A 250107-nucleotide genomic window follows, 5' to 3' on the forward strand; every position below is an offset into this window, starting at 1 on the left:
GCTTTCTGCTTCCCTTCTAATCTTGGTTTCATTGGCTTTGTTTGTGAAAAAACTTAAATTTAATGTAATCAGAATCATTCATTTTGCATTTCATAATGTTCTCTATCTCGTTTGGTCATAAATTCTTCCCTTCTCCATAGATCTGGCAGGTAAACTATTTCTTGCTCTCCTAATCTGTTTATAACTTCACCCTATATATGTAAATTGCATACCCATTTTGACTGTATATGGTGTAAGATGTTGGTCTACGTCTAGTTTCTGCCATACTGTTTTCCAGTTTTCCCAGCAGTTTTTGTCAAACAGTGAGTTCTCATCTCAGAAGCTGGAGTCCAAAGATATGTTGTTACTGTTTCCCCACAGCCCCTTCAACATGTTTTTTCTCTGAGGTGGGAGAGGGAGTGTCTTTTTTTTTTTTTTGTCTGATGGGTATGAGCTCAGGCTTGCTTTAATTTGCATTTCTCTATTAGTGATTTGGAACATTTTTTTTTCATATGGCTGCTGATGGCTTGGATTTATTCCTTTGAGAACTGCCTATTCATATAGTTTGATCATTTATCTATTGGGGAATGGTTCAAGTTCCTATACATTTGAATCAGTTCCTTAGATAGCTTAGACATCAGACCTCTGTCAGAAATAGTTGCTGTAAAGATTACTTTTCCCAGTTAACTACTTCTCTTCTCATTTTAACTGCGTTAATCTTCTTCATACAAAAACTTTTAATATTACATAATCAGAATTGTCTGTTTAGATCTTCTGGGTTATGAGTTCCTCCCTATCCATAGTTGTGTGGAGATTCTCTCTTTCCATTCTCTTATTTATGATGTGACTTTTTCTATCTAGGCCATTTATTCATTTGAAATTTTTCTCAGCATATGGTGTCAAATGTTGATCTGAGCCTCATTTCTTTCCAAATGCTTTTCAAAGTCCCAGGAATTCTTGTTAAATAGTGAGTTATTGTTACTGTTCAGTCTTTTTTCTGCTGTCTAACTCTTCACGACCCCATTTGGGGTTTTCTTGGCAAATATACTGGAGTGATTTGCCATTTTCTTCTTCAGCTCCTTTCAGAGATGAGGAAACTGAGGCAAACAGGATTGTGACTTGCCCAGGATGACACAGTCAGTAAGTGTGTAAGGCCAGATTTGAACTCAGGTCTTCCTGACTCCAGGTCCCATACTCTCTCCACTGTGCCAAGTAGTTGTCCCCAAAATAGTGAGTCCTTGCCCCATAAAATTGTGATCTTTTTGTTTATCAAATTACTATGTTATGTTCATTTGCTTCTGTAAGTAGTCCTTTTAGATCAGCCTATTAAAAAAAAAAAAAAAACAAGTATCAAATAGTTTAGATGAACTTCACACAGTCCGAGATCTGGTATTGCTACTCTTCCCTCCTTTTTATTATTTACCTTGAGATCCTTGAACGCTTGTTCCTCCAGATGAATTATTTTACTATGTCTACAATGTAATCTTTTGTTAGTTTGATTGGTATGGCAATGAGCACATAATACCATATTGTCATTTTTATTATATTGGCATGGCCCACTTATGAGCAATTATTATCTTTCCAGATATTCAGGACTGTTTTTCTGCAATGTATTTTGTAGTAGTATTCATATGGTTCCTATGTGTGCTTTAGTAAGTAAACTCCCAAATATTTTACACATTCTGTAGTATTTTAAGTGGAATTTCTCTTTCTCTTTCTGCTCAGTTTTGATGGAAAGGTACAGAAATGGTAATGATTTGTATGGACTTATTTTATATTCTGCTACTTTGCTTATTTTTTCAATTAATCTTTGGGTGATTCTATAACTAAATCACATTACCTGTGAAAAGTGATCATTTTGATCCCTCTTTGCCTAAGTGTATTCCCCCAATTACTTCTTCTTGTCTATTTGCAATAGCCAGTATTTCTATCACTATATTGAATAACAATAATAAAAACAGATATCCTTTGTTTTACCTCCTGATCTTATTAGAAAACCTCTAGTTTTTTCTCCATTAAAAAGCTGTTTTTAAAACCGCATTTGACCAGAATTTATTTACAAATTATAGACTTGTAAAATATTTTACATTTTCATAGCACATTGATATGTTATCATTTGATACTAACTCTCCAAAGAAAAGAACCTACTATTTCCCCCATTTTACAGATAAGAAGAGACTAAGAATTTGACCTGTACAATGTCTAGTTACTCAGAAAGGACTTGAATCCAGATCTGCTGACTCCTACTGAATACTCTTTCCACTCTACCGTAACTGTGTCTCCAACATTATATGCAATATTAGAAAAAAAAACACGTCCTGAGTGAAAAAAAAAAAGTTAAAAATCTCTACTCATAAGCTTAGCAATTATTTGAGCCTAGACAAATCACATCTTTGACCCTCAATCTCATTTATAAAATGGAGAAAATACCATTTGTACAATCTACCTAAGCAACTAAAGCACTTTACAAACCTTAAGGTGCTAGAGCAATGTCAGCTGTTATCTTCCTAATAATATTCTAATATAAAAATTAGTTTCTATAACTTGAGTACCCACTAATAGAGATATCTCAGAAGTGTGCTGATGTCGGGAAAAAAAACTGTGCTAAAATATACTGCCATAAATGATCTCAAAAGTGGCTAGCATTTTGAAGTTTCGGTTTATATTAAATTTAAAATTACCAAAGGTTTATGATTACATATGGATTATACTAATCCATGACACTTTCTTTTCCCATTAAAAGAACTGAGCATCAGCTAGATATATCTGATTTGTCACTTTTGAGTCCTTGAATTCCTTTTACTTTATAATTCTACTTTGTTAAGGATAGATCATGGGTCACTCATTACTCGCCATGCATGCACTCAGAAGGATTTTAAGGCATCGTTAATCTAGTCCTTTCAATCTATTTTGAGTAACAACCGAACTCACCTTGCATGATTAAACTGTATCTAGTTTCATATTTTCTGCCTTTAACTACAGAATACAAAATATATTATAAACCAAATACTTCAGATGGATAAACAACCAAAATGTAAACTTGCAAATAAAAATTTTAATTGCCAACAACTTTGTCTGCTACCTGAGACTTCATTAATCATAAGGGCAGTGTTAAAACTACTTAATTTAATTAAATTTATTTTGTGATTATACCTTGTTATAATGGAGATAAAGTCCAAAAAAGCATACCTAAAATTAAATAGACATAAAACCATAAAAACTGGGCTACCTCAAGAAAGGAAACAAAATTTATTTATATAACAAAGTTATAAACATTATGGATTACAAACATGTATTTATTCAAGAAATTCCAGAATAGCAGAGCTAAGTAGTACTTTGAAATAATTTTCAGATATCCAATTTTATATGCACTTGACTCCACCTCTAAAAGTGGTATAGGTTGAAAACATAAATGGCTTTGACAAGAATTTAGATGAATTCAGGGATCATAAGTCCATAACATTGTTAAAGAAAAGTGAGAGATAAAGGGCTTAAAGGCTATTTATAATCTGATGCCATGTAGTGCGACCATGCTGTTTCACTCTTGAGTGGTGTCACTGCCATAAGACAGAGTAACTGGAGAAACAAGGTATGATTGAGCATGTCATTTATGTTTTCAGATCATAGTCTTTGTAGGTCTGTCTAGTTCAAAGTTTTCCCTTTTTTATAAGGGATAGGTCAACAGGGGAGTGTGTTGATACTTCCCAAAATGATAGTGATTTAAAAATAAAAAGCATCAATAAAACATTGTAAAATTTACTGCATGGTGATCATTTTTTCCATTTGGTGATGACTTTATAAAGACAAAAAGTTTTTAAAAGGCAAGAAAAATATAAGTCAATGTTATTTTTGGAGGAAGACTATAAATGTAGGGATCTTGAGAGTTATCTATTGTACTTTTAAAAGGATCTGACACCTCTCTTTGAATGTTTCCTCAAACAATGCCAATTGTAATAGATCTCTGCTTACTAATCCTGTGCAATTCTTGTCCATGTTCTCATAGGTTCACCACAAAAGTGTCCATTCAACCTGCTGGAGACCCTTCCTTGTCTTTTCCTGACATCTCTACCCTTCCAGTGGAGCATGCAGTCTGTTCGTTCGTCATTGCTTTTCTTTGACACCTGACAAGGCTATCTTTTTTTTCCATCCTTCATTTCCCCTATGACATTTTTTGCTCCAGTTCTTTGAAGTTCCTCATTTGTTATGTTGCAATATGCTTTGCACCTACCTTGCAGCTCTTCAATGTGCTCTTTCAGGTATTTATTTTCAATTCAATTTTACTTACACTAAGGTTATAATTTCTTTTTAGAGAAGTCAAACTATATGAGTATCCACATATTTTTCGTAATACTATGCCAACTTATACAGCTGACCTAGTCCTATATTCAAAGAAAGGCTAGAAAGGTACTATTTTTTAAATTAGGAGAACTCCAGTGGGTATTTAAAGTTAGATTTCTATTTTTCAGTTGCTGTTTTCAACCTGGGAATTGCTTTGAGACTAGATAATTTACAAGTGGGCCATCACTTCTGGAATCCATTCATTCCACACCTCACCAGTTCTACTTCACTTTGGCTGGCTCCTCGTAGAACTGGCACTGCTGAGACAGTCTATGGCAAGGGTTCTTAACCTGGGTTTTGCGAACTTGTTTTAAAATTATTTTTATAACTATTTTAACATAACTGACTTCCTTTGTAATCCTGCATATTTTACTTAATGTATTCAAAAATATACTGGAAAGGGGTCTATAGGCTTAATCTGGCTTGCTGCCAAAGGGATCCCACAAGGACACAAAGAATGGTCTATGGCATCACTTTCTAGTTACCTTTTGGGTAATTTACTGCAATCAACAAGGCTTAGCTATGCTTTTTTCCCTTACACTAGAGTAAAAACATGAGAAAAACAGCAAGTCATAGGATAATTGTTGATTACTTTTTTATCATGCTACTAAAATAAAGGACTGATATGGTGAACCCTTTCCTCCTTCTCTTTGCTTTTCAATCAAAGTGAAAAGTGAAAGTGGAGTACAGACTCTGGAAATTCCTGACTATCTGTCATGGGAATAATTGAGACTGGCTAAAGTCAGAGAAGCTTATCAGTAAAAGGAGTTTGTGTTTGTATGTGTGTGTGTTTTCTGGTCAGAGTAATCTGAAGGGTGGGATGGTGTCAGGGATCTCAAGAACTCAAGTAGATGGTGAAAACATCAACTTGCACTGTATCTTCTTCCAAATACTTAAAATAAGCATTATGATTATGGTTCTCGTTTAATTTTATTCTTTTCATTAATTAAAATCCACCTTCTCTCTCTCCTACTCTACCTCACTGAAAAAGAAAACCCCACCAGGAAATACGGGTAAAGCAAAACAAAATCTCAAATAAACCATATCCAAAAAATACACGCCACTGGGGTATTGAGTCCATTATTTTTCTGCCAGAATCGCATGTTTCAACATGAGTTCTTTAGAACCTTGAATGTTCATTCCATTGATCAGAGTTCTGAAGCTTCTCAAAAAGTTTTCTTTACAGTGTTATTGCTACTATATAAATTACCTTCCTAGTTCTACTCACTTCACTCTGCATCTGTTCATGCAAATCTTCTCAGAAACTGTTCCCCTCATCATTTCTTAAAGCAGAACAGTATTTCATTACATTCACATACCTTTATTTGTTCAGACATTCCTCAATTGGTTGGCACTCTGTTCATTTCCAGTCCTTCGCCACTACCAAAAGAGCTGCCATAAGTATTTTACCTGAGTCCTTTTCTTCTTACTTTGGTCCTTTTGGCCTACAGGCTGATGGGTGTTATCACTGGATCAAAAGTTATGCCCAACTTAATGACTTTTGGGGCAAGTTACAAATTACTTTCCAGAATGGACTAACTCACAGCCCCATCACTGCTGCAATAACGGGTCTTTTCCCACAGTCCCACCAACATCTGTCATTTTCCTTTTTTTGTCATTTTTGCCAACATAATGGGTAAGAAGCAGAACCTCAGAGTTGCTTTCATTTTAATTTCTCTAATTCTTAGAAACTAGAGGGTTTTTTGTTTGTTTTTGCATAGTTTGGAATACTTCCTCTCAAAAGTACTTGTTCATCTTGAGACTTTTCTCAGTTTTGGGGTAGGTGGGAGGATGATACACACACACACACACACACACACACAGAGCACAGGCTGAGTTGAATCAGAGGGATGACATCTATAAAAAATAAAATTAAGGGGTGAGAGAGGAATATGTTGGGAGGAGAAAGGGAGAAATAGAATGGGGTAAATTATCACTCATAGAAGAGGCAAGAAAAATCTTTTTCAATGGAGGAGAAAAGGGAGAAGGTGAGAGGGGAAAAGTGAAACTTACTCTCTTCATATATGTCTTAAGGAGGGAATAACATGCTCACTAAATGTGGTCTGAAAATCTATCTTATACTACAAGAAAGTAGTGGAGAAAGGGACAAGTGGGGTGAGGGGGAGGACAGAAGGGAGGGCAAAGGGCAGAAGGAAGTAATTAGAAATAAACACTTCTGGGGAGGGACAAGGTCAAATGAGAGAATAGAATAAACAGGGGCAGGATAGGATGGAGGGCAACATAGTCTTATACAACATGACTATTATAGAAGTCTTTGGCAAAACGACACATATATCGCCTGTATTGAATTGCTTGCCTTCTCAGAGGGGATGGGTGGGGAGGGAGGAAGGGAGAGAAGTTGTAACCCCAAGTCTTAGGAACGAATGTTAAGAATCGTTTTTTGCATATAACTGGGAAATAAGAAATACAGGTAATGGGGTATAGAAATCTTGCCCCACAAGAAAAGAGAGAAGATGGGGATAAAGATGGGGATAAAGGAAGGGTGGAGTGTAATAGAAGGGAGCGTACATTGAGTGAAGGGGTAATCAGAATGAAAGGTGTTGTGGGGTAGCGAGAGGGAGAAAAATTGGAACTCAAAATTTTGTGGAAATGAATGTCAAAATCTAAAAAAAATAAATAAACATTAAAAAAAAAAGTACCTGTTCATATCTTTTGACCATTCATGATCTGGTTTTCTAAGACCCCTGTATTGTGATCATATGATTTCTGGTGTGTAAGCCACATCTTACATCTGTTCTCATTTTTCCTTGTTATGTAATTTATTATATGTTCGTTATTAACCAGAAAAATATTATTTCTAAAAGATTCTTTAAAAATCTTTGCTGCTCTGTTCACTGCTACTTTCTTTAAGGTAAACTGTTGCATTTGCTTTTTACACATACTTTGGGCACTAAATTCATTACTCCAGAGAGCTGTTAATCTGATAAGATGAATTTACATATAATGTTCTCTAGGTAACAAAATACTACTTAATTGAGAAGTATATTTTGTTAGCTAAAATTTGAAGATTATTCACTGGCACTAAAGCTAACTATAAAATAAAAACAACTAAAAATAAAATAATGTAGAATAAGGGAAACAAAAAGTGTTTTGATAAAAGACATTACTACTGAATTCAGTTATTATGTAGTTAAATGAAAATTAAAAGTAACAAACTCAGTAACTTGTTTTAAAAAGATTATATAAATTCACACAATAAAAATACAACTTGCGCAACTAAAATACTCAATTTGTGGTTAATAGTTTTACAATAACAAAGATATCTGACAGTTTATTTTGATAAGCTATATTAATTAAATAACAGCATACTCTATATATGTAATTTCTTTCCTGATAAGATTTTAGTTTTGATATATCATAGAAGGCATTACAATAGCTTATCTATGAATAAGATATGCTCTGCCTATTTAGAGGCTATATGACAAGGTAGCAGCATCACAACATTACGCAAACTGAACGTATTTTTGGCCCTGTGAGGGATTTCATTTTTATTATTGGGGCATTATCTTAGCTAAGTTCAGAGAGGCTCATCAACAAGTTGGCTATCAGATGGTGAATTTTTCAGCCACAGTAATTTTTTAAGACCATTTACTAGATAACAGAGGAGTTGCAACATGAGTTGGTGGAGGTACATATTTGGGGGATCAGTTAAAGCTAAAATGACTTTTATCATGGTTAATCTTTTACATTTCTATATATTAAATGACTGTCATCCTTTAAATCCACCTGAAAGGCTGGGTAGTGAATAAAAAATATACAATATACAATATACGGTGAATGCCCTTTCATGAGCCTATAACCTGAAACAGAAAAGCATATAAACAAATATGTAAAAGGAATTACCTATACAAATTTCTAAATCATAGAATCTCCTAGTTCTATATCACAATGAGGGGCTTCTAGTTGTTTCTTACATGTAACATTTCAGCAACCCTAAGCTTCTTTAGGGTGTAAATACTTAAGCATTTAATAAGTGTATATTGCTATTTCTACTACATTTTAAATTGTATTAATATTGCCCAAATATTAATACAATTTAAAATGTAGTACAAATAGCAATACATGGCTAGCCTACCTTCCACTTCTATGTGAAGGAGGGAAATACTTCAGAGAACAGGAAGATTTCAAAAGTCCTTGAACACAGGAAGGAAGGGAGTTTGACAAGATTACTGAGAAGAGGTATTTCAGGCACAGGACAAAACAACACAAAAAGAATAAAAGGGTGATAATAAGACGAAAGGATCTGACAGCATCCTTGCCGAAGTAAGCAGAATAAAATGAAGGCCTTCAAAATATTTGAATACAATGTGACTAAAGAAAGATTGTGGAGCTGTGCATTAAATTGCCTCTGATGCACTGCTTCTTGTCAGTTTTTTCCTTGACCAAAAGTGGAATATAATATTCAAAATCTATATTTTCAATACTTAATATTCACACACTTACCAGTGCTCCAAGAAGTGTATTATATCAGTTACAGAACTGAGAGAAAACTGGAAGGAAAGGACTGGAAATCAAAGGACTGGTCAGAGCGAACACCAGAGACAGCTGGCTGATACATGAAGTCAAAAAGGAGAGAACTCAGTGACAAAAAAAAAGTGGCATGAACCACGAATCTTCCAACTATCATTTGTGGAACGTGGCTAAAACACACCAAAAGACAAAATCAAGATATAGTTCTGTCTGAAGACGCGTATCATTTTTTCATCTTGTATAATAGAAAATGAAATCCTAGGCATGTTTAACAAATAATATTAACAAAGGAACTGTTTATAAATCAACCTTCTAAGATGGCAGTTTTCAATTTAAATTGTGATCTGGGGGGAAAAGATTATTTTATTTTGTACTCATTAATGAATAGCCTGTGGATAGTGTTCTGATAATATATAAATTATATATGGTCTTAAAAACAGGTCTATGAAAAAATTCACTGTTTTAACTCTTTCGTTGTCCACTGAGTAACAAATAATATTTAGTTTCAATATGGTATAAAGGAATAGTATTAGATTTGCAGTCAAAGAACTGGTTTAAAATTCTAGCTGTCATTTACCATCTCTGCTACTCTGAACAAGTCACAAACTCTCTGGGAATTGATGTCCTTGTCTTTAAAATAAGGGCGTGTTAATCTACATGATCTATGAAGTCCCCTTTTGCTCTAATTACATGATCCTATAAAAACAATCACCACCACAACTCCACATGATGCTGGGGAGAGGTGCTTGATCTTGGAAGCCCTTACTGGGAGATGAGGAGCTGATCTGGGTTCTCAGAACAGATTACTGACCTCACTATGCCTCATTTTCAGGTTTGTGTTCCACTGCTTGCAGAATCTCGCTGATGATGATACCATGACACAAGGGCTTTTGCTTGTCATACCTAAGTAAGTGAGGGGAGAGGGGGGAAGCAACATGCTGGATGGGCACTTAAAATTCTGAGTTCAGGGATAACGTAACAAAGCTTTCATCAATTCTGTGCTATCAAATATGTTGCATGTTGGATTCTATAATGGCAACTGATTCTTCTGATCATCAGTGTAACCAATCTTTTCTTTATGAAGTATACTGTAAAAATATTAGCACTTCTAGTTTTAGCTACCAGTGATATCTAAAATGGAAAAATGAAACAATGAAACACCAAAACTGAGGAATAAGGATGACATATAGGGAAATGGCCCATTAGATTTTTTTGTCAATACTAGATTTTAAAGATTTAACAAATATTACAATCAATAAGTGGTTATTATATAAATGTTTTATTCTTGTTGTCTTAAGGTCTTCTTGCCTCCCCTATGATGTTATGTAGTTACTAATTTTAGAATACTGAAAATTTCAAAGAATCAAAATACCTATAGGGTGACCAAAAGGGCAATGGAGATAGAGACATGGTGAACTTGGCTAGGCTTTGGCATATGCCTAATACCTACATGCAAGAATTAGGGATATTATCTAGAAAATTACTGAAAAATAGAAATATTCTGTATTCTGAAAATACAGAAAATTACTGTACATGCGGCATAAACACGAGATAATGGAAAAACTGAGTGCTGGTTAGTCATGATATATAAAGAAAAACGTTGGATATGGAGCTGAAAGATCTAGAGGTTCAAATCATAGTCCTAATATATACAACTTGTGTAATCATAAGTAAGTCACCTGAACTCTCTGAGCCTCGGTTTATTCATCTGTACAATGAGGATTTGGGGCTAAGTGTTCTTCCATCTCTGATTCTGTGAGGGGTTCTAGAATGAAGGACAGCTCCTCTGTGAAAGATACATGAGAGAATATTTTTAAGAACTGGTCAGGATGAGGTACCAGAGGAGTTGTGCTCTGTACCAATAGAGGGAATAGCCAAATTAAACAATACACATATTATGAATAAAAACTATTTTGGCAAATGAAATGTGTTCAGTTAGTATTTACCAACACAAAACATGTTACATCATGAAAATCTAGCAAAAAAAAAGTTTTACAAAAACAAGATTACTGCCCTTACATGGCTCAGAACTGTATGTGTGAGAAAGGGATATCAGTCCATTTGTATACATACCTTGATCAATGCACATGTTTATATGTGTCTCTGAATATAACTGAATGCTCCCCTGTAAAGGATTTTGATTTTACAGAAGAGATAAAAAGAAAACTTTGTTTTGTTTTTCCCAAACTCACAAAACATTCACATTCCATACCCCTAGCCTGAAACTCTGGGGGGGGGGGGGGGGGGGGATTTGAGAGGAGGAGGCAAAGGGAAGGATACAGAAACAACTCCTGGAGTCACTAAATCCTGGCATCTCTAGCAGTACTACTGAAAAAGTGAGAGGGTAAAGAACAAGTCCCCAGTTCAGAAGACCTGGGTTCATGTCCTGATACTGACACTAGGTATGTGACTCCCTTCTGGGGATCAATTTCTTCATTTGTAAAATGGGGGCAGTGCTATATACATCAAAGGGTTATTCTAAGAAAAGTGCTTTGCAAACCTGAAAATGCTCTACAGAATTGTCCCTATCTGTGTATTTAAGTGGAACACGCAGTATTATAATATTCAAACACATATATTAAGAGTTATAAATTTTTAAAGGTGAAAAGGATAAAGGATGGTGAGGGGTGATGAGAGTCTAATAACTTTCTGTGGTAAAGATTCAAGAAGGAAAAAGAGTAAGAAGGCATTTCAGAAAAGAAATGGCACAGGTAAAGGATCCTGGAGGCAGCAAGTACATTTATCTGAGAGAAGCAAACAGTGTAGGTTGGAGAAAGGTAGTTAATTAAAACGAGAATAAGTTACCCACCAAACTTAAAACCTAAAGGCAACCCAGAGCCACTGGAAGGCCCTGAGGAGATAAGCGATCTATTCGAAATACTAATCAAGGGAAAAGGGGATTTTGATTCTTTGCAGATGACTGACACGAGGATAAAAATCTGATGTAGAATACTAATCTCATTCATCTGAGCCACACATTCAATTTCAACAAATAGTGCGCACACTTCTTGAAGAGGTCCAGGGCATAACATGGACAAGAAACAGAACTGTCATTTATCTACAGAATTAAACTTTCCAACAACGGAAATCATCCTGTGTCATTCATACTTTTTAATGTAATTTCCAAGAAAGGCTGTAAGAGCTTATTAGAAAATCTTCCAAAATTAAATACGATGGGTCAGGAGGAGGATGAAAACCGAATGCATGTTCACAGAAATGCGTGGCAGAGCACACACGGCTGCCTTCTCTGCCCTATGAAGGAAGAAACTTCGCAGTCCCTGACAACTGCCATGTTGTCCAATGACAACCAGCGCATTTCAAACGCACCCAAGCTCATCCATTGGGCACTTCAAGTTGACTCCAACTGCTACACTTTCCATGTGCCGCTGTTGCGTTTCCGACATCCACAGGCTCCTCCATTGGATGCATTTCCCGGTGGTTCAATCGCTGAATGGGGCGGGGGGGGGGGGGGGGGGCACCGACCCCTGCTCCGCACCACCAGGTCCCCCCCTTTGTTTCTTGACTCGGGGTCCCCTAAAGCACTAAGCTCGCCGGCCTGGGGGCTGTAAATCCCTAACTCTCCAGCCCCGACACCCATGATCCGTTATGTCTGCCCGGAGGGGAGGGGGAGGGGCCGGAAGGCCGAGGCCCGCACAGGTGAGATCCGAGGGGGGGCGGGGGGAGCACCCAGCTCGTCGTGGTCACGTGGGGCTCCTTGACACCCCCCCCTTCTCATCCGTGGATCCGGGGGTCCTCTGGGTGTGCGTGTGTGCGACAGCTGTCAGAGACCCCGGAACCTGTCCACGCGAGTCCCCCAGCCGCGGGCCATGGGGGGAGGGGAGGCAGCCCGGCCTAGTCCCCCCTCCCGCTCTAGGAGAGCTCGGCGTGGAGCGCAGCGGAGGGGCGGGGGGGTCCCGGGGAAGGGAGGGGGCACACGGGATGTGACCGCGGGAAGGGGTGGCCAGCGCTGCGTCCTTCACTCGCTCTTTACCTTGTCCAGCCCAGGTCCCGGGCGACTCCCGCTGCCCCACCACCCCCCGGGTACCTGAGGGGGAACTTTTCCCTCGGCCCCTCAGTTCCAAAGCTCGCCAGCGCCCACCGTTGCCGCAAACCGCCCTCGCCCTAGCAACAAGGTTCCGGTCGTAGAGCGAGCGCCTCTAGGTGTAAGGAAGGTGATGTCGTAAAGCCGCGAGTGTCGTAAACCAGGTGCGGTGGGGAGCCCGGGGAGGGGGGAGCGGAGGGAGGGAGGGAGGGGTGGAGGCGGAGGGGTGAGGGGGGGGAAGGGGGAGGGAGGGGGAGGAGGTGACTCGAGCATTTAGACACAAGCGAGAGGATCATGGCGGATGGCCCCAGGTGTAAGCGCAGAAAGCAGGCGAACCCGCGGCGCAATAACGGTGAGTCCGCGGACGGGCTCGGGGAGCGGCGGGGCCCAGGGCGAGCCCGGCGGCCGGGGCGCGCCCGGGGCTGAGGAGGGAGAGCCGGGCCGGGCCGGGGGGCCGCGGGGCGAGGGACGGGGAAAGTCGAGTGGGAAAGTAGAAAGTAGTGGTGGGAGCCCCCCGCCGCCTGCTGCCCGCGGAGCCGGAGCCCGAGCCCGAGCCCGAGCCGCTGCCCCAGCCCCGGCCCCGGCCCCAGCCGCCGGCCGCTGCTCTGCCTGAACCGTTAGCTAGTGCTCCCCTTACCTGGCGGCTCTCCGCCTAGCGGCTCCCGCCGCGCCTGCCTCCCTGGACCGTTAGCCGCGGCGGCTGCATCCCGGCCCCTCGGGGCGGCGGGGCCACTTCTCGGGCTCCGGGCGGAGCCGCCGCCGAGGCTTTTCGCACTTTTCCCCCTCTCTCTGCCTCTCTCCCCGGCTTCTCCCCCCTTCCTCCTCCTCCTCCCTTCTCAGCCCTCCTCGGTGTCATTCTCCCGCAATCCCGAGGCCCCCGCGAGCCCGATGAACAAACTTGTTCCCCGCGTCCCTGGGGGGGGAAGTGGCCCCCCGCCCCCTGCCCCCGCGCGGCCGTGGCGGGGGGGCGCCCGAGCTGTTGGCCCGGCCGGGGCGGGGGGTGGCGGTGCTGCCGGTGCTTGTGAACAGTGTTTTGGGTGCGCCAGGAGGGGCGGGGAGCGCCCCCCAGCTCCCAGGGCGCCCGAAGTTGTCTCTCCCGAGCGGAGAGAGCGGATGCGTGGGGGAGGCTGCTGTCCGCCCGGCCGGGTGGTGCCCGCGGACGTCGGGCAAGTTACCTGGCTCGGGAGACCCCGGCCCCCGGCGCGGGGGGGAGCGTGGGGGGCCGGGCCGGCTGCGCACGGGTGTTGTCGGGGAAGTTGTTACCTGGGGGAGACGCGCGGAGGCGAGCGTGGAGCTGTGTCTGCGGCTCGGGCTCGAGTGGGAGGGGAGGGACGGACGGACGGACTGACGGGCGGGCGGCCGCTGTAGTGCTTATTGATCCGGGCTGATTGGCGGGCGAAGCCCCCCGCCTCCCACCCACAGGGGGGCCAGCCCGAAAGGAGCCCGAGCCCCCGGCCGCCGCCGCCCAGCCCGTGTAAGTTTCTCGCGTCTCCGCCCGAGGTCTTCCCGGCCTGAAACTCCCGTGGCCGGGCGGGCAGCGGGCGGGCCCTCCTCCCCCGGGCTCTGCTGCTGCTGCCGCCGCCCGGCCCCGCGCCTTCCCCCGTACCTGCGTGTCGAATCGGGGGTGGGAGCGGCGTGGCCGAGCCGCTGAGGCTATATAAGGAATGACATGGACGTCGCAGCCCGCGGGCCGGGGGCTGCTTTGGGGGTACGTGGGTTCTTTCCGAAGGGGGAGCGGGGCGCAGCGTGCCTGTGACAGCGTCTCCATCTCCTAGAAAAGGAGGGGATGAGCTGTTCCTAGTCCCCGTGGGCTGCGAAAGGGGAGGCTCGGTCACCTTTCCTGCCGTTGGAGGTGCTGGAGGGGGCTTCCTGTCTGGAGCTGGTCCTTCCAGCCCCGGGGCGGGCTCTCGGCAGACCAGGGCTGGGATTGCGGCTCCTGGCCGTGGATTTAATTAACCATTGAAACACGCAAATAAACAGCCCGAGCTGAAAGAACGCGCCAAGTTGCGCTTGGAAGTTGCGTTATCGTGGCCCGCCGCGGGCCGGGGGCGGCCGGGGGCGGGGGGCGCGTCGCCGAGGCTCGGCCCGGTTCGTTCCCCGGGTGGGGAGCGCCCCCCGCGTGGGGGCCGCCGAAGGGCTGCGGGAAAGGTAAGTTCGGAAAGCGCGGCGCCGTCTCCCCGGATTACGGCGTGGGGCGTCCGAGGAAGGGGCTTTTCTTGTTGCTGACGACATGTGTGTGACATGTGAGTCTGAGCCACCAGTGTCTGTGCAGCTGCTGTAAACATGTTTACCTGCACGGGGGGGAGAAGGGAGCTGCTCCTCCACATCCCGTCCTAGGAAGATCTCCTCCTAGCCATATCAACAGATGACCTAAGGGGGAAAGGCGTTCCGGAAAGGTCCGGGAGAGCCCAGCCCGAGGCAGGCTCGGATCGCCGCGGCAAATGGCAACTGGTGCAGGTAGACAAAGATGGGGTTGAGTTCTCTGCTGCCGGCGGTGTCAGCCCCCTCCCGCCCGCCGCCTCCGTGCTCCGGGGACGCCTTTATTTACCGCGATGCCTGGCGGTGTTTGTCCTTTGTGTTTAACGTTAGACAAACAGATTGAAGGCCGGCTAGCGCAAAGCGATTTGTCTGCGGCATGCATCGCCCAGAAAACAAAAGGTGTATGAGATAGGACTGTTCCAGGTACCTTCCATTTTCACCGCTTTGGGATCCTCGCATTGCGTCTGGTTCTGTTGTTGTTCGGAAGTGCTTCTCATTCGTAGATGAATAATCAGCATGTCTGTTGTCTAAGCTGTACGTAGCGATATATTTTACGAATTAAAAATGAGCTTCCCATGCCACTGCAGTGAAACCTCAGGATGGGCACTGGTGAATATTTCTTAGCAACGCAGTCGTGTTTAAGTGGCAGATATTTTCTGATGGGAACTGCCAGTAAGAATGCTAGCCGCCGAAGGCTTATGGTTAAGAGATAAGCGTTGGTTGTGCTGGGATGTGCTCATGGAGGTACTTCGTTTCATTTGCATGGAAATAATTTTTGTTCATTCTAGATCAAGGCAGAGCAGATTGTGATGCTTATGCAAATTTTAATTTCCTTTCTGGAATATCTGTTGTTTGAGTGGGGAGGGTGTAAAATAGGAGTCTCCAGTACTGTTAACTTGACAGCTAGTCATCCAGTTGAGTAGCGTTTGCCCTTAGAACAAACCTTATGCAGCGAACTTTATGTGAATGCTGTAAGTCATTTTTAATGGAGATAAATTAGAGCTGCGTAAATGGATTTCAAAATGGCCCTGGTTGCTTTGTTTATTATATATATTTGAAGAGTTAAATTTTCTCATTTCCCACCTCTCACAACCTTTTCTTTTGGAAAAGTCTACTCGAGTAACTGAAGTCTGTCATTCTGGTATATTAACCAAATGGAAAGGTACATGCATATGTTAGAGACACTTTCCTTGCTGTCTTTGGAATCCACCAGTAGAGGATGCTAACAAAAGAGATATGTTGTACTACTCTACTGTGAGTCTTCTTACCTCCTACCATGTTAGAACCTTTAGTATTTCCATTTTTGTGAAATTATTTCACCTTGTGCTAGTTTAAATAACAGATGCAATGTAATTAAAATATAGATAGAAATAGTTTCAAATCTAATCATCTTTACCTTAAAATTGTAGTTGGACCAAACTGTATTACTAAAAGGCCTATGTTCTTAATTTTTTTTTATCTTACATGATGACTCTGTGTGTGTGTGTGTGTGTGTTGGGAGTAGGGCTTGAAGACTTAATGACTTTGCCATATTTTTTTTTTTATAGTGGCTATATTTTAATTACAATTGGAGCAGAGCAAACATGAAATCTCATACGAAAATTCTAATATAATGGTAACAGAGTGGCAAGCATATCTCCACTGGGATTTTTTTTTCCTTATGGGGAATTGTTCTGATCCTTGAAGTAAGCAATAACATGGCTTTTTAAAATTATTACCATGTCTCTCTTAAAAAAGTAAACAGAGATTATATGGCAGTTAAGTTAACCAGTAGACTCCAGACCTTAATACCTTAAGGATTTTCCTTTCATTTGTATTCTTCTTTGCTTGTCCTTTAATACTTTCTCCTTCTGATGATCCTCTCATCTCCCCCCCCCCACCTCACCCCCATCCTTCTCATTAGGGATCATGTTTTGCATGAATTTAAACTGCCAACTGAAAGAAGTAGTGTTCTGAATCCAATACAGTCTTACATAAACACTGAAATCGCAGTTTTTAAAATGCATATTTTGTCTAATGAAGTAACTACAGAGGCACTGTGGTATGGGGATAGAGGACCATCCTTAAAATCAAAGTCCTGGATTCAAGTTCTGTTTTCACACCTACTGGCTATATTATCACCATCAAATCGGTTATCGTCTTGACACTCAAGCTAACTTTAAAATTGTGTTTCCCAGCGCTTGTCCATTGACATGCACAGGAAGGGGATCTCCTTTCTAGCTGTTCACCATACTAATGAAATCTCAGGTCTGGACCAATAAAAATAACTCTTCTTGTACTTTGCATCTTTCATCAGTTGTGTAAATATACTAGTAAATTGGTTTTTTAAGCTTTTAATTTAGTTCAAATGTCAGAAATATTTAATTGCCCAATTATTGTAATGTTGTTTAAATATACCAACACTTTTAATAAAAAGTGAGTGACACCTTTTTGTCTTAAGATAAACATGAAAACTTAATACCATGAAAATATATTTTGTTTTTATGTAATTTTTCTTAGTGTGTCATCATGTAAATAGTGTAGGTCTTTATAATTAGGTCTTTATCACCTCAGAGGCATTACTTAAACTTGGCATTCTCATAATTATCAAGAGCCTAGCAGAAATTGTGGTGGTGCTGATCACACTTTTTTCTGAGCTGATGAGACTTATTTATTAAATATCATATTAATTGTAGCAGGGAGTAAAATTTCAAACAATGCTTATTTTTAAAGTGAGACCTACCTCTCACTGATGCATGTTAATTTGCTTTGATTGACCATACTTTTTCTTCCCATTTTCATCAACTGTTGCTAAATGCCACCATGCCTTTCCATTCTAAATGTGCCAAAGGATCCTAATTAGCAATTCGTGATTTTTAATAATGGCAACATTATTTATTATTGTGGTTAAGCTTTTATTGTTTTTTTACCCCTTTCTGTGTTAATCATGTCCAAACATGTGAGGAGAGCCAGATGTAAACACAGATGCTCTATCATGTGAGATTACAATGGTGGCTCCTCAGCTACTTTGTGTCCTGATTGTAGTGGGGGAGGTAGAAAGCAGCTCTGCAGGTGTTAAATGCAGATATGCACCTAGTACACTAAAGTGCAGAAGGAGAGTTCTCTGAACAAGGTCAAGGGCCTTGGTGAAACTGCCCTCTACAAACAGGGGCTTTACTCATTTTGTGTCGCTTTGTGTCATTTTGATCTATGAAGGTAAAATATTTGTGTTCTTTATGCATAAAAGAGAAATAGAAAATAAAAGTGGTAGGAATTTAAACTTAAACCTGTTATGTATCTTAAATTTATAGAACAAATAGATAAAAATGCATTTATTAAATGATTACTATGTGTAAAACCCTGAGTTAAGCCCTGGAGATATGTATATGGCAAAGCAAGACAGTCCATGCTGTCAAGGCTTAGCATGCATTCTAATGGAGAAGATAATAGACATTAGTAATTTCAGCTTCTAGTCAGAAGAAAAGGCCCCATGGTCCTCAGGGATGTAACATCAAAGCAGATGGCAATGCGTTTTCTTTCATGTAATTTCCACTGATAAAGCCATATCATTTTTCTGACTTATAACCATTTGACGATATGCAAGCCTTGGGAGGTAAGACATCTTGTTCTGGTCTTCAGTGGCTGTGACTGCTGAGGACTCAAGGGCTGCAACACCTGCAAAGGCAGTTACCAGTTCCCGTCTCAACAGAGGTCACTTCTCTGAATGGTGACTGCTGGGACTGGACTGGAAACAGGGCAGGTGCTTTGTAGGAGGCTGCTATTTCCAGGTTTACCCCTGCATTACTGAGGCGCTCTATTTCTTTTGAAGGGTTCGGTTTTCAAAAGAGAATGCCTGAAAGTCTAAGTAGACAACATTGAGACCTTGATCCAGAGTTTCATGAACATTTAGAAGTATGAGCCTGGGTTTTGCTGATTCATGGGGCCAGAGATCTAGGACTGGAGGATGCTTCAGAGGATAGCTAGTCCAACATCCTCATTTTATAGATGAGGAAATTGAGACCCAGGGAGGTGAAAGGGACTTGTTCCAGATCATCGAATTTGTCTGCATCAAATGAGAATTTGAATACAAGCCATGGGGCTTATCATTGTAACATGGATTCATTGATTTATGCTTTTTGTGATTTTACTCTACCAAACTTGATAGATTTGATCTATTATTTTTTGTACCAGGATATAGTTTTTGTGATTCTTCATTTGAGATAGTAGTTAACCTTTTTATTTTTATGTAGTCCTTTTTACTAGATAATTCACAGTCACAAGGTGTTTGACATTTAGCTGCTTCCTCTTTAGAACTGCTCTGCGTGTAGATGTTAATTATTCCAATTGTTTTTAATGATGTCTTAGTATAGTTTACTCAAAAACATTGCTTTCTTAAAGGAAGAAATCTAACTTTTGGAGGACCCCAATTTCTGAACGTCCAAATAACTTGGGTATTACTTCCTCCACCCTTCTGTAAAGTTTAAAAAAGTCTTTTATAATTAATTTATTGGCTTTTCTCATACCCTGGAAATGTAAAGAACTTTAGACTACTCTTATGTTCTTGTTATTTTGATTATGCTGATCTTTTCTCCCTATTTTGTTACAGTTGTTCTTGGTCTCCATTGTCTTTAATGAAGTTATTGTACCTCCCCAAATTCCTCATGATGAACTTTATGCTTTCTTTAAAATTTTATTATTTTAAATTTATCTTCACCTTTTCACCCATTTTGCCTCTGTTTAACTCCATATGCTAATTCTAGGGATTAATTTGATAATTTATCCTTTTGTATTTAAAATTCTAAGCATGACATAATAAAATGCCCTTTCTGGGCCTATCTTTCCTTATTTGTATATACAGTCAGTGTAAAGTTCTGATTCTGAATAGAATGATAGCTGTGTATTTAAAATCCACATATATGTCTACAGCATGCTAAAAATTTCTAATTTTCTGATTCTCTTCTTTTCACAAGAAACATCCTTAATATACAATTTATCCTATTAGACTGTAGACTGTCCCATTCAGAGTTGTCTCCCTGCAACAACAGTTATGCTATATCTTGATTTAGGATAATTTAGGATAACTTTTAAGCTAATTATTCTATTTTTAAATTCTGTTTACTGAAAAACAGTTTAGTCATAAGGAACTTCACTGGTCATAGTAGACTATAGCCTGAGAACCAAACCTGGTTCATGACTGGTTTTTATATGGTCTATGAGCTAAGAAATGTTTTTTGCATTTTAAATAAAGCTGCATTTATTGTACCTTGTATTATTTAAAGTTGTATTGATTTACAGATATTTTTGCTTAGCTCTCCTTTAATGTCACAAGGGAGCATTCAATCTATAAGGGAGGAGATTGTTTTTAATTATGACATTATAGTGCTGTAAAGGTAAGAGTGCATGATTAAGATGCCCCCTAAAATTACTAGTACAGTTGTTAAGTTTAAGCCTCATGTATTTCATGGATCAAGGATCATAGATTTAGAATTGGAGTGTCATGGACTCCAGACTTCCTTATTTGACAAATGAGGAAACTGAGGCTGAGAAAGGTTCAGTGACTTGCCTGAGGTAGTAAGTGTCTGTGATAGGATTTGAACCCATATCTTTCAGACTCCCAAGTCCAGCACTCTTTCCCGTATGTCTTTGCTGTGTCTCTTTCCTGAACAAATTTAATCCTGTGGGTGATTTAGTAGACATTCACCTTTGATATAATTTAAAATAGGCATGCCCAGCCTTCAAAACACTTTAAACTACTGAAATGGATTTGTGATCTCATCGGGAGATGTTCTCAGCAGTGATGCATATCACATCTCATCCAGGCTTGCTCATCCTGTGTGGCTCTGGACCACAGCCTCCGCTGAGTTTTCCATAAGAAACCCACTCAACTGATTGGGCCTATCTTCCCTTTCTCTTGGCATTCTGAAGACAGCTGGAGAACATCAGTAAACCCTCACCTCCCTTTTGCCATGTGACAAGCTTATCTTTTTTTTTTTTTTTAATCACATACCTTTCTTTGATGATATCCTTTACTCTGGTTCTTCATATATTTATTGTGTACCCATCCTGTGTAGATGTTTAGGGCACACTTTTTTTGAGTGATTGTCTTTTTCGGTCCAGATAGCTCTGTATTGGAGATCATTACCATGCCATCCACAAATAAGGGCATTTGTAGGATATAACCATATGGCAGAGGTTGTAAACCTAAGGTTCATCAACTTGGATGGGGATAAAAATTTCTTGATTTTATTCACCTCTAACTGAAATGTAGCATTTCCTTCAGTTATCTAAAAACATTAGTCTAATGAGTCCCCTAGGTTTCACCAGACTGATCAAGTGGTCCATGACCCAAAAATGGTTAAGAATTCCTGACCTCTGGGAAACCCCTTCAACTTGGACTTTAGGCATATGTCCAGGTAATTCAAGCCTACGTCTTTCTGTTTTATGCCCTGTCATAAAACAAAGTTCTCTGCTGTTGTATCTTTACATGAATTTTTTATAATTTTGATGTATCCATGGGAGATTTCTTATTGGAAAATGAGGCTTTAAGGAAGTAGTTTGCTCTACTGAATGGAAAGACTTAAAAAAATTAGTCAAGAGTAAACGCAGTGTGAAATTATGTTCTCTTTATCTTTTGATGACTTGTGCACAAAGAGATAGTCTCCCATGAAAGAATACTTACTGATGTCATTGACAGACAAGACATCCCAAAAATCTTCGTGTAGCTTTAATCTATTAAAGGGCAAAGCTATTAATAATGACTTACAGCTACACTAAGATTTCTGGGACACCCTGTATGTATAACTTAATTTCATAAAAATTTTTGTAGGTGGAAAATCAGGCCTGAAAAGTGCTAGTTGTTGATGGTCTCTTAGTTGATTTTGGAGAGGGTAATAATAATAATGTCCAAGATTTTTCTCATACCTTTACCTTTCACTTCCAGTTAGTTTGTGAATCAGTGACTTCATAACTGTTTTCTAATTCAGATCTCTTCCTTGATGTTCATTTCATCTGATCCACCCCTTTGTCCTGACTTTGTTCTCTTTGGTATAACTTCTACATCATATATAGGTAGAAATGCCTGAGGTATTAGCATCCCCAATGTGGTGGATTCACAGTCATATCTTTTCCGTTTAAGGAGGGTTCCTAGGACAGACCTTTCTTTGTTTCTTACTTCTCTGGGGTATTTTCTCTCTTTTCTCCTTCTGCTCCCCATTTACAGCTTCCTTTTAGGTCAGAGGTTCCCAAACTTATTTGGCCTACTGCCCCCTTTTCAAAAAAGAAAATTAATCAGTGCCCCCTAGCAATCTATTTTCTTTAACCCTTTTAATATATGTTTTTTTAAATTCACATCACTTCAAAAAATATAAAATATATTTTTAAATGATACATCAAATTTAATAATTTATTATGAATTTGTGGGGATTTTTTCTACATTGAAATTTTGATGACACAGTATGTAACCATATAACATTGTATTTGTAAACAAGTAATTAAATGCACATATTCCTGCCAATGCATGCTGGACTTTCCCACAATGCAAGACAGGCTTGCCCGCCAACACTTGCTTGTTAAAACATGTTGACAGACTTGACTATTGATTGGTTATAACTTGCATTTTGTGTGTTTATTTGGAAAATAATGACTTTAACTATTACGCAAGAGATGAAGCATGTACAACAATTTTTCAAAAATTTCTTATTTTCTTTCCTTATATTTCTACCTCCCCCTTATTTTTATTCAACACCCCTCCTCCCTCTTGGCACTCAAGGCTATTGCCACCCTCTTGGATCTTTCAGTGCCCCCCCAGAAGGTGGTATGGCCCACTTTGGGAACCTATGTGAAATTGTGTTGTTTTCTCCCATTAGAATATCAACTCCCTGAGGGCAGGAGCTGTCTTTTTTTTTTTTTTTTTTGCTTAAATTTGTGTTGATAGCACTTAGTGTAGTACCTAACATAAAGTAATCACTTTTGCTTGTTGATCGACAGGTATCTGTTCTTACCTTTGCATTGAATTCGCCAAATATCAGTTCATTTGGAGACCTTATTGAGTTCCATATAGAATTTACCTATTCATCCTATGTAAGGATGTTAACACCTAAGGTATAATTATTTTCATGGCAGTCTTTTTGAAAGAGCTTATCACACGTACAACAATACTAACTAACCAAAAAAAAAAAAAAAATCCAGTGACACATTTCTTCAAGGCTTTGATCTCATTAAACCAATACCTTTTTATTTGCCTGTACAAGTAAAACCTGTGAACTTTGTTTCCATTTAGCTGCAACTGCCTTCCATCTTCTGATTTTACTTAGGGTTAAAATGTTAATATTGGCATGATTCAGTTCTTCCAATAATAAGTCCACTTATTTGGACAAGGATCTCTCGTGTAGTGTAGTAACAACCAAGTTAAAGTTTATAGGTATTATACATATTGTATGATCTTAGTGCCCTCTTTCTCATCCACAGTTGACAGTTTAAAATAAGTGGGCTATGCTGAACTGAGTACCTTTGTATTTTTCTTTATTTCTTGGGTTGCAGTGGCCAAAGAAGTCAGTGCCAAGTACCCAGCTTCCTTGTTACAAACCTCTCCATCCTTAGCTTGATTGGTACTCAGAAATCATACTATATCTGTTCCTGAGACTGTACTGGGAGTCCCTCCAGCTTTGTAGAAAGGTTAGAGTTTGCTTTCCTTTGGAAAACCTTTTAGAAACCAGGATCATTAGTACACTACAATGAGGTATCAGGATGGGACTTTGTGGAGGAATCGCATAGGAACGAAAAGAAAATTTACTGGAAAGGAAAACTAACAAGATTGCTTATCTGCCTGACCCTCTTTAATGAATTTACATCAAATACAGTAAATTTAACTGCTCTTAAAGTTTGTCTAATAGTTTATTTAATAACCAAAAAATTCTGTAAGATAGCTGAAAACCAAGAAGTAACCAAAAATAGTTTCTAAGCAAGTATGATACTTGAAAACATTTGTAATTACATCAGTGTGGCTAATCCTTTCACTGATGTAGGTCACGACCCCTCCATGCCTTAGTAGATTTGCAGTAGCTAAAATAATTTAATCACCTGTTGTCACCTGGTGACAAATCTTTCCAAATTTAGTTGAACTTGTCATGACAAATACAGAATTGATTGCTTGGCTTGTATTTAAAGCCTTGACAAGTTAGTATGATCCATCAAAGTTTTACACTAAGTTATATATCCAGTGTAACCCACTGCCCTGGCTACAGCACAAGAAAGGTATGTAAAATAGTGTGTTAATAGAGCAGAAATTGATAGGATGAAATTGATTTGTGTTGGAAAGAGCACCAAATTTGGGATTCCATTTCTGCCAATTAGAAGTTAGATGGCCTGGAGCAGGTCAGTCAGCTTTTCTGTGCCTTAGCCTCTTCTGTAAAAGAAGGATTATAATACTTGGACTTTCTACTTCACAAAGTTAAAAATCAAATGAGATGATGTGCAAAATGTGCTTCTTAATAAAGTGCAATATATGTTTGAGTTGATGATAAGTTTGAAGTCCATTAAAGAGGACAATTCTCCCACATACAAAGCCCTTAGGCAGAGCCTTCTTTTTATATACAATTTTTATGCTTTATGAATTCATCTCTCAACTCTTGGTAATTAGGTGTCATGTGTGAAGCAGGCATGCAGTGACTCCCCCAAACCACAGCTAACATAGAGAAAGGGGGACCTCTAGAGGTATGAGGTTTGACTAGTTGACCTCTAAAATCTCTTCCAGCTTCCCAGTGAAATTTCACAGAAAAACCAAAGGAAACAATGATTAGAAGAATTTTAAAATTGAAGCATTCTAGGGCTCTTTAATGTTGAAAGAAATACCTCTATGTTCCTTAGTAGTTCTTGAGGTCATTTCTGTACTAAAGTTCTGTTAAGTACAGGTTAAAGGTTAATTATATTTAGTATCTTCTATTAAGGAAAAATAGTATATAACATTTTAAAAGGTTTGAACTTTTTTTTAAGTAAAGGTTTATTACTTTTAAAAAGGTAAGCTTCAATTATCTGGACAGTTCATTCATTTGGGACCTTATTCCCAATTGATGTTGGAAAACTTTTTTGATAATTATTACATATATACATCAGTGAACTGATAAAGATAATATATCTGAATTTGACAATCTTTCATGATCTCCTCATGGATAAGATTAATAAAAATGGGTTGTGTGTTAACATAATTAGATGTAGAATCATTTAGAGGATGTGTAATAAAGAAGATTTTGCCATCAGGTGAAAGATCATACAAGTATCATAGAACCAAAATTGGAAGGAAACTTAGAAATCCCCTTATATATACTATTTTTAAAAATTTCCCTGGGTCCCAGGTAACTCTCAAAGAAGGTGCTGTTGGTGTTTCCTCTTTAGGAAATTCCCTCTATCAATGAAATCACAGGTACAGCCCCTAGCCCCACCCTTGGGTCCAAGCAAGGCTTCTTGACAAAAATCTCCATCACCCATAATGCACTTGGGCTCTCTAGCCTGAAAGTATGGGAAGGAAAGTAAGAGGGGAGGCTTATAATAGGATGGCAGCATGGGGAGGAGCAGAGGCTCCTTGGGCCACAGGACACGGGATATCAGGAGCAGCTGCCCTTTAACTGTTGTTTAGGATTTGGCACTTTGGGTAGAGACATGAGAATTATTGATGAAGGAGATTAACAGATTGTTGAAGAAAATATCCAGACTATAAATGCTTATTGTTTTATTTTCATGTAATATGAACTGTAAATTCTTATGCTACATGATCATGGAATGAGTTGTTCTGATCAGTCAGAGGGACTGCTTATACTGTTACTGATTTTTAGGGAATCAGAATATGTCTCTTTATGCTGAAGTTTATTGAATATAATTTAACATGGAACTGCTGAGTCAGAAGGCACTTTGTTTCTGTGAAGCCTCAGGACAGTTCTGATGAACCTTTGTTATAATTGTACTCTCTCATGGGGTAGAGAAGGAGCTCCAAACCTGTGATCTCTTCAGTGTGAGCAGTCACTGGGATGGGGGCACTTCCAGCTGTGGATTGTCTCTCACAATGACAGTGAATGAGCTTGGAGCTTTGGGTACAGAGCTAGCAGATGCAGAGGTGGCGCTGGGTCTTGTAGTCCAGACTCCAAGGCTAACTCTCTGCCTGCCAACGCAAGCAGCCTTTCTTTACAGTGTCCTACAGGTGCCTGAAAAGATGAGCTAGTAGAGTTCATCAGCTTTTACAATATGCTTACTTAAGTAGAATAAAAATACTATTAATAGTAACTGTACTGGACACATGCTTCTTGATGGTCTTCACATACATTTTCACATATATTGTTGGCAGTGAAAGAGTGCTAGATTTAAAATCAGAGAACTTGAATTCGTTTGCCAGCTCTTAGACTTAATATCTATGTGACCTTGATCAAGTCACTTGAAACCCGTGTAATTTCTTTCTTTGTTAAAAAAAACCAAAAACCAAAAACCAAGAGCATTGGATTAGATGACCTCTAAGGACAGTAAATCAAACTAAATCTTATATTTGGAGGCTGACAGCCATAGGATGGGGAAGGAGCAAAATAGATGTCTAATTATCAGTAGTCAAGAACAGTAAGTGATGTTGCGTCTTTCTTACTTTTTCCCCTTATTTATATGTCATAATATGATTATGGGTTGTTAAAATTCTTATAAATTCTTTGAATTTCACAAGTCTATATTATTACATTATTTAGGGTTTGAAATGGAAAGATTTGCTGGTATTCCTTCATATTTCATTATCCTCACATTTATTTCCTTAACACACAAGATGAAAAAGGAACTTTGTGAACATGAGAATGGTTCAACATTAGAAAAGCTTGATCGCCTGTGGAACTTTGATACCTCATTGGACTTGTGGTCTTGATATGGCTCCTTCCTTCCATGATTCAGCTTGTAACCAGTGCATGCTTTCTTTTCTAATTGGGACTCTAGTTTGTGGCACTGGAGATACCCAGGGTGCTGGGGCCTTCCTCTAGTAAACTTGACATTGTGGGGATACTAATGCAGCATGGGGGCTTTTCATTGGTCATCTCTGTTGCCATAGGACCAACATGAGGCAGAATGGCATTTTAATTGATTCTTGAAGGATGGGTAGGATTTCAACAGGAGAAGGTGGTAATAGGAAGGGCATGTGTTGTTAGAAGGAAGGAACATTGTGAGTGAAGAGAAAAGGTTGGCTAAAATTTAGAATTCTAGTTTGGCTGAAATTTAAGGTCATGAGAGAGGGTAGATGGAGACAGGTCCATCCAGATTATGGAGACTCTTGAATGCCATAAGATTTTAAATTTTGAAATAAAAGTCAGTGGTCAGTCATTGAACATTGTATTTCTCTGTTCTGTGTTCACCAGCGTACAAATGATATGATCAAGCTGTGCTTTATAGAAAGAATAGTCCAGTGGCTATGTGTAGGATAAATTGTGAGGGAAGAGAAGTGGAGAGGTAGGCATGAAGAAAGTGATGGAAGCCAGGAAGCCAGGTGTAAGAAGTCCAGAGCACCTCAAGCTAGCATAATAACACTTGCCACGCAAGAGAGGAGATAGAGTTGAGGTAGACTGTGGAGATAGAATCTCAACAGAGGCTTTTGCATCTCATTGACTAAGAGTATAGAGAGACCATAACTCCAAGATGAAGAGCCAGGGTTCCTGAGGGGACTGCCATCCAGGGAAAACAGGAAATGGAGCAGGAATGAAATTGATCAGAGGTTCCACAAAGTTACAAACTCTTTTAAGGCTTCCTTAGTATTCTCAGTACTTTTTATTCTTAATGTGTATAATTTGACATCAACTGATTACATAAGCTGCTTTAAATTAGATGCTGCTTTAAAAATTAGATGACCACATTTGTTTCAGGTCTTTAAAACTATATTTCAGCACTACTATGGCATATATTGTTATGGTACCTAAATTAAGTGAATTTGATAAAGTAGCCTAGATGTTTTAACATACACTCAAAATAAGCAGAATCTATCTAGTGTTTTAAGGTTTTCAGACTGCTTTACTTACATACATCACATTTGAATTATTATAGGATCCACTTGCATTTCAAAACTTTTAAATTTAAAATAAAACAAAAACCCATTAGTTTGAAAACTTACGGATTTAGAATTTCTATAGCTCAAGCATAACATAAACAATAATTATTGAATAAAAGTTCAGAATAATGTCATCTTGGAATTTGAGGTAAATCAGGTTCTGAAATCAGTAGCTTTTTCAAACCCCAAACTAAACATATTAGATTTCTTTATCATGCCACCAAAAGACCACCATTGTCAAATGGCTCAGCATCCCAAAAGGATATGGTTCTACTATAGAATATAATGTTAAAGATGCAGAATTACCATGTGCTTTGCTGTTGTACCCTAAGGACCAACAGGGCCTTTTCCTCTGAGTTGGAACTGAAACCTATTAAATATGTTGTCACCTCCATTAGAATTTGAGTGCTTGAGACCAGGGACTCTCTTTTCTATTTGTATTTCCAGGATTTAATACAGTACCTTGCCCATAGTAACCGCTTAATAAATTTCTTCCCCATTCATTCATGTCTGGGTCCAATTATGCAATCCTAACATATTCAAGGAAAGTCCAATAATTTAGTTCTGTTATATTCAGGAAATTTTATATTTAATCAATCTCATGCAAAGTTTATCTTGTGAATTTTAACTTTTTTATGACATTGTTTTGCTTATTATGTGTTTAAACCTTAATTTGTTATTTATATTGTACTACAAAATAATAAAAGTACTCTTCTTTGATAGTGTTTTATAGTATCCTTTTTATGGTAGTCATTTTGTTCTTTGGAGACTAGTTCCATGACTTACAGCCAGAAAACAATTCTGGCAGATTATTAGTATTAAAAAGGTGGACCTTTGTTTCTGGCTGAAATTTGGGATCAAACATTAAAGGACCCTTACAGTTTCATGAAGGCAATCCGAACTCCTCTCCCCTTCCAACTCATTGTCCATTCCTAGTACTTTTATAAGATAAACTTTATACATTGTCCATCTTTCTGTCATAAGCTGGACAATGGTCATTTTTCATCCATTTGTTTTTTCTATCTTCATAGGTAGACCAAAGTCTTGATTAGTTATGTATCATATAGAATGATCAAAGAGATGGATGTCAGTATGAGCAGGTTGCAATACCAAAACTTTTTAGAACAAACTGGAATATAGACTACAGTCAAGGGAATATATGATTTTAGAAGACAGATTGGTTATATAGTAAGAATGAAGGATAACTGGTGGAGTGCCTGTGTTCTCTCCATGTAGTTTTTCCTCTGTCAAAAGACCAGTATGTTGGGTGGATGTCCACCTGTATAGGAGGGCACATGGGCAAGAGCTGCACAGGTGAATGGGCAAGGATATAGTAATCTGCATGATTAAAAGGCGCATCATATTGATGAGATCACAGAGCTTTTTGACTATTTTATCCTACAGACTTTTCATTGAGACTTACTAGCTTTTAAAAATCCCTGCCATTTTTCTCAATAGTTTTTATTTTATTACTAACTTCAAAAAGATGTTGATTTGTTCTGTATTAGTGAGAAATTTCATCAGTAACCTTGGAAGCATAAAAAGCAGATCAAGGATATGTTCGATTTTATTTTTAATTTCTTAGGGTTAAATTACAATAATAACCATGATCTGTTTTTTACTTATGTGGTGTGGAAGCCAGCTTCTTTGTCTAGTATCTGAAGAAAGTATATGAGGTGAAGTTAGGGGCACCAAATCAATCACAATCCTGGAAGTTCTGGCACAACCTATTCTACTAGATTTAGATTTTTTTGGTTCCTCTTTCTTGATGAACCTGTATAATGATATATTCAGTGATCTATAAAATGGGACATTGGAGTACTTGCCACATGTAATTAGCTTCCTATTTCGTCATCTTCTATGAAAAAGGTGGCATCATCATGTATTCATTCAATAACCATTTATTATTGTGTAACAAATGCTAGTCCAGTGGTAGGTAATGGAGGAGGTACAAAGATAATTGAAGACATTCTGACTTCATGGAGTTTACAAGTCCTGTGAGTGCGTGGTACCAGTTACAGATTTTTTAAAATTTACCAAATGCACATGTAGCAATTCTCAACCAAAATGATTGTGTTTTCCAGATGAGTACAAGAGGGGTTCAGAGAAAGATGAGAGCAAAGTGAGCTGGAGCATTAGGGTAAGGCCGATGGGTCTGGAGCTGGGGTATCTGAATGGGGGAAGGCACTATGAAGTGGAAACCAGGAAGTCATTCGAAAAGCACTTTTAAGCACCTGCTATGTGCCATAGACTGTGTCAGGCAGTGGCACTACAAGTACAGAGCCCACTTTCTAAGAGGGAGATAAATTTGTACGTATATATAAACATGCATCTAACCTACATACACACAAACTAATTGGATAATTGGAATTTCCTCTTTTCCTGTCCCAGTGTTAATTCTTAATACTCTCTTTTCTTATTTCTGTCTCCATTCTATTGCTTTTCCATTGGAAGTACGGTGCTTGCTTTAGAGCTACTAGCACGCCTCAGTGTATCTCCCAAATACATAGGGAGATGTAATTAGTAACCAGGCCTTTTTGGTTCTTCTTTTCCCAAACTAATGCTTAAAACTCAAACCTGAAACTTCGTTGTAAGACTATAAAATCACACAGGAAACTAGAATGTTATTAGTCACCTAGTCCAGTTCCTTCTTTTTACTGGTATATAGATTATATGAGCCCACAGAGATTACAACTTGCTCATGGTTGCACAAGCAAGTTAGAAGCCAAGTGTGGACTAATGCACAGGTCTGCCAATTCCCAGTAAATTAATTTTTCCATTGTACCATCTCACAAGCACATTGTCATTTTCCTTTATGTGTATTGTCTTTTTATTTATTTTAGTTTTTGAGGTGATCTCCCTGTCTTATCAAGGCTGGAAGTCTAGCTGCCACACAGCTGTGGCCTGATCCATTTCTAATCAGCATGGAGGCTTTGACCTATTCAGTTTTTAAACTTCTGTTGGTTCACCCCTCCATAGGCAGCATGGTGACCCACAAACTTACTGGGGACACTTGATAAGCTTTAGCCCCACTACAGTTCAGAACTCCTAAGCTCATGCCATCTACTAGACTCAACCTCCGCAGTGGCAGGGATTACAGGTGGGCACCGTTATCTCTTACAGTTTGGGCTTTTAACACTTTTTTCTTCTAAGTATTGAGTTCATATTGATCTATAATTATCCCAATAATTTATGCTATAGCTCTACATAATGGAATAGGATAGGAAATAATGTGGAAAAATCATCTTGTTAGGATAAATAAAAACTCTATCTCAGGGACCTGATAGCAGTATTTCTTCAGGACTAGATGGAATCTACTGGTGTTTGCCTTTCACCAGACTATAAGTATGATAAGAACCATATTGTAATAAAACTTGTCTATGTTTGGAAAAGGAATGATGTCAGATAAAGCAACCACTTGGGTTTGTCATTTTTTATTTATTATTCAGATGCTACAGTGCTTGAAAAATTTGGACATATTTGGCATGGACAACTTTGTAAAAGAACCACTTTTAAAGAATCCAATCCTAAAAAAATAGTCCTTGCTTGAAATAAAGACCTGTGACTATTGAACTAGAATAAAATTGAAACTATCTCTAATAGTATTAATTTAATACTTATAATTCTCTAGTTAGAACATAATTTTAATGTGATTCTCAAGGGAATCTCAAGTTTCCCCCAAGTGTTTGATAATAGTTAAATGAACCTGAGCTATTGCAATGAGTCATATTTCGAAACAGGAATGAGAGTCCCCAAAGTTGTGAAGTATAGCTATGTGAGGACCAAAATGCCAATGTAATTCACCTGCTCCTTGTTTGAGACTGAAAATATTATGAGAAAATGATGAGTGATATAGGCTAGTTATATAATACTTTTTTTTGGAAAATAGATCTACAAATTTTAACAAGAATGAGGTGTTGAAAGTAAACAAATTTTAAGTCACAGATGTAGAACTTAGATTAATGGTCGTTAGATATTCTTTATTGTGTCCTCATGTGCCAGGCCTTGCAGGAAAAGGTGAGGTTCTGTGATTTCTTAAGAGTTCTAAGGAACCTCTCAGATTCACCTAGTTCTACTAGGTGAATCCTGCTACCTATGAGTTCCCTCTCCAGTATACATTGCAATCCAGCCTCTGTTTGAATGCTTTCTATGACATGCAGCTTACTGTCTCACCAGGCAGCTCATTCTCATTGGAACAGTTCTCATTATTTTCAGTAAAACTGAGCTGAAATCTGCCACAGTTATGTCCTCTGAGGTGACATGGATTAAATCGTTTTCTTCACTTGAACATACCTAGCATATCTCCCCTTCTGTCACTTCCCCTTAAAATCATCTCTTCTCTAGGCTGAACATCCCTAGTCCTTTCAGCTCTTCCTCATATGGCATATTATCAAGACCTAACCATCCTCATTGCTAATATCCTTTTAAAGTTTGACACCCAGAAATGAACATCTGATTAGCACATCTAGGGTGCAAGGATCGTCTCTCTTGTAATGAACATTATACTTTTTTATTAATATGCTTTAAGATTGCATAAAACAGTCCTGAACAGCCTTTATAAGATAGAAATGGTTTGAGAATGCTTCAGAGAATTCCCAGTCTGGCCCTGGCGAGGAAAATACTAGGTCATTCATAACAAAGTGTACATCTGTGTATGTGTGTGTGCGCGTACATACTGTATGACTCAGCAGTAGCATGAATAATTATGTTAGATGAAGGGGAATTGGAATTATGTATCCTAGGAATGTCACCAGGGAATAGGGATTTTAAAAATAAAAGTGGAAAAGAAGGATCCCATATAAACAGCATTTGAAAGGAAGAAATAATATTGATGCTTGGTAAGACATGAGGAGCAAAAGACATTGACATCTTCCCAGCATCTTCTTTGGGATGATATCTCCTTGTAAAGCCTTATGCCACAATTACATAGACATTGTGCGGTGGCTACTACTGCTCTCTTTTTACTTTCCTGAGATCCATGCATTGAATAATGTTTTTCAAATAATTGGCTTGATATGGATTTGTTGTTCATCATATGAAATACATTGATGCTACAGTCTTTAGTGCTCGAGGAAAGATGTATTCTTTAATTTCCCTCTGTGGTAAATTTGCCTTTACATTTTCTTAGAAGAGATAGATTCCTATTTAATTTATTCCAGGGAAGTGGCCTTTGGAGTTAAATACATATATGTTATGTACATATTGCAAACATTTTTACGTATTAAAATAGAAAAAGGCAATAACTACTGAATGAAAAAATTAATAAAGATGTGTGAAAATATAGGCTACAGATATTCTTACAAGTCTTTTGAGATCAAAGTAGAGTCTACCCAATTCCCCTTCTTCCGCCCCCCCCCCCCACTAACACATTTTTTGTCTACTTTCATTACTTTAGGAAGTAAGCTGAATAATATGGTAATATTACCTTGATTTCTTCCTGCAAAGGAACATTTTTAGGATTTGGTCACACATGAGAGTGGTAAACAAGAATTACATACTCTGCACAGAATTTTGGACAAATTTGCAGGCTCTAATGTAAATTAATGTAAATACAATTACAATGGATGGTTGATAGTGAAGGGGAAGAATTCTCTGTAGTCTCAATATTAGAATTGGGCAGTGAGAGTATTTAGGTATATCCTGGAGAAGGAAATAAATAATCACTTAATTATCATCAACAGTTTTAGATGACTTTAGAATCTGGGAATTGATGACTGACTTTAGTTTAAGTATGCAAACTTGAAATAAACATAGCTTTTGCTTTCTTAATAGTAGTTAATTTTGTTGGGTAACTTTATGTAGGATATAATTAATACAGTTTAAAAAACTGACTTTGTATAAATAATAGACTGCATATGTGTGAGCAAGAAATGTTTTATTAAGTAAAATGAGAACCTATATTCATTGATGCTTTGCTATTCCATGCTTAAATTTTGGTATTAATGTTACATCAATGATGTTCCAATCATTCCTCTCCCAAAAGAACCCCATATCTTTTCCTATAGTAATTGAGTGATATCTAAGCGGATTTGTGTGGCAGCTGAACTTGATTCTTTTCCTTCACAAATATAAGAAAACAACACACATTTATGTTTGCTTCCAGTGCTATTGCTGCCTCACAGTTTTTTATTCTTTTCCTCTTTCCCTCTCTCCCCCCATCTTTCCCTTCCACTCAATTTTAAAATATTTGAGTGCTATTGTTTTAAGAAACTCCTCAGAGACTTTTTTCTTTCCAGACTTTGTGTTGAGACATAGTTACCTTCATTATAGAACTCAATTATCATCAGCTCTCAAGTTGAACATTTTCAAAAGATTAATCTGTGGAGTAAATCAGGTCTGTACGTTGAACTTTCGGAGGAGGACCGCTAAATCTGATCTTTACTTTGCTTCACCAGGCATATTTGTATTTGATGATATTATAGCATGTTAGTATAGCAGTAAAGTTTCCCTTTTTAAAAAAGAAAGTAAAAATACAGTAATTTATTGCACAACCGTTTTAAAGATTGTCTTATACATATTTTAATGCTATCATAATTTACACTTTCTACACTTGAATTTTGTAGTTGAATGATTACGTAAATTTAAATTTTATATATTCTATAGGAATCCTTTCCCCCCTCTTTTCCTTTAAGGGACTATGAATATATGCTAAATAAATATATCCTAAAATACTTTCATAGGTTGTTCGAAGTTATTTGAACATGACAGACTACAATTTTCTCATGTGAATGCTTCTTTTGTACAGTAGATATAGGGTTAAAACTACCCATTTAAACCTTTGTAGGCAGCAGCTGATATACTGCTAAGTGACCTTTGACATAGGAACCCATGAATGCCCCAAGTATGATTTCACTTTCACCATGTTCTTTGAAAACCTGAATGCTTGTCAAATCAGATGTGTGTTTAGACCTTTTCACTGAATGTGCCTAGAGGGGAAAGAACAAAGCTTGGGGTCAACTTGGCATAATCCCCACGTTCATCTTATTCTATTATAGTGAGGTGTGGGGGCTGGGATAACTGTTCTTTCTGAGGTTAAAGTGCCAGCAGCATGTAGGTGGACTATCAGTTTTTTCTTCTAGACTTTTCCCAACATGGATCTGGTCCCTGGTGATTTACACTCATTAATATATGGCTGACTGTGTAGGGTGTTGATTGATATGCACGATTACTATTTGTTCCACAGACTGCTGTTATGTAACAGGCACATCAGTTGCCTAAAGAAGTCAGCAAAATATACAGCCTTGGGCAGTAAATCTGTTTTTCCTTTTTCATTAAAGAAGGCAGCGTTATCACAATAAGGTGTTTCTTAAGAGGTGTTTCATTTAGTTGCATTAACTATTAAGTTAATTCTACATTTTATGCTTGATGGATGAGTATGTAAAATTTGGATTTAGTTTCATATCTTTTAAACTCTAATCTTGACATTGAAATCATAAAATTTTTATTTAAAAAACCTATTAGTGTTGCATAGATTAGGCACAGGGATTACAAAGATGATAAAACAAAAATTTGTATTAATACTTTAGTAGTTTAAAAGCTGAATTCTTAGATCTTAAAATGTTATACCTTCCAGGTCCAGCTTTCTTAATAGTGTTAAACAAGATAGTATGTATGAATGTACTTACATGTCTGTGTAGGTTATATTTCCGTTTTATAGTAGGAGCCACTGTTTCCTTACTGAACTTGGTTGAAATCAGTGGTCATCATTAAAAGAGTTTGAGTGGACCTTGTGACAAAAGGCTGAGTTACCTTTACAGTTTGTTCGCTGTACCTCATAGACTTTGTTTCAGAAGAAAAGCTCTATTCAGTGCCTTGTGTGAAAGAAAGACTATGGCCTCCTTACACACAAGGCTTGTGGGAAACTTCATTACAATTTGTTCAGTTTAACTTGTTCAGGCCTGTTTGGAACATACGTAGATTGGGCTTGAAGCCATTGTGAACTTAGCCTATTTTTAAAGTGTTTTTGCTGATTCAACATTTAGGAATAAAATATGCAAATACTTTTTAAAGTTCATCTTAACAAAGAGGTACAAACACTCTAGTTTCAAACCTTATTTAAATACTGTATAAAAGGTTGTCTAATAATTGCTGCATTTAATAAAATGTGAAAACCAAATATTTAAAGATAGTTATTTAGATTGTAGTATACTTTAAATAGTATAAGGAGTAACTGGTCTTGAAATACAATTTTTGGGATTTGTTAAATACCTCCTGTGTGCCAGATATTGGTGAGGACAGAAAGTCCCTAATAAAAACCCTTCTCTACCCTTAAAGAACTTCCTCTTTTTTTGGGGGGGGGGGGGACGTTCTTCATTATCTTTGATTGTATCTTCCAGATCATTCTTTTTTTTCCAGCGCTTTTTTTTGACTTGGTCACTTACAGGCATACTTGAAATATTCCATTTGTCAATATTGCTAGATAGTAAAGAAGGCTTTGGAGTGGATCAAAGGAGAATTGTGTGGGGATGTTTTCCTTTTCATGATATTTAATGTAAAATATCAGTAAAACTGACATAATACAAATTGAAACATGATATGTATTTGGATCCGAACTTTTTTGCTACCAGAAGATGGACTTAGAAGGCTGCGACCCCTGGTAATGTCCTCGTTATACTTGTAGCATCTTAGATCATGTGTCTCTACAGGAGAAAGGATGTCATGTGTGGGGCCTGCCAAGGAGGCTGCTTGGCCTGGAGTGCACTGTATGTGAGGGGCAGTAATTTGTGGTCTTCCTGAAAAGCTGGGCTAGAGCTGCATTGTGAATGGCTCTTGGTAACCAGCAGGGGCGTTTGTTGTTTATTGCAGCGACAGCAACAGGATCCCTGGAGCCTCCTGAACTGGAGAAAGAAGCGATCACACCTGTGCACTGCTGATGTCATTTGGTCAGCTTAGAGAAGAGAAAGGCGGGAGAGAGATGACTTAGAAGGCTATTGCAAGTGCTCAGGCAGGAGATGATGAGGGCCTTTGTGCAAATAGTGTCTGTGACTCAATGGAATTGGGGGAAATGAGGCAGAAGAGTGGGTAACCAATCAGGAAGCGTTCAACAGCTGTGCATCAGCCATTGTGCTTGGTGCTACTAGGGTACAGACAGAAAAGGGAGTCAGTCTCTGTCTTCAGGAAGTATGAACCTCGGAAACAGGAAAGGTGGTGCTGCCCCCAACAAATAGAGGGAAGCTAGCAGGGTGGGCTTGGGGGAGAATGTGATTTCTGATTTATATACATTGGGTTAGAGTTAGAGAAATGGGTGTCTCCTCTAAGATCTACCTGTCAGTGATAATTAGAACATCTGATCCTCCTTCTATATGATAGCCCTTCAAAAACTTGAAAACACAGTTGTTGTATCTATCTTGAATTTTTACTTCATGCTAAACATCCCCAGTTCCTTCAGCTGCTCATGACATGTCATGATCTCAAGAGTCCCTCCATCATCCTGTCACTGCAAATATTCTTCCTAGAATATGGTGCCCTGAACTGTAGACAACACTAGGTGTGGGCTGATGAGGGTAGAGTGTGGCCACGCTGTGACTTCCACAGTACTCCTGGTCGTTATTTTTCTTTAATGCATTGGAAAACAGCATTAGCTATTCTGGCTGTTGACTCATATTAGGTTCATAATCCACAGAAACCTGCACTCGAGTTTCAAATTGGACTTAGGAAGTTGCCATTGTTGTTTTTTAACTCAAGAGGAATACTACATTTATGCCTATTAAATTTTATCTTACCATTGGGCATAATGATTCTGCCACCTTTCCTTTGTGTACCTGCAAATTTGATAAAGGTACAGATAGCGTACTTACTCAAGCCATTTGTAAACACATTCAATAGCACAGGGCCAAGAACAGATCCTCCTTCCAAACTGACATTGAACTACTTATCTAGTTCTGAATTCACCTAATTATGTCATCATCTAGGCTAGATCTCTTCATCTTTTCCACAGTAATAACTTGAATGAATGAAAAAGCATTTGTAAGTGTTTACTATGTGTCAAGCATTATGCTAAGTGCTAGAGCTGCAAACCGAAAAAGTGAGACAGTCCGTGCTCTAAAGGAACTCATGCCCTGATTGGTGGAGACAACACAGAAGAGAGCTCAGATTCAGGGGAATGCCAAGGCCCTGGGGACCATGACAAAGGAAATATCCAGGGGTCTGAAGGATTTAGCAGAAGGCCAGACAGTCAAGTGTGGAGGGATTTAGGAAGCAGTGATTGTGCAAATGATCAGGCCTCATGGCCCTCCATCTCATTGTAAGGATCAGAGTCCTTGGCTTGCATCTTATTCAAGAGAGACTTCTTAAAACACTTTGATTTAAACCAGATAAACTATTTTTTGAGCATTCCTCTGAAGTTCCAGTCTAATGATGCTGTCACAAAAGGAAATAAGGTTAGTCTGGTATATAGCTTATTCTTGATGACGCCTCACTGGTTCTTTGTAATCTCTCTTTCTTTCCTTCTAGATGCACTCTAACCATCCCTTTAATAATACATTATAAAAATTCACCAAGAATCAAAGCCAATTTCACTGCTTTGTTGTTTCTGGATTCCATTCTGTTAACTTTTTTGAAAAGCGGATCAATATTATCCCCTCTTTGCCATAATCTTTCAAAGATCAATGACAGTAGTTGCAAAGAGAAAAAACATAAAGGAAAATAAGGGTTGTACTGTGGCCCTGCAGAAAGTTGTAGGGACTCTTGAAACCTTAACCCCTTTATTTCATAGATGTTTAAAACATATAACATATATATATATATATACATATATATGTGTGTGTATATATATATGTATATACATACATACATACATACATATATATAACTGTACCACTAATCATTTGGGGTTGTTGTGAGATGAGGATTAAATGAGATCTATAAGAGTGCTTTGACACTCTGTGTGTGTGTGTGTATGTGTATGCACGCGCTTGTGACTTCCCTCCTCCAACTCATGCTCATGCGGTTGGTCTCCCAGACCATGGCTATCACAACTTCTAAGTATCTTCTAGGTCTCTGCTCCTAGAATCTATAGTTTCTGAGCCCCCATTTGTAAGAGCCCTCTAATCACTCCTCCATGAGAGGCACAGGGAACATATGACTAAAGCAGCTTGATTCTTGGGGACTGCCAAGCCACCTGGTGTCTTCTCACGTTATCTTTATGCTGCCCATCACAAGGCACATTCCTTTTCTGGGCCCTTTGGTCTGTTCCTGGGTGGAGCACCTGGTTCCAGTATTTGGCAGTTGTAATTATGATAGATACTGTGTCTGTCTTCTAGTACTGCTGAGATGCTGACCTAGGATACTGATATGCCTTCTCCCAGAAAGAGCTGGGATTCCTTACCCTGAAATCAGCAGTCCCCTTACTACTCTGTTCCTTTAGCAGTGTGGGAGGTGACTCCTATCAAAGCAGTGTTTCCCAGAGGAGAAACAGACCACTGTCTGAAAGATAATGCAGTTGAAAGGATTAAGGAAGCCTAAGCCGTGCCCAGCAAATAAGGACTTTGTGGTCTCTCGGACAGGAAAGAAACCTTCCCTAGAGCCTCTTAACTCCAGTGCCTTCCACCAGAGATTGTCTGTGATTGACTCTGTAGAGGTCATTTTTGTGCACGGTTATTTATGTGTTGTCTTCTTCATTGACTGCAAGGTGCTTCAGGGTAGGAAACATTTTTGCCTTTCTTTGTGCCTCAGCACTTAGCACAGTGCCTGGCATCTGGTAGGCTTATGGACTTAACTTGGCAGAGAAATCTCTGAGATTTCAGTAGTCACCTAAAGTTGTGTATATGATAGGTTATTGTTTCTGTATTAACTGAAATTGATGAGTCTTACATTTAAGTATTTTCTGTGGTGGAAGTAATAAATCATTGTCCTGTACATGATATCCACTGGTTGCCTTTTATATAAGTCTGCTTCTTGCTTTTTGGAGAAACTTTAAACATGAAAAATATGTAAATTTTGACGTAAGATTTGTAGGGGTTTGTGTCATATACCCCTTCTCAGAATGACGTCTTTAAATGAATAAATTAAAATACAGAATTACAAAGGAAATCAATTATATTGAAATAAATATGCAGTTTTCCCCTTCAAGTTCCCAGATTCCCCTGAATTCCACCTATGGCCCCCTTGGAGTTTTGTGGACCCCAGATTAATAGCCCCTGTCTCGGTGATTTCTCAAGTTACTACTAGCTGGGGGAAGTGAACCAGAGAGATAAAGAGTAAGTCTAACCTCCCCTACCTTTGGAGGTAGTGAGTCTTCTTTGGATGAGTCCTATTCATGTAAGTCTCTTGAAGGTTAAGGAGGCATCTGGCTTGTGGGTCATTCTATAATATACTGTTATTATCTATACCACTCCCCTCCTTTTAAGAGAAATTTAGAAGAATTAGATTTTAGAAAGAAATTAATTTTGTTCCAATCCTAGATTGAAGTACTGAGGGTTATGGTAAATTGACTGAAGCCATTATGGGGGCTAGATGCAGGGGGACAGACAGATATCTATAAGAGGTCATGCTGGAGCTCACTATACTGCCTTAAGTGAGGATAAAGAATTTCTATTCCTTCAAGATAGCTCAGGTGCATCCTCTTCTTGCAAACCTTTTCTGATCTCTCTCCCCCCCATCCCAAGTTGTTAGTATTCTCTCCCTCCTTTAATTTTCTTTGAACTATACTTATTCACATATGTGTTATGTGTATGCAATAGAATGTAACCCCTTGAGAGCAAGGAGATTTTCCCTCCTCTCATATCTCTACGTTCTGTCACAGTGCTGACTAGTTTTTAATTTATCCTAAACATGAACTATTTAGATATAAATTTAGGAGGTATGAGGAGCAGACAGTCTTCTGTTCTTTTCTCTCACATGGTAAGTCTCTCACAAAAAGGTCTCTTTCCTGCTCTAGAATGGAAAATAAACTGGAATGAGAAAAGAAGATAACTGGTTGCATAGACTCAACTTTCTCTTCATGACTTTTGCAGTTGGTTTTTATTGTGAATTATAATATTAGAAGCATGTTCAATTGCATAGATCATTTCTCTTCTTGGCAGCTCAGTCACATTCTTATTAATTGTTAGTTGTCATTTAAAAGGTTTTGTTTCATGATTGATTGCATGACTAGTCATGGACACAGACAAAGGTTTTCATGATTTTTTTGCTTTCATGTAACCTATGACTGAGTGCCCCAGGCTATGATTTTATATGAACCAGCTTCAGGCTTGGGGCTTCTTGATAGGTCTTAGCTCTGGGCCATTTTTCCTCTACCTAGAGTTTCCTTAGATGACCACAAAATAACATTTGTGAACTCCAGGTCCCATGTGAGCATTCAAGATATGACCCAAAATTGTCTAGCACAATACAGCATGATAAACTAGCATACTGAATACTGGTTTTAGACTTGTGATGACCTAGTACTGAATCCTGCTTCTGACTCTTCCCAGCTGTGTGATCACAGTCAAGTCACTGTTTTGTTCCAACCCTAGATAGAAATACTGAGGGTTATGGTCGATAGACTGAAGCCATTACAGGGGCTAGCTGCAGGGGACAGACAGGTATCTGTCTGGGTGAATTTTGCTAAGTCTTCATTTACTTATCTACCCATTGAAATATCTGTGGTACTGACCTCACAGAATCATTGAGAAGCTCAAATAAAATAATGTATGTAAAGAAAAAAGTCCTTGCTGTTGCTAGAAAGGCTACACATCATATTCCAGTCATCCTTTCATCCCAGGGACCTCTGTGCAGGCCTAAAGCTTAGTTTCCACATGATAGGGAAATAAATTTGGGTCTACTAGAGAAACAATCTCCTTCCCATAGGATCTTCTGTTCCTGGGTGGAGCACCTGGTTCCAGTACTTGGCAGTTGTAATGTGTCCGTCTTCTAGTACTGCTGAGATGCTGACCAATATCCCACCGTTGTGATGGAGGGTGAAGTTCACATTCTATACCCTTGGTCACGTCATAGTCTCTTGTTACTCCTCCAGCTTTAGTTCTTTAGTTCAGGTTTTCAAAAACTGTTACCATTCACCTTAAAGGAGTATTTAGGCCTTGAGAATGCCCATTAACCCACCTTCCCCACTGGGAGAGACACTATGATCAAATGCTCACCTCCATAGAACCTCACCAAGTTTATCAGACTTCTTTTGATGAATCTTTTGTACTCAAATGCTATGTTTCAATCCGGTGTTTCCCTTCCTACTTGAAATAGATACAAAAAATATGCTTTTCAGTTCTCAATTTCAGAGGAATTTAACATTCACAATACTCAGATGTTTACTTGTAATATAGTCATATACGAACCAAAGACAAGTACAAGAAAACTCTTTGGAGTAAAAGTTTATCTTCCTTTGACTTAAAAAAAAACCACTCAGTTCTGTGGTATACTGCAGTTTGAAAGTTTTATCAGATAATGGGTGGGCTTTAAAGCGCAGAGGCGCAGAAAGATCAAGTGATTAGCTTAGGTTCACATAGGTGAAAGGTAGCAGGAATGTGTTTGAACCCAGGTCTTCAATTCCAGCGTTCTTTCATGGGAAGTACTGAGGGGAGAAGGGAGGAGAGTAGCGGCCTTTCACATGAACAGCCTAATTCACCCTGTTTAGGGAGTTTTACCAGTATTAAAATGGGTTACTTTATGTAATCATCTTCATAGAGGGTATAATCTTATAAGACAGTTTAATGATGGTAGAGGAGAAAAATGAACATGAGTTTGTCCTATTTTACTCTGAAGGTCCAATCGCTTTAGTGCTAAAAGTATTGTAATACATACTATTAAAAATACTACTACTAGCCATCAGAAGGTTCTATAATATAATGTGTATTATGTGGCATTCCCATGTAAGTTTAAAATAGTGTTTTGCAGAAGCATTGGAACTGTACTTATAAGATTCCTTTCAGCTCTAAAACTGATCCTGTGAATATACTGAAGTATGCTTCTGGGGTAGCACATTCTCCACAGCAAACCTTACCAGCCTGAGCCGTTTGCTTCAATTAAACACAATGCACTGTCTGAGCTACGCAGGCCTTTCTTACTTAGCAAGGGGAAGCTGCCAGTGGAACGCTCAGTGACTTGTCCAAAGGGTCTTGGTTGCCTCATCTTTGGACCTTTCACTGCACAAACCTTGTCTGAAGTGTAGAACCTAATTCTTAGTAGGCAGAACATCACAGACTACTGAGAGAGTTGGAGAGAATTCTAAACAGGTGGCTTTAGGAAAGGATCTGAAATAAGGACAAATTACAGGGACCCTTTAGTGTAGTTAGGAGAGCTTCTGATTCTATATTTTGTCTCTTTTCAGGCCTACTTCATCTCATGGGATGGTAAAACTTGAAGGAACAGTCCAACGCTTCTTAATATGGTGTTCATGAACTTGAGGGTTTCCTTTTGTTTTGTTTTTACATTTTAATAACTGTATTTTAGGGGCAGCTAAGTGATGCAGTGGGGATAGAGGACCAGGCCTGGAGTAAGGAAGACTTGATCTTCGTGAATACAAATCCAGCCTCAGACACTTGGTAGCTGTGTGACCTTGTTTGCTTCCATTTCCTCATCTGTAAAATGGAGTGGAGAAGGAATGTCATTCTCCCTGTTATCTTTCCCAAGAAAGTCCCCAGTGGTGTCACAGTGTCAGACACAACTAAAAGTGACTGAACAACAATAACTGTATTTTAATATCATTTGTTTCCTTTATAATCTTAGGCATTTTACATTTTACATTTACATTTATCAAGAGGAAGGGGCATGTGGGCTTCACCAGATTTCCACAGTGGTCTGTAACACAAAAAAGATTAAGATCTAGTCCAGCCTCCTCATTCTACAGGTAAGGGGACCAAGAACCGGAGAGATTCAGTAACATAGCACATGGATAACAGAGCTTGTGACTCTTGACACCGTTGCTCTGGACTGGCCTTGCTAGAAGCACCTTCAACTCCAAAGTAGAAGAACCTGTTCAGTAGAGCAGACAATGCGAGTCTTATTAACTAGGCATGTCTAAGATAAAAGCAAAGGCAGAATCAAACACATGGCTGGTTTAGAGAAGGGGCTCATAGAATTGTAGAGGTTTAAGGGATCACGGTATATATTTAGTACAACCCCCTTATTTTACACATGAGAAAATGGACGAGACTATTTGCTCAAGATCAGACAGCTAATAGCAGACAGAGTTAGGACTAGAAAATGAGCCTTACCTGCTAATCCAGTGGTTATGTGCTATTACAGTATAGATTAGATCCCATTATTCTGTACTGCTTTGTATCATCTAAACATCACGAGTGTTTGGGGCTTGGAATCACAGCAGGTTTTATAGATTTTAAAAAGGCTTTTTGAATTTGTAAATGAGAATCTATATGAAGCTAGGTATGATGTCTGAGTCTTTTGTAGGAAATTGTTTCCGATTTGTCTTATGTAGTTCAGTGACTTAGACACAAGTCTACAAGGAATTAACCATAGAAACTAAGTTAAAGACATGAAAAATTAAAATTTGCACCAGTGATAAAGATTTTAATTTCATTTCTTCTCTAGTTATTATAATTTGTATTGAAGGAGAAAAGAAAAATGTATAGTAACAAATGTGTAGGAAAAGGGATTACTTTAATAGAGACCTCTTCCCCCTTTGAAAAAAGCAGATAATTTATTTCTGCCTTTATCCAAAGGAGAATTAAACTCTATTAATAATGTAGGCAACCAAACATCATTAATGGATGTGAGTAAAGTGTGACTCTGCCCTGACTCTGTTGATTAAATAACCAGCAGTACTTTCCTGAGGCATCTGTAGAAAGAAATCTAGATGTCGTTCTCAGAAGTAGAGCTAGTGTTTTTGGAATCATTTTAAGGTTATCAAATAATCCAATGAGACAAAAAAAAAATTCAGGAAAGAAGGTGACAATTGAGATTTGCCACAATTGGTTTTATGGGTTGAATAATGCCAAAGGAGGAGTAACACATAGATTACTAATATACCAAGATGTCTACAAAATATTTTTTAGTTAATTTGAAGTTTTAGTTTTCTTTTCTTTACATGATTTATAGAATTCATGTGTGTATGTTTTTAGTTGAGCTAATTTGAAGTTCCATTTTTCAGAATTTATTTCAGTAGATCTGCTGGATAGTGAAGATTTTTAAAAATTTAGTAGCCTTTGATTTCACAGTTTGGAGTTCCCTGATGGATGTGTTAGGGTAAGAAATGGCGAGTTCATTGCTCAACTGAATAATTCACAAGGCACAAAAGGCGCTTTTTCTTTATTCCCAATTCCTTTCTCCCCATTATATCCACCTTCTCCCTTTTAAAAAGCTCTTTTATAACTAGAGAGTAATGTTGTGTGAATGTGTAGGGGCCTGGGCACAGTCCTGGCCCCTGTATCAACTGAGCCAGAGAGGGGGAGCAGGGTGGGGGGAAGGTTGTAGGAAAGAGGAGACGCCAACTTGAATTGGATCTTCTTCAGGAAAAGCTTCAAAAGGAATGTCCCATATCTATGGGGCTTTTGCATTGTTGGCCAGAACCCTCATGGCGGGGTTTTACTGTAAATTATGATTGTAATAGAAAAGAATTCCTTCTTGATGCAGTAGCCTTCCCTGTAGTCTGACTGAAGCAGTGGTTTCTCAAACAGTGAAAACTGTTAGAAGGCATTATCCCTTCTATCTAAATGACATTGGTACTAGCTTCTAAGCAAAATGTTCCTTTTTTCATAACTTAGTATTTTAAGTAACTTGAAATTTGTTTTGTTTTGTTTTTAATTAAGGAGATTGTTTTTAAGTATCTCTGTAGAATACGTGGTGCATGTTCTTGGTCCATCTGAGCTAGTGTGATATCTATGACAGTAGCACCAAAGGTTGCTTTATTGGAGATGATGATTGCCCCAATAAGCTGACTTCCTCTTCTGTTTTTCTTAACCATTTACAAACTTGTCATCTGTGAATTTAACCTCTTCTTGAGTTTAAATGCTATCCCAGGATAACAAATTCTAGGTTTGTTATTTATCTGTTGTGTGAAAGAGGACAACAAACTCTTATCCAGGAGTATTTAAAAGCTTGTGAGCTTACTTCCTCAATATAGATCCAAACCCTAATTAATCCTGTGCATATTCTCACTCCAGGATCTTTCACTTCACTGAAACTGTTCTCTCATCTTATCCCCAAATTCAGTGACTTTTTCTTTCCTTAGCTGTCTGTAACAATTGACTCTATTAATCCCCCTTTTTCCTGTGGCACAGTCCTCATGGTTTTCCTCCTCCTTCACTGACTACTTCTATTATAACAACACACCCCCACCTTCAGGTCAGTTCAGTAAGCATCCATAGGAAGCATGTGTTTGTTGAGGAAATCAAAATAGAGACAACCCCTGCCCTTCAGAAGGGGCCATTCTATTTGGGGGAAACAAGGGACACATAAATAAAATACGAAATCCTTATAACGTAATTTCAGGGAGAGAAAAGGGAAGCACTAATCATAGAAGGCCTCATGGAAGAGGTGGCCTTTGAACCCAAGGCAGAAAGGGAAAGCATGAAATACAAGGGCTAACAATAGCTAGTAAAGTTGGAAAATAAAGGGGAGAGGGAACAGCGCCCGTGATATGATGTGAAATCAGTCCAAAAATAAAGGTTCCAGCTAGATTTTGAAGGACATTGTATGAGTCCTAGCACCTAGTGTTTCATCACAGAGATTACAGGGAGCCACTGGAGTTGTTGAGTGAAGGAGTGATGTGGAATGGCCGTACTTGAGCCGGACTCATTTGACCCCATTTTAGAAGACAAACTAGAAAAGGGCCAGAGACAAGAGCCTGCAAGAACTTTGGGGCCAGGAGAATGTAAGGGAGTAACCTCTTGCAAAATCATTGATTCCCTTCTCACCCTTTATTCTATTTCACATATTCTGAGATCAGTGACACCGGTTTCCTTGTTCTTCTCAGACTCCAGGCATTTTTTGTCTTCTGTCCCCCTGCCTAAAATGCTCTCACTTTTCATTTTTTAAGGTTTCCTGGATACCCTGGTTTCCTTTAAGTCTCAGTTAAAAATCCCACTTTCTGCAAAACTTGTTATCTGGGAGGGTAGCAGTACCTTCCCTAGTAATAGTCAAGTTTAAAAGATGGGACAGAATTTTTTTTTTTTTTTTTCAGAAAATGAATTGTCCTTTGAAGAAAGGTCAACTTTGACAAGGGGTGTAACTGTAAGAGGGCTGAATTTGACACCAAAAGACATGGCTTGATTCCCCAGTATCTGTGTAATTTTGCAAAGCACTGTAACCTCTCTGGTTCCTCTTTTTTTTTGGCAGAGGGAGGTCGAGGGAGGGGGAGGGGAGATAGAGGAGGAGGCAAGAGTAAGGAGTTGGACTAAATGACCTCTAATGTTCCATCTAATTCTGTTAGGAATTATTAGAAGCCAGGACATGTGGGAGAGAAAGGGGAAGGTGGGAGACATTTGGGGTTTGGGGGTAAGAGGTTTTCTTTTCTCTAGACTAAATATCTCTAGCTACGGCATATGTTGGCATTTTGACTGCTAGAGTTAGAGGATATTTAACTTAGAGGGAACAGAGGGTATGATGAGAGTTACACGGAAGTTATAAGTAGAGTTGTTATGGGTGGCCATTTACTTTAATTTGTGCAGCAAGCTCGGCGTTCAGCAGATGTGTCACAGGTTTAGTTCTCATGCATCAGGCACTCTGTGCTGGGCCTTCTGGTTGCATTCCTAATCCCAGCCTGTCACCTTCTGAGTGCCTTCTCTTAGTCACAAGGAAGACCACGGAAGACTTTGAAATGGAACAAATAATATATCATCACTATTGAGGAGGGAAAAAAAAAACCTCAAAATGCCTCCTTTGAGTATCTTTGAAGTACATCTTAAGAAAGGAACCTGATTAATCAGTTGTGGATCTCCTCAGAACAAGAGGAAACAAAATTAGGTTAGAATTGAAAATAATATGTAAACTATAAGAACTACACAGTGAAGATGATTAAACGCTGGAGGGGGCTTCTGTGGAGTTTGGTTTGTTTTTTTAATAAATGTGCTAGGTGATAATTTTTTAACAGATGATTTAGCCTATGCTTACGTTGAGAGAACTAAAATCAGAGTGGGTAGAATTGGAAGGTACCTTGGAGGTTATCTCATCCAGCCCCTCCCTGGAAAATGAATTCTGCATACTCCAACTGTGACAGGTGATCTGGCCTCTGCAGGCAGACTTACCCAGAGGAGGACCTTACTGTTCTCGGAACTAGCCATTTTCTTTTGCAGCATCCCTAATTGTTAAGTAGTTTTTCCTTTTAGTGAATGAAAACTGGCCTCCCGTAGATTTCACTTGTTTCTTTCTTCCAAGGTAGAACAGAATAGGCCTAATCCCATCAGATGTTTAAAAACAGCATTCACGATTTCCTCCTTTTTTGTAATTTTCCAAATTAAAGATTATTAATACTTTCATTCAATCCTCTATGGCATAGCTTTTAGTTTCTGTATAATTCTAGGTGCCTCCTCCAGGTTTGTTCCAGATTTGACAATATGCCTTATGAAATATGATATGTAGACCTAAACACCATATATCAGATCTGGTCTGACAAGGCTGAAGTGTAGCTAGACCATTACCACCCTTGTTTTGACAATTACACGATTCGTGTAGCCCAGAATTTGCATGGACATTTTTGACTGTTACATGTGTAGCTAACAAAAACCACTGAGCACTTTTCATATGTGTGTATGTGTATATGTGTATCTGTACAGCTCTATTCTGTAGGACATTTTAAATATATAAATATACAAATACAAGTGTGTGATGTATGTCCTGCATTTGCCCACATCCTTTTCCTCCTTTCTTTGTGTCGATTCACTTTTCCATTTATCTCTGTTAGTTAGTTTTAAAGTTCTATGTACTGTCTCAGTTGCACCTGTCAGGATCTTTTGGGGTCACAGCCTAGCAGGGTGGCTTGTGGATTGCTCAGGACGTAGGAATGCTTAAACAGAAACTTTTCTAGACCACTCACTACGTGCTAGACACTGTGCTCAACTCCTTACAAATATCATTTCCTTAATCCTGTGAGATAGGTGCAGTTATGGTCTCTATCTGATAACTGGGGAAACTGAGTGACTTCCTCAGGTTTGCATAGCTAGCAGGTGTCTGAGACCAGATTTGAACTCACGTCTCCCTGACTCTGTAGTTCACTGTTCTTGTCTGCTGGGCCACCCACATATTTGGGAGTTTCCTTCACCAGCCAGGTACAGTGACATTGCCACTGCTAACAAGGGTCAGAGGCAAAATTTGAACCTAGGTTTTCCTAACTCCAAGTCTAGTGCTAGTCCAGTGTTATCAATTTCTGCTTTCCCTAAAAATTCTTGACCAGCTATATCTGCATTCTACTTATTTGAAAACCATACTTCAGGTAACTTTTGTCATTTAGGACAGAGCTAAGAACTTAAAAGAAAGTAAAAGAAGCCCATTAAATTTGACTGAGAAGGAGAGGTGAATGGAAAATAAGACAGCACACTAGGAGCATAGGGGTAACATGTGAAAAAAATTTTAACTGATAAGAGTCTAGGACCATTTAGGGTGGTGATAATCATCCTTCAGTAGTTCCTGAGGACTTTATTGTATTACAGAACATTGTTTTATGGTCAGTTGTCGGAACAATTACCAGTAATGGCAATAAAATAAAATCTTTTTTAGATTTTCCTAAAATAATTAGGAAAAAATGTTGGTGCTTTAGCTGGGTTATTTCATTTACCTAGAAAATTCTCTTATTTATGCATCCCTTTATTGGGACTGAAAATGAGACGTTACAGGGACTTTTATTCTCTTTGAACGAATTCTGTATTATGAGTCTGCAGGAAAAAAGTAAGAAAAAGTTGTGTCTTTTTTTTTCCTGGTAGACAGCGTTTTAAAATTTCTCAGTAGAAAAATGGGTATCATTCAGTTCATTTAACAGAAACTTTTATTTTTATGTAGAATAGTCCATAATTGAACCCCAGTGGATCCATTGAAAGTTTGTGTAAAAACCCCTTCAAACAATCCTGATTAGTTTGCATGATTGTTTTTGTATTCAAATGTAAAAAAAGGAGAATGTGATCTGCGGCATTTTCGAAAGGGTAAAGTAGAATTAGCTATATTTCAGGGACATCTTTATAAAATAGAAACCCACTTATATGACTAGTCACTTTCCTTTTTAAAATTTTAGTCAAACTTTTTCAACTTCAGTTGATATACTTTTATCTTTTGATTTCTTTGCATTTTTAGATTGCGTGAGCATTAGCTAGACAGTTTAGTAGTATCTGTGTTGTACAATCATTACAAGTACAACAAGAACTGAAAAAAAAGCTGAATACTTCTTTCTCAATTGTTAGCTTGGGTCTTTCTTTGATCATTGTTGGACTTTTCTTTTCATTATTGCTTTGCTGTCTCTTGAAAAAGAGTACCCTGTTAATTCTTTGTACCATGCCTGTCTCTTTGTTTTCTCATTTTTAAAATGATGGTAATGAAGCAAATACGTGGCTACAGTCTTGGCTGTTAAAGTTTAGAACTGTTGTTGTGCAAAGGGTCACACGTGTTAAATTACCTACTGTCAAGCTGAATGTTGTCTGAGGCCCTGTTTAAAATGGTAAGACTGTGCAAGATATCCTAAAAATCTACTCTGTGCAATGATTTAAGATCGAGCATCTATAAATCCCATGTTGAGATTGTAAAATATAGCCTTCTTACCTTGTTGGTACTAAACAAGGTGGTGTTTTTCTCCCTCTATGACGAAAAGACAGATATATACATGAGGGAGGAGGGAGACAGAGACAGAGACAGAATGAGAAGGAATATTACAGCATAGAGAGAGGGAAAGCCCTCATTAATTTATCTCAATCTTTCTACTGCCAGAAACTCACCTTCAGTTTTGAATGACAAGACAGTTAAGAGATAAGCTAATTTATGTCAGCTGTTCTGAAAACAAAACCACTGTGATAAAGTGACAATGTATTCTATGAGCTTCAAATAAATTGCAAATGTACATTTAAATCTGGATGTGACTAAATTTTTAAAAGACATTTTATTGCATTTTGTTTTTACATGACCCATATTTCCCAGTCTAGGCAGTGTAAAATTTCTCTTTACTTCCAAACAGCCATTCCTTGTAACAAAAAAAAAAAGAAAAAAAATGAACAAAATTAACCGACATGTTGGAAAAAGTCTGGTATCTGTTAATGTTCCACAATCTTAGTATGTCTCCTTCGCAAAGAAGGGAAAGAGGTGTCTTCTCTTCTTTGGGGTCAGTCTTGGTCATTATAATTTAATGTGCTCAGTTTCAGTTATTTTATTGTTGTTTTTAATATTGCTATTGTCATGTAGATTGTTTTCTTGATTATGCTAATTTCATTTTGCATCAATTCATGCATCTCCGCTGATTTTCTTTTTTTCCTCAACACAGTATTGTAGCGTCCCTTACCTTCACTTACCCCAGTGTGTTTAACCATTCCCAAGACAATGGGCAGCTCTTCTCTTTTCCTGTTCTTTACCACAAAATGCTACAGTCAATATGTGGATGTATATGAAACCTTTGTTTTTATCATTTACCTCCTTGAAATTCTACATGTAGCAGTGGAATCTCTGAGGTAAAGGTAAAGGCTGTAAACTTTGTAGAGAAGTGACTTAATTCATCACAGGCCTAATTGATAGGATTTTTTTTTCCGTTTTGAGTTTTGGAATATTGAGAGAGAGAGAGAGAGAGAGAGTGTGTGTGTGTGTGTGTGTGTGTGTGTATGTATGTGTGTGTGTGTGTCTCTGTGTGTGTGTGTTCCTTGCTAAATTAACAAGTCCATCCACATGTGAATATATCCTGATATTGATAAATAATAACACATATGACTTTGTTGAAATGAACAAATTATTGAGGTATCTATACAGAGTAAGAACTTAATAAAGATTTTTATTCTTTCATTTTCCATATAACTGAAACTTAATATTTTCAGAGCCAAGTATTTTTTTTTTTACAATTCTTGATGTGTTTTACATTTTTATCCCACTCTTCCATCTTCCTTAGAATATACAGAACATAATTTAAAACTTTGTTATTAAATCAGGATGGTCATTTATTGATCTCAGTTATTGTATTGTGACATATAATACAGTGAGGTGTCATTTAGACATGTAAAGTTTACACCAGGTACAACTCGCTACATGCCAGGCACTGTTGTAAATGCTGGGGGTACAAAGAAAGGCAAGAACAGCCCTTGTCCTCCGGGAGTTCACAGTTTAAAAGGTGCAACCAACATACTAAACACTAGGTCCATACTGACCCAGGCAATTCACTTAACCTCTTCACCTCAGTCTCTTCATCTGCAAAATGAGGGAGATTAGTTTCTAAGGACTCTAGCTCCAAATCTATGGTCCATTGGTCAATTCTAATGTCTTGTGAATTGAGAAAGCAGGTAGCCAAGTATGTAGGGGTTGTGTATGTAAACTAGGAGTAACTTGGTCTGGAGTGAAGGACAGAGAAACTCTCCAAAAGTAAAGCACATCTTTGTAGCATTTAATGCATAAATAATGAAATCAGTTTTGACTGGACAGACTTTTTTCCCCCTTAAACTTTCTGGTTCTCAGCTGTCTTTGTAAATCTAAATTGCTAGATAAATGGGCATTGATTTATTTTGAACATATGAGCCATCTACATCAGAAGGATATTGAAGATTCTTAAATCCATATTCTTATGATATCTTGAAAAATAGTGTGACAAGAGGATCTCCAAATTACTTTGATTAGTCATGGGAATAAAATACATAGAACTTGTTTTGAAGCAAATATATAAATAAATTTTAACAAAATGTAGAAAGATTAGGAATTGTAAATAATCTGTCCTCCAAATCTAGCAATCTTGAAATTTTGTCATTAATAATCCCCTAGGAAACCAGCCCAGTATATTTAGAGTTGAATGATGCTGGTTCAAGTCTGAGGACTAACTGGCACCTAAAGACCCTTTCAGCTCTCTCTTTAGCAGTAATTCTATCCTAAGACCAAAATCTAGATAGACTAAATCTAAAGTACTATTTTTATGCCGAGGTAAGGGTTATTAGAAGCCATTCAGATAACATAACAATTTTTAAAGCTACGAAATTGCTGTAAGTCCTCTAAATCGATTATGTATTCGCTTGGCTATGTGCTATGAAAGTTTATTTTACATTGCTATGATTAGGACTAATATTGTTCATTGGCCTTCTTTAGTAATGGACACATCGTTGCTAAATCACATATTTGGCATCGAGTACACATGCATAATATGTGTATACGTGGCAGAATGTTCAACTTTTGAAAAGGAAAAGGCATGCTAAAGATACTTGTTCCTACCTCCTTTTCTTATCATCACAGTCATTTTCAATATTTGTTCTCTCTATCAAGTGCAGTATTTACAAATTATAATTGTTTAGCAAGTGTGGAAAAGAAGTGCTGGTGTAAGGCGTGCAGGTACTGTGAGCTGTGGGCACCCAAATCCCTGTTCCCGCTTAGTTCTGATACTGAAAAAAGTATTTCTCTTCCACTCTGGCTGGGCTCCTCTGATTCCGCTCCCATGTCCATAATCAGGAACTCAAGTTACAGAAGAAAAATCATTTTATATAGAGTCTAATTATCAGGCATATCAACCGTGGGGGATTCTGGTAGGACTTATAAACTTAGCTGGCAAAAATGACTGTGAATGTAGCCTTCAAAGATAGCCCAGCCAGGGTTAGAAGTTAGCTATTTGATGTTCTAGATTTTATGATAAGTCTGCGTGTGTCAAACTTAATAGTAACTTAAGCTGTAGAATGGAGCCAAAACTTTCAATTAAAACTTGTATAATTGTTTCATATTTGAGGGATCTTAGAGTTAAGTAAATGAATTATAAATAAATATTTATAACTCTTGTCAGAATTCATATTTTTAGATAGTATTGTGATTCATTTTATGCCTGTGAACATTTCTTAGAATTTTTAACTTGTTAACACACTAGTAATTCAAGAGAAGTGTCGAGCCAAATTTAGTCACTGACATGTTAACTTTTAGGATTGGTTACTTAGTTTCATTCATTCTCTAAGGAAAAGAAATAGTTCCCACTAATGAGTTGTCGGTCATATGACAAAGGAAAATAATCTTTATAGGCTATAGAAATGAAAATGGAATTTGTACTATACTTGTAATTTTTTTGGCTCTTGAAATTATCTAATTTTTGCCCTTCATCCAACAGTATGTCAGCATATATGTGATATCATGAGATGAGTAGACCCGTAATCAATGTAGATGGCAAGCATCCAAATATTCTCATCGTGTGTAATTCTTGTCCATGAGCCCCTCTATCTGGATACAAGTATATTTCAAGGTATCTGCTTTTTGCTCCCCCCCCCCCAATCTTATCATAAGACTGGTCTACCTCCTTTTTCAGGTTATAAATTTACTGTATATGATATCCTTTATTCTACTACTTATATATAGATCATCTTTGAAAATTGACTGCAGTCTGCTTATACCTCCTTCCCCCACCCTTCTATTGATAGAAGCATCTTTCCCCTTTGGCTTCTCTGGATATTGTGGTGTCCAAATATAAGCAGGTACAAGACATTCTGAGAAGATCTCATTCTAATTCCCTATATAATAAATTAGAAAACAAACATATACAAAGCCTCCAGAGGTTAATACATGCTTTATATAATGTTTAATAAACACTTATTGACTGACTGAATGTGTAAGAAATCCTTTCTTTCCCCATGGCTTGTTTCATAATGGCCCTTAGGGAAGAACATTGGAAATTGGGTCTGGAGTTCTGTGTGAACTGTATCATACTGTGTTGGTACTAATCATCTCTGTGATGTTGGGTAAGGCCTCTTAGAATCCATATGCTTTAGTTTCACACAGTCCGTTAATTGGCTATCAAAATTTCTGACCTCTTATTCTTATCAGAAGAATAAAATGCAGTAATATGCAAACATCCAAATGAATGGAATTAGTTATCTTCCTGGGTTTGCAGGATGGGAGGATGGAGGGTGAGGATGGTGTCATAAAGGGAAATGCTTCATTATAGAACCCAGTGGAGCTTTGTTTATATCGTTCAATCTGCATTTATAGTTTCTAGTTGAGTGGGAATTTGCCTGCAGGCGATTGTCATTTATTCAGTTTAAGAATTTTGTGTCAGGATTATAAGCCCACCAAATAATATTTTATAAACTAGTTTGGGTAGTTCTAATGACATTGTTCAGTTAAAAGAAGTGTGAAATGGTAATCATGAAGCCTTTGCAAAATACTAATAAATCGGACTATGGTTCACTTAATCTCTATGGCAGCTCAGGTTCATCTTCGATTTAACTCAGCAGCTCTCTTGTGGTAGCCCTCATAGGGATGGAATTACAGCCACAGTGCTACGTGAAGGGAGACCTTCCGCAGACAAACCAACATGGGAACACTACAGATATTTGTATTTGTCTCAGGTGACCTTATTCTTAATGATTCAAAACATGATTTTAAAGTAATTCTTTTTTTGCAAATTAACTTGTGAATTGTTTTTCCTTCACATCCAGAACGAATTTCAATAGAGTAAATAATGTTATATATAAAATACACCAGAGATTTTTGGCAGGATTCTTAAAACAACTTTTACTACATTTATTTCAAGTAAAATATTCTGTCCAACAGATACATTAATGCCAAATATGTTCAAGATAAATGGGATAAAGAATATAAAATAGCATAATTCTGCTGTCAAGGAGCTAACAATCTAAAGTCAGGGAGAAGAAAAACTTAGAAGTACAAAACCCAGTAGAATGTGATTTAAAGGGAGAGGGGGGAGATCCAGATCAGACTGTTTTGAGGAGGGACAGCATTACTTTCATTTGGGGAAATCTGGGAGCTTTCATGAAAGAGGGGGTACCTGATCCAAGGCTCAAAGGAAAAGGAGGATTTTACCTGGCATGGATATAGTGGGGTGTGCATTCCAGACACAGGCAATGAGCTGCACTCATACCACTCAGAGGGCAGAACGAAATCAGAGAAGAGCTAGCAGTTCGCTTGGGTTAGTATGTCCAGTACCAAAGGGGAAGTCAGAATGGAAGATTTTTAATACTTTTCTGAGAAGTCCAAATCTTATGAGCAATAGGGATTCACTAACAGGTTTTGAACCAGGAAAGATCTGGTCAGGACAAGGTGAGGAAATGAGGGTCTGAATAAATGAGATTTCTGGAAACTGAATCAGCACTTCAAGTAATAAAAGCTCAAAAATATATGGCCCAAGTGCTGAAAGTATTTTATCTTAACTGTTTACAGTCATCGTTGCTCCCTTGTTTTTTCACTTGTTATATTCATTTCGTCAACAGGTAGTCATCACGAATTGTTTTCAGTGTTTGCTGTCTGCTGAGCACTGTACCAGTTGAATTCTTCCAGATCTGTTGCTGTTGCCATTACACATTTTCCCCTAATTTATCTTCTATACTGCTACCAAATTTATTTTCCTAAGACGTCATTTTGATTATGGGATTCCTTTGCTTAAAAACCTTCTATGACCTCCCTGTTGCCTATAGGATAAATCCCAAACCTGGGCTCCAACCTAATTTTCTAGCATTTCCTCTTTCATGACCTCAATAAGTAAACTTTGTACTAGCTAAACGCATAACCCTCACTTGCTATTCCCCACCCACAAGAAGCTTGGGGTTTTCCTATTACTTACTCTACTTTGGTTTTTCATTTGACATATCTCCTCCACCCTCTACCTATCTAAATCCCTTACATTATTCAAAGCCCACCTCATTCACATTGCTTCCTCTTCTGTGAAACTTTTGAAGGCTTCTAGTTGAAAGAATTCCTCTTTACTTAGAACTCCTGTATCCTATATCTTTCTTTTGGCATTTATTATTTACTGCTTTGCATGGTTAATTAACCATGTAGGATCTCAATAAATAATTTGGTGCGGATGAAGGAGAATGCATATAAATTTTTTCTTCCAAATTTAATAGTATTATTTTTCCAGTTTATTTTTTTTTACCTCCTTCCTTTCCCCAGCTGAATAATTTTTAAAAAGACAACCCTGTTAACAAATGTACAGTCAAATAAAATAAATTCTCACTTTTACCAAATACAAAAATGTATATCTCATTCTTAAACTATAACTTTTCTATTAGGAAATAGGTAGTATGCTTCATCTTTAGTCCTCTGCGGTTATAGTTTTTCTTTGCATTGATCGAAGTTCTAAAGGCTTTCAAAGTTATTTTTCTTTACTGATATATTCATTGCAGTTCTGCATCAGTTCATAGAGATCTTTCCAGTTCTCTCTGAAAACATCCATGTTGTCCTATTCACACAGCATAATTTGTTCAGTCTTTTCCTTATTGAAGGGTGCCTACCCCCTAAGTTTCCAGGGTTTTTTTGCTACTATGAAAAGAGCTGCTAGAAATGTGTGTGTGTGTATAGCATATATACACATATATGGACACATATATACATATACATGTCCTTTTCCTCTTTGATCTGTCTGGTATATATGTCTCATAGTAGGAAATTCCCAGGTTAATGACCAGGGAGGAGGCTGGTGGTAAATAATTCCAAATTGCTTTCCAGAATGTCTGGACTAATTCATAGCTAAATTTCTTCCTTTGAAAACTTTGTGTCTATATCCTTTGACTATTTATCTGTTTTAATAGCTTTGTTTTATAAATTTGAATTTATAAGAGCAACTTTATAAGAGCAACTGACTACAAAGATTTCTCCCCCAGTTTGCCTTATCTGCATTGGGTTTTGTGTGTGTGTATAAAAAAACTTTTTCATTATATATAAACAGAATTATCATTTTATCTTCTGTGATTCTCTGTATCCCGTATTTGGTCTTGAACTCTTCTTCTAACCAAGGTTTGGAAAAGTAATTTCTTCTTTGTTCCTCTAATTGTCTCATATGTAACCTCATATGTTTTGTCATGTATGTATTTGGAGTTTATTTAGATATTCAGTATGAGATGATATTGGTCTGTACCTCAAGTATTATAAATAAAATTGTCATGTAGGTTATGTTAAGGTACGAGGGGTAGTTTTGTGACAGCTATTTTCATTCTACTTGGGGATCTTCATTTATTAATCTTAGCCATTCTGAAGGGTTAAGGAAAAACATGAGCATTTAATTAGTGGTGGTATTAGTACAACTGATTATTTTTGACAAATGCTTTTCTATTTTAAGTCACTGCCTCTTTTCACAATATCTGTCAAGTTCTATATAAATCAACCCAGCATATTTGCAAGCATACTTATTTCCCTTTTAATTTAAATAAGACCATCCCTTCAAAAACCCAGTATCACTAAAATTGTAAAGGCACAAATAGCATAGAAAAGGTTAGGTTTTTTCATCTTGACATGCAGAATCCCTTGCCAGAAGTGGCTCATGAACCTGCTTCTCAGCAGTTGCACTTTTCTTTTCCTTGCAGGAATTATTAGCTTAAGGTAAAATTGCTATTATAGCCATATTCGTTTTGCTCTTGAGAAAATAAAGAAATACTTTTTTTGGAATTCCATGCTAAGTAGATATTCCTTCTACCCACTGCTAAAATATCTGTTGCAATGCTAGGTGAAATGTTTAAAAAAACAAACAAACAACCATCACCGTGATTGTCACTCTTTGTGATAGAATGTCTTCAGTTAACTGGAGCGTTTTAGTTGTACTCAGAAGAACTACCTTTTCAAATATACATGTTAAATTATATTGCTTAGCATCTAGATAGAATGCAAGTAAGCTTCTAAAACATACCATGCTTCTGTGATTAAAATTTTTCAATAATAATAAAAGCTTTTGTTTAAAAATGCTAAAATCTTTGATTCTGTTTCTGTAATAAATGGCAGTCAAAAGCAAAGTACATGGAATGTCTGGTGGGAGGGACAGAGAAAATCAAAGCTGGTTTTTAAGCTCCTTTTTTCCCATTCAGTGGAGATGTGTTGAATTTTGGTTATTTTCTATGTGAACTATGACTTTTTATGATCTGTTAAAAGTAATTTACTTATTATTCTTTACTGGAAATAACTTTTGAATTGTGACTTGGAGAAGCTAAATCATTGGCCTGTCTTTATCTTAAGAACTTAGTAAAATCCCACTTGGACCTTTCTTTTTGGGATTCCTACTTCTACCTGTTCATCTGATACTCTTTTTTTCTGTGAGGTCACATTGCAAGATTGTGTTAGTCTTCCTTGTTGCAGTCAAGGGAAGACTCTGGAATCTCAGCTCAAAGCCTAGTGCTGCTTCTTCTCTCTGAAATTCCTTTGTATGTTACTTATATATTTAGAATATATACTTCAGAAGAGGGACTGTTTCCTTTTTATTCTTGTATCTCCCATGCTTTGCACAGTGAGAGCTTAGTAAATGCCTTTCTATTCAATCAAAACCCTTTATTTTAACAAATGGTAGCCCAACCATGCCTTGGCATTGGCTGTCTTCCTGTGCCTGGGATCCACTCTCCCCTCACCTGGCCCTCTTACCTTCCTTGACTTTCTTAAAGACTCAACTCAAATCCCATCCTCTGCAGGAGGCCTTTTCTGGGGTCTCCTACCACTCTCTTAGGCCCTGGGGTCTTCCCTCTGAGATGACTTTCCATCTACTCTGTGTTTATCTTGCATCTACAATTGCTTACATGTTGTGTTCCTCATTAGAATGTGAATTCCTTGATGGTAAAGACAGTGATTTGGCCTATCTCTGTATCCATAACTTTTGGCACATTGTGTAGCATACAGTGAGCATTTAATAAATGCTTGTTGACCTGATTTGGAGTATCCTGGTAATGCTTAAGTTGTTAGAATCTTCTGTAAAGAACTAGACAAAAAGAAATGTCAGAAAGTATCAAGCAACTTCTGTGTGGCACCCAAGCCTACTATAACAAGTGTAAGAGGAAGAGCCTTTCTTAGAGTTTGATCATTATGCATTTTTAAAATTTATGTTCTTAGGCTGTAAGCATCAAAGATGAAACACTAAATCATATTGAATTACCAGTTTGAAATAAGTACTTTGAATTCTGTAAAGAAGGGGTTATTTAATTCAGTAAGCATGTATTAAACACCTACTGTATCGCTGGTATTCAAGTAGGTACTAGAGATATAAAGAAAAAAGCAAACAGCCTGTGCCTTTGGGAGTTTACAAGCTCCAGAAAGAAAACAACATATGAACATATAAGTAAATACAAGGTAATTTCAGGGAGGGGAAGCTCTCACCTCTGGGAGAATCATTTAGCTGAGCCTTGAAAGCAGCTAAAGAATCCACAAAACAGACAAGCAGGAGAACAATGGTCTTGCTCACCTCCTCCATCTGTCTTCCAACGCTCCTGACTTGGTGATGTCAGTAGTTTTCACTGGTGGCTAAGACTGGTGTGTTTGAGATTCATTAGAGAAAAGAACAGTTGATATACAACTGCTTATCGGCATTAGGTTCTTTCTCAAGAGAGTGATTGTTGTCACAAGAGAGTATTCGTTCTTAAGAATCCATTGTCATCAGTTAGGTCCAGTGAACCATCATGGGGACTACAAAAGAAGTTACAGAATTTTTTGTAATGCCCTTTGTTTAATGGGATTTTATCCATATTCTTTGTCGCTTGGCTTAGTTGACCTGATTATCTTTATTCTATATTAGGAACCAAGTTATGATGACTTTAGGGCATTAGTAAGAGTTCTTACAGTTAAGAACAGCAGCATGGCCTCTACTTTATACTTGAGTTTAATTTCCTAACCTAAATTACCCAAGAAATTTCTCTTCAGATCTCTTCCAGCTAGTGAAAACATAAGTGATTTCAGTCTTCCTCTGTACCTAATGACATTTCTCTTTGAGGTTCTCATCAGGCTGAACAAGAGAAGAAGATAGCTACATTGTTCTCATTGATTCAGAGATGCTTCTCCAAGCAGAAGGTACTCGAGTGAAACCCACATGTCTGGGTTCAGTTGAGATGATGAAGTAAAAAGGACTGGGATTCAGAGCTTTACTCTGGGTGAGGAAGTCATTCCTCTCTAGACTTGAGTTTCCTCATGTGCAAACTGAGGCAGTTGCTGTAGATGACTTCCTTATTATAAGGCTGCTCCTAGATCTAAGTTCTTGTTCTGATCACATGTAGTTATAAGCAGAATGGTGTGGTAGAAACATGATGGGCTCGGGAGCCAACCATATGAGCAAGTAGAAAGAATTCTGAGCTTGGGATCACAGGAGCCGAGTTCAGAACCTGTCTCTGCTACTTGCTACCCATGGAACCATAGCAAGTCCTTTACCTTTCAGGGTCTTTCTCTGATGACCACCCCTTGTTGTCTGTGTGACCCTGTGATCCTCATCTCAGCTCTGTCCCTGCCAGCCATGTGTGAACTTAGACAAGCCTTAGTTTCATCATCTGGCAAAATGACCTCTAAGGCTCATTTCAGCTCCTACAATCTAAGTTATAAGATACTAGTGTTGATGTGATTGGTTATGTTTTTGTTTTCAGTTTGTCTTTATGTATTTTATATTTTAGGCATTATATAAATTATTAGATTATATAAATTTGGTGGTGGTAAGAACTGTGTCTTCGTTTTTGCATTTTTTCATTGTGCTTAAGACAATGCTCTTTTCAGTAAGTATTACTTTTGGTTAGGATTTTCAATGAAAATTCTTTATCTACTCTTAGACTGCCTTGCTTCAGTGGGACAAGTTCCAAACAAGAAAAGTGAATTCTTTACTTCATGAATTATCTATGATTTTCTCTCATTTGTTGTCCATCTGACTCTCAACTGTTTCCCATGGTGCTATGCCAGGAAACAGGGAATTGGGACTGGGTATGGAGTAGGTAGATATGTAAGTATATCTGAATGTATCACTTTTTCTCACAAGTCTAGATAATTTTGTAATCTATGCCTCTGCTCTGCTGTATTAGTAATCACACTGTTTCTGCATATGAATATAGAGGTACTGTGGTCACATGGGACCAACTTTGTCAATAGTAAGAGTAGTCCATAGGAAGAAATCCTTAATATACAGAGTGCAATTGGTCCACTGACATAGACTGTTCTCATTTTTATTCAGTTTCATGGATCTGGGTTTATGATAAGTATAGAAAATGACAAGGTACATGGCAGCTGTGTTTTGAAGTGAGCTGCTACACTAAAGGCAAGCTGAATTATTTTAGGGTTCTGTAAGAAAAAATTGGAATTATTTGTGGAGAGTAGCCGGAATAGGAGCAGAAATACTTTGCTTCCCCATCTTACTCAGGAGTTAGCACTGTGAGCAGTGCCCTAATATTTAAAACCAAAATAATAATAATTATAATTATACATCCCATGTTTTTGGTGTTGAAGATTCATCAGGTCATACCTTAGAGTTTTTGTTTGCGGCAACCATCAGTATTAGCAAGACTATAACAATTCAAATAGTTGGTAAACTGAAGGCAGGAATCTCTTTAAAGAATGCTGTAGATTCTCTGTGATATTCAGGCCTAGTTAAAAAGTGTTTATGTTTGATTATGTTTTTACAATGCTTCCAAATATGTATTTAATTAAAAAATGCCAATAAATAAATGTCACCTTTGTTTTATGTAACTGTGGGTTTCAGGGTATTGAGGGAAACAGTTTTGTCAATGATTTGTTTAAACTTTGTCCTCAGAAAGTATGTGTTGAGGCTATTTTTATGACCCATTTGTTTATTTTCAGTTTATATCTTCTGATTCTTAAGCCTAGAAGGAAGAAAAACTAGTGAGAAGATACTTTGCTTTCAGTTTCCATTAGTAAAGATTCTTCTTTCATGAATATTTGGTGGGTCTGGGAGCATGTTAATAAAGTCTGGGTAATTTAGTTTTCAGTTTAAATTCTCAACTGGCAATTGGCCGAAAAGACACGTGTCTGAAGACTTGAGCGTCCAAATGCCATTTTTGTGATTGGCTACTATCTACTTGACATAGGCGGGCCCTATCAAGAAAGTCTAAAGGAATGACTAGTCATCGAAGAGAAATCAAAGGGTAAGAAATTTTCATTTTAACTATAATATGTTTATGTAAAATCACCATAGTTTTATTTTCTCGTTCACATTTTCAAATAGGAATATAACTGATATATCTTAACTTTTACTTAAGGATTAAAACATGAATAATACAAAATCAGTGCTTTTATGGAATGGGAATAAATTATGTTGGTCATTGCAATATTAATATAAACTTGTTTATATCAGCTATTTTTGAATGACAGGATTCATGTGGTACATGAGATAATCAGACCAATTTTAAGTTTTTATTTTTGTCATTATATTCATCTTTCAAAAACAGTTAAGTAGTTAAAGGTCAAATTTTATTAAGTCTAGGTTGTTCTATAGCAATCTAACAGATTAGTTTAGTTCTGTTTTAAAGCACAGGTATTCTTTGTCACTGAGTAAATATTACTTATGCTTGCTGTTGTAAAGCTTCTTGTTTTTTCTTTAATTTCTGTTAAAAATAGTCATCCCATTGGGGCCAGAGGAATTGGCTTTGGATATGATAAAATTTTACCCAAGAATACAGTTAAGCCTTTTAAAAAACGTGGATTTAACATTCATTGCCATAATAGTGTAATGGGAAAACATAAGCAAACACTGAAAACTGTGCTGAACTAAAGATGTATAAAAAAAAAAAACCCAAGCAAATGCTGAAAAAATACTAGAACTGAAAACATTGTATAATACCAAACAATTTAGTTATGTAATCAAGTACCTCTACCTGCCTCTCATATTTTTCCCACTGTGCAGTATGTGATCCTTACTGCTTAAACCATTTGGCTATATTTTTCACCAGATTCAGGTCATTTTAATACTTTGTTTACCCACATACTAATAAATTCTCTTTCTAAAAAAGTTTCCCTTTCTCAACTTTTTTCCCCTTAACCTCTATAGAGGTTGTTACAGTGTCTTTCATAACAGCCCCCAACTATTTAGCAGTGGAAGTTAGCTCATTTTCTCTAGACTGGGGAGATTTTCTGACGAATTGCTGCCTCACAGTGTTCAGCAAACTAGCAGATAGTGTCTACTAACTATTCCGTTCTCAAACTTATGTGACAACTTGTGTTATTATCAGAGAATGTTACCACATCAAAATTGGTTAAGCCTGATCCAGTCCTAATACTTGTCAGATCTTAATGGGAGCGTGGGTGTTGGGAACACTTACTTAGCAGGGCATTTCAGGGGATGATAGCATCAGAGTTAGCAAAAAAGAGATGAGCGGATGGTACACGTTCAGATAGTTCTGTTCTTTAGAGTATTTAAAAACAGTTTGGGTTCAGAGTTCTGCAGAGTGAATTTCCAGTAAGCATTTGCTATGATAATACATGCTTAAATTTCTTAAGAATGAACATGAAGACCTTGTCATAGCACTGTTCTGGTTTTACCTTATAGATGAGAGTATATTTTAAAACCAAGTCTTTTTTAGTTTTTAAGGCACTTAAGACCTCTGCTCTGTAGAACGTTAGAGTAGTTTTAGCAGAGAAGCAGCTTAAAAATTCAGTCATTACAGTTGCCATTTGGATTTTTTTTTGGTTTTGTTTTGGTGAATGTGCTTGGGGTCAATTTACCTCAGTTTTCTTTTACCTCAGTTTTCTTAAACTTTTAAAAGTTATAACTGATAATTTACACAACTAACTTTTTTCTTTTATGGTAGACAGCATTTTTTGTACATTAAGAAAATTACGTACTCACTGTGCTGCAGGAAGTTAAGGCCCTGGGCTTCAAGTTAGAAAGACTCCAAGATAATTATTACAAATTTATCCTATAACATACGTATCTGGGACATTCTAGACACAGTAGCGAAATATTCAGTTATTAATGTCTTGGTAGGACAAACAAACAAATAGACCTTAGGATGTATTAAAAAAAAAACCCTCAGATTCTTAGAATAGTTTTGTTAACTTTTTAGATGATTCTCTGAAATACAGGTTGTACTCCTTCAGGGGACGTGAGGTCTTACCAGTGGCTGATCTCATAGGTGTATTGAATCCCAAGATCATTTTATCTAACCCAGAACTTTGATAGGTGTGATGCTTGTTCCATCTTCTCCTAGTATAATATACAAGTCATGTTAAAAGTCAAATAAGTGAAAATCCATTGTTTAAATATTTTAATCAGAATTAAACTTAGTTGTATAATATTTCACATCCATATATGAAATTTAATTTGTGGTGATTTCTGGATTTATTCTTTTCCAGATAGTCCTGGAACAGATCTATTAGACTAGCAAATAAGATAAGAAACACCCTTTGGTTTCTCAACTTAGAAACCTGGGCAGTTTCCTTGAACCCTTCTTCCTTCCTCCTACTGGGGGTTTAGGGAGTGGGTTTATTCCAGCCCTCATACCAAATAGTCAGATGGAGTAAGAGTATATATGACACATCAGTTTGTGACATACACCAAAAAAATTATTCCAGCTCTTAATTCAAGTTTCTCTATATCCTCAGGCATGACATGTAACTAAATTAATTTGCACCTGCAGCAGTAGCAAAAAAAAAAAAAGTCAATTCCAGTTTGGGTCTAAGTAAAGATGTCAAAATGTGAGTATCCTAAAAATGTCAGTGTAGTATGGTAAGTTTTGGGAGTCTTAGAAGAGATAAGAATATAAAAGAACAATGATATAGAAATGGATGAATGGAAATAGAGTTTGGGACCGTGAAAAAGAAAAAACTAATATCTAACAAATTGCTTTTGTGGTCTTACATGTTAGAATTGTGGGAAGGACGAGTATATATGACTATGAATAACTGAATAAGCCAGGTAATCACTAAGGAGGAAAAACTTTTACCTGAATCGCAAAATATATCTGAGTACATTCATCTCCTATTAGGAAGCCTTTGTTTATGGTAGGATCTTTATTAAATGAATTAAGAAGAGGTAGAAAAGCAAACCTGGAAATCACCAAAAGCCGATCTAAACAAAATAGAGAACAGCCTTTTATTTTGGATTACCTAATAAAAATATCAAATTTCATTTGCTTATGCTGTGATGAAGGCCCATCTTGATGTTCAGATTGGCTGACTTTCAGTGGGATTGCTAGATTCTTTTCGTGGGTTTCTTCCACATTGGTTATCCTGAAAAGGCTCATGGATATACCTGTTTGGGGATTATTTGGAGCTGGATCTTTTTGAAAATTAGGGAAACAACTAATTAAAGCAGTCCTGTGTTGCTTGTGAGAAGTGAATATGTGTTAGCAAAAAGGTTGTACATGACTACGTGTGAGCAGATAAGAACAAAGTAGCATAGGAATCTTGAAGAGGAACAGATAAGTTCTAGAGTTGTTGTTTTTTAAATCTAGTGTTTGTATTTCAAAACTTTAAAAAGAAAATATCCTGAAACCAAACCCCTAAGACATTTTATACCCAGAATAGTATAACCTGCTTAATGAATTTTTCAGTCATTCACCCATTAAAATACCTCATATGAAAATACATTAATTCAGCTCTTTAAAAAAAAAAAAACTACCAGTAGCTGGAGTCTTTCTTTAGTTTGTCACTGAAAATGGCATCCAGACTAGACAGACTGGTAAATAGCTATTGGGAAGGAATTGGGTTTCTCATCTCTATTTTGTTGACCCACAGATTAGTGAATACTGTAGAGTTTGTTTGAAGACATAAGACTTCAAAGTTTCTGTCAACTTTTAAGCATGTATCTTAACTACCTAATAGCAGGCAAAATAGCAAGGCATGGAAAAAAACTTAAATCTTGCATATTTATCAGAACTGTGTCATGCTTATAAATAAAGAAAGGGAGATATATTGATTATAAAGCATCACTGTCTTCCCAAATTTCAACAAGTTGAGTTGGAATAGAAAGATGCCCCAGTAGCGCTCATAGAAAATTGTATATACAGAATGTTGGATTCTGTGAGTTGTTTGACATTTGTATTTGCATATGAACCAATTCATACTGACTCATTACAGACCATTCTCTTTCAGAGTATCAGTATATTTTTTATGCATTAGATAATGTACACCCCCTTTCCATAAGCCAGACTCATTAAGATATGTTGTCAAACATACTTTTGTAACTACTCTCCCATGTACCATACCCTATCCTGTCTTACTCAAAAATAAAAAGATTAGGATTACCAGTCATTATTTTTTCAGCAGTTGAATAATATTTTGCTCTTTGGGGCTCTTTAAGAATTTAAGAACCTGCAGACAAAACAAAGCCATGATACAAATTATTTGCATAAATAATATCCAGATTTTTACAGCTTAACAGAAAATATGTAAAAAACAGTAAAAAAACCACATTGTTAAACAATGCCCCATAATTGGGAATATACCTTTAGGAACTCGAAAAAACAACAAAATCCATGAACATTCTTTGGCCCTGAGTCTGTATCATTTCTAGTGGCTTAATACTTCAAGGTCCCAATATCTTAAGTAATTCTCTAAATCTGCAGATGTTAGGGTCACTTCACAATTTCCCCTAGTCAAAGCCCACTCCAGGCCACAAAGATAAGACTTGCCCTACCTTCTGAGAGAAGAAGCCAGAGAGATCTTTTCCCTTGGTTTGTACCCAGGGCAGCGCAACACACTTGTAGACAAACTAATCAATTTCAAGTTAGGAGGAAGATGTTCTGTTTAGCACATTACGCAGAACAAAAATGGCCCCTTTCCAAAGTCTATGCTATAATATTTTGTAGCTTTTAGCCAGTAAGCATGGCAACAGAAAGGGTTACAAGAGAAGAGATCAGAAGAGGTGAATAAACAATTTTGGAATAGTCTGGTCAAGATCCTCAATAGGATGAAAGACTGAGCCAATATCTCTAGTCTTTATAAGCAAATTAGAGTCAGTTCTCAAAACCTGAACAGACTAGCAGTTTTAATATAGGAGGGAGGAATGATATGAAAAAAATGAATAGAGAGAGAGAGATTTCCAGTAGTACACAGAAGGAAGGACAGGAAGAAGGATTGGAAGCAGTATATGGATTCTCCCCTAAACTGGAAGAAGAGAGGGATACACAGTGGTAGAGGCTGCCTTAAAAAAAAGCCTCTCGGTGACCATTAGCCCTGGTAAAAAACAAGCAAACACTTTCAGGGGAAATTCCAGGATATACCTTGAAAGGAAAATAGTCTTTACTTGAGATCAGAAAGTGTGATACCTAAAGGAAAAGATCTGGTAATGAGCAGGTTCAGGGTTTGTGATGTGTTTTATCTTCCTGACGAAGGCACTTATGAACTGTAGTGAAAGCTGTTCTCCTTGATGAAGGAGAAAATTAAGGGTTTGAAGAATGCCTCTCTGTGTTCCAGTTTATCAGGATGAAGAGTTACTGAACAGATGGAATGACATAATCCGTGAAGAAGAAGCAAGGGAGAAACTCTGAACCACGTGGTCCTATACACCAGGTATGAGTCCTTTCCCATAAAAGATAAATATGGGTTTTTGAAGAAGCAGCACCTCACATTTCCCAGAACAAAGAAGCTTTTACACATGCAGTAGCAGGTGCAAAGAAACCCTAGTATTGGTCCAAGTGGAAGAACTGTGTCCTTGAGGTTGGTGTCCTCAGGTTGAGGGGTATGACTACAACTGAATGTAGATAGGGTTCCCTGGAAAGGGCTGACTCTTCCTGGAATAGGAATCTTAAGACATGACAAAGCCTGTCAAGACTGGCCAGTGCCCACCTCTGCTTAGCCAAATGGAAGCAAACTTTTCCAGCAGCACAAAAACCTAGCAACATTGAAAGCCTTAACCAATATAGCAAGCATTCCTTTGGTATCTATTATGTTCCTGGCTACTAAGGATACAAATGAAATTAAAATAGCCTCTGCCCTCAAGGAACTTAGAACCCATGGGTGGAAAATGAAAGGACTAGACAGAGGAGGCAGCAGTTTCATCTCTACTTACTGTGGCTTAAAAGTTCCATTTCTGGAAGAAAAATAAAGGGTGGGAGAACAAACAACTGAATGCAGAGAGGGTTTTTAAGGGAGATTTGGGTTCTCTTGACATGGCATAAGATACCAGCCCTGATGAAAGGTAAATCTGTCTCACAAGGACTGAGAAAGGCATGTTTGAAAGGTGACTCGTTGCTCTAACCAAGAGGGCTTTAAAACTGAAATTGGAGGGAGAGCAAGAAAAATGTTGAGAGGGAGGAAGGGGGGGGAGGGAGAGAGAGAGAGCATGGAAAATCATTAACAGGCATTAATTAAGTGCTTACATGTGTTAGGTACTGGAAATACAAAGAAAAATGAAAAAGTCCCTGCTCTCCAGAAGGGAGACCACAGGAACATAAGGATCTAGTACAGTATTGGGGGAGTATCATGCCTTTGGTGGCACTTGAACTGAACTTTTAAGGAGACAGTACAAAGGTCCAGTACTCTGGGAGAAGAGTCATGTGTGAGAAAGAGCAAGGAGGCTAGTTTGGCTCCTATAGCATATATAAAGAGGAATATGAGTCTGGAAAGATAAATGGGTCAAAATCATGAAGGTAGCCTAGCAACATTGTATGGTCAAGGAGAGGCATCTCTACTTAGAGATCAGTGAAATGGAAAGTGGAAGCACAAGAGAGAATATTTGTGAGGGACTGAGAGGAGAGAACTTGGAGGGATGCACTGGGGGCAGGATGTGTGTATAAAACCTGATGGGAAGACAGACCTCTGATGGTGTCAAAAGCAGGCCTGGCTGGAGCAAAGATGCTGAAGTGCCTTCTGATCTACCAGAAACATGTTGTTTTCACTTTCACTTCACTGACATTAGGGTAAAAATTCTTTATCCTGATCGTATCATTTCTTTTCTCTATACTTTATGAAATCTTCTTTGTGAATAAAGGATAGGGAATTTTGAAACCGCTGTTGTGCCAGTGTACCTACAAATTATCATGAGATGGGAAAAAAGGACTGGTGCTCAGGAAATGAAGGAAGGACACATGCAAAAGCTAGAAGGAGAGAATAATTTCAAAAGAATGACAAGAACCTATAACATACAGTGTTAGAAAAACAAAGTCCCAGAATGATCAGAGGAAAAAAATGAAGAATACTAAGAATAATGAATACTTTGGGTTATTTAGAACAGTGCTGGGCTAACATGGGGAGAATGGCACGATGCCAGAAGTTGGCAGAGCGAACACAGCTTCTCAGCGCTCTGGCTTCCATCTTCTCTGAGTAATCTTCAAACTAGAAAGCTTGGAGCATAGTACGGAGAAATAAAAAGCCAAGTGCTCTTTTAAGTTCGATCTAATAGAGCAAGAGAGATTCTCTGAAAGAATCTGCAGGCTCAGTTAGAGAACCTTCTTAATGAGTTTTGAAGAAACATAGTATAGGGAAGAAAGGTGCCAGAAATAGGAAATTTGCAAATATTGTTCTATTCAGAGTAGATCAGTCAGGATCTTGGGAAAGTGCTATGTAAAAAAAAGCACACTGGCTTTGGTCTTAATCCTGGTGATGCATTTTGCTTCCTGTGTGATAATGGGCAAGTCACTTAGTAGCAAGGCCTCTATCCTAGCTGTCCTCATGTGGAGACAGCTCTACATCTATGATGTTTGAAATCACTGCCGTAAAGGAAACAGAAGAAGGAGATGGCCTTGCAGTGGCCTGGCAGGGAGGGCACAGATACCTTCCTGTCCCCAGTCACTGGACTTGTTCAGAGGGAGGCTAGAAAAGCATCTCTGAGAGATGTTGTAGAGGGAATTGATTGTTATCTGAGGTAGAAGATAAGAGTAAATGACTCCTGCAGTCCTTTTCACTTTGAAAAATTAGGAGACATTGTACACTTTAGCCAATCAGCACCTGGGGCGGGGTCACTATTCTGCCCTCTTTTGTTCTACATTGATTCAATTTCTTCTCCTTATAAATAGTTTTTAACCATTTTAAGGTGGTCACGTAATGCAAAATTCTCTGTCGTTATCATAGCAGATGAAAAACTCAATGTATTTGATAGTTTTCATGGTTTAATTTAAACACTGAAATATATGTAAGAATAAGTAGGATTTGTGTACTTTTCTTGGGAAGACATGTAATGTGACTTTTAAATAAAAAATTTAGCTACCTGCAGTTTTTAGGAAATCAAAAAATAAGAGTAATTCTAAGGTTACTTTTTCTAAAAATTTACTTTAAAGCCTTATGCATATAAAAGTTTCACAGTCTGAACTGTATAAAAGGTAAATTAATAAACACTTTAGGTAAAAAGTTTATTTTAATTTGATCATCTAATGCAATTTTTTTCTCTGAAAAAATCTATATTAAAGTGTTATGTACAATATAGAGAAGTTCTTCCTTCTCTGTTGGGAATATATCAGAATCCTTCAGTCTTAAGACTCTAAAAAACTAGAGGAGCAAAAAAAAAAAAAAAAGAATTCTTAGGCAGCTGTGTGGCCTTGACAGGTTGGTCAATGAATATAATTTTAAACACTGTTGGACTCTACATAAAAAATGGTCAAAATGAAGATGCCAGTATGTTTAGAGCAATCTTTTTGGAAGGCATTTGGAAACATATTAAAAGCTTCATTTTTTTGTCTTGTCAAAACATATATGAACCCCTTCTAACTAGATTCCATTGTTTAGGGATTTGGGAATCTAAATATAGCAGATTCTATGATTCATTATACCATTTAGCAGCCATTTCTTTCTACCCTGTCATCTCATACCCCTACCATAGAGGAGGAGAGCAGTAATAACATTTAGGTACCTATTAAATGGGGCTAAGTTTATGTTATCCTATCAGTCACTCAGACCTTTGTGATTTTGCCAAGAATTCTGCCCTAATGTTATTGTATTCTAAAGACAAGCAGATATTTAGAATTTTTTAAGGAAATGTATGATATGAATCTAAAAATTTGTTGTTGACTATCAAGTCCATTGTTTTAATGGCTGATTCAAACAGAACTCCACTAGATGCTGTTATATTCCTTAATTATGAACATAAAAAATTTTACTGATGTGAAAAAAAATCTTTTATTAGACTTAAACATATAAGAGAAGATGGAACATGGAAATTCATGTTTAGGTTCAGAAGTTAGAAGAACATTGTAATATTTTGAATTAAAAAAACAATGTGGGAGCAAGGTTAATTTTTAAAGTTAATAAATGGTTTATACAAAGGAGAATTTAGTAATCATGTATATGAAAAACTAAAATGCTTTGATAGATGCTATAATCAAAATGTGTAAAATCTTTTCCCTTGTAAGAATTACTTGTTATGACATGAAAGCTATCTTACAAACCAAAGCGTAAATATAACTGTGCTAAAAAAAAGAGAGTAGTAAAAAAATACATACATTAAAAGTGATGTGTAGTTGATAGGGCAGGTTGGCTAAATAAAGATAAAATTATCATACAGTTAATATTTATTGACTCTCCCCTGCCCAACACCTACCCTCTCTCCCTCGCTGGGGCCTAAAGTATACTAAAAAATCAAGATGTATATGGTTTAGTGCTGTCATGCAGTATACAGGAGGGGTTAGTGATGTGTTTCTAAAATAGGGTGTTAGGAGGCTTTTCTTCAAGAGAGAGGGTTACAGATCATTTCAGATAGACCAGGGAAGATGCCCAAAAGCGTATCTCCCCCTCGAAAAACTCTCTCTTATACATACCACCAATTAAACATTGATAATGGGTTAACGAATTTCTCTTTTCAAATGAGTGTATTCCTGGTTTGAGCCTGTCAGTCAGTCTCACCTTGACACAGATTATTTTGATAACATTTTCTTCTTGAAATGTAACTGAATGTATGCAATCTCACTGTCAATCATTAAGCATTTATTATGCTCCTGTTATGTTCCAGGCCTAGCGTTTAACCTCTGGGGATGCAAAAAAGAGTCAAATATCAGTCCTTGCCCGCAAGGATCTCACAATCTAATGAGACAGTTTTCATTAAAGAGTGAAAGTGAATTAAGCAGTCTGACTTAACTGTATACATTTTTGAAGAGCACACAGGCTCTGGAGAATAAGGAAGAAGGTGTACCAGAAATTGAAAAGGTAAAGGAAAAAAATAGAAGCTGCTTAGGTAGCATAGAACTTTTTAGATAGGTGAATCTGGAAGAAACTTAACAGGTCGTCTAGTGAGCATGCAAGATAGGAATGCTAGGACAGGAATGCTAGGACAGGCAATTTCGTGAATCATCAACTGCTTATTGAAATAAACTGTAGTTTTCTGTAATTAGTAAATATGATAGCTTGCAAAATCCAATCCTCTTAACACCCAGAAAAGTACTTGTATTAGATGCCTACTACAAATAGAAGGTATGAATGGATGTAATTTGTGTATTTGACACTGAATAGACACTGGATCTGAAGGAGGTCTGGAGACATCAATTGCTCCATACTTCTCCCTTCAAACCTTGTTATTCTTTCAGCCCAACCTGCCAGGGAAGTATGATATATTTGCTAATGTGAAAAGCAACACAACACTTAACTGATTCAAATGTTCTATGCACAACATGGCCTATAGAACAGATGCCGCAACTTGCTAAGCCCTGGACCTGGATGTGTCATGGAATTCTACTGTAGTGGTCAGGCAGAACTTAGAAGAGCTTTAGTGTATGCATATGATAACCCTAGATGTCTGAAAGTGTGAAGGTGCTTCCCACAATGCCTGACTTCATATCTTGATGTGAATAAGACCACTAAGGGGAATCTACTTTAGGGGGAATTCATATTAATGGGGTAGATGCCATTTTGTATAAAATGAAGACTTTGGTCCCAACTTCAAAAAAATATTTTGGTGTTGAATTGAATGAGCATATAGTACAGATGAAGATGTAGTTATAAGGGAGAGTTCACTTTGGTCATGTAGAATCCATGAGTTTATCTCTCAGCTTAGTCATGAGAAACTTCGCAGGAAGATATAGAAGGACGTCTTCAAAGAAAGGTGAGTATGAGGTAGTATTAGATAAAGGGAGTATGTTTCCAAAAGTCAGCCTGGTAGGCAGTGACATTTCTTTTTGTTGCCTTTCTGTGAATTTCTAGCAAACATTCTAGATCATTTTGCTTTTATATTATGAAGATAAGCAAAATGAGATAACAGATTGGTAACATGATTGACATAATTGGGTATAACTTCACATTCTCTATATTGAATCACGTAACCTTATTATATCATGCTGAAAAGACCATTAGAGTAAGAGTTGCAAGGTCTAGTCTGACTGTTGTTTACTAGTTCTAGGACCTTAGAAAAGTCACTTAACTCAGTTTCATTATATGTAAAATAAAGTATTACTTCACCTATTTAATTCATGGAATTTTATGAGCAACAAATGAGATAATAGATGTGAAACACTAAATGCCTATGCAGAATGTAAGAAAGAATATGGTAATATTTTTAGCTATTGATGATTTTTAATAGAAAAAAGCACAAAACATAAATGCAGAAAAATTAACTTAATCATAACCATCTAAGTGATAGAAGTTATTGCAAATATTGGCTATGTTAAATGCTACAAATGTTTGAAAAAATCAGAGTTGTACATGCTCAGTCAGTACTTGCTGCATTGAAACATTGAGAAATTTGTACCTTTTGAGAATCATAAGAAATGGAGCCATCAACACATCAGTGACAAAAGAAACATATATATAAGAAATTCATTAGTGATTGGGGTGGGGGGGAGCAAATGCCAAAAAAGGAACCAGCAACAAGAAGTCTTTTATTTAGACCCTCTGATCTCAGTTTGCCAGTTTTATGTGACTAAAGGAAAGAAATAAAGTGTTACTACAATTAATGTAATAACTATGTTTACAGATCCAGTGTAGGAGGACACTCAAAACTCTGGATCACAGATTAGTTTGTGAATTTTACTTCATCTTTCCTTCTAGTAAAAAACTGGCAAAGGGCCAACCATTTATGTAGAAGAGATTCCTTAAAACCTACTGCCACTCTCCTGTTCACTTCTGCTGAGAGAGTGCTATCTGTCCATCTGTTGCCCAGAGCAGATCCTCATTCCCCCTGTTTCTTCAAACAACTTTATTCTCTCCTCTAGAGGTTCTGTGGACCTATTATGTGGGTTACTGTCTAATAGGGTGCAATTTAGCAAACTACACCTTATGCTTCATCCAGCTGTCCTCTTCAAAAAATTATTTCCAAAGATGAGGAATTATTTGCACAGAAAGGAGCCATTAGGAAATTGATGAATTGTACCTTGAACTTCTGTTATCTAAGCTAATGTTTTAAGTGTTTGAGACTGTTGAGACTTTCTGTTTTGATCAGAAGTGTTAACAAAAAGAAATATTTGAACTTGGTCCTCTAACATGAAATGTAAGATTTCAAAAATTTAATAATACTTGATGAAATATAAATAGTTTTCATTCAGTTTGGCTATATAATCAAGGTATAATAGCTTTTAAAACTAGCTTTGGTAATTAATTTATAAATAAAAGATAATTTTTCTTATTTCCTAGTTGCTTTCTCATTGTTTCTATTGGCTATTCATAAATGGTAGCGTACTAACATCAACAGAATGCCCTTCGTCAGGCCTAGTTAGCTAATAGGAAGTAGCTTTATTAATTTTATTAAATTTTATTTATTTTACTTTGATGGTTCAGAAGCCCAATGATTTTTTTTTCTGAAGAAGGTAATCCTAGACTAAAACATTGTAACCCCTCCACAGTTGTAAGTTGAGCTGACCAAAATTGATCACTTAGTAGCTAGCCGCAAGGTGATGAGGCTTCCTCCATTTACCTAAACTACACTGTTGGCAACAAAGGCTTTCCAGGCAAGAAAGACCCAACAGAACTTGTGTTTTTGGCACAGGTATTCTGGGTCCCTGGAATTGTCTGGCTTCCAACCAAGAGGAGGTATTAGAGTAGGACTTTAGGGGAGAATAAATATTTTATATTAGTGTATTATTTTTAGTCCTTACAGTAACTTTTTGTCTTCAGTTAAAATGCTATCTCTTATTGTTAAAAGCAAGTTTATATTTGGCCGTGTAATACCCTTGTAAATGTGATTGATTTAAAATAGAAAAGCTAAAAGTTGCCCAGTTTAATGAATTTATTCTGTAACGATTATGTCTATCATCAACCCATTTCCTTCTTTGACATGAAAAGACACTATTCAGGCAATTTGGCATTTATGAAGAGCTTCCTACGTGCCAGAGCTATACTAGGTGCAGTAAATGAAAATCCATAAGAAAACCATAAGTACGTTCATTCAACAAATAGTTATTGTCTCTACTGCGTTTAAGACAAATCGACACAATAGTGTTATTCCTCCCCCAGTATTTGGGAGGAAACTAAATGGCACAGTGGATGGAGTGCTGGGCCTGAATCAAGAAGGGCAGAGTGCAAATCTTAGTTCAGATGCCAATTAACTTCTCAGTACCTCGGTTTCCTTACCTTAAAGTGGGGATAATAATAGCACCTACCTTCAAGGGTGAATTCTGAAGATAAAATGAGATAATATTTGCAAACTTTAAAGCACAGTTAGAAATATTAGCTATTATTAGTTATTAATATTTGAATAATGTACTGACATAAGACAACCTTACATATAGATTTTTGCATATTTGCTAAAGTAGATTTACTTTTTAACAGTTGAACCAACTTGCTATGTTATCAAAATGAAATTTAAAAATTAGTTTGATATTCAATAGTATATTAATATGTCTTACTACTTTTTTGCCCATCTCAGAAGTATCATGTTTGATAATAAACTGCAAATACAATTTGTGACTTCTTGGGCTCTTTATTACGAAGCCTTATTTTCTTCTATTTTGAAAAGTTATAATTTTCTTGTGCTGTTTGTAATATATTTATTTCAGATGTTTTCAGGTTCGTGTTTTGAGTTATGCTGGCATTGTGTCATGTAAGGTGGCAGTATTTTCATAAAATACTTACTTGTTTCATCAAATATCTCTGAAGGAGATTCTAATAATATAGAACATCCAACCCCTGACAGTGATTTCTTCCCCTGACAGTGAGGGACAGTGCATCCTTTGGAAAGAAGACATGGAAACTTAGATCCACTTGGCAGTAAATTGGTCTGCAGGTGGGACTGCTCCTTACTCTTTGGCTCCCAGCACAGCTTGCTGTGCTTTTGTCTTTGGCCATTTAAGTGCTTGGATCATTATTTTGGAAGAGAGCTCCTTTGGGCTCTTTCCTGTTTTTCCCTGTCTCTACTGCTTTTGGATGAATTTGCCTTGGTCATGTGGATTTTGAGTTTAATTCAAGTGTGACCATTTGTCAGCCCAAACCTCAGTTGTTCCTTCCCATTTCTCAGCCCCTCATCTGCTCTTTTTGTTACATGCTAGAAATTACACTTATTTGAAATTGCTTAATGTGGGCAGGAGGAAAGGTAGCTCTCTAGGAAATGTCCTTACTTGTTACTAGAGCCAGCCTCTTCAAAGACTAAATTGTACAAGCCAGAACCATCATCTCACACTAGATAAGCCATGGCTCTAATGTAACCTCTTACTCTTCTCTCCTTCCTCAGGAAAATCCTAACTACCACCACAAGAAGATTAAAACGATGTCCCTCCTGCACCAAGAAAGATCTGAAGATCTTTTTCAGTGTTGTTGGAGGTGTGGGACGTAAGAGCTTGATCTGTTGGTGCTCATCCACCTTGTTCTCTAAAGGTAAGCCATGTACATTATATGCACAGTTTCGGCCCCATGCTCTGGCATGCGACTGGTGGTGGAATGCGCCATAGCTAGCTTCTGACCTTCAAACCAAACCCCCTCACCAGAGGGTGATGGATGCCTGCCACTGTGAACAGCAGGTCACAAACAGCCTCCTTCTACAATCCCTTTTCATTGTGCAGAAGTAACATTCCCTGATAATAGTTTGATATAATCTTTATTCTAGAAATTTGTGATTTTTTTCCCTTTAAAATAATAATAATAAAAAAGACATTCTTGCAAAAACTTCCCTTTCTCTTGCAACTGGTTCTGAATTTAAATTGGCAACTTGTAATAGTTTTTCTCTTATGGAGGTCCCTTCTTGGATTCTTGACATTTGAATTTAAAAATTTGAGTCATCAAAATGTTTTCTGAAAGGTCAGCTATTAAAGCCATTTAATTAGCTTATATGCACTAAATCATTATGGGCATTTCTGAAAATGTTTTCTTCTTAAATTTTGCCCTGGAAAGGATCATAAGCTGGTGGAAAGATGTTGTAAAAAGTCTCAGAAGGATTCAGAGGCAGCCTGTCAGGTCATTTGTAGCCTCTCTGAAACTTCAGAAGAGTCTCAAGGCTCAAGCTCCTTCAGGCTTGGAAAGGTCATGGGGAAGTGATTTCTAAAGTAGGTTCAGACTTTAGTTATTCAAACCCAAAATCTCCTTTTCTTGCTACTAAATAGCAGAAGGAGGGGGTAATAGACAGGACTGTTTTCCCAAGCAGATAACTAAGTACACTGAAGATGCTTATTCAGCAGGGATAAAATTGGTGAAGACTGAGAAGGTGCAGTGGCCATGCTGCCAATGATACCAGCAGGAAACCTCTTGTTTTTCTCTTGTATATTCTGCTGGACACTCTCAAAATGATCTGTCCTCAGTGAAGTAGTATCATTGACAACCTCTTCTCTCTACCCCAGAACAAGGCTGAAGATTGAACTTGAGGATTTTTTAAAGACTAGAAATAGGTCAGCATGAATCAGTTAAGAACTGCTTTGGGTACCAGTCAGCAAGACAAAACAGTAACCACTCTTTGGCAGATTTTCTGCTATTTTACCAGTGTATCCTTCAGGACATGGCAGGTCTGAAGATGATGGTAGCCTCATTGTTCCATTTGGAGTCTCACTTCCTGTGTTGGCTCAAAGTTCAGAGCACGCAGTACCAGAAAGCTTGAACTCTACGTGGATGTTGGCATCTTCTGCAAATTCCTTTCTTGATGGCATTGCACCATTGGTGGAGTTGACTAAGTTTCCCTTCCGGACAACTGGTCTGTGTTATTCTCTGCTCTGCCCCAGACTTTGGAGAGGGGGAATCTCTTTTGGATTAACTGACAAATAGTATTTCTGTCCTCCAGGGATCTTCAGTTTCATCCTTATACTTCCTCCATCACTGCACATGCTTCTCTGTGCACCACTGTTATCCTCTGACCTAGCAGTCGGTCTTCAACAATTGCTGTGGCCAGAAAATTTATCACTTTGTGGCCAAGCTGTTCAGCGAAGGGTTTCTCTTTACTAATATTATTTGGCATCAGTATTAGAAAAAAATATATGCTCTTTATGGAAAAAATGTCTAGAAGCAATGAAATCGTTGCTGTGAGGAGAAAAGAATCTAGCTTGCTATTAGATTACAGCAACTTTTGAAGGAGAAAAATTCAAGGAGAAATTAAATAAGTATGGAAGCTGTCAGTTTGGTGGTAAAGATTTGAGCAGCGTGGGCATAATTTTAAAGAATGAATGTTAACTTTTCTAGTTAATTGAAGAAAATGCTTTGAAACAAAAGCAAGAGCCTACTAGAGTTTATCATTTTTTTGTTACTAAAATAAGCAAATTGAGCTAGTGTATTTGAACTTGTCTTATCTTTATACCTCATCTGTTCTTACAAACTGATTTCCTAGGAGATATTTTCAGTTCATTATTCAGTCTCATTGATCACTAGTTTTGGATCACTTTCAAGAACATTTCTTCCTTTTTCCAAAATATGTTGCCTATTAGTGTTCTAATTTAAAAGGTCAGTCACACAGTGTTGCATCTGGATAAACACAGAAAAAGTATGTGTATTTAAAATAGGAATAAGCAGAATCTCACCTTCCTTGTCCAGAAGCTCCACACGCCCTTAACGTGCCCAGTGATGGTCTGCTTCACTGCTAACATTGGTCTTGGGAACTTTCATAGAATCATTCAGTGCTTCCACTCACATCCATTAACAGAGACAATAACCTTTATCAGTTCTGATTTGTGGTGGTGACGGAGGACTTTTATTGAGGAATAGAATCTGGAGGAATTTGTTTTTATATATACTAGGACTTGCTTCTTCTTTGTAAGCATTTAAAGGAAACTTACCGGAGATGAAACATTCTTGATTTGCCTCATCAGCCTGATTAGCTGTTCCATATTTTTTAATCTTCGTAGACAGACCTTTAAATCAAGTCGTCAAATCTTTTACAACTGGCCTTACTGGAAAGTCTGTTTTCTTGGTATTATAGAAGTCATTTGAATATCTTAAATGAAATGAAGCACACATAATTGTAAATGGAAATGAATTGCTCTAGGAATCTTTTTACATATACAAAATTAACATTGAGGCTGAATAAGAGAGGCCAGTGACCTCACTGTTACATAATCTGTTCAACAGAAATATACCTCCCCACCAGCAGCTATGCAATTAGAATCATATGTTCCTTAAATAGTGAATGGATGAAGGATGTATTGTTTACTTTATAGAAGGAACTATAAGATATTTTCAGCCCACCCCTCTTTAAGACACTTAGAGATATGGGGGAGCCTTTAGCCCAGCTCTGGCAAGCAATGATGTGGGAGCCTTGACATGGGAGTCATCAGACAGGCTGCCGAGAAGTGTGCAAAACAGAGTAGCAGTCTCTGCTATTTTGTGCAGCTTTAGAAGTATCCTTAGTGAAGCTACTGGTACCCTGTGTTGCAAAGGCACGAACTCTGTGGTTCCTTGTTTTCTCCAGTTCTATGAGGTTTTATGAGAGGAAGAGAAGGGGAGAAGCTAGCCTCTGTTTCTTCCCCCATTCTCTCCCTCCTCAAGCCCCTGTGCATCTCATCTGAATAGAGCTTTCATCACCAAGTCTTACTTCTTTTTTTTCTGTTTTAATTCTAATCTATTCCCTTAATCTGCATAATTTGTGAAATGCTTATAAGAGTTAAATCATTATGATTAAGTTTGTGAAATATGCATTAATCCAGTACAACCTGGTATATGAAAAATATTCAGTGCTAATACTTGATTTGAAAAAGTTTGGCTGAAATAGTTGAGACATTTTAAGATACTGTCCTGTCCTATCAGTGGTTACTATACAGATACCAGGCAGCATTTGAATTGTGAGACATTTGGTTCCTTTAAAAAAAATTAAGATGGCATTGGTATAATTCTCTGATGGTACAGTTCCATGATGTCACAATAAGAACAGCTTTCCATTACCTTTGTAAGTAAATCTAAATGTGGTCACTGTGAATACTACAAATCTTGAATCAGTGTCTGCTGTCATGGCCTTTTCAAGAGTCCCTTCAAAAAGCAAAATCATTTTGGAGCTAGTCGGCTCTCATGCCAGGCTTACCCCTCTTTTCTGTGGATAGCTCTTTTATAGATACTGTCCTCTGTTCTTGTTTTTAATCTCTTTCTTAACGAAGTGTTTGCCCCATTTGGGGATGTAAAGCTACCTCTTAGTAGTATGGATTAAATACACTTACCTTTTAGAGAAGACATGACAAATCATAATACTTGTTCTCTGAAGGTATTAATCACAGTGAACACACACACACATTTAAGGGAATATTTGCCTTTTGTAATAAAACTCAGTTACAGTTGTTTATCATCAGCATGTGGTCATATGCAACATGTCTGCCAACTGCAAGGTAGGCAGTTTAATAGTTTAAAGTGGTTAGAGTTATGATGTGTTCCAAACCCAGTCATACACAAGAGAATGTATCCAGTAGTAGGGTATGTTTAGAATTACTGCATTTTCTTCAGAGAACAAGAATTGCAGGTAAGCTCCCCTATGTTATTGAACAGGAACGGAAAACACGGGAAATTCCAAGAGTGAACTGATTTTGTTCAGTGAAAAGCCATAAGACTAAAGGGAATAATACAAAAGATCTGCCTTTACTCATGCTAAAAAGAAACTTTTTTTAAGGTGACTGTATCCTTGCAAAATGAATATCTGCTGCCTTCTTTAATGTTTGAAACAACTCAGTAGAGTTAGTGACTTTTGGAGAAAATATTGGTAAAAATGTGAGTAATTAACTTATATAGATAAATGAGTCTGTGTTTTCTTGGTTAATGGCTTTAACGAGAAAGAACAATGATCAAGCTAAGGAATCCTGTTTTACTCTTCTCTAATCTCAGGTTTCATTATATGTTTAGATAAACATTCATGCCCTGAAAAAGAACCTACCACAGTGGAAAACTTGATTCATAGCATGAAGTTCAAGGCATGTCACAATTCAGCTGTGTTTGTGAAACGCAAATACATGTTTATTTACTTATGGCTGAATCCTTGTCTTATATTATTAACTTTGAGGACAAAAGTTTAAATGGAAGCAATTAATAAAGTTGCCTGATTGTTCTTCTCTCCAGTGGATGTTTGCCAGGTTTCCTTAGCTGTTACACTGTACCTTTTCTCAGCATAAATGACCAGAAATAAAAATTATCTCCAACTGTAAGATGACTTTTTAATTCAAGCTATAGATTGTGGATAAAATGAATTCTTCTGTTTAACTTACCTTCTTGTGTTCTCTCTAGTTTTGCATATTCTAGCACCAGTTCCTTCTGTAAACTAAAAACTAAAAACACCTCAAGAATGTAAAAAAAAAAAATACTCTTTGAAAATATTTCATGAATTTTGAATGAATGCTTTAACAAACTTTATTTGGTGTGGCATTATGATCTCTTAAGGCTTCTGATCACCTGGTTTGAAAAGTGTTGTGCTAGGCAGTGTTCCTTATCAAGTTGACTAATAGTTATTAGGGCATTCTTTGTCCTTTTAAAGATATGCCGTACCAGCTTCTTTTGGAACTGAAAAACGTCAATAGCAATCACTAAATGATATATTTTGGTCTTGAAATAAAAGTTTATTCCAGCAAAGATCTATATAAATACTTAAAATTGCTTAATATTTGCATTTTTTATGAAACCAACTCATTACTTTTTTTTGGAGGTGGCTCAGTTCCTTCTATTTAAGCTTGATAGAATTAAAGATGAAGAACAAACACCAGAAAGTTAAGTTAAAGTGAATATAGGAAACATAGCAATTCATCAAAACCTATTTTTTGTCTTGGTTCAAGTTATCTTTTTAACTCTATCTGATATAAACCATTATAATAAAGGACTTGGATTTTTTTCTTGGAGTTTTTTCTCTGTGAGAATGACCAGGCCAGTGGGGTCACCCTCCTGAACATGTTTTTCTTCCTGTTGTAGTCAATGACCTTTTCAGTAAGATAAAATTTTACTTTTTACTCAAGGGTTGAACCTCTAGAGAGTGAACTGTGATCAGCTCTTGTGCTTCTTACAGATATGGCTTCGAGAAAAAAAAAATACATCCCGATTTCCTCAAAATGTCTTGTTCCAATTTATTTTTAAAACAGAACTTATTTTCCTTTTAGGAACTTTGGAAAACATTTTCTTTTTGAAGTTAGACAAGTAGTGACTATTTGCTTGACTTTGAAATTTGAGAAACTGAGACATGGGCACAAAAACACAGAGCTAGAAGTCACACTTAGAGACCATCTGATCCAATAACCTCGTTGTTCAGATGAGCAGAGGCCTAGGGAGATGAAGTGACTTGCCAAGATCACACTGATGATAAACATCAGAGGAAGAATTTGAGTACTGGTCATCAGATGCCCAAGCCAGTGCGTAAACAACTCTCTGCCAAGTAATCAGTGATAAACCCTTGTTTAACATGGGGTAAGGAAAAGAATACTGAGGTGGGAGGCATCCTAGGATTTGGACACTTAATGCCTGATAGTTGACAAGTAAATGAACCTCTCTGAGTTACAGTTTTCTTATCTGTAAAATGGAAAATAATATTACTTATACAGCCTATAATACAAGCTTGGTAAAGGAAAACACCATGTCCACCACTGAGTAACGTGTGCATGTGAGTCAGAATTACATTTGTCTGTTGCTTCAAAATGCATATCTTAGGCTAAAGCCGTTGTTAAAAATCTAGTGTCGCCATCCAGGGACAAGATTCTTGATTGGCAGGAAGAGTTTGAACTTGATGCTACACCTGTTTAAGAGACTTACTGAATGGGTTCCAAAGGTTCTTTGGAGAGATGTGTGGATAGAAGACACTCCAAAGAGAAGAAAGAGTGGGCAAGAAGATGAGGAGGGCCTCTCACTGACTTTAGATTGGCAGAATTACATAGAAAAGCTGGACATTTCATGTTTTTTCAATTCAATTGAAATTCAAGAGAATACCAGAATGGATCTGCTCAGAGTGGGGTTGTTCGAAATTTCCTTTTGATTGGATGGTGAGTTCTATATCTCGCTCCCAGCTGAAGAGCTGGTTTGCTCTTGTATATTATTTGATATATTCTAACCTGTATAACCTGTTTCTATTTGCATTTCACTTGGACATATATTTATTCAATATTCCCTATTTGTGACTGCCTTTGTATAACCAACATTTAGTGAAAAAGAGCTAAGCTGACAAGTGGGTATATTGCTTTCCCCTTTAAGAGCTACCAAGAGGGGGCCTCTTTCATCCTTAATCCCAATAGAAGAGACAGATATTTAAAGTGTGGCAGATAACATTCTAGCCTTATACCCTTCTCAGAGTTGGGATAGAAGAGTGCCCAGCCTTGGCAGCTCTCCAAAGACTCCTTCCCACTAGCTAGCATGCTAACAGTGTAGACACTACCTTTGGCTTTCCTCCTCTCCACAGTCAGGCAAGGCCTCAGATCATAGCAATGTATCTTCTATGAGCTGCCTCTATGTATTTAGAAAACTCAAGTACTCATACCTACCTTACATTTTTAAAAGGCAGTAGTATGAACTAAGGTTGGTATTGGTCAGTAAGCTATTTATTAAGTCTACTCTGTTCCAGACATTGTGCTTGTTGCTTGTCAATACAAAGCTAGTACTGAAACAATTTATATATATACACACACACATATGTATGTATACATATATATATGTATATATATATATTATATATATGCCTGTACATGTATATGCTGTCTCCCTTGTATTATTATATGTACTATTACTCAAATAGTTTATTAAGTGTTTTTAAGTATAAGTTAAATGTTTTTGAATATAAGTTTTAAATTAGTTTTACTTAAGGGAGTATTATGTGGATATGTAAACAAAAAATAAATGCAAGGTTATTTTGGGGAGAGAGGCACTAGCTGCTATGGGCAATCAGGAAAGGCTTCATGTAAGTCTTCTTTGGGGTGGAATTAAGGGATAAGTGCCCCAGGCGAGGGGAACACCCAGGACAAAGCAAAGTGCCATCTGTGAAGAACAATAAGAAGACACATTTGGCTGAACCATAGAGTAATGTGGAATAAGGCTGGAAGCATAGAGAGTCTGATCATAAAAGACTTAAACATCTGAGCAGAGAAGTTTATTTTTTTCTTCTAGAGGGAGTGGGGCATCCTGGACTTTATTGAATAGGAGAAAGATGTAGTTAAACTTGCACTTAAGGAAAATCATTTTGACAGCTGTGGGGAGAGACTTGACATGGAGACCAATGAGAAGGCTCTTTAAATCTAAGAAAGAGGCAAATGAGGGTGTGAACTAGAGTTGATGGCCTTGTTAATGGAGATAAAGTAGCAGATATGAGAGATGACACCTGGGTGACTAGAAGGATAATGGTGCCCTCCATAGTAACAGAGAAGTTTAGAAGAAGAGTAAGAATAAATTAGGTTTTGACACAGTGAATTTGAAATAATTATGAGATATCTATGTCAGAATTATCAGTAGGCAGTTCATGAATTGGGGCTGGCACTTAAGAGAAACAAAGTCTGTCTGTGTGACTCTGGGAGTCATCTGAATAGAAATGGGTAACTAAACTCTTAGGAGCTAATGAAGTCACCAAATGAGAGAGTGCCTGGAGAGAAGAGAGCCCAAGACAGACCCTTGGGAGATGCTGATTCAGGAAAGGAGACTGGGAAGGAGCAGGAAGATAAGTGGGAGAGAACCAAGGAAAGTCTTCTTGACTCCAGGCCTGGCACTCTGCCCACTTTGCCACCTATCTGCTCATAAATTTACCAAGATTTAAAAGAATTTGAGTTGAATGACCGCACCTCTCCAAATCTACAAAAATTCTACAAATTCTACGTATTCCACAAAATAATTTTTACAGTATTAATGGAATTTTTATGTGCAAAGCTTTTGATTAAAACTTCTTTAAAGTGAGTTAATTTTAGATTTTGAGTGTACAATTCAATATCTTGTCTTCCTAAACGAAAAACTAAGCCAATAATGCTGTAAGTATAGGTTGCATAGGGATAAGAGAGTGTAAAGGCTGAAATGGTGATATGTGAAGATGTATGTATTAAGGTTAAGATCACCTCACTTGCTGGTGGTCCCCCTCCCCCAGTTACTTTGTCTTCTCATTCTCTCTCATATGCAGTAGTAATCTTGCTTCTGAGTACATGTATCCCATCCCTTACACGTTCTAGGACAAAGGATCTCTGAGGAGATATAGTATGTGCACATTAAATAGCACAAAATAATATATAATGTATGATACAAGGAAGTTCTACGAATTCAGAGGGAAAGAGAGATCACTGTAAGCTAGTGATGAAAATCTGAGTCATGAAAAGGAAGGATTTTAGTGAGGCCTTGAAGGATGGATAGAATTTTGTTAGGCATTCCTAGCAGAGCATCCTGAGAACAGTCTCAGAAGCAAGATTAATTTTGCACATGAGAGAAAACGGGAACACCAGTTTGACTAAAATAGATGGTGCAAGTTAGGAAGTCATGAGAGAAGAGGTGGGATGGATATGGGGTGGGGTGTTCTCATGGACAGAAAGGTTCAAGTTTATGCCAAGAAATTTAGATGTTATTCTTTATGTAATAGAGCACTACTTAAAGTGAAGTAACCTGAGGAGATTGGCATTTTAGGAAGATTATTTGGCATCAATATGCAGAGTGGATTAGAGGTGAAAAAGATTAGAAAATGTTTTCCCTGGTTTGGCAAAAACCCATTTTCTTACAGAAAATTCAGTTTAAGACTCTTGTTTTCATTTTCATTTTATCTTTATACACTCTTTCCTATAAAGGCTCAAAGTCTAATACTAATGTTATTTTACTTACTTATATTCACTTATATTAATTTTGTTAAAAAAATTAGTCATCAGTATTAAAGTTTTATGTACTGTATTGAACACTTTTCTTTTAGTTCAGAGATCTTAGAACTGTTTGTAATTCCATTCAAGAAATGTTTATTAAACTCATACTATGTACAAGACACTCTCCTAAGGTTGGGGATAAGAGGTAGTTCCTGCCCTTATGGACTTTTCATTTTATTGGAGTATATACAATATATGCATAAATCAGTGAGAACAAATTGGGGAGAGAGAAACCATTAACAAATAGTAGGGAGAGTGAGTCAGGGAAGATTGTACAGAGGAAATGGTATCTGAGTTAAGCTTTCAAGGAGGATTCAAGGATTCTGAGAGGTAAAGATAAAAGGGAGGCATTCATCTGTCTAAACATGGAAACTGGAGATGGATTGCCAAGTTTGAACAGTTACTCGTCCTGTACATTTTAACAACATTTAAATTAAGTAAATTTTACTTTAAGTCAAATAGATTTACAATATTAACCAGCAAGATTAAGGGTAGCCACTTAATAAATGCTTGTTGGGTTGTTTTTTCTACAATGTATAAAAACAGCTTAACCTAGTAATGCAAAACCTTATGATCAGAATGAAATAACACTTTTACTGTTAGATGTAACATGAATTAGTTTATGGAATATTCTATTTACAATGTTTCTTTTGTTAAAGTTGCTTGTATACCCTTGAATTCATTTCAATATTTATGCTTTTTTCCCCAAAATTCTCTACCTTCTGAATTTTTTTTTAAAAAATGGGTACTTTTTGTGCCCATGTGTACGAAAAGAAAAAAGTATAGGACTGATCATCTGTTCTCTCTCACTTCTATTTTCAACTTTACAAATTGGAAGAAATAATTTGCAAAATATGGATGCATCTGCATTGACTTCAAGTAGATGAAATTCTCTTCCCATTAGGGCCTTTGTAAGGGCCAGGCCTGACCCAGACTAAAACACTGTTCCAGTCTGATATTTGGAACAAAATGAGATACTTGTTCATTCAACTGTTAACAACCTGAAGTTTACGTAGCATAGAAAGGATATTCTACAAAAGTGCTCTGGCATTTCGCTTGGACCCCCTTGCCTCAATATAAAAACATGCTCATCACCAGAAGGAAACATATCTGGGCATTGAGAGAGTTTAATGACTACTTCAGTGTTGGGATATCCACCAAGTCTGAAGGGCCAACTCTATACGTATGGACCTTTTTCTTCCCTTAGCTGACCAGAAAGCCAAGTCATTATGGCGAGAAACTACCAGGAATTTATGTCTTCAGCCTTAGCCCTCTGGACCCATGACATCTCAGAAACACTTTTAGTCATCTGTTGAGGAAAAAATTAGCTTAACTTATATTGATAGACATCAGAGCCCCGTAATATAAATAATATCATGAATGCAGTATGTCCCAAAAAAATTTAGTATGGTTTTAAGTTCTCTGTGTACAGAGAAGTTTGGGATATACACAGTTGTCCCAAATATTCAGTAATGAATTCAGTAATGAAATACTCAGTTGTGAATACTGAATATTCATTATAATGTTTAAATGGTACCAATCTGCTGATTTATATCTTTTAAAAAAATTACCCTAACAAGTATGAATCATAGAATAAGCAAGCCACGTAAAGAACAAAGCAGAAATTAAAACCATAAAACCTGAGTCCTTTACATTTTGTCACTTCACTGTGTTGTGCGTCTTCCCAAGGTACAGGTGCTGTTCAGCTAACTCAGTGACCTACCTGCCGTCAAAGTCGTCTCATCATCAGAGCCCTTCTAGTCTGTCCTCTGATGATGGGCTTAGAAAGTTTTGTTGCTGTTTTCCCTTCATACATAATTGATGTGTACAGTCTTGTACTTCTTTCTTTACTTTGTATCAATTTCATGTATCTTAACATATTTCTTTGTATTTCTTTTCATTTTATGGCATGGTTATTTTTATAGTTATATATAACTGTACAATATAACGCAACTTATTCAGACATTCCTCAATCATTAGAAATACAGTGGTTTTTTCTGGGTATTTTTATATTTTGCAAAAACACAACCCTATATCTGCACAGAAACAAAAATATATGTATTTAACCAATGCATGGCCTCAGTAAGATTTTCTTATTTAAAAAGCCTTAATAAAAGACTTGAAAAAATGTATTTAAGGAAGTTGCACATGGTGTTCCACAATCTGGAGATTAATTGCTCTTTAGATATCAGAAAATATTGATTTTTAGGTAGAAATTCCCATAGTAAATTCTTAATAAATTTTTATTTTGAATTGAGTTGTCAGATCTCTTCTAATATTTCAGGAAAATAGAAATTGAGGCATTGACTCACAGCAAGTGAAGTAGGAATGTAGTAGAACATATTTCTCCGTGGGGTGCGAGTATCAAAAAGATACCCTCCAAGTCTGAGTGTTCATAGGATTTATAGAATTTTAATCACCTTCTTCCATCTGGGTCGCTGGAGAGTAGGCTTTCATAGCGAGTCTAATCTATGTTGATGTATTTTAAAATTTCTGCAGTACTTAATGTATTTTCATTATTTTAATCCTTCTTGCCTTTCCTATGTTTTCTAATGATTTGTGATCAAAGAGATCAGCATGTTAAGAGTCAGGCAATCTTGGTTCTGTTTCCTTGCTTTTACACTGACAAGAATATTTCTAAGATGAATAAGATTCTAACTTTTATATGTTTAAAAAACTGTAGCTTTTTTTTCCTCAAAAGATTTTAGGAAAATTTTATTTTCAGTTTTTGTACATTGATTGTGGTTGAGTGTGGATGTGTATCCATGAGACTTGGGAGTACAGGGATACAAATACAAGCAAAAATCTAGTTTCTGCCATTGAGGAGTTTGCATCCTAATAAGAGAAGATGACATATAAAAGGGAATGGGGGGCAGGGTAAAGCAGTGAGGAATGGGACATCATGATTTTGAAGTTCAAAAGTCAAGGTCAGAGCCTGGAGGGGAATGAATGCTGGCTGGCCTGAGCCCTTCCACTGATGAGAAGTTAAAAGACAGTGTGGCTTAATAGATAGAGAACCAGTGGCAAAGCCAGAGAGGCCTGGGTTCAAGTCCAGCCTTTGAAAGTACTGCCTGTATGACCTTGGACAAGTCATTCAACTCTCATTTCTCTACATGTTTCTCTAAGATTATAAATTGCACAGAAGGAATTAACCTGCCTTGATAGGAGACATTTCCTCACCTCGGAGTTTCCTATAATTAGGAAATTACAATTCCGTTTCCTATTCTCTTCCCTATCCTTACCTGTTTTTAACAAGACAGAAGTACTTTTTTGTTCTTATTCAGTCATTAATAATTTATTGTCATTTATTAATGTATTAATGTAATATTTTAGTGAAAGTAATAAGAATTGAATATTTTCTTTTTTTAATTCCTCTATATGGCCTGGGGAGAAAGTGGTGTATTTAAAATACTAATTATTTGATCTAATTAACTGAATTAATTACTAATAATGTAGCTAGATGAGAAGACCAACTTATTTAAAAATTTTTTGGATTCGATAAGGAATAAGGCATAATTTTGCCTTATTTTCCACTGAAACCACCTACGAATTCAGTTAGAGCCTACTACATGCAAAATGCTGTACTTTTGCTTTTACTGTCATTAAAATTAATATTTCTGGAAAACTTCCAGCAAGGGTTTGACAAGGGATAGGCAAAATGGATTTGTTGGTCTTCAATTATTTGTAATTCAAACTCTTCCTCTCCCCACCAAGAACCATGGAAATACTTTGATACTTTGCATTCTTGTGGCACCTTTCTGTTTAGTATAGTCTTGTCATAAGTTGTGCCTTACTGACCTAAAAATGTTTTCATTGTTCTCCCTGGTCGGCCTTCACTCTCCGTTCTTGCTCCAAGTACTCTAAGAGCTTAATCCCTGTCTTGGATATTTCTGTATGACTTTTTTCCCATTTGAGAAGTAGTAGTCTTTACCACTCAATGAGCTTCCTGTATCTTTCTTCCCATAGACAATACTCAGCCCCAAGGAATTGATTTTTCAAGGCTTAACCTGTACTTCCTGCCTAAAAATATAATAAAGCTTACTTTTGCTTTATCACTCACTTTGGAATCGCCTTACTAATATAAAAATGATTTTTCATAAAGTTGCATGTTAAATAACTTTAAGATGTTCATCTCTTTCCAGAGCTCTTCTTAAGCCTTTGTTACAGTTATATTTGTAAATGTCTAGAATTTGTCACTGAGCAAATAGCAAGGACATGCCATGATAGCTTATAACTTGACTCATCTTCCTACCAATTTTTCTTGGAGTAAAATGTGAAAACCCTTAGTACATATTTTGATAGGCACAAAATGTTAATTATTTACCACATAGAGGAAAGGTTTTGTTTTGTTTTGTTTGTTTTTACCTGTTCTTAGATTATCAAAGGGTGATTTCTTATTAGACAGAGTATCTGATAACACACCTGTGAAGCTTGTAAAAACTGCTGGTTGACCAACCTTACTGGAAATTGACTTGCTATTTATCTAAAATCTTATATACGACAGCTTTTCATATGTTTTAATTAATGTTTTGTTTCCTTCAGGGAGGATTTGATTATCAAGTAGGAGACTGATGATTCCTTAAAACTAGTTCATTTTAAGGCATTTGTTGACCGATCCCATGAGTCAAAGGATTTACAAAAATTGTTTTAGCTAGAGTTTTGCTTGCTGCTTTTCTTACTATTCCTAGATGTTAAAGACTGAAATGCTGATTTATGTTTCCAAAGGAGAGAATTTATGCATCTTCATTACTATGAAGTTCTGTATAAAATCTGGAACAAGTTAGTGTTGAATTATTCAACATTTCATCAAGAAATTTTCTCTTAATGTTAAACTTATCTACCTCTATTTTTTCCCATACCTTAAGAAATAATTTTAAATTGGTAGAACTTTAAACTGGGCTCATTTTTACATTTCCTTCATATTTTTATTATTTTGAATGACAGAATGTCATTTTGGCCTATGCACACATACAAAGTATTACATGTTTCAACCAAGGAATTACTTATTCCTTAAATATGTTGATTTTTTTAAGACTCAAAGTCCTCCAAATGTCAATCTACAAATTACCACAAGCTCCTTAGCTCATTTACTGTAACAATAGTGAACTGTATCAATCTTAATAGAAGAATTCTAGATAAAGTTTGAATATAATTGTATGGTAATCTATTATATAATCCCCCTCCCTTTTTTAATACATGAGAAAACTGGGGTTTAGAAAGGCTAAAGAAATTGTGGAAGTAGAAGAGATTCTACATGTTATCTAATCAATATCCTTCAGAAAGATTATCTAAGTAGGAGAATCTGAATTTAAACAAACAACAACTCCAGTGGTCTGTAAAACTGTCATGAAACCAAGATTTAAAACATTTTAAATCTAAAAGATGAAATCTTATGTTACATCTAGGAATGTATAAAGTGCTGAGGAGCCTTGTAGCTTCAGACCAACATCAAAAAAAATGAGTCTGAAATAGTGGGAATTAAAAATCAATTACAGAATAAGTATAAAGAAATAACTGTATTTTTTAGAAACACACAGTGGTGAGTTGGAGTGTCCCCAGTTACGGTCTTTCCTTTCAAGTCCTGCTTAAGTCAGTAAATACAAATAAGAGAAATTTGTAATCACTATGATGCAAACATGCGTTATTTTAAATGGGTGCTTTCAGAGTACCTGAAAAATAATATAAGTGCTAAATATTCCAATGGCAGTCTTATTTACCTAGAAATATGCTTAGTAAATCTTTTTATAGTATAAAGGTGAATTTTGGTTCGTTGTGAATTATGACAGGTTCTGAATATGATTTAAATTTGAGTTTTTAAATGGATAAGTAACCGTACATCATTCTTCAGATGTTGAATGTATTTTAGACCAGCCTTATTGGTCATGAGCCTCATGGTTACCAGCATGAAAAGTTTTCATACTCCCCTTCCCTATCATTACGTCAGCAGCAATGGATTATCAATCTGATAAACAGAAGACTAGTTTTATGAATTGTATGTATAATTTGCTAATTTTACTTGCTACCCAAGTTTTCAGTGGAACTTTTAAAAAAACAGATTCTAGTCCTGAATAGCATGATTAACTTAATGTTTTTAGATAGTATTAGACAGACACAGAGATCCACTACATATGAAATTATAATAGTAATTTCTCCAAGCACAATTGAAGGAGCAAAGGTTTTCTTCTTCTGACAGAACGAGAAGAGCTTAAGGTGGTTTTTCCAATGACCACAATTGCGCTGAATTCTGAAGAAATTAGTCCAACCAGTTTGTGAAAAGTTATGCAAAATGGGGCATTCTTTTATGTATTTTCCTTAAAATGATGTGATAAGAATCTCAAGGTAATAAATTTGCCTTTGCTAAATAAAGCAAAGGAGCCCAGAAATGGAAAACCACAATAGTGGTGGCAGTGCTCATAGCAAAGGACCTCCTCCTAGATTGGTCACCACACCGTTAGTGAATTCAAGGTGTGAATTGTGAAGAACCTGAGTGAGGACCAACACCTTTCCTCTTCCTTGTGGTGAGTAGGAGAAAGGGTAGAGCAGATGTAGGAAAGAGAAGTTAGGACAGATGAATACTCCTTCAAAGAGATCTAGAATTCATTAGATTTTAAAATTACTAATGGCAGTTTTGTTGTCCTTCAACTAAAATTTTTTTTACCATTATTATAGATTTGTATGTGTAGAATTGTAAAGTACTTAAGTCACTCGTTTTTGAAGTCTCCAAAACAATTCATAATGAGTTTAAGGAATTCAGCTATAATCTTTAAATGAATTATCTGGAGTTCTTCTACAATAAATTTGTCATAACCAGTAACTCGAGTATCCTGAGAAATGTTTAAATGATTTTTCTTTAAAATTTATGTAAAGCTAACATTTAGGTTCAGATAAATCCATGTGGATGAGACAGCTCTATCTGTTAAATGTCTACATATTATATTGAATCCTCTGGTAGAACAAATAATGACCCAGCTGCTTAATCTCTTTGGATCTCTTTGATTAAATCACAGTGGTAGCTATTAGATATCACCACAGGGGACTGTGGTATAGGGTTCTTGTCATTGCAAAATTTGAGATTCTTAAGTGAAAGAACCACATCAAAGGAGAGCTGTCATTAATAAGCTCAAACAGCAGGCATGCCCATGGTAGACATTCTTTGCCATAAATGGAAATGAAGAATTCTGTTGTTCTGTACCAGTAGTAGAAATATTTTGAATATCCCACTTTGCTCACTCTCACCAGCCAAATACCAGTAATTCTAGTGGGTACCTTCACCCTATCATAAAAGGCTGATAAAGCAAGCTTCATTTGGCAACATAGAACAAGTATCATGAACCTACTCTCAAAACATTTCCTTTAGAGTTCATCCAACATTCATCATTAAAATTTAGCAGTTTTCTCTGTTCACAACAAAAAAACAAAACAAAACAAAACTTGGAGATAACAAGTTTGTATCTCTTATCTTTTCTTAAACTGATAGTTAGGGGGAGGAGGAGTATGGTGAAGCTTACCATCATCTTACTGTTGTGAGGAGAGTAAGGAAACTGATAGACATGCATCATCTGGGACTCCTTGGTGAGCTTGGTGCATGTGGGCATGAGAAGAGTACCTGGCTCACATGTATATTTATGATTTGCCTTTCTGTTTTTTATTTATTAGTTTTATGTAGAACTTTTCCTGCAAAGACATATGTCAGTATGAGTCTAACCTGCTAGGTCATTTTAGCCAGAAATGCTGAAAGCAAAGCTTACATTTTCTTCAGAATTTACTTAGTTTTCAATTTGTTGTTTTAAAGTTTAAAGTAAAAACTACAACTTGAGTGATGCTAGAAGATTTTAATACATATTTCTATGACCCAAGAAGTTTATCACACCCAAATCCTTGTGGGTGATCTATCAGATGTTAATTATGTTGGTCAAAATTGAGGGAGACACATTACCTGAAAGGACAACCAAAAAAGGGGGACTTCTTAAATGTTTCAGATTTATTGCTCTAGCCAACAAGGCATTTTAAAAGTCTTTAATATTTTCTAAAACATTTAAACTTGGTTTTTTTAAGTGAATTGGTTACCTGGGTAATCTTAGATAACCCTTCAAAATTCTGTTTCATTTTTTATCAGTTTTCTACCTGGCCATTTCTATCATACCTTAAACCAACCACGTGAAGAAGGAAAAAAACTAATTTCATTCTGTTTTTTTCCCTTTAAAAAAAATCTGTAAATCAGTACATTGAAGAACTAATAAAATCACATTTCCTCTAAGGAAATAGTTGAAACTTTTGATGAGAGAATTGATGATTATGAACATCACAAAGATATAAATATCATTTGAAAGTTGCTGTGCAGAATTGACAATATATAGTGACTTTCTTGTGGATAGTTTTTGTGCCTCAAGTTCTCTTGACAAGGAAACATAAATAACAAATTAAGGCAAACTTTCTTATTTTTAAAAATAACATGTCTAAGTAAATGTCTGAGTTCTCTTCTGATTTAGCTTCTATGATTCTAAGATTCATTAAGCAAAATGGAACCTAAATTTTAGAAATGTGTTTATGCATATCAAAATATTTACTTAGCAGTTATCTACATACTATAAAGTAAAGGCTATTGGCTGTTAATCTGTTTTTTCTTAAGCAGTGTAATAATATTCCTCTCAGTTTGCTCTATTTCACCTGTGAAAACCTTTTTTTCCTATGTTAGTACAAGGCTTAATAAAAGTTTTTCTTTATTTTTGTGTAGTTTCATACAAGATAGCCCAATTTATGATAAAGATTCCTGATAGATGAGAGACCATTTGTTCATCCAGTAGGACGAAGGTAGCAAAGTTTATATACTCTTATTGTGTCTGATTAATTATCCTTAATATATGATATATTATTATTACTATATAGGACTACTGTTAAATGTGATATATACATATGCAAAACACATAAAATTGAACCTAGGTAATTGGTGGCACTTGAGGATCATCTTGAAGTCAGAGATTCTAGGGAGATAGAAGGGAGAAAAGAGGGCTCTCCAGGTGTGGGGGAGAGCCACCACAAGGTACAGAAGTATCCTTTGGAGGGGCATGTGTGAGGAACAGCAAAGAAGGCCAACACGGCCAGACTGAAACTCATGGAAGGGAGGAATGTGTCATCAGGCCAGTGTATGTGGAGTCTGAATATCCAGGAAAAGACTTTCTGTTTGATCTAAGGAGGCTCGGGAGCCACCAAAGTCATGGGGGTATGAAGCAGCAGAGTCAGAGCTGTCCATTTGGTAACCAGTATCTAAGCAGTGATCCGAGTTATAGGACTTTGTGACTGACATTGTGCCTAGCATTGCCCTACCTACGATCGTACGTATGTGGCTGTAGCAATTTATAAAAATAAACTACATCAGATACACCCCTGATACATGACTGGCCATGTAAGTCATCTAACCTCTCAGTGACTCCAGGCATCTCAGAAGTTGCAGAGCAGAGAGAAACCTACACTGGTAGAGAGAATTTCCTCAGTGGGAGTTCACTATACTGATATAGTAACTGGTCTTTTCCAAAGAAGAACAATTTACCTTGTGAGATATAAACTTATTAGCTTTATACTGCTTAGTAAAATTTAGGAGACAGTCAGTCAGTCATAGGTGTCTCATCTAGGAAAGGGGAATGTGTGTATCTATAAAATATTTCATCTTTTTTACTATTTTGATTACTTAATCAACCGAAAAGTCATGTACACAATCAAGTCTTCTGTGATAATATTTCAAATTGAAGCATCTTATTTTGGTTCTGTCTATAAAATTTTTAATACCATCATTCAGGATTTTAAATACTTAAAAGAACTTTTCATTTAATTCTTAGAGACTGTCACAAAAACCCTTGAATAATATCTTATGTGACCTTTAGAAATATGATTTTGATTTTGGTTGATAGTTTTTTTTTTAATCAGTATTCTAATATTAAAATGATTTAGATGGAATATATAATATATTGACTCAGCATAATTGATGTTATTTGAAGTTACATCATTTCTAAGTAATTAATTTATAGAAATGGCAATTTCTTAAGATTTCAGATAGCGGTATTTTTTGAAGTTGTTTATATGCGTTGGTTATATAAACAAATTTCCTGTATATTGTGTAAGTTAAATATTCAGTTTAGTAGTTCAGATTTCTGCAGTCTGGAGTTCAAATCAGCCACAACCAAGCATTTATTTAGTATCTGCTATATGGCAGGCCCTTCACCATATACTGGAAAAAAATAGACCCTGTCCATAAGGAGTTTACATTCTCTTAGGGAAGTGGGTAGAATGGTGGTGAATGTATACACCTATAACTGCAAAACAAACACAGTAAATGAATGCACAATTATTTCAGTGGAGGTAAGGAGAGAATGAACTATTGGTGAATAATGGAAGACTTTATTTGGAACATAAAGATAGACCAACAGGCAGGAGAGCATTCCAAGACATGGAGAAGAAGGAATGTCATGGATGGAAAATTTCTAGGACAGAAGCTTGGAGCATACAGTGTATGGGGTGGGATAAAGTGAAATCTGTCCAGTAAGAATTTTTGTTGTTATTGTGTTCCATCGTTTTAATTGTGTCCAACTCACTGTGACCTCATTTGGGGTTTTCTTGGCAAAGATCCTGAAGGGGTTTGCTATTTCATTCTCTAGCTCATTTTACAGATGAAAAAACTGAATTAAATAGAGTTAAGTGACTTGTCCAGAGTCACACAGCTAAGTAAATATCCGAAGCTAGATTTTAACTCTAGTCTTCTTGACTTAGCACTGTATCCACTGTACCACCTTGCTGCCCTTCCAGGAGCAAGGCAATGGAGGCAAATTGTGAAGGGTTTTAAATGCCAAATAGAGGATTATATTTTATTCTAGAGATCATAGGGAGTCATTGAAACTTTTTGAGCAGAGGAATAACATGGTCATAGGAAAATCAATATGGCAGCTGTGTAGTAGCTAGAAAGGAAAATGGACCAGAAAGAAAAGAAGAGACCATAGTGGAGGAGACTATTTCAGTAGTTCTGGAAAAAATGGACCAAACTTGGCAGCATGGGGGAAGTGATGGCATGAAAGGGGTGATAGAATGCATATGGGGGGAAAGTGAAGAATCCATGATAGATCGGATGTTACCAACCTGGGCAGCTTTAAAGACAGTGGTGCCTTTGAGAGAATGTGGAAGTTTTGAGAAGAGATCACTTTGAAAGTATGCATGGGACTAACAATAAATATTTGAGGAATGAGTTATGCATAAGCTGCATGAGCTAGACTGTTTTATAGACTGAAATTTTCTTGTCATTTCATAAATTTTGTTGTTGCCATTTTCTTAGAGTAAAGTATAAGGGAAAGATTTCTGGTTGTTTGAGCTTTCTTGTTTCTTGGTGTCTGAATAAATGGGAGCTTATTGTGCTTGGAACACATTTAATTTTAAAAGGACTATTTTTTTATTACAGTAGCAATTATTGGTCCAAATTGTTCTACATAAACCATGCTGTTGAAAAGAATGATCCTAATGTTCATTAATTTTAAGATTTTTCTAACATTTTATAAGAACTACTTTTTAAAATAAGCTCTTATATTTGTGCTTTTGATTGATGTACTTTAACAATGCTACCTTTTGTATACTAGTACAAATAGATTTTCAGTAGTTGCCTACGTTCTTAGGGATTTAAGAAAACTCCATTGAATTTTAGCTCCGTCTGCTATTATCTTGTGTAACTTTGGGCAAGTCATTTAAGTTAAACATAATTTTTCTTATCAGTAAGATGGGGTAATACTTGAACTATGGGGCAGTTTGCTGGTGCAGTAGGTAGAGCACTGGGCCCAAGCTGAGAAAGATTCATCTTCCTAAGTTCAGGTTTGACCTCAGACACTTACTAGCTGGTTAACCCTGGGAAAGTCACTTATCCCATTTGCCTCAGTTTCTTCAACTGTAAAATTAACTGAAAAACGAAGTGGCAAACTACTCCAATGTCTTTGCCAAGAAGATCCCAAATGGGGTCTTGAAGAGTAAGACATGACTAACCCATGTCAACAATAAAAAAATACTTTATAAATGTGAATTATCATCATCAATCCACTTTAGGTATAACTGGACCTTTATTACTCAAATATATAATCTACTTGAGGGCAGGGACTGTATCTTATTTATTCTTATACTGCATCTAGCACAAGTTATTGCAAAATGGTACCTAATAAATATTGGTTGAAACAGAAAAATCAGTGTCTGTTTTCAAGTGAACCTGATTTAAAAATTAAATCTAAAGAATCAGTCATTTCTGTGAAGCAGAGCACAAGGTAATTCAAGAGAAGCCATTGAGACTGAACTTGAGGAGCTCATCTGTGATAGATTCCTATAGGATTCGTGTGAGTCAACTGTTTTATCCTTTATCTGTTTCAGACAAGTCAGTCCTGTATAGCTATGATAGACTCGAATTTTATATGATTGCAGTCATCAAATATATATTGAAGAATTTATTCTTAATCTGAGGTTAGTGAAAGGTTTAAAAATATGTTGATAACTGTATTTCAGTGTAGGTGGTTTTCTTTGTAATCCAGTCTTATTTTATGTATTTAAAAGCATGATTCTGAGAAAAGGTCCATAGGCTTCACAAGAGGGCCCAAAGGTCCATGGTACTGAAGAGACTGAGAACTCCTGTTTTAGGAGTTTGTTCATAATTTGAACCTCAAGTCTGTCTTTAGATACAGGATTCTACTCGAGATCTTTGCCTAAAAGTGGAGTTTTTACATTTCAAACCCAATTCTGGCATGTTAATTTTAAAAATATTTATCTTGCATATCATATGTAATCAGAAGAATTTAGCCTAACAACCCATATTAGAAAAACCATGTAGACAGAACATAAATTGTCCAAATGATAGTATTAAGCTAAATGAGTTAAATGGGAAGTTGATCACAGGTTTCATAGGAGGCATGCTGGAGGAATTTGAGCTTCACCTTAAAGAATATAATTTGATGAATATGAGAGAAGAGGAATTTTGAATGAAGAACGCAAACAAAAGCCCAGTGGAAAGAAAACACCATGGATGGTTGGTGGAATAGCAAATAACCCAGAATGGCTTGCCCATAGAGTTTGGTTTAGTTGTGGGAGATAAGGAAGGTAGATTGGGACCTATGTTGGAGGACTTTGAATGCCAGACTTTGGAGCTTATATCATATTTCCTTATTTGGGAGGCAAATAACTGAATCACAACAGTACTTTAGGAAGCTTACTGTAGTTATGGTATACAAGATGGACTGCAGAGGGAAGCAACTGGAAGAAACCAGCTTAGAAGCTGACTTGCAGTAGGATAGATGCAAAATAAGAACTTGCACTAGGTTAGTGGGAACAAAATGGAAAGGAAGAAACAAAAGTTTCCCTTAACACAGAAGAAATCACAGGATTTTTCAGTTGGTTTAATAGATGAGGTGAAACCAAGGATCACTTGAAAGTCAAGGTAACAGAGACATTGATGCTAAGTCACGGGTGGGAAGCAAAAGTGGGTTAGATTTTATATGTGCTTTCCTTACATTTTAATCAAACTTTACCATTTGTCAATAACTTATTTTCTGCTCCAGTGAAAATTATGCTTTGATATAGTAACCTTCCTTTAAAAGTTTTTATTGCTATTAATATACCAATAATATTGCTATAATCTACCATATTTCAGTATTAACATTTTCCTCAAAATAATCAGTTTAGTCCCAAAATATTTCCCTTAATTCCTTTTCCGATGATGAAGAATGTAATTTATGATGAAGATGTAATTTTTAAGTCACATTAGAGATTAAATGTGAGTTCTGTTAACTGAGTTTCAAAACTTTTGGGGTAAGTGCCAAGATTAACTTTTCCCCCAAGAAATAGAGTGGTGGAATAAGTTAGGCACACAAGACACAGTAGCCAGTAACTGTAGTAATCTACTGTATGATAAATCCAAAGACTCCAGTTTCTGGGATAAAAACTCTCTATTTGACAAAAACTGCTGAAAAAGCTGCAAAATAGTATTGCAGAAACTAAGTATAGATCAACATCTTACACCTTATACCAAGATAAAGTCAAAATGGGTACATGTTTTAGATATAAAGACTGAATACTATAAGCAAATTGAGAGAGAAAGGAATAGTTTACCTGTCAGATTTCAGAGAATGGAAGAATTTATTACCAAACAAGAGATAGAGAACATAATGAAATGCAAAATGGATAATTTTGATTACATTAAATTGAAAAGATTTTGTAGAAACAAAGCCAATGCAATTGAGATTAGAAGGGTAGCAGAAAATTAGGAAACAATTTTTACAACCAGCATCTCTGATAAAGGTCTCATTTCTAAAATATACAGAGAACTGAGTCAAATTTATAAGACTACAAATCATTATCCAATTGATCAATGATCAAAGGATATGAAAAAGCAGTTTTCAGATGAAAAGATTAAAGCTACCTATAGTCATATGAAAATTCTCTAAATCACTTTTGATTAGAGAAATTAAAATCAAAACAACTCTGAGGTACCACATCACACCTATTAGGTTGGCTAACATGACAGAACAAGAAAATGATAAATGTTGGAGAAGATGTAGGAAAATTGGAACATTAATGCATTGTTGGTGGAGTTGTGAACTGATTCAACCTTTCTGGAGAGCAATATGTAAGTATGCCCATAAATTTGTGTATACCTTTTGATCCAGTAATACAACTTCTAGGTCTGTATTCCAAAAAGATGATAAAAACTGGAAAAGGACCCCATGTATACAAAAATATATTCACAGCAGCTCTTTTTGTGGTGGTCAAGAATTGAAAATGGAGGGGATGCCTATCAATTGGGGAATGGCTGAACAAGTTGTGGTATATGAATGTAATGGAATACTGTTATTCCGTAAGAAATAATAAACTGGTGGACTAAAGAAAAACCTCAAAAGACTGACATGAGCTGGTGCTTAGTGAAGTGAGAACCAGGAGAACATTTTAAACAGTAACAGCAATATTGTATGATGACTAACCTTGATAGACTTATGTCTGCTTAACAATGCAAGGATCTAAGACAACTTCAAAAGACTCATGATGGAAAATGCTTTCTACATGCAGATAAAGAACAAAGGAGTTGAAATGCAGATTGAAGCATAATATTTGCTTTTTTGTTGCTTTTTCTTTCTCGTGGTTTCTCCCATTGGTTCTAATTCTTCTTTACAACATGACTACTGTGAAAATATGTTTAATTTGAATGTACATGTAGGGCCTGTATCAAATTGCACCCAGTTTGGAACTCAAAATCTTATGGAAGTGAATGTTGAAAACTAAAAATAAATAGATTTTTTAAGAGTCTTCTCTGTTATGAGAGACTGAAATTAAAAATTAGGTTGCATAATTGAATTACTTAAAGGTAAAACTTTTAAAATAAACCCTAATGTCACTTCCAGTGCATACTTTCTTCCACTTCAAAAGCAGTGACTGTTAGCTAGCTGGTCCCATGAGGAGGTGGAGGTGGGGGGAGTAGTTGTGTTTTGTTTTGATATTTTAACCACTTACACACATAGATTGCAATATCCTAGTTTAATAAAAGTTGTTCATTTCCATTTCTAAAAACTTTTTATTTAAGCACTTAATATCTATCACATGTCTTTTTCACAGTCATATTTTCATTTCGGCTTAGATGACATTTAATTTTTGTGACAGCTGTTAAAGAACCTTGTGATTAAATAATTACTGTTACAAATCTCCACCCCAAAAGTGTTGTTAACATATACATTAATTAACCATTCATAGCTCATCAAAATTAATCCTGCTACCTGGTTGTGTGAGTAGAATATTCCTTACAATTGTACAGATCACAGGTCCCATCATGCCTTCTTATCTTTTGATGCATTGAGGCAAGGTGCTTAAATATTCTGTCTGTTTCCTTATCTATCAAGTGACGTGATTATATTATGTAATTGCTAAGGTCTTAATGTCACTTCCATAATATTTCATATTTTAATATGAATATTATTACATTGATTCTTCATAGTAACTATTGGTGCTGCTTTAAATTATAATATTAATTTAATTGTTCAATATGATTAATAGTTTCATTGTAATGAGAACACTTATTAGAGTTGGGTTTTAGAAGTCAAAACTAAAATGGAGGTAACTTTAGGTGCTTTAGGTGGGATATAGCGATAATTGTTAACTAAAGTCTTATTTTTGTTTTTTAAAGCATAATCTTATTTTACTTAGTTTATAGTTGTGTATCAATAAGTTTATGCTTCTTCCCATGTGATATCAAACTAATATTATTCTAGGCTCTTAAACACTAGGGAGGCATGTTTTGAATCTGATTATAGTTATGGATAAACCTGAAAGTGTAGAATCACCTTCGATTTATTAAATATATCTAGTGGTCAGATTTACCTGAATATTGGAAGGCTTGACACATGCAAGAAAGTTACTCAACTTGTCTCCAAAGAGCAAAATAAGCACCAATATGTAGACAGTTCAGGGTGGTAGCTTTTGTTTCATTATTATGAGACATTTTGTAACATTTTGAGCTGTCTAAAAATAAATTGGGCCTTCTTAAGAGTTGAGTTCTTCATGTCTGGAGGATGTGCAGCAGAAGTTGTTAGCCCCTTGTTGGGTGCTGTTAGAAATGACACTTCTGTTTCTTTGAACTCATGCTGTACCAGTTGAGTTTTTGAGTTGCTTAACTTTTCTACCTTTATGTGAACATCAACATTACTTTTTACTTTCCAAGACGTTTTACTCTGAGAGGTTAAATGTTCTTTTTAAAGGTGCTTTCAGAAAGCAGCACACTAATCCTTTGGTGCAGAATGTAACTTTTTTCCTTCTCATGGAGGATTTAATTTCTTTAGTAAACATGTAGTAGCTTAGTAGACATGCTTCACCTATTTGATGTATAAAGTTTGAAAAAGGGAATGGAGTAAAGGGAATTTTTACATCATGGACTTCAAAACTATGAAGAAAAAAATTGAATTTGCTTTGAACAGGTACCAAGGTTACTTTGTCACATACAGATCAAAAGTCAGAGCTTTAAATATGAAGGCATACAATAGATAAACATTTTAGGAATAAAAAAAAGAGAGAGCTGACGAAGTTCTTAGAATTTACTTGTACTAAGTGGTATGTAATAATTAAACAGATTTTGTATTTTTGTAGGGCATCTTCTTTTGATTCAAAAGGAAGAATGATACATTCATTCTCATTGCTAAAAAAAAATTAAGTTGAAAAGAGGGATATAATTTTGCATCCTAAGAACATTTTGGACAGAGGGCAGTAAATAAAAGTAAAATTAATTTCACAAAAGCTGACCTTGAGGAAGCTAACTGAGAGGCATAAGGAAGGATTCAGTCAAATATATACAAATCAGAGGACTCCTGGAGTATTCAATCCTTAGAATGGGAATCTTATCAGGAAGCCAGTTATGTAGCCTAACCTGAAATGTCATGCCACCAAAAGTGAAAATTGAACCAGGAGAAAATTAAATGCCTCCAGTGTGTAGAAAGAGACAGAGCAAGGAGACCCTTCCCTAAAAAGATAAAACTATACAGTAGTCCCTAAATTTATTATTTGGAAAAGAATATATTTACCTTCATTTTATAAGGATAGATGTTGCTGACATGAAAGAAATTCTTAATTGTTTTAAATGTCTACAAAAAAGGTAAGTTGCCTGAAATGATCTGAACTGTATATTTAGCGTCGGGCTCCATTAAGCCAAAATAGGAAAGACAAATGATTTCAAATTATCAAACCTCTTAATCACCTGAATTCCAGAGTTCTTACGGCATTGGCACATGGCCTTTTCCATTTATTTCCTCTGCTTGCTATTTTTGCCCTAAGATGTCTTGTTATTCAGGCCTTTCTCCAGATCCTGTAGAACATATGCTCCATTTATTTCTGATCCTTAAAGTCATCAGGATGATGTGTGCCTCCAAGTGTTTGAAGGACTGTGAAGTGGAAGAGAGCTTGCCCTTGTTCTTGGTTCCAGACAGAACTGAAAAAGAACCATTGGTGTAGGTTGAAGAGAATCAGATTTAGGCTTTCTATAGGAACATAATTCCTGACATTTAGAGGCTGTCCAGAAGGACTGGGTGATCTCCCCCTTACTGGAATCTTCAATTGCCTGCTTATTGAAGATGTTGTCAAAGGGATTTTTGTTAAAAGTGTCCATTTCAATTCTGAGGTTCCATGTTTTCCTGACTTGGTGCTTATTTGTAGGTAAACTTATGTACCTTCCCAATTTATTCAAGGAGATGTTACCTGAAAAATATCCTACTTGGAAAAAATGTAAACCACTGTTTGACATTAATTATGTAGTTCTCTGTTATTGTCTAGTTGGCACATCCCCCTGGGCAGTCCATTTCTCTGATAGTTTAAAGGGCTTATAAGAATTTTTCCTTTAGATTTGAAATTAATTCATGTGCAAATTTCAGGGTTTGATTTTTACTTTTGCTATTTTAAGTAAATACTTTATGCTGTATTAAAAAATGGGATCCATTGATGAATGCCTGTTTTCTTGAGGACTAGCCTAGATCAGGTTGGAGAAATTAATCACTGGACTGGCCACTGAGTAAGTTTCTTGGCTGTGACAATATCTGAATATCTACTTTTTAAAAAAAACATTGATGTATTTTGTTTTTAAAAACATATAACCTTTTCTCCACCTCCACATAGCAGAGAATAAAAAAGAGGGGTTCAGCAAAGCTTAGCAGTCAGCCAAGAAACGTTTTTATTAAGCACTTAAACCTCTTCACAACTAGCTCCTCTCCTTGCTTTCCCAGTTTTCTTGCACTTGTCTGAACTCTAGAGCATGGAGGGGAAGAGACATATGGATCCTTCACAATTCTCCATCTCTGGTCTCTATGTCTTTGTCCTGGCCTGCCCCCATGCCTAGAATGCCCTTCCTCTTCAATTCCACCTCCTTGTTCCCCTGGCTTCCTTCCACACTTAGCTCAGATCCCTCTCTCCTTCTTGAGCAGCCCTTTCTTGGTGCCCTAGCAGTGCCTTTCCTAGATCACCTTCCATCGATTCTGTATATATCCTGACTGCGTTGCAGTAGTTCTATGGATCATCTTTTCAAATGAGAGCTCTGCAAGGTCAGATTGTTTTTGGCTTTTTTATAATCCGCAGGCACATTACCTGACACATAGTTAAAACTTAATTTTTGTTGACGGACTCCCAAGAGCTGTGCTAACTATTGGGAACATAAAGCCCCTGATCTCAAGAAGCATATATTCCAGTGAGGGAGACAACACACCAATAACTGTGCATTCAAGATATATGCAGTGTAAGTAGAAGGTGCTTTCAGAGGGAAAGGATGAGCAGTGGCAGGAAGGGGAGGGATCAGGAAAAGTCTGTCACAGAAGGTGGTATGTGAACTGAATCTTGAAGGAAACCGGTGCTAAGACAGTCAAGAAATGGTGTGTCACATGTAAGAAATAAGGAGTTGGCCAATATAGCTGGAACACAGAAGGGAATGGACCAAGAGCAAAGGCTGAGACTGGACAGAGTTAGCTTCTGTTTCTGTGGGTAGTAGCCAACACATGAACCTCATTCAACTTCATATGCAGTGCTCCTCATCCATAGTCTCCATCTCTGCACTGTCATATCTTTGAGACCAAGTTTGGTAACATCACAGCTTTCAGTTTTGATTGTGTGTTGTTTTTCTTCTTTCCATTTGTGTTGTAGCCATTGTGCATCTTATTGTCCTCATTCAGTTTGCTTCATTTGTATCGGTCCATAGGAATACTCTCAGGCTTCTCTGTGTTCATCATACTTACAGTACAGTGATTTTCCATTATATTCACGAACCATAGTTTGTTCAGTCATCGTCTCCCAATTCACAGGCCTCTTTGTTTCCAGTTCTTTGCTACCACAAACATTGCTGCAATAAATATATGGGCATATGGAGCCTTTCCTTTTATCACTGAGGTCTTTGGGGTATATACCTATCAGCAAGATCTCTAGAACAAGGGTATGGACATTTTGGTCGCTTTCTTAACATAGCTCCAAACTGTCTATGAAGTTATTGAGATGCCACAATCTGCATCAATGAAGGGAATATGCACACAGAGGACATTAGCAATCCTTGAAGTATTGAAGTAAATTCTTAGGTAGTAGACACTCTGTATGATGAGGTGTACTGGCTCTTACAACTTATCTGTGAAGAACCGTTCCATGAATTTGCTTAACTTTGGACCAAATCAGTAATACTAGATCCTTCACTCAAGCATAATTGTCCTTATATAATTTGATTACCATTATAATTCAGATTAGAGTCTTAAAGGTTTTAAATTCATTTTGTAGTAAAGACACTTAATATAGTGGCTGGGCTTCAGACTCTACAAAAGTGATTTTTCTTTCTGAAAGCAGTTTTCATGGTTTGTTCTGATCTGCCCTTGAATTTGAAGGAAATGTGAATTTGAAGGTTTTGTGAAGATGGTTTCTCACTCCTTAAAGGAGCTTGCAGCCAGGATTTGGCTTCACTAGATGGACTTTAAAAGTTGCTTTGAAAATTTATCACCTTTTAGGCACCCACCTGGAGATAAAATTGTTCCAATTTTTGCTACACTGGTTTTCAGAACATAGAGCCCACCATCAGGTCTTTCCTGTTTAGTAGAGCACCTGACAGTAATGGAGACATTGCCAAATCCCATGGTCTTTTCTCACTCCTTATCTTTCCTGACCTCTTGGCAGCCTTTGACACTCTGGTCACTTTATTCTCCTGGATACTCCTTTTTCTCTAGGTTTTTGTTATACTGCTGTCTTCTGGTTCTTCTCTAGTTCTCCCACCTGTCTGACTTCCCCTGAGTCTCCTTTGCTGATTCTTCATCTAGGTCATGCCCACTGACCATGGTTATCCCCAAGGCTCTGTACTGGGCCTGCTTTTCTTCTCCCTCTATACTGTTTCACTTGATGATCTCATCATCATCTGTAAGCAGATGCTTATCAGATCTATTTGTCCAGCCCTTCAGTCTGACATCTCCAGCTGCCTGTTGGGCATCTTGAACTACATGTCCCATGGACATCTGGAATTCAGTGTATCTAACATTAAACTCATTACTCTCCCCATAAGCCCTCTCCTCTCCCAAACTTCGTGTTACCATGGAGGGCACCACCAAGGTCTAGTCATCCTGGCTCGCAATCTAGTTGTCACCCTCAGCTCTTCACTCTCACTCCCCATAGCCAGTCAGTTGCCAAGTCCTGTTGCTTCTGTCCTAATAACATCTCTCCGATTTATCTCTCTGCTCAGACACTGGTACCGCCTGGTTGTGGCCTTGGTCAGTCACACCTGGACATTACAACTACCTTAGAATTAGCCTTCCTGCCTCAAGTCTCCCCCATCTCCAGCCTACCCTCCACTCAGCTGTCAAATTGAATTTCCTAAAGCACAAGTCTGATGATGTCACTACCTTATTCCATAAATGCCAATGGCTTCCTGTTGCCTCTGATATCAAATATAAAATCCTAGTTTGGATTTTAAAGCTCTTTATAACCTGACCCATTCTGCTTTTCCAGTCTTCTTATACCTTACTTCCCATTTGTGATCCTGTGACTCCAGTCCCCTTGCTGTTCCTTACAGAAGACACTCCATCTCCTGGTTCTGAGCATTTCCCATCCCTGAATTCTTTCCCTCTTCATCTCCATCTCTAGGTTTCCTTAACTTCTTTCAGGTCCCAACTAAAACCCCACTTTCTACAAAAATCCTTTCCCAGTGCCTAACTCTGAGATTGCCCTTGATTTATCCTGTATATATCTTGTTTGCTCACAGTTGTTTTCATGTTGTCTCCACCATCAAACTATGAGCTCTTTGAAAGTAATAACTATCTTTTTCTTTCTTTGTGTCCCTAGCACTTGGCACAGTGCCTGGTATATAGTAGGCAATTAATAAGTGTCTGTTGTTGATTTGTTAACTTGTGTTCCCCTGGAATGGCTTTGGAGAACCCAAGACACTGATGAGATGAAGCGTCTGAGTGGAACTTTGGTGTAAAGTAGTGCTTTTTTTTCTTTTCATTTACCCAAGGAAGCTCAGCCTGAGTGGCTTTCACTTCTGGTTCCAGGTACCAAATTGGACCACACTAGAGGGTACACCTGTCAAACCAAAATGTAAATGTCCTAAGGCAACCTCGGGGAGGACAGAAACCTCCTGTGAGTTAACAGGGTAAAGAGATCCCTTGGGCTTGGTTTTAGTAGAAATATAGTGTCATTGTAGGTCCCCTGACCTTTAGGGTTTGTAAGCAGGAAGTGTCTGAAAAGCTATGACCTGGGGAAGTCAGGCATGCTTAGCCACTTAGTTTTTAGAGCCAACTCTCCTGTCCCTGTCTTGAGATTCCAGAATTCCTCCCACCAAAGGTAGATTGTTCACCCATTTGTCTGTATTAGACCACTTGAAAATGGTATGAAGACACTTCATCATGTGAAAGCTATTTGAAATTCTGACCATTTTATTTAAGAGCATTTATTACTGAAGATTTCTTTCAGTAATTTAACTGCCAGACCTTTACTCCCCCCCACCCCAGCAAGATTCAGAATTAGTCACATCTTTACTTACATGTAGTATTATTGTGACTCGGTATCACCTGAGTAGACCACAGAGACAAATGATGATGACCTGGTCCCAGGGGGCTGCAATGAGTGTCTTTTGATGTGTTTGTGCTAAGTTTGTTAGTTTGTTAGTCTGTAGTATTTGCCTTCTTCTCAAAGATAAGCTATTTTAAAACTACTATGACTTTCCATTCTGAGTTGATGCATTAAAAAGTTCAATTATAAATTGTCCTATTATATCATAAGCATATATGAATTATAAAAGTACCTGAATCTTATTTCAGATTAATGTTATGTTTTATCTTGCCAAGAAAAACAAAAACAAAAAACCTGACATGTTCAGGGAATAGGATGTGTACTAGCCAGTGTTATCCTGTACCTTAAATGAACTACCAAATTTGCAAAAATTGGAAAATACTGAGACCAATATTGCACACTGCTTGATCCTTATTACTTGTGAAAGAACATCAGGATCTTGCAGGGCCTCAGAGACGTAATTATGGACATTTATTGCCATTGTTCTGGTCAGATATTTCCAGCTGATTGTTGTGGGATGTGGGCAGGGGGAGATTTTGTTTTACTCAATTTAAAAAGAACATAACCTACTAAACATTTTCATTAAAAGTATAAATGCTACATTATTCCATTTTGTCTACTGCAAAACACACCATAAACCCCTTAAAGGAAATGCTTTAAAATTCTGAAATGTTTAACTACCTTCCCCCAATATGACTCCTTTGACCAAAAGTTAATAGTTTTGATGATTCTTAATGAATTCTGTATCTCATATATCTTATAATTTGGAGTAACAAAAACACCTCTGAAAAATAGATGCATAAAATATAAAAATTTTTCTGCTGTAAAGCTAAATGTTTGACTGAGCTATATAAATATATTTGTATTGTTTGAATATGTAACCACAAACCTGGTAATTAAAAATGAAACTCTTCTAATAAGTGTATTTGAAATTTTTATCCACTTATTATGTTACTGGACTCTTCAAATTAGTATATGGTGGCATAATGTTTAACTTGGACATGGGTCATTCTGTAAATTTTTTAAAAATTCCTCTTTTAGTAGAAAAAATATGCAGGGGCTAATATGGCCTATTATAATTATGCATCTTTTCCCCCTAACCATCCGTTGATTCTCTTTGGAGCCATTTTTCACTCCTCTCAGATGTCTTTAATACATATACCTTTAATTCTTATTGTGGCTCCAGGAGTTGGAAATGAACACTTCCTTGATAGTATCCTCTTAACTTTACTTTTATTATTGAAAGTTCACTCAGGGAATTTCTAATGTAAATTAAAGTATATAAACTTTATCTCTTTGACCACAAAGTACTAGCAACAGTAGATGAAAATTGAGAAAAACACAATATAGACTTGAAGAAATGTCATGGGGGAGGGGGAATCTTAATGATTAGCATAAGTGAAATGGGCTACCGTCCTCTCATTTGAAAGTGTTCAGGCAAAAGACTAGGCAACCACTTGTTCTGTATATTGTATTGACAAATTTTATTTGGTAATGAGATTGACTATGTGGTCACTATGGTCCCTTGCAGCTTTGAGTTTCTGTAATTTAGGGAAATCATTTTTACTCACAAACAAAATTGGTTTCATATATTGAATTTTCCAGAAGTTAACAGCTTAACATCTAAGCTCAAAATTCCAAAGGCTGGAACAAATATAGTTGCAGGAATGTAATGTGGCTTATTGCTTTAATTTGGTTGCAAACCTGTTTTTATCTTCAAAAACAAGGATGATACTTTTAGGAAAAATAAGTACTTTAAAAAGCCAAAATATTTCACAGATGATTTATAACATAATTGCAGTCATTTAAGTCAGGAGGCCACCTAACCTCCATTTTACCAACCTTGAAATAAGAGGCAAAAAAAGTGAATGACTTGTCTAAAAAATGAGCGAGCTCTTGGTTGAGCTAACTCCTTTGCCCTCACTGATTGGTTGGTTGATTGATTAGGTGGGTGGGTGGGTTGGCTGGTTTTCTCCTCTCTTCAACAACAATGTTTATGATTCTTCTCTATACCCTGCCACCACTGCATTGGTCGTTCCTGAAGTTAGATTAGTTTTCTCTGAGCGCTCTGTATTCCAGCCAAACTAGCTTGATAGCTCTTCTCTGAACTTAACCTTCCATTTCCCATCTTCTTGACTTTGCTCAGGTTCATGTCCATACTGGCTCTTATCTGTGAGCATCCTCAGCTTCCTCCGGAGTTTAGCTTAGGAGCCACCTGTTACAGGAAAGCTTCCTGATCCTCCCACCCCCACCTAAGCTATTAGTATTTTCTCCTTCCAGTTATCTTGGTTTTATTTACCTGTTTATGTGTTTTGCTTCTGAACCCTGCCTCCTTTTAAGTTCACAGAGACAGCAATAGAGACAGCAATTCCTTGCACAGTTGCTGTGATACATACTTGAATTGAATTTTGTTGTAATTTCTTCTCTTACCAAATGTCAGTTTACACAGTTATTTTTTTAACCAGTTCAACATGGAGTCTGTCTTTCAAAAATAAAAACTGGATTTGTCCTTCCCCTTAATGGAAGTTGGATACCTCTCACTTCAGAGGATTTTCATCAATCATACATTATTTTAAAAAAAAAAGAAAGAAATAATTGATATTTTTAAAAAAAATCATACATTATTTTTAAAATTCATAAATCCCATCAGAGAATAATGTATTGTTATTTAGAGTCCTTAACATGTTGCCTATTTTACACGTTTATTACGAGTGTAGTTTCTCAGTGTGTAGTTTTATAACTAGTTGCTCTTTCCTATTGGACTGAGCCTTCCTTTAGTCTTGACCTCATCCTTTGAGGACTGACTATGGTTCTAATTAATATGCCTGAAGTACAGCCTGAAGTTCTTGCTTTCCCGCAACACCTTTTTTTTTCTGACTTGTAGCAGCTCTTTTCAGTCTCTTCTCCTCATGTACCCAAACCAGGTAGCTTATGTTGATAGGAAGATTAGGCTGAGGCTAAAGCCAAGGAAAAATTGTCCTTGTAGGAAAATGTTAAAGTTATATAATGAGAATAAAAGTGAAAGGGACCCAAGTGAGAAAAGGAAAATATAAGCAGTCTAAGAGTATACTAACATGACAGAAATTTTACCATAAATTCAACATCCTCTGTACTTCCTCCATTCTTTCCCCATCTTTGCCAGAGCAGGAAAAGAAATTTGTTATTGTTGCTTTAATTGGGATGCTACAGAAATTGTGTGACTGAAAAAGGATGCTTTATTATCAGCCATCTTTAAAGGTCCTGAGCACTTAAGTTTCTTGTCAAATGTTGGGAGAAATTTAAAATTAACTCAATATCAGATGTACCATTACAGTGAGGAGACTTTTGTAAAGTTAGTTTTTTTATGTAGTGATTTGGAAAAGAAAAATTTACAGAATACTCATTTACTAAATTATGTTCAAGAGTCCTGAACTTCCTACCAAATGTTCACTTACGCTCAGAAGAATTTTCCTTCAAAGAGTCTGGCTTAATGTCAGCCAACTGGTACTTTACCTCTTGACAGAATTTGAATTTCTTAATTTTAGTATTATTACTAATAAGTCACTACTTTATTTTTACTTGATACTGGAATTTTTGCCACTAAAAAGTTATTAATTTATAATTCAGAAATCTCAAATAATTGATCATTAAAATTAGCCCTGCCAGGATATTGCTGTATTTGCTACCTGCACAATCAATTGAGCATTTATCAAGTAATCTGTTTACTCTGAGCCAGGCACAGGCTGAGGTTCTGAAGGGACTTTTTAAAAGTAAAACACTTACGGTCACTCAAAGAGTTGAAATTCTATTTGAGGAGATAAGTACGTCAAAGTTCATGCAAAGTAATCATAGGGCATGATGGAATTGAGCACAATATAGTGTCTCAAAAGTTGTGTGTCTTTGTATCTGTATGTACATGTACATACTTATATAGAGTAAGTAGGCGCACACACATACACTAGACGTAGAAGTATTACCTGCTAGAGGGGTCAGAAAAAGACCTAGTTAGAAGGAGGCCCCAGAGTGAGCCTTAAAGGAAACTCAGGGTTCCATGAGGTAGTAGGAAGGAGAAAACCATTCCAGACATGGGACAGGACTAATGCACAAGAGGCCAGTTGGGCTAGACCAGGGGTGGGGAATCTGCACCCTCAAGGTCATGTGTGGCCCTCTGACTAAGTCCAGACTTAAAGTTCCCTACCTCTGGACTAGACTCTCAGGGGCAAGAATGGGGAATCATATGTAATAAGATGAAAAGGGTAAACAACAAAGTTTCTGTTTGACTCTCAAGGTAGTAGGGAGGCACTGGAGTTTACTGACAAAAGGAGTTATAAGGTCAGACCTAATTTGGGGAAAATCAAGAATGGAAATGTGAAGCAGGGAGGCCAATACTGAGGTCATTAGACCAGTCTGGGGGAAGGGGAGGCTGGTATGGAATAGAAAGAGGTGGAGGGAGCTGGAAGTTGAAGGTTTGCATGTGCTCTCCTGACTTGACTCATCAGAATTATGTGGGTGTCATAATCTTCCACGTGGAACATCTCAGTCGAGATTTGCAAACCTTTATCCAAAATGTCTCCAACTTATCTCATGCAGTTTTTCCTCCCTCACTTTCCAAGTCCTCCTGCAAAATAAGATTAAATTCTACTAACTATACACATTTTAATTACAGGTGTTTGGAAATGGCATTATCAGCCCTAGAACTCTTTTGCATATTTCATAATGACAAAACTCTCTAAAGTGTTTATAAATAAAGTAGTAAAGCTCAAATGGCAATAAAAGACAGTAAATTCAAGTTAGCAGTGAAAGTCATACTAATCACAGTTCATATAAATGTAACAGAGTAGATACTAACCCCACTCTCTCAGAGTCAAGTTTGTTGCATTTTACTCTCCCTGACAGTTCTCCAGTACCTTGGTGAGTTTCTCTTTGATCAATTCAAGCTCCCACAGGTAATGTCCCCCCACCGCTGTTTTGTGAAGGCCTAATGACTAGCAACCCAGGTTCCATTTAACCACTTAACACTGGATTGACTTTTGCAAAGAGACACTTCAAAAACATAGTGAATGCATATTCATACCTTTCTTCCAATATAACCAGGGAATAATTCCCCCATGCCACCTTGTTACTGATTTTTGTTTTTTTATTTTGGGGGTTGGCAGGGTGGACAGGGTTTAGGCTCACAGTTTAACTCAGTTCCTACATAGCATTGGTCCCACCTGATATAAGTCCAAAGCCACCAGTGCGGCGGCTTAAGGACCTTTCCTCCTTAGGGCCTCACTACTGGGCTGACTGCAACATCTGGCCCTGATTCCTAGACTCCAGATCCCCATGGCTTACAGTTCTAAGCCACACTGGAGACTTAACTCACAGCACCTGTATTGAAAAAAGCAAATATACAGGCCCATTTCTCAGGTTCCACACATGATATGAGTAGTTCCTAAGTGCTAGGTGCTGAAACAGTCTTTTTTTTTTTCTTTTTCTAAGAACTTTGATTTTTTATTATTATTTTATTTGTTTTCAGTTCTCTACAATCACTTCCATATAGCTTAGATTTTTTCCCCTCCCTCCCGGTCTTTAGCCTGTCCCTCCCCAAGATGGCATGCAATCTTATATAGGTTCTACACATACATTCTTATTAAATACATTTTCACCTTAGTCATGTTGCGTAGAAGAATTAAAATAAATGGGAGAAACCATAAAACAAAACAAAATATAATACAAAAGAAAATGGTCTGCTTCATTCTGCAATCCAGTTCCATAGTTCTTGCTCTGAATGTGGAAGGCATTTTGCTTTAAGAGTCCATTGGGAATTTTTTAGGACCTTACATTGCTATGAAGGACTAAGTCTACCAGAAAAATTCCTCTCACACAGTAGTTGTTGCTATGTACAAAGTTCTCCTGATGCTGCTTCTTTCACTCTGCATCAGTTCATATAAGTCCTTCCAGGCTTCTCTGAAGTCTTCCTGTTCATCATTTCTTATAGCGCAGTAGTATTCCATTACATTCATATACCACAACTTGTTCAGCCATTGCCTACTTGATGGGTATCCCCTTGATTTCCAATTTTTGACCACAAAGAGAACTGCTATAAATATTTTTGTACATGTGGGACCCTTTCCCATTTTTTATGGTCTCTTTGGTTGGGATACAGTACTAGAAGAGATATTGCTGGGTCAAAGGGTATACACAATTTTGTAGTCCTTTGGGCATAGTTCCAAATTGCTCTCTAGAATGTTTGGATCAACTCACTGCTCCACAAACAATGAATTAGTGTTCTGACTCTCCAACATCTTTTCCAACATTTATCATCTTCCTGTTTTGTCATGTTAGCCAATCTGATAGGTGTGATGTGGTACCTCAGAGTTGTTTTGATTTGCATCTCTCTAAGCAATAGTGATTTGGAGCATTTTTTCATATGACTATAGATAGCTTTAATTTCTTCCTCTGGAGATTGCCTGTTCATATCCTTTGACCATTTATCAATTCGGGAATGACTTGTGTTCTTGTACGTTTGACTCAGTTCTCTATATATTTTAGAAATGAGACTTTATCACAGACACTAGTTGCAAAAATTCTTTCCCAGTTTTCTGCTTCCCTCCTAATCTTGGTTGCATTGAGTTTGTTTGTGCAAAAACTTTTCAATTTCGTGTAATCAGAATTATCCATTTTGCACTTCATAATGTTCTTTATCTCTTGTTTGGTCAAAAATTTCTATGTTCTCCATAAATCTGACAAATACACTATTCTTTGCTCCCCTAATTTGTTTATAGTATCAGTCTTTATACCTAGACCATGTACCCCTTTGGACTTTATTCTTGTGTACGGTGTCAGGCATTGGTCTATGCCCAGTTTCCACCACACTGTTATCTAGTATTCCCAGCAATTTTTGTCAAACAGTGAGTTCTTATTCTAGAAGCTGGGGTCCTTGGATTTATCAAATTGTAGATTGCTATGTTCATTGACTACTGGGTCTTTAGAACCTAACCTATTCCACTGGTCTACCCCTCTGTTTCTTAGGCAGTACCAAATGGTTTTGATAATTGCTGCTTTATAATACAATTTGGGATCTGGTACAGCGAGTCACCTTCCCTAGCATTTCTTTTCATTAGTTCCCTTGATATTCTGGACCTTTATTTTTCTAGATTAATTTTGATATTATTTTTTCTGACTCTAGAAAATAATTATCTGGTAGTTTGATTGGTATGTCACTGAATAAGTAAATTAATTTAGGTAGAATTGTCATTTTTATTGTATTAGCTTGGCCTACCCACAAGCAACTGATGTTTTTCCACTTACTTAAATCTTACTTTATTTGTGCAAAAAGTGTTCTGTAATTGTGTTCATATAGTCCCTGGCTTTGTTTTGGCAGGTAGATGTTTTATAATGTCTGCCATAGCTTTAAATGGAATTTATCTTTCTATCTCTTGCTGTTGGGCTTTGTTAGTAATATATAGAAATGCAGATGATTTATCTGGGTTATTTTGTAACCTGCAACTTTGCCAAAGTTGTTTATTATTTCAAGTAAATTTTTTTTTTACTTGATTCTCTGGGATTCTCTTAAATATATCATCATATCATCTGCAAAGAGTGATAATTTAGTTTCTTCTTTGCCTATTCTAAATCCTTCAGTTTCTTTTTCTTCTCTTATTGCTAAAGCTAATATTTCTAGCACCATGTTGAATAACTGGACATGCTTGTTTCACCCCTGATCTTATTGGAAATGCATCTAGCTTATGCCCATTGCATATAATGCTTGCTGATGGTTTTCAGTAGATACTGCTTGTTATTTTATGGAAAGTTCCATTTATTCCTGTGCTCTGCTGGAGCAGAGTCTTAAAGAAGAGTAGAGTCTCTGCGAGGTAATGGGCATGGGAGGCAGCCAGTGCAGAAGACATGAAGTTCAGGACCATTAAAAAGGACAGCCTCAGTCACAAATGCTGCAAAAAGCCCCACACATGCTGAGTGAAGCCATTTTAAAGGAAATAACAGTTCTGTTTATGCAGCCGTTTGAATAACACTGCTTCCAACCACAATGGTGGGTTAATTTCAAAAGTCCATACATGCTGCATCCCTTCACACTCTTCAGAAAGCATTCACTGGAATCTTCCATATGGGTGATGCCATCTTACTTGATCTAGACTTGTACCAGACCCCCATATAAGGATCTAGTAGTCAAGATTTTGTTCTAAGACAGTTTTATGATTTATTCTTCACTTGTTATGACTTTGCCTTTCTATTCCTCTCCTATCACGAGTCTCTGCCTGGGTGGCGCATGGCATGCTGATGTTTAGCATGTTGGACTTAGAACCAGAAACATCTAGAGTTGATGTTTCTGCTTTAGAAACACTTCCTAGCAGTGCAGTCCTGGAAAGTCACAACCTCTTTTAACCTGAGTTACATCCATAAAATGAGGTTGATAATACCTTTTACCTTTGCTCACAGGCTTGTTGTGAGTATTCAGTGAAATGATGTATGTAAAGCTCTTTGGAACTTCACAGTGTTATTATTTTCATTAACTTTTTTGAACCCATTTTGCACTACAATAAATTATAAAATCCATCTAACAGAAGTCCACCACTGGAATGCAAAATAAAATTTTCCCCTCAAAAGAATTAGCAGCCCTTTAAGGGAAAGTTTATTCTTGTGAGCAACCAGAATTGAGGAAGCTTTTTATTCTGTCATTATGATTGCCAGAGTGGTAATCAAGAAACTTGCTGATGTAGTAAAATTTAGTTGGTGTTTTAAACACCCAAGAAATCCAGTGAGTACTTAAAGTAATATTCACAATATATCACCTGGGGAATAATAATGTAGGCTTAATTTTGGAAAACAAAATTTTAAAAAAATATCAAATATCTATGCATGATGAAACCATGTTGTTATATTTTTTAAAAAACAGCATGGCATAATGGGAGAGGCCTCTGAGTCAGGAAACTCTGGATTAAAATACCATTTCTGGCTATATGACCCCTTGGCAAGTCACTTAACCCTTCAGGCAACTCTCTGAATCTCTTAAATTTCAGAAAAGATGCTAACCTGCATTTGTAGAGGGAGGTTCGTCACTTGGACATTCCTTAAACTGGTGAAATCACAAGGCCAGATCCTATCCCTACACTTTTCTAAGGCAAAGAAGGACTAGGGATATTTAGTGAGTCAGTTTAAGTAAACCAGGGAATCTTATTAATGATAGGTTTTTTTAAATTTGCTGTTAGATACATAATTTTATAATGAAGTCCATCATCTTGACCTTACAGATATATCCCCCAATAGGTTCTATCTATTTAAGTTAGAATAGGGGAATCTTAACCTTTTTTTGTGTCAGGTTCCCTTTGGCAGCCTGGTGAAACCTATGGATTCTTTCTCAGAATAATGTTTTGTTTTGAATTGATAACTGAAGGAAATGCCAATTTTGACTTAGAGATAAATGAAAGAAAGATATAATTTTTTTTTTGTCCAAGTTCTTAGGGTCTATAGGTCCTATTTTAAGAATGTCTTTTTTTTCTATTCTGATTGCAAGGAACAATGAAAAATCCTTTTTGATGCAAATTCTTTTGTCCTTTAAGCACAATTTTCTCTAGATTGCCAACATTGTACCCAGAGGAGAAAAGCAACGTAGAGATTTAAGAATTGCTTTGTAATTTTAAATTGGTAGTTTTGTTTGATAGGTCATGATAGCAACATGATTAGTGATACCAAATGTTAGTTTTTCTCTTCCATAATGAGCAAACAGCCAGTTAAAATTCTCTAATGTTCTGAGAGTTCCATAAGATGACACTCTGAAAAGTAAGAGGGCTTCAGAACGTTGGGAAGCCCTGATGTTGTTTGAGGCTGTAATGATTTGCATTGATCTTCACATGTAAACACTAATGACTTGTGTGGTTTTTTGTGCTCTTATTTTATGCCTAAAGCAAAAATGAATTACTGAAAATGTATATTTGAACATTTTAAAGTTACTTCCTTGTAAGATCTCCATAACTGATTTTGTGATTTAGTAGGAATAAATATAATTACCTGAAAAACTAAGCCTTGTGCTTTCCATTTTTTTTAAATACAATGTATTATACAAGTCCAAGTCGTTTCACTGTAAATACCTGCCTAAAGGGAATATCTCAACTACATGTTTATATTACCTGTTTTGCGGTACTTTGGTTTTATTAACTTTCATAATATCTCTGCAGTGGAAATAACATTTTGTCTGAAGCATATTTTACAGAGGGAGGGGGTAGGCAGGTATTTTTAACATTCTACCAAAAGAATTTCAAATGAAATAATAAATTTGTTCTTGATTTCAGATACTGCTGATATATTTTACAAATGTTTTCTTAATCTGGTGATAAACTTACACGTGAGTGTGGGTGTGAAGGGTGTGGGGGAGGTATCTCCTGCATGAATTATGCAGTACAGAACCATGTAAACCTAACAGGTAAATAAGAAGGAAAACTTTGTGCTGAACAGATTGTTGAAAAAATTAAAAGATTAAAAGTGCTCTGGAGATTTTTTAATGGAAATGTTAAAGTTTATGCATATTACTCAGTATTTTATGTTAATGTTAACAAAAATTAATCCTATACTAGAGCATATAAAGAAATTAATATTTGATAACATCTTTTGCATCATTTCCATTCAGTTCATTGTTCCTCATGCCTACTTTGCATTTTTCCATTGCCCTTTGAATAAACTGAAACTTAAATTCTACCTATTTAATTCTCGTTAGCCCCCATGTTAAATAGGAGGTGGAGAGTAGCCAGAATGGCAGTTAGGCAGTGCTTTTAATGACCTCTCCAACCTAACTTTCTCTTTGAAACAAAGATCTATCTTTTTTTTTTTTTTTTAACAGTGGTATTCTTTTAGTGATATTGTGGGAGAAGGATGGAATACTATATTCTCTGAAAGTTATTGTTATACAATTAAACAATGTTAGAGAATTCTGATACATTAAAATCATCAAAATCATTTATTAAGCACTGTGTGCCAAGGACCAGGGCAGGGATGCAAAGAAGGGCAAAAACATAGTTCCTGCCTTCAAGGAAATCATATTCTAAGGGTGGAGACAATATACAAACAACTGTGTATATGCAAGATGTATGTAGTATGTTATTGTTTTTTTTAAAGTTGTATCCGCCTCTTTGTGACCCCATTTGGGGGTTTTCTTGGCAAAGATACTGGAGTGATTTGATTCAGAATAAGTCAGAATTTTTAAATATCAGGCATTATAATGTATAGATTTATTGACGTTGTAATGTATAGATTTATTGATGCTAGTTGTCAAGCTTCCTGGTTGATATTATGCCAAATAAACTTTTACTGTGTATTATTTTACCCTTCTGGAGTGTTGTTTTAAATTTTAAATTGTGTAACATTTTAACATATTCCTTCATCTCTCGTGTACTTTTCCTAACACAGTAACCATAAAGTAAACCATAAAATGCAGGGAGAGGAGAGGCAACTCCAGACAGGACCTGGAAGGGCAGGAGCAGATGTCAGAGTAACCCTGAGGTTTTAAAAAAAAGAAAGGCTGCCATCTCTCATCTCCCTTTTGGCTCTGTAGTTGAACTCATCCCCCATGAAAAGCACATTCCTGGAGTGAATCCTCATCTCTGGGCTGCACTCTGGGCAGGAGTGACCACCGTCTTACATACCCACAAACTAACCACTTTTTCATGTTTTCAGATCTCTTTTTTGAGAGCTTACTTTAGCACTTTCTGGCGTGAATTCACGAACACTTTTACGAATACTTTCATCCTTCTTGTAGCTACAAACTTTCCAGCATTGCGCCTCCCATTTTTTCTGTACTGCACATAGCCATGAATGTGCACAGTTGGATGCGTGGAAGTCTTGGAAGTTAAAAGCTTGAATATTGAGAATTGACTGTATTGTGTGATGGCCTCCCAACTGACTTTTCACGTCTAGTCCTTTCTCTACATGGTTGCCAGAGTCATCTTCTTAAGGCATAGGTCTGCCCACTGCTCTGGAACTGTCAGTGGTTCTGAAGCCAGGGACCTGGGCAGTACTGTGCATAGAATACTGGGCCTGAAGGCAGGAAGACCCAAGTTTGAACCTTGCCTCAGACCTACTAGCCGTGTGAGCGTGGGTTCACAGATCTCTGCTGTCCTTTTCATTTCCCTCATCTAAAAATTAACAATAGCACCTGTCTCACAGGCTCACCTTGGAGCCCTGCAAGTGTCCTATAAATTGTAGCCATCATCATGTTGATTCTTTACTGAATAAAATAGAAATGCCTAGGTGTAGCACTCAGAGTTTTCCACATTCAGCCTCTCCTGCCCTCCAACCTTACCAGATGCTATCTATCTTCATGAATTCTCTATCATAGTCAAACTGAATTTCTTGTGGTTGCTGGGTCCTGTCTTTCTCTCTCCTGTCTCCATGCTTAAGAGTGGTTCCCTCCTTCCCCTACACACGCACACACGCATACAAACATTCTCCAAGGCCTCAGGTGGCTCCTTCCTCCACAAAGTATTTCCTCATTTTCTTCCTCCAGTTAAAAGGGACTTTTCCCTCCACTCTGGAACTTTTCCATGCAGTTATTATATTATAAATTGTATTCTGAATGTTTACTTGTTTAATTAGAACTATTCAATTATAAACACTTTATAGGCAAGAACTGTTTTCATTGTCATATCCTCAAAACCTGAGAGTGTTGCATTTGAAGAAGGAACCTTTAAGCTAGTCGTAAGAGTTGTTCTGCTGTATAATGTGGTGGTGTGTTTGAGATGATCCCTGAGGTCCCTTGCACCTGTCTTAGGATTCTGTGAGAATGCACATCATGGTATCACATTCTGTAACATGCCTGGGACTTGTTGAGATGAGGCAGAACTGTCCCAATTTGTAACTCCATATTCTTTTAATACTCTCAGATTTGTTCTTTTTAAGTCTACTCCTGAGAAACAGAATGTTAATACTGGAAGAATCCTTTTTTTCTTTTCTGATCTAAAAGGTATGTCTGTGCATACTGCAGGACTAACTTGGAATTATTGTTAAAAAAAAAAAATGCATCAATCCATTTATCCTTAGTACAGCCTATGACTAATTTATCATTTGTGTCAAACTATTCCCATGATCGACTAAACTGAATACAGTGAAGGGGGGGAAAGAGGTAGCCCAAAAGGCATAATAATCATATCCAGTATGTGAATCCTGCCAACCTCTTTGAATGTTTGAAATCCAAAAACTCCAGGGGAAGACTGCTGATATTCATGAAACTCCAATTTTTTTTTTTTATGATTTCTAGGCATCACTAATCAGTCCCAACCTTATTGTTTGAAGTGGTATTAAAATCCTTTAAGGAAATGTTGTAAGATGGTTATTGGCAGAAATTTGCTTTGTGTAAGTAGCTTCCCATTTTGTATTTCTTGCCTTCTCATTGGGTAAGGAAGGGAAGGAGGGAAAGGAAAGAATTTGTAATGGAAAATAAAATGAAGTTTAATTAAAAAAAAAATAATTCCATGAAGAGGAAAACTTTCTGAAGTAACAGGAGTAGTTGAGCTCTTTCTTGTAGGTGTAGTAGTAATCAGGAGTATGTTGGTGGTTCAGACTAACCTGATCAAATCTAGGAGCTGGAGTTTGATTTCCGTAATTCTTGCTTTTTAAGTGAGTTTTTGTTCTCTAGTTCTATTTTGTTTCCTTCAAAGTGTTTTTGCCTTCCTATTAAAATATTTTACAGATTATTTTCTATATACTCATCATGCATGTACTTGACTACTTCTATTCTGACCACCTTTGGAAAACACAGTCCTTAAAGGACTGTGTCTTAAAGGTCTGGCCTGTGTCATCATGACGTCACAAAGTAACATTCAGCCAACAAGCATTTATTCATCACCTCCTACATGCCATGTGCTGGGCTATAGGTTAGATATACAAATTGTTTCTTCTTTTTTGTGTGTGTTTTTTTTGCATTGTGAATATAAGGCAGTTCTTGTGGTTGAGCTTTAATAGTAAGATGTCTTTAAAGTTGCTGCTTTGTAAACTATGTTGCAATTTAACTGTTCCATTGATCCTATGGAAAGTAGAGTACCTCCCTGACATTTGTTTGCTCTACTAGTTAATAAAAGGCTTTGTTAGCTTTATTTAAATTGAACATTTGAGCAAAAGCACAGTTCTGTTGTATCTTTAGAATTGAATTGCTTTTGTACTGGAATATTTACTACCTGCTTTGTTGCTTCATTTCAGAATGACCTTATTTAAAAATGTATGAGGCTATTTATAATCGACTCTGTGGCAGTGATTAAAGAGGTGTGAATAATAGGTTATTGGAAGTTGACAGCTCCTTGTTTGCTAAACCACTGTTAGAACATTTATGCTGCTCAAGTGTACCTCATTTTTCTAAAGTAAAATACTAAATTTTGACATCTATGTAGTGAGTAATTGTGTCTGTATTGTGTAAAGTTTTCCTTCTCAGGAATTAATCATCAACATTGTAAGTTTTGGGAGTTTGTTGTTGTTGTTTCATTTTAAACCTTCTTGAACATAATGAATAAAAATCTGTGCTTAATGATTAAGCATAGCATAGGCTTCCAAGTCAGAACTTGATATAATCATATACTTGACCTTTAAGAGCAGGCAGAATAATGGTCTTCCTAATAAATGTCCTTATTTTTTATAAATATGATAAGTAATTTTTATGAGAAGATATCTTTTGCATAGAAAATTTGAGAATCTTTGGAAATTGAGGGAAAGGTAACAGTCTGAAATAATTGCTATTTGTCTGTCTTGGGGGTAGAATTGGGGAGATAGAAGAAGGAGTAAGTTTTAGTGGAAAGCTATATTCAGTTTGGGGCATGTTGAGTTTAAAGTGTTTGCTACCCAGATACATTTGTCTGGTAAATAGCTGGCAATCCCAGAAGTTCCAGAGACAGTTCAGAGCTGGAGACATAGCTTTGGGAATTTTCCTCATAGATGTTAGAATTGAAACTATAGGAGTCAGTGAAATTCACAAGGAGGAAAGTGTAGAGGTCATGTGTGGAAACTAACAACTCCTATGTGTAAGTAATTAAAGCTTTCCAAAACTTGAATGGGATGACTTATAAGTAATGAGTTCCTTTTCCCTTGAACTTCACTTTTTCCTGGTTTAAGCAAAAAAAGCAGGGAGAATCACCTATCAGTGATATTTTAGAAAGGGTTACCGCAAAGATAAGATTATTTTTGAGGACTCTTTCAAATTTAAGATAACATTAAGTAATGTTTCAGATCTGAAACAAATGCAATAAGACTTTAATGAACTAGAAGATCTAAAAAAGGAAATTCTGTCATTAATTTTATTTTTCATATTAATAGTAGAAATTACTTTCCTTAAAACTCTCGTTGTCCTAAAATATTTCTAGTTGTATGTTAAACCCTCTGAAATGACTGAAGAGATGTAAAAACCTCCATAGTAAGTCAGTATAGAAAGAATTTTTTTTAAGAGAGGCAGAATTTAAAGTTTTTAAAGAAGAAATCAAAAAGATAAATGAGTGGAGAACACAATTTTTTTTCAAAGTAGGAGATTCTTTGACAAAGAGAACAGCAAAACTGGAACTTTAAAAATACAGTGGTAGAAGAAAAAGAAAATTAAATTAAATCAAAAGACAATGAGATTAGAAGAAAAAACTGAAAATCCTTTAAGCCATAGATGACTTTGAAGATAAACTGCACAGAAACAATTCAAGTCACAAGCATTCCAGAAAAACACACTAAAATTGAAATCCTGAGTGATATCATTTAGGAAATAATACAAGAAAATTCCCCAGAAGTAGTTTGGAAACAATGCAAAATACAGATGGAACAACAAAGATACCCCAAGAAACATTGGGGTATCAACCTTCAGCACTTCAATATGAAATAAAAGAACAGCTAGGGAGAAACCCTTAATATAAAGAAAAATTATCTGAATTTTCTGTCTATTCCTTAGGGAAAATCATAAGAAAAATTGGAATGACTTACTCAAAAAAAGATCTTGTTGCACCCCATGATAATATGTATCATAGAGTTGAGCTTAATCATCAGTGAAAGAAGGTAGACTTTCAACCCCTCCTCCACTTTAAAACAAAGCACTTCCTAAATAGCTCTGTCAAAAATCAAGTCAAAAATGAGGAAAGCTGGATAGGGAAGCATGGGCCCAGAGGCAAAAGGTGCTGGCCTCAGGCCTGACCAGTAGTAAATAATTGGGCTTTGAGTCAGGACACATTCACACTGGAGCCACATCATGCCTCCATACTAGGTACACAAGAGAATGACAGACCTGAAATTCAAAATACAGTGAACTAAAGGAGGAAAGGGGACAGAGCAGAAGCAAAATTATGGCAATGAGATTAGGGGGAAACATAAGTTCTTAATCTAGAACACATTGCCTTCATGAGTTAACATTTTTTGGGAATGGAACTTCTCTAAAGAACATGTTTAAAAAATGGGGGGGATAGATGGGAAGAATGGGAACTTTAAAGAAAAAATATGTAAGTTCAAAGCCATTGAATGGGAGATGAAATTCTATAGTATCTTAGAGAAAAAAGTAACAAAGGAGATGAACTAAATTAACATTTCTTGGAAATGGGATATACAAATGCATATTCAAATTAAAGTGAATAGGGATGGGGAAAGAAAATATAATTTTGTACAACATTCTTATGCAGACTGGGAAAATAAAGGGCAGAAAGAGGGGAAAAAGAGTTTTGGAGGTAGAGGAAGTAGTATATGACAAGATAATAAACAAAGCCATTTTAATATTGGTAATAATAAAGAAGTGAGAATAGAAGAAAATCTGTAGGAGATCATGATTAGTATGAGCAAAAAAACCTCACAGATACTAACTGCTAATTTTTAAAAAGAGGAAAAGAATACTGTAACAATGTTAAGGAAGAAAATACAAACTTAATTGTAACCATGTATAAATGGATTAAACTCCCCAGTTAAGTGATAAAGTGGCAGAATAAATATAATGAATCCCAATAATTTTCTGCATCTATAGGTACTTTGAAAATATAAAGACAAAATTGGGATTAAAACTAAATAATTATGCTTCAAGTCACTCCAAAATGGAAGGAATTGGAATCATGATTTCAAATAAAACAAAAACAAAAATAGAGAATGTAAAGAGATATAAACAAGGAATTCTTAAAGGCACCATAGACAACAAAATAATTTTTATTAAATATATAGACACCATAGAGAGGTAGCATGATGTACTAGATCTAGAACTGACCTCAGAGCTACTAAGACCTAGTTTCAGATCTGGCATCTAACATAGACTATCTGTGAGACTCTAGGCAACTAACTTCTTTGTGCCTAGGCAACTATATAAAAGAAGATAGAGGTCTGCATCCATAAATCTGTACTGAGAATTCCATATATTTTTCAAAATCATTGGCCCAAAACATACATACCAAAATCTATAGCATGAAAATTCTCAATGAAAAGTTAGCAGAATTCTAGTACCACTTCCTAAAAAGGAAAATCCAACCCAGTGATAGTAACAGAATAATTATAAGAGACTTTTAATATTCCTCAAGAGCTGGATAAATTTGCAGAAAGGGGAAGAAAAAGGAAAGAAAAATGTAAAAGTGAACATATTGTTAAGAAAAAATTCAATTTTATAGCCTTTTGATAACTTCTGGATGGGATTACTTTTTAAAAATTTATTTGTTTTAGTTTTCAACATTCATTTCCACAAGATTTTGAGTTCCAAATTTTCTCCCCAGCTCTCCCCTCTGCTCACCCCAAGACAGCATGCATTCTGATTACCCCTTCCCCCAATCTGCCCTTCTGTCATACTCCTCTTTTCTCTTATCCCCATCCCCTCTATTTTCTTGTAGGGAAAATTAGATTCCTCTAAACCCATTACCTATATATCTTATTTCCCATTTGCATGTAAAAACAATGCTTAACATTCATTTCTAAAACTGAGTTCTAACTTCTCTCCCTTCTCTCTCCCCACCCATCCCCACTGAGAAGGCAAGCAATTCAATATATGTTATGCATGTGTAGCTATGCAAAAAACTCCCATAAAAGTTGTGTTGTGAAAGACTAAACTATATTTCCCTCCATTCTAAACTGCCCCCCATTTATTCTGTTCTCTTTTGACTCTATCCCTCCTCAAAAGTGTTTACTTCTAATTACCCCCCTCCTCCCATTTGCCCTCCCTTCTATCATCCCCCAACACCTCACTTATCCCCTTCTCCCCTACTTTCCTGTAGTGTAAGATAGAGTTTCATAGCAAATTGAGTGTACATGTTATTCCCTCCTTAAGCCAAATGTGATGAGAGTAAGGTTCACTTTTTCCCTCTTACCTCCCCTCTCTCCCCTCTTACCCTCCATTGAAAAAGCTTTTTCTTACCTCTTTTATGGAAGAGATAATTTGCCCCATTCAAGTTCTCCCTTTGTCCTCCCAAATATATTCCTCTCTCACCCCTTAATTTTATTTTTTTTAGGTATCATCCCTTCCTAATCAACTTACCCTGCGCCCTCTGTCTGTGTATATGGATATAATCCCTCCAAGTACCCTAATACTGAGAAAAGTCTCAAGAGTTACAAATATTATCTTTTCATGTAGGGATGTAAACAGTTCAACTTTAGTAAGTCCCTTATGATTTCTCTTACCTTTTCATGCTTCCCTTGATTCTTGTGTTTGAAAGTCAGTTTTTCTATTCCGCTGTAGTCATTTCATCAAGAATGTTTGAAAGTCCTCTATTTCATTGAGTGACCATTTTTCCCCGTGAAGTATTATGCTCAGTTTTTCCAGGTAGGTGATTCTTGGTTTTAATTCTAGCTCCTTTGACCTCTGGAATATCATATTCCAAGCCCTGAAATCCCTTAATATGGAAGCTGCTAGGTCTTGTGTTATCCTGATTGTATTTCCACAATACTCAAATTGTTTCTTTCTGGCTGCTTGCAATATTTTCTCCTTTACCTGGGAACTCTGGAATTTGACAACAGTATTCCTTTTGGAATCTCTTTCAGGAGGTTACTAATGGATTCTTTCAATATCTATTTTACCCTCTGGTTCTAGAATATCAGGGCAGTTTTTCTTGATAATTTCTTGAAAGATGATGTCTGGGCTCTTTTTTTGACCATGGCTTTCAGGTAGTCCCATAATTTTTAAATTGTCTCTCCTGGATCTATTTTCCATGTCAGTTGTTTTTCCAGTGAGATATTTCACATTGTCTGCTCTTCTTTCATTCATTTGGTTTTGTTTTATAATTTCTTGACTTTTCATAAAGTCATTAGCTTCCATCTGCTGCATTCTGATCTTTAAGAAATTATTTTCTTCAGTGAACTTTTGGACCTTCTTTTCCATCTGGCCACTTCTTCTTTTTAGCACATTCTTCTCCTCTTTGGCTTTTTGGATCTCTTGGGTTAGTCTATTTTTTAAAGTGTTATTTTCTTCAGCATTTTTTGGGTCTCCTTTAGCAAGCAATTGACTTGTTTTCATGATTTTCTTGCAACACTCATTTCTTTTCCCAATTTTTGTTCTACTTCTCTTACTTGACTTTCAAATTCCTTTTTGAGCTTTTCCATGACCTGAGACCAATTTGTATTTTTCTTGGAGGCTTTGAATGGAGGAGCTTTTACTTTGTTGTCTTATGTTTGCATGTCTTGGTCTTTGTCTTGGTCTTTCTTGTCACCAAGGTGAGATTCTGTAGTCTGATTCTTTTTCCAGTTTTTGCTTATTTCCCCAGCCATTTATTTGACTTTTGAACTCTTTGTCAAGGTAGTTCTCTGCTTCTAGTGGGTGTGGGGGGTGTACTGTTAGCCACTCGATCCCCCCACAATCTATGGGCCTAGAGCTCCAGAAACAGTGGCTGCAGCAGGTTCCTTCACCCTCTCCCTCTTCTGCAGCACCCTGGGGCTGGGGCTGGACCACTCTACTCTCTCACACAAGTACCACAGGTTTTTTCTACTGACCTTCCAATTTGTCCTCAGCATTTTGGGGTCGTGAAGTCTGGAAACTACCACAGGTGTGAGAGATTCAGTCCCTATCTCCACCCCACCCCCGCCTGCTCAGGTCCCATCTGTGCCAGCGTGGCCCACACTGGGTTGTGCTCTGCTCCTAGCACAGTGTGGTAGCCACTTCCCAGAGATCTGCCAGGCTGTCTTGGGCTGGAGATTTGCTTCACTCTATCATTCTGTAGGTTCTGCAGTAGAGTCATTTTTTACAGGTATTTGGCTGAGTTTAGGGGGAGCACTCAAGAAAGTCTGTGCTGTTACTCTGCCAACTTGGCCCTGCCCCTGGATGGGATTACTAAGGAATATACTTAACCTCAGCATCCCATAGCACTTTGAAAAAAAAACTAACCAAGGTAGGGCATAAAGAATGTAAAAGACAAACATACTAAATACATCCTTTTCTGAATATAACATTAAAAATGGTAACATTAAAGGAAATGTCAACAATGAAAGTAATGACCAAAGGGGAGAAAAATGATGATTTAAAAAAAGAATGAGTAGCATACACAAATTCATGATATGCAGTTAAGTCATTCCTCGGAGGAAAAAATATTTTTAAAAGTATACATTAGCTATATACCAAAAAAAGAGGATTAATAAACTGAGGATTTGAAAACAAATACCTTCCTTATCCCAATACAAGTACATAAGAAGTCCTGATGATCAGAAGACAAAAAAAATCAAGTATAAATGGTTATTGGGATTGCAAAATGAAGTTTAAAAAAACTAGCAAACCATTAAGTAAAAATAAAAAAGGGTTTTTTTTTTCAGTTGATGGATCTGTGATCTTCTCACTATAAGTTTTCCCACCAAGTCAGATCACAGGCTACAACCAGCCTGCACAACTCTTGTAGATGTTAAACCTGGTAAATCTGCCATCAGATCTTCTTCCTCAATATATTAGAGGACTTCTAGACCTCTTGGCATTGTGTGAATATCAGTGGAGCAAGTAAGCTGTCAGTCCTTCATCCCTCACTCTTATTCACTCTGTGAGTAAGTCACCTGTGTACATCACTGCTGCTCCTATTAAACCCTCTTGGTAAAGTGTTTCAGAGTCATCGCCCCCACTATGTGCCTTTTCACTGTCCACAATTTCAGTCCCTCAAATATTTGATAATCATGACCTACAGCCATACCTCATTTAAGGAAAAAAATGGGTGCTAAAGAGATGAGCCCTTGCTTGGGCCAATTTCATTGTTCATTTGTAATATCCATCTAAGATTTTATGTATTGATTCACAAGATCAGTGAATTGCCAATTCATCTGCATATCATAGTCTAGTTTTCCCTAGGTATACAATTCAGCTTATTTCTTTTGAGAGATTTTGGTTCTTATTGATCTAGGACTTGATAGAATCAGTAGAATGTCTTCTGCAAATGGTAACATATGGAGAATTTCTCCATCTATATGGAATCCCTCTTCAATTTGGATTTTGCCACTGAACCTTTGGCAAGAATGTTTCCCTATTTTAAGCATAGCTTAATAATAAGAAAAAAATGAAAATGCAAAATGCACACATGTATTTGCAGTGAAAAGAGGAGAAAATCTAAAACTATTTTACATAATTGTATACCACAAAATTGATTATTTAAAGGAAATTGATAATTATGTTCAGAAGTGCTCAAATTAACAAAAACAAAAAATATAAATGTTAATCAAATTTAAGACAGAGAATTCAAGCCCTTAATGACCTACCAAAGGGGGAAATATAATTAGCAATAAGAAGAAGCACCTGTGATAAGTAAAGACATCCATTATATAAATACCTTATTTTCTTACATAAGACCAAACCATTTTCCAACAAGTAAGAGGTTACCAGTACAAACAAGCAGTTTTCAAAAGAATGAATGTAGTCTATCACTGAACAAGAAAAATGCTCAAAATGACTAATAAGATAAATAAGATTTAAAATAGTTTGATGCCCATCAAAGTAAAATTTATAAAAGGTGAAAATTGCCAGTAGTAAAAGGCGATGTGAAGACCAGTACACAGGTACTCTGCCATAGGGCTAAAACAGTTTGGAATTACATGAAGAAAAAGTTATTAAGCATGATAAAAGACAAAAATGATAGGAACTTAACAAAAACAGAAGTGGTAGCAAAAATATATAGAAGATCTATATGAGAAAGAGCTTAACATCACTAATAACTACAGTAATGTGGTTACTAATTTAGAGCTAGACATCCTGGAGAATAAAGTTAAGTGAACCTTAGGAAACATTGCTAACAATAAGGCTAGTGGAGGTGGTCTAATCTCACTGACCTATTTAAAATTCTAAAAGATGATGCCACTAAACTGCTGCATTCAATATGCCAGCAAATTTGGAAAACTTATCGGTGGTCACTGTATTGGAAAAGATTGATATGTGTCCCAATCCTAAAAAAAAAAGGGGGGCATTGCCAAAAAATATTCAAATTAATGAACCATTGTACTCATTTCCCACACCAGCAAGATTATGCTTAAGATTCTGTAAACTAGACTTCAGGAATATGTGAATCAAGAATTACCAGAACAATGGATTGGTTTTTGAAGAGGCAGAAGACCTAGAAACCAAACTGTCACCATCCACTGGATTATGGAGAAAGTGAGAGAGTTCTAGAAAAACATCTATTTTTGTTTCATTGACTACACTGATGTCTTTGACTGTAGATCACAACAAAATGTGGCAAGTCCTCAAAGAGATGGCAGTAATAGATCATCTTGTCTCCTGAGGAACCCAAAGGTCAGGAAGCAACAGATAGAACCAACCAGACATGGAATAACTGACTGGTTTAAGACTGGAAAAGAAGTACAACAAGGCTAGATAGTGTTGCCTTAATTCAGTATGAGAAAGATCTTTCTGACAAGTATAGTTGTTTGTAAATGGAACGGCCAGTCTCAAAAAGTCATGAGCTTTGCCTTACTGTGTTCAAGCACAGATTACATTACTGGTGGTGCTATGTAGAGAATTTCTGCCTTGAGTGCGAGACTAGAAGATTCTGCCAAGCTCCATCCCAAAGCTAAATTTCTATTATTTCATTAAGTCCATCATAACTTAAATCTGTTAAAATTATTAACTTCCAATTGTAATCACTTTTGAAATATTGTGATATTTGATAGTCTTTTGATTGCTTATGTGTAGATAACTGCTTGAAACCAAGGGAAAATATTTACCTTTGTTTTGTGCGAGGGAAGAGTAGAGAATAATTTTAAAAGCCTTCCTTAACTTTTTCAGTTTCCATGCTTTCATGCTTATATTTACTAATCAGTAGGCTTCTGCTGTGAGCCAGGGTACAGCCCCATAGCAATTACGAACTGTATTGTTATTTCTTTCTTCAGTGTAGTGATTAATTAGTCTATGTTTAGCTGATAAAATGTTATTACCTTCATTTTTATTCTGTGAAGATTTACTAAGTCTTGTAATATTGAAATGTAAATAAGGTGTTATGATTCTTAAGATCTATTTTTAGCTATGATATTTTAAAGAAATATTTAATCAGTAAAATTCTCTTTCAAGTCTCTAAGAGCCAGTATGTTGTAGAATGCCAAACTTAGGAGACCTGAGTTTGAATTATGCCTAGGCACTAAATAGCTCTGGAACCATAGGTAAGTCCCTTTTATCCTTTTGAACCTCAGTTTCCTCATGTGTAAAATGCACAGAAGTTTTTGGAAGATCATAGAAAGCAATATCTATGATATATTGTGAGAATTGTCCACTGTGTGATCACAGAGCTCAGTAGTTAAATGTTTACGTGAATGAATGAAAAGTATGTGTATTAAACTTGTGTATTAATTATTTTGGCATATGATAGAAGCTATAGTGATAGTACATTCCATTGTCACCTCTTTCTCAGATATTAATAATCAAATTAGCATTACTTTTATGCTTATGAGAATATGACTTTTTTATATTTAATTTTTTCTCAGATACCAGGTACAATGAGCCTTTCTGTATATTCTAAAGCAAAAAAAGGGGGGTAATGAATGGAAATGAAACTGAATTATGTACACCTTACTTTTCATTTTTAATAATATAATAGCATGTGATATATAATAGGAAGCATATGATAATAGAGTATATTTGTATGATTGAATATTTATGTCACAAATTCAATATATAACTTTTAAAATTCTCCGTGTCTTGTGATAGTAAATCTTGTGATTGTTTCTGATTTTGTTATCTTCCATGCATTTTTAAAAATGTTTTTTTCTTTCTTTCTGTTTTTCTTTCACTTTTTCTAATCTCTTCTCTACTCTTCCCTTGAAATCTGAAAAAGAAAAGGAAAAACAAAATCCTTAGAACATATATGCATAGTCAAACAAAATTGATTCCTGCTTTGGGCCAATCCAAAAATGTGTATCTTACTCTGCAACTTGAATCCATGATTTCTCTGTCAGGAGGCGGGGAGCGTGGTTCATGCATATTAGTTTTCTGGAAGTACGGTTGGCTATTGGATTGATTAGTGTTCTTAGGTCTTTCCGAATTGTTGTTCTTTGCAGTGTTGTTATTGTATACATTGTTCAGATTTTGCTCAGTTTATACTGCCCTACTTCATACAAGTCTTGCAAAGTTTCTTTCAAACTATCCTTTTCATCATTTCTTATGTCACGATTATATGTTTCATATGCTATCATATTTTCAGCCATTTCACAATTTATGGGCACCCCTTAGTTTCTGGTATTTGTTGCTTCCACAGAAAGAGCTGTTATTAATATTTTTGTACATATCAGTCCTTGTCCTTCTTGATCTCTGCAGTATAGGCTTTAGAGTATTGTGGAATCATATGTCATTGCTGAGTCAGTGATTTGAGGGACACAGTTCCATAATGCTTTTCAGAACTCCATCAAACCATGCATAGATTTGTACTTCCCACAGTTTCTCCAACATATATGATTTTCCTTTTTTGTCATTTTTGCCAACTTGATGGGTGTAAGATAGAACTTCAAAGTTGTTTTAATTTGCGTTTCTCTAATTACACGGGACAGCTTGGTGGTATAGTGGATAGAGTACCAGACCTGGAGTCATGACTCTTCTTCCTGAGTTCAAATCCTGCCTGAGACACTTACTAGATGTGTGACCCTGGAAAAGTCACTTAACCCTGTTTGTCTCCATTTCTTCATCTGTAAAATCTGAAAGTGGCCAACTACACCATTATCTTTGCAAAAAAAACCAGAAGGGGTTATAAAGAGTCAGACACGACTGAAAAATGACTAACCTTAAACATCAAAATTATTAATGATTTAGATTATCTTTTCATGTGATTGTTGATAGCTTGGATTTCTTCATTTGAAAACTACATATTTATACCTTTAGACCATTAATCTATTAGGGAATGGCTCCTATTCTTAGTCATTTGAATCAATTTCTTGGACATTAGATCTTGATCATAGACTCTTACTAGAAATATTTTCTCCACATAACTGTTTTCCTTATAATTTTAACTACATTGGATTTGTTTTTGTAAAAACTTCTAAATTTTTTGTGATCAGAAAGGTACATTTTATATTCTATAATCCTCACTGTCCCATATTTGTTCATGACTGCCTCCTCTATCCATAGTTGCAAAGGGTATTTCTGTTCTTGCTTCACTTAATCTATTTGTGAAGTGATCAATTTACTTCATACGTTTAGCTTATCGGTATATAGAGTGTAAAATTGGGCAATTTTAATTTATGCCAAACTGCTTTACAGTTTTCCCAGAAACTTTTGTCAAAGAGTGAGGCTTTACCCCAGTAATTGGCATCTTTAGGTTTTTGAACACTAGGTTACCATATTTCTTTGCTTCTATGTGTTATACACCTAATCTTTGTCACTGATGGACCTATTATTTGTAACCAGTACCAAACAGTTCTGATGATTACTGCTTTGAGTATAATCTGAGATCTGTTTTTGCTAGGCCAGGCATCTAGGTGACACAGTGGATAAAATACTGGGCCTGGAGAGAGGAGGATTCATCTTCCTGAATTCAAATCTGGTCTCAGACACTTACTAGCTGTGTGACCTTGGGCAAGTCACTTAACCCTGTTTTTGTCAGTTTCCTCATTTGTAAAATGAGATTGAGAAAGAAATGGCAAACCCTTTCAGTATCTTTGCCAAGGAAACCCCAAATGGAGTCACAAAGAGTCAAACATGAATGAAACAACAATTACTAGACCAAATCCTTTTCATAATTTCCCTTGAGTTTCTTGACCTTTTGTTCCTCCAGATAAATTTCATTATTATTTTCTAACTCCACAAAAGTAATCCTTTAGGAGTTGAATTGCCATATCACAGAATATGTAAATTAATGTAGATGGTATTGGCATTTTTGTAGTGTTAGTATTGCCTTCCTATAAATAATATATCTCCAATTTTTAAATTTGTCTTTATTGCTGTAAAGAATATTTTGTTGTATTCATATGGTTTCTCTGTGTTTTTAACAGGTAGATTCCCAGATATTTTACATATAAATTTGGGGATAGAATTTCTCTGTCCCTCCCTCCTGGGTTTTGTTGGTAATAATAGGGTTGTCAATGATTTATGTGAATTTATTTTGTATCCTACAAGTTTGTTGAAGCTATTGTTTTAATTGGTTTTAATTGATTCTTTTGGGTTCTTTAGATAGACCATCCCATATCAAAAAAGTGGGTTTTTTTCTTTTTTATCTATACTTATTATTTTATTGTTTACTAAGATTTATTATTATAAAATATTTTCTTGCTTCATTGTTGTAGCCAGCATTTCTAGCACTATGCTAAATAATAGTTGATAATGGTTATCCTCACTTTACCTCTGTTTATATTGGAAAACTTTCTAACCTTTTTCTGTAATATATGATGCTAGCTCTTAATTTTAAATAGATACTTCTTAACCCTATTAAGGAAAGCTTCCCTTAGGAACTATGTTTTATAGTGCTTTTTAACAGAAATAGGTGTCAGATTTTGTCAAAAGTTTTTTCAGTATTGATAATCATATGATTTCATTATTTTTGTTATTAATACAGTTTACTATACTTGTATTTTTTCCTATATTGAATCAACCTTCTTTCCTAGCATGAATCCAATGTAGTCATATAGTATATAACTTTTTAAAATATATTCCTGTAGTTTCTTTGCTAATATTTAATATTTTTATTTGGAATGTTCTTCAGGATATTGGTGTGAAGTTTCTTTTTATCTTCAAAGAGTTTAGAAAGATACCTTTTTTTCTTTTTGCAAAGTTTATGTAATATTGGAATTGTTTTTTAAATGTCTGATAGTATTCACTTGTCAATCTGCTCCATCCTAGGTAGGTTTTGGTTTGTTTGATTTTTCCCCTTGGGAGTTTGTATATGGCTTGTCCACTTTTCTTTTTCTCACATTAGGTTACATAAATAATCTATTTCTTATTGAGTTAATCTGAATATTTTATATTTGTATAAACATCCATCCATTTTCATCTAACAGATTAATTTTATTAACATATAATTGAGTAGAATGGGTTCTGATAAACTCAGCTTTATCAGTCCAGTTAGTTTTTTGCTTTCAGTTTTATAAATCTTTTCCTTGATTTTCAGAATTTTTACTTTAGTAACTAGTTGGGGATTTTTTATTTGTTGCTTTTCTAGGGTTGTTTTTTTTTTTTTTAGGTTCATAGGGCATGACAATTTACTGCCCTTACATAAGGCTGAGTGATTGTGTTTTTTAGGTTACTCCCTTCAGAGTCTCTCATCATCATCCCTCATCAGTTATATACCTCCACTGCCCCCTTCCCGCTCTTTTCTGTTCTTCCACTGTGCCCTCTGAAAAGCGTGTTCTGTTGTCAATAAAATGCCATTTGTGGTAGTCCTGTGCTCTTCTCCCTGGAAATATCTTGATGTGTATTGATATTTATTTATATATGTATGTGTTGTTTCTCTTCAGTAAAGTTCCTTAAGGGCACAGACTTTTGTCTTTGTTTCCCCAAGCCTAGAATAGATAGCACATAGTGGGCTCTTAATAAAAGTGTGTTGAATTGTATTCATTTATCCTTTGGAAAGTCAAATAAATACAGAAAAATGAAGACCCTTTTTAGGTCATACTTAATAAATTTAGAGCTCACAAAAGCCTAAAAGATCATTTAGGCCAAGCCCCTCACTTTTCAGAGGCGAGAACAAAGCCAAATATAAATGAGTAGTCCTAGACAGAGCAGTGGGCTTGGAGCCAGAAGAGCCTGGCTTCAGTTTCCTCCTCTGTCAGATAAGAAAAATAATCCTTTCTATCTCACAGGCTTCTTATGAGGTAAGTTATTGGTAAAACTAAATGTCATATTTAAATGTAAGATACTATATAAACATGTAGTTTGACGACCAAGATTTTGTGTGTAGTAAATGGCAAAGCCCTGGCATATTTAGTATTTAAAAAAATCTGTGATTTCACCTATATGGATCCTCTGATGTAGGTTGTACCATCTAGTCCCTTCAATGAAAAATGAAGAAAGTCTGCTCATCTTCTGAAATTGTTTCTATCAAAACTCCATGCGCCTCTGCATGTATGTTTCCCTAATGAATCAGAAAGAAGAGTTGCTGAAAGAGAGAATTACAACCCTGAACTTTAAAGGTCTATGATGAGGGACTTGGGCTAATCTCTAGGACCTGAAGACAAGGAAACGAAGGAAGTGACCAGTGAGTCATCCCGTTGTTGTTCAATTGTATCCCACTCTTCATGACCCTATTGGGGCTTTCTTGGCAAAGATGCTGGAGTCATTTGCCATTTCCTTCTCCAGCTCATTTTACAAATGAGGAACTGAGGCAGTCAGGGTTAAGTGACTTGCCCAGGGTCACATAGCTAGTAAGTATCTGAGGCCAGACTTGAACTCAGGAAGAGGAGTCTTCCTTACTCCAGACCCAGCACTGCTATCCTCTGTGCCACCTAACTGCCCCTGAGCCATTCCAGGACCCAGAAATGCCCATGGCTCTCCATGGTTCCATCAACAATAATCTCTGTCCCTCTCACTCCTGGTATTCTGAAGAGAAAGGTGGTCTTGAGCCGGAAAAGCCCTTTTCCTCATCTGGCAGATGAGAAAAATAATCCATCCTACCTCACAAGCTTCTTATAAGGAAGTTATTTGTAAATTCAAATGCTTTATCTAAATGTGAAGAGCTCCTATTCCCTCTCCCTGTAGAGCCTCAACCATCTGAGAGAACTTCAGCATCTTGTGAATGAGGTTTAGAGTCAGTTCCCACTCTGAGTGCAGGTATATTATGAGTTAAGTAAATCTTGCATACCTGAAGATTTAACCAATACATATTAAGGGAAAATATATCCTAAATATCAAACAGTCAACTTAAACCTTTATTGAAGTAGGAAAATTTATAGAACAAAGCATTTGGGGATCTAAGTGCAAGGTAGTGCAGTTTTTATCAGTATTGGGTGTGTTTGTGTCTAGGGCAGTGCATGTTAAGTATGGCTAATGCTGAATTTGATAGAGAAATGCAGACAGTTTCTTCCCTGCATTCATGGCAATTTCCCTTGTTTATAAGAGTCATTTTTGTAGCTCAAGGATAGATAGAATGCCTGCCTCATCTATATCTTAAAAACTAGCTTTAGTGTTGGAAGGTTTTCTGGCATTGTCTCCAGAAACAGAACCCAGGGAGCATATAGCTGAGGTCCAAATGGCTTCTAGGGTATACCAAGTTAGGAGTTATAATGAAGGATTGAAACTCTGTGGGCCCTTTACCTTGTTCAGTAGTCTTCAATAAGTCTTCTCAATAAGCCAAGCCTACCACCAGACTAACTGAAAACTAGGAATGAAATCACTTTAGCTGTCTCTGGTTACCTCCAACTCAGGCAGCACTCAAAACTTCTATACATAGCACTCCTTTAAAGGAAGTCAGTAACCAATGATATTGTAAACTGTCCAAGGGGAGGAAACTCTTGCCTGTTTTGCATTTTGCAACAACTAATCCTCCTTCCCAAATTACCTTGTCGTTAACTACTTTGTAACTATTTGTACGTATTTATATTTTTGCTGTGTGTATTTTTACATGAACTTGTCACCTCTAAAAAAGTAATCTCTTTTCTAGTAGGAAGTGTTTCATTCTTGGTACTTGTAACCCCTTGCTCAGTGCCTGGCAAGTAGTAGATACTTAATAAATTAGTGTTGTGTGATTGATCCATTAATATGATTTAGTTTTCTATACTAGAAACTCAATAAATGTTTGTTTACTAACAGTGACCTTATAGATAAAGGGCAGACATCAGCAGTTTTCTTCTAAAATGTTTTGGAAAATACCATATTAAGTAATGTGACAGTTTTAGGGGCAGAGGAGTGTTTTTATTGTTAATATTTAATAGAAGAAGAAAAATAAGGTTATGGCTATGAAAACATTTACCTAAAGAAATTTAAAGGTTAGAGCATCACAGACTTGGAGCTAAAATATTATCAAAGCATAGATTTGGAGGTGAAATCGACCTTATCTAGTCCAAGCCCCTTATTTGGCATTTAGGGAAACTAAGGTCCAGAAATATGCAGTGACTTGCCCAAGGTTACACAGGAATAAAGGACAGATCCAAGATCATAGGAGATAGCACACCTCACCATGACAAGTGTGTCTTGTTACTGTGAAAAGCATCGTGAGAATGAAGAAGTATGGCCTCCCTGACCACAAGGTCTTGGGTGCAAGGTTAACTGTGAGACAGGAAGTAATTGAGTAAGATAAAAAGATAGCATAATAAAATGTTAAAGGGAACATAATCGTGTCAAATTTTATGGTTCAGAAAACAAGTTCTAGAGCATGTCATGAAGAGAAGGGCATCAGTATTGATTGAAATTATCATTGAATAGTTTTATAGATACCTTGAGATTTGAAATAAACCTTAAAGGCATATGAGCATTGAAATAGGTAAAGTGAAAATGGGAAGTTATAACAGGTTGTAACAGCAAAATAGTGAAGGGTGGCATATTTGCCACTTCATATACTGCTTTGTGACCTCCTCAGTGATACTGTCTTGTATGGTATTTAACATTTCCTATGTATAGATAAATTATCAACTCCTGAAGGATAGGGACTGAATAAGGCTTTTTATATCCAGCAGAAGAATGCAAGCAACAGGACTCTCTCTCTCTCTCTCTCTCTCTCTCTCTCTCTCTCTCTCTCTCTCTCTCTCTCTCTCTCTCTCTCTCTCTCTCTCTATATATATATATATATATATATATATATATATATATATATATATATGTATATATATGTATATATATATACATATATATGTAAAATACTCAAATATTTCTTAAAGAAGAGATAGAAATTGAAAAATTTGCATACCAGATTTCCACTAAGACAAAATTACAATATAGACAGACCTACTTTTGATCATAGGATATTCCTAGAAAGCACATCTTAAAAGTTGGTATTAGAATTGTATTTCTTACCAAGGACCAGGTATCAGGTAAACCACATATATTTGCAATATGTGATAGAAGCAAGTATATAACTAATCAAGTTCTGTAGTCACTTTAAATGATTGTACTCAGTGTTCTATAAAATAAGCATAAATGCATTGTATGTATAGAGAATAGAGAGAGAGAGATACCCTAGTATACTAGAAAGTATACATGCCACACATAAAAGGCATATCATAATCTGATAAATCTGATCTAAAATAATTATGCTAATATTAAAAGTATTGAAGATTTAATCAGTTTTAATTTGCTTATTTTAAAAAAAATAGAAGAACATTTGGGGAGTAATTTAGGCAACCTAATAACTAAGTACATTATAAAAACTGGAAGGAAAATGTATACTGCTTTTTTCCCTTCAATAAGCAAGTACAGTCATTCTAAAATTATTCTACTGTCCTTTAGAGCTATGTCCAGAGTAATGAGTGAACAATATCCATTTATTATTCAGAAACAGATTTAGAGCTGGAAGGGACCTTTTTAATCTTATTTAATATTACTCTTCTTCAAAGAACTCTGCATTCCAGCCTAATTGTATTTCCTAAATTTAATATTCCATCTCCCTACTTCCTATTTCTGAGATGTGCTCTCTTCATCTTTGCCTTTCTGAATATTTCTTTTCCTCAGTTTACTTCACACCTCCTTCATGAAGTCTTCCCTGTTCCACTTCCCCAGGTGTTAATGCTTTCCTCTTCCTCAGTTTTCCCTGTACTATGTTTATCTATGTCCTGAAGACAGGTACCGTTTATTTTTTATGTTCATCTCCCTAGTACCTAAAGCAGTGCTTTGTCATGTATCATCTGCTTACTAAGTGTGTTGCATTACATTGAATAGGAGCTCTAGCGTTTTAGACAACAAAACGTATTCTAGCGTTCCCAGGAAAAGCCCTAGCTGGGAAACGCAAGCCAAAGGGGATGATTTTTGAAAGATTGTTGTTGTTCAGTCACATCCGACTCTTCTTAACCCCTTTTGGGGTTTTCTTGGCAGAGAGACGCTGCATCTGAGACCAGATTTGAACTTGGATTTTCCTGACTGGGCCTAGCATTCTATCTACTCTGCCACCTAGCTGCCCCTTTTGAGAGGTTCTTTTAGTAATGGGCTATGTTCTTTAAATAGTATATAATTTAAAATGATTAAATCTGTTAAGTGGTTTTTTTAATCTACTATAATTATTTTTATCATTTCTAGGTTTTACTATTTGCATTGATTTGTGTAACCTTGTTTTTAACACTCCAATTAAAGGCATTCTTAAGATGCATGACTGTTTCAAAAGGCATTCAAAGTATCTTACTGGTTCTTAGGTATATCATATTTACCCCCAAACATTTGCTTTGTCAAAAATTACAATCCTTTATCCCAAACTCATGATGTAAAGTCCATGCAAAAGAACACAAAATTTATGTTACATGTTTTCATGTTTTTCTAGAATGGCATCTTTCTGAAAAAGATTTCAACTCCCACTATTCCCAGGTAAATCAGGTATGCAAATTCCAAAAATTCCTTGGTGTACACTCAGTTCATTTTATTTCTAAATAACATATTCCAAACTAAATATAAAAATTCTAAATAGATTTTAGCAATGTTCCTGCCCTATGGTCTATGGTGATTATATGGACTCATTTTCACGGCCCGAGAGGTAAATACCCTGTCCTATGTCACTGTCTCTGTGACACAAATTTGTCTCTTGATTGTGTCATTTTGAAGCATTCTCTTATTTTTCATGCTCTTATATTTCATGAAAAATGTACTCTCCTATCTAGATTATAAACAACTTTATTAAATGGGTCTAGCAATTTTAGACCCAGAGCAGATGCAGAGTTAGCAATTTTTCAGAAGCAACAGGTCCAGTCTTTTAGTCACGGTAATTTACGGTTTGAAGCCAAAAATATGTCAGCACACTTCAGTATTTCTGTGAGAGAGGCAGCCTGAACTGGTGCTTCTGACTCACACAGGCTCTGTACAACTCTAAGTTACAGAAAAGATGTTGACTTCTTGAAGGACTGCAGACCTTTGAAGACTTAGTGACCTTCATCCATATCCTCCCATAAGTCCTTCACAGGGAGCCATCCAGAGTGATAGGGAGGTTTTCTAGATGTTTTGAAATTGTGTGTTTACCTGTGCAAGCATGTTGTTGGTGATCCATCGCTCTGCAGGCAACCTGAGCTGCCTCCACCCTCTACCCCTCCCACATCTCTTCTCTGTATAGCTTGTTATGTGCAGAATTGACTGCATGTGGTCATTTCCCTGCCTCCTCCTTGTGAATTCCTGGAGGGCCAGGGCTGTGTTTGCCTCTTTTAGTGTCCTCTGTACTTAGCACAGTGCACAGTACAGTGTGGTTGTTCAGTTGTGCCCAATTCTTTGTGACACAGGATTTTCATGGTAAAGATACTGGAGTGGTTTGCCATTTCCTTCTCCAGTGGATTAAGGTAAACACAGGTTAAGTGACTTGCCCAAGGTCACACAGCTAAGCTAGTGTCTGAGGCAGAATTTGGACTCAGTTCTTCTGAACTCCAGGCCCAGCACTTCATTCACTAAACCACCTGGTTGCCTGCTTGGCATATAGGAAGCACTTAATGTTTGTTGACTGACTGACTGACCCTAACTGTCTATGACTGGCTTTGCTCTTTATCTGATCATCCACCTCTCTGATGTTATCCTTTCCCTACTTCTCCAGCATTTGCTGGTGACATGTTCTGCCCCACTCATAACCACTGTGAACCCCTGAGTTTTCCTCTGAGTGATGCAACTTCAATTTTGGGGAGACATTATTTCATGATCAGGGGAAGGGAAGAGAAGAAACCCTTGAGAGCCTCTCCTGCATGCCGGGCAGTGTGCTGAGAGGTTTACACAGATCCTGTTTGATTGGTTGTTTCAATTGATTGTTAGCAATACCTTTGAAAAGTAAATGAGCATTTTAAAAAAGTTTTTAAAACTTTATTTTATTTTTAATATAATTCAGTTTTCAGTTTGTAGCATTCATTTCCACAAGAATTTGAATTCAAAATTTTCTCCCCATCTCCCCCTAACCCCCACCCCAGAACAACATGCACCTCATCCACACCTTCCTCCAGTCTGTCCTCCCTTCTATTACCCACCCTTCTTCCATCCCCCTTCCTCTCAGTTTTCCTGTAGGGCAAAATGGATTTCTGTACTCCATTGCCTGTATAGCTCGATTTCCAGTTGCATGCTAAAACAGTTTTTAACATTCATTCTTAAAGTTTTGAGTTCCGTACTCTCTCCCTCCGTCCCCACCCACCCTCATTGAGAAAACAAGCAATTCAATATAGGCCATACATATGTAACAATGAAAAGCACTTCCATAATAGTTATGTTGTGAAAGATTAATCACATTTCCCTCTGTCCTATCCTGCCCTTCATTTATTCCGTTCTCTCCTTTGACCTGTCCTCCCACAATAGTGTTTGCTTCTGATTATCCCTTTCCCCAATTTGCTGTCCCTTCTACTATCTTCCCTCTCCTGTCCCCTTCACCCTTGCCTTCCTGCAGGGTAAAATAGATTTCCATAACAAATTGAGCATGTATTATTCTCTCCTTAAGCCAAATTCCATGAGAATAAGGCTCAATTATTTCCTTTCATCTCCCCCTTCTTCCTCTCCATTGTAAAAGCTCTTTCTTCCCTTTTATGTGAGATGATTTGCAACATTCTACCTCTCCCTTTCTCCTACTCCTAGTACATTCCATTCAACAGTAAATTTTATTTTTTTAGGTATTCTCCCTTCATATTCAGCTCACCCTGTGCTCTGTGTGTGTGTATGTATGTATGTGTGTATATGTATACACACATACATACATATATACATACACACATACACCCATGTACATCCCTAGATATATATAATATACACATATGTACACATACACATGCACGCACACACATATAGATAGATAGATAGATAGATAGATAGATAGATAGATAGATAGATATGTTCCCTCTAACTACCCTAATACTGAAAAAGATCTTATGAGTTACAAATAACATCTTTCCATGTAGGAATGTAAACAGTTCAACTTTAATGAGTTCCTTAAGGCTTCTCTTTCCTGTTTACCTTTTCATGTTTCTTTTGATTCTTGTACTTGAAAGTCAAATTTTCTATTCAGCTCTGGTCTTTTCAACAAGAATGCTTAGAAGTCCTCTATTTCATTTTTTCCCTTGAAGTATTATGCTCATTTTTGCTGGGTAGGTGATTCTTGGTTGTAATTCAAGCTCCGTTGACCTCTGGAATATCATATTCAAAGCCCTGCAGTCCCTTAATATAGAAGCTGCTAGATCTTATGTTATCCTAATTGTATTTCCACAGTACTGGAATTGTTTCTTTGTAGCTGCTTGTAATATTTTCTCCTTGACTTGGGAACTCTGGAGTTTGGCTGCAGTATTCCTAGGAATTTTCTTTTTGGGATCTCTTTCAGGAAGCTATTGGTGAATTCTTTCAATATATATTTTACCCTCTAGTTCTAGAATATCAGGGCAGTTTTCCTTGATAAGTTCTTGGAAGATGATGTGTAGGCTCTTTTTTGATCATGGTTTTCAGGTAGACCAATAATTTTTAAATTGTCTCTCCTGGATCTATTTTCCAGGTCACTTGTTTTTCCAATGAGATATTTTACATTGTCTGCTATTTTTTTCATTCATTTGGTTTTGTTTTATAATTTCTTGATTTTTCATGAAGTTATTAGCTTCCATCTGCTCCATTCTGATCTTTAAGAAATTATTTTCTTCAGTGAGCTTTTGGACCTTCTTTTCCATGTGGTCAGTTCTGCTTTTTAGGGCATTCTTCTCTTCATTGGCTTTTTGGACTTCTTTTGCCATTTGGGTTACTCTATTTTAATGCTGTTATTTTTGTTAGCATTTTTTTGTCTCTTTTAGCAAGCTGTTGACTCATTTTTCATGATTTTCTTGCATCCCTCTCATTTCTCTTCCCAATTATTTTTCCTCCACCTCTCTTATTTGATTTTCAAAATCCTTTTTGAGCTCTTCCATGGCCTGAGACCATTGCAATATTTTTTGGAGGTTTTGGATGTAGAAGCTTTGATTTTTATGTCTTCCTATGCTTTGTTCTTTCTCATCCAAAAGGATGGAAGAAAATACCTTTTTACCAAGAAAGTAACTTTGTGTAATCTTATTTTTTCCCCCTTTATTGGGCATTTTCCCAGCCAGTTACTTGACTTTTGAGTCCTTTGTCAAGTGGAGGGTATACTCTAGAGACCTATAATTTCTCAGTTCCTCCAGTGTAGCACAATCAAGGGAGAGGAGTTTACTCCTCTCCCTGGACTGTGCTCTGGTCTGTGAGCAACCACAATCACTCTTTTCTCCCAGGATCTGGGAGGAAGATTGCCTCTCTACAGTCACTACCAGCTCTATCACACCATCGCTTCTCCTCACCTCAGGACTGCCATTCAGAATTGAGACTCTGATCAGCAGCTCAATTCCCCCAGTGACTTTAGGCCAAGGGTTCCAAAAGTGGCTGCTACTGCTGCAGAGGCTGATGCTGTCCTGGGGCCAGGGCTGGGGCCAGACCGTGCTCCCCTCTAACCCAAGTGAAAGAGCTTTCTTACTGACCTTTGAAGCTGTCTTTGGCATTTGTGGGTTGAGAAACCTAGGAACCACAGCTATTACCCATGATTGTGCACCCTGATGCCTACTCCAGTCCTGTTCATGCTGGGTGGCCAAGGCTGGGCTGTGTTCTACTCCAAGCTGATGTGATAGACCTGTCAGCCTTCCAGCCTGTCTTGGACTGGAAATCTCTTTCACTCTGTCATTTTGTGGCTTCTGCTGCTCTAGAATTTGTTTAGAGTCATTTTTATAGGTATTTTATGGGCTATGGGGGGAAGAGCTAGAGCAGGGCTGTCCTACTCTACCATCTTGGCTCTGCCCCCAAGACATTATTTTAAAATTATTAAAAGGTAGCTTTTACCAGATGAGTGTAATCCTTATCCCTCTTGATGACCACAAGAGAATGAAAAGTTGTATGTCTCTGGTATAAAAACAGCAATGTGGCCCCAGGTCTTTAGTAGAAATAGTGTCAGCTCTGCACCTTGGACACGATCTGTGTGACCCCATCTCACTTAAATTTCCTGCCTGGGTCTATAAAATGAGAAGGTTGGCTGGAGACATAAGTGGAGAAGAGGCATCTGGTGTAGCGTTGGTTGGCTGGTTGGCTGGTTTTGTTTTTGTTTTGTTTACTGTTTTGATCAGCAACTTTCTAAGGATACCGGATATTTGGTGGAAAGCAATTGACAGTTAACCTAACCACATTAGTGATTATCTGAAAAGTTAATTTTGTTTACATATATCTTTTTACATTTCTAAAAGTAACTACATAAAAGGCAGTGATTTTTTTCCATCTAAAGGGAAATATTGGTTGATGTCCTTTGTTCTTGATGAGGACCAAAATGACATCACTATGCTAGAGTCAAGTTTCAGTGCCTTCGACTGTGGCTGATCAGACCAAGATGAGCTCGGAGTATTCTACCACAGATCAGGCACACATAGTCTGTGAACATTTGGGGTGGATTCTCTCAATTTGCATATCTTGCATTTTTTGGTTATTTTGTTTATTTTGCTTGTTTGTTTAGCTATTTCAGTTCTGCTTTGTTCATAGAGCACAGCACCTTTCCTGATGTGGGCGTGCCAGTGTCTCCCATATCACATAGTCAATTCCCAAGTTCAAATGCTGGTTTAAAATACTTGGGTTTCTTTTTTCTTTCTTCAAAGATCTGTCTCCTTTTAACTAAATAACTTCTAACTTTACAAAATGGAACAAAATGGAATTCTTTCTGGTTGTAATATTTCTACACCTATTTTCAATTACTAAGAAACGTAAGCAATTCTTCATTATCTTTAGATTACTCACACCCTGTGTTTTTCTATCTAGCATTCTTCAAGTTAATCTTTCCTTTTCGTTAAGATGTGGTTGTTCAGGAAATAAAAGCATACTTCCTTTTATACAGATACACTCTTACACCTTAGTTAAATCTAATTTTGTAGGCCACATTATATTTAAGGTGTACCAGTGAGTTAATTATTTAAAAGAATATGAAGGCAAATAATATTTGCATGATTATGTTACTGAAAAGTTTTTCCTTTTTCTAGAGAAAGTTCCCTCAGTTATCTCTTTTTTGGTATATAAATCTATATTTTTAGTTATCAAGTTTGCTTAAGGTAAAAAACAAAAGTATATACTAAATTGATCATTTGCCACCACACATAATGTAGTAAGAAAACATTTTTTAACTCCAAGTTATCTTTAGATTTTATACAATTTAGTATTTTCTGTGACATTACACAGACTTCCTTGTCTCTGTCCCATTGGCCCCCTAGACAAATCAAGAATTAGCTATATATTAACTAAAGAAACACAAATTAGGACCCATAACTTCCTCTAGGCAAATAACAGTTTGGGAGTTTTAATAAAATCCCTTAATATCAATAATGGTAGTAGCTTGGAGAATTTTTTTCAATCTAGTTTTTTAACCTTTTATACAGGTACCTTTTTGTGATAGCATTGACAAAATTAACTCCTGTTGTGATTTTTTTTCATTTTATAAATTTAAATATAAAAAATTTCTATGTATAGGCTACCATGGAACTTAATAAACAAACCATGTCTTTTATTCCCATTTCTTGTACATAGAATATTTTACCTGAAAGGAACTTTTCCCCTCCCCCATTTCCTGCTGTCACAGATACCTAACCACTAAAGAAGTTGGTGAGTTGCTTGAATTGCTGCTATCATCATTCATTCAACAAATACTGATTAGACATCTCCTATGGGCAAGATACAGCCCTATGTTGGCCCTACGGAGATGATGAATGAGGCATGATTCTTGCCTCAGGGTACTTACGTCCTCGTAAACAAAACAGACCAATACTGATGATGCCAGGCACCAAAATAAGGGAATAGAGACGTCACTTTTTGTCTTGGGTCAGGAAGGCCATCTTGGCAGAAGTTGCCTTGTAGTTATACCTTAGAGGATGGGCAGAATTCCCAAGATAGAGATAGGGAGGAAAGAAATTTTGGAGAGGAAAAATAGCATGAACAAGTAAGGCATGGTTTATTTGGGGAATTACAGTTTGTATAGTTTGGCTAGAGGGCCAAGGGGTATATGTATGTAGGAGGAGAGAATCCTTGAAAGTTAGATTGGGGTCAGGTTTGTGGTAGGATAATGGAGAAGGACTATCGGTTCTATCGGTTATTGGTATTGGTTGATTTTTTCTTCTGATGAGTGACCTAAACAAAGCAGTGTTTTTTAATCTCCTAATAGCATGTAAAATGGATTGTTGGTTTGAGAGACTAAAGGTAGGAGACCAGTTTTGAACTTGTTAAACAGGCATCTAAGCTAGATAGTCAGAGGCAGGTAATAGAGACAGGTGGAACAAAATATCCCCAGAACCAGAGTGGTTATGGGTGATTTGGAGTTAGGGGACAGAGAGAAATCAAAGACAATTCTTTGTAAGCTGGCCAACTTTGCCATACAAGCATTGGTGGAAGGGAATCGGTGTGTTTAGCCTAGAGAGGCATTTGCTTGCTGTGTCTCCATATTCCCTGTGCCCTTTCCCCACCTTTTCTCTTACTGATTTCCTATTCCAGAAATTTCAACCCCACAAAACTCCCAAATTTCACCCTCTCCAATTACAGAGTAACTAGGAAATGATTAACAAAATTAAAATATACTGTAATATAGATGATGTTGATTTGTGGTTTTCTTTGTGGCCTGTAGGAATTGAGTTCTATTTGAATTTGACACCACTGCTCTGCTCTGTGCTTTCTTGTATTGCTTACTCTCAAGAGTAGTTCTTTAGTGCGCTGAATGAATGGAAAAGCATTTATTGTGTTAGATACTCTGTGTAAATTGTTTTTACAAAAAGAAAAAAGCAACTGTGTAACACATTCATCTCCTTAAGAATCTAATATTTAAAATTATTTTCAAAATGGAGTAATTCTACCCCAGAACATCTCATTCCCTAGGCAAAATTTCAAGATCATTAGTTTTTCCTGTATGTTTCTTTACTCGTATATAGTCCCAGTGATAGAGAACAATCAAAGTGTTTGTTCAGAGACCCTCCCACCACCCCCTTTGATTCCTAGAGATGCTGGGAAATCATTCTTACTCATAAGATTCTTCTGAAATTTTGGACTGGGCAAAGTTAACACATTGCGGTCGCTCAAAATATTTTACTGGTTGATGGATTGTCCCATACTCTTAGAAGCACATTCAGCGTTTTGTGTTGGGATTTTTTTCTCTTTTACAGGATGTTCCCCTCTAAATTGTAGGCTTCATGTGAAAGGTTTGTCTTCTCTGACTGCAGGTTTGGGGATTTTGGTGGGAATGGACAGAGTACAATTAGATCTGAATTAATTTAGCCCTAATAACAGGAAAATTATATTGTTTGTGTCAACAATACAAAGAAAAGTTTTTTTACCTGTGGTCTTAGGTAACACATGACACTATTAACACCTGAAGCAAACTGAAAGTTAATCTTTATTTTACATGTATTCTATGTCCATCCCAGAGCTCAAAGCTACAGTTTATACTGATCTCCTGTATAATTGTATTATTTTAAAACATTTGAACTTCCTTGACTATAACTTAATGATTTAATATAAGATTGTAAGGAAGCGTAATTGTATTTGGTTCAATGTTGTAGTGCTCTTTTGTTGAACTGTATTCATCTAATTTTTTATTAAAATCGTTTTTGCATTAATTACCTGAGAAACAGATGTTTAACAGCATGGGGACATAATTAGTGTAGGTTTATATGAATTGTGTGGTAATTACTAATACTGAAAAGAATATGCCATGTTCTTTAAAGGATGTATATAATACAGTGAATATAGCAATGATGCATTCTGGTTTTGCTACAGCTGTGTTGAGAAAAACAGTACTTATTTTGAATTATGGTGATTCTGATTGTTTTAACTTGTGATTTCCTGAGGATGTTGTGTTTGTGGTGAATTTTATTATCTATAGGTTTCCAAGATGTCAGTATCATTCTAGATACAAAAATTATAGTTTGGAGTAGCTTATAGTTTCAATGGTGTCTGAGATTCTGTAAAGTAAGACTATGTTTAATGAGGTATAGTTTTTCTGCTGAAATTAAAGATAATTTATTATTTTCTATGTGATTCTAATGATGAGAACACTTTAATTTTTTTTAATGTCACATGCTTTTTTTTTCCCTGGTTCATGGTATTCTATTACTTTAATTAAATCTAGGACCTGATAGTGAACTGTGACAGTTAAGTTGAGAATGTGTCAGTGTTAGCTAACCAGTAGATTCTGTATTTCTTCAGCCAAAGGTTGGAACTGGAATATACAAATGTGTTTGTGGGCTGTCTGGCCTCTAGACTTTTGAGAGTAGAGAAATATCTGTTAGACTTTTGGTCATCTCTTTTTTTTTTCTGCTTTATGTGAGTAGAAACAGTGACATTTTATGAATGAGAGCTTGCCTGTTTGCTAAGTTATTGTAGCAACTAACATATCTTGTTTTGCGTTTTGGATTGTCTGTTGCAGAATTTCCTATAGAATCACAGTATTCTCTGGGATATGACTGGGGGTTTCATAAGAACATTTAAGTACTGGCTATATTTTTCCCATGAAATATTAGTTTACCCATGGCCCAGTACCTCCAGATTCTGAGCTTACACAGACCAGGTTCAATCTTGGGAGCAGCCCAAAAATCTTATCTCTTTAGTTCATTTCATCTCCATCCAGGATTACTTCTCAGGACCTCAATGTAGTTTGTTCCTTGTACAAGATACTCCCATCTCCCCACTCTTCGTCTTTGTACTAGCTAGTTCTCCCCACCCCCATATCTGAAATGTAGATTACCCCAGATGTGACTACCAGAGCCTTAGCTCCCATATAAGTGCAGGAAGTAACAGTTCATATTGGGTACAGGGCAGCCTTTATTTCATTCCATAGGCAAAATTCAGAATACTCAAAGGACTTCAATAGGCCAGAATCAATTGATAGAATTCCTTTCTTCTCTGCTGAGTCCCACTTTCTGCCCAAGAACTTGCCCATACAGTCCTATAGACTCATAGTACCACCCTGTAGTTTGGATGCCCCTCAGAAGAGAAATGAACTTAGAACTGCAAGTCACCTCTTTTCCCCATCTGAGGAGATGTACTCTACCACTGGCCTTTGCTACCTCTTAGGTGGTATGGGTGAGAGCATGTGCAACAGCAACATCTTCTCCAGTGCTCCATAAGAAGCCACAAAAATGAGCCTGTGTGAGGGCACAGCTGCACAGCCTTTTTCTGCCCACAATCCACTCTCACTTCTAGATTTCTTCAGCCCTTTCAGAATCTTCCAAAGGACCAATTTTTGCTCTTAAGACTTCCCACTACAAAGGTGATCCAGAGTATAGAAGTAGTCAAATCAACTCCAGAAATGTCCTGGATCCCCTCAGCTAAGTACCAGTCAGCACATCCATAACCTTCCATTAGACAGATGCAATCAAAATTCCAGTCTTACTTCCTCCATCAAAATTCATCATGTTCCCTTGGTAAAACTTATACTAATAAATAATAAAATTGGATACCTACCAAAAGTACATATCATATGAAGTAATTTATTACCTTGAAATCAGCTCCCCACACCTGCAGATCTCTAAGAATTATTTGATTTGTTTGTTAATTTTTCTGGAGAGGGAGGGAGGGAAGGAGGCAGAGAGAGAAAGGGGGAGAGGGAGAAAGAGAGAATTAAAACCTCTAGAATTCTTAAGAATCTAGGATGGATCCAAACTTGGAGAGAGGTCTTCCAAAAAGTTTTTGCCAAAGAGTCAGCCCCAAGCAGCCACAGAAATAGCGAAGAACCATGGACCCCAAACAGCTCCCAACTGTTTATAAGCATTTGAGATTGTAGTCTGACTTACTGTCTAGAAGGAAACCAGCTTTTTCTTTAGAATACTGAGGTGTGGAAACAAAAGAAATGAGAAAGAAAATTGTGAAAAGAAAAATAGCAAAATTAGAAGTTGTGATCAACAAATATTTGATAGAGAAAAAAAGAACCAGTGGTAACAAGATAGAAGAGAAGGATCCCTGGGGAGAGCAGGTACCTCGGTGGTCCATGCTTCCAGCCCAGCTCTGTGAGGAAAAAGAAGGAAGCAGCTGCTGACTCCACAGGAGCTTGGGTTAGGTGGACATCAGGCTCATGGGGAACCTTGGAAGAAGTGCAGTAAAAGGAAAGAAAAAACGCTCTTGTCTCTTCACAGACTTTGCACGTCCTTTTGAGGGAGTCACCCCTGCCCCATTCTTGGCCAGCCTGAATTCACAGCAGCTCTCATGTTTTGAGGTTGACATTTCTGCCTCCTCTGCCCTTCAGAACTTGCTAATCCAGCTGCTGCTCCATTCCCCTTCCTATCTGCCTCTGCCATCTGTGCCGACCCTCTAGCCTTTTACCGAAGTCCTTCTCCTCTGTCAAAGGCCTACCATCTGAGACATCCTCTAAACTCATACTAATCCCGTCTGTTTCTCTTCTAAAGCACATCTATCAATTCCTACCATTGAACAGCAAATTTGGCAATTCCAAATATGCTGAAGAAGGAAATAGTTGGGGAAGCCCTGAGTTTGATTTGGTGTACACTGAAGCAGTATTTACTAAAAAAAATTCAGTTGTCAGAAAAAGTAAATGCAGCTTCCAAAGATGATATCCTTGTATTTTTGTTTCTCAATGTGATCTAAAGATAGATCAGTTTTAAAACTTGAGAGTTTCTTTCCACCTGTGTACCGCTCAAAAGAAGTATTGTCTTGTTATTTTAGCACTTTACTCTGCAGTGTCTTCCTAACCTCCCACCTGTCCCTAATAACACACTCACAATTAATTATGACATGAAAATAATATCCATTGGTGGGAGCAAGAATTAATGTTTAGTTAGAGCAAAGAAGAAAATGACTGAGAAGTCTTTCCCCCTACTCTTAGAACAAGCTTTACTGCCTTTTTAATGAGGTCAACCAGGAGGGAGCGTTTTGAAGTATGAGATCCCTTATTTAAAGACCATCACTGCGTAATTGCCCTTTTATTTGAAATTGACGCTTTCACTTGTGTTTCTACCTTTTGTTTGTCTGAAAAAGCAATGTGACCTGAAATCCTTTCTACACTGATTCTATATGTAGCTTGTTGTCCAATGCCAGCATTAGAAAGCTATAAATAGGGAGGCTTACAGAGAAAGTGTGGAGGGCCTAGGGAGAGCTTTTTCAAGTGAGATTGACTAGAAAAGAGGTTTATACAAACATATCCCTTCACAAATTGAATAGACATTTTTGGCAACTTCCCTCTTCACCCTCATTCCCCCTTCCCTCTCCAAAAAGTACCACTTTTCTATTTTTTCCAAGTCTGGCAATAAATAAACAAACAAATAAATAAATGATTGTCCTTTGAGATTTCAGTGAATCAACAAGTATTTGTCTTAAACCATGTTTGGCATTGTAAAGGAATATAGACATATGAAATATGGCTTTTGCCCTCAAAAATCTTATACCTTAAGTAAGAAATTAAGTTTAATTTATAGATCTACTTGGAAAAGCAGAGTAGAAAAAGTTAAGAACTTAGTTCCTTTAAGTGTAATTTCCATTGATTTTTATTTTTTTAAATGTAGACAAATATACTTTTTCTTCTTTGTTTAAGGCTTTGTAATTTTCCATTTTTAATTAAAAATTTCTATTGATTCCTTTTGTTTTTATGCCACAGCAATTTCCAGATACAGCCCCATCCACTCATTGAATCCTCCCTGGTAATATAAACAGTTAAACATTGTCACCTTGCAAGTGACTTCTGATAGTGTACTTCTCCCTGTAATTTCCTACCTCTGCTTAAAGGGAGGTACATTTTTCTTATCAGGACCAACTTTGATCGTTATAGTTACTCGGCATTTGAATTTGTTTTAGTATTCTGTTCATTTACATTATTATAGTCACTTTGTATGTTCTCTTGGTTCCATAAGCTTCCCTGCATCAGTATCTACCAGATTTCCCATGGGTTTCTAAATTCCTCATATTCATTATTAAGGTACAGTAACCATCATATGCATTGCGTTCATACACCTTCACTTGTTCATCCATTCCTCAGTCAGTAGGTACCTACTTTATTTCCAGTTTTTTGTCAGCACAAAAAAGTGTTGTTAAGAATATTTTGGTCATGGTAATATTTTGACCTTTTCTGCCATTAACATCCTGGGGAATATATGCCCAGTAGTGGACAGTCTCTGAGCTCTGAACATTTTAGTGACTTTTCTGGCATAATTAATTGCAAATTGGTTTCCAGAATAGTTGGACCAATTCACAGCTCTCTCAATTGTCTATTGGTTTGTTTGTGTTCCTATAGGACATCCAACATAAACTGTTTCTTTCTTGTTATCAACTCTGCCATTTTGTGGGGTATAAATGAAACCCTCAGAGTTTTAATTTGCATTTCTCTTATTAGTGACATGAAGCAAATACAGTTGTTAGTTTGCAGTTAATTTGAAAATTGTTAGTTCAAAAAATGAAACTTAAAAATGAAATTAAACTTAATTACTGTAGTCAGACTACTACAGAGAAGAGTCAACAAAGTACATCTTCCTCTCTTCATTGCAGAGGTAGGAAATGTGGTATATGGCATTGTCAGACATGGTTGATACATTGGTTAAGTTTGCTGAGCTCCTTTTCTTTAAAATTTTTTGTTTAAAGGAATGGATTGCTATGCTGGGGTAAGTGTATTCAGAAATGAATTGCTATAAAAATACAATAATATTTTTAAAGGGAAAGATTCTTTAAGTTGGAGAATATTTTTATAAGTAAATTATATATTGGGGAATGACTCTGGGTTATTTACTTCTGCTAATTCCCTAAAACTGGTGTCTTGAAAAGTCATAGTGCACCTACAGGTTTACAAAAAGATAATTTTTAAGTTTAATTACTTACATTTTTGTACATTTTGAATCATGAAATTTTAATATTATTAAGATAGGGCTCCCTGGCATTATCTGTGGTCTAGATAACAGTTTTTGAATGACCCTTCCTGAGGCCAGAAGATTTGTAGAGGAGATTCTCTTGCCACCTCAGTCATCTGACCTATTTCCCATTAAGCTTTTTCTTGTGGAGTCATGTCAGAACTGTTATGTAAGCATCAAAACCGTATTCTTTGGATGATCCTGTTCGGGCGCCAGATGCCCGGGGCGACTCCCGGGCCTTCGCCTTCTACTTACCTATCCCCGGTCCTTGGACGTCTCCGGCCCTCCTCCTGGTTCGGGGGAGGGAATTCCCTCTCCCTGTTGGGGAAGGGGAATAAACAGGCAGAGCACCCGAAAGGAGTTGCAGCCAGCAAGCTTTATTCCGTTTCTCTCGCTCTCATGATCATCCCCTTTTATTATCCCCTGTCTCCTCCCCCGTACCTCCCATGGGCAGGCGAGCTCCTCCCAAGTGCCTCCCCGTGGGTGGAGCCAGCCTGTTACCAGGGCCATCCCAATACCTTGTGGCTTGCTAGACCAGCTAGCCTGCCACGTAAGCAGGTTTGGACCCTCAGGCGTCTCACGGTCCTCACGGGGGACCCCGGTCCAGAGCTGTCCCCCAACATGATCCTAAGGCTAAAATTATAAATACAATTCTTTCAGTCACTGAGAGGCAACTGATGAAAGTTTTTACACAGTTCAAAAATCAACTACGGAAACAGTGGTTATGTTGAATGAATTTTAATAAGAAACAGCAGTATTTTGTAATTTTAAGTAATTAACCATTAAAATATTGCTTGTACACTTTGTGTACAAGCTAGGGAGAGCAGGGAATAGAGCACTGGCCCTAGAGTCAGGAAAACCTGAGTTCAAATCCAGCCTCAGACACTTGGCACTTAATTAATTGTGTGACCCTGAGTGAGTCTCTTAACCCTGATTGCTTCACCAATAAAAAGGGGGAATTTATACTTTTCATGTTATTAAAGTTTAACAATACACTAAGACTTGTGGGACACCTTACAAATCTTATATAGCAATTTTTATCAGATATATTTGATGTATATGTTTCCCAGTTGATAGTTTCCCATATTAACAATGTTACATTTATTTTACTCTTATAAAAACATTTTAGTTAATATAATTGTCTTGTAAAAATAATTAATATCTTTTTATTATGGCTTATATCTTATTTGGTTAAAAATACTTTCCCTTGATAGTGATAGTGAAAGGTATCACTTTCCACTCTCAATTTTTAAAAATTATATGACATTCTATATGTCTTTGAGCTATTCAGAACTTATCATGACATGATAAGTTAATAAGCAACATATACCATGGCATGTAATTTTAGTTTCAAAAGCAATGTGGGTGAATGAAGTATTAGTAAAATAATATAATAATGAGATGCTGATCTAAACCCATTTTCTGCCAAACATCTTTAGAATTTTCTCAACAGCTCTTGTCAGATAGGGAATCCTCACAATACTTTATATTCTTGGATTAGTTCCATTGATTCTTGCTCTGGTTTTGTATCTAGAGGAGCATTTGTATCTTAATGTATCTAAATTTAACTTGTTTTAATAAGTATACTTACTTATTACTATAAGTAATGATAATTTTAATTTAATTTGTATCTAAATTTAACCAGTTTTTTCATATCTTCCTCTACTAAATTCCTCCTTATATAGGGCTTAAAGGTGCTACTATGTCTATTTTGTATGGAGCAGAAAGGTGTTTCACCCACCAAGAGTAAGCTTATTTGTCAAATAAAATGGAACCCAAGTCTTTTTCTTTTCTTAGTGAACATTTAGATGGGTCTGTTTCCCAATATTAAATTAGATAATACATGTAAAATACTTTGCAAACAGGCAGACTCTGTATTCATTATGCCACTGCCAATGGCTCATCCACCTTTACTGTCCACCTGATTCACCGAACTCTTGCCTTTGGCTCCAAAAAGCTGTAGCATGTAGAGTGGCCACACCCCGGGAGAAACCTCTGGGCAGACAGGTTGAGGGTAACCAACCAGCGCAAGCCTATTAGGGAGTTAGGGGAATGGCTTCCCCAAGCACGAAAAGACTTTCTCCATTGTAATGGGCTATAAAGGCAGCTGAAGCAGATTCTGTGGAGTGCTTAGAGCATGATCAGACACGAAAGATGCCAAGGCCGTCCCTTGCATCCCAGGCCATCGTGGTCATCCTGACTTTGGTCTTGCTGTCAGACTTGGAGGATTGTGGAAGAGAGGGGGAGGCTGATGACTTCAAGTAACTACCCCACTTAAATCCAGTTCATTTACAAGTCAACATATTGTTGGTTCTCTTTGAAAACAAAAGAAAAAACAGCTAAAGGCTAAACACTGTTGGCTAAATGGTAATCTGAAGTCTCTACAAAGTTATGCAAGTAATTCAAGCCAAAACCTGCTTTTCTCTAACATGGATAGATAAAGCTACCATGTCAGCTATCCTTGTAAATAGTATTTGAGGGCTGTGAAAGAAGGCTCCCCTCGCTAGAAAGTGTTTCTGGAGGCGATTTCTTGGAGGGAGTTAGCAACTCTCTGTAAAATTTATCTGACAGACCCTGAATTTGCTGGTTTTATACTTTGATACTGAACATTCTTTTCCACTGTATCTCACAGAAAGAACAATATTATTGTTTGCAAATCTGTAAGAAAAACATTAATTCAGTGAATTAAGTAATAACCTCAAATTCAGTAAAGAATTCCAGTTTGGGGTTTGTCTTAAGATCTGTGTGACTTTGCAAAAGTCAAAGAATCTTTCTGATCTCCTTATGGATGTCAGTGTCAATATTACTAATAAGGTTGTTGTAAGAGGCAGGTAATGAAAATTATAAAGCACTTTGTGTCTTATAAATGTTCATAAATTAAAATATTTAGCATTTCTATTCTCTGGCATCTACAAGTGGACAGTATTATGAGTGCTTCACTGTGATACCTAATGGACAAATCAATTACAGATTGTCAGCAAGCTCTCTAAAAGTTAAAAAAGGCCAATTCTCAGTGAACAAAATCCACACTTTCCATACAGGCCCATATTTAAATAATATGTGTGGAAATCTACATACACCCTGTGCTTATAGCCATTGAGCATTCATATGCTCCTATTTTAACATTAATTTTTAAGACATATGCCAGTAAAAAGATTAATGTTGCTGATGTCAGACAAATATTTTATAACAGAGCATATTATGAAACTTTTTAGTTATTCTCTTATTAAAGTTAATATATACAAAAAAATATATGTCTGAGAATGAGAATTAAATGCTGTCCACTGTCAGCAGGTAGATGAATCCAAGGTACAACTTACTACAATACAGCAATTTATTGTGTACCATATTCTCATCCTTATTGGCATAGGTTCTAGAGCAGGGGTGGGGAATCTGTGGCCTCAAGACCATATGTAACTCTCTAGATCCTCAAATGTAGCCTTTTGACTGAATATAAACTTCAAAGAACAAATCCCCTTAATAAAAGGATTTTTTCTATAAAACTTGAACTCAGTCAAAAGGCCAAACCCAAGGACCTAGAAGGTCCACATGTGGCCTCAAGGCCACAGGTTCCCCACCCCTCTTCTAGAGGTTCTTAGGCATTTGAACCTAGAGGGAGAGAGAGAACTACTCCCCCATTCATGTGCATTCCAGCTTTTATATTTCAGCTACTCTCCTTTTACCTTTCTTCCTGTGCCTGCCTCTAGGAATGTCTGAGTTTCTCTTCTGTCTATGCGGTATAAGATGTCATCAATCTTTTTCTGGTCTTGGACCGTAAATCCAGCCTTCAATATTCTCTCACTGTGTGCCTCAGCATGTTACTCAGTATCTGTCTCCATTAGTGTCTTTAACTCTAAAATGGGCATAATAACAGTATCTACTTGGAAGGATTGTTGTGAGGATCAAATGAGATACTTGAAAATGCCTATTCCTGAATTCCGTTTTCTAAATTGTTTTCAACTTGGATATTTTGACAAGTCAGCAGTGGCATAAATGAGAAGTCAGTTTTATTTTGTTTAATTGGATCATCAGGATTTACTGGTTTGTTCACACAATTGTGCAGCAGTGTCACTAAAGACTGCAAACAGAGTTGTATCCTGAATGTAGAAAAATGGGTGCTTCTCTCTCCATTTTGCATGGAACAACATGAATACTTACCTGCTACTAAAGTGGCCAAATGATTATAGGAAAGAAAAAGTGTGAAACGATGCTCTCCCCTCTCACTCTAAAGGGAAAAAAATGTTGTTTAGTTTATTGAAGGTGATGAGTCCAACCTTATTTTAAAATGTGTATTTATCAGATCACAATACATAAGCAACCATTTCCTTCTGCCTTTTTGCACATATTTTTACCTTCCTTTTCCTTTCTTGCACAGTACTGATTTTGTTGTATTTTAGTGGGTGTTTTAAGAGTTTAGTTGAACTAAATAATAAAGGGAAGTTGGAAGGAATTGCTGCTGCCAGTAAATGATCAGAGCAGAAGGCTGAAATCTTTCTTCCCTTTCATCCCCCTCCCTCCCTCCCTTGTCCTTGTTCTTAGCAAGTGATAAATGCTCTGCCAAAAGTGGGGAGGTATGTCACTCTTCACAGTAAACACAGGGACATTCAATAATTTATTCATTTAATTTGTAAGCTATAGGAATGCTGGGACAACAGTGTACTGTGTTGTGTGGTGTATTATGTGTCATTTATTATGAAGAACTTAATTGTAACCATATTTGTACCTCACTGTTACTAGTGATTTCTTGAACAGGAACCTTTACTTAATGAAATCTCATATCTGTAGTCTCCATGTAAAAGTTTAAAATCACAGGAGTTAATAAGCCCTTTTGTAAACTCTAATTGGCTTTCATTTTTATTTTAATATAGCAGACTGACCAGTAAATTGAACTTAGAACATACGTTAATGCATTTTAGTTGTGAAATTTGAGCAATTTAGTCCATTACTTAAAAAGGTATTGTGGAACAAACCAGACAATCATGAAACTTACTTATGTATTTCACTTTGCACTCTGTGAACCTGACATTAGTTGTAACTAACTATTTAAACACCTACTGGTCTGGACCTCTTTTAGTCAAAATGTTTTATCACTCAGCACATAGTAGGTGCTTAATTAACAATTTAAAATTTATTTTTAAATGCTGATTGACCCATTTATAAAATAGACCTTGCTTAGATTGACTATGAGCCATTGGAAAATCCTTTGTTATTTTCATAGTTGTGTTCCTTACTGAGGTATCTGACTTCTGTTTTCTTTTTTTACTATTGTTTTGCTAAACCATACTAAGTTATCCTTGAAAAAGAGGCAGTCTGGTATAGTGAATAGAAGATTAGTCTTGTAGTCAGAAAGACCTTAGTTCAAGCTCTACCTCTGATATATCTGATCTTTGTAAACATAGGAAGTCATTTAGTCTCTCTGTGTTCTAGGCACACCACTAGAAGTTACATATTACAGCACACCTGCAACACTGGAGGGAGGTTTCCTGTATGTGTGAGTTCCCTCTACATGTGTAATCACAGATCCAAGCCAAAAATAAATTTTAAATAGTCTTATAAACAAAGTATAGTGCAAATAGACTATCTAATCTACCAATTATCTAAATATAATATAGAATAAAATATTATAAAAATAAAAGTATTATGATACTCAACCTCAGGTATCTTATTAAAGGTTTCCATATAATGGTGTGTTTAAGTTGTGACAGGCAGATTTTGATTGTTGTTCATTCTTTTATTTCAGTTACAAATTATAATAATGTGGTAGAAACAAATTCGGATTCAGATGATGAAGACAAACTACATATTGTGGAAGAAGAAAGTGTTACTGATGCAGGGGATTGTGATGCTAGTGTGCCAGAAGATGATTTGCCAACAGACCAGACAGTGTTACCAGAAAGCCATGAACAGGAAGGAAGTGCCAGCAGTTGCTGGGAAGATGATGGTATGTTTATTCATTTAATTTGCATGCTATAGAGATGTTGATTCTTGATTTTTTAAAATTGAAATTGCATGAATAAAAACTTTAAAATGACAGCAAAAATTGTTTAACAACTACTAAGTAGGAACATTATTATCTTACCTATCATATTACTCTAAGATACCTTTAGATCATCAGTGCTAAGTGCTATTTTTCAATCTCTGAAAACTGAATAAGAATTGGAGTTGTGAAGTTGTATCAGCCATTTATCATAGTAATTACAATATGTTGTTCTTTAATAATACTTTTCTCTTAAGGAATTCAAGATCACGTACTCTTATGATTGGAAGGGACTTAAGAGGCCATATAGTCTGCCCCATTCTTGACCAAGAGTCACTTCTATAGTATCCCTAATAAATGGGCATGCAGCTTTCATTTGAAGATCTCAAGTGAAGGGAAATGTACTCTTTTCTTAGGCAACCCATTTTACTTTCAATAGTTCTAATTGTTGAGAAGCCTATATTTATCTCAAAGCATTTCATATAAGCTAACGTGCTATTTGAAAATGATTTAGTCCTAAGTCTCATTTCACACAAGACACTATACAAAATATCCATAAATTATACCCAGCTTATAATAATTTCTCAGCATATCAGACCATCCATTATACCAAAATCTAACAGATTGATCATCCAGAAAGATATTATTTTCATTATGAAAATTTCTCTTTGCAAGAGAATTCATCTTGGAATCTTTTAGATATTAAGTTATCCTAGTGCACTTAAAATGAAATTCAATTTTCAAAATTTTTACAGTTTTTCTTGAATAAATCTATTATATATCATGAGGTACACTTATCTTTAGAATCCTGCATATGTTGAAATGATTTTTTTACATTTTTATGCACTTTAAAATTTTAATGAAATATTACACACTTGTAGCATAATAGAAAAAGCACTAAAAATCAAAAGACCTGGGCTTCAGTATCTGCTTTACCAAAAAATGAAAATGTAACTTTAAGGAAACTGTTTTAACTTCTATGGGACTCAGTTTTCTTGTAGGTAGAATTGAGAGACTTGACCTGAATGATCTCCAAGGCTTTTTTTTGTCCTAAAATACTGTAATGCCGCTCTTTGTCATTAACTGAAGTAGAAAAGATAGCCTTTTGTGCCAGGACTTGAACAGCAACAGGTTGAAGAGTATATCATAAATGAAATGGTCTGCTAGTCAAGTTCTAGGAAGGTCAGTAAAGGAGTAGGGTGTCAGGTCAATGGGCAGGGTGCTGGCCATGGTGCTGAATCAAGTGAGCCCATGACTGTTAAGAACTAAACTGAATTCTTAGGAAGGGTACATTTTTCAGCATACCTTGATAACAACTAAAACCAGAATCTCCTGTAAAACTCAGCTTGTGCACCTGGATAATTATAATACGTGGTAGCACCCGCCATCATCATCTCAGCATGCTGAAGCATTTCTTCCAGAATAGGAGCACTGAGAGTTAAAATGATAAGTACACCCTTGCCAGTCAGGGTCCATAAGAAATCTTTGTGTTATACTTCCAGTCTTTCTAGGTCTGTAAGTAGTACAGTGCTGGAGGGAAGCAGAACCTAGTCATGGACTAGTGCTTAGTTTGGCTCTCAGACCAGTCTTTTCTTATATCCTCCTATTTAGTTACAATATTCTGATTATCCATTTTTATCAATTAATAGAAGGAATTAGGAGACACATCAGTCACCAGTAACAAATAAAAGCTGAAGTGGAGAAAGGCAGAATAGGAAACTAGAGATTCTAACAAAGGAGTCCAGGGCTCAGGCCTAGAAGTTTGAAGAATGATACATCAGAGGGCATCCAAGTAACAGATCCCCATTGGCAGAAATGGTGCTCCTATTGAGCCCAGACCTTCTAAAGCCAGAGGTACTTGATAGGCTTCCTGCCAGAAGTGGTCTCAGAATATGGGTTGGCATTGGGGAATAAAAAGCAAATCTTTTTGGAGCCACAGTTGCTCAATGAAAGAAAAAAATAAACCTACAGACCTTTCATTCAGGCTGTTTTCTATTTCTTAAAAGGACAAATAAAAATGACTATTGAGAACATCTTGAAAAAATTCTAAGTTATGAATGTCATGGCTAAAGAGTGTATATTTAATACAAAAACTGTATTAAGAGAATCACTGAGCATTCATTAAGTACCTACTATTTACCAATCACTGTGCTGGGTGTACTAGAGGTTCAGACAAAGAATGGAACAATCCCTACTTTCAAGAACCTTCTGTTCTTTGGATATTATATTTTTATTACTATTTAAAAGATGCAAGAAATTGGGAATGAATAATCATTGGGTACTCTCTAAGGGACAACTCAACATCCAGGCACATATAATTAAAGCTCAGGAAAATATTTCATGATTGAACCAAAGGTCCACATGGGGTATCCTCAGGGCCACAGTTCTATACGTAAGGAAGGAGACTCCTCAGAATTTCTGTGGCTTCAGAATGGAGGAATTATCTCTCACAGTCCTAGAGGTCTTTCTTATGCCTGGCTCAGTACCAGAGATTCTGGGAGTAAGAAGATATAGGAAACCACTGAATTCAGTCAGGCCTCCAGCATTTGAGGCCTGTAGAGGGTGACTTCAAAGAGTGCAAGACCACTCCAGCTGTCTTGTCCTGAAACTTGGAGTCACTGCCATGAGCATCTCCTGTGCATGGCACTTAATGTCAATGAATTTGTCATCTTACTGACACTTATACTCCCTCCTGCAGCATAGATTGCCCCCTCTTTACTCCTCCTAGGTGAGTCTTGTCCATACCCTCCCATAATACAATATATTTGGCAGCCTTCCTTAAAGATGTTTTTAACAGTTCCATAGGTACCAGTATAGGGAAGGGGGAGGGAGGGAGTAAGCATTTATTAAGTGCCTCCTTTGTGCCAGGCCCTGCGCTAAGCACTTTACAGATATTATCTCATTTGATCCTCACAACAGCCCTGGGGGCTGGCATTATCCTCATTGTCCTGAGGAAAGAGGCAAACAGAGTTTCAGTGACTTGCTCAGGGTTACACAGCTAATAAGTGTCTGAGGTAGGATTGGAACTCAGGTCTTTCTGACTCTAGGCCAGCATGCCATCCAGCGAGCCCTTCATTGTGCAGTACTTGAGCTATTTATCTATTCTCTTTTTGTTCCCACAATATAACCAGCCTATCATTTTTTCAAATCATACATTTTCTTGATAATATATTTTGTCACTTCTTGCATATGAGTAACTATTAGTAATATATAAGCCTACTTACCCTATCATGTATACACCTATTGTCCTTTTGGTGGTGTGAAAACTTCAGATCCTTAGAGATTATAGGGCTACATGGTTTACAGATGTTTAGCATTACCAGAAGAATATTGTTTAAAATGAATTTTTGTGCCAGAAAGCCATTTAGGGCTTTTGAAAATACCTTACAGATTCCCCACTACAGTGTAACTTGCTCTAATCCTCCTAATTCTGGGCCCATATGAGTATCCATCCACTGTTTCTTTCCAAGGTTGTATTACTAACACATTCAGTCAGCTGCCCGTTTAACTGCATGTTGTTGTCTAAACCTGAAGTTTTTAACCTGGATACCATCGACCCAGAGGGACAGATTTCAAGGGGTCTATAAAATTGGATAGAAAAAAATCTTCATTTCAATATTATTGTTTTCCTTTGTTTTATTTTATGCATTTAAAAACATTCTGAGCAGGGTTCATAGGCTTCATCAGACTGCCAGACAACTTCCTAACACAAAAACAGTTAAGAAATTCTTCATGCATTTGTTTTCCTCCTATGTGGATTGTTAGGCTTGTCTTCTCTGAGCAGTGGTGGAATTTGTTGAGGACACCTGCATTTTGGGGCTTGATTCAATTCAAGCCTAATGTCTTCTGTAATCAGGAGCATCTAAAAGACCTCATCATCTGTAGTGAATCTTTATTTTAGTTGTATTTGGCACAGAATATTTACTGTGAGAATGGTAAACACCTCTGCCTCCCTGGCTTGTGTTTCTTTTGCTAATGATTACAGGACAGTTGAACAAAGCTACCTCAGTTTAAGCATCAGGGTATGTTGGGTAATCTAAATATTTGTGTAGGAAACTACTCCTTGAAGAGGTTTTTAAAGATACGTTGTGCCTTGCTAAGTCAAGTGCTTTTTAAAAATTTCTTTAGGCAACAAATGCAGCAGATGACAGCACCTTTTAGTCAGTTTTGTGATTGTAAAGTTGTGGTCTGCTTAAGAGAATCACTTGTGAAAGCCTACCTGTTCCCCTTTCATATTTTCATGTGGACAGATGTTTCTCATACAGATTTTGTAGAGTTGAGAATTAGATGTGTAGTAGGTTATAGTTATTAATTGATGTCTGTTTAGTTGCCTTTTTTGGTAATGGTGCTGTTCAAAATTTTTTCCCAATCTTTAATAAATATCTTAAAAGTCATTCCCCTAGTGCTTTTCAGATTGTCACTTCTGGTATGGCTTTTTGTGCATTGGTCTTTGTCTTCTTTGGTGTCATTTCTGCTTCTTCATTGTACATTGAAGTACTAAGAGGCCAACAGTGAACTTGGTTTGTTACATAAATGCTAACGCATCTGCTCCTTTTGGGGGCTGTTATCCCTCCCTTTTCATCTGTAAAGACTCTTGAGATGATCTGAATTAGCTGGATCCTCATACACTCAGTTTGCAGGCTAGATTTCTGCTCTGCCACTCTTTACTTCTTTTTGAAACAATACTGTTCGTAATATTGCCATCTTCATACATTTTAAAAGTTGTATTGATCTCTTGGATTTTTCATTTGATTTATTTCCAAATATATCCTTTCCCACTCAATATCCATTGAGCTTTCTGTTATGACAATATTTTATAACAGTTGAACAGAACCAGCAATATACTTTAACTGTATGTGATTGTGCGGCATTCCACACCTGTTGTCTTCTGCCTCTAACAAAAAATAGCGAAGTGTTTTCTCATCCCTTTCCTAGGGCTATGTTGACCCTTATAATTACAATGCATTCAGTTTTGTTTGTTAGTTTTCTTTCTTTACCTATTCATTCATTTGTTTGTTTAGGTTTACATTGCTGTCATCATTATGTATATTGTTTTTCTAGTTCTACTTACTCCACCTGCACAGGTTCATATAAATCTTTCCAAGTTTATCTGAATTTCTAACAGTCATTTCTTAGAACATATTAAGAGTTCATTATATCCTCCATAATATTTTGGAAGTAAAATTATAGTCAGTTTATGTTATCTTTAGCCAAATATAATATCTCTCCATGAGGCAAGAAGAGTATTTGCTGACTGAAATGTTTCTGGGCTTTTTTGGCTTTCTTATGGAAGTGATAACTTTATATTGATTCATCTTCCATAGGAAATCATGAGAGTCTGTATTAATGTCATTTCCCATATTTCAGTTTTAGTAGCATGTTTGAATATATCTTATGATATGATAAGTATATACATCTTCGCAAATTTAACTTTCTTTGTCTAATTTTCATTTTTGTTCTAATTAGTCAGTGGTCTTAAGTAAATGACAACTCACTCAGAAATTTTCCCTCATCCTGTAACTAACCATTTTCTATCAAATATATACCAAATTTCATTGCTTGTTACTTACCATATCTAATGCTTTCTAACTTTCTTATAGAAAATGTTCACGATAAACAAGTATGAGGATTTTGACTATTCCAGAATCTCAGTTGGAAGGACTTCATTCCCATATGAGAATTGAATGGTGTTGAATTAGCTCTGTCTCCACAAGTTTCGATAGCTGTGCTTCCTTATTTTTTATTATCCCTCTTTGTGTGTACGTCATTACTTCTCCATTAATGTAATCAAGTAGCAGTACTTTTCAGAACTTGGGGTAGAAGATCTTACCAAACTCTTTAAAGAATTTATCTAACCTCTTTATCTGCTGCAGTGAATGGCATCTAAACTGTAGTTATTTTCAGTCTTTGATGTCATAATCATAGTGAATACTGCTAATGAACATTGTAATAGGAGATGAACAAATGACCCATTAAATGATGTTTCTTACTGTCTTTGGGCACATAATGAAGCCAACTCCTTTCTTTGCCTTTCCAAAGAGTGCTCCTTCTATGTAAATTATAATTTGCACTTATGTCATCTGTCCCCATTCATAGCAAGAATGTCAAGATTCATCTAGTTCACTTCTTCCATAAGTACTATATCAGCTTGTTGGTTGCTGGTCAAAAATCTCCCCTTGCTGACCTTGAAAAAGGTCAGAGAATATTTCCCCAGGAAAAATCCTGGAACAGTAGAGTCAGACAAAGGGGTGGACAGTCTCTCAGCTCGAGAGGCTAGGAAAATCACAAAGGGTGGTCCCTCTTGCTGTGGCTGAAGGGGACCAGTGCAGAACCGGAGCTGTCCCAGACAGCCCCACCTCAAGCAAACAGGAGGAGATCCTGAGCCCCAGTGGGGTGGAGCTCATAAACCCCAACACCAGGACCCCAGGCATGCCTCAGCACAACCAGGGGAATCGGGAAGACACCAGTGCAGACAGGGTTCACCAACCACTGAGCCTACCTGTGCTCTAGCTCAGAAGAGGAGACTTCCTGTGGCCAGAGTACCCTTCCCCCCACACCTCACACATCAAGCTTCAGGGTAACTTTGGGGAAACTCAGAAAGACTTCACCTGGCTTCTGCCTTGGCACAGCAGCCAGCTCAACAGCAGGCAAGCTGCATCATTCTAGCTTCTAGCTGAAAGAATCAGAAGTCAGAACACACAAAGCCTCAAGTTCTCAGCACAAGAACTGTGGGACAGAGACCCCTGTGCCCTAGAAGCAGAGACCCACTTTAAAAGCCAAGAAAAAGGCAATCATCATGAGCAGGAAGTGGACCAGAAAAGACCATAGAATCTTACTATGGGGACAAAGACCAAAATGGAAATGCAGAAGAGGTCAGCATTGAGACTGTACTCCCACCTGTAACCTCAGAAGGGAATGTGAACTGGTCTCAAGCCCAAAGAGCATTCTAGGAAGAGCTCAAGAAGGATTTTAAAAGCCAAATTAGAGAGGTAGAAGAAAAATTGGCCAGTGATTTTAAATGTATGAAAAAGAATTCACAGAAGAATTTAAAAGGAAAATCGGGCAAACAGATAAGGAGATACAAAACCTAACTGGAACAATTGGACAAATGGAAAAGGAGATGCAAAAGTTAACTGAAGAAAACAATCTATTAAAAATTAGAATTGGGCAAGCAGAAGCTAACGACTCTATGAGATATCAAGAATCAGTCAAACAGAATCCAAGAATGAAAGCATAGAACAAAATGTAAAATATTTCATTGGACAAACAACTGACCTGAAAAATAGAACCAGGAGAAGAAATCTAAGAATTATTGGTCTACCAGAAAGCCATGATGAAAAAAAGAACCTGGACAATATCTTTAAAGAAATCATCAAAGAAAACTGCCCTGAGGTCCTAGATCCAGAAGGCAAAATACTCTTCAAAAGAAACCAGCAAACACCTCCTGAGAAAGATCCCAAACTGAAAACACCAAGGAATACTGTCACCAAGTTCCAGAACTATCAAATTAAGGAGAAAATACTGCAAGCAGCTAGAAAGAAACAATTCAGATATCAAGGAATTACAGTCAGGATCACAGGGGACCTTGCAACTTCTACATTAAAAGATCAGAGGGATTGGCATACAATATACCATAAGACAAAGGACCTTAGACTACAACCAAGGATCAATTACCCAGCAAAACTGAGCATAATATTTTAGACAAGGAGATGGACATTCTGTGAAATAAAAGATTTCCATACCTTCCTGATGAAAAAGTCAGAGCTCAGTAGGAAATTTGATGTTCAAGTACAAGTCTCAAGAGAGGCATAAAAAGGTAAATGGGGGGGGGGGCGGGACTTGTTATTCAGTATGGGAAAACTGTTTACATCCCTATAGGGAAGGATGACACTTATCAATCTTGAGAATTGTATATTTGTTATGATATTTTAAAGGGATATACATAGAGGGAGTGGGTATAAATTAACTGATGTGATGATAAAAAATGTGATTTAAGGGTGCAAAGGAACTGTTACAGGAGATGTGAAAAGGAGGAGGCAAAAAAAAGGTAAATTACATCACAGAAAGAGGCACAAAAACATATTATAGTAGAGAGAAAGAGCAGAGGAAGATGAGCACTGCTTGAGATTTACTCTCATCTGATTTGGTTCAAGGAGGGAACAACAAAGTCAACCAAGTATAGAAATCTGACTTGCCCTATAGGCATTAGTAGGGGAAAGAAAAGGAAGGAAAGAAGTAGTAAGGGAAAGGGGGAATAAAAGGAAGGGGGGCTGATAGAAGGGACAAAAGACTGCGGGAGGTAATGGTCAAAAATTAAAATTGTTGTGGAGGGGAAGGGAGAAGGGAGGACTAAAAGCATAAATGGGGGGGGGGGGAATAGGATGGAGAGAAAGACACAGATAGTAATTATAACTGTGAGTGTAAATGGGATGAACTCTCCCATAAAATGAAGGTAGGGAGCAGAATGGATTAAAAATCATAATCCAACAATATATTGTTTACAAGAAACACATTTGAAATGGGGATTCACACAGAGTAAAGGTAAAAGGTTGGAGCAGAATATATTGTGCTTCAGCTGATGTAAAAAAGCAGGGGTAGCAATCCTAATCCTCAGACAAAGCAAAAAACGGAAATAGATCTAATCAAAAGAGATAAGGGAGGAAACTATGCCCTGCTTAACAGGCACCATAGACAGCAAAGCAATATCATTACTAAACATGTATGCACCAAGTGGTATAGCATCCAGATTCTTAAAGGAAAAGTTAAGGGAATTCAAGGAAGAAATGGACTGCAAAACTATATTAGTGGGGGACCTTAACCTCCCCCTCTCTGAACTTGATAAATCTAACCTCAAAATAAAAAGAAGTTAAGGAGGTGAATATAGGTCTGGATAAAGTAGATATGTTAGATCTCTAGAGAAAACTGAATGGGGATAGAAAGGAATATACCTTATTCTCAGCAGTACCTAGCACATATACAAAAACTGACCATGTAATAGGGCATAAAAACCTCACAATCTGGTGCAGAAAGGTAGAGAAAGTCAGTGCATTCTTCTCAGATCATAATACAATAAAAATTATATGTAATAAAAGGCCATAGAAAGATAGGCCAGAAATTAATTGGAAACTAATCTAATCCTAAAGAATGAATGGGTTAAACAATAAATCATAGAAACAATCAACAACTTCATTCAAGAGAATGACAATAATGAGACAGCCTACCAAAACCTATGTGATGCTACAAAACCAGTTCTTAGGGGAAGTTTTGTATCATTGTATGCCTACATGAATAAAATAGAGAAAGAGGAGATCAACAAATTGGGCATGCAGCTGAAAAAGCTAGAAAAAGAATAAATTTAAAATCCCCAAGTAAATGCCAGATTGGAAATACTGAAAACCAAAGGAGAGATTAATAAAATTGAAATTAAGACTGTTGAACTAATAAATAAAGCTAAGAGTTGGTTTTATGAAAAAACCAATAAAATTGGCAAATTTGATTTAAAAACAAAGAAGAAAACCAAATTACCAGTATCAAAAAGGAACAGAATAAACTCACCTCCAACGAGGAGGAATTTAAAACAATAATTAGAAATTACTTTGCCCAACTGTATGCCCATAAATTAGACAATCTGAGTGAAATGGATGAATATTTAAAAAATAAATTGCCCAGATTAACACAAGAGGAAATTAAATACTTAAATAACCCCATCTCAGAAAAAGAAATTCAACAGATCTTATGTGAAGACAACACTAGGTATTAAATGGGATGGGCAATAACCTAATACTGCCACCATTTTGAACTCCATAGGAAAAGGAAGATCTTCATAAGGAAACTAGATCTTCTCAAAGAGTGGTACTTTTCCTGCTTATCAAACTATTAAAGGAAAACAGTAGATCAGTTTATAGTAAAAAGAAAAAAGGAGTTTTTTTACTCAAAGAAATCTTTTTCTTAACTAATGATATCTAACATTTCTATAGTTCTTTAGCGTTTGCAGAGAGCTTTACATGCACACATTATCTCATTTGATCACCACAACAACACTATGAAGTAGGTGCCTTTTTTAGCCCCATTTTACAGATGAGGAAAGTGAATCCATAGAACTTAAGTGGCTTGTCCAGGGATACACAACTGAGAAGTGTCTCAAGGAAGACTTAAACCCAGGTCTTCTGGACTGAAACTTAATTGCTCTATCTACTGCTTCACAAATAGAAAATGCTCCTATGTCCATGAATGCTGATAATTCTTTAGAGCCCAGGGATAAGATGGTCTGATGGTAGAAAAAATAAGTTAAATGAGAACACATTTCCTCTTTGAGAGTTTTAAAGTAATAGAAGAAAATGCCTTGATCTCTTTACTGGTATAACTTCTAGCACTTGAGAATAGAAAAAGGGAAACGAGATTAGCACTTTTTCTATTTCCCTCTTCCTTTTTCTCCTTCTCTTTCTCCCTCCCTCTCGTCTCCCTTCCTCCCTTTCTGTCCTCCCAAAGTTTACTCAATAGACCACCTGGCCGGTGAACAACAGTTCCCCTGCCTGTGTAGATGCCTGAACACTAACTTCTTAGATGAGCCAAAGACTCATAAAGCAGTGGGACTTCACATTGCTGAATTTAATGGGGCTGTATTACCTCTGCCTATTAGTTTTCTAAAGACCCAGACAGAAGAAGCAAAATCATCATTAGGAAAACTGGCATTATTCAGCTCTGTTTTAGACTAGCAAGACTTCATCTTCGTAAACTTTTAATACTGAATAGACTCTAAATAAAACTGAAGACATCATGTGCTATTGAAATATTAAAACATGTAATCAAATTCTATAAAGTAATTCTAGCCTTTAAGTGGAATCTTGAACCGAAATCAAATTTTCATTGAATTGTACCTCGGTTTCCCCATCTCTGTAATGAAAGAGTCAGATACGGTGAACTGTAAGATCCCCTCCAGCACTAATATTCTGTAATTTTTCTTGCAATAGGGGTCTCTTAAAAGTAGAAATATTTATGCTTTGTGTGCTTTGTGTATCATATGTATTATGTGATATATCAGTACTTTATAGAGTAAACTTATGTTTGTAATGAAACATAAGTTTTTATATAATTTTAAGAAGGAAAATATAATTTTATAGACATACTAGTATTGGAACACTGCCATAAGGGATTCATGTGGTTCAGCCAGAAACTCTCAGGCTTATTTCAGTTAAACCTCTTGAAGTCCATATACCTTACTTTTGAGACACCTGTTGTATAGGTCTCTCAGAATTTCAGTTAAAATGAGTAGAACTGAAAGGAAAGTGATCTGATATATAATGTACAGTTGAACACACTTTTTTACACTGGAAAAAGAGAAAAGTTTGAAGTCCAGTTTGCATAGACAAGTACAGGTTGTGTTTTACAATCTAATTTCAAGCTCACTCTACTTCTTAAAATGTTTTATACTGCTTACTTAATACTGCATTGTTGAACTAATGTCAACAAAATGATTTTCAATAATCTAATTTAAATTAGGTGTTGTTTTTTTTTTAAAGCAGACTTCTGCTCTTGGTATCCTTCTTCCCAACCCCTTCAAGAAGCCTCTTCTACTTGTAGCAGTTTCCCACGTTTAATACTTAATGATTCTTTAGTTTAACTTTATCTTTCCATCTGGATTATAAATTCTTTGAAAGAACGTGTGGTTTTCTCTTCTTTACATCCCTCTCAAGCTAACTCCATGCTAGATGCTCAGTTCATTGATTTTTTTTCTTCTTATTCATTTTGCTGTGAAAGTTAAACAACATAAGAAAAGTTCTAGAAGTGGGGTCTGAGTGGCTCTGCTATGGTGGCACTCTGGGCCACCGTCAGCACACAGCAGTACCCAACTCTGGTGGGTTATCCCCATTTTATCCTGCCTGTATCTTGTTTGTACACAGTTGTTGGTGTGTTGTCCCCCCCATGGGCCCTGAGCTCCAGAGAGGTGGGGACTGTGTGCTGCTTTTCTCTGTATTTTCAGCCCTTAGGACACTGTCTGGCACATAGTAGGTGTTTAATAAGTATTTAGTGCCCAAGAGTTTTTAACTCTTAGCCAACACCAATTCCGCTTCAGTTCTCACCTTCCCCATCTTAACCATCGCGCACATAAAATCTAGGAGCTTTGTGATTTCATTAATATACACTAAGTTTTAAATCAATCAACAAAATGACTTGACAAGCCTATGTTGGAGATTTGGATACCTTCCAGCTGCTTGATACCCAAGCATTTCCTCACTACCCTGCTTCTCTAACAGTGCCACCAGCTGGCCTGACATGGGCCCTCATCATCTTGTGTTTGTTGACTGACTACGTAAACAAGACTCTATGATTCTATTTTAATTCATTGTTCTTTGTGCTATTTTTTTTTAACAGGAAAGGAAGGAAAAGAAATCCTGGGGCCTGAAGCTCGGGCAGATGAAGCTGGATGTGCAGGTACTTGTCTGATTGCCTCGATGGCTATTTTCTTGCAGCAGATCTGTGCTGGAAATTTGGGGTCTTTTGTGTCACAAGTTTTTGTCTCTTTTAGTCCCCAGATATTCAGGATGGCATAGTGAAGAGAATACTAGTCCAGGAATCAGAAGACCTATGTCTAAGACCTGACTTACATACTTGGTTTAAACAAGTCACTTAATATCCATGAGCCTCAGGTTCCTTGTTGGCAAATAATACCAGCCCTTTCCCGAGAACCTCACACAGTTTTTGGGAGGAAAATACTTTATAATCAGTAACTACTCCACAAAATTAAGCTGTTGGTATATTAAGTATTCTCCAAAGTTGCAGTCAGTATCTCTCAAGCACTTTGATTTCTATAAAGGCACAGTGTACTTTTTAAATATGTAATACTGAATAGCTTAAATTCACGGATAATCCAGAAATAGGGTGTCTTGTTTCACTTTCCTCTTCCAAATACTTTACCAATATTTCTTTAAAAAAAATTACTTTGCATTTCACCCTTAGTTAACCAAGTTACCTTTTGGTTTAAGTGCTGATAAGTAGCATACTAACCCCCAAAACAGGTAGCAGAAGAGAGAATAGGCCAATAGAACAGATATTCTGAAAGCTGGATGCAAATTTGGAAATAATCTCCAGATACCACACCTAAAACAGACAAAGAAAAAAATCGCAAAGCTTTTATTTTCGTTCTCTAATTTAAGAGGGTTTATATGATCTTCTCATTGAAGCAAAGATGGAAGCTTTTTTTAAGAACCAAAAGCATTCTTTATGAGTTTTTAGTCCACTTTTTTACAATTAGCTCAGATAATATTGACCTAAGTAGCAAAAAAAGGGAAAAAAAAGAAATTTAGAAATAAATAACAGGAATCAATCCACAAACATTTGGTGTTTTCTGTGTACCAATTAGAATAATAATGACTCAAAATGATATAACTTACAAAGGATTTTACATATATTCTCTTATTTAATCTGATGGTAGCATGAAGTAACTTTAGGGTGGCATCAAGGTAACCCTGAGCTCTCAAAGGCTGTGCCAGAGGAAGACAGGCTGTGCCATGTTCTTCCATGTCCTTCCATGCTGGAAAGCTTCCAAGTAGGGCAGCAGGGTGATTTCCAGAGACTGTCCTCCAAGTACAGAAGGATGTATCATTACCAGTAGGTTGGCCACTTGGTGATGAATTCTTTGGCCTTGGTAACATACGAAACAAAGCAAAGTACACAGTGATCCTCAGTTGTGTGAGGCCCTTCTCTGCTTCTACAGTGACAACAGGAGCGTGCTGGAATGGGGAGCAGAGGATGGTAACAATCACACAGTGTTAAGATGGTCTGTATGTAGTAACCATTAATACTTTAAAAGTAAGGTCCTTGTCCTGTGACCACAAGTACTAGAAGAACTGAATCATGTCAATTTTTATAATCTCACCATGAACTGAAAACAGAAGACAGAAGTATATTGCAGCTAAATGGAGAGATGGTTCAGAGATTCTCCTTGAAGAAGCACAATCCAGAGTCAACAAGAACCTGTTTCGTGGGACACTTGGTCATCTGTCATTGCAGTGTTAATGAGAAGAATTTTGAAAAATTCCATTTTGGTGATTGTTGCGTTTATGTGTCAACATCCATCGTTTAAAGAGCCCATGAAGAACTCAGAAACACTGTCCAAAATAAATCAGCATATACTTTGATATACTCAGTGACTTCCACGCAAAGATGGACACAAAGGAGAAAAGCAAATAATAGGTTGCAAAACATGATTTAGGATGAAGGAATGAGAAAGGCCAAAGGCTTGTAGACAATACAAAAATCTCTCACCATTTCTTCAATGAACCTTTTTTTCAGAATTCCTCATAAAGTAAATGAACTCGGTGGCAAGCTCCACTTTGAAAACTGTCTAGTTGTACAGTCCCTCATCTTTCTCCCCTAGGTGTAGTTTGCTTAGGCCGTGTGACTCCAGTTCATCAAGAGCAGGAAGGAACACTTTTCCAGTCTCCCTCTTAACAAGTCTGATCTAAGGGCCTTCGCCTCAGGAGAGGAAACCAGCAAAGCAAGGTCTGAACCATACTGAAGCAGTCCTTTCTCCTTTGGTTCTCTTTAGAGAAAGTTTCTAACCCACTAGATCAGGAGATTCCTCTAGACATATGGTTTATCTATATTTTAGCAAGGCATTTGAAGGAGTGTCTTATGGTATTCTTATAGAAAAGCTGGTGGCCTGTGAGGTAGGTGACAGTGCAATTTAATTAATTCAGAACTGCTGGAATGCATGGTTAGCACTGAAGAGTAATCAGTCCTTAGTAGTTCAATGGTGGGAAGTCTCCAGTGGATCCCTCGAAGAGCTCTGCTTGGCTGGGTGCTGAGCAACATTCTTATTGGTTTTGCAGATGATGCAAAGCTGAGAAGGATGGCCACCACGTAAGTTGCTAGCATCAAAAAACAATGTTGTACTGAACTTATTACTGAGCAGCATTTCACTAGGGATAAATGTAAACGTTTGGAAATCAGCTTTGGAAGTTTAGGAAGGGAGTGGCATGGTTAGGCAGCAGTTTGTCCTAAAAAAGATGGGGGGGAGGGGATGAGGTCTGGGACACAGGTGGAACGTGGCTTTGCTGGGAGCTGTGCCAGCCAGCAGAGAAGGGACCTGAGTGGCAGCATCAGAATTCAGGCAGGTTCTCTGACTCCAAACCCATCCTTTTATGTTGCACCACAGTGCCATAGATATTTGCATTCATTCATCAGAACTATAAAACCTATTTCCATCATAATGTTTTAATTATGGGGTTTTTTTTCTTCCATTCATATGTAGTTTAACATTCACGGATTTTTTTTTCTTAAGATTAATATTTATCAATAAGCCAAGGACCCTTATAAATTTTTTCATGGTACGTAAAGATAGCCTTATGTGATAATCGTCATAGATTTTCACTTCTAATAAATACTGGTAGTCTCATACGTGTAATTTCACACTGTGAAACTAATGGTAAAGCTTTGCTGTCTTATTAAAGATAAGCTCCAAATTAATAACTGAAGATGGACTATAGGATGGTAATTTACTGTGCCTACAGCAGAAGCTTTCATACAGTATATTTAGCTGTGTTATGTGTAACCTGCATAAATAATGTATTCAGGCAAATAGTTGCTAGCAAATATTTATCATGCTACAGCTTATATAAAATATTTAAGTGGGTTATTTGTTATTAATCAAACACTAGTTTTAATGAAGGTCAAATGAATGGTTTTTATTACTGTTTTTCCTAAGGAAACTCCTTTCTGATACCAAAATGCAATAACCAGAATTGTATCAGGCAAAAGCTACCGAGCAAAGCATTAAGAGTTTTGAAGCTTATTGTATTTCACCTTATCCTCTGTGGCAAGAATGAATTTGCCCTTTTTGCTCCCAGTTCTAAAGACAGCATAAATTAGGCAAATTATTGTTAGGCCCTGTGATTTCAGCAGTGTGCAGAAGTGACAATATCAGAAATTCTCCACCTAAGCAGAGCAGCTCCAAACCCGTCTGTGACTTTGATTATAAAATCATAAGCTCTGAGAGCTAGAGCTGGACCTCAGAAGACATCAAACACCCTCATCTTACAGATGAGGAGAAACTTGGGCCCACAATGTTAAATGACTTCTCCAAGATCACCCAGGTACCTGGGGTCTACAGCAGGCTTGGAACTAAAATCTTCCTTCCTCTAGCCCCGGGGCTTTAGGCTTCCAAGGCAGGAAGTCACCCTAGATGCTTGTCGAGGGTAACTTGAACAATGTCCTTGACGAAGTTTGAACCCAGATTTTGCAGACTCCAAACTTTATCCACCAAACAAAGCTGTCTTATGTGAACCACATAAACATCCCTTTAAGAATTCCCCGCGGAGAGCATCCTGCGTAGGCTGTCATGTCTGCTGAGATCTGTCACTGTTACTGCTACGTCATCCTCCCAGACAGGCTCAAGAGTAGGAGGCGGAGAATGACCAGGATGATCAACAATGTGTCGTTTAAAGAAATTTAGACTTTCTCAGCGTATAAAGTTTTTAAATTATGCGTTTTGTTTCAGTCTTTTACTTTAAAGAATTACATACTGACCAAAAAATTAAAATTGTACAGAGACAGCTACTGCCATTGGTTTTGAGCTCTGAGTCGCTTCTTCTTGTGACTGCTTTCTCTTTTCAGTTCGTGTAGTAGCTACAGAGCCTTAGCACGGACAGAGCGCTCTGTGAGGGAAAGAAGCCTCTCAAGGATGATTTTTTTCCTTTAGGACATTTCTTTCTTTGTTATATATACAGTTAATTATCTCAGAGCTTCGAAGGTTGTGAATAAGAAAAGCAGGAAGTTTAGACTTTTCATTTGCAACGATAGGACAGGGAATGTAGATGGTAAAAAAAAATTCATTGTAATTACACTAAGTGAATTCTTTTCTATTTTATGACTATCCTTTCTAATGTGTCACCACCATAATCATTGTGACAAGATATAATGTTGATAGGTCAGAGTTTGGACATATCTTTATTTGAGTGTCTAAGTTTTCATCTGCCTTATGACCTAAAAATTCCACTTTTTCTGTAGATTTTTTAAACATTGTATGCTGCACAAAATTGAATTTTAATTTTTGTTACATTTTAGTTTTTCAAATGAGTTTAGTGTGTTAGTGTTTAATTTGTTTGGTTTTGTTGCCTGTGAGCTATGGCATATTTCTAATCTCACATCGAAATCATGCTCAGTCACTATGGGTTCAGACATAATTAAAGAGTGCAGAGGAGAGAATGTGGACATTTTGCTCAGACTCCGTGCATGTCCTGGCATCAGCTCCCTCTGAAGGATATACTCTGTTACCTCTGCTGCTGCAAGATGGTCATCGCCATCATGGAGCAATGATGTCTCTAAGTTACCATTCGAATCTCAAGGAGTATCCTTTGGCTGGGCTGGCAGCCACATGACTGGGTATGTCCCAAGGAGGTCAGAGACAGAAAAAAAGGGGCCCTGTGTGCCACAATACTCCTAGCAGCACTTTTCGTGGTATCCTGTCATCTCCATTCACACAGGTTCAGGCCCTCTTCGTTGGTCTCCCTGCTTCCAGTCCCTCCCCTCTCCAATCAAGAAGTCATAATTGTCAAACTAATATTCATATGCTTGTTTGTTAATGCTTTCCTGATTTAAAATAACATAGAAAAATATTTTTTACAAGAATAAACATTCTTAAAGGTACAGATCTTGCCCATCTAGCACTTCGCATAGTTCCTGGCACATAGTAGGCACTCAGTAAATACCTGCTGATTGAATGATTGGTTTATGTTACTTTCTTCTCAGAAATCTTTGATGGCTTCCTCTGTTTCTAGAATAAAATTCAAACTCTTCATCTTGGTACTTAAGGCTCTCAGTAATCCGGGTCCTCACTAGCTTTCAAGATGCATTTGCATTATTCCCTTTGACACATCTTACACACCAGACAAAGTAGTCTGTTGGTTTTTCCTTAAACTCAGCAATCTGTCTCCTACTTGTGTGCCTTTGTCCTAAGCCTGGAACACCAGAGCCTGTTAGATTCCCGAGTTTCCTTCAAGACCTAGGTTACCAACCACTGCCCATGTGGTAACAGTAACATCTCTTCCAGAAATCAAGAGGCTAAGCTGATGTTGACAAAATTACGCATTGTGTCATCACTGAAGTTCTACTTATCCGTATTTTGCAGATGAGGAGAGTGACATTTAGAGAGGCTAGGTGATCTATCTGCCTACTTTCTCAGACCCTGTAATGTTAGAGGCAGGATTCAAATCCAGGGCTCTGCTTGGATTCGATCAAAACAAACTTCATCATCCTGAATTAGGGATTAAAGGGGGAAAAAATAAAAGCAATAAATTAGAATCTAAGGGAATCCCCCTCAACTGGGGATTGGTTGAACAAAATGGTGTGTAAATGAAATAGAATGATACTGCTTTTGAGAAAAGATAAAAGGGATCAGAGAGTCCTGGGAAATATGGACTGATGCAAAGTGAAGCAGGCAGAACCAGGAGAGTAATTTATACGAAGACAGCAGCATGATAGAGAGAATGCTGATCAGTTCAGTGACCACACACATCCCAGAGGACTGACGATGAAGCATGTCATCCGCCTCCTGATGGAGGGGATAAATCAGGGTACAAAATAAGACGTACCTTTTTTTTAAATGCCCCCCTTGTGGATTCTTTTAAGCTTGACTTGACTATGCCTATTTGTTATGTCATCTTTTTTCTTTTTCTTTTTTTAATGAGGAAGGGAGGAGGATGATGAAAGAAGATGTGAACCATAGTGACATTAATGATTTTTAAAAAGGCCATTGGAATTTTTTTAATGCACAGAATGGAACAAAAGAAATTTTAGAAGGAAACACAGATGAGCCAGAGAGCTTTGAAAGCAGCTTTTAAAATTATTATGTGCTTTTTGAAGGAAGCAGTATGAAATGGAAATTCACAGTTTCATTTATGATGCTCCATGTACTGTGTGTGGGTGAAATACTCTCCTTTTTTAAGTGTTTAAGCTCAGGATAGAAATAATAAAATAAAAAAACAAACCCGGAGCTCTCCTCATTCCAGGTCCAGGGCTTTTTTCCACTCTACCCCCTTGCTTGTGAGAAACATTACAATTTTCTTCTCATATACTGAAATACTTTTTAGGTTATGGTGGTGAGCTTGCTCTTTTATGAAACCTGTATTTCTTTTAGTAAAAGAGGATGAATGTGACTCAGATGCAGAAAATGAACAAAACCATGATCCTCATGTTGAAGAATTCCTGCAGCAAGAAGACACAGCTGTTATCTACCCTGAGGCACCCGAGGAAGACCAGAGACAAAGCACCCCCGAAGCCGGCGGTCATGATGAGAATGGTAATGGGCCTTGGCTGTTGAGTCTTACGTACTCTGCCACCTCGGAGAGTCCCCCACAAAAAGTATCCTCTTCTTTGCTTTTTTATACATTTTGTTCCTACGTGTGGATGTGTGTACCTGGGTTTTTTTCTCCAACATAGCATAAACTCCTTTCAGACAGGCACTGTCTTGTAGCCCCAGAGCCTCCGAACAGAGCGTATGAACAAGCATCATATGACTACTTATGCACAAGACGTGTACAAGACCATGTGGATTGATTTAATTGATTGACTTTAACCCAACTTTGAGACATAGAGAATATGTTCAGTTACCCATATTATACTAACATAGATTTATTCCCATGGTTATTTTTTGAGTATTAGTACAAAGCTAAATTGGTAGCTGCTTCCACAGCACAGTGGTTCTGCATATGATAGTATCCCTATACTTGAGGAAGTTGGGGGAAAAAATGAGCAGGATGCAGGAGAAGGCAGTAGAAAATCCTGCTGGCTTGGAGTGTGAGGACCTGGGTTTAAATCCTGATTTTGTTACTTACTGCCTCGATCAATCAATAAACATTCACTGGGGTACTTTCCCTCTCTTGGCCTCAGTTTCCTCATTTGTAAGATGAGAAAGAGAAGCCTTTCTACCTCTCAGTCTGTGATTCTAAAGATTAGAAATTCTGTCACCAATTTCTGCCCAGTAGCAGTATTCATTATAACTCTGGAAGAGTTGACCTGTCTCCAGATATTTTTTCTCTTTTGTTCAGTCACCAAGCCAAAATCTGTTCAGTTGTAAATTTTTATTATTTTAAAACCTACATCTTTCCATTCAATAAGCACCAGAAATCCATCATATTTAACTTTTCTAAAATTTTATTCAGGAGCAGCTAGGTGGAACAGTGGATGGAGCACTGAGCTTGGAATCAGAAAGATACATCTTAGTGAATTCAAATCTAACCTCAAACACTTACTAGCAAAGCATGATACATTTTGCTCCAGCCCCTCATTTTAACTTCATGTGAATCTCTGTTTCAGGTGTGTTTCTAGTAAACATAAAATTGAGTTTATGCTTTCTAATGCATTCTGCTCTCCTCCTCTGTTTAATAAATGAGTTCATCTCATTCAAGTTCATGATTACAATGGTAATTTGTGTATATTCCCCTATCCTCCCGTCTTATGCTTTTCTCCTTCTTTGTCCCCCACTTGTTTTTTTTTTTTATGATAGAGGTTTTAAACTATTTTATTTTCAAGTCTGCATTCTCTGTCTCTCACCTCTTGCCCCTCTTTCAACATTTCACACAGCATAATAATATTTTATCTTGTTTGTATACCACAACCTGTTCAGCCTTTCCTCAACTGATGAGCAAATTCTTCCTCCATTTCTAATTCTTTGCCAACATGGGAAATAATTTTGTCCATTTGAGTCTTTTCTTTCTTTGATCTCCTTGGGATGTGGATATAGTAATGATATCACAGAGTCAAAGAGTGTGCACAGTTTAATCATTGGGGGGTTATAGTTCCAAACTACTTTGCAGATTAGCCCACCAACTGTGTCATGCACCCCATTTATGAGACATGGCAAATCTTACCCACTTGTTTTTAATTTCTTATTTAATATCTCTCTCACCTTCCCTTTTCTTTCTTCTTCTAACACTATCAACACAGAAGAAAACCAATCCTTTACTTATTTAATTGTGGATTTCTGTGATCCTTGTAGACTTTAGGATTCTGAAGTCACTTGTCTCTTCTCTCCAAAGAATAGAAGCTCTTTCTCATCCTTCAGTCCCTCCTAGTTGCCCAAATGCATTCCCTTTCTAGATTTTTCTTGACTCTTTAACATCTTCATATTTTCAATATGTTCAACATCTTCATATGTTCATCTCTCATCTTTTTATCAGGAATGCTTGAAAGACCTATATTTTAATAAAGGTCCTGTTTTTCCCTTTTGAATTATCCTGTCTTGCAGTTTTAAGGTAGTTTTGGTACTATAAGCCTTTATCTTTTGCAACACTTTATTCCAAGATTTTCTGTCCTTTTGAGTCATAACTGACAACTCTTGTTATTCCTGACTGTAGTTCTGTGTCACTTGAATTCTTTGTTTCCAGATGCCTGCCAGAAAGAAGTTCTGCATTTTGGAAAATGATCTAGAACCACCAGATTTTGAATACAGTATTCCTGAGAGTTTTCCTTGTTGTTCAAGGGTCAAGATTAAGAATCATTTTTTGTGTCATGGACCCCTCCGGAAGCCTAGTGAACCCTTCTCAGAATGATTTTAAATGTGTAAGATTAGAAAAGAAACCAGTTATATTGAAATAAAGATAGAATTTTTTTCATATTTAGGTTTATGAACTGCCTATTCTAGGTTTTCTTTCAGGAGGTAGCTGAAATATTCTTCCTATTTTCACTTTGTCCTCTGGTTCTAGGAAATCTGAACAGTTTTAATTTGTGATTTTTTTTTAAATTATGTTATGCAGGGGGGGTTAGCCATAGTTTTTAGGGAAACCAATGAGTCTTAAAAAAAAAAAAAAAGAACATTCGAGTGAGAAACAAAAACAAAAATTTTACCTAAAAACAAGTCAGGGACAGAAACTTTATCTTTTGATTTTCTTCTGTTATTTCTTGCTGTCTCCTAGAGTCATTGAGTTCTGTTTGTTCTTTCCTAATTTTTGTGGGATCCACTACTTGGGTGATGTTTTTACCTTTGTTCTAAGCTATTCACTCTGCTTCCCTCATTTTATTCCAAATTTATTTTTCTTTTTGAAGTTGTTTTTTTTTACTTCTTCCAGGTATTTTTCTAGTTCTTACGGTCATGCCATTTTTTTCTCGAGACTTTGCTTCTATTTGTGGAGTTGCTGTCTTTTTCTAGGTCTTCCTTCCTTATTTGCCATTATTTTATAATGTTCATTGTCTTCTGCTTAATCATATCACCAGCTTCAGTTTCTGATTTATAATTATGCCAGGATTAGATACTATACCTTTCTACACTCTTTAGTCAGGTCCCATTTGGGTTTTGAGAGAAATTATTTTTTGTTATATTAATAAACAATTATTAAATTAGGATCTAGGCTTTTTTCCTGTTTCTCTAGTGAGGCCGGATTCCTGTGGAAGGTCAACCTCTGAACGCCACAGCTGATTGAGATTACACCTAACCTTCAGGGAATTTGCTCTTTGAGTTTTGGCAGGACCCCACCCAACTAGGACACCTTACTTATGTTTAGAGGGTAGACAGAATCCAGTCTAGGCATATTCTTACCCTGAGGAAATGAGCCCCTGTCCTTATACCCCTCCTTTAGAGTTTAGGGTGACTCAACTCACGAAGGAAAAAAACCAACCAGAGTAGTCTAGATGGAGAGAAATTCCCTTGTCCAGATTGCTGGAAGGGGCCAAGTCTCATCATCAAGCCACATTCTTATTAGCAAAAGGGGCTGAAGACTTCTAGCCCACTTCTTCATTAAATGTCCACCAATCACAGCTGATTTTCAGTTGTCAAGGGAATACCCCCTTTGAAGGATTATTTAAAGCTTTGAAGCTCTCCATGTGTTTTGTCCTTAATTACTGAAAGAAACCACTGATCATCAATTTTTTTAATTATTAGCTAACCTAATTAATAAATTGATTATTAATTACCCAGAAACTCATCTTTCAGAGTTTTACATTTGTCACAACCTGATGTTGGTTTCCAGGGCTCCTGCTCCTCTAATTTATCTCAGTTCTAGGTACTGACAGGCATCAGTCAGATCTCTTTTAGTTGGCTGTCCACAGAGTACTGCTGGACTTCCCAGCCTGTCTTTCCTGGCAGAACCTTTCTTGCAGTGCCTCACTTAATGATTCTTTTTGCTCAGTCCTGGGTGACATGAAGAAGCTTGTTGTTTCTTTAATTTCTCAGTCATTTATTTGATCTGGAGCCCTTCTTAGATAACAGTATCTGGGAAAGAGCTAGGCTCCCATGTACCCTCCCACTCCACCATCTGAACTAGAACTTCAGGATTTATGTATAACCCACAGATGTCCTTCTACTGTTAGGAAAGAAATTAGGAGATATAAAGAAATACTTAAGTGTTTCATACTGTTAGGTTTAAAATCCTCTAAGGCTTTTTAAACAACCATAGTTCTCTAGCATTTCTCCCTCTAAGCTACCACAAAAGTACATCTCTAAAGAACTTAAAACAATCATCTCTGGAGAACTCTCCTCTCAAGTTATACAAGCATTTACCAAGTACCCACAATATGTAAGGCACTATGTTAAGTACATTGTATTGGCATACAAAAACCAAACCAAAAATAATCCCTGCCCTCAAGGAGCTTACCTTCTACAGGGAGGATACTCCAGGCAAGCAGACAACTGTATATACATGGTGATTTGAAGAGGTAGAGAGAGCAATAAAGAACTTTCATAGAAAGGAGCATTTAAGAGAGCTAGGGACTCCAAAGGGTGGGTGCCAGGAATGAATGACATCCATTGTACAGAACCACGGATGCTATACTCAAGGAGCAGTAGTAGAACGTCTTGACTGGGGTACAGGGCACAAAAGGCAGTCTTGGACTGTGAGCCTGGACAGGGAGATTGAAGCCCAATTGTGTGGGGTTCAAAATGCCAATCTGAGTAGTTTGTCATTTATCCAAAAGGCAATGAGGATCTCCTGAAGGATATGGCCAAGTGTGTGCTTTAGGAAGATAGATTTGACGGCTACATACAGGGTGTTTTGGGAGGAGGGACTCAAATCGGTAAGTTGAATTGAGAGGCTGTTGCAATGTCCCAGTGAGAGGTGAATTAGATTAGTGGCTGGTCAGATATGTATGAGAAGTATCAGTTCTTCCCCCATGATGAAACTTGTCTACTAGTCAGAAATGGAGGTGAGGGAGGAGACTTTCAAGAGATCTCCGAGGTGGCAAACCTAGATGATGAGAGACATCATGGTTCCCTCAGTAGAAATAGAGAAGTTTGGAGGAAGGGTGAACTTAGGGGGAAAGGGAACAAGTTCCATTTTGGATATTTGTGCTTGAGATGCTTGTGGGATACATGGGGAGAGAAGCCCACCAACCCTCAGTGAGGAAAGGAAGAGCAAAGAGATATGAGGGCTGGAGATAGGACCTAGAAGTCCTAGGAGCTTATAGAATTTTATGAGATCACCAAAATTTTAGTACTGTCAAAGCATTAGTTAAAAGTTTTGAGTACTAATGAGGCCAACAATTATTGGGATTTCAGCACTATGATTCTCTGATGTCACTGCCACAAGTTTTAGATAAATTAACTTCTTACCAGCTCTCCTCAATAAATGAGTCTACAATAGAAACTAAAGGGCAGTAGGAAAAAATAGAAATAAGTTAAAGGATAGAGAGAGCATTTTACACGAAGCACAAAGTGTCTTTTATAGAATAGGAAGAATGATTTTCAAGTGTACAGTGAAAGAATGTGGTGAGTCATTCACCTGCTCTAGTCACGTACACAGGATGATCCTGACTCTCTCTGCTAATCCTGTCTGTATAATCTGAAAGTTGTAAATCTCTGATGTACTTTAACCATTTAATTTGTATTTGTCTCTTTCTCACAAAAGGGAAGGGGCAGAGAATACCATCAATTATTTAAACTGGTCATTTGGTTCTGGATAAAACAGTAAATTCCTTTTCTTTTTTTTTTTTTAATTTTCAATGTAAAAGCATTTTTTCTCTGCTTCAAACCCCCTCCCATTTTAAAAAACCAAAAACCTTGTAACAAACACACATAGTCAAGCAAAATATATCTCTGTATTGTCTATGTCCAAAAACGTATGTTTGATTTGCCCCTCTCTGTAAGCATCCAGCACTAAACACAGTGCCTGGCACATAGGAAGTAATCATCATCATAATAATACATAGTTTATTATCAGGCCTCTGGAACCATGGTTAGTCGTTGCACTGCTCAGAGTTCTTAGCTTCTTCAAAGTTGTTGTCTTTACGGTACAATTGTTGTTATTATGTAAATTATTCTCTTAGTTCTTCTCACTCTCAATTCCTGCAAATCTTCCCAGATTCCTCTGAGTCATCCCTCTCATCATTTCTAATAGCTTTATAGCATTCCATTACATTTATATAACATAATTTGATTCAAGTTTTTAAGAATGAAAACCATTCCCCACTTGATGTTACAGGAAGACATCCAAGACAACATCCATGACAACATCCATATGAAAAAAATCCAAATTAGAGAAGAATAAATTAAAACAACTCTGAAGTTTCACCTGACATCTATTAGGTTGGCAAAGATGACAAAATGGCACCTTCATGCACTGTTCAAGCTAAGAATTGGTTCAGCCATTCTGGAAAGCAATTTGGAGCTCTGCCCTAAAAGGCACTAAACTGTGTACTCCTTTTGCCCCAGCAATATCTGTACTAGAGCTATACCCCAAGGAGTATACCCCATGTATAAAAAGTATATACAGCTGTTCTTTTTGTGGTAGCAAAGAACTGGAAACTAAGGGAATGCCCATCAGTTGAGAAATGGCTGCTCTGAATTTTCTCTGCTATTAGAAGCACTAGTAATCATTTTGCAGTTATCTTCCTAAGTGAAGTATCTGCTTTAGTCAGAGTTGTCAAGAGCCAGTTAGCTTCACACAGAGAAGAGCCATGTTCCAAGATTCCTGACTGAAAACCTTACCCTGTGGTCACAAGAGAGACCAGACAAAAGAATCAATGTTGGAGTTACCAATTCCTCAACACTGCTGAAAAACATGGATGAGTTCCTGTGTCCTGCTGGTGGTTCATCAGGAGGGTCGTTTTTATACACAAAGGAAGTCCTATGATGTGAATGGTGACATGTGTGCGACCTTTGATGGATGCATAGTGAATAAACAGGAGACTTCTTCTGTGGGAGAGTTCATCTGTGATGCAGAGGCAGACAAGATGTCAGTCACATTCTGACTTCAGGGTAGTTAGCTTGGTCATCTTCTTGTCAGTATTTTGAAATAAAAATAAGTTTTTTTCTCTTCCAGGAACACCTGATGCATTTTCTCAGCTTCTCACCTGCCCATATTGTGACCGAGGCTACAAACGCTTTACCTCCCTGAAAGAACACATTAAATATCGCCATGAAAAAAATGAGGACAACTTTAGTTGTTCCCTGTGCAGTTACACGTTTGCATACAGAACACAACTTGAGCGTCACATGACATCCCATAAATCAGGAAGAGATCAAGTAAGTGAGACGGCAGAGAGTTCACTGACTCGTGGCTTTTACAAATGGATAAACAAAAGCAAAATTTGATTTAAAAATTTAATTCAGTCCTTTATTGTGATTTAGATGTGTAATGTCAACATACAAGAAAAGGGTTAATCCACCTGAAAATTTAATTATGTGGGAGAGACAAGGCTTTACTAAAGAGAGAGAAAATAATTTTAACTATTAATTTCTGGGCCTTTGCTATTTCAATCATCTTATCTATTTCACTAGTATCTACAATGTTATAAGGTAGGGTTGTTGGTTTTTTCCTTTTTTCTTAGTAGCATAAGAATAGTTTCGACCAGTCAAGTCAGCAGTCATTTATTAAGTTCCTTTTGTATATGTGCCAAGCACTGAGCTCCGAACTGGGAATATAAAGAAACAGCTCCTGCTCTCAGGGAGCTCCCAGTCTGAAGGGGAGACAAAAAGCCATCAACCATGTCTGATGCTACAGAGAGAGGATGAATGGGGCGCAGTATCTGAGAGAAGGTGCAGGCATCGAGGGGAGCCAGGAAAGGCCAGGGTTATGGCTGGGAGGCCACATGTCAGGATGCGCTTGGTGGGCAAGTGGAGTGTTCTGCAGGAGCAACAAGGAGCCTGGTGTCAGAAGGGGCTTTAAACAGCAGACAGGATTTTATTTTTGATCCTAGAGGTAATAGGGAGTCACCGGAGTAAATTACCTTCTTAAGTCTTTCAGTGTAGATACTTGGTAGAAAAAATAAAGGGCAGTTACACCAAGTAACATGATGTAATAAACACTGTATGGGCAGGGAGTTCAAATTCACTACATATTTAGTTTTCTGTAATTATTTATTATTTTACTCTCTGTGGAAACAACTGAATACTATATTAAAGTCAGGCATTTTCATTGTTGAGGATTAACTTGTTTACGGCTTTCTCTAGTTCCTTTAGAAGACCTGTGTTTTTATGTGAGGAGATGAAGCATATGATAAATGCTTACTGTTTTCCCATCACTGTGCTAAGGACTAGGGATAAACATACAAGCGAGGCAGTCTCTGCCCCCAGGAGCTTACATTCTAGTGAGAAAAGGCAGTGCTAAAGGGGAAGAAACAAGGAAAGAAGGTCACACACACACACACACACACACACCCATTTATTATGGGAGAAATGGGAATGATGGTCAGTGGGGTAGAAATTATGAAGCAGTTGAACCCAAATAATTCTGATTATAAACTAAGTGTGTTCTCTTGGTGCATATTAAGGGGATTAGACTGACCCTTAGCTTCAGAGGCCATCACCAAGTTAGATGCCCTTTGTAAATATCCCTAATAGAAATTTGTCATCTTTAAAAGTAACAATTCATACCTTACTTAATTTTATAACTCAGTGCACTAAAAATTACACAAACAGAACAAGGCTAACAGAGCAGGCTAGTATCGATTAATGTGAGAAATCCAAGTGTAGCTCAACAGTGAATCAGGACTGTGCACCACATGGATATTTACCTCTGCAACGGGCTTCTTCTGCTACACTGACTGTGAAGGGTCCTTGATCTAGAGACAGAATGCTGGAAGGAGCCATAAGACACACCAGTTCATGAGGACAGTGAGCCTCTGGTTTCAGAACTTGGGTAATATAGGAACCAGAACCAGGAGCTCGGTTAAATAGGAGGGGAACCAGATGCATCTCAGGTAAACCCATAAGTCCAGGGAAGCCACTAGAACCAGGCAGAACAAGTCCAAAGAGAGCAAATAGGTCATGACCTAAGAACACAGGAGGAGCCTGGGGAGCCAAGGGATTGGAATTCACATCAGAGTGTCTGGAAAACAGAGGATAGAGCCTAGGCCTGCAAGAGTAAAAACCACCAAGTCAGGATGGAAGGGGCATATGAAAACATTGAACAGAAGAAGGGAAGAATGACCCAAGAAAGCTTAAAAGGGAGAAGAGGGCAGATCAAGGGAAGTAAAAACAGTGCCTATGAATAGGTGACCCCCGAGTGGGCCTCAGATCCCCTGCTTCCTCTTCTGTAGAAGGCACCTGACCAAAGATCCCTACTTCAAGATATCTGGGACAGTGACTGACCTCAAGAATTAGCTTTTTTATTGAAGTTTAAAGAATTAAGTCACATTTTCCACACACATCCACTGTGAGAACTAAAGGGGACCCTGCTCCCTGGGCAGGGATTTAGAAATGGCTATAATGAGCTTGCTTTCCAGAAGTCAGGCTTCTCCATCTTAATCTCCACAGCAGAGTATCACCTAGGCCAATGTCTTGTTATATAGTAGGTGCTTGATGTTTATTGATTTGGAATTAAATTAACTAAAGCTTCCTGTGGAATAAGTAAAGGACAGAAGGTACCACCCTTTACCACCAGGCTACACAGCAAGCTTTGTGGCCCATAATCCCCAGAGTCTAACCAGCACTGGAGGCAGGAGCTTCAGAGAGAATCCCCAGAGGGTAATATGTGGGCCTCAAAGCAAACTAGTTCTTTCTCAAGTGTAATCTCTATGTATCTACATTGCTATAGCATTTGATCATCTTCCCTTCTTTTCCAGAACTTCTGAGATATACAGTGTAGTGTAATGAGGAAAGAATCCTAGACTGGGGGTCTTAAAAGAGGGCTCAGGCCCTGTCTCTGCTACTAATTAGCCATGAGATCTTGAACAAGTCACTTGTCTAGGATTCAGCTGTGAGAGGAGGGAACTGATCTATGATCTCCACTCTCTCTAACTTTCTATAATCCCACAACTCAGTGCTGGAAGCCTTTAACCTTTAAGAAGGTGCTAGATGAAATACTGATGCTCTTTTTAAAAGCCATTTATCCATATCAGCCTGTGTAGACTATTGTATTTTTAGTAAACATTAATTTTCAACTCCATTAAGAATAAAAGGTAAGCATAAATTTAGTTTTCTGTGTTGCCAACTGTTAAACTGAAAGAAGATGCTTCTAAGCAAATCACTAACTATATTTAACTTCCTTTGTGGTTTCTTAACAATATTAATATGCATCAGTGCTTCACAAGATGAGTGAGCTCATCACCAGCATAGTTCCTAGCTGCTCCAGACCTCAGTAGGCTAGAATTTCTATCACCTGGCCCAGGCTGATGGCCACGAAGCTCTCACTGAAGGCTAGTCCTTAGAAGATGGTCCCTCCCCAGAGCCATTCTGCTTTGCTAGGACCTTCTCGAACTTGCTTTCTGCTGGCATGGCACTGAAGACGCAAGACCCCAGCATCCCTCCCATATCACATTGCTGCATCAGAGTAGGACTTTGGTGGCAGAATGTCAATATATTGCTTATGTTATTAGGGAAAATACCTCAGTACTGATTTACGATGTGTAGGAAGATGACCACTGTTAGAAGAAAATAGTTGTAAAATTACATTTTTGAACTCTGTTTTTTGAGGGAGAAAGAATGTAATTCCAATTTCAGAAAAGTAGAAAGTGAGGTGGTCTGCTACTGGTTGAAAGAGATAAGTGGACAACCACAGTGTGTGAGAGTTTTTTCTGGTAGACTTAGATTTTTGTAATAACACAAGAACTTCTTACCAAAAAAAAAAAAAAAAATCCCAGTGGAGGATCTCAAGGCAAAATGCCTGCCACACTCAGAGAGAGAAATATGGAAGTCACTCACATATTGTAGCAGATCATGTTTGTGTATGTGTATGTGTTTGTGTATCATGTTCTGATTTGTTATACAATTTCTTTCATTTATCTTAGTCTGACTACATAGCATGACTATAGTGAAAATATACTCAATAGGAAAGTATATGTAGAATCTATACAGAATTGTATGCAGTCGTGGGGAGGGAGGGGGGTAGTGGGGAGTAGGTGGGGAGGGATAAAATCGCAATTGTATGGCAGTGATTGTTAAACATTACAAAATTAAAAAAAAAAAAAGAAAGAGATAAGTGGGATTAGGAAAATGAAAGAGGAAAGTACTGAAAAGAATAAAAAAGATCAATGAAAGGGCCGCCTTGTATGTTTAGTTAATCTTTGCATTTATACGGGTCCTTTCCCCAGCTACACTGTAAACTCCTAAAGGGTGGGAACTAGGTCTGGTCTATCATGATGTCTCTCACAGTACCTGGTGCATAAGTATTTAATGAATAACTTATTGTGATTGATTTTTGACTAATTGTAAATGATGAACAGTATCCGAAATATAAGCATTTAATTCTTTTGAGTTGAATTACACATTTCTATTTTTAACTTCAGCAGTGTATAATTTGTTACCAAGACTTGAAAATAGTGTGCAGAGATCATGCCTGGTTGTGAAAATGTGCAGCAGCCTATTATGATTCTGATTAACTGTTGCTTCTTCCCCCCCAAAGAAGGGTATTCTTTTTAAAAGAAAGAAATCTTCATTTTCCTCATAAGGGCCTATGTCATAAGACATGGACTTGGAGCCAGAAGGAGCCTCATAGAGGTCACTTGGCCCACCCCCTCATTTTGCAGTTGAGGAAACTGAGGCCTACAGGAAATAAGGACCTGGTCTCAGGCTTTACAGGTAGGAAGAAGCAAAACTGAGGTTCAAAGCCATGTTATTAACATACTGTTAGTTCAGAGTTTGTTTACTTTTTTTGTTCTTACCAGCTATTTTACCTACCAGCAAGGCAGGACGGGTGGCAAGGTAGCCTCATTGTCACTGACCCTGAGCTAGTGCCCCAGGGAGTTCTCTAAAGACTTGAGTTATTACTGCCTGCACACTGATGAAATCTCAAGTCCTCAAAAAAAAAACACTTGGCAAGAGGAAAATAGTTCTCCAAACTGAAGAAATGAGCAAAAATTATAAAACTATGTCCATCTGTTTTTCTTTTCTTTCCTTTATTTGTGTAAGGGAAAAGGTGTCATGTGTGGAGTGTGGGTGTGGGTGCGTACTGCAGACACAAACACATATTTAGCATGCAACCTCCAGATTTATAAAATATCCTGAATTTTTTTTTAACACTTTAGCATTCATGTTCCCTATAACAGTTTCATAATTTACTTACTTTGTCCTTTAAAGTAACATCAACAAATTATCTATAGCCTTTTCTTTTTCATCATTCATAGAAAAAGTGAATGAGATCTCCTGGCCTTGTTCTACACTAGAACGCTGGAAATGTGTGACCTTATTTCCCACAGCATAGCACTTAATATTTTGACATAAAACTTGAATATTAACATTTAAACACTTCATTGTGATTTATGCATACATGTTCCTAATTAAAAACTATTAAACTAAATTTAAAGCTATTAAAAATAAAAAAAATTCAAGGGAGGTTCTGCAGAAGAGGTGAAATATGAGCCTTAATTTGATAGATGGGGTAGGATTTGACAAGCAGAAATTAGGGAAGGACATTCCAGGCAAAAAGAACTGGATGATGAAAGACACAAGACAGAAGAGTGGTGTCCATGTTCAGGGAGCATCTCATAGTGCACATGACTAGAAGAGGCGCGTTGGCAACAGAGCGTAGAGAACTTGGATGCCAGGCTATGGAGTTTAAACTTTATTTGATAGGCAACAGGAAAAGAGGGACAGTTTCAAGCAGGGAAGTGACACAATCAAAACGATACTTTAGGAAAATTCTTTTGCCAGGATGGATTCAAAGGAAGAGAGTCCAGAGGCTATGAAATCAGCTAATAGGTTATTACACTCATCTAAGCATGAGAGCTGTCAAGTACTGAACTGAGGCCTTAACAAAGAATGGAAAGGAGTGAACTAATTGAAGAAACACTGGAGGAATAGTCAACAGGACTTGCCAACTGAGGGGATATGGGAGGAGAAAGACTGAAATACAAGGGATTATCTACTTCTGATAATCAACATGAGAACAAATTATATGCCAGATTACAAAAACGTGGGCAAGAAACTGAGGACCATAATTTTGTCCATTAAAAACAAGGGGTACGGAAGAGAACATTTGATTTGGAAGGAAAACATTTGCTATAAGATGGTGTCTGAGAATAGGATTTATCTTTCTGGACCACAGCATAAAACAGAAGATACTCCTCGCTAGGAAAGGAGTGCACCAAGACAACCTCATAAGAATGTATTTGCTTATCATCTTGCAAATCTAGTATAAAAGCCTTTAAAACCAAAAGAAGTTGGAAAAGAAGAAAATTGCTTCAACATGTGCCCCAAGTTAGATGCTATACAGAGGAGCTCCAGTGAAGTTAAGAATGGCAGGTGAGACACCACAACTTGAAAGAAAATCAGATCCAAGAAAGGAATCTATGTAAAGACTATATATGTATGTCAATATCCAAATGCCTAAGTCTGGGCAACCAACATCAGGAATTATAAATCCTAATCTAAGGAAGCAACTTTGACTATGTCAGTATTAGACTTGATAGAATGAAACCCATGGTTGAATTATGGCCCACATTACCTAACGAGGGGAAACAGAACAGATCAAAGGTTCTAAATTGATCAGAATGAGATTGGGCCTGGGAACACCCTCACCCCTACACTTCTAGCTCAGGTGAGATAGGGAGACTGAATCTTGAATGAAGAGACAGAGGAAAGAAAGAGAAGGAAACAAAGGGAATTAGGATAGGACTGTGGATTAAGAAGATATATTGGTGAATGGAAGTATACAAACCAGAAGGAGCAAACATAATTGAGAATTTTGGGGTGATGATTAGTAGACTAAAAAGCAAGCAGTTTTGTCAACAACGTAAACACTAAAAGGAAACAAGTGAGGAAACAACTCAGAACCTTGACATACTGGCATGCTATGGGAGACTAGAGGATACCAGTAGCTGACCTTTCTTCAGCTTGAAGGATTGCCAAGCACTTTGTATGTGGACCCCCATGCCATCTCCATTTTAGACATGAGGAAACTGAAAGTTAGAGAAGTCCAGTGACTTGTGCTAGGTCACCGAGAATGAAGCAGATTTGGAACTTGGGTCTTTCTGTTTCCAAGTCCTGTAGTCTTATGCACTCTACCACCTACCCACCTCATTTATCGAGGTATCTGCTGGTGCTTTCTCTTTGCCAAAAGCAGAGCAGCTAATAAATTCTTGACTTGACATTAAGTCCCTGTTTTGTGCTGAGCACTGTGCCAGGCACTTTGATGACAAGTTCATCACTCAAAAAATGAAAGAACCAATTTGGGGGGTAGGCAGAATTGTATATCTTGTTTTCACTGACAGAAACTGGTAGGAATGGGGGATGGAGGTATAGAAAGTGACTGCCAGCTCTTGGAGTTTGGGATAGAGGAGAAGAAAGGAAAATCCTCACATGGACACTGGATTTTGAGAGAGCAGATTGCAAAGTTTGGCTGGATAGGATCCCATGGACTAAAACTCTGTAAGGAAAGTTATCCTAGAATTGATGAAAAATTCTCAAGAATGAAATTATGAAGAGAAAAAGTAAAAATTTTGATTGGGAAAGACAATAGATGTAATATAAAGAGAAAATACTAACACATAGACTACTTGTCAAACAAATTATATTTTTAAAAGGTATGCATGAAAGCAGGGGTATGTAACAGGATGAATACACAGTGTAGGCTAGTTATACAAGATACCTGTCAGTGTTAAATCTCAGAGTGAGCAGAGTTTGGTATGTAGTGCCAAGGACCAAAGAAAAGAGTGTGAGAAGTAGGGATTAGATCTAGTGAAAGAAATGGGATCAAAAAAGGATTTGGCGGTAGAACAGAGCCAAGATGGCAGAGACTTGCTAGCATTCTCACCCCAAGCCCAACCAAATACCTGTAAAAATGACTGAACAAATTCTGGAGCTGTAGAATGCACAGAATGATGGAATGAAGCAAATCTTCAGCCCAAGACAGCCTGGAAGGTTGACAAAAAGTGTCTATCGCACAGCGCTGGAAGTAGAGCACAATGCAGCCTGGGCTGTACAGGCATAGATGGGACTTAAGCAGACCTCAGTGGGGTGACTGAATCTCTGGCACCTGTGGTGGCTTCCAGACTTCATGACCCAAAATGCTGATGACAAATTGAAAGGTCATTGGAAAAAACCTATCTGACCTGTGTGAAAGAGTAGAGTGGTCCGGCCCCAGCCCCACGGTGATGGCAGGGTGAAGGAGCCCGTGGCAGCCACAGTGGCAGGGGCAGAGGCAGCCATTGTTTCTGGAGCTCTATGCCCACAGATTATGGGGGGATAAAGCATCTGACAGTAAATCCCCTCCCCCCCACCTCCACTGGAAGCAGAGAACTACCTTGACAAAGAGCTCAAAAGTCAAATAAATGGCTGGGGAAATGAGCAAAAACCAGGAAAAGAATCAGACTATAGAATCTTACTTTGGTGACAAGGAAGACCAAAATATACCAACAGAAGCAGACAAGAGAGTCAAAGCTTCTACATCCAAAGCCTCCGAGAAAAATACAAATTGATCTCAGGCCATGGAAGAGCTCAAAAAAGATTTTGAAAATCAAGTAAGAAAAGTAGAGCAAAAATTGAGAAGAGAAATAAGAATGATACAAGAAAATCATGAAAAATGAGTCAACTGCTTGCTAAAAGGGACCCAAAAAATGCTGAAGAAAATAACACCTTAAAAAAAAGACCAACCCAAATGGAAAAAGAGATCCAAAATGCCAATGAAAAGAAAACTTCCCTGAAAAGTAGAATTGGCCAGATGGAAAAGGAGGTCCAGAAGCTCAATGAAGAAAATAATTCCTTAAAGATTAGAATGGAGTAGATGGAAGCTTTATGAAAAAAACAAGAAATTATAAAACAAAACCGAAGGAATGAAAAAATAGTAGACAATGTGAAATATCTCAATGGAAAAACAGCTAACCTGGAAAATAGATCCAAGAGAGACAATTTAAAAATTATTAGGCTACCTGAAAGCCATGATTTAAAAAAGAGCCTAAATATCATCTTTTAAAAAATTATTAAAGAAAACTGCCCTGGTATTCCAGAGGGTAAAGTAGATATTGAAAGAAACCACCAATCACCTCCTGAAAGAGATCCCAAAAGGAAAACTCCTAGAACTATTATAGCCAAATTCCAGAGTTCCCAGTTCAAGAAGAAAATATTGTAAGCAGCCAGAAAGAAACAGTTTGAGTGTTGTGGAAATACAGTCAGAATAACACAAGATTTAGCAATTTCCAAAGAATAACACAAGATTTAGCAGGTTCCACATTAAGGAATCAGAGGGTTTGGAATATGATATTCCAGAGGTCAAAGGAGCCAGGATTAAAACCAAGAATCACCTACCCAGCAAAACTGAGTATAATGTTTCGGGGGGGGCGGGGAAAGGACATTCAATGAAATAGAGAACTTTCAAGCATTCTTGATGAAAAGACCAGAGCTGAAGAGAAAATTTGACTTTCAAATACAAGACTCAAGAAAAACATAAAAAGGTAAGCAGGAAAGAGAAATTATAAAGGACTTATTAAAGTTGAACTGTTTACATTCCTACATGGGAAGATTATATTTGTAACTCATAAGACCTTTCTCAGTTTTAGAGTAGGTAGTTGGAGGGGTATAGACAGAGGACACAGGGTGAGTTGAATATAAAGGGATGATATCTAAAATTAAGGGGTAGGAGAGAGGAATGTACTGGGAGAGGGAGAAAGGGAGAGGTAAGTTATCTCATATAAAGAAGGCAAAAAGAAGCTTTACAATGGAGGGGAAGAGGGGAAGTAAGAGGGAAAGAGTGAACCTTACTCTCATCAGATTTGGCTTAAGGAGAGAATAACATGCACACTCAATTTGATATGAAAATCTATCTTACGCTACAGGAAAGTAGGGGAGAAAGGGATAAGCAAGGGGTGGTGGGAGGATAGAAGGGAGGGCAGACATGGGGGGAGTAATTAGAAGTAAATACTTTTGAGGAGGGACAGGGTTAAAAGAGAATAAAATAAATGAAGGCAGGATAGAATGGAGGGAAATATAGTTAGTCTTTCACATCAAGACTGTTATTGGAAGTGTTTTGCATGACTACACATGTATAACCTATATTGAATTGCTGGGAATGAGAGGGGAAGGAGGAAGGGAGAGATGCTAGAACTCAAAGTTTTAAAAAACAAATGTTAAAAATTGTTTTTACATGCAAATGGGAAATAAAACATACAGGCAGTGGGATATAGAAATCTATCTTGCCCTACAAGAAAATAGAGGGCAACAGGATGAGAGAAGGGAGAGGTGTGATGGAAAGAAGGGCAGATTAGGGGAAAAGGTGATTGGAATGCATAATGTCTTGGGGTGGGCAGAGGGGAGAGATGGGGAGAGAATTTGGAACTTGTGGATGTGAATGTTGAAAACGAAAATAAATACATAAATTTTTCAAAATAAAATAGAAAAGGACTAGGCCCATAGGCTGCGTAGGATGGTAGTAAATTAATAGAGAAAGCAGAGGTGGTCAAGTCTTATTTTTCCTTGTTTTTTCTGCCAATACGAATGACCTTTGGACTAGAAATGACGAACAAAAATGGGTAAGAGAGAGTTGATACCAAGGGTCCCTAAGAGATAAGTAAAAGAACACCTAACTGCCCTTGATGAATTCAGGTTACCTGGCACAGATGAACTACGTCCTCAGGGACTAAAAGAACTGGCAGATGGAATTGCTGAGGCACTGTCAGTGATACCAGGAAAGTCATAGAGAACCAGACTAGAGAAAAGCAAATGTCCCAGTTTTCAAAAAGGGAAGAGAATAGACTCATCATACTGCAGAGAAGTTTTACTTCAGTTCCTGGAGAAGATACAGAACACATCTAATAAAGAAATAAGTAGTAAGTGTCTGGCAAAGAATATCTGCCTGGCTTCATCAAGAACAGGGAATACTAAGTGAAGCATTGCCTTTTTTCAATAGTTACTCAACTCTTCGCTCAAGGGAATGTTACAGAAATATGATTTACTTCAGTTTTAGAAAGGTATTTGTTTAAGTACCTTATACTCTGCTTATGGAAAAGATTGAGAGATGTGAGTTAGATGACAGTAACAGTAAGGTGGATTTGCAACATGTTAAATGTCTAGACTCAAAAGAATAGTCATTAATAGTTCAGCGTCAGCCTGGCAAAAGGTCTCCAGTGGAGTGCCCTCTCCACCCTTACCTATGTCCCTCTTCTATGTAAGGACTTAAAGAAAAGCATAGATGACTTTCTTATCAAATATGAAAATGGCATAATGCAGTGAGAGATGCCTAACAAATACTGGTCTAAATCTAATAATAAGAAATTCATTAAGGATAAATACAAAAACTTGGGTTCAAAAGATCATTTTCAGAAGGATAGGATGTAGGAAGCATGATTAAACAGAAGTTTCTCTGAAAAAGATACTGATCTGAAAAAGATACTGAACTTGAACCTGAGTACAATTCTATAGTGTATTGTGGTGGTCAACAAAACTAGCTGGAATTTGGGCTGCATTGAAAAGCACAATTTCCATGAAGATGATAGAAATGACCCTGCTGTACTCTTCCCTGGTCAGACTACATCTGGATATTGCACTCCATTTTGGGTAGCACAGCTTAGGGGAAAAATGGATCATCTGGAGAGGGTCCAAAGGAAGGAAGCCAGGATGGTGAAGGACTTTGAAGCCAGCACATAGAAGAATCAGCCTAAAAGAAACTTGAGAGGGAGAAAGAAAGTCTGAAGGGGAAAGCTGAAGCTGTTGTCTGTGCGGAAGAGGGGTTAGGCTTCTTCTCTTTGGTCCCAGAGGGTGCTTGTTGACTAATGGATTCCAACAATGACTATACGACCACTTGACAGGTATACTACATGAAGATACCTCTGTGGGTGTAGGTTGGACTAAAGGCCCCTGAGGCCCTTTTCATTGGCCACTGTGAGATGGAACTGAATTTGGAAGCATGGATAGCTCCAATAATGGGAATGCTACTCATAGAAATAAGGAAGAGAAGAGGGGAACCTGAGAAAGGAGTGTGGCAGAGAAGAATGATACATTGGGCTTTAGGTGTGTTTAAATTGAGAAACTGATGATACATCAGAGGACATTGTTACCTAACAGGAAGTAGGAAATCTGAGTCAGGGACTAGACATGTCAGGGTTAGATGAATGAATTTGGCAACTGTCAGCATATGGTGGGGTTACAACTTAAGCCATGGACATAAATGAGGTCATAGGAGGAGAAAATATCCAGGGAGAAGAAGGGCCAGGCCATAAACTGGAGGAATGCCCATATTTAAGGTGTGGGAAGAAGAAATAGAACTAGTAATGAAAATAGAAAAAGAACCACCAGAGAGGGAGGAGGACCAAGATATCACCATCTAGAGAAGACAAAAGCTTAGATGTCAAGAAAGAACATGAGAGGCTTTGGATGCCAAGAACGAGAACTGAAAAAGGCCATCGACTTTGATAGGTGGTATTAGACAAGTGATAAATGCAGAAGGAGGTGGTCAGTGCTACAGAGATGGAGATAAAAAAAATGGAGGCTCCTATTTGGGGAAGACTCTTGGTAAAGGAAAGAAATGGCCACGTTAAAAGAGATATTTCCTCCAAATGACTATGGGAGAATGGGGTCATATTGGCAGCATCCCCAAGTCTCCGTAATTAGAACATGTTATGCCATAGACAGACTGTCATTTGCTTTTCTCATAAAATACCAGAGTATAGGTGTTGTTGCTGCTTTATCAGCCCTGCATTTTAATTTTTTTAGGCTTCAGCACTCAATAGGTATTAAATCAAACAATAAACCAGATTTTCTGAGCCAGACACTTTGATTGGTTGATCTCATGACCAAGAATAAAGCAGAAATATTACTTTATCCTTTCACTGTCCTCCCCACCAATTATGCTCAATAACTCTTGTTCAGAATTCCTTTATCTGCGTTTCTCTTGTTGTCCAGAGCTTGCTGTCAGTATCTTCAAACAAAGTATAGAAGTACTGACTCACCCTGACCTTAGAAAATGGGAAATTAAATCTCTTCCCAAATACATCTATCTACTTGAATGTTATAATTTGTGAGCTGTGTCAGTTTACAGTAGATTTCTTCTTCTATTTCACCCATATTCTGGATTTCTTTTAAAAGGAATATAATTATACAGAAAATCTACTTCTTATCCTTACTAATCCAGCAGACAAGAGAAAGAGGAATCAGGATAGAGAATTTAGTTTTTCCTTTAAAGGATTCTTTGGAATCTGATCTCTAATCTGTTTGATGTGAGGTGGACCTTATGACAAATGTGGGAGAATAATTTGGACTTGGGACTATGTTGGTCCCATGTGTGGTATCTTTTTTCTGGCACCTCTTTCTGGGCAGTATTGTCAATAAAAAGTAGAAATATAGAAATAGAAACTCAGCCAATGATTAAAGTCTGTCCTCAAAATGTTAAATATAAAGAAGTGCTGCAGTATATAACAGGTGGCACAAGTCCTCGGAATCAAGGCATTGATTTTTGTGTTCCAGCTCTTCTACTATATTAGCTTTGTGACCCTGGGCGAGTCACTTACAATGTAGGAACTGAACTGGTAACACCTGAGATCCTGAATTAGGTTTTTGTGAAATGCCCATCCTTTCTGTCACTTCTGTCTATGTAGAAGGGTAGGAAGTGGAAATAGAAAAATGGAAACTCATAACAATTGTCTGTCTTGGAATGTTGAGTACCCAAGAGTGGATAGAGAACCTTGAAGTAGGAAGACCTGGATTTGTGGTCCCACCTCTGACAGGTTGCTTAAGCTCTCAGTGCCCTTAGGCAGTTCTTTCTGCATTTATAATTCCTTATTCTCTAATTCCCTATTCCCTAATCTGGTGAAATCACAAGTGCAGACCAAAATCAACCAACAAAGCCCGAACTTACTTAGGGAGTTGCCATTGTTATACAGTGGTAACAGCTTCACATGGTGAGTTTTTGATAGCTTCTCTGAGCCAAGATATCTTCCCAAAGTGACTGATAAAATTAGCAGATTTTGGTTAACTAGAAAAATGGAGTCTCTATTTCTTTAAGAACAGTGTCCTGTATTCACTTACCAAAATCCTACTCTTTAGCAGGTTAGGTGAGAGAAGCAGCGTGATATTCTAGAAAGAGGACTGGACTGGGCTTGACCCCACCACTGATCAGTGCTGGACAAGTCACTTCACCTTTGGGTGCCTTTCTCCTTATTTATGTAGAAGATGGGGAGAAGATGGGGATAATAAGACCTATCATCTCTGCTTCTTAGGGTTGTTGGGTTCAGATGAGATCAGTTATTGCTGACTCTGGAGGCAGAGTCCCTTGTTCCCATCCCAACCTGACTGATTCCAGGTCGTTCACTCAGTTTGTAAATTGAGAAGTTTGGAGGAGATGACCTCACTGATGTCCACTATAACTTACTATGCACATTTTGTGTCGTCTAAGTCCATGTTTAGAAATGTTACAAGTATTTAGCTGAAATTTTTTAATATACTCTGTTCTTTTGTTTTCAAAACTTTTGTACTTTTGAATAAATTGCAATTTTTTTTTACAGAGACATGTGACCCAGTCTGGGGGTAACCGGAAATTCAAGTGCACAGAATGTGGAAAAGCTTTTAAGTACAAACACCACCTTAAGGAGCACTTAAGGATCCACAGCGGTAAATATTGGGTTTATCTCCATGCAGAGTGAGAATTGATATGTTTATTATGAACTGAATATTTTGTATTAAATAATACAAGTATTACTCTCCCTATATAGAATAAATAATTGTGCCAATTTTATACTTATTACTTGATCTAGTTAGGACAAATACAAGATAGGCCTAACGTGACTGACTTCTTGAAGAAATATGGCAGAAATCCTACTTCTAAGTGAAAATTGCCTTTCACAGTAGTCATTTTAGGAGGCTGTAGACTTATTTCCATAATGTTGCCTTCCCTCGAGCATATCACGTCCTCTGTGACTCCCTTTAGACCCTGAGCACCTCCACAGTGAAAGAGCAGCAGCCCAACACTGGGCCCAGTGACAGGGATACAGAGTTAGGTCTCTGAGTTCAAAGAGTAGTGACCAAGGAAGGACAGTATGGTCTTGAGTAGGCCCAGGGGTGGTGGGTGGAGCCAGACAAGGCCTCTCTACTCATTGGATTTTGGTTTCCAGAGCAACAAGTGGAAAATATGTTGGAGGAGGGAAGGAGTTATGGAATAGAGTATGCCTGGGGTGGAAGAGGTCACAGGAAAGTCACTAAGGTGATCAGCTGGACTGCCCATGTGAGATGACACTCATTCACCAGTCAGCACAGCTCAGCCCCAGGGCAGGAACTCTAAAACCGAATGCATCAAGTACCCTCAGACATGATCTCTGGAGAGCCAGTGGGTACCTTGCTAGGATAAAGGCAAGAAGATAGATGATCAGGATGGATGGGATGTGAGCACAGTCTGGTCATTCTGGAGCCAGCATGCAGAGGGCCATATGTGAGTTTGCATTCACCAATAAGGACGTCAGAGCCCCAGAGCAAGAGTTCTGCCTAATTTCATCAAATATTTGTCCTCTGAGGGTGAATTTGATTTTTGAAAACAGTGAAACATCACTCAAAACTAACATATGGTGAATAAAGTGATTTGTTGTTGAGTCGTTTTTAGTCTTCTCTGACCCTTCATGATCCCATTTGGGGTTTTCTTGGCAGAGATACTGGAGAGGTTTGCTATTCCTTCTCCGTCCCATTTTATAGATGAGGAAACTGAGGCAAACAGAGTGAAGTGAGTTTTCGTGGGTCACATAGCTAGTTAGTATTTGAGACCACATTTGAACTCAGGACTTCCTGACTTAAGACCAGGCTCTCTAACCCCTGCTGCACCACAAAATTGGAAGGGAACTCAAAAAACTCCCTGACATTAAACAATATTGCTTTTTGACAGTATGGTTAATATCTAACCTCCCATCGTAGCTTCTTTGAAAGGTAATATTTATTTGCATGTATAAGTTCTGAAATGTTGAGTTTTTTAAAAAAAAAAAAGCTGTAGTCTCATTTAATCATATCTTCTGCATAACAGTTTTTATGCTCATAAGTAAGTCCTGCCATAAACAATTTTATGGAGAAAAGAAAAAGAATACTTATAGGCATAAATCCAAACCTAATAGAATTGAGTCCTGGGTCATTATTTGTATTTCAGTAGAACTCGTTGAAATAGCACTTTCCATAGAGCATTTAAGTATGTGTTTGTTATAAACCAATAACTGCTTGACAAAAAATCTGATGATATTCCCGACCCCCCAAGGGAAACTTGAAAGCTAAAGTATTAGAAGCCTCTTTGAATTAAAGAACAGTCAGAAATGAACTGAAAAATGTCTCTGAAGTGATCAGGTGACTCAGAGGGGAACAAAATCACTAGGAATTTTTCAGAAGTAAAATAATTTGATAAAGCCAAGTATTCTGTTGCTTTTGACATTAAGAACATGTGTTTTTTCCTGCTTAACAAATGTCTCATTGATGGCATTAACATACATTATTAAGTTAATATATGACACAGTACAATGTTCCCAGTTAGAAGGTAATAAATCACAGTTTTACTCAAGAAAAATCTAAGAACTTTTTCACTTTCTGCTGAACATTCACCTTGTTACCATTTTTTTACAAAAGGAATAGGGCATTGAGAAAATGTGAGGAAAGAGGCATAAATTGAATGGAAAGATAGAGATTTAAGATGAATGAGAAATGAAAAAATGGAATTGAACCTGAGAAAGGAAAAAATTGGAAACCATGAAGAGATAGAATCAATTAAAGAGGACCAATAAAGCAAAATACCTGTATGATTTTACTTCGGTCAGCTGCTTAAGAGAAAAATCAGCCCATAATACCTTGTCTTGGTTTATAAAGTGTTTCCTAGTAGAACCAATAATGACAGGCCTTTCGTGCTTTAAAGTTGGCAGGACTCTTTCCAAATCTCTCATTTTATCTTCACAACAACCCTGGGGGTAGCTGTGAGTACTCTTCCCATTTTGTGGATAAAGAGTGGCAGACAGAGGCCCAAGTCAGTTGTGCAAGGTGAAATATCTAGTGAGTGTCTGCGGTGTTCTTGTCTTCAGGTCTGGAGCTCCATCCACCAGAGTCTTAAATAGAAAATTTGACTGATTTGGCAGTCAGCAATCTGATGGCAATCCCCCGGTGAACTGAACACAATTCTATTCATACTAACTAGGTCGTAAGCAATTTTAAAGAAAAAAAGAATTGCTAGCTAATGATTAGAAAAGTGGTTTTATTTTTTTGTTTGGGGTTTGGTTCTTTGTTTTGTTGTGGTTTTGTTTGGGGTTTGTTTTTGGTACTGACCCTGTGATATCTCTGATGCTGAACTTGAACCCAAATCCTGCCTTATCAAGGCTAGCTCCCTATTCTCTATCTCACCTCACTCTTGACTATCCCTTTGCTACAGCTATTTCAGTGTCTATAGATATTGCAAACATGTATTTTATCCTATTGAAAGTTAACTCTAGCATTTTTCCTTGCAGTGGGTGTCTGGCTTCATTTTGGAAATGAAGTCCTAAAAATGTTCAGGGTATTGAGTGTTACATATTTAAAAAGTATTCATTTCACAGTTTTTTTTTTTAATACCCCGGGCCCAAGACTCTTGAAAATTGATTTAGTCATCACATTATCTAGCGGAGAGTCACAGGGTTCCCTTCCTTTTGTAGGAAACAACCATTTAAGCTTTATGATTCCATATGAGGGAGAGAGTTTCCCCTCCTAAGGCACCCATACCAGTGAAAACACAGGTCTAGGCTAGGGAGAAAAAGCATGTGGGGGGTGGGGGAGGTGCATGTTTGATTTATTAAATTTTCTATTTTAGAGTTAGAGAAGTTGTGTTTTGTTTGTTTCTTTTCATGGGCAGTCCTTTCAAGGTAACCTTGTAGAGTTTTGAAGTTTGTAAGTTAAGGTTGAATATTAAAGTTATAAAGAAACATCAGCCAGGTTTCCTCTGTCTTTCCTTCTCTTTCCCTCCCCACCCCCAGCCCACAACCGTTGACTGGATTGAGATCAGTAAATTGTAGAGAGACGATTAGCTAGAATAATGAAAACTATTGATGTGAAAGAGTCAGAAATTGGACTATAACGCTAAGGGGAGATTATTTTGGCCTCTGATCACTCTGGTTGGATTTTAAGGAGTAGGATCAGATGTACGAAAATATACCTTGCCTTAAAAACATGTAGTGCAAAAGTAAGACTTCTTCAGGGTGTGTGATGTTCCTGTAGCTTCCTGTCAATGGCAGACAGTATTTTAACACCGGTGTAGCCCCACCGGGCCCTCTTCTGAAGGGCGTACCTTGATGACACGGTGACTGTCCTTTCTGTCGTTGTTTAGGAGAGAAGCCATACGAATGCCCGAACTGCAAGAAGCGTTTTTCCCATTCCGGGTCCTACAGCTCGCACATCAGCAGCAAGAAGTGCATCGGCCTGATGCCCGTGAACGGCCGCTCCAGAGCGGGGCTCAAGCCCTCGCAGTGCCCCTCGCCCTCCCTGTCGGCCTCGCCGGGCAGCCCCGCCAGGCCCCAGATACGGCAGAAGGTGGACAACAAGCCCTTGCAGGAGCAGCTGCCCGTGAACCAGATCAAGACGGAACCTGTGGATTACGAGTTCAAGCCCATCGTGGTGGCCTCAGGAATCAACTGCTCGGCCCCCCTGCAGAACGGGGTTTTCGGCGGCGGCAGCCCCTTGCAGGCGGCCGGCTCCCCTCAGGGTGTGGTGCAGGCCGTGGTGCTGCCCACGGTCGGCCTGGTGTCCCCCATCAGTATTAACCTGAGCGACATTCAGAACGTGCTCAAGGTGGCGGTGGACGGCAGCGTGATCCGGCAGGTCCTGGAGAGCAGCCACGCCGGCCTGGCGGCCAAGGACCAGGAGGCCGTCCAGCCGGCCGGCCATTCCCTCATCTCCGCCATCAGTCTTCCCTTGGTCGACCAGGATGGCACGACCAAGATCATCATCAACTACAGCCTGGAGCAGCCTGGCCAGCTGCAGGTGGTCCCCCAGAACCTGAAGAAGGAGGGCTCGGTGCCCACCGGCGGCTGCAAGAGCGAGAAGCTGCCCGAGGACCTCACGGTGAAGGCCGAGGACAAGCCCTCGGAGGGGGGCGCGGGGGACGCCTGCCTGCTGTGCGAGGACTGCCCGGCCGAGCCCGAGGCCGGCGCCCCCGAGGCGGACGAGGCCGAGCCCCCCGCCCCGGCCGAGCCCGCGGAGGGCCGCCTGTCCCCCAGCCAGCCGCCCCTGAAGAACCTCCTGTCCCTGCTCAAAGCCTACTACGCCCTCAACGCGCAGCCCAGCGCCGAGGAGCTCTCCAAAATTGCCGATTCCGTGAGCCTGCCCTTGGAAGTGGTCAAGAAGTGGTTTGAAAAGATGCAGGCCGGCCAGGTCTCGGTCCAGCCTTCGGAGCCGTCCTCCCCCGAGCCGGGCCAAGGGAACCTTCCTGCCCGTGACGGGGACCCGCCGGGACCCGCCGACCCCGACGAGCCCGAGGAGGGCCCGGCGACTTCGACGAGCCCCGGGAAGGTGACGGAGGCGCCCGCCCCGAGTGGCTCCCGAAGTGGCACGCCATCCCCGTCCCCCCTCAACCTCTCTTCGTCCCGAAACACCCAGGGTTACTTGTACTCGGCGGAGGGGACCCCTGAGGAGCCTCAGGTCGAGCCTCTCGATCTTTCACTACCAAAGCAGCATGGAGAATTGTTGGAGAGATCCACCATCACTAGTGTTTACCAGAACAGTGTTTATTCTGTCCAGGAAGAGCCCTTGAACTTGTCGTGTGCGAAAAAGGAGCCGCCGAAGGACAGCTGTGTGACAGACTCAGACCCAGTTGTAAATGTGATCCCACCAAGTGCCAACCCCATAAACATCGCCATCCCCGCCGTCACTGCCCAGCTACCTACAATCGTTGCCATTGCTGACCAGAACAGTGTTCCGTGCTTACGAGCACTGGCTGCCAATAAGCAGACCATCCTGATCCCCCAGGTGGCATATACCTATTCTACCACGGTCAGCCCTGCAGTCCAAGACCCGCCTGCCAAGATGACGCAGCCTAATGGAAATCAGGTAACCGGCGGACGGCTGAGCACGTGCATGTTGTCTTGTGTGTCCTGTTGCGGTTCACGTCTGCGCTGTGGAGCTGTAGGTGTTTGGGAAGAACATGTCACACAAAAAGGAAGCGCTCTCATTTCAGCTTTGTCACTTAGTGGTTAAGGGACGTGCGTGCAGGTTAATTCGTCCCTCCAGCGTGGTAGGTAGGTCCTCTGGGAAGGATCTCATGAGAGGGCAGAAATGGCCTGGGTGAGTGTGGCTGTTCCCCCACAGGAAGGGAAGACACCCACAGAGAGAAGGACGGAGATCGAAATCCCCAGCTCTGTCAAACGCAACTAAGAATAGGACAAAAACTAATTCATTACATTTTTGTTTTAATACTTCTGCTCCCAGTATTAGGAAAGGGCTTCCTCTTCAATTAAACCCATTAATAAATGAAAATGTGTTGCGTTCCACATCGAGGACCAAGTGTTTTCATGTGCTGATGTTTTCACGTTCTAGCCCATGTAACAGAAGGCCTTAAGCAAACAGTAATTATCCTTGGTAGCAAAGATCTATAAAAAGATAACTAATGAATTTGCTCATTATTCTTACCAGCTTTGGGTATTAGGTAATGTTCAGTTATAGTTAATATGTATCAGGAAGATGTGCATTCACACAAGTTGAGAGCACCTCCACACTGCTAAACAGGAACTGTTTCCTCTCCTCTGTCCTCTCCAAAGCACCATAACTATTCCTGGGGCAACTGGCTGGGAACTTCTGCCTGGGATCAGGCTTCCTTCTCCTCTTCTGTAGGAGCCCCAACTGCCACTATCTCCATATCTTAGCCTATTTTTGATTCAGAAAAAAACATCACAGGTTTTCAAGTAGCCATTTTGTCCTGCCTTTCAAAGCAGATAGTACAGCTCATATAGGATTTATCAATTACAGGAGAGCATTGTTTCGTGACCAGAAAACCATTCAGCATTTCCCTGTGGACCTCCATTTGTGCACTGTCACATGAAAAGATCTGCCGGCCCACTGAGGTGCAGACCATAACTAATCACCTGACTCAATGACATGAAATCATACTGTATGAACCTCTACTTAGATTCAGTGTAATAGAAGTCTGGCATGAAGACTTGTAAACCTCTTTTTGTTTTGTTTTTCCTTGACTTGTGATATCATAGAATTTTAGAAATGGAAATTACCTTTAAGATCATCCAGTTCAAATCTTCCTTTTACAACTAAGGAGACTCTCGGTCCATCAAGGTGATGTGAAGTATTTGCCCAAGGTTATTGATGCCATAACTATGCCATCCAGCTATAGAATTTAAAATTAATCAGCTCCACTTAGCATCATTTGGCCTTTACAACTACCTTATCATAAGGATCAAAACAAAAGTAACTGAAAAATAAATCAAAGGGTGCATGAATAGTATTGGAATACTATGACTTGTTGTTTGTGTCTGGCTCTTTTTTTTACCCTGTTTGGGGTTTAGTTGGCAGTGGTTTGTCATTTCTTTCTCCAGCTCATTTTACACATGAGGAAACTTAGGCAAACAGGGTTAAGTGATTTGCCCAGGGTCACATGCTAGTAAGCGCCCGAGGTTGCATTTGAACTCAGGAAAGTGAGTCTTCGTTCCCAACCCCAAGCGTGGTGCCCTCTCCACTATGCCCATCTAATAGCTTATTATGTTCTAATTACATACTATGCCAATATAGTCTATTATATTATATGACAATAATATCACAGTCATTCCAAGTATAGAAGTGTAACATTCTAAAAACTATTGGGATTATCAGGAGATGGAATAGGAAGTCAGCTGTGATTTTGTTAATATAGGGACTCCTCCCTGATGAAACTCCCTGTGCCTCTACAGCCAGCTTGTGTCAGGGGCAGGACTTGAACCCAGATCTTCCTGCCTCTGAGACCAGATCTCTGTCAGCTATGTATCTTGTAAACATTTGTGATTTTTACAGCAAAATGCTTAAGGCCAAGCCAAATGGGAAAACCTTTTCTTTAGGCCTCACTCTGAACATTCCTCCTCTTCCCATACTTTTCTGCCTTTCCCAGTACATGAGAGATCTGTGATCAAGGTGTGATCTTGCCCACCTAGCAAACTTTCCATCCCCAAAGACAAGGGACAGTCCTTTGTTCACCTAGACCAAAAGAACTGGGAATCAGGCTACCACTAACTGCTTTTAGTAAAAATGACTAGCCTAATGATTCTTTTGTTAACATCCTCCACAGGGATTGTGAGTTTGGCATTGGCCCAGCTCAGTGTAGGAACCAGGAGTGGAGAGAGTCAGGGAAATGTGTTGGGCCTTCTTCACCTTGCACTGTTCCACATGTTACATTGGCAAATAATGTCATGCTCATGGTGTTGCTGGCCATTCTAGTCTTAAATCGAATGTCACAAGGTCATTATATAATAAAATGAATCATAAACCAAGATAACTACTGAAAGGCCTTTTACAGATAAATGGTTCTAAGCAGTAAGATGGCATGCCAAAAAATGAGCATCTTAAACATGTATCATTTGTACAAATGTGGCTGGGAAGTGGTTTTCAAATGTTTTGAGGCTGAAAATGTTTTGCCCACTTTCCATCCCCACAATCCTGACAACATTCCCTTCAAACCTAAAGAGTAGTCAGATCTGGATTTCTCATGATGCTTGATCCCATCCCCCTGCTTGGGAATACCTGGGATGGGATTGTGAACAGTGAACTGTTTTGTTGACCAAGATTGGGGTGCGGGGAGCTATTGGTTTTTACTATTGGGAGTGAATAACTTTTATGCCAGTTCATCGAAAACACCAACCAAAGCTTTCATTCTTATAAATATTCCCTCTGTACCCCTGTTGTCGTTTCCAGTTTTTGTTTTTAAATTTGTTCACCTTCGCCCTGTTGCTTTCATTTTATAAAAATTCCTATTGCATACATGTTTGTGTGTGTGTATTTAATTTATCCACTTTCCCCCATAGGATGAAAGGCAAGACACTAGCTCAGAAGGAGTATCAAATGTGGAGGATCAGAATGATTCTGATTCTACACCACCAAAAAAGAAAATGCGCAAGACAGAAAATGGAATGTATGCCTGTGATTTGTGTGATAAGATATTCCAGAAAAGCAGTTCACTATTAAGACATAAATATGAACATACAGGTATGTTGGTGATTCCTATCTGTATTGCAATGAAAAAGATCTGTGAACCAATGTGCTCTGAAGATGCTAAATTTTAAAAAAAAACACACTTCATACCCAATATCACCTATTGGCTCTCTACCACTTTGATCCTACAGTGTCCCCCTGTTCTGACCATCTGTTCTTTATAAATTACTTTGTGAAGGATCCATTCATGAAATAAATGAGATCTGTATTTGTTTTCTCATTCCTGTAAGTGTCACAGCCCTTGATCTCATTGCTTTGTTCCTATGGGTTTTACTGGAGTAAGATGGCTTGTAAGGTCGCTGGCCCCAGGGAGCTGGTGGGGATCCTCTCCTCACTGAGGCTCCCAGACTTCCTCAGTGGCACCACTCTGTAGGGCACCCTTGCAAGCTGACTTTGTATCAAGTTGCCAGAGGACCTTATTTTGTTTTGATAGCATTCAGCAATTGCCTGTTTATAACATTTCTCTGCTTTAGATGCAATAGATCTAAAGCAGGGAAAGAACTTTGGAACCATTTGGTACTACTGCCTCTGAAGTGTAGGAAAGGAAAAAATTGCACCTCTTTTCACTAACCTCTAGCTCAAGGTTAGGAGTCCATAGGCTTGACTAGACTACCAAAAGAGGCCATGGCCCACAAAAACGGGGAGAAGAACCCTGATCATCTGAAGCACTGGATGTGTTTTGGTTTGGGTTTTTTGTTTGTTTGCATTACCTTCTTAATGACTTTAGGTAAAATATGGCTGTGTAATGTTCCCTTTTCCATCTTTGGAGAAAAGAAATGCTCCCATTACTTTCCTGCAAATACCCCATAGGTTCGAAAATGCACCTGGTCCTTACAGTCCTTACATGATAACTCATGGTAGAAGAGAAATCCTCAGCTGGGCCCCCTTCTAATGTCTTTCTTACACTCTAAAATCAGAAAAGTTAGACTCCCTCCCTCATTGGCAAAAGTTTAAATACTCAGTCAAAATCAGATTGTCTATGAGGAAAGGAATCTGGCCTTTCAAAGTATAAATAAATAAATGGATGGTCCCTGACAAATTTACTTTAAAAAAAAAAAAAAAAGGAAAGAAGTACCTGAAATTTTAAAGTTAAACTGTTTAACACTATTGGAAACTAAAGTAATGGTATCTATATCATGAACAAGTTTTTGTCAGTTTCCTTAACTATCTGGATAATACTTTTCTAACATTCCCTGCCCTTGCCATCTCATCTAGCTTTTTTCTCTTTCTATATTCTGCACAGTTTTGTAGTTGGCTTTCAAAGTAGCCATCAAGATGTTTCTCTAGGTAGTATTTCAATCAGTTTTAGTCTCTGACATTCTCATCTGAAAAGTGGGGCCTGTGCATTAAATATCAAAAAGGTTGCTCACTTTCCCATTAATCTAGGCTGAATTTTACCTGAATCCCATATTATTTTTAACTAAAACTTGGTAAATATACAAACTAGGCAATTTTCAAAAGATGAAACTAGAAACCCTTTAAAACCCTTCTAACTGACCACATCAGGTAACATCTTTCCTCCATGTCCTTAAGTATTGCAAAAGCATAATTAGAAAATATTTAATTTTTTTTTAATTTTTGGAAAATATTGAAAAAATGAATTGTTCTTTTATATCAAAGATCTCCTCTTACATTGCAGGTAAACGACCTCATGAGTGTGGAATCTGCAAAAAGGCATTTAAACACAAACATCATTTAATTGAACACATGCGACTGCATTCTGGAGAAAAGCCTTATCAATGTGACAAATGTGGAAAACGTTTCTCACACTCGGGATCTTATTCACAGCACATGAATCATCGCTACTCCTATTGCAAGAGAGAAGCTGAGGAACGTGATGGCACAGAACAGGAAGAAACAGGATCGGAAGCCCTGGCCCATGAGCATGCTGGCACCAGGGCATCTCCCTCCCAGGTGGACTCAGATGAGAGAGAGAGCTTAACAAGGGAAGAGGATGAAGACAGTGACAAAGAGGAAGAGGATGAGGAGGAGAAGGAGATAGAGGAACTTCAGGAAGAAAAAGAATGTGGAAAACCACAAGAGGAGGAGGGAGAGGAAGAGGAGGAGGAGGAGGATGGAGAAGAGGAGGAGGAGGAGGAGGAGGAGGGAGGAGGAGCAGACACTGAAGGTACTAGGCAGGATGAAGAGGCCGGAGATCAAGCCCGCAGTGTAGAGCAAGAAATCACAGAGGGTGGTGAGCAAGGAACAAAAGAGAAAGCGAATGAAGCTTAACAGTATTTTTCCTAGAAGGAAAATAAATTCTTACTGGTAATGAAGTTTGTTCTATACTATACATGCTTTTCACGGAAACATGGTAGCTTGCATACCGTGATTTCTCTTCACTACTGTGTAAAAAAAAAAAAGTTAAAAAAAATACAAAAACCCACAAAAAAAATATCCAGGTGTGCCTGAACCTCAAACCTAGTAATTTTTCACGCAATTTTCAAAGTTAGGAACAAGTTTGTAACATGAAGCAGATTAGAAAAAATAAATATAGTGACTCTGAAAGCAAAGATTTAACAGGTTGAAGGAAACCTGATTTATTAGACAAGCATCTGGCATCATTTTCTTTTATCAGTATTAATTTTTCATTCTTTTGTTGGTTAATTTTTGAGCTGTACAATTGGGAGAGATTTATATAATTTTTTATTGGTAAAACATTTGCTAAATCCGCTTCAGTATTTTATTATGTTTTTTAAAAATGTGAGAACTTCTGCACTACAAAATTCCCTCCCCAGAAGTATGATGCAGTTCCAAATCGCGCTGGCTACCTTCTGTCACACTTGTCTCAGAGGTAGTCCATGTCTAACATTTAGATGCTGTAGTAGAGCATTTTATCATTTCAAGTGTGGTGTTAGCCTTCAGAAAGCAGCCCATAGAAGAACTGAAGTTTCTTACTCATGTGGTTTAAAATGTAGTTTAAAAGATTGTCGTTGAGTTCTGATTGCAGGGACTAACAGTGTTAATACTGGTAAGGACAGCGAAGTCGTCAAAAATCAGTGTTTGTAATTGTGTTTGAGTATGTAGTAACAAATATGAAGGATATGATATGAAGCTTTGTATCTCCTTTGGCCTTAAGCAAGACCTGTGTGTGCTGAAAGTGCCATTGAGCAGTATTCTAAAGGCTCTAGCCAGCCTTGTTCAATGTGTGGCCTACAATAACTAGCATTTGTTGATCTATATCAAAATTCTAAAATGAAATGTCAGAACACTAGTTCTGTCATTAGGAAAACAAAATCCCTGGAACATTTCATCCTTTAATTACTCAGTATTCATTTTGGGTTAATTGACTTTCAGAATTTCTCTTCAGTAATGACAAGAGAAAATTTCTAATCTGCTCTATCCATTGCTTTTAATTTCAGACACAGACACCTCATCATTATTTGGCTCATAACTGTTTCCAAATGTTAGTTATTATGGACCCCATTTATTAACAAAGTTAGCTGATTTGTACCTATCAGTATTATTTTTATTTCTTTTAGTTTATAGATCTGTGCAACATTTTTGTACTGTATGTCTCCAAACCTCGCAGTATTAATACCCTTCTTACTGACATATGTACCTTTTTAGTTTTAGAAAACTTTTATATTTATGTGTCTTATTTTTATATTTCTTTATTTATTACACAGTGTAGTGTATAATACTGTAGTTTGTATTAATACAATAATATATTTTAGTATGAAAATTTGGAAAGTTGATAAGATTTAAAGTAGAGATGCAATTGGTTCTCTTGCATTGAGATTTGATTTAACAGTGTTATGTTAACATTTATACTTGCCTTGGACTGTAGAACAGAAGATTAAAATGGGAATGTATTAGTTTTACAATTACAATCAAGTCATTTTACCTTTACCCAGTTTTTAATATAAAACTCTTAAATTTTGAAATTCACCGTGTGACTAATCGCATGATGCTCTGCAGTTTTATTAAGGGATTAGCCTGACCATAAAGCTCTCATTTCCTTAGAAAGCCAAACTAGAATAACCTTCTAGAACAGCATTGGGAACAATGTCTAACAGTTCTGTGCCAAGTTGTTCCTGTATTCATGTGCGTAAGTTACAAATCTGATTCTTCATTTTTAAGTTCCACCATGTTGTTACATCATGGTCATTTTCTAGTTTTTTACCAGACTCCCCCATCTCACAATAAAATGCGTCAACAAGCCTGACTTATTCTCATTCTCTTCATTGTATTCAAGATTGGGTTTTGGAAAACTTCAAGGTAGGCTGTTGCAGCGTTAACTCTCCTTCTCTGGAGTCTCTCCCCTGGAGCCGAGACCATTCAGGTTAAGTATTCAGAGAAGACGAGCAGTTCCATATGCTCACTCGGAAGGTCCAGTACACACTCACCAATTCACAGCAGATCAGACGGAAACCTGGTTTGTTTTTGTTTTGTGCTGTTAGAGTTTGTTCTTCATGGGCTCATGCACTGAAGGAAGGGGAGAGAAGAGAAGAAATCTCTGAGGGGAAGTGTTTAGACATCCATTTGGTGTAGAGTTCCTTTCATCTGGAGTGCAGGTATAACTAAGAAGCACTGTAGATTGGATTGGGGGCAGAACTTGGAGGTAGACATGGGTCATCTTGCAGTATTCTCCTTCCTCCTTCATGCTCATCCTTGTCCAATTCCTGCATCCCTCTCATAATTAAGGAAAACTCAATCAAATTGCTCCTCTTAGTGGCATGTCCATTTTTTAAAAGGTCTCCAGAAAGAAGACAGTGTCTAGTGTACAGAAATCAATTTCTAATCATGAAATTGTGGGCATCGGTGCAGATTTTTTTATTAGGACCCCTGTCCCACTCCTATGTAAGGCTGGCAGGAAGTATTAGAAAAATACCAGTAGGACCAGTAAAGATTTTTGCTGCCCTTCAAGTCCACATTTGCTATAGGCCAAAGTCAGAGCACTTCACAATTTTTTTAGGTGGATTTGAACTTTTTTTTAACCTGTGAGCAAAACTAAAATTACTCTCAACACATACACACACACACACACACACACACAAATACATTTTTAAAACATCATGATTAAGTTGATTAGTATGAAAGGTTAAATCTAGGAACAAAAAAAACATATCTTAAGCTATTTTAGACAGAAAATGGATTGATAGTCATAAAAATGAGCACTAGTTCATGTTTAGACTTCAAGGCCTAAGAGGAACCAGGGATCCTAGACCTATCTCTACTGTGATACTGGGTCAAAGCCATGATTTGTCCAGCTTGATGTTTCTGTCACTGGCACCAAGATGTAATTTAGAGAACACCATGAGCCCCCCAGAGGTCACCCTCAAAGGGCTAAAGACCTAAAACAAATGTGGTATTTATTGTCCTGCTGTCATAGGCCCTATTCTTTGGTGTTTGGTGGAATAAGTGAGTGCCGTTGGTGTTGGCCAGGTTTTTGTGGTCTCTCAGCCCTAGAGATTTGGGAGGGGTGTCCCCAGTGCGATTCATGCTTTAAGTGTGACTTGAACCAGATTACTTTGAAGATCCTAACTTTGAGATTCTTTGATTGGCACGGCCAAAGAAAAGTTCACGTCAACACTGCTTCATTCTTAGAGGCCTTCCTCTTCAAGACTTAGTACCTAGAGCCTATGGTGCCAGGTCATACATAGCCCAGCAAATACCCAGAAAATCAGCTCCAGTATTCTAAAGGTATAAACTACTTTTAAAATTGTTTAAGATTTCCAAAATCTTTAACAAAACTTAATGAACAGTGTATTTGAGCTGCTGAAACAGCCTTTCATTTACACTCATTGCCTCCTTGTCTGCACTTCCTTTCACTTCTCCATCACTTGGGCAGCTGACCCCACTCACTACTTGACTGAAACTTTCTCCAGTCATCAGATTCCTTCCATTTGCTAAGCCCAAGTCTTTTTTTTTTGCCTAGTCTTCATTCTGGATCTATCAGGCCCTCAGTCTCCTTTCTTGGATGGATGTCTGTGTCCTACCCCAGAGCTTTCCTAGGTCCTCTTCTGTATTTTCTCCAGCTCCCATTAGGTCAGCAACTTTGCAGATGACCCCAAAACAGACTTCTCCAGCCCTTCTGTCTCTCCCAAGTAACAGCCCTGCCTCCATCACCAACTGCTTGCTGAACATCTCCTTCTGCATGTCACATAAGCATCAGAACACATCCAAAACATAGCTCAAGATCTTTCTGCCTCAACCCAGCTTTTTCTTTTGCATTTCCCTGTTTGCACGGGAGTGTACCACCATCTTTCTAAAGCACAACCTTGGAGTCATTAGCTTCACTCTCCATAGCCAGGATTTTCTAGCTCCATAACATCTCTCTTTTTTTATCATCACACAGGCCCTGATCACCTCTTGCCTAGGCCACCTGATCTTAGAGGCTTTCTTCCCCCTTTCCATTCCATCCTCTCCACAGATGCCAAATCGATATTTCTTAAGTACAGATATGACCATCTTGCTTACATGCTTACAGTGGCTCCCTACTGCCCCAAGACAAAATACAAACTTGGTCTTGATAACCTAGCTCCAGCCTTCCCAGACTGATTTCATATCTCTCTTTCCCCACATACCCTTATAATCAAGCAGAAATGGGAGCTGCAGAACCATACATAAAGGTCCTCAAGGGAGGCCTATTGGCTTAGAAAACTACATATTAACATCCCATTTTACTAGACTTTTATTTGTTCTGTTAAATATTTCCCAATTACATTGTAATCTGGTCTGGGCAGCATAGCTGATACCTGCTTTACATTCTAATCAACAAGGTCCATTGGCTGTTCCCTATGCATGACATTTCACTCGTGCCCGAGAGGCTCCCCCTCATCCCTCAGGTTTCTTGGGACTCCTTGCTTACTTCAGATATTTCCTACACAAGATTTTTCCACTGTTTCTTCCTACCCACCCCAGTGTCACATGTACACACATACACAGTAGTTAGTGGAGACCTTCTTCCCCCAGAAATGACTTAAGCTTATATTTATCCTTTATTAATATATGGACTTATGGGTTCCCCCTCTCCCTCTTGCCACATCCCCAAAAGATGAATTAGTAAGCATTTATTAAGAATCTACTATATGCAGGGCATTATGCAAGCAGTAGAAATTTAAAAAATAAAACTGGTGCTGTCGCAGTCTGTAAAGAGCTTACATTCCAGGGGGAGGGATATCATAAGCATTTCACACACATAAATAAATGTAGACTACCTGAAAGGTACACAAGGCGTGGGGGACCCAGGGGTATTGCACTTACAACCAAAACAGGTTTCTTGAAGGAGGCAGTGGGACTCAAAAGTAGGTGTCCCAAGAGACAGAGGTAGGGCAGGAGGGCACCCCGAGTATGAGGGGTAGCTTGTACAAAGACAATGTCATCTACAGGAAGCCTAGAGTGCATGTAACTTGTAGGGAGAGGAGTAACATGGTCAGAACTGTGTTTTAATGATGACAGGCAGTTGTGTGGAAGAGGGATTAGACGGGGGTAAGACTAGAGGGTCAGAGACCAATGGTAATCTGTGGTAATAGGTCACCCCAGAGGGGATGAAGCCTGACCCAGGGTAGCTGGAGTGTGAGGACAGAGAAAGAAGAATCAACTAGCATTCACTGTAGCATCCCTGTTGTATAGAACAGAGCTTGGTTCATAAGAGGCACATAATCAATACTTGGTTGATTGAATGGACAGATTGTCTCATCCCTGTTAAGTACCAAGGAACTATTGAAAACAAACAAGATACATGGACAGAAACCAGTGATGTTTTTTGTCTTATAACAGATTTTGCATTTTATCTGACTAAAAACAAAAGTAGCCATTCCTCTCAGAGCTGAAAATACTAAGTTCAAAAGCAGTGGTGTTAATATTCGTTGTAAAAATTATTTTCATGTAGAATTGGTTTCTTAAAAGTTTAACAAACCCCTAAACAATTTACTCCTTCAGAGTATAAGGAAACTTGGGGATCACTGGAGATAGTCTTGTATTGGTTTAGAAAGTCATCAAGCTATGAAAAGGAGAAGAAATAAACACCAGCCCCCCTCTAGAACAAATCAAAGGTCAAACATGTATTATCTAATCGGAGGATATAGAGACAAAAATACCCTCCTGGAGCTTTCCACCTGCAGAAAACTATAAGCAACTCAAAATAAGTATGAACTCATGGGGGGAGGGGGTGAGATTGACAACTGAGAAGAAAAACCTCCCTTTAAGAAGTGGTATTTAAACTAAACTTCAAAGGGAATTCTTACAAAAGTCAAAAGTGAGGTGTTGAGTGCATCCTAGGCAAGGGAGACAGGAAATGCGATGACTCGTATCCAAAAGAGCAGGCAAGCCATTTTGGCTGAAAATGTACAGTATGTAATGAGGAATGATATATAATAAACCTGGAAAGGCAGATTGGAGCCAGATTGTCAAGGACTTAAAGCATTATACAAGAGGACAAGAATGCTTTAAGGATCAGTATTAGCTGTTAAATACACCTATTTGTAAAGTGAATGATAGGGTGATGAAACCCAAAATTAAATTGTCACTACTTTAAAGTTTACTTGAGATTTCCAAGTTATCTAATAAAACTGAGTGAGTAGTATATTGGGGGGCAAGGGAGAAACACAAGATAATAAGCGTGGGGGGAAAGTTATGGTACCTACTCAACTAAAATGAAATAGTATGCTAGATGTCAGTCAGTATCAAGTTTAATTCGGCCTTTGAACAATGCAACAGTCCATTTATGGAGCAAAAAACTAAACGTTTATCCTTTGTCATTTATTATATAGAATATAATATATAATTATGTATTATAAAATATGTAATACATATAGAATAGTAATTATATCACTCAAAGAATATTCTTTGGCCAGCTGCTGTACTTCCCATTCTGTGCTGGATCTCGTTATTTTGGAACCAGAGGGGAAAGTTGCTAGCCAAAAGTGACTGTAGAAATCTCAAATATGTTCTTAGCATAAAAACTGGAAAATGAAGGCATAGAAAGCAGAGAAACTAAAATCAGTATAGAATCTCTTTCTCTTTCCCATAAGACAGTGTCAAGATAAGTCATTAAAAAAGAAAAACTGAAGAGTAAACAGGGGCTTTCTTCTCTTAGGGTAATCATAGTCAACTTAGGAATTAACTAGCTAGTAGCAATATTACCACAAGTTTTTCATTTCCATTTCACCTAAAAAAAAAAAAACGGAAGTCTCTGACTTCTGGTAAATGACTTTGACTGCATCCATTACTTTATTTCAGAAAAGAATGAATAATGGCTATTAAACCCTGACTTCCTGATCCCAATCCAGCCATTTGAATGTACATTTTACATTTCTGTCACAGTTTTGCCAGATATAGACCTCTTATTATTTATTCACAAAAACTCATTTTCTAGGACTGTTCAGAAAACGAAGTCCTGGTTCTAATACACCCCCAGTTCTCTTTCCTGCCCTGAGAGAGGCTGGTCAGTGCCCACATTGCTAATTTAGCAAATTTGGTGGTGGCCTTGTCTGTTAATTGTTTCTCTTTTACCCAGGAATCCTGAGGGTCTTCCCCTCCCAGTTTGATTTTTTTTCTTTTGATTAAAGGGGCCTTCCCTTGAGTAACTACTTGAAGAAGCTTATTCATTGAATGGGTGTATCTCACTCAAAGTGAGAATGTGATAAGACTTTAGCCTGAAAGGGCCAGGGTCTCCCACTGCATCCTGGGTCATCTCCAGTCGTCCTGATGAATATCAGGCCACTGGACCCAGATGACTCAGAAGAAAGTGAGGTTGGTGACCTTGCATAGCCCTCCCTCACTCAAAGTCAACTGCAAGTCATGTCATCATCTTGATGTCATGGTCCTCAAACACAACAGTCAACTAATGTTCCTTGATACAAGCACTCGGACTTGACACTGAAATTAATTTTAAAATCTTTAAAGTAGTGCAAAAGGAAGTGAGAATGGATTTTCTTTTATTTCTAGTCTGTACATTTAATATGACACCTCATATTGACAAATAAGGGGACATTTCCCCAGGGAAAAAAGGAGATAGAACATGGAGAAAAATTATAGTAAACCAAGCTAAAGTCTTGGATCTGCTTTCACATGACACTGCTTTTTTTTCCTTGACTCTCTTTCTTGCCAATAAGGTGCTACTGTATTTGTCCCCCACCCTCTCCTTAGAGATTCTTCTTCAAATCCAATACAGATACATACTCTGTTTAAATGTAAAATAGGGCAAAATGCCACCCTTGACCTGATACAAAATCATAAAACAAGGAAGCTCATGTGTGTCTGTGTGGAGAGTGAGGGTTCTTGCTTGCCCTTTTCTGTGGCAGCAGTCTGGTAAAGCCTATGGACTGCTCCTCAGGATGAGGTTTTTTAATCATATACTTCATAGGATTACAAAGGAAACTAAAGCTTGGCAAAAATAAAAATTGTTTTCCCCATCCAAGTTCCTTGACTCCCTGAGATCTAGCCACAGATTCCAGTTGTATCGTAATGGTAGATAGGAGAATGAGATTTCAAACAGAAAGGAATCTGAGAGGTTATCAAATCCAGCACCTCATTTTATGGGCAAGAAAGCCAGGGCCCTGAGAGGTGAAATCACAGGTAATAAGGAACAGAGATGGGATTTGAACTCTGGTCCTGTTACACCAGTGCTTTTTTACCCTTCCCGGCATTTCAGATGACATAGAGCTGGTCTTCTGTTACCTGAGGGCAATGTAACTATTTATTTTAAAAGTATGGAACCCTAAATCTTCCCTTTCTGTTCCAGCCTGGAACCCACATGCTGATGAACAGTGAGAAAAAAATATTGGCCAGTGGAGTTCCGCTCCATTAAAAGACTAGTTCTCTAGAAGCAATTTCTAATAAAACCAAGGAACCTTTCTCCATAGCTTTTCATAGTATACAGCATCCTTTCCTCCTCAGGAGTCCTTCAAACCTCTTGGCTTGAAGGTATACTTTACTCACTAGATTTTCTTTCATGTTCCCCTAAATGTTCCACTCATCTCCTACATGGACTGCTATTTATTCCCTCCCATGTCCCAAGACTCAACCCTGAGGCTCTTCTCTCTCCCCTCCCTCTCTTCCTCCCCCATCTTCCTCCCTCTCTGTCTCTCTCCCCCCGTCTTTCTCCCCCTACCCCTGTCTCTCTACCCCGCTTTTGTCTCTCTCCCCACGTCTGTCTCTCTCCTCTCTGCCTCTCCCCTCTCTGACTGTCCCGCATGCCTAGCATGCTCTCCCTGCTCTGCTCCAATTTTGCCCACCTCCCTGGCTTCCTTTAAATGAGTCTCAACTAAAATCTCACCTTCTGCAGGAAGCCTTCCTCAACCCCTCTTCATTCTAGTGCCTTCCCTCTGTTCATTATTCCCTATTTATCCTCTATCTAGCTTGCTTTATATGTATTGCATGTTGTCACCCACTCCTCCCCTGAGATTATAAACTCCTTGAGGACTAGAACTGCCTTTTGTCTTTTTTTGTATCCTCAGTGTTCAGTACAATTCCCAACACACAGTAGGTGTTTAATAAATGTTTATTGATTGATGATGTCTAAGGCCCTTCAGAACTCTTAACAGAGACCTCCTATCACAACTGGTTTCCTCCCTCTCTCAACTGCTGTCCAGACTATGTTTCCATTGAGGAGCTTTTTTAAAGAGACTTGAAAATTCCCTAACCTGGATAGGGTATGAAATTGTTCAAATTGCATATTAGAAAAGTCAGGAGTTTGAGAACCAGTGCAGACTTTCATTATAACCTTGGATATTTATATCATGTAGACATTTGAAAAAAATTACCCTAATGACAACTCTCTAGATATGATCAGGGGCCACTTGCTTTGTGTAGAAGTAGAGCAGGGATTCTGGCGATTTTACAATGCTAATGAATCTTTTTGGGGGGTATACAATTAACAAGACTTAGCTGCTAGACCTAGACTTTGGAGCAGCAGCCTTAACTCAGAGAGTGAGCCATTAGCCTTTAGGCCTGATCAGAATTCCAAGCAGTAGCTAAGAAGTACATGAGCAGAACCAGAGAAGCCAGGAAGTAAGGATGGGGATAGAACTGAGGTCTCTAGTGGACCAATCGTGTCCACTACAGACAAACTCACAGAGATGCCTGTAGTATCATCTTTCACATCAGGGAATGTGTTCACTGCTTTCCAACTCCAGCCCAGGCCTCCACCTTGGATACAACAGCTGCTGACTCAAGCATTTGTTAAGGGCTCCAAATAGGAAATACAAAGAAAGACAAAAGCTCCTACCTTCGAGGGGCTCATATTCTAATACTGGAAGAAAACAGGCAAACTGCTGCGTGCATACAAGACATGTCCAGTATAAACTGGGAGGAAGAAGGGTAGATGATGCCTCTTACAGAAGGTAGGATTTAAGCTGAGTCCTGGAGGAAGCCAGGAGGCAGAGACTAAGCAGGAATCAGCCAGGAAAATATCACAGATTGTGCTAGAAACAGCACATTGTCTCAAAGGATCATTATTATAATTTCTTAATTCTGGTGACTTTTAAATTCCACATGCAAAGAAATCTCAACTTTTTTCAACCCACCTGGGACAATTCCAAATTATCCCAATCAGTGTCTAAAAGGGAAGAGTCCTCTAATAATGCCTTGGAGGGTTTGGGTTAGGCTCTCAAAATGCCATCTTTATAGGCATTCCCCAAGGAAAGAATTGTGAGACTTTTAACTTTTCTCTCATTTCCCCCCAGCTTTAAAACATAGTTACTTCAATATAAAAACTTCATCATCCAATGGACAATCAAGAGTGTTTGGCCTCTGGGGAGCACATCTCCCAAGTGCCAGTCCCCATCGGATGACAGACCCCTAGGAGCCAGCTCCCATTGGGTGGCAGACAATCACAGGTCTTCCCAGTTTGCTAGGCCCTCCTAATGACAAAACCTGCTCAAACCCAGGTTCACCACCCTGCTCCCAAGGGGCCTCAAAGCCCAACTTTAGCAAGAAACTGACAACTACACCCATTTATTTGGTGATCAAAGTTTTGCCGTTTGTCCCTAGCTCAAGTGAGCAGCAGAGCTTGCTGTGACAGGAAAATATAAAACACGAAAATAGATTAATGCTAAATAGTCATTCTTTCCAACAGCAGAAGTCTCAGTCTCACCATCACTTGACTTCCAAGTGATATGGGCGCGACAGCTGGTAGTTTCCCTCCCTCATAAAACAGGAACCCTCCTCCTCTTTGACTACAAAAGCCCTGGCTGAGTTCCTACCCCCACCACCACAGCTCCATACAAAAGCTATCTGTCCTCCCTGCCTCCTCCCTCCCCACCGGCTGCTGCTGCCACAGTCTTCCTTCCCTGTTGCCGAGGGAACTGTTTCCTCCATGGGCACCCTTCCTTCCTGACCTTTTTAGGGTCCAAAGAGGCTCAGGGCTCAGTGGCATCCAGGAACCCAAGAAGAGGACATGACCTCAGGCTATTATTTCATTCACATTATGAGTAAAATTTGCTTTTGTGGGTTGACCTGAGGAGCACATAGTATAATAGAAAAAGCATGGAACCTGGAGTCTAGGAGACCCGAGTTCAAATCCCGATTCTACTAGCTTCCTGTGTGGCCTTAAACAAGTTACTTACTGTTAATAATAGCCATTGCCTTAAGGTTCACAAAGTGCTTTACAAATGATCACTTCACTTTATCCTTACAAAAAGACACTGGGAAGGAAAGGCTTTTATTCCCATTTGATAAATGAGGAAACTGAGACTGACATTAAGTGACTTACCCAGGGTCATGAAGATAAAATAAGCGACTGAGGCCAAATTCAAACGCTGGTCTTCCTGACTGCTGGTCCAGCACTTTATCCACCATGCCCCACCCACAGCTTCTGCTTTTAAGTACTTACCTCATTAGCACAAGAACCTATACGTAGTTAATCGGAAATAAGACCCTAACAGCAGTAACCAGAAATGGTGACACCTAGGAAAGAGACTGACAGGCCAGATGTGGGAAAAGAACAGAAGAGGGGGGAACTTGGCCCCCAGGGAAATTAGCCTTTAGCCCTCCCCACAATAGAAGGCCCCCTTAATTGGGGGAGAAAATCATGCTGGTAATGTGTCTCTCTCAACTCTGGGAATGGAAAGAACTGGGTGCAATTTCAGGAAAACAGAGGGCCGGTGGAGGTAGCCAGGCTGGGGGACGGATGAGACAGTTACTGGACCTCAGCTGAGAGGAGGGTTCCCTCCCTTTGGACACCAGGTCCTCAGCCCCCTTAGCTGCCCCTCCCTTCTACTCCAGACTTTTTCACCCCACCCCCCCAGTTGCTATGGTAACCCACCTCTGCCAAGGAGGCTTAGGCAGATGCTGAGCTCCCCTAGAACTCCCCTTTCATTGGCCTCAGATGCTGGGAGTTGGGAGGAGCTGGTTTGGTTTATTTTGCAGCAGAGACCTAAGCCTTACCCAGAGTAGTCTGGGCACAGGGCAGATAAGGGCTTTCCCACCTGGCCTAGCTGATAATATACATGGGGCTACTTTCCTGAGGCTTTGCCACCCAAAAGCTATACTGTGAGTATAGGGGATTTTTTTTAATGCACTGCTACAATACAAGGGTAGAGAATATAGGCTTAAGAATATTCAGACAAGAGTTAGAACCAAACAAAAAGTCTTATTTCTATTAAACGAGTCATTTGGTAAACCGAAGGAAACTTTGGCAGACTGGCTATTTTAAAATATGATTTATTGTTGTTCAATCATGCCCAACTCTTAAGTGACCCCAAGAACCACACTGTCCATGGGATTTTCCTGGCAAAGATACTGGAGTGGTTTACCATTTCCTTCTCATTTGATAGATGAGGAAACTGAAGCAAACAGGGTTAAGTGACTTGACCAAGGTCACATAGCTAGTGAGTATCTGAGGTCAGATTTGAACTCAGGTCTTCCTAACCTCCTTAAATGTGATGCCATTATCTAAATTATCTGTGATCTCTCTATGGGGAACAAAGTGCTTCTCTCAATTTCAGCACCAGGGTAAAATCCTCGATTTTTATTCCCCTCTCTCTCCACCTTAGGGAACCATTGTCCTGTACTGACACTTTCTTATATTTTCACTAAGGATTTTGGTAGAGAGAAAAAAGGAAGCCCTTTTTTGGTCTCCTAACCCATCACCCACCTGATGCTGAGGACAGAGTCCACAGAAGCATCTGAAGATTGGTCTCAGACCCCAAGAATCATAAATTGAAATACCCAGGGGACCTTAAAAAGTCCTACAATACAATCCCTTCATTTTACAGAAAAAGAAACTGATCCCCAGGAGGATCGGTGACGTTCAGTGACTTGCCCAGTCTTTGCAGTGGGGAGAATGGCAAAACTGACCTCCTCAGGGGATGCACAAAGCACAAAGGCAGCCCCTGTTTCACTGATCAATTTAGCTAGCATGTATGAAGGTCCTGCTGCAAATAACCAGGCCCTGTGCTAGGTGTGGGAAAAACAAAGACAAAATAGTGGTATGATTAACTTGTTTCTTCCCTAGGCCTTTTATTCTGTCCTCCCTTGCAACCAATCATGATGTTTTTTATTTTATTATTTAGTATTTATTAAATATATTAATATTAAATATATTATATATAATATAATATAATAAATAATATATAAATATATTTAATATATTTAATATTAAAATATTAGTATTTTATTAAATACATTTGGACTCTGGTGAAGCCCTACGATGCGCAGGCTTACCAGGAGATCTGCGTGGGGATGGGTGTATGTTGTTTACAAAATCAGAAGCCTGACCACAACTCTGAAAAGTTTAGATTCTGCTCCTGCTCAAGGAACTGATTTTACTGTGCCTTATAAATAAGACAAAACATCATACTGGCTGCACGTGTGGACATTTGCAAGAGAAAAAACACATGCTAACTTTTAAATATTCATACCTTGAAAAAAAAGGTATTGCATGCAAGAATCCAAATGAACTCTCATTCCCTGCTTTTTGCCTTTTTTCTCTTTCTCACAACGTTGATCTATGCATATGCCACCAATTCAGGCAAGACTCTAAAATGCTTCGGGTGGATTATCTGTAATTATCTCTAATGCAAAGTGATTAAACTCTATGCAACTATCAAATTTTTGTAAATCTAGGGGAGCTGATTGGATATTGATGTATATCTTGACTTGCTTTAAAAAAAAACGCACATTAAAAAAATAGAAAAGTAAGTCAGAGAGGCCTAGGATTCCCCAGACGCCTTTCCTTTTGTTTCCATTTTTGTCCCTTGCTTTACTGTCCTTCTGCTAATGGAGACAATTCGAAGGTTCTCTAGTGTGTCAGATTATTTCTGTCCATATCCCCTTGGGCAAGCTGTTTGTGGATTGGAGCCCATGTACATCAATAGAGCACTGGCTCATGATAAGCAGATTTCCTTGGGCCCAGCCAATTACTGCCTATAAGGCATTTCCTCCTAAGTTACTCTCTTTCTCCAAGGGTGTGATGGCTAAAGAGGTTTCAGCCTTTGATCTAGATCCTGAAGGGAGGAGATAATGCCTATATTACATCAGCCTCTGCTTGGCATCTGGGCATCTATACCCAGGACAGATGAAAGCACTGAGATTCTACCCCCTTCCTTAGCCTCACCACAACACCCTAATCAGTGACTATTTGCTCTGATTTGGTTTCTGTGGGCTGGACTTCCTGGCCTAGAGTGACTTGAGGTTTGAGGAGAAGGAGGACTTGTCCCTCAAGGCTGCCCCAAAAGCAAGAAAGGGGTCCTTGGTGGTGGATCATGTACCTTCAAAGGTCCCAGTAGATGTCAGAATACTTTCTTCCTCTCTCTCCCTAACTCCAAGTAACAGTTTGCTCTCATGAAATCTTCATGCTCCATTCCAAGTCACTGTGAATAAGATTTTCATCCATCAGGAAAAATTTAATCAACTATATCCTGATGGCCACTAAACTGGAACCAGAAGAAGAAAGAACTTTGCAGCATAGTGGTGGTGGTGTTCTGTCATGTCTAATTCTTCAGGATTCCATGGGCCATACTGTCCATGGAATTTTCTTGGCAAAGACACTGGAATGGTTTGCCACTTCCTTCTCTTTTGAATTGAGGCAAACAAAACTTAAGTGACTTACCCAGAAAGTAGAAAAAAGGGGAGAGCAGCCTTGAAACTAAGCTGCTCCTTAGCCAGATTCATGGAAAGAGCCTCAGCTATGGAATCAGGGACCCTGTGTTCAAATTCTGGCACTGATACTTACAACTTATATAATTTTGTGAAAGGGGCCTCAGTTCCCTCATATGTAAAATGAGAGGTACTAGATAGCCCCTAGGTTCCTTCCCACTCTGAATAAATGATCCTGTGATCTCCAAGTTGGAAAGGACTTCAGAGGCCATGCCTTCTACTCTGTCTCATACCCGAACATGTAACATATCTGGTCTCCAGCCTTGGTCTGAAGACTTTGAGTGAGGTAGAGACCCCACTACTGCCAGAGGAAGCGCATTCTTCTGGAAAGCTCCTACTAGCTAGGAAGTTTTTCCTTATGTCAAGCCTTCCTGTAACTTTTATCCACTGTCCCTATTATTGCCTTTCCAGGGTCAAAGAGAACAAATCTAATCCCTCTTCTTATTAAAGGTTCAAATATTAGAAAACAGTTATACCCTCCCCCAACTGTTTTCATCTCCAGACTAAACAACTCCAGGTCGTTCAGCTGAAACTGCTGTGGTAAGAGTATTCAGAGATAACGACCATTGTCCATCTCTCCTGAGAACAAAACCAAGGGACATAAACTGCAGTTTTTACATGAATATCTGGTTCGGGCAATTTCCATATGGCCTGCCGCAAGGACTGGAGAATCACTTAGTTAATCTTTCAGAGTCAGTCCAAATCTCTGACCTGAGGCTCCTCTTCATAAGCATGGAAATCATCAGCTAGAAGGGAGAAAAGAACCCTCACACACTCCCATCTTTATCAGACTGATAGAAAATGTGTTTTCCCTTAGACACTCAACAGCCCATTTCTTGATATCATGTCTTATTCAAGCTACGTTAGAAAATGTTGAAAGAAAAGGAGGAAAAATGGAGCGTACCAATTTTACTGAAGTAATAAAGGAAATACATAAGATTGAATCTGTCTGTGGGAGGGAGTTTGTAACAGTTTGGGGTATCAGTGCCTTTGAACAAATTGCATAATAAGATCCAGTGGGTTTTTTTTTTTAATATAATCACTGGATGAGTCATTCAACCCACAATTTAAGTTATAACATTAGCTTCTCAGTTTGCTTCAGCTGGTTTCTTACTGAGAGTGGGTGACCTTTTGTAGGTTAATGTTTTAGAAAAACTAAAATTGGACTGGAGCATCATCGAGCAGCCAACCAGACACTGGACTGCACCTTCAGTCATATACTGAGCCTAAGCCCCTGGTGCCACCACAAAGGACATTTCCATTTCCAGGAATACCATACATGAGAGGCTAGGTGGTACATGATATTTACTTAAGGAGAAACAGCATGGGGGGATCAGGACAACCTGGGTTCAAATACTATGTCATAGAAATACTTATTTTATTCCATAAATGAAAAATGAAATAATTTTTTAAAACCCTACCTTTGTCCCAAAGCCGGTTGTATTATTCTAAGCAAGTCACTTAGAGAGCCTAGGCAGCTCTAAGAATGTAAACTGTAGAGCAGTTCTGATCTGCTTTGGTGGAAGGAATTCCCTGTGTCAGTGAAATCACCAGTCCGGTTTAAAATAAAAATTAAAAATAATGCCAGAGGCAAAAAGTGAGAAATGGACTCTCAGTGACAACTTAATGGTAAGAGAGGGTTGGGAAGGTAACTTGGATGCAGGAAAAGGAGGGATATAGGAGGGTATATTAACTTAGGTATGTATTCAAGAAATTATAATATAATTTCAAGAAATTTAACTCCTTAACTTCAAAACAGTTACTTAACTTCCCTGGATCTCCATCTAAATTCTGCAAAATAAGGGGATGGGACATTCTGTAAGGTCCCTTTTAACTCGGACATCTGTAAAACTGAGGCCTAAAGAGTCAGAATTCCAAACCCCAAAATGTAGGCTCACAAGATGAATTGAGACTAGAACCTAGTAGAACCCAGCTCTCCTGGCTCCCAATCCTTTGTTCCCGACTACATCCTAGTAGTTCCTAATGATGAAGAAAAAAATACTGCTAGGTAGAGCCTGTGCTCTTTAATTGTGTCCCTCTCCCCACCTAGGACTTTGGCCCATCAGTTGTCTCTAGACTTTTTTTCCTCTCCTCTGGATCCTGTCCTACTCTGTCTACAAACATATTTGGATCTCTCTGTCTCTCTCTCTCTCTGACTCTCTTTCTCTCTCTCTCTGTCTCTGTCTCTGTCTCTCTCTCTCTCTCTCTGTCTCTCTCTCTGTCTCTGTCTCTGTCTCTCTCTTTTTCTCTCTCTCTGTCTCTGTCTTTGTGTGTGTGTCTCTCTCTCTGTCTCTCTCTCTCTCTCTGTCTCTGCTCCTCTGTGTGTATGTGTGTGCCTCTCCCTCAAGAAATACAAATAAACAACTTCTCTCCCTCCATATTTCTCTCTCTCTCCTCCCCTTTATTTACAAACCTCCCCACAAAAAAAGTAGTTTACATAATCTGCCTATATATTCCCAGCACTTTACTGCCCAGAAATCTAACTTCTGTCTCAAAGGTCCTCATCTATTGAACAAATCCAGTGACCTTTTCTCAGTCTTCATCTCCTGACCTTTCTACATCTATTAAATCACCTTCTTTCTCCCTGATACTCTTTTCTTGGCTTTTGTGCCACTGAATTATCCTGGTTTTCCTGGTACCTCTCTCTCCTTCCCCTCCTCCTTCTCCCTGTCTCTTCATCTTACCCTTCCCTAAATGGAAGAGATGCCGAAGCTGCTGCCTGCCTCAGCCCTCCTCTCTCTACATTTACTCCCTCCAGGATCATATCACCTTCTGCTTCTTCAGCTATCAACTCCATGCCAATCCCCCCAATATATCTGTATCATACAGACTATTTTCCTCATCTCTGTATTTTCAACTGCCTGCCAGATGTCTTCACCTGGATAAGCCATCAGCTTTTCAAACTCCTACCCAAAGCTGAGCTCATCATCTTCCTCCCCAAAGATACCCTTCCTGCCTACATTTCCTGTTTCTGTTGATGGCAGCAGCATTCTCCCAGACACGAAAACTGAAAATCTCAACCTCCCTTTGGACTCCTCCCCGCTCCTCCTCCTCCTGAATCCAATCAGTTCTGGATGCCTGGGGGCCCCACCCCCACAGTGCAAGGATAATTCTTCTGCATACCCTCTGCTGCCACCCAACTTTATGCCCTAGTTACTTGTAGCTTGAACTGCAAGCAATTATTATTTGTAGAGAACTTAGAAAATTACGCATACACACACACACACACACACACACAGAGTCTCAAAAGTCTTAGTGAAGTGTTAAGTTTTTAATAACTTTAATAAACTTTAATATATGTGCATGTATAGATATATATGTATGGATGTGCATACATATACATTATATATGCATATATACATACGCAGTATGTCCCATAAGCATTAATGCCATTTTAAGCTCTAATAAGTTTTAATGTATGAATATATACACCTTCAAATACCCATTATGTGTATATGTAGGTATATATATATATGTATACAGGCCCACACATTATACTATATTGTATACATGCATATATACACATGTACTTATACATTTATAGATGTATAGACATATATATGTATACACACATGTATGTGTACATTGGATATCCCAAAAGTTTTAGTGCTGTTTTAAGCTGTAAAAACTTTAACATACATGTGCATATATACATATATGCATATGTATGTGTGGATATACATATATGCATATATGTGTATATATACCTAATGGGAGATTCCATTCGCAGGCAGAGATACCTTATATATTGCCTTATATTTTAGGTATTTCTTTATAGGTATTTTCTCCCCTTCTAGACTATAAAGTTTCTAAGGCAGGTATCATGCCTTATTCATTTTTGTTTTCCCCATTGAGCTTTGTGCATAGTAAGTGTTCGCAAAATATTTGTTAAATACAGAGAGTGGAAGAATCACACCATAAGCTTCTGAGTATACCTAAGTCCCAGCAAAATTCCTGAACATATTATTAAAGAGATGCTTTGTGAATGTCAAGAAAAAGAAGCAATGATCATTAATAGTGTCTTTACCAATAATGGGCCAATGATCACTAAATTCATTTTATTTTCTAACAAGATTACCAGGCTAGTAGAACAAGAAAATGCTGTAGCTATGCTTACCTAGATTTTAACAGCATTTGACAAAGCCTTTTGTGCTAATATAGACAAGGGAGAAAGATGGGCACTAGATGTTGGTACAATTAGATAGATTCAGAATTAGTTGAATAGCCAGGTGAAAAGAGCAGTAATTAATGGATCTGTCAGAGGAACTGGGAATGTTTAGTCTGCAGAATAGAAGACATGAAGAAAGGAGAGGGGAGGGGGAAGGAGATGTGATAGTTGTCTTTGAGGATCTGTGAGAATGCCACGTGGAAGGGAGATTGGAGTTGTTCCCTTAGCACTAGGAATAGTGGGGGAAAGATCTAGAGAGAAAGATTTTGGCAGAGTTATGCAAAAGTGAAATGGGTGGCCTTGGGACCGAATATATGCCAGGGGATGGGAGAAAAGGAACATATCTAGCTAAGAGACATGGCACCTTCAGAAAGCTATGATGCAGTGAACATGATAAAATGGAAGTCACGGGAGAGGACGAAACCTAGGATGAAGGGAAGTTTGCTAACACTGGAGAAAGGTTTCAGAAAAAGACAGAGACTGGGGAGGGCAAGTGGCTGAGTTTACTTTGGCAAGGACATGGAGGCAGCCAGTACCTGCTGTTCTCCTTGATTCATTGATCCTAGGCATCTCACTTTAGGAGATGCTTACAACAGGCTCCCAGGTCAAATGGCCTATGGGGGTAGTTCCCTCCTCCCCACCCCTAAAGGAGGAAGGTAGGATCTGGGAGGAGGTATCTAATGGTCCACAGTAGGTGTGGAAGGGTAGCCAAGATTTAAAGGAGAATCAGTTTGACTAATCTGCCATAGATCTACCATATTCCCACTGTCTAAGACCAGACCTATAGTAATCCACTCTGCAGGGCCAGATTTTTGGAGGCTTGTAGCAATCAACCCAATAAAATGTCAAGTGGGTTCTTTTGATTTTTTTTTAATTCCTGGGTTTCTATAAATGTATTACAGTGTCATGTTTGCCTTTTTAACCTTTAGAAGTGATGTGGCCTAAAACAGCCTTATCCACTCTAGTGGTCTATTAGAACCAAGTTGATGCTCTACAGGGGAGAATCAAATAAATTCTTCCCAGAACCTGGCTAAAGAAATGAATAGAAAAATGGTTCTCTGAAAAGACTTAAGCTGGTCACAAAGTTGCTTTAGGAAAGGGTGAGATATTTGTAAAATGAAGATCAGAGCATGATAGAGTATAAACTCCTTGAAGGCAAGCACTCAGATCACACTCGTCTTTGTACTTTCTGTGCCTGTCTAGAAGGCACTTGATAAATGTTTGGTGGTCAGTTCGTACCATGCAGAGGGGATGAGGCTGTGGACCCTGTGGCCAAACAATTGAAATTACTGGTGAGAAAGAAAAATGAAGAAGCAATTTTTAAAAATCCAAATAGAGTAGGTTTTCTGTTTCAACGCAACTGCTTGGCATCTTCTGCTGACCCCAGGATAACTTTCAAAAGAATCACTGATTTTGACCAATTTCAGGTCAACGTAATAGGTCCAATTGGTGGGTAGGTCTTCCTTTCTGAAACAAAATGGAACTGACAAAAGTTTTCAGACAGACACATTCTTGGTGATTGGTCTCAGTGCTGTATATAGTTCCTAAAACCAAGATCCTGTCTTGGGTTTATGTCTCCATTTTTCTAACTTGTTCCCCCAGAGGGCCAGACATATAAAAAGCAATGGTCAGAACTAGTTTGTGAACAGAAATTGCCAAGGCCCCCTGAGGGCCCAGGTCTGTCTGATCTCTCAGTTAGCTGCTCACTTTCAGTTCTTATATTTGTCCAGAGAAAGCACTTTCTAGTCTGTCCATCGAATCATTGTACAAATGTAACATTTCATCTAAATCAGCTCCTCGAGGCCCTGACATGAGAATGACTTTATTGCTGAAGAGACGGAACAAAACCCATTTATGGGACCAAGAACATCTCAAAAATGTCCTTTCTTCCCATTCCATTTGAACCATGATGACATTTTCACAAAAGGGGATGAGATAATAACATTTTTTGAGAACCCTGATTCCTTGGCTCTGTGCCACGGAATGAAATTAGCTCAATTTAATTACAGATAACAAATGGCTAGGCTTAGGCTCTCTGGCTCCTACTGTCCTCATCTCCTTAGCACACAGCTCTCTCTACTGTCCTTAGGATAGTCACTCACTGCCCACACCCAAGAACCTCACCCCCACCTGCAGACTAAAGGCTTTTCTCACCTGCCACCAGGCCAACCCAGGGGATACATTATTCAACCACCTCTTCCGAGGGCCCCAAAGGCCCCAGATCTAAGATGCTGCCCACTTTAATCCATACTTTCTCTGTTATTTTGTTTACCTTGGCAACAGAATAAATAGGACTTATACCCCATGGAGGCCGGCTGGTTTACAGTATAAATAAGAAATAATAAACAGAGAACTCCAGCCGCAGGCTAGTGGGCCCCAAATAAAACTCCCAGGCAATTACCCTGATGTCTCCCTTAGTCTCAACAGCAAATTTATCTGTTTCTTACTAGCTCCACAATCAGTTATCCCCTCTCTTCTCCATATTCACAAAGAACCACTCTCTGTGGAAAAATGATTCAGCCCAGCAGGGATTCTTGGTCAAGCAGGTCATCAGTATCTAAGTGGACAATCTGAAAGGAACAGGGTTACAGAGAAAATATCAAGGCATGCCACAATCCCACCCCTCACACGTGGTCTGTGGCCCTCTGACTTCAATTAACCAGCTATTCTCATAAATCCCATGGCCTCCTAGGGTCCCAAAGGTCCCAGGTACCAACCACTTCATTTTTGCCCAATTCTGAGACTGTCACAAAGATATACTCCATACCTTGCACATAATAGGTGCTTCATATATGCTCGTTGATGTGTTGACTTGACTTGACAATAGAATGGGTTTCTGGGAATGGGGCAGAGAAAAATGGACAAATCAACTGGAAGGATGAGGTGATTGACTGTGGTGTTTTCCAATCCTTTCTGGTGGGAGAACCTCTTTTTAAGATTGCAAATTCGATCACGACTTCACATGGTAAACAGCTATACTATTAGAATCCATTGATTGAAAAAATACATGTTGACAGAAAGCTACTATGAATTCAGTAGTGCTTTCAAATGAATTTATAATTTAATCACAATAACAGCTATTTATAATTTGATCATAATAATATCTATTTATAAATTTAATGACAATACCAGCTACGTACGTTTGACAAATATTATCACATGTATGTGAGAAGCTTAGTTTATAGAAGGTATTTGCCCTTTCATGTCTTCTTGGACCCTTTGCAATAATGTCACAGCCCCGGTGGGTATACAGCCCATAGTTTTCCAACCACTGGTCTACTATTTTTTCCTTTGGCAGAAGAGTCCAGTACTGTTCTTATAAACAAGTTGTTTTCTCTCCTTTTTGTCAAAATTAGAAATACTTACAGAAGCATGAACTTCCCATGTCACTATGCAAGAAATGAAGACACCTTTTGTAGCCCTACCCTTACCCCAAAAGGCATGAAGGTAACACTTCCCCAAGTGGAAGGAAAAACATCAGCTAAATTTAAACTCACAGGTGACAAAGGAGCAGCTTTACAGGAACATGATAGCAGGCCACAGGGGAAGCCACTTGCTAAAAGTCAGCTTTGGAAGAAGGAAGAAACGGCCTGTTTATTCTAGTCCCTAAGGGTCTACCATTCCCAATTCCAGGCCCTGCCAGGTACATGCCAAGACTGGATAATTAATTCAGAGGCCCTGTCTCTTTATACTAACAGTGCTTAGAGTTTACAGAAAGAAGAGCTAGGCAGTGCAGAGAAAGCCAAAAGCTACGTCTTGCATTAAGGCTACTGATAGCTCCATTTTTAAAAATCTTTTTACAGATGAAAGGTATTATTTTTCACAAAAGAGTCCTGAGAGATGTCTGACAACCACTGGAGTGAAAAAAACCTCATCCTCTCCACTCCCAGTTAGTCTCACTCCAGTTGTCTGAGTCTTGTTAGCAGTAGTTTTACTTCCTTGAAAAATAGCCAATTTACCTCTACCCATATTCCTATGAGACTGCTGAGTAGAACCCAGATGGTCAAGGGGAGGCCCAAGTACCCTCAGATCCCTGAATCAACCACAGGAAAAACCCAATCTGATAACTTATTCCTTCTGATGTATAGAGACAATGCATTGCCCCTCCTATAATAGAAGGTATTTGCATTTTAATAAAGGGCAAAGTTTAACCCAAAGGGATGAATCTCTGATTATGGAGTTTCAAATGCCAGGGCATATGGAGAGGATTGCTATTTGAGGGGCAAGAGGATCTTCCTAATAACCCTTGCCTCATACCCCATACTGTTTAATTAATTTATTAAGTACTAAGTGCAGGTCCAAAAACTAGACAACCCTTGTCATCTAGAAGGTTCTGTTCTGCTAGGAGAAACAACATAGACACAAAAAATGATAATAACCAGCATTTCTGAATATTGTAAGTATTCTCTCATTTTGCCCTCATGACATTCCTGACAAGTAGGTGCTATTATTCTCATTTTACACATGCGGAAACTGAGGCAGACAAAAGCTAAAGGATTTGCCCAGGTTTCCAGGGCTAGTGTCTGGGAGGGAATTTCAATTCAGGTCTTCCTGAGCCCAGTGCTCATCCACTGTCCTATGTAGCTTCCTCATAAGGAAGGAGAAAGCATTAGCCACTGAGGGGAATGGGAAAGTTTTCCCCAGACAGAAGGCAACTGAGCTTAGATCTAAAGGAAGAAGATTTGGGGAGGTAGAAGGAAGGCAAAAATGAATTCCAGGAACAGGGGACAATTTGTGTGAGTTCACATTAAGGAGATGGCACATCAAGCTCAGGGAACAGTTCCTAGACCAGATTGACTGCAATGTCATGTATAAGAAGGAACAATGTGAAATAAGGCTAGAAAAATGGGAGGGAGCTATGTAACAGAGGGTTGTAAGCGCCAGACCTAGGAGTTTGCACTTTAGTATGGGCAATGGGGAGCCACTGAAAAGTTTTGAGCAGAATAGTGACAGCCCACTACAGACCTTGGGAAGATGACTTTGGAGGAAAGAATGAAAGGGAGAAAGAGGAAAGACAGAGAGGCCAACTGGGATGCTATAGCGGTAGTTCAGGAGAAAGATGCCGAGGAAGGCTAAAGATCATGATGGATGTGAGTAGGGAGAAGAGGTCAGATAAAATAGCTGTCCTGAAGGTAGAATCCACAAGACTTGGGAACTGAGTATGGAGGGAGAGTGAGAGAGAAGAGGCAAGGGTACCTCTGAGGTTATGATCCAGAGGGGCTGGGAGGAAGGTAGTACCCTCAAAAGATGTAGGGGGGAGGGAGGGACAAAGAGTTCCACCCACTCCTCCAAGAATGATGATGGGAGGCAACTCTTCCTAGAATTTTGTTGATGAAAGAGAAATGCAGGGTGCTATACTGGAGAAATTTTAAAATCAGGTGAATTTTTTTTAAGATTTGGGAGACTTAGGCATGTTTATGGATGGAAGGGGGGAAAATCCATATAGGAGGAAGGACTGAACATGAGAGAGATCAAAGAGGATGAAGTCAAGGATGGGGCGGGGGTCAGCTTTGGCATGAAAAAGGCTGCCTCTTGCTCAGAAAGAATGAAAATGTAGATGGGTTTTCAATTCTGGAGGAGAGGAGATGAGAGAGTTCATGAATGATGACCTTGATTTTCTCACTAAAATAGGAATCTGGGTCATCTGCAAAAAGACAGAGAGTGGGGATGTCAAGGGGCTTCAGGGGAAAAGGAAAGATTTGTGCTCTGATGAATGCGAATCAATAGGGGAGAAATAAAAGGAATAAGTCGATGGTGGGGGTTACCAAGGCTGAGGCTTGGCAAGGTGGCAATGGGAATGAACAAGACCAAGGGTTGGGGTCTTGCATTGTTGAGCTGGTTGACTTAGAGTGTCAAGAGTATTAAGGGAGACCAGACCAGGGATGATGGTGGTGTTAGAGAATAGGGAGGCATGGAGGAAATGCGAGCTGAGGATGAAAAATTGTTTAGGAGAACCAAGCCAGAGGGAGAGGTGAAAAAGATATTTTGATCTGGAAGGGGACTTTCAGAGTTCAAGATCACGGAGGTTGTAGGTGATGGTAAGGTCCAAAGGATATCTACCCAGTGAATAATTGAAGCAGACTTCTGTTTTGTTTAGTCATGTCTGACTCTTCATGATCCTATCTGGGGTTTTCTTGGCAGAGATCCTGGAGTGATTTGCCATTTCTTTCTCTAGGTCATTTTACAGAAGAGGAAACTGAAACACACAGGATGAAGTGATTTGCCCAGGGTCACTCAGCTTGTAAGTGTCAGGCCAGATTTGAACTCAGGGAGATAAGTCTTCCTGACTCCAAACCCAGCACACTTTCCACTATACCACTTAGCCACCCCAAGTCAGGTCATTCAAGGAAAGATCAATGTGCATAATGAAGTCCCTAAGTTTGAGTGTAAGGGTTGAAGTGTAGGAGAAGACCAAACAAAGAACCATCTCAAGAAAGGGGGCAGAGATCTGAAGGTCAAGACACCTGGACCACATGGCTTAGATGTGTGTGTGTGTGCTCATCCTTCATTGCCGAAGAAGACCGTGCCATCAGAGAAATAATGATGTGACTTGCATTTAACTTTGTTTCGAGTGAGGGAGGGCTATACAGGTCAGCAGCCTCACTTCTTCTCCAGAGCCATCCGAATCCAGTGACCAGATATTCATCAAGATGACTGGAGATGACCCAGGATGAGTCAGCTGGGGTTAAGTGACTTGCCCAAGGTCACACAGCTAGTGAGTGTCAAGTGTCTGAGGTGAGATTTGAACTCAGGTCCTCCTGACTCCTGTACTGGTGCTTTATCCACTGCACCACCTAGCTGACCCTAGATGGAGTGAACCTCAAAGGGGAAGAGGTTCCTGAGGGAAGCTGGCAGAAGAAATAGAAATATCCATGAGGAGTGAGGGCACTCTGACTTTTTATTCCTGGAAGGTAGGGCAGATGTAAGAGAAGGCACTGCCAACAGTTCAGAACGGGAATGTGGTATCCTCCAGTGAGAGCTGGATTTCTGTGAGTTCAAAAACATCACTCAACTAATGTGTATTAAGTAGCTACCATGCCCTCAGCACTGTGCTAGGCCCTGGGGTTGATACAGAGACAAAAATGGGGTCATGCAGGCCCTTGAGAAGTTCCCATTAGAATAGAAGAGAAAACATACACATATAGCTACCTACAAAACACATACAAGAAAACTTTGGGTAAGGGAGGGCTCTGGAAAAACTTCCCTGCAGCAGGGGCCAATTGGACTGCATCTTGTAGGAAACCAGCATGAAGGCCAATTTGGCTGGATTCTAGAGTATGTGGAGGCTGCAAAGATAAGATGGGGCCACGTTGTAAAGAAAATTAAAGGCTTTTTGTTGTTTGGTCATTTCAGTCCTGGCCAACGCTTTGTAACCCCCATGGACCTCTCTATTCATAGAGTTTTCTTAACAATTTGCCGTTTCCTTCTCCAGGCGCAAACAGGTTGAGTGACTTGCCCAAGGTCACACAGCTAGAAAGTATCCAAAGCTGGATTTGAACTCAGGTCTTTCTGACTCCAAGCTCATCGCTCTAGTCAATGTGCCACCTAGCTGCCTCTTTAAATGCTAAACAGAGGCATTTATATTTGATCCTGGAGATAACCAGGAGCCACTGGAGTTTGCTGAGTAAGGGGATGATTGGGTCAGGACTGCCCTTTAGCAAAGTTATTTTGGCAGCTATATGAAGAATGGATTGAAGGTAGAAGAGACTTGAGGCAAGGAGACTAGTAGGCTATTGTAATAGTCTAGGTGCTGGAGGCAACTAGGTGGTGAAGTCAGAAGGACCTGAGTTCAAATTTGACTTTAGACACTTACTAGTTGTGTGACCCTGAGCAAGGCACTTAACCCAGATTACCTTCAAAAGAAGAGAAAGGGAGGGAGGAGGGAGAGAGAGAGAAAGAAAGAGAAGGCTAAGGGATGAGGATCTGAACCAAGATAGTGACCGTGAACCAAGAAAAGGAGATGTGTGCAAGAAATGTTGGGGAGATAGAAATAATAAAATTTGGCAACCGATTAGATATATATGGTGAGTAAGAGAAAAAAGTTAAAGACAACATCAAGGTGAGCATTATGGATTGATTGAAAGCATGGTGGGACCTTCAATAAAAATAGGAAAATCTGGAAGAGGGAAGAGTTTGGGAGAAAACCATGTTTTGTACATGTTGAATTACAGAAACCTACAATTTATCCACTTCAAAATGTATAATAGACAGTGGGCAATATGGAACTGGAGTTTAGGAGAAAGACTAGGGCTAGAGATAGTTCTGGGAATCACCTTTCATAGCAGGAAGGAAGGAAATGAGCATTTATGAAGGACCTACTATGTGCCAGGCAATGGGCCTGTAACATTTACAAATATTATATCCTCACAAGCATGGGAAGAAGGTGCTGATATTATCCCCATTTTACAATTAAGGAAAACTGAGGTAAACAGGGGTTAAGTGACTTGTCCACGGTCACACACAGCTAGGCTGAGAATGCATTTGAACTTGTCTTCCTGACTCCAGACTCACACTCACCTTACTGTCTCTAGAGATGCTAAACCAATAAGAACCAAAGAGATCCCCAAGTGAGAGAGTATAGAGAGAAAAAAGGGAGCCCAGGGCCAAGTCCTGGGGTACACTCAGTCAAAGAACAAAGTAAATATCAATCCAGCAAAGGAGACTGAGGAGTAGTCAGACAGGTAGAAGCAAAAGCGAGAGCAAACAGCCTCACATACATACAGAAAGATACACACACACACACACACACACACACACACAAATAGACAAGAGCATGACATCAGCTTGGGAGTTTATGGTACCAGCAGAGTAGGAGCAGTAAGTACCAGAGGGAGGGGGCTTTCACTGTGGCAGATTCCAGCTGTGAAACCCAAGAATTAAGACATTGGGAGGTACTGGGAAGACAGATGCCACCTTTTGTCCTCCCAGCATCCACTACAAGATGCTCTGTCTCTCTGTCCCTCTCTCTGTCTCTGTCTCTGTCTGTCACTCTATCCCAGTCTCCATCTTGCTTTGTCTCTGTCCCTCAGATTCTATCTCTGTCTCTCTGTGTCTCCATCTCTCTCTGTCCCAGGGAGACTGCTTCCTCCACCAATGTAGACCAGCATCTGTCCTTCCATTTATAATATTAAAGAGTTGCCTGCTTATCAGTGGGAAATGGGGAATAAGCTCAGCCAGTCCAAGTCAGATAAATGGCTCTGAGCTGGTTCCTATCAAAATTTCATCATTTATTCCTCTAATTCTGGTATACTCTGTGTGTGGGCTCCCATGACCCATACACACCCAACCCAGATTCCTGTGAACAGCTGCACTCACGGTGATGGAGAGGCAAGGGGAAATAGATAGAGGAAAATTTAGAATTTAGAACTGGAAAGTACCTCAGAAGCCTTTGAGTCCACCCCTCCCCATTTTACAAATGATTCACTTCATCTCAGAGATGTTAAGTGACTTGCCTAGGGTCACAGAGATAATTTTTTGGCCTCTGCTACCTTAACCACTATTCCTATTTTAATACAATTTCTCCCCTCACACCCTTTACCCACTCATACCATATAAGCTATCTGCCCCACAACCCCACTCCCACTTTCTCCCCTGACAAGAATGCTGGAGCCACTCCATTCAGTAGTTCTGTGCCTCACCTTCATTATCAAGAGGTCCTAGGAGAATGTCCTTTACGCCATGTTTGGAGCCACCTGGGCTCTGTTTTCCAACGTTTGTCTTCATAGGAAACTGAGGCCACAAGAGGAGATATAGAACAGAGCCTGGACTCTACTGAATTATCTCAGAGCTCAGCACACGTTCCATGATATCACACTTTCTTCCCTCATGCCCATGGCCAGTAGTTCTCAAACTGTTTGGTCTCAGGACTCCTTTATACTCAAACTTATTGAAGATTCCCCAAAGAGTTTTTTTAATGTGGGTTATGTCTACCAATATTTACAGCATTTGAAACTAAAATGTCTTTCTGTTGTTATGAAAACAATTTTGACCTAGCAGATCCCCCCTAAAAGAGTTTCTGGGACCTCCAGGGACCTACAGACCACACTATGAAAATCATTGGCATAGACCATGCATAGCCTACTGCACCTTCTCATAAGACAAGTCTATGAGCAGTCTCCTATTCCCTTGCCCCTACCCCACTGACTAACTCCTACCTGGGAGAAGTCTCTTTCCCTACCATGGAGCATTCTTCCTTCCTAGATCATTGACCCCTCTGTCTTCCTATTCCCAAAGCACCAGTAACAATTCGGTTATCTCCCTCAGTCTCTCAAACTGAAATAAGCCTAGGATCTAGGATAAGGAAATAATGAATGCATGGGGAAACCTGGGTGCTCCTCCTAGCTTGGCCACTGAGGTGGTGTATGAATATGAACACAAGGCTTCATTTCTCTGGTTCTTCGTTTTCAAATCCTCCAAATGAGGGGGTGGAAAGAAAACAGACTCTGGAGTTAGAGAACATAGGTTCAAATCCCACCCATGATACTACCTGGGAGATTTGGGGCCAGTCATTCGACCACCCTGGGCTTCAGTTTCCTGATCTGTAAAATGAGTGGGTGGGACTAGATTCCTTCCAGCTGCTAACCTTAGATCCTCTGATCCTACAGGGTATTTTCTAAGAGGCTTTCCAGCTCTTAAAAAACATGTGAGATTTTAGATTTTAAGAGCTTTACTCACACAACAGACTTCTGGGTAATAAAGAATATCGGGGTGGAGAAACTGGGTTCTCAGGTCTGCTCTGGCTATCTGGGTCACAAGCCCTCTGTGCTACATCTGTAGAATGAGAATAGAACCCCAGATAGTTGTCTGTGTGCTTCTCACCCCCACCCACTTGCAAGCCCCCACGCCGTAAGGGCGAATGAGATAATTCCCAGCAGACACAAAGTCCCATTATCTTCACCCTTATTAATCATCATTACACTTGTCCCCTCAGGGCAGGGTCAGACTTTCCCTCAATTGGCAGACTCTGATTTCATTTGCTTCTGGAGCAAGGCAAGGAGGCTGAGAGGAGATGTCATCATGGTTTTTCTCTCTGAGAGAGAGGAATAAAAGTATGTTGGGGGCTGTTAAGTCGCTGAAGAGGTTCCTGGAAAAGCTGGAGGTCTGGTTTGTTGGGGGTTTTTTCTGATCCCCTCCACCTTTCTCCCTCCCCAGTCATTTTCCTTAAAGTAGTCTCCCTCTCCCCATCCCAAAAATAAGGAGAAAGACTGATGGAGGTACAACATTGAGTGATCACATTCACCACTCTCAAAGAAGAAAAGAGTGGGAAGGGATCTTCGAGCCCACTCTGTCCCACCCATTTACTGAGGTGAAATAACTTGTCCAAGACCATGCTATTAAGTGGCAGGGGCAAAACTTATTCCCAGGCTAGGGCTTCTTCTACTCCACTACCTCCCTGATGACCAAAGTAGAGAAGGAGGGTGAAACAATGACATGAAAAGGGGTACTAAGAGGGTAAAACTGACCTTTCCAGTGGAGTATCCAAAGTGAAAGGAAATTCTGTCCTTGGGCACCTCAGTTTTTCCATCTGGGGCTCAGGTTTGAATATTTCATCAACTCTACAAGGCTTTGATCCTCTGAGGTGAAGCCAAGACTGGACAATACCATGGTGTGTGTTTGTCCTTCGTTGCTGAAGAAGACCATGCCATCAGAGAAATGATGACATGACTTGCACTTGACTTTGTTTTGAGTGAGGGAAGGCTGTGCAGGTCAGCAGCCTCACTTCTCCTCCAGAGCCATCTGAATTCAGTGACCAGATATTCATCAGGATGACTGGAGATGACCCAGGATGAGGCAATTGGGGTTAAGTGACTTGCCCAAGGTCACACAGCTAGTGAGTGTCAAGTGTCTGAGGTGAGATTTGAACTCAGGTCCTTCTGACTCCTGCACTGGAGTCCACAAATGATGTAGCAAGTAAAACAACCCAACCCATCTTTTTTGCACCCACCTCTGAGCTTTACTGCCTTCTGTTCCCCATTCCAGAAGTGTGCTCCTTCCCACTCTTACCTTTTTTGAGGGGGGAAGGGAGTGGGTCTCCCTATGTCATTCAGGGTGGATGTGCAATGCCCGGTCAAGAGCCTGATCCCAAATGGGAATGGCATAGAAGCCTTAACCTTCTCCTCTTTTCTAACCTGGGCTGATTTGCCCTACTTAGGAATCTAATGACCTTCCACTCCTGACGGTCCACCATCTTGGTGTCAATTTAAGTGCAGGCTTTAGTTCTACTGCAGCCCAGAACTCCTAAACTCAAGCAATCCATCACCCTCAGTCTCCTCGGCAGCCAAAAGGCATTCCCAACTATAGGAACAGCAATTTATTCTCCAAAGCTGAACTAAGTGTCATGACTTCTTCCTGACTACCCCTAATTGGGAAGCTCTTTTCCCCATCAGTCCTCACAAAACACCCTCTTTTATAGTTTCCGAATTCACTTAATGTGTTTGTATGACCTTGGTTATCATCTCTGTATGTGTTTCATTCCCTTAATGGGTTGTCAACTCATCAGATCATAGAATTTTGAACCACAAAGAACCTTAGAGATCATCAGTCGAGAAAACTAAGGCCCAGAGAGTTAAGCCCAAGGTCCCATAGGTACCCATCAGTAAAACCAAGACGCAGACCTGGTTCCCTCTAACCCCAAATACAATGTTTTTTTCCACCTCAGTGCAGCTGCCAAAGACTACAATAATTTAACTCTAAAATGCTGCGGAACTCAGGTTAATTGCAATGTTTAACCTTGTTTCCAGAAGGAAAAAAAAGAAAAGGAAAGGAAATAACTCTCACTCTTCTCTATAAAGAGGAGCAAATTACAGACAGACTGTGGGTTGTACACTCAGATGCATCTATTTGTCTTAGGAGTTTTTCTCAGATTTTGTTATAAGGAAGGATTCTGTGGAGGGGTGGGGCAAGTGGATGAGGAGAAATGATTCTGGCATTTTAAAAAGGAATAAATAAGAGTTATTCACTGAAAATAATTGTAAAGGGCCAGAAGAGTTAGAGAAAAGATACTGTCTCCCGGAGCAGGAGTAAAACAAAAAACCATGTCCAAGAATCTGCCTGGAGGGTCTCAGCTCATGGAATCACTCACTACACCATAGATTTAGGGGTAAATCATTGCCCTGTTTCCCCTCTGGAGGAAGGATTGCTTAGATCTAGAAGGGACTTAGAGATCTTCTAGTCCAACCTAATCATTTTACAGATGGGGAAACCAAGACCCAATGAGATGATTAATAAGGTCACACCATTAGTAAGGAGCAGAATGAACCACTTCATGGCTGGATTCACATCCTGGCCCTGCCACCTAATCCCTGTGTCATATTAGACAAGCCACTCCACCTGTCTGTGCCTCCATTTCCTCACATTAGACAAGCCACTCCACCTGTGCCTCCATTTCCTCACCTGTAAAATGAGGGAGTCAGACTAAATAACTTCAAAAGTTCCTTTCATCTCTAAAACTATGATTCTATCATTCAACATACAAACCCAAAATCTATTTCTTTCTTCCTTCTTCAAGTGTCAAAAAAAAAAAAAAAAAGCTGATACAGGTCACCTCATGGAAACTGGGTCACAGAAGAGCCCAGGGTAAAAGAACAGTAATGCTATCAGAGAAAGAAATGTCCCCTTCATTAGGATCGTAATTGCTTGCACTTATATGAGAGTCAGAGTGGTGTAGTGGAAAAGATGCTGGCTTTGGAGTCAGAGCTTCTGTATGGATTCTGAAACTGACTATTTGACCTTGGACAAGTCACTTAACCTCTGTGCCTCAGTTTCTTTATCTGTAAAATGAGGGGATTGAACTGGAAGACCTCTAAGCTCCCTTCCAACTTTATGTTTATGATCCTACACTTCATCGTCCTTATAACTACTCGAACACTCAGAACAGTGCCTGGCACACAGTAGGGGCTTAATAAAGTGCTTTTGTGTGACTGATTAGTGCAAATGTAATTAGTAACAATTTACAGAGGAGGAGTGAAATCACTTTGGGGTGTGTGTGTGTGTGTGTGTGTGTGTGTGTGTGTGTGTGTGTGTGTGTGTGTGTGTGTGTGTGTGTGTAAAACCCCACTCCTTTGAAATTGCTGATATCTTGGATCAAGGGTTCTTACCACCTTTTATGTTGGGCACGCCCCCCGATCAGCCCAGGGCAGTCTGGTGAAGTGTATGGACCCTTTCTCAGAATAATATTTTAAGATCCAAGACAATGGCAAAGGACCAATGGTGAAGCATACTTTCCACCTCCAGAGAAAGAACTGATATTGACTGAATATAGTCTGAAGCATGCTATTTTTCACTTATCTTTTCTTCCTTTTATTCATATCTTCTTGTACAAAATGACTGATATGGAAATCTGATGGCTTACCATCTCAGGGAGACAGGCAGGAGAGATAGAATTTGAAACTTCAAACTTTTAAATAAAAAATGTAAAAAAATTGGAAAAAATAATTATATTTTGAATGAATAAATAAAATACATGAGATTACAAAGGAAGCCAATTAGATTGAAATATAGTTCTAGAGTTTTTTTTTAAATAAGTTTGTAGCCCCGAGGTTAAAAATTATGGTTAAACTAATGTTTACCCATGAAAATCTATGAATAAAAAATAGAAAGGGGGAACAGGAAATGTCTTGTCAAAAATAAAATACTACTATGAGTAAGACTGGGGGGAAGGGTAATAATGAATAAAACAAAATATATAAGATTACCAAGGAAACCAATCATATTAAATAGTTACAGCTAAGTGGCCCAGGGCAGCTAGGTGGCACAGTGGATAGAATACAGGACCTAGAGCCAGGAAATCTTATATTCCTGAGTTCAAATCCAGTCTCAGACACTTACTAGCTGTATGACCCTAGGCAAGTCACTTTACCCTATTTGCCTCAGTTTCCTCATCTGTAAAATGAGCTGGAGAAGGAAATGGCAAATCACTCCAATATCTTTGCCAAAAAAATCCCAAATGGGGTCATGAAGACAGGACTCAAAATGACTAACCAAGAAAACCCAATTAGAAAAAAAAAAAGCCCCCAGGTTAAGAACCCCAGGTGGTTAAGCTGGTGTTTACTCATGAAAATCTATGCTTAGAAATAAATGGAGGGGAAGGGGAGGATGTCTCTTAGAACAAAATAATGAGTAAGAATAAGACAGGGGTAATTATATGAGTAAGACTGGGGACAGGGACCAGACCTGTAATTCCACTGATATAGAGGATTCCCATATGAAGGAATCCCTCCACCATTGAGGGTCAGCATGTTCCTAGCACTGAGAGATTAAGTCACTTGCTCCGGGTCACACAGCCAGGATTTGTCTGAGGCAAGACTTGAACCTAGGCCTTCCTGATTCTATGTTGATTATGGCACACTGCCCCTGTGACCCTACTTAACAAAGTTAATAGTTTGTAAGTAACTGCATATTAACAATTAATGTGCTAATTACATATCATTCCCATTTGTTAAATGTCCTTTGAAGAATTTCATTAGCCATGAAAACATGAGCTGGGAGATCATAAAATGGGACCTTGTTGATTGATTTTCTTTTAAAAGATTTTTTTAAACAGCCTGTAATAGGAGGAGAGAAAGTTATCTGAAAATGACTGTGATATGAAAACAAAAGGGATCAATACATTTTTAAAAATAGAATTATTTATAAAACATTCTCTGACTCAGCTAGGAATCAGCCTGGCTGTATAGAAAACTAGTCTCAAAGTTAGGAAGACCCTGCCTTGGACATTTTGACTGTGTGACCTTGGGTGAGTCATTCAATATCTCACTGGCCTCAGACAAATTAAGACTGTAACTCATAAAACAGCTGCACATCTGCATTGGTAGAGGGAATGTCCTATAAATCAGAGGAACAGTTTAAAACAACAACAGCAAACTTTATGGGCCCGGCACTTGATGAAATACATGTTCCTTTTCTCTCTTCCTTAATGACCTTGGGCCTGTGAATGCCCAGTTTGCTCTGTGGGCAAGACCTTAAGTGGGGAAGTGGTGGGGGTTGGGGGGAGAGACAAGACTTGGAACTTCTATGGCTCCCTCTCTTCCAAGGAATAGCTTGTGCTTCACCAACAAGTACATATTATAATTCATCCCATTCCCAACCTCCAAAGTCATGATAAGAAGGCCCTTGGCTGGTTCCATGATAAGGAAGCAGACACCACGTGAACAAGGTCCTTTATATCCAAACTAGTCAAAGCTATGACCTAATCTAGGTTTTGGGTCTGTGAACTGGATAATACAACTAGACACCTTCAAATGTGCCATCTGTCAGCTCCCAATTATCTAGTGAGCCTTGCCTGTGGAATTCATTTATGAGCAGTGCTTATGAAAATAGTCTTATGGCACTTTGTTTGGGAAAGGACAATGGTAGGAGCAAAGCTAGTAGACTGGGAATTGGAAGGTACTGTAGTGAAAGGACCCTGAGTGGAATCAGAAGGGTTGACTCTAGAACACAGAGGAGAGCTCAGATGGGTCCATATAGCATCCAGGGCTGGTTAAGGTCCTGGCGTCTTTCTTGTAATCAGCTATCAACAAGTGTGGTTTTCCCAAAAGGGAACTTCTCTGGGATGGGGTCTAGTCTCACCATAAAACAAGGTGGGGCTTCTGGGGTCACCAGCTGATAGCCATCTGCCTCTAGACATGAGTACAGAGCATGAGGAGGAAATCAACCAAGCATCTGGAAAACAGCAAGAAAATGGTGACTGTAGGTAAAGGTTTGGCCTAAATGTTTGAGAAGAAGGCTGGAGAAGATGGATAATCCCAGCACTGTTGACAAACAAGTGATAGGGTCATAGATCAATTTAGAGCTTCATTTTAAAGATGAAGAAATAGAGAGCCAGAAAGTTAGTCTTGCTTGGGGTCACATAGGTCCCCTGACTCTAAATCTAGTTCTCTTTCCACTGAACTATCCTGACTCCCCAGATCTCAGGGACTGTGATATAGTGGACAGGGTGATGGAGTCAGGAAGATCAGGGCTTACGTCCCACCCCAGACACTTCTTAGTTGTGTTACCTGCGCTGGCAAAGGCATTTTGACACTGTGCCTCAGTTTTCTAATCTGTAAAATGAGAGTATTGGACTTGGCTTCTAAGGTTTCTTTCAGCACCAAATCTGTGCCATACTTTACTCTTCACCTGGTTTAGCCCATCTGCCAAGATGGTTTTAGCAGGGTATGGCTGCTGCACATGCTATAGCTTCTTGCACCACAGGTGAAGAGTTGGGTGGCAGGTGAAGACCAAAGATGGATAAGCAGCCCTGAAAAGGGTTCAGCAATCTACAGTCCTCAAACCTGTTGGTGAGTTAGGGCAACGTCTACCCTAAGCATGTGAAGACTTCCCATGGTAAAATGGGCAGATGAGAACAATTGGTTCCAATGACTATGAAAGTAGCTTAGAGCTAGGTCAGATATCAAAGACTCCAAGATCATCCACTGCAATCTGGGCCATTGCTGGTTGTCTTGACTTTTGTCTTGCCACTGGGAGATCACTCTGGGAGAGAGACTGAAGCTGATGACTCTGCATAAGTCTGCCTCACTTAAATCCAATTCACTCACAAGTCAAAATATTACCCTGTGATGTCATTTGTCCTCCTTGAAAAGGAAGGATGCAATGGGGATGGGTGGGGAAGGAGGAGGGAAGAAAAGCTGGAACTCAAAAGTTTTAGGGACAAATGTTGAAAACTGTTTTTGCGTACAACTGGGAAATAAGAAATACAGGTAATAGGGTGTAGAAATTTATCTTGCCCTACAGGACAAGAAAGAAGATGGGGATAAGGGAAGGGAGGGATGTTAGAAGGGAGAGTAGATTGGGGGAAGGAG

The 250107-nt window shown here is 38.1% G+C and overlaps 1 protein-coding gene and 1 long non-coding RNA gene across 3 annotated transcripts; both read left to right on the forward strand.

The window, feature by feature from the left end:
• Positions 1–13095: 13095 nt before the first annotated feature.
• On the forward strand, positions 13096–215263 carry ZEB1 (zinc finger E-box binding homeobox 1). 2 transcript variants are annotated; one of them, XM_072651927.1, is made up of 9 exons: positions 13096–13202; positions 161409–161609; positions 174018–174077; positions 180781–180942; positions 187892–188094; positions 202437–202542; positions 206240–207957; positions 210909–211089; positions 212735–215263. In XM_072651927.1, the coding sequence occupies exons 1-9, from the start codon at positions 13145–13147 to the stop codon at positions 213325–213327; spliced, it is 3282 nt and encodes a 1093-aa protein (XP_072508028.1). In that variant the 5' UTR covers positions 13096–13144; the 3' UTR covers positions 213328–215263. The 2 variants fall into 2 exon arrangements, with proteins under 2 accessions (XP_072508028.1, XP_072508029.1); XM_072651928.1 differs by lacking the exon at positions 180781–180942.
• On the forward strand, positions 28784–156470 carry LOC140532869 (uncharacterized). The gene is made up of 4 exons (XR_011976707.1): positions 28784–63001; positions 68271–68366; positions 77377–77519; positions 142144–156470. It is a non-coding gene; the product is annotated as an uncharacterized lncRNA (long non-coding RNA).
• Positions 215264–250107: the final 34844 nt, after the last annotated feature.

Source organism: Notamacropus eugenii, chromosome 3, assembly GCF_028372415.1.
Source record: "Notamacropus eugenii isolate mMacEug1 chromosome 3, mMacEug1.pri_v2, whole genome shotgun sequence".
In the NCBI taxonomy this organism is placed as follows: Eukaryota; Metazoa; Chordata; class Mammalia; order Diprotodontia; family Macropodidae; genus Notamacropus; species Notamacropus eugenii.

What these genes read in the sequence shown, in the direction of transcription:
- ZEB1 (XM_072651927.1), top strand. Translation starts at nt 13,145, where the DNA reads ATGGCGGATGGCCCCAGGTGTAAGCGCAGAAAGCAGGCGAACCCGCGG. An exon ending in CAGTTGCTGGGAAGATGATG is followed by an intron (nt 161,610 to 174,017) that starts GTATGTTTATTC and finishes TTTTTTTAACAG; the next exon opens with GAAAGGAAGGAAAAGAAATC. An exon ending in AGATGAAGCTGGATGTGCAG is followed by an intron (nt 174,078 to 180,780) that starts GTACTTGTCTGA and finishes TATTTCTTTTAG; the next exon opens with TAAAAGAGGATGAATGTGAC.